General features: G+C 40.9%; 5 protein-coding genes across 23 annotated transcripts; all 5 read left to right on the top strand.

Annotated features, from left to right (window-relative positions):
* The first annotated feature begins 74,189 nt into the window (after nt 1-74,189).
* SULT1C4 (sulfotransferase family 1C member 4) lies at nt 74,190-83,615 on the top strand. Its single transcript, XM_080377455.1, has 8 exons — nt 74,190-76,286; nt 77,253-77,430; nt 79,087-79,224; nt 80,495-80,592; nt 80,916-81,042; nt 82,628-82,722; nt 82,934-83,114; nt 83,262-83,615. The coding sequence occupies exons 1-8, from the start codon at nt 76,020-76,022 to the stop codon at nt 83,372-83,374; spliced, it is 1,197 nt and encodes a 398-aa protein (XP_080233581.1). The 5' UTR covers nt 74,190-76,019; the 3' UTR covers nt 83,375-83,615.
* Nucleotides 83,616-90,391: 6,776 nt separating this feature from the next.
* Nucleotides 90,392-118,926, top strand: GCC2 (GRIP and coiled-coil domain containing 2). Of its 2 annotated transcripts, XM_080377399.1 has the most exons (23): nt 90,392-90,543; nt 93,435-93,497; nt 94,169-94,253; nt 95,286-95,353; nt 96,178-96,282; nt 97,062-99,551; nt 100,257-100,326; nt 100,986-101,086; nt 101,167-101,265; nt 102,544-102,663; nt 104,111-104,275; nt 104,652-104,756; nt 105,323-105,485; nt 105,996-106,096; nt 106,222-106,299; nt 106,959-107,096; nt 109,109-109,230; nt 110,504-110,680; nt 112,126-112,343; nt 113,740-113,934; nt 114,725-114,864; nt 115,779-115,980; nt 117,087-118,926. In XM_080377399.1, exons 1-23 carry the CDS (start codon nt 90,448-90,450, stop codon nt 117,155-117,157), a joined length of 5,172 nt encoding a protein of 1,723 aa, XP_080233525.1. In that variant the 5' UTR covers nt 90,392-90,447; the 3' UTR covers nt 117,158-118,926. The 2 variants fall into 2 exon arrangements, with proteins under 2 accessions (XP_080233525.1, XP_080233524.1); XM_080377398.1 differs by lacking the exons at nt 90,392-90,543; nt 94,169-94,253 and adding an exon at nt 90,652-90,890.
* A 6,088-nt stretch (nt 118,927-125,014) lies between these two features.
* LIMS1 (LIM zinc finger domain containing 1) lies at nt 125,015-201,505 on the top strand. 6 transcript variants are annotated; one of them, XM_080377464.1, is made up of 11 exons: nt 180,541-180,840; nt 183,100-183,259; nt 189,882-189,948; nt 191,977-192,097; nt 192,958-193,107; nt 194,297-194,447; nt 195,282-195,374; nt 196,780-196,828; nt 199,082-199,157; nt 199,406-199,597; nt 199,990-201,505. In XM_080377464.1, exons 1-10 carry the CDS (start codon nt 180,659-180,661, stop codon nt 199,551-199,553), a joined length of 1,197 nt encoding a protein of 398 aa, XP_080233590.1. In that variant the 5' UTR covers nt 180,541-180,658; the 3' UTR covers nt 199,554-199,597; nt 199,990-201,505. The 6 variants fall into 6 exon arrangements, with proteins under 6 accessions (XP_080233588.1, XP_080233587.1, XP_080233589.1 ...); XM_080377462.1 differs by lacking the exons at nt 180,541-180,840; nt 199,406-199,597 and adding an exon at nt 125,015-125,195; XM_080377461.1 differs by lacking the exons at nt 180,541-180,840; nt 199,406-199,597 and adding an exon at nt 156,820-157,463.
* Nucleotides 201,506-204,144: 2,639 nt separating this feature from the next.
* RGPD4 (RANBP2 like and GRIP domain containing 4) lies at nt 204,145-239,104 on the top strand. 4 transcript variants are annotated; one of them, XM_080377395.1, is made up of 30 exons: nt 204,145-204,368; nt 206,757-206,824; nt 207,321-207,432; nt 208,306-208,458; nt 209,255-209,485; nt 209,923-210,068; nt 211,593-211,785; nt 212,478-212,568; nt 213,455-213,664; nt 214,170-214,348; nt 214,441-214,616; nt 214,931-215,054; nt 215,407-215,568; nt 215,821-215,958; nt 216,049-216,195; nt 216,669-216,845; nt 216,933-217,013; nt 217,491-217,629; nt 217,803-217,900; nt 218,482-223,069; nt 224,093-224,170; nt 228,503-228,667; nt 230,081-230,173; nt 231,061-231,257; nt 234,229-234,457; nt 235,026-235,124; nt 235,293-235,435; nt 236,276-236,549; nt 236,697-237,031; nt 238,517-239,104. In XM_080377395.1, exons 1-30 carry the CDS (start codon nt 204,294-204,296, stop codon nt 238,820-238,822), a joined length of 9,207 nt encoding a protein of 3,068 aa, XP_080233521.1. In that variant the 5' UTR covers nt 204,145-204,293; the 3' UTR covers nt 238,823-239,104. The 4 variants fall into 4 exon arrangements, with proteins under 4 accessions (XP_080233521.1, XP_080233520.1, XP_080233523.1 ...); XM_080377394.1 differs by having other exon boundaries at nt 228,500-228,667; XM_080377397.1 differs by lacking the exon at nt 224,093-224,170.
* A 79-nt stretch (nt 239,105-239,183) lies between these two features.
* On the top strand, nt 239,184-282,808 carry CCDC138 (coiled-coil domain containing 138). 10 transcript variants are annotated; one of them, XM_080377430.1, is made up of 16 exons: nt 240,813-240,830; nt 240,955-241,159; nt 243,636-243,774; nt 244,514-244,629; nt 247,117-247,301; nt 248,321-248,479; nt 251,903-252,022; nt 253,468-253,545; nt 253,625-253,735; nt 255,900-256,064; nt 256,836-256,952; nt 258,053-258,245; nt 262,350-262,526; nt 263,152-263,229; nt 278,791-278,929; nt 280,042-282,808. In XM_080377430.1, exons 3-16 carry the CDS (start codon nt 243,641-243,643, stop codon nt 280,211-280,213), a joined length of 1,944 nt encoding a protein of 647 aa, XP_080233556.1. In that variant the 5' UTR covers nt 240,813-240,830; nt 240,955-241,159; nt 243,636-243,640; the 3' UTR covers nt 280,214-282,808. The 10 variants fall into 10 exon arrangements, 9 of the variants coding, with proteins under 9 accessions (XP_080233550.1, XP_080233552.1, XP_080233549.1 ...); XM_080377424.1 differs by lacking the exons at nt 240,813-240,830; nt 240,955-241,159 and adding an exon at nt 239,184-240,765; XM_080377426.1 differs by lacking the exon at nt 240,955-241,159 and having other exon boundaries at nt 239,184-240,830; nt 247,117-247,187.
* The last annotated feature ends 5,550 nt before the right edge of the window (nt 282,809-288,358 follow it).

The raw sequence follows: 288,358 nt of genomic DNA, 5'->3' as shown, positions 1-288,358 counted from the left end.
CTCTACTTCCTCCACCTCCAAATCAGGTATATATGTACTTGTATAAGATGTCTCCTGAACCTTGTCTTCTCCAGGGTGAACAGTCCCAGCTCTTTCAGCCTCTCCTCACAGAAATGGTGCTCCAATCCTTTAATCATCTTTGTGACTCTTTGCTGGACTAAGTCCAGTACATTCATGTCTCTCTCATACCGGACCCAGCACTCCAGGTGCGGCCTCACCAGGGCAGAGCAGAGGGGGAGGATCACCTCCCTCGACCTGCTGGCCACGCTGCTCCTCATGCACCCCAGGGTACCACTGGCTTTCTTTACCACAAGGGCACATTGCTGGCTCATGATCAACTTCACTGCCCCCTAGGACTCCCAGGTTCTTCTCTGCAAAGCTGCTGTCACGCTTGTTTAGCTAAACATGCATGACTCTACTGCGCACCTTCTTTCTCCACACATACATGGAAACCAATGTAGAAATAAGAGAAAAATTGCCATGGGAAGCATAGGATTCCTACAATATTCACAAACCTAGCAGATGCTTTATGTCACATACAGTTTTTATTCCCTTCACTGTGGAAAAAAAAAGCAAATAAATGCTCTCTTGTAAATACATTTTTTTAGGATCCAAGCTCAGTGCTCACAACCCCCTGCTCTGCCTGTGGGTAGAGCTGAATGGAGCCCTTTCATCTCTCAGTAAGCAAGTTATGAAGTGGCATGAGTGGTAATTTGCTATCTTAAATAAACAAATGGGCAAGTGACGACTGTGGAAACAGGGTGTGCAAGTTAGAGTTTGCCTGGAGGGATTTAATTTCTCCACTGAACATTCTCATTCAGCATCTGAGCTTTGTAGCCCAGTGATTAATCTTCCTGAACACCAGGCTGCTTGTAACAAGTTCTGGAGGTTCCTATCTGGAGTGTGCAACACTGCTAATTAGCAGATCCACAGAACATCTGACATGCATGGTTTCTAAATGAACCTGATTTATTAAGCATGCTTATTAATGCCTTTTGCAGTCAGATACACAGAAATATTATGGCTAAAGCCATTGGCTTCACCTAGGAAGAATAATTAATCTTGTAAATAAGCCAACAGTGGGATATAAATCAAGGCATCTGATACTTGTCATCTTAAGTCTAAAGGAAATTTTTGCTGTCTTTGGTGGGATGCTGTGTGATCCTTTAACAAAGCTCATCATCATGTTTGCAGCAATGTCCAAATACTGTATGATATAAAAGGAAGTAACAGATCCCCAGGCACCTGATGAAGTAAAAGTTGCAGTGATCATATGACTTTTTATACAGACAGTTACCAAGAAAAATAAAGTATTCTACAATAATGCAGTACTAAACTTTTGTCTAAGTGCATGACGGATGTTCTACCTATGGTATCTAGTCTCTGGCCATTAATGAATTGGATTTACCCATGTTTTTAATGCAAAGGACTACATAAGGACTAGCCTATGCTAAAAGGTATTAGCAAAATTCCCCAACTGCAAAAAAACAGAAATTAATAAGAGCATGGTTTGATGTCACAAACAATTAAAATGTTATAAACAGATTAGACAGATTAACAGAATAATAAAAGTGCCCAGAATCTGAAGGACACAGCTCTGAGTGTCTCCCTTATCACATCGATGGAATTCAAGTAAGAACTGAGGAGGCACTTTTGGATTCTTCCTGTAGAAGTTTCTTCTTACTATAACGTTAAAAATAGTTCACTTACTGTCCAGAAAGATGAAGAGAGAACTGTACAGCAGTGGTGCTTCCCAGAATACACCAATGAACCCTGAATTAGGTGCTAGTCAAGTTCAAATGCATGCTCTGACTCTAATGGAAGACAGGACCTGTTCATAACTATCTGTGTTTAATGCAAAATATACTTTGCTACATGCCCGTTGACAATTGTGGGTGCGAGAAAGCTAAACAACAACATTACGAACGTGCTGGGTTTGGCTGGGGTAAAGGTAACTGTTCAGCTCTTAATCAGCAAGTTTCTGTACTTGCCACAGGGCTTACTTCCCTTACTGTATATTAGAGCCTGGTGGTATAGTGCTTGTTAGTGGCTGCTTTTTGCTTTTCCTGCTTGCTGTGCTGCTTATCATCTACTACTGTACTGTGCAATCAACCAATTCATCTACTACTCTACTGTGCCTGGAAACATTTTGATAACAGCAAAGGTGATGCTCCTGGGCTGGCAGATGGCCAGGGCATCACTGCTGTTCCTGTGCTCCTGTACTGGACAGGCTGGGGCTCCACCGTGAACTTGAGTCAAAGGGACTGTGACCTGTGGATGAGTCCACGTGAGAGCAGAAGACCCCAAAGCATCTGTGGCCGTGGATAAGACCATGCCAGAGAAGGTACAACTCTGTCTTGGTTTGACCTTAACTGGGTGCCAGGAGACTACCTGTAGGAGAATGCAGGCAGTGGGTTAATTAACATTGACAATATGCAGCTGTGGCCTTGCCCCGAAGGCAGTGGGTTGATTGACATGGATGATGTGCAGCTGTAGCTCCTTCCTGCTAAGTAGTTAAATAGCACCGAGGCGTGTGGGAGAGGGGTGGTTGGATGGGGGAAGGAGCAGTGTGGTCTGGCCTCTGGAGGAAGGAGAAACAGCATGGACAGTAAAATCTGGCCAAAGGTAAAGCCTTGTTACAGCCTGATAGCTTGCTTGTGCTGCAGCAATTGGTGCCCTGTGTGAGGACAGCTGGGTTGGACTCTTGACTACAACAGCTGGTGACCAATGTAGCAAGTGGGAGAACCTGTGATCCCTAACAGGCACTGTGAGAGGTAAGCTGTTGACAACTCATCAGCATTGGTGTATTGCAACATTTATTGTCCATCTTAACTCAAATTGCAACTCCTACTGACACCCCTCCTCAACTGGACAGGGGAGAGAAAACAGAATGAAAGGTTTGTGGGCTGAGGTAAGGGCAGGGAGATCACTCAGCAGTTACTGTCATGGGCAAAACAGACTCGACTTGGGGAAAAGTTAATTTAATTTATTACCAGTCAAATCAGAGTAGGATAATGAGAAATAAATATCAAAACTTAAAACACCTTCCCCCTGACCCCTCCCTTTTCCCGGGGGGGGCTGGGGGGTCCCTCAGGCGGTCCCTGCCGCCCCTGCCCCTCGGGGGAGGCTCCCCACACTCTGCCCTGCTCCAGCCCGGGGTCCCTCCCACGGGAGCGGCTCCTCCGCGACCTTCCCCCGCGGGAGCCCTTCCCCCGGGCTGCAGCTCTTCACGCACCGCCCCGGCCGGGCCCCCCCGCGGTGCCGCCCTTCAGGCCCGGCCGGCTCCAGCCCGGGCCCCCCGCGGGGTCACAGGCCCCGAACCTGCCCCGGCCCGGGCTCCCCCCCGCGGGGCCACAGGCCCTGCCAGGAGCTGCTCCGGCCGGGCTGCCCGCGGGTCGCAGCCTCCCTCGGGCACCCCCTGCCCCGGCCTGGGGTCCCCCGCGGGCTGCGAGGGGGGATCTGCTCCCCCGTTCGCCGCCATGGGCCGGGGGCACGGCCTGCCCCAGCGGGGGCTTCGCCAGGGGCTGCCGGGGCGTCTCTGCTGGGCGCCTGGAGCCCCCCTGCCCCTCCTGCCCGGCCGGGGGGCTGCAGGGTGCTGCGCTCACACCTCCTCGCCCCTCTCTCCGGCTGGGGTCGGCTTTCCCACTTTTTAAACACGCTGTCCCAGAGGCGCTGCCACCATCACTGCTGGGCTCGGCCTTGGCCGGCGGCGGGTCCATCTTGGGGACGTCAGACACAGGGGGAGCTTCTGGCAGCTTCTCACAGAAGCCACCCCTGTAGCCCCCCTGCTACCAAAACTTTGCTGTGCAGACCCGATACAGTCTCGAAGCATCTGTGGCGGTGGTTATGTCTGTGCTGCAGCAGGTGTGCCTGTGAAAGGATTGTGGCCCGAGGGTAAAGCCACGCTGGAGAATGTACACCTCAAGCCATCTCTGGCTGTGGATAAGTCCATGCTACAGCTGGTACACCCTAAAGTATCAGTGGTTGTGCATGACATCATGATGGAGCACCTCAAAGTGTGTGGCCATGGATAAGCCCATGACAGAGCAGGTTCACCCTTGGAGGGACTGCAGACACAGGTTAGGCCATGTTGAAGCAGGTTTACTTCTGAAGGGACTGTGGCTGTGGGTAAGGCCACGCTGCAGCAGATATATCTCTGAAAGCATTGTGGCCCATGGAGAAGGCCATGCTGGAACAGGTGCACCTTGAAGTGATTGTGGCTGTGGATGAGTCTGCTGCAGCAGGTATAGCTCTGCAGCTAGGTAAAGCCCTCATTGATAAGGCTCCATGTGGAGCAGAGGCCACCCTAAGGGACTGCAGTCTGTGGATATGTCCAAGCCAGACCAGGCACAAGGGGAGCAGTTCATTGCAATGTTAAATCCTATCGTCTGGTCCAAAGAGACCAGGGGTGGAGATTATAATGGAAATACCTTTAAATTGTTTTAACATGGGATTTGAGTTGAATGTTATGGGAATTACTATAGCAGAAGCCACCTGAACCAGTGGAAGACAAGCTTCACAAGAAGTAGTGCATATGCAGCAGTGACCCAAAAAGAGCTGGCTCTGGGCCCAGGAGCTCCATGCAACACATCACCTCTCCTGTCCTGAGTGACCAACATAGCAGATGGAGCCCAAAGGCAGGGACTAAATGAACTCAGTGGACATCTTACAGACATTTCACAGGGGTAGTCCATAGACTAAGGGAATGATATCAATGTATTCTATCAAAGGATGAGAAGGGTGGCGGTGGGTAATGAGGATGTACTGGATAGTGTGAGACATGAGCACAACGTAAATTATATGGAATAAGAGGTGGAGAAGGTACTGATTTGGGTTGGGATAGAATTAATTTTCTTCATAGTAGCTGGTAGGGGGCTATGTTTTGCATTTGTGCTGGAAGCACTGTTGATAATTCAGAGATGTCTTAGATGTTGCTGAGCAGCACTTACACAGCATCAAGGCCTTTTCTGCTCCTCATCCCACCCCACCAGTGAGCAGGCTGGGGGGGCACAAGAAGCTGCGAGGGGACACAGCCAGGACAGCTGGCCCCAACTGACCAAAGGGGTATTCTTCATGCTCAGCATATAAAGCTGGGGGAAGAAGGAAGGGGGGGATGTTTGGAATGATGGTGTTTTGTCTTCCCAAGTCACTGTTAGGTGTGACGGAGCCCGGCTTTCCTGGAGATGGCTGAATGCCTGCCTGCTGGTAGGAAGCAGTGAATGAATCTCTTGTTTTGCTATGCTTGTGCACGCACCTGTTGCTTTACTTATTAAACTGTTTTTATCTCAACCCATGAGTTTTCTCGCTTTTACTCTTCCAATTCTCTCCCCCATCCCACTGTTGGCAAATGAGCAAGCAGCTGCCTGGGCTTTAGTCATTGGCTGGTGTTAAACCACAACATGAACTGGAGTTTAGTGCCCTGATGATGAGAATAGGAGAAGCAGAAAGACTCAAAAGCAGCTCACATTTCTTGATTCCTCTCTCTTAATACAACTGATGACTACCGGGAACTAAAAATGTATGAGAATATATATTGAGACTGTTATTCTCTTGTCTTCAACAGGTTTGTGTTGTATGTCTTTAAATGGCACAGTGACTTGTTAAAGATGTACTTCTAATGCAGTAGCTTCAGTCCTTTAAAACTGTCTAGCCGTAAAAAGCAACTTGCAGCATTATATAAATATTTCTACAAAGATATTTTCAGAAGCCTCTTTAGACAGTAAAGCTTGCTGGTAGCAGCCTGGCTCTGCCTACCATCAGAAGGATGCGGATAGAAGCTTGTACAATGCAGGTATACAATTAGAAAAATTGCAAGTTACTTTGGAGTGTAGTTCAGCAAACAAAAGTCACAGACCTGGACAGTGTAAAGTATTTGAGCTGAACAGCTAAAGTTAATAGCCTGGGATAAAGACTAGGATAACTACTTCAGAATCAGCCCAAACAGAGCTACTGCTTGCTTTTCTATTATTTCAACACAGAACCAGCTGCCATCTGTTGGCAAGTTAAGGCCAGCAAGGACCAAGCTTGCTTCATCAGTGCACAATGGCTACCAATGACAGTGAATGACAGTGTTGATATTAAAGCTATATTAAAAAAACCCACTGTGATGATTTTCAGAGACACTCTGAAGAGTGCCTGAATTCTTGCCGTCTGTTGGTGCCCAAGAAGATCACACAGCCCCATCCCATTGATAAGATGACAGTTGTTGATCTTGGCTGCTTTAAACGAGTTATCTTTTCTTGCACCCTACAGGGAGAGAGAGTCTGAAGAGACCACATTCCCATCTGTGCTTCTTCTCACAGCAGCATAAACCACACTGTGGTCTTAAGCAGGTCATCTTACATGCTTTATTATTTTTGACACAAGACAGAAGAAAATCTTCAGGACAAACCCAGAAATACTAACTTTGAGACGTGTTGTATCCCTGCCACTCTTCTGGTAAAAGATGAGCCTTCTCTAACCCCAGTCAGATCCATTAGGAGCAAATTGCACTAACCTTCTAGGCTGGTATTAAGTGGGGATGTGAATAATCTGAGACTAACTGCAATTTCAAGTATGACATATATTGCTTTCTGAGAACTTTCTATTCACTTTTACTCTTGGGTCAGACCTCATATAATACATAGTTTTCTTTGAATATAGTCAGCTGAAATGGATGTAATGGATATAATGCATTCATATATAATTTTATCTAGAAATCAAGACAATAAGTGTTTATTACTACAGGCATGACCTACACTAAAAGCATTAAATAGCATCTATGCAGTTATTTTAAGTTTTTTAAACAATGCTCCACAGAGTAAAACTATTCTAAGAATTATTAGAATAAACATATATTAAGAATAAATATCTGAAGAATCACACTGTGCAGGCTTTGAAAGATTTGTTAATCCAGCTCAGCAGATGATTTCTAGAACTTTACAGTGACAGGACTTATGCTTTCCTTCACAGTCTGGGCCACAGCTTCTTAGTGAAATCCAGTGCAATTAATTTCTGCTCAGGCTTCCCCCAGCACACTATGCATATTGTCCTCTGCATCTTCCATTTGCAATTAAACAGCACCTGAGGTACCTACTGCCAATGCATAGGTTGGTAAATACAAACACTTTAGTGATCATTAGACAGGAATGATGGCATCAAGCAACCCACTTTTTTTCTGTTAATGCACCAGCACTCCTTATTAAAACACTGCTAAGTGACAGAAACACTGGCCAGGACTGTTGCAAACAATTTTCAGTGGACTGCATTTCCTTTCCATCACCCTGGAGCAACACCTTCAGCTCAGGTACAAAGTATTTCTTATTCAGGCCCCTCCTAGGTCCAACTCCAGCAAGCCATGCTGTCACATTGGCAGCTTTCTGCTCCTACCACCCACTGGAGTCTCCCAGCATAGATGAGGGGTTTCAGAGAAGTTCAATGTGCCAAGCTCCTCTCAGCAGGGATTGATGCTACAAAAGTCTGAGAAGAAGCAAAGATCTTGTCCCAGTATCACCATGCAATGAGAAGTTTTCAGGAGTGCTTCCTCTCTGGAAGGTGGATAGCAGTGTGGATCCAGGCTTGACTTTGCTCTCCCCAGTGTCAGTATTTCATTTCCCACATACGCATGTGGTCAATGTGATGCTAATCTGAACAACCCGTTCTTGAAGTGAGGATATAGAACACAGCGTTCACCATGAGACTTTTCTTGAACTCAGCTTCATGGATGTTGGCTTTACAAAGTTAGCTTTCTACTTTTTTACAAACCTAATGTTACAGGTTGGAGGTTAGATCCACAGTACAAGTTTGAGCACTTGTAACTTGTGCGGTGCAACTCAGAAGAACAAGGACAGATATCTTGGCATTCTTACAGAATTAATGGAGCAAATTAAGCACAGTTCCAAGAGTCAATCTGAAAATCTGATACACTGCACATAAAACCAAGATATTATAGTTAATTAACGTTTTCACCTCCTCCCTGGAGTTTAGACATGGTCCATTTGCAATATCTAGTGAGGTGTCTTCTCCTAGCGGAAAGTACCTTGAGATGCTTTCAGGAAGAGGAAGCCTTAGGTCCTGAACCATGTCAAAAATACATGTTTCGGAAGAGCAGGTCCTCACCATATGTCTATACAATGCTCTAATGAAAGAAATATCCATGAAGCCTCTGCAGTTCAGCAGCCAAGAAGATAAAAGCCTTCAACACTGACAAGTTAAATGTCGATAACTTACTTTGCAGCCTACTGATTATGACATTAACCTGGTAGATGGAGGTCCTGGGCTCTGGTTTACAGGGTGAACAAGTCCCAGTGGTCTTGCCAAGTGGTCTCAGAGTGTCTGGACTACAGTCATCTTGTAAAGCTGAGTAAATTAGAAAGAAATGTTTTGTGGCGCTTCACAGCACTGGTAGGAAAGTTGCCTGCTGCTCTAAACTACATCTTATGCTCCAAAAATACCTTCACTTTCAATGATGTCTCACTGTGGAAAAATAAACTTGATCATTATGCTGCAAATACTATGGTAGGTTCCTAAGGCAGCATAAAAATACTACCTCTACATCTCCTTTCCAAAGCAGTGTTTCAATAGTCTTTACAAACTGAAATGCTTACTTGAATTATGACAGAAAACTAAAATATGTATATTAATCTCTTCCTTACCAGATGTAAGGAAAAAGATGAATATTTGGACAGGATCAGGTCATTAAGCCAGTAAGAAAACCTAAAATTAGGAAGCGGTAACTGATTCTCACAGCAGGTCCAAAACTCTGAATTGAATTAGACAATCCTTGAATATGTCTGTTGCATTTAGTAAGCAGGACTGTTCTGCTTAAAAAAGAAAATCCTCATTTTATAAACTTTCAGCCAAAGCACTAAAAAAAAAAAAAAAAAAAAAACCCAAAAAAAAATAGCACAACACTGCTGAAAGAGCTGATGTTTTCTTTGTTTGCAGGTAGTGCAGTGAATAACTAGTTCATGGGTAAAATGCAGAACATATTTTAAATTACCCCTACACTCCAGAGGTTAATAAAGCACCATTTTTCAGAATAAGTTAAGTTTATATGAATTCAAAACCACAAAGATACTGGTGCTGTTTCCTTTCTTTTTCTCTGCAACCATCATTGATTTTTGATTTGTATATTAGGTGCCTGTAAAGCAGTATCATGCAGGAGACTCTTTTTTACCTTTTTCTGTCTGGCTTTGCAAAAGCATCTGCACCCCTTAAATCTCTTCTTCATTCCAATTGCACTTTTCTCTAAGGCAAGAAAATGCCCTATAAAATGTTTTGAAAGTTAATTTTGAACCAGTACCAGAATGGCTCTTAAAAGCAAGCCTATACTATAAAATCCTGCTTCCAGCTATAATTTGCTGATGTCTAATGGCCATCTGACAATTAGACTGTCTGTACCCACATATGAAAGAAAGTGGATATACAAAGAACTCTCAGTATTTCCATATCCCAGCTAGCAATAGCTCCAATTCAAAATGTAGCTCTCCAAACATATGTCAAAGAATGGAGAGGATGGGTCAGGGGGGCAGTTGTTTGCGTCACCACAGGTTTCACTAGACAGAATGCATTAAGAATATTTATGAGTTGGAGGAGCAGAGTCGCCCATAATGCAATTGCAGCTCATTTAATTGAGAAAAGGGAATGAAAAACGCTTACATCAACATGTCTGCTTAAGCTGTCTTCTGATTTACTCCATTTGTATCAATACAGGAAGTCAAAGAGGCAAATTGAATTTATGGACCAGTGGAAGATAAACCAATTTTCTCTGGAGAACCCAAGTAACATAGCTCATACCTAAGCTGCCTCCTCTGTTTTCACATCAGTCACCATACAGAGCATTTTACAAAGCAGTAAACCAATTTAAATGATCCATACATGTCAGCTGTTATGCTATTCACGCACCATCCCTACGGTGCAACTTTCCTCTATGCAACCACTGCAGCAGCCCAGCTCACACCTCAGCCCCATACCTAGGGTGAGGGTCCCAGCACAGGCATCCACACTCACCCCAGGTCTTCGTGGCTTCAGTAAGGACCTGCCAAGGTGCTAGGCCCTCCTGATTCTCTCTTTTCCTCTAAGTGCGCTTACTTGCACAGTGGTGCCTGACTATCAGGAGCACTATACACATGCTCCCAGCCATCGCCTAGTACCAATTTAACCACAGTCTTTCCCCACCACAACTCCAAGTCTTTCTCTTACGGTTAAGATAAACACATGTGCCTTTCATGGCTGCATGTTCTAAGTGGCTTCTTCAATTAATTCAATAAATCCCAACTGAAAAGCAGCAGTGTGTCAAAGAAAAAGCTTTAACGTGAACAGGCACGTATTTGAAAATACAACTGTCATGGCACAAATTTTTCTAGACTTAGCATTTTTCTGACAGAAAATGCCAGATTAATCACAACTGAAATGTTCTAGGGAATATGTTGACAAAATGCCCAACCAACGCAAGGGATGATTCCCATGGAAATCTGATTTGTCGCTGGCCCATTTGCACTCCCCTCTTTCCTCCTCTCATCCCTCCAATGACCAGCACAGGGGTGGTGAGCCAGAAACAAAAGCAGCAAGCAACTCCCAAGTCAGGGAGTGTCGCAGCACTCTCCAAACTATCAAGCTGCAACAAGGTCTTTTACCACTTCATACCAGCATACTCTTCATACAGTCCCTCTACTGCCCTGCCCTCCTCCAGGGCATGTGTTCTCTCTTCTCTTGCTTCTTTTTCTCTCTCTTCTTCCCCAGCTGCTCTCCCTTCACTGGCTCCCAACCCCTTAAGAGAACCAGCCACAGCTGCACCTTATCTACATCGGCCAACCCGCCGCCCCTGAAGCCAGCCCACAGCTGTATGTTATCAATGATAATTAACCCAGCTTCATTCCACTACACTTCTCCCCTTTTTTTTCTTTTTTTTTTTTTTCCTTAACATTTCATACCTTATGTTTTTAACAATCAAGGGAGTTCTACCCCAAGGGAGCCCGTGAAGTGCATTCTGTTTTTGAAGCAGTTTTTACAAGATGTTAATTCACAGTAGGCCATGGTGAGCATCTAGCCTTCATGCCCACAGCAGCTTCCTTCCTTTTGAGCTAGTGGCAGGGCATTTTGGGCAGCATTACTGAGCTGTCCCATAGAGGCCAATGTGCAGGGCAAATGAGAGTCAATCTCAGCCACTGCAGAAAATCTTAACCTCCTCCATGATTAGCCCCCTATAAACTCAGTTCAAGAGAAACTGAGATTAGGTAGTGCACAAAGTTTACCTTTAAACAGACTAGTGAAAATGTCACACACGTGAGACTGTGTGAGACATGACTATATGCCCTGATAAAACTGGCTGATCGGGGAATGATTTTTAAAAAAATGCCTGGTTAGAGTTTCAGTTGGTATAAATCACTCCAGAAGTAAACAGAGCTACACTGATTTATACCAGCAAAAGATCTCTCAGTGTACCTGCCAATAAACATTCTGATTTATTTTTCAATTAAGTTTCAATGTGGGTATCTTTGACATATATCTTTATTTTGTAGCTACTCCATATTCTGGGTACCCCTGCTTTCATCCAAACCAGAAATACAGTCTTGTAACTTTAACTGGTTATTACCATCTGAATTTCTGGTAGCAAATGCTAGATAACCATTATTCTATGCAAGATGTGACATGGCTGTTTTAATCAATGACAAATGTTTTGAGGTGGCTCCAATTTTTTAGCTACTTGACTGATGTCTTATTCCTACCGTTAGTGGCATCCTTAATGCATATCAATAGCACGGTTATGATTTGTGCCTCATGTCAATTAATCATAGAATCATAGAATAATTTAGGTTGGAAAAGACCTTTAGCATCATTGAGTCCAACCATTAACCTAGCACTGCCAAATCCACTGCTAAACCATGTCCCTGGGTGCCACATCTACGTGTCTTTTAAATACCTGTAGGGACTCAACCACTCCCCTGTGCAGCCTGTTCCAATGCACGGCAACCCTTTCAGTGAATAATTTTTTCCTTATCGTAGACTCGTAGAATCACAGAATGTTTTGGGTTGGAAGGGACCTTAGAGATCACCTAGGTCCAACCCCCCTGCCATGGGCAGGGACACCTTCCACTCAGCCAGGTTGCTCAGAGCCCCATCCAGCCTGGCCTTGAATGCTTCAAGGGATGGGGCATCCACAGCTTCTCTGGGAAAGCTGTTCCTGTGTCTCACCACCCTCACAGTAAAGAATTTCTTCCTAATATCTAATTTAAATCTACCCTCTTTCAGTTTAAAACCATTCCCCCTTGTCCTGTTGCTACAGGCCCTACTAAAAAGTCTGTCTCCATCTTTCTTATAAGCCCCCTTTAAGTACTGGAAGGCTGCTATGAGGTCTTGCCAAAGCCTTCTCTTCTCCAGGCTGAACAACCCCAACTCCCTCAGCCTGTCTTCATAGAAGAGGAGCTCCAGCCCTCTGATCATTTTTGTGGCTCTCCTCTGGACTTGCACCAACAGCTCCGTGTCCTTCTTACACTGGGGGCTCCAGAGCTGAACACGCCACACCAGGTGGGGTCTCACGGGAGTGGAGTAGAGGGGGGAAATCACCTCCCCTGACCTGCTGGCCACGCTTCTTCTGATGCAGCCCAGGATACAGTTGGTTTTGTGGGCTGCGAGCACACATTGTTGGGCCATGTTGAGCATTTAATCTACCAACACCCCCAAGTCCTTCTCAGGAGAGAGGAGGACATTACACTTCCCCCTGCATACAATAAAGGATGGAGATTCTCCTTAGCCCTCCTTTTTGTGGCTAATGTATATATAGAAACATTTTTTATTGTTTTTTATGGCAGTAGCCAGATTAAGTTCCAGTTGGGCTTTGGCACTTCTAATTTTCTCCCTGCATAACCTTACAACAGCCTCGTAGTCCTCCTGAGTGGCCTGCCCCTTCTTCCAAAGATCATAAGCTCTCTTCTCTTTTCCTGAGTTCCAACCAAAGCTCTCTGTTCAGCCAGGCCAGTCATTTTCCCTGCTGGCTCATCTTTTGGCACATGGGGACCACCTGCTCCTGTGCGTTTAAGACTTCCTTCTTAAGGAATGTCCAGCCTTCCTGGATCCCTTGGCCCTTCAGGACTGCCTCCCAAGGGACTCTGTGAACCAGTCTCCTAAACAGGCCAAAGTTGGCCCTCTGGAAGTCCAAGCCATAATTTCTGCTGACCCTCCTCCTTACTTCTCCAAGAATCAAAAACTTACCATTTTGTGACTGCTATACCCAAGATAGCTTCCAACCATAACATCACCCACGAGTCCTTCTCTGTTCACAGACAGGTCCAGTGGGGCGCCTTCCCTAGCTGGGTCCCTCAACAGGTGGAAGTTGTCTCCCACACACTCCAGGAACTTCCAGGACTGTTTCTTCTTTGCTGCATTGTATTTTCAGTAGACGTCTGGTAAATTCAAGTTCCCCATGACAAGGGCTAGTGATCATGGGATTTCTCCCAGCTGCTTATAGAATATTTCATCTGCCTCTTCATCCCAGTTGGGTGGTCAATAACAGACCCCCACCATGATGCCTGCCTTGCTGGATTTCCCCCTGATTCTTACCCATAAATACTCAACACTATCATTGCCATCGTTAAGCTCTAGACAATCAAAAACACTCCCTAACATACAAAGCTACCTTCTGAAGAAGTGCAACCATCAATTGCAGCACTCCAGTTGTGGGAGTCATTCTAAGATGTTTCTGTGATGGCAACTGTCATGGTTTTCCAGCTGCACAGTGGCTTCCAGCTCCTTCTGTTTGCTGCCCACGCTGCATGTATTGGTGTAGATGCACTTCAGTTGGGCTATTGATCCTGCCACCTTTTTTTGGGAAAAACCCCTAATTCCTATGTGATCATTCTTGGGCACTTCTATGACTTCTAACACACCATTAACCCTTGCACCTTTGTAGTCACATGGCTCTCCATTCCCTACCTCCACTGAGACAGCAGATCAAAGGACCTCACTAGCACACCACCCCTCAAACACTGGTGTGCTTACCTCTAGTGAGCCTGGTTTTATTCCTTTCCCCCTTCAAAGAACTTCTCCTTAAGAATAGCTGCAATTAGTTTGGGACTGAAAAGAAGGCTGTATTACAAAGGTGTTCAAAAAGACAGTATCAGTTAAGTACGTGCAAGACATCATCATAATACCTTCCATAATTTACAAAGTCCAGTTAAAGGCAGGGGTGGTAAATAACACATCCTCCTAAAAGTTGCTTTCTAGAGCATGCCTATGGAAAGAATAATGTATTGCTTTGTAGCAATATTATACCAATAAGATAATTACAGTCTTACTTTAAATTATTTATTTCTTAGAGTATCTATTTAAAAATAAAATTTGCTGTTCCATTTCTTTCCTTCCCATGATTCTCTCCTCCCACAACCATTTGAATTCAGCATTTGAGCCATGTGAGGTCCTGGAATATTTGGTGAGGGAGAATATATTTAGTGTAAACAAGAAGTCATAGCCCTACTAAAAGAAATAGTAAATAAACTCAGCCTGATGCTGAGCTAACGTGAATGTTCAGTGCCTGGCTGGGTCAGGATAGGGGCAGTGCTCTCTCTCTTCTTGAAGAAGACCACATAAAACCACTATATGGTAGATAGAGTTCCTCCCTCAAAAGACTGAAATCATGTCCATAGTAGAAAAATAAAAGCCCTACATACATCAAAGTACAGACTACTGGGGATTCTGTCTCTGATTTATAAAACATATGAGAATTAGAAACTCTTTGTTTGGACTTGTACCTAGCTGTCAAGTACTTTTTGGATGTTCAACTTCTACAACTTTTACTGAAAATATGGCTTTCTCTGGTGCATTTTCCCACGCACCTTAGTGCGAATTGTCTCATAGCAGGCTCTTGGCTAGTCCTGCTCTATTGAAAGCAATGGACCCAGACAGCAAGCTACCTCCTTTGAAGTAAGTATTTTGCTGGCAGAGGAGGTTGTCTTGATGACAAGGTCATCTAACAGGCATCTGTGTTAACCAAAACAAAAGTAATCATGAACTCACTATAGGGACTGGAAAACTTGCAAGGTCCAAGATCTCTCCCCCTTTTTTGGCCTTTTTCCACTAGAAAGGGAAATGAGACAGGAATAGCAAGCAGAGTGCACTGGAACTCAGACATTAGTGGGACGTCTGTGGATCTGGGCCAGCCCCTTGTGTTTTCACTCTTGTAAGGGGATGCTAAACCAGAGCGTGGGCCAAGTTCCCTAAGAACTGCCTGGTGAGTTAAAAAAGGCTATTCTGCCAAGGTCACCACTAAGCAGACTGACCTCAGCTGCTTTGCAGATGTAGTATAGACTTTCCAACTGGGATTCAGCTGATCTTTGGATGTAGGATGACATCCTGTTTCAGGATGCAGATTCCCATGCTGTCTATGCCTGAAGTTAGGTAGAATGCATCCCACCTACAGTGCTGAGCACTTCAACATGCATTTTCAAACACATTAAAACCAGTTTTTTCCACATGAACACAAAGCCTTTCTGTCCTTGGTATACCCTGGAAAAGTTCCACCAAAATCATTATAGAGGGACGCTTATATGCAATTCACACTATGCTCATTCTCCATTTTTTTCCTTAGTAAAGATCAGCATGCAGGATGGTTATTTTCCTATTTGTTAGAATGCCTTCAGATCATTCTGGAAGGAGAGTTAGATGCCATCTCCTTGCCCTGATGAAATTGCATCTGCCTTTCCCACACCATAATGATACACAGGAATCTTGAGCAGCACAAGTCTGATCTACAATGGCTACAAACTAGGTTCCAGTCCTTCTAGTAAAGAATAACAAATTGTAAAGGGCACATAATTATTTTTAGTGCTCAGGGCTTAGTTCCAAGATAAGAAATCACTAAAACACTGAGCTTTACCACCACCAAAACCACAAACTCTCGAATGGCAAAAAGTGCTAATACACATGGTTTTCCTGATTTCATGATTAATGTTGAAGCAGAAAGGCTCCAGGCTGATTTAAATTGGCTCTCATCTTGAGAGACATTAACAAAGAAGGGGGTTTGGTTTTGATGATTATTTTTTTTTAGAGAGGGTGGTAGTATAATTATATAAAGTTTTAATTCAATAACTAGAACTGCCAAACTCAGCAAGAGAAATAAGATGTGACATGTAGAAGTTACAGAAGAATGATGTAAAAACCATTAAGGCTGTAGCTGTATCATTTATAAGGACAACATAGCCTGAAGGAGGACTGTGTATGTTTTAGCAGGGTGACTCCAGAAGCTAGACTTAAATAGAAGTAACAAACAAGCAAGTGTAATCTATTTTTTGTGACAGGTAACAAACTGACAGCTTCTACAACAGTTATTTATGTTATTATGGCCCATGGACAGCAAGGAAAACACCACCAGCAGTAAACCATGTCCCGCTTCACCCAGAGCTGTCCACAGCCCTAATGTGAAAGGATCACATCTAAAAACAGAGAACATGACTCTGTCTCTGTGGTTCTTCCTTGCCAATTTGGAGAGTCATCAACTGATGATCAAGCTTACTAAAACGAAATTATAATCTCCTTACATGTTCACCATTGCCACTCAAGTCCAAATCTGGACTTCAGTTATCTTAGTCTTCTCTCCTTAAAGCTCTCCAATAAATGTTTGGACTCACCGTTTGGGAAATTCAAAACTGACAGGAGTAGATACCAACACAACCTCTGTACCATACATACAGTCCTCTTCTTCCATGGCATAGTCATTTTCTTTTTGTAGGTGCTGTAGCTGTCCCATCTTTGAGGTCTCCTTCACTTAGAGCTGCCTTTGCAGTAGACCAAGCAACCTTTTGTTCTTCCCATGCCCTCCTTTTTTACATTCTTTGTGAAACCAGCGTCTTGGGGTTTTTTTCTATGCTTTGTAGTTTTACTTGCTATTCAACAGCTCCACACACTTCCTTGTAAGAAGTCCTGGCCATGGCCAGCTAATAGCTGGAAGGCTGTGTATCGTGAAAACAGAGAGTGACAGTGGATCTGTAAAGAGATATTCTGTTCCATAAAACAGTCTCTGAGAGAGATAAGTAAATTGCTGCTCCAGCCCCCCACCCCCTGCACTGCGTCTCCCAAACACACCAAAAGAAGTGGGCAAGACATGCCAGCCTCCTTGCACAAAGCAACCAAGGCAGGGCTTCTGGGCCTCTGAGAGGACAGTCACACAGCAGGTACACACAGAAACATCCACATTTCTAACCGACTTAAACCACTTGCAGCAACTTCTCGGTTTCTCTTGTGCCTCCTTTGAGTTGCTACAGGAGACTTTTGTCATAGGAACTGATAGATGGAAAATTAAATCAAAACCCCATCACCTTTCACAAATGCCACCCTTAACTTGCTTCCATCACAAAGTCCTCCCACTGATAACAAATGTTCATTTGTTAATAGCCTTTGCCTCTTGTTCATTTTTGGTTCAAAATTACAAGTTCCAAGATTTCTGAAAAACTGCCAGTCCAAAGTTTTCTTTTCCCTTCTATTTTGGTTGTATAAGAGGACCTCATGTGTTTGGCTCATTAACTTTATGCTGTCTGGGAAGTGAAGGCAAAAGCTCCGCTTCCAGACATAATTTGCATGTAGCCGACGGCAGCAATTCATCAGGTTCTGGATCTTAATATATAAGAATCTGTGCCTCAGTTTAATTTCTAAATCAAGTATATCTCCAAAGCTACAATTAGGCAGCCTTTTCTAAAACAAAAAAATGGAAAAAAATTTATTATTTAAGATATTACAATTTTCATGGTATCGTTGCATTATGTAGACTTTAAGCAGGGCTATATGCATCTAAGAGAGATCAAAGACTCGTCGCTGTAAGGTAACACATGACAGAATAATATATATGGTCACATACACATATATTCACCTTTTGATATCAGGCTTCAAAGACTACCTGGGGCAAAGTCTGGGATTTCTCATTTGTAAGATGTTTTTAGGAAGACAATTTAAAAATTATATACATTAGGAACATTTAAAATTACATTTTCTGGTTTATCAATCTTATAATACTACTACTTTGGATTTTAAATAAGCAATCTGTCTCTACAAACAGGTTTGAAATCACCTCAAAAAGAATTCAGCCTGCCAGCTAGAACATTAAGCATAAGAGGAAAAAAAGCTGAATTCCTCTCTCAGGTGAAGTTAGTGGGGGGGTTACCCTTGATTCTGATTCAGGTACATTTTAACTGTGCAGATTAAATTCTATAGTCCTTTCTCAGCTGAAATTCTCACTTTTCTTTCTTTTTTCTTTCTTTTTTACCCCAAAGAAAATATGTTTGCTTTAATTACCATGTAGTTGACTGAATTTTATTTGCTTTTGAAGACTAAAATATTAACTAAGGCCTTAAACTCAGTTGCTAGCTTTGTTATTTGGTCAGGCTCAAAGCCAAGTGCATCCAGGAGCTCTGGCTCAGAGCTATTGCAACAGGAGGAACCTGGCCACCAGCACCAAGAAATGCGGTCCAGAAACCTCTGCTTGGCAGCCTTAGAAACAGCTTTACTGTGCAGCTGTCACAACTGCATACCTGTACCACAGAGATACTGATTCCCAAAGTCCCTGTTGAGGCTTAACCCCACTAGGGCAGCCTGACAGACCTCAGACCTCTGTCCCACCAAGGCTCAGCTCTGAAGCCCTCCCACACTTTCCTCCTATCAGCCCACCAGTTCAAACCATGCCTAACACACACTGGGAGGTTCAGGTTTTTCTGGAGGTCAATGAAGTTGAGGCCACTTTTTCTTCAAGGATGATCCTGATTTCTCCAAAACCCACACATTTTACCTTGTTTAATTGTTTGGTTGTTTTTTTGGTGTGGTTTTTGGGTTTTTGTTTGCTGGTTTGTTGGGGGGTTTTTTGGGTTTTTTTGCAAATGCAGCTTACTCACTAAAGCCTGAGACTTGCTGGACCTGCGTTCTAGCTCTTTATACACTGTTCAAAATCACTTCAACTGTCAATGAGGGCGTTGTGTTGAAGCTGCGCCTCTGTGCTACAGTCAGGCTCTGACTCTGCAATAGCCAAGGTTGCCACAGGACACTCATTCAGAAAGGGGGAAATCCTGAGTACCAGCCACACCTCAATGACTGCATCAGTATTTTACATTACATAGCCATCTGCTAAAATAGGCATCATCTGGAGCAAGGGCTGGGCTCCAGCTTTTCTTACCAGCCTGCAGCTCTAGCCTCCGTACTGCAGAGTAAGTTCTTCCTCCCAACCTTGTTCTGCCCTCAGTTGATTACTGAAGTACGGCAGGTCCATCTCCACCGAGCAAGTGGGCAATGTCCCACCCAGAATCACCTCCCAGCTGTGGACACAGCACTTATGGAAAGCAGTTTTCTCGTGCTACCAGGTTCAGCTGTGCATGTAAGACACATCTTAACAAGCCCCAGAACATTTTGCTATTTCACCATAAATGAAGGACTGTCATGGCAAATGTTACTTATGTATTGGGATGCAAGTTAGCTGAGGTTCATGCTTTGATCTGAGCTGCACAGTGTGTGTGGCAATGTCTGGATTGATTATGTCAGCTTTTAAGAAGTGTGTAATTATTTTCAAGTGTCACTGTTAATCACACCTTCCCTTTAAAAATACCAGAAACTTAATGCTGTAATCAATACACATTGGCAATACTGTTTTATTAATTATTTGCTTACTGACAGATGCAAAAAGAAAAATTAGGCTGTCTGTAAGTCACTTCAATCCTTGACTACATCTTGGGGTTTTTTCCCCCTGTGGGGATATAAGTGTATGATCTGGAATGGCCAGTTACAAACCCCATTGTTAAAATCATTAATACTTTCATGTTTCACCTGTTGCTTTATTTTATTTAAAGAAAACAATGTAAATAACAAATGTGTGACTAACAAATTCAAATTTGAAAGACGCTAGAACTAATATATGTTGAATGTTTATTTAAGTTCTGTAAGTCCTTTGTACTAAGCCTGAAGTCTGAAGCCACTGATTTAGAGATTTTTTTTGACATTAAAATTGTTTAATTTTAAATAAAAAATTAATTAAAAGGATTTGTTTAATTAAAAACATATTCAGAAAATGTTTGCAGCAATTTCTTACATCTATTTATTTTATGAAAACTGGAATAGGGATTTACCTGGTCTTGCAGTTTATTCTTTACTTCAGGCTATAATGTGAAATTACACTCATTTATCTTCTTTGGAAATTTACTTAAAGGAAACAAACTGAACTTTCAGGAAATGGTACGACAGTTCTTTGTGAAGGCAAAACTAAAAAGAATTTATTTTGGAGATGGTGCTTCAGGCACCGTAATTAGTTACTGAAATGGAATTAATGGCTTGTCACTAAAAAGCCAATTCTCCAGCTGGAACATCTGGCTGCGATATGACAATTGGCTGCTACAGACATTGTGTTGGTGTCACGTTATGCGATAAGTAATAGGAGAAGGCAAAATCTCTAAGAGAATGAAGATCCAGTTTTATGATCCTGTTCCTACCAACTAGAAATATGGTAAGAAACCCACACAATGTATCTGTTGTCTGGTTTGTCAGTATAATTGCTTCTTTCTTGGATGGTATCTACGTTTTCTTCTTACTGTTTTTACGAGACAACATGAACTCTTAAAACAAACCCAAATGTATTCTGCAGTCATGTTTTTGTTTTCTTTATGCTCTTCTATGCACTTCCAGTAATATTATCACAATTCAGGTTTTACTTGCTGCTCAAATGAGCAATTCTATGATGCATTTTCAGTGTTTTGAAGTCCATGGTCTTGATTTGAAATACATTTGTAAAATCCAGTAATTGTTTTGTTCAGTACATGCATGCAGTTGCCCCACCTTTCAGCCATCTTTCCAAGAGTTTCCCAAATTAAGCAAAAATAAATATTGCTACATTGCACACTGTGTTAATTACTAGAAATAAAGGTACTGTCATTGCAGAAACTTAATTTTTTGAATAAACTAATGCCATACAGTTTTCCATGTCTCACTCTTTCTTGTTTTATTTGCATGTTATGTGTGGTAATCTTTCAAGTGAATCTTTCCCTGTTAGTTAATACACTAACCTTTCAGAAAGCCAGACTCAGCAATGAAAAACAAAAGAAAGAAGAGAAAGTAATCCTGATGAAAGGAAGCTGTTAATCACAGAAGCACATATTTTGCTTTTCTGTTTTACTGAACCAAGTCAGTCCTTAAAGCTATCCAGATGCTACAGTTTCAGAGGAGCACTAAAGTAGAAAACACAAAATTACTGATTGTCCCAGGGTGATTAAATTTAGAAGAGGTGGTGTATGCATCAGTTGAGTTAATTTAATTTTTTTAAAACATGAGCAGGTCAAACTGTGAAACATACCAAGCTGTGCTTGTGTATTCTTGTTTTTCCTTAAGTAACTGCAGCACAGTTATAAATTCACTCTAGTTATGCTTTCTGCTTGGTAGCATGCCAAAAGGTCTCCTCTTCATCCACCCTGCAACGTTCCTGTTTCCTTTTGTTCTGCCTCAGTAACTTCAGAACTTACCATCTAGGTACACACACAACAGCAGATGCATATAACTACACTCTTTACAGAAAAACTTCTGTCTCCAAGGTAAAAATAGAACAGATTGATGGGGTCAGTATTAAACTGGCTGCCTCTAATGAGTTAAAGATTCCCATCTGTTCCATATACTAATGTGGTTGAAGCCTGCAAGGAGGAAAAAAAAGATCAATACAAATTTATGGGCTCTTCATAAGCATTAAATTAACAGCAAGAGAAATGCAGAGCTGTGTGGAAGGGATGCTCATGATCCTCCTCTGAGGCTTATAAAGCTAACTGAGCACAAAATGATATAATTATGGTGTTAAATAAGACTTCTAGGGTAAAGTTCCTAGAAGATAAAAAAAGATGCTTGCTAGAGCCTTGACAATTAAAGAAGCCTTTCCAAAAGGAAGTCTGTGCCATCAGCCTATCTGTTGGGGATCGCCTACCCCTTCACTCTCTCCCTCTTTCTGTCTTCCCAGTTTCTCAAATTAATCCTCAGCATTTCCAGCTCCCCCGTCTAATTCCCTTCCCCTCCATGTTTCCCCAGATCTTTACTCCATCAAGATTCAGTGCTCCAGCTGAAAGCTATTCACTGGAGTCGGCCTCCAGGCCATGATGCTGCTTCTCTAAATTTATTGTGGCTAAACTTCTCTTGGTCATCCCTTCAGCATCAGCCATTTGCTCCCTCATGATTTCCCATCAATGGGCAAGAGCCAGCTCCCTTTTTTCCTCTGTGTTTTTTTTCCTCTTTATATTTAATAATGTGTCTGATACTCTTCATACTTCATTAGCCTCTGTTCTCAAACTTTGTGTCCCATTCTTTCCCTGTTAGGCCAACATTTTTCTCAGTAACTTCATCCTCAGAAACAAACTGAACTGCAGATGACAAAGCTCAACAGCTTTTCCCGTGTACCCTCACTGCTAAAAGTTCTGTGTAGACTGTCACATCACTTATTACTGGAACAACTTTTTCTTCTGATCTTGACTGTCTCCCAGTCCAGCATCTGTACAATCCTCTGCAGACTTCCCCTCTTCTGTCACATGAGATAGGAATGACAGCAGTCTTTCAAAGGTCTTTGAGGTGGGTATCACCCAGCCTTCACTCAAATACTTTGTTTTAGAGAATGGGAGAACTTAACAGTGTAATTCAAGTATTGCTTTGCAACTTGCCTCAGTGCAGAGAACCACATCAGGCACATCACATTTATTGGTACAGAGATAGCCAAGTACCTTGAAGATGGAGGTCTGAACTATCCCCTGTGCACCTCAAATTGTTAGTTGATGAAATATCTATGCCTTTTCATAATTATTTCTCTCATCACCAGTCAAAAGGATAACTTCTGTAAACTTCTATGCACAGTTGTTGGCTGCAGTGATTATTGGTACACGGAGGCAAAGTTTTGCTGTTTTCTCCTTTGGGCCTTTTGCCCTCTTGCAAAGAATACTTGTAAAGTCCTAATGACTTACTCTCTCCTCCAGCTGTTAAGTCAGACAGTTCCTTCCATACTGCAAAATACAAATGCTGTGTATTGAATCTCTTGACATGCAAAAATTTATGAAGCAAACAAACTAAAGGAAGTTTTAGTTCCTGCTGAATCAAACCAAAATATAGGCAAGCAGTCACACTGGCCCAGATCCCCCCAAATTCAAGTCCTCGGTCTTTGCTATTTTGCCCAAGCCTAGGAGATAAGTATCTATCAAGTCTGGTGGTTGTCTTGGACACCAGCCACAGAGCCTTCCTCTGTTCACACAACGGGTCTTGCAGAGGGCTCTTAGCAAAGTGGCCTCTTCCCAACCGGTGAAGAGTCGATGATGACATGACCTAGCTTAACCTTATAATTACAGCTTCTCCTAGGAGATAGGACACATGGGTCTGCACCTTCTCAGCATGAAAGGGGATTGGTCAGAAGGCAGAAATCATCCCATTTCTTGGAAAATGCTCCAATCATGGACAAGTTAATTAAAAAGAAACACCATACCTATTTCTTGTATATTGAAAAAAAAAATATGGTAGTCATGGCTGCCTTTTACAAAAAGTCTGTGGGAACGTGCTATGAGCTTAATAAACAGGCTTATCAAATCAAGACCTTTGGAGGAATATAGGAAGAAGAATGACTCTTTTACAGCTCCAGGCTGGTCTTCTGTCACGTCTCTGTCCTGCTGAGCCCAGGCAGTCATGCAGATGTGAAAGAGAATTGCCAGACAGCAAAACAGCCGTGGCAGCTCACAACATCCCCATGCTAGATAGTGGAGCAGGATATTCAGGATCTAAATGCCATCTCAGTTTCACTCTGCTCAGCAAAGAGTATGCTGCACTGCAATAGTCTTCCTTGGCAACGAGTCAGGAGTACTTTCATGGATATAGCTCCAAGTATTGCTCCTAGCTGTCAGAGGCATAAATAGAATTTTCAATGTTAACACATATAATTAGAATGCTTTCAAGAATCAATATTTTCCTTCTTTTTACAGAATTCTACCTACATAAATCTCAGCACAAAGGACTACATTCCACGTGCAGGCACAACAAGAAAATCTTGGAAAACACCATTGATTCTGGAGATCATGTAAGTTTAGAGAGGGATTCTATTTTCTGTTTCTTAGTACGTTGCTGATAAATAGTGTCAGCCTTTACTGTAGTCTAATTACATTTGATGCTGAAGAGCAACATACAGATTAAAATCAACTGAGAGTGAGCATCTTCTGATTTGAGAAAGTGAGAATATTAAAATACAAAACTAGTATAGATTACTATAACTCAGTAATGGGAATTTATTATATTACTTGCAAGATATGCAGTTAAATTTTTAACATAGATAACTGGGCTTTACCTTGAAATCTGGCAGTAATAAATGAAAGAAGTCATTGTTCTAACTATGCATCTACAACTTGGAAGTGAAAGAAGGCAGCTTCTCTACATTAGGAACAAAGTAGTGCTTAGTTGCCATTTGTTGTAGTTTGGTCCATTTTTTAAGTTGGTGCTGCCTACAGAGGTAGTAGAATGGCTTTGGCTTAATTTGTAACAAGACCCTTTTTAAAGGCAGTTCTTGGGTTTTCAATTGAATCCATTTCTTTTTCCTTTATCTGCTTTGCAAGAAAGTGCAAGGATGAGTTACCTATTCTTCCAGGTTTTCAGACTGCAGAGAAAAAAATATATGTAGCTCCAATGAGATCCCTAGAGTCATCTCCAGAACCAATCTGCATTAACTGCATAGAAGTTAAAGGAGGAATTCACAGAGAGGGTGGAATAAGTTACACAAAACTTCTAAGGACATAAGAAAAACACCCCTGGTAAGCCTCAGTGTTCAGAAGTCTTTCATCCTTTCAGATGCTCCGCATTTATGAGGTTCAGCCTAGCTAAAAATCATCATCACTTATACTGGAAGATTTTTCAACATTTCCCCAGATGCACACAGAAATGCTATGGTTATATGCAGTCTAATGGTTTTCTGCTGCTAAAAGACAATGAGTGAATGAGTCCTGGTGACCAGAGGCAGAGGCAAGAGTGGAAAGTTTTGTGCTGCTTCCCATATGTTGTTATGAGCCATTACATGTGTCAGTATTTCCACTACAAATAATGACTCAAAGCCAAAGGAGATAACTGCAAAGCATAACATCAAAATCAAATTACAAGGTGAACATAATTTGTTTCTGGATATGTAATTGGTATGTTCTGCTTTACTGGGGAGCTCTTTCAATCAAGGCATCCAGACTCTATATTTGAGATATGTTTACAACCTTGAGTAAGTTTTCTATGTTTACAGATCTTTGACTAAGTTCAGAAAAGCTTGTCCATGTGTTTACTGGACTCCGTAAAACTCAGGAAAGAGCTCTTGCAAGGTAATTGCATAGTATGGAGGCAACATTCCCTGCTCATGGGCAATGGACACTGGCTTTCACTCTGATATGAAATCCAGTTCCAGGAACAAGAAGTTCCTGTAACTCTGCTAGTAGGCACAATCAGAATGCGAGATTATTTTCCGAGCAAAAATTATTTTAGGACTACTGTCAGTCTCCTTACAATCCTTCCACACTAGTTCTGGTAAAATTGTTCCCACAGCTGAGATCCCAGGTCCCTGGCCCAGTTCAGATCTTCTCAGCTGGGCTGAGCCCAGACCTAAAACATTGAGCCAGGTGAGCAGGCTGCACGCTGACCTGGCAGAGAAAATTTGAGCTCAGCATCCGAGAAGACTCTTTCTGAAAGCACCACAACACATTCAAACCCGAATTAAAAGTCTTCCTCCTTCCAGGAAGACTGTTTTATATGCATACACCTACCTCCACATATTGTTAGGTTTTAGGAATGTTCCAACTCCCTTTGTTGGGTCTTGTCACCCCATTAAAATTAATGAATAGTAACAAAGTTTTGAGGTGCTAAACAAGCTGTTTTGCATGCTGGCTCCAGGAGTGCTGCACAGACTAGTCCAGCCCTTGGCTGCCTGGTTCCCTTGTGCTTCCAGCTGTGCCTCCACCCTGTTCCCTTTCACTAGAGTTGGACTAAGCTCTCTGCACAGTCCTTTCACTGCATTTTGCTCCTTTACCTCTTCCTGGCCTCAAGTGGCAGCAACCTTCCTCCTCCACAGCAAGCTGTCAGAGCAGAGCTGGTGAACAAGTAGGATCAAATAGGGAGTGTATGAGTGAGTGAGGGGGGCAGCTATGCTGATACAGCAACTCCCATGCATCAGGCCACTGATGGAGATGGACAGAGTCCTGCTGTCATCCTGCTCCATCATGGGGTGAAGTTCCTGTCTGAAAGGAAGTTCCCATGCCCCCTCTCACCATCCAAATCAGATAGAGGCGTGGCTGGGACTGAAAAGGGGAGGTTCCTCTCTCCAACCGTGCATCTGAAACTACAGATTCCTTGGCTAAAAGGTCTAACAATACAGAAATAGTAGCCAGTGTTGTGATAATAACACTTCAGTCAACGATGCTGACCATACCCCTCTTCACTGGCACAGGACTTCTTTAAAGCCTCATCAGTCCTTCAGCCAGAAGGAACAACTAATCTTTTAGTCTAAATCCTGGAACTAGAACTTCACATAATGTATTCTGTATTAGTCCTGAACTTTGGCTGAATCTAAATCAAGTATTCCAGAAACACATCTAGTCAGGTTTCTTAAACCTGGAGCAATGGGAATACACCACATAGCCCTTGAGTTGTTCCAGAAGATAGACCATAGTCACCATTTAAAATAGGCCATAGTAACCATTTAAAATATCTGCACCCTGCTTGAAATCTTGATTTTCCTATCAAAGATCCCAGTTTTGCGTTCTCTGCTGTTGCATTAAAGAGCTGCTGGGTTTCTGAGGCTTTTCCTCCATGTAGGTATCTGTAAGCAATGAGGAAATCACATCTGCAACTTGAGTCATTTAAGGTAATGCTGTTCAGGTTTCTGCCTGTTTTCCAGACTACAGCTTGGACTCTTAAAACCGTTTCAATTTTTCAGCAGAATTCTCAAAACTAGGACCCCAGAGCTGAAGCATTCCAGTGATGGCATTGCAAGTGGTTACACAGACAGCCCTGCCTCTCCTCCTACCCGTGCCTTTGCTTATACCTCCACAGGTCACACTAACTCTTCAGCTAACTGTCTCAAAGGAAATGCCTGTCCTGCTAGTTGTGTACCTTTCTCTTAAGATCTTCTTGATGTCACAGCATTACAGTGTATCCCAAAAGCGGGACCCACAGCCTCTGTTTCAAAATCTACAGTCTTAAATTAAGTTGTCTTCAAAGGTCCACAACTCAGATCAACCCACTTTACAAAATAATCCAACTCTACTCTGTACAACTAGTCTGTCCCTGTCTTTATTTACTAATCCAGTAGCTTCAGGTTACCTGCAAATTTTGCAAGTAATGATTTTCTGGTTTCTCTGGTTGATTGATATAGCTATTGAGTAAGAATGCCTTTAATTTACTCACAGTGTATATGTAGTGTCCAGTGAGATAAAGATGCTGGAACTTAGTCAAAGGAGAAATTTGAAAATAACTCTATTGGTGTTTTCTCTTTCTTCATTAAGAATGTCTTTTCCAGTTATCCTTGCCAGACATCTTCACTTGATCTCAAATTGCAATAGAACTCATATGCAAAATTTGTTAGTTTGGGAACAGTCTCTGAAATAAGTTGGACTAAATGTCATTCACCTTGCAGGCTAGTCAGAGTATTTTCCTATCACTGCTGAATTTTCATTTGATAAGACAAATAGATAATTTGCAGGAAGTGAGATTGACATCTACCTATAATCCAAACCAGCCTCGTGATGTTCAGTGTGCAAGAGAGGGGGCCAGCACAGGAGAAAGCACACCTTTTTGCTTTCACTCTGTATGGACCATCCCCTTCAGACACTTCTGACAACAGAACCCTTTAAATTCCCAGTCCTCCACCCACTATGCATAGCTACAGCAGTACTTCATTCAGAAATAGCTTTTTATCTTCACAATCTACAATCTTCTTCCTCTTTGTTTAAAGGAGAAAGTGCCAGTTTCAAAGCAGCAGCTCAATTCCATCTTCTTTAAAAACAATGGAAACTTTCCAGATAGTGCAATGGACACAGGATGAGATTCTTGAGATCCTTACTGGCATTTTTCCAAATGTGTGTGCATAAAGTGTGTACTTAATTTCAAAGCTGATTTTTCAAGCAGGAAAATTTTAATGTCTTTGGTCCCAGGCAGAGGTCCCAATGACACTTTCACAAGTCGAAAGTAGGAAATGTACACAGGCAAATTCAAGGTCAGTCTTTGCCATTTTACTTGTATGCAGGTAGTACCCTGGGAGCTTGAAAACCAGTTGAGTAGATCAAGTAGGTCAGCTCAAGAAGCAACAAGTGATTGTCACCTTTCACTCTCAGACTCACGCAGCCAACCATGCTGCCCATTGAAGGGCAGCTCAAAAGTTATCAGCCCAAAAGTGATCAGCCCTTGAAAAACTGCTCTTTACATCTACCTTCCTGCACTTTTGTCCATGGGGCAACCCAGCCTCTGTTGGGTTATTCTGGAAGTAAAACAGGAGCATCTACAACAAACATGGCAATGATTCAGCCATCCTGATGCAGAAACACATGCTTCTTTACTGAAAGGACAAAACAGACTCCAAGCTTGTAAAGCAAGCAAGCTGCTTCTCTCACAGACTTGCAAAAAGACAAATAGGGGGAACAAAACAAACCTCAGCAGATGTTTAATGCCACTAAGGGATAAATCGAGACCCTTTTTTTCTGCCAGAAGAATATACTTTGTACTGTATAGCAGAATCATAGTACAGTACTATTATCCATGGAATCAAATCAACTAGTCCATCAAAAACTAGCATGGTTCTGCATTTTATTCCCCTTTCCTGAGCTGAAAGTATTCATATGTATTCACAAATGGCCTGAGGCAAAATATGAAAAGTTATAGAAATGTTTTAGGTAAATAAAATAGAAAAATTAATAATTGCAGTGAGTGGCAGAGAGGTTAGAATGAAGATGGAACACAGAAATTATTGTAATACTGGAAAATAGAGGACATAATTATGATTAAACAGTGAAAAGGACTCCCAATAGCACACATAGTAATAAGAGTATTTGTAGATTGCTAAGAAACATTCTCTGACCTTAATTAAACCATCTATCATTTTGTGGGTGCAAAATTTGGAATCTCTGCAGCAAAACCTTAAGGGGTCAGAGTTCAATCCCTTTCTAGTTGAATGAGGTGTCCAGTTACCACATGTTCTTGTAATAAGCTGCTGGGAAAGCAGAAAATATATCGCAAGTTTTCTCTTTTGCAAGAGAAAGAATGGTTCATGCATAGTTGGTAGCTCTCTTATTTTGAAATCCTGTATTTAAAGAAAATCATTAATATACATTTTCTTTGTCTTGTGCTTCTGCCCTCCTGGCTTTTATTATAGATTTGTATTTGGAGTGAAAACAGGGGTTGCATATTTTTATGATTTTTTCATTTTACACAGTCTTGTCTTTCTGATACATGATAGCTCTGGTTTCCAGTAGTCTTGCGTTGCTATCACACCTCCATCTAGACAGTGCTAAAAAATTGCCGTGTTATGTGTGAGAAAGAGGGTTAAATCTACCCATCACCCTGCAGAGCAGGAAATAAAACTTATCATCTGGAGTACAGCCCGGTTGATAGAACCACTAACTGTTCTAAAGGTAAAGCACGTATCCCTCCATTTCTTCTAGAGGTAATTCTTTTTTGCAAATCAGGGTGGGAATTGCAGGAACCCCGTTTGTACATCAAGCATAGGATTCAGCCAGCCAACCTCATCTTCTTTGCTTAGCTTTGAGAAATCACCAGGGTTAAGAGTACACAGCCTCATTTTGCACAGAGGTATGTGAGTAGCTGTTTATGATCTCCCTCCAAAATTACTTAGTTTCCAGCATGAGTTTCCTTCCCAAAGGTGTTGTAGTAATTACAAGTGCCAATGGTTTGAGCTGACACAGAAAAAAAATTCATTAAGTAATTTTTCCATTTATTAATCTGTCATAGAAGAGAGCAGCAATAACCCATTTGCTGTGACATTCTTCTCTTAACTACTTTACTACAAAAAGGTTGAAAGCAAAGTAAAGAAAGAAATGCATACTAACAGAGAACTGTTTTAGTCAGAGATTGTAGAACAAAACAAAATGCCAGATAAACCAAGTCTTGTTCATTAATAAGGGCCATAGTTATGCCCTTACCTTTTCCTCTGTACAATTTGTTCAGGGCAATGGGGAGTTCCATGTTAAAAAATCAATGGTTCGATCTGGCTCTATAAACACCAGGCAGCGCAGCCTTCTGCAGCATTCTGACAGATTCAGGACAAGATGGATGAGATCCCCTCCTTGAAATTTGCTCTCTGAAAGCAGGAAAATAACCAAAGGGTGGCATACTAGAAAGAGCATAGTCTTAAATAAATGTAATTCTCTAGGATAATTTAAAAAGTCAAGTAAATTGTTTACTTTTCCCTAATGCAAACTGATCGCCACTCCCCAGTGTGATTTGTGTCATCCAAGCCAAAAGAATTGTTGAGGAAAACAGCAACATCTGTTCTGCCTCATAATAACTCGCCCCTAAGGCAACTCTCTGCAAGAAAATGTCAACCCCCTGGCTTCCATACTAGGGGAGGTAACAGTGGCTCTTCCTAAGGAACTGAGGCAGATCATCACATGTGCAGGTATAGACTGCAGGATAGAGAAGAGAGCTTATGGCACTAATTTGAGCATTTAAGCACAGACTATCATTCCACTCTTACTGAAAGGTGGAAAGCCCTGAAGAAGTCACTGATTGCTCTAGGGGCACTGTGAGACCTCTGGACATCACGTTGTCTCACGAGTTCCCTGTGTGACATCCTTTTGATACTAACAAGATGCAGCAGGATGAGTTCAGTCAAACTCACATTTAGGTGGAAAAGAGGGCGATGACCCCAGCTCCTGCCTTAGTCAAGCAGATAAGAAAGTGGTCATTAGTGTGACTGATTATCAAACCTTCCCGGGGGAAGTGCTTTTTAAACTGTGATCCTTTCCTCATAGCATATAGATGATAGGTGGTCCTCTGCCTGATACACCCTCGTTGTCTGAGATGTTCTATATAATTGCTTCAGATTGACTAGTATACAGGCAATAGATTACAACTCTGTAGCCACTCTCCCTCTTCTGTTTCTATTTAATGGTTAAGCATTTAATACAGTACTTTTCTGATTTAATTAAAAAAGGAAAGAAGTTACTGTTGTTCAAACTGTATGGCATATTACTGCATAATTTATGTGCCCATAGCAAAGTACAGATTCATTTATAAATGGCACGCACAATAGCATCTTTCTGATAACATAAAATTTCAAGATATGACTCACAATAGAGTCATGGCTCGTAGACATAAGAGAAATGCTTAAATGCCTTCCTTTGTGCGCAGAAACCTGCTACAGCGATGGTGCTCAGTGCACCGGTAATGTCATATAGTTTGCAGCCAAACAGGAGTGTCATAGAGTGCCTGAAACAGCAGCTTGCTCTGGCTAATGGAAAGGGAGTCTTCCGAAATAGCACTGCCCTCCAGGCTGCTGTGTGCAGAGGTCAATCCAAAATGCACAAACTTAGGGACACTGCATCCCTTACTTTGGCCGTGTCAGTCACTCACTTGAATACTGCGTGGACACATTGCCCAAAATCTGTGGTGACTCAAAACTATATGTGGTTCAGATGTCTGTGGGAATTTCGTGTAGGGGAGGAATAAGAAGTAAGAAGGGCAAGATTTGACCCTTTTTGGAGTAATAGAGAGTAGCGGAGATGAGTCAGCCTGTAAGGAACTGATATAACTCTGCATTCAAGGTCACCATAATGAAATTATATTGTACAGTGTAAAAGTAATCAGAAGGCTGCTCCAATGTTCATTTGGCACAAGACACTCTCTTATCAAAAGAATCAAACTTTGAGAGCCCTAAATGGACTTCTCACATTTCTGTGCAGCTCCAGTTTAATCCTCTAAATTGCTTATGCTTGCCCCGCAATGACAAATGTAATCAAACAAATTAAGCTTATTCTCTAGTTTACCAGAAGCCAAGTTCCATAACAGCTTCTGCACCACATGAGTATCCAAGTACACAAGGTATCTTCTGAACCTGCATGTGACTTTGAGTGACTGTCTGGATGTCAAAAAGGAAAAAAGGAAATTCATACTGACTTGTAAATGAAATAAGAAATAAGCACAAAATGTCTAATGCCTGCCTACCTATGGAAGCCTTTTACTAGACAATATTAAAACATTTGTAGATGTAGAGATGCAGAAAATACACAGGTGGCTGGGAATTTGTTTACAAAGAAGCAATTCAGTACTAAGTAACTTCAGCCTCCTAAAATTCCTTATTTTTCATGGTGCAAATACAGGAATTGCCATACCACAGATAACAACTGGCCCTTTTAGCACACAGTTTTTAGATTCAGGCTAAGCTATTTAGATGTACTTTCCTACTGATATGCTGTATGCTATTCAAGGCACTGTCCACAGCCTTGAATATAGCAGTTGAACACGTTGCTTATGCTCCACATCCAGCCTAAACAAGTCATAGTGAGTTTTCAAGTTATCTGAAGAAGCATTAGGGACAGTGTGATCCACTTGCACAAGACCCTGACATGATAAAAATGAAATGCTCTCTACAGCAGGGGACTAAAAAAACTACTGTGGCTTTCTGCCCTGCTCCTCAGTGCCACCACCACATGTACGGAACATCAATATCTACACCTAAGCTCCTCTCCTTCCACAGTCAGTGGAAAGAAGCAGAAGCTCAGGACTCATCTCACCTTACAGACTACTCCTCAGGCTTTTCTCAGACGTGAGCAGTGCCCAGCAAGAGGTTGGACTAGATAACTTCCAGAAGTCCCTTCCAACCCAAATTTTTCTATGATTCTATTTAAAAACCAAGTCCCTACTTCCCACCACCAAGCATTTTGCTCCAGAAATGCAGTGAACTACTGCCGCTCCACAGCCAGCACTAATGAAAGATGTGATGTCCTGATAAGAAAATGAGATAAAAAACGTGGGTTTTTTTCCCCCCAGCTAGTAGGAGGCAATATAACAGAAGGCATTAAGTCTCTCACAGCAGTCAAGAGTTGAATTGCTCCATCTATTGTGGGACATCACGCACAAAACCATCTAGTTCTGCAGGCGACTTTCTGCATTGTGGCAACACTCTTTGAGACTGGACATTTAATAGGGAGCCAGAGAAAGAGTGGAATATTGATGTTACATGCACATGCTGGTTATTTTGCAAAGTGTCCCATATGGGACTTTCTTTGGAAGTGACCAATATTTTTTCCTGTGTAGGGGCCTTAATAATTCAGCCTGCAGATTTGGACCAAAACTGCAAAAGGTAAACACCTGCCTGATGTAATCTTCTGATATCTAGGAGACATGATTTATCTCACCTAAACTTTACCCATATAATTTAAGTACTTCAGTTACTTTGTGCCATGGTTTAACCCCAGCCAGCGACTATACCCCACATAGACACTCACTCACTCCCCATAGTGGGATGGGGGAGAGAATTGGAAGGGTAACCATAAGAAGACTCATGGGTTGAGATAAAGACAATTTAACAGGTAGAGCAAAAGCTGCGCACACAAGCAAAGCAGAATAAGGAATTCATTCACCACTTCCCACTGGCAGGCAGGTTTTCAGCCATCTCCAGGAAAGCCAGGCTCCATCACACCTAACAGTGACTTGGGAAGACAAAACACCATCATCCAAACATCCCCCCCTTCCTTCTTCCCCCAGCTTTATATGCTGAGCATGAAGAATACCCCTTCGGTCAGTTGGGGCCAGCTGTCCCGGCTGTGTCCCCTCCCAGCCCCTTGTGCCCCCCCCCCCAGCTCCTTGTGCCCCCCCAGCCTGCTCACTGGTGGGGTGGGATGAGGAGCAGAAAAGGCCTTGATGCTGTGTAAGTGCTGCTCAGCAACATCTAAGACATCTCTGAATTATCAACAGTGTTTCCAGCACAAATGCAAAACATAGCACCCAACCAGCTACTATGAACAAAATTGACCCTACCCCAGCCAAAAGCAGCATACTTGCCTCGTTTGAAAAGGATTGTTCTCTGAAGATTTTTGCTTCTTTCCATTCACAGTAGCTGGAGCTTCCTCAGGTAGTGAAGAGATAAAGAAAAACCTATGCATCTAAAATCAGTAAGAAGGAGCCCCAGGTGATGAAGGTTTCCTGCACACATTAACTGACCTAGCAGATGCAGTAACTATAAAAGTAAGTGCCTTCATTGTGAAGGTTGTTATGTAAAAAACAAATTCCCTCTTCAAGTGAATATGAATTTAGTAATGTTTGACTTCTGGTTTAGGTAGTAGTTCTGCATACAGTCATGAAAAGAGTAAGATTACTGTTACTTAAAAAATACCTGTTTTTTATTAGAGAGTAGGTACTGCGTGTTTATGTTTCCACTTAGCATTGATTATTGAGTTATTCCCCAGAATTTGTTTGTATAAAGAAATGGAATTTTTTTGCAGTAATGCTGCTTTGACTTTCCATGTTGGCACTTTATTCCAGAAAAATTACATTTTATTTTCACTGATGTATGTTTGTAAGGATGGCAATGAAACAAAAAAACAATTTGGTGTTGGACTTGAGTCACAAATGTTTATTATGCCTCAAATACAAATGCATTTTACCCCTCTGAATTTCTTGTCTGGAGAAGTCTGGAGGGAACCTCATAGCAAACTTCCAATAGCTGAGAGGACATAATTCAGAAGACAGAGCCAGGCTCTGTAATGAGTTGCATGGTGGGAGAACAATAGACAGTAGTCACAAATAGAAACAGGGGAGGATCCAACTGGATATAAGGAAAAAACCTGTTTCATTATGAAGAAAACTAGCATTGGGACAGCATGCCCAGAGAGACCATGGTATTTCCAGCTTTGGCAGCTTCTGAGATCCAGTTTTAGACAAAATTCTGAATTGCTGATCCTGTTTTGAGTAGGAGGTTGACCCAGAGACTTCCTGAGGTCTCCTCCAACCAGAACGACTCTGACTCTACAGTCACACACCTTACGTCACATTTCAAAAAATATTCTTGTTTATATGAGACCCCAATCAACTACAATGACATTTCTAGCTTTCAGTCTCCATGGAATACAGTGTATGGATGCCCTGATGACAAATAGGTCTTAAAATTCCCACGCAGGTAGAGGGTTTTTCTGGCTGACCAGTAGCAGAAAACCTGTATCCCCTTTCTCTGTTAGTAGAATTGCTCCTATGAAGGATCCAAAATAAGTCACAAGAATTTATTATTATATTTATAAACATGTTATGTCTTTTTTCTGCTAAGAGGAAGAAAACTATTGTTTCCACAGTAAAACTGCTCTTCCTTGAAAGGCAAAATCCTGTATAAAATAAAGCCTGCTCTGGAACCCAGTTAACTTGATGATAAAAATGCTTTCACTCCATGAGTAAATGCCTAAAGGAGAGCGGCAGACTTTCTGCTGCTTTTATTGATTTTGGGGTTTGCTGTGCACTGTCTAGCTTGCACACAGAGGCAGCTTTTCACTTTATCTTTTCTCTGTGCTAATCTAGTGGAAGCCATTGTACAAATTAGGACTGAGCTCCTTAAGATTAAGATTCATAGTTATGGGCTTTGTCAGTGTCTTTAAGTAATTTAATAAAGCAGTGTATCTGTCAGATTGAATGGACATGGTTCAGATAAGGAAAGTTCAGCTTTTGAAGAGGCACCAGACTAATTTCTCCAGCAAAGACCACATGTTGCACAGGAAAAAAAGAAAGGAAAATTCATAAATGTTTCAGGAAGTCAGAATTAGAGATGTGAGGCATTTACCATGAGGGAAGTTTATTTTCTATTCGTTTTCTTTAAAGAGGTATCAGTCCTGGTAATTGAAAGAGGTATTTCCTTTTTTCTCTTTTTATTTATTTATTTATTTATTTATCTTTTACACTTACCTGAACGCACACAGTATTTTGTTTGTATTGCTTTACCGGCAGCAGAGTGGAAATGAGGGTTGATGGAGCAGTTGCCCTAGCATTCAGTATAGCTCAGTGCAAGCAAGCTTTGCTACGCCAGGACTTGTCCAAGGACGGAGTCATACCTTGGAGGCCCAGAATACCAATAGTAAGATTTTCACCTTTTACACCTTCCGTCCCTTCGATAAGGAACAATACAGAAAAATTTGTCAAAAGTCTACGGCAAGGTGCCTGCTCACATGCACAGCTGCCTCCTGGTTAACCAAGATTCTGGTTTCATTACGTCAACTCCACTAGCTCAGGATATTAAACACTTTCTCTAAAAAACTGTCCATATTAACAAGTTATTATGGGCCCTGCAAAGAAAGCATTTAAGTCAAAACAGGGGTTGGAAACAAAACTAACCATAGCTTGTGGGCAAAGGATTGTAAATGCATCAGTAATCATTTAAACCACTCAGTGCAATCATTTTAGTGCATTCAGATGGCTGCTGCTGACTGATTAGGCTGTTTATCCAGAGTTATCTAAAGCATTTTGTAGGTTTATGACGGGGAAAAAAAAATGACACTGTCTTAGACAACTGATTCCTTGCATTTTTGGTGCCAGGTGATGAAGTTTCCAAATAATGCATACTTGCACCTTCTGAACAACCATGCCTGTCCTCTCCACCCAGGGAGACAGGAAAGTTCATGGCTCAGGGTCTGGGAATTCTCAGTCTTTTACTTTGGTGCCTCTAGTTTTCTGCTTCATAAATCATAAATAATAATTCCACAGTTCTTTTTCTAAAACAGTTTGAATATTATGGGCCTTATCTACAGGCAAGTAATTCTTCAGGCCACATAATCTACCCTGGCCCACCAAAAACAATGGCAAAGTGCCTCTTTATTTCAGAGAGGGCAGATTTTTCACTCACTGACCTGAACAACAGATCAAGCCCTGTTGTTAAAGCAGAACTTAACAATTATCACTATTTTAAACTTTTTGGTATTTACCTCAAGCACAAAACCACTTGTTCTGTTGGTCCTATTTCAGCAGTGGATCAGCAACAGGCCTAACACTTAAGTTCTTTGGCAAAGACAATTATTTCAGGTACTCTGTTCACAAGCTGTGGGTGAGCAAAACACTTTCAACAATTAAAAGGATCTTTCATGATCTCTGAATAGGTATTATATTCTTTTATATCCACTGAGGTGCCATAAAGTTCTGTGTCATGTCACACAACTTTGGTTTAGACAAATGAAAGTTCACCGTTCTGATTTTGACAAAGTATGGCATATAGTGACCTATCACAAATGAACATGAGTTTGCCTCTGTCAGGCTAGAAAAAATATAAAGAATGACATTGCTCAGCATTTATCACCATGAGAAATTTTAAACTTGACAGAAATTATTTTGATAGTGATTCATTGTGCTAATATAATTATTAATTATTCCCTCTTCCTTTTACAGGGAGGAAATATCAGCTTTTTGGCAATCAGCAGAGAAATAATACATTGTGGCAATAATTCTAACAGGAATAACACACGTAAAATCTTGGCAAGCATTTCTAAGCCCAAATACCTACAACTGGACAAAGTCATATCAGACATACAAGAAGAACCTGCAGTTCCCTTTTGCTTCATTGGCTTTTGATAACAAATCAGCATGCTTGAAAACTAGGCCTTTCGTATGCAAGTATCATCTCAGGACAGATATAAATGACTGATTTTAGGAATACAGTCATAGCAAGCATTATCAGGTGGTTTTTTTCTCTCACTGGAAGACAAGCTGCTGTCTGGACAACCCCAAGGTTTCTGCAGCAGCTAAAGGCTGCAGGTCTTCGGAGTCTTGTATGACATGTTGGTTGTTCATCCTTGGGAGATGGGCTAGATATGTTACGATTCCTCAGACTGGACCATGGATCTCCAGGAGGAGAGGGTCAGATAGGTCAAAAAGCCATGAAAAGCATGGGGAAATTAAAACCAGTTATTATCTCTTGCAACAGAAAAACTATAAAATATTAAATGTTCAAACATGAGATTTTAAACCAAGAGATTGATTACCTTTTGGCACAGTACATAAATGTATTTTGAATGCCACAGAAGCTTAACGTGATCAAAAAATGGTTGAGTCAATTCAGGGAAGATTAATCCACTAGGAGACTTTATATATAAACAACCTTCAGGCCAAGAAGTCCCACTACTACCTATGCTCAGAATCTGGAAGAGCATGCTACAAGAAAGCTTGCTGTTGCCTATCACATTTTCCTAAGCATTAGATACTGAATATGATGGTGGAGATTGAATAATGGATATTTAGTCTGACCCAAATATTTTACTTGATCTCAAGATCAAGAGAGGAAAAAAAGGAGAAATTACTAAACCAGCCTCCAGTGCTCAGTGACCTCCTCACAGCCCTCAGCTTTGTCCTGATTTGATTGCACTATTTTTTCATCTGAAATTTTGCAAGATGTTTCAGAATTAAATGCAATTACTTTGAAAGGATCAATAATATTGGAAGACATCTCACTGTGCAGAGTGTGCCTAAAATAAATTCTTAACTTCTGTTTTTGGAAGGAAAGAGGTTTGGAATAGGCCTGTGTATATGTTCAGAAAATATTAAAGATGTCCCTGAATCAGATTAAGTGCTAGCTCTTTGGGTCCTAATATTGTGGCATGCTTCCAGATAGCAATCTTAGTGATTGAGTCATTTTGTATAGGGAGACTTTCTTCAGATAATGCCCAAGTGAGTCATGAGTTTAATTCTGTTAAAGAGTCATGAAGCCCACAATCTTAATTACATTTATGCTACTAAGCAGAGGAATGCTTAATGGAAGAGGACAAGAATAACTCATTTTGAGCCCCTTCCAATGGAACCAGAATAGAAGTAGCATTGCCCATGCCTGAATGTATGAATTTGTCTCTGTGCAGCCTTCCAGTTACGAGCTCCATAAGTGCTGGAACAGTCATGATACCATTAGTGAGATTAGAAGTGTGGGGTGAGGGGTGTGGAAGATGCTAGAAGTGACGATCTGGCACTTTTCAGAGATTATAACTTCTCCCTATCCTGCTCTGAGTGGAATTCTCTTAGGTTAAGTTCACATGTCAAGATAAAACAATTTAATGACTGCTAAGTCTAGATAACCATAGACTCAGGCACCACTTCCATTATTCATACAGGCAGAATCCACATTTTCCTGTACTTATCAATGAGTGGGCTTGGGTTTATTCTGCTGTGTCAACTGCATGTAACAGAGATGGGGGTTTTACTCACATAACACAAGCAAAGAAAGAATTGTATTCTATGCCCTATTAAAATGCAATTATTTAGAAGAGCTGCCTCATATTTTCACTGTTTCTTGAAGCTTTATCTAAACAGATATTCAGAGATCAGTATTTTTTGAAGCCAAAATAAAAATACCTTTCCAAAGATTTTTGCTAGCTTTTCTACTACGGCCTAAAGAGGAGGTTAATTACTGTGCATATTTTTTAACCATCCAATCTGTATTCTGGGGTTCTTGAGTTTCATATGACAGGCAATTTCATTCTGCACCCCTTCCCTTTTGTTTTCATTTACAAGTACCCCAAAGAAACAATAAAAAATGTCACTGACACAATATACACTACATGTGGGTAAAACCTCAGTAACTCATCCCTTTGCTGGGATGACACTGGCAGGATCTCTGCTCCATCTGCATCAGTAGGCAACACAGCACCAGGGCTGTAGAGGGGGTGCTGAGGATCCCCTGCCCACCCCTTGTGTGTGTCGGGGGCTGCTTTGGGCTGTTGCAGCTCCAGGACCCAAAAGCCCACAAGCAGCCAGAGCTGATAGGGTGGGCTCCTGGAGCCGGCAAAATGACAGCAGCATTAGTAGTTCCCTTGGAGAGTAATGACATGAGGGACAAAGGTTCAGTTAGCACTTCTGTTAGCCATGAAGGGAATATTTTAATCTCTAACTGCTCAACTAGAATGTTTAACATGATTTCTTTACTGCTTGTTTCTGCAGCTAATTAGAAAATAGTCATCATTAGAACTGGATAAAACATACTTAATTTACCACTTCACACCTTGCCTTGACTGAAAAGGAGGTTTTATGCTTTGACATAACTAAATTGGTTGTAAGTTCCAGACTGCTGAAGCAAGCCTCCTATAACAAGATGATCTGTCTTAAAGTCATTTTTGTCTTGACAGTTGCAGACAATGATTTCATCAAGTCTAGCATAAAAATGCCCTATTTTCTTCCCAAATGAATCCTAATATTGTAATCCAGGGGGGAAAATCAAGTATGAAAAGGTAACACTTCAATCAGTGAATTCAAAAAGGTTCCAACATACAATGTCTAATTTGTTTCAAAGCAATTAAATTGTAAGAAAACACAACAAATAATGAAATAGAAATCATTACTGAAGTTGTGGATGCAATCTTACAAGCAATCTTTAGCAACTAATTATTTACCAAAAATTTCTTCAAACCAGATTTAAGTGTTACTCTGGAAATTATGCACAGATCTGTGGTTTATTTTCATTGTGCCTTCTGATACTGAGAAAACAATCACACACAGCCACAGGCATCCTGAGCTGAAACGATGAACAGAGAGGGACAGGAGGAATGACAGGCTTCAGCCTGTTGGGTGTCCTATGAGCCTAAAAGTTATATCTTGCACGAGTCATGCAGGATGACTTGCCCACCTTGACAAAGAGAGCCTGCAACAGAGCCAAGTATGAAGCGTGTTTTCTCAATCTTGCTCCAGTATTTTAATAGTATACTTCTGATCCAGTTTTTGCACAATCACAATCTGAAAAAACAACAGCATGTAGATGCAAAAATCAAACCAAATCCCCGGTTATACTGATATCAACAGAGATGTCTACCTTTGTAACCAGCAATGCGTTACAACCTCCTCTTCACTTGTTATCTAAAAGCACGTTTCCCACATGGTTACAGAAAAGAGAGCAATGTAAAAACAAATAATAATTCACACTACAGATGTAAAGAGCTCTCTCCATTTATGGATACTTGATCACTTGATACTTATTTGTATAGCTGATTGTAACCTAACAAGGATAAAAATAAGCAAAAGAATATATTTGCCTAAGGATGCCTTCATGCGTCTGTCACCTCATGCACTTAATTACAGTTGTTTGAAAAAATACTGACTGAAATACTTAAGAATATTTCCACACTGTTGTATTTCTCAAATAGCTGGACTACATCGTCAGTTCTGTCTTTTCAGTTTGGTATTTTAGTGGCACAGATAGATCAGAAAGCCAGATCACAAATCCCCTTCTACACAAGAAAACAACAGTAAATACAAACTAAAAACTTTAAGAACAGTACACCAATTCCACTCTCACTTGAGTCATCCACCGTGCTCCTGCCAAAATGGTGAGCCCTCTTGCACTCTTCTACTATGACCTTTGCAGGACATCAGAGCTGTGACAGAATACCTGCCACAAACACAGCCACAATGTGCTTAAGCAAGGTAGAGGCAGCAGTTAAAAATGTGGACAAGCATCCTACAGATATACAATACTGAAGCTCCAGTGCTATTTTGTTCTTTCCTCCAACAGAGAACTTGCTGAACAGTAAATCATCCTAATGAATTCATCAGACAAATGGTCATTAGTTAATCAAAGTACAACCCAATCCTTATAGCAGTTCACAGGAAAAAAAGCAACAAGAATGCAAAGGGCTTAAAGATTAATAACAATAAAAAAATGAATTAAAAGTCTTGCAAGAAAAATCTCTCTAAGCAATCTTCATTTTTGGTCTGCTCCAGCAAATTCATTTTTTAAAACTAGCTATTAAAATATAAAACACCCTGTGAAATATTTTCATTGTCTCCTCACAGCCACTTTCTGAATTTGTGCCAACAGAGCTATTAGCAGTGATTGAAGGTGAGACAGCCAAGATGAAATTCTCCAGAGAACAAGACGAGAGACACCTATCTGCCCTCAACCATCAACTATAATGAATGATAGGCACAGTGCATGACAGGGACTGAAATAGGAGACTGTGACAAAGACAGGCTCAGGAGTGCTTCAGAATAATTCATTCAGTTGCATTTGGCAGCAGCAGGTCATAATATTTTTTGTGTAGCTACGCTGTCAGTGCAAAAAAATAAAATCCAGAACGGCATTTGCATGCTGATTCCATTTCAGTCAGAAAGAAAGGAATAGTGAGTTAATCAAATGCTTAAGTTAAATCCTCCCTCCTGCTTCCGCTGCCCGTAAGCACACAGAGTAGTATGAGGCGGCCGCATGAGGCTGAACAGGGAGCAAGACCTAATTAGCAACGTATTGATTACAGCTGCTGCTTCTCCTCTCTCCTGCACATGACGTCCATGCTAGAAAAACCCATGGCTTTATTCATCAGCTGTGTTTGGAGCCTTTGATTGTCTCCCTGCTGAAAGAAGAGCTGGAAAGACAGCATGGCCCTTCAAGAGAGGAAAGGGAGCAGGGAGAAACTCTGAGACACATCAAGTCCTGAGGTGGAAATCAGACCCTAGAAGCAAAACTGCAACCCCAGCTGCCATCCCACAGCTGTCACCTCGCCTTACAGACAGTGACCCTCCATCCGTGCTTTACCTACTGAAATCAATGCCTCTGTGTCCACGTGGAGCACACCAACTTGTCACAGCGGGGCAGGGCTCCATCGAAGCAGCACGTAGCCCCAGCCTGAATTTAAGAAACCCAAGTAATGCGGTTGGTAGAGGACTTCTGCAAGATGCTGCCACGGGGAGGAGGGAGGCAGACAGTATCAGCGTGTTCAAAAGCAATTAGATCTAGAAATGGACCCTGAAAGCAGTGGTATGCTCTAATAACCCTAACACAGCCACTCTGGCTGGCCAGGAGCCTGAGGAGAGGTGACTGTGGGAGACCAGGCTCCCAGCCCAAGACCCCCATCAAACCTGGCAGGGAATTTCCTGTGTTCTTTGGGTTCTTCTCCCTCTGCCTCCGATGGATTTGCGCTAACAGGAATGCACCAAAACGCCTATTTCATGCTGCCCGGTGCAGATGCTACATAAATTCCCTGCAGTTGAATTACAGTAACCAAAACATTCATTTAGGTTGGGGGAGGGGGGGGGGGGGGGGGGAATAATTTCTTCCATGATGTAGATGCGTTCAGACTTTCATTTCCCACTCCTCGCTCATCGCTGATGTAGAAGCCATTTCAGAAGACAGACAATTTTACCTGCTCCTCCTTTGGAAACACCAGCACAGAAAAATGAAGTAAGCATCATGCTAGAGTTAAACAGAGCACCCAGCCTACTCTGAGGGTTGTTTGGGCACATTTTGGTATTATAATGAACAGTCTTTACACAAGAGGTATGAAAGCTTTTTGCAGCAAGGATTGGTACAGCCAGTGCACTGTGCGGGGACCTTCCTTTAAGATGGAAGATGTGCCTTTGAATTCCCACCAGACAGGAGAGGGGATTGAACTTCTGTCCATCACGTCACAGATGACTGCGCAGAACACAGAGCTTACCACCGGGGAGGAGGAAAGACGCTTCCTCTGGTGGCATTATACAACCATGACCCCTTGCTCTACTTCTTAGAATAAAAATGAGCACAGGCACTTACTTCCCGGAGTTTTGTTCAAGGAGTCCCCAGAGGAGAAAGGCACTTTTTTTGAGTCAGAGGACAGGCTGACTCAGCAGGCTGTTTGCCAGTCTCCGTGGGGTTGGTCAGGACCTCTGTCCTCTGCACGGAAGTTGTCGCCATTCAGATCAAGTGCTGGCGACCATTTTAGGAGCTCAGCACCTAATGCTCCCCCAGGACGTGGTCCCCAGTCCAGGCTGTGACCTCCTGATAGCAACAGGTAACAGCAAATCCTTCCTTCAGCACAGTAACACACTGACTGGGACAATCTGCAACCTCCTTGTGTTGTTCTAGGTAAAAAGATAAACGATGATGAATTACAACAGGTAATTTATTAGCTTTTTTGGCATGTTTAATTCTGTCTAGGAATTTGAATTGTATTTACTACACAGTCTGGTACCAAAAAGCACTAATGAATTTGAGCTAATAGAACAAAATCACCTGAATATGAAAACATGGCAAATTTGTCTTCAGGATGTAAGCACACAAAAAGATTTTTAGATTTGCTAGGCAAAAATACTTAAAAAAAAACAAGTAATAAATGTGGCTCAAGAAAAATAATTTCAATATATTAGATGATGCTATTGAAGCCTGAAAAAAGCCCAGCATGCCAGCGAGATACTTACCTTCGGCTTTCAATGTGCCTACATGGGATGAAACAGAGACCTTCTAACAAACGGATATTTATCAGTAAATGCCAGCGTTTATTTGTCAGCTACAGGTGTCAGATCTCACCACTGGCTTTAGTGGGAGACACAGTATGAATGTCAGTAGGAGCTGGAGCTGAGGTACATCTGTAAAAACAGGATAGCTCTCCTATTTTATTTGGCTGAGGAAAACTAAAATGGCACCACAAAAATGTTACTGCTGATGGCCAGTTAGCTTGGAAATGCTGCACAGAGGCAGCTGACATGGGGATGCTATGAGGTGTTTGACTCATGGCTTTGATGTAGGTGGAGAAAGTTCAGTATGTGCTTTCCCCATACTGAAAGCACTGAATGAGAAAAGATGAGTGGTAACCAGACGTTGTGTGATGAGTGTCTGAACTTTCCAAGGCTCCTGCAAATTCCTTAGGTTCACTCATCAGTAAGAAAAAGTATTCCTCAAACTTGTGAGTTACCAGAAATTTGACACTTTTGACAGACTTGAAAAGGGAATTTGAAACTTTCCTATAATTATACTTCAAACATCTTGTAATTATCCTTCAAACTAAGCATTGTGTAGAATATAAAACCCCATATACAAGCAGGTCTGCCTACTCTAGATTGATTTGAAGTAAATGTTATCCGAAACCTGAGTACTGAGAAACCAAATAGCAAAAGCATATGTTTAGTTTGGGATCAATGCATTATTCCCCCCCCCCCCAGGTTGCTCAGGTACTTGTTGAGCATCTCTCTGTACTCTGTCCAGGAAATTGTGACAAGTTGCAACAAAGAATTGTGATAGTGGAAAATATTCATAGCTGACATAGCTGACAATTTTACATTCTTACAATGACTGAGTAAGAGTCAGTACAGAAATGTATAGATGTCTGAGTTAAAATTAGGTTGTCCTACACAGCAGGAAGCGTGTCCTCTTACCACTGCACCATCAGTCCTCACAACTGATTCACAGTCATTCATACTAACCATTGTTTTTCACAGTAGCCATGAAAGCTGAAGTGTTGTATCAGCCTGCAAGTAAATAGTAAAGACCTGGCTCCACTGAAGTCAGTAGCAAAATCTGTGTTTCTTTTATAGGGTTTCCCAGTAAAGAAATAATACAATAATAAGGCATCAAAGTAAGTCTACTGGAGCACAAATATTCCTATTGGAAAACTGATCAGGTGAAAGCAGTGAGGATGGATTACAAAGCCTGATTTAAAAATAAAATTATGTGGTCATCATTTGGTGACAGCAGGAAGACGTTTATATTTTATTTAGCTGGTATTTCACACCCATAACAGAAAGCCAATTAGGTTTGAATCGTAGTAGTGTTTAAGAACTAGAAATCTGGCTGAAGTACGTACTGTGAGAAAGTGACTGGCTCAGTTTCGCTCCACCAGCTGAGCCAGGGTTTGGCATCACGTGCAGCTGTGTGTGCAAGAGGCGGTGCACAAACTACTCCAGACTGAAAGAAACCTCCAGGGACACTCTAATTCATACATCATGAGAGCACAATAACCACCTTATTTTCCTCTCTGAGACAGATATTTACTTTCCAAGAGACAGATAGCTATTTCCATTTTACAAGGAATTACTAATCCAGCTCTTCCATTTTAGTGATTCTAACTGAAGAGCAAAATATATAGGCAACTCACTACCTACTCCTTTCAGAAGTGGATAAACTCCTTAATGCTACATGTTTGGAAGCAAATATAAGGCTCTCTTATGAGAAGTTAACTTCCATACAGTCTAAAACACAGCCTGGTTCAGTAGAAAGCAAAACCAGAAAGCAGAAGTACTACCCAGTAGGTTAGGCTTTCTCCTATTTTTAATGAAATTTTTAACATAGAAAACAGAAATAAAATGGCTGCAATCTCATGAAGGAAAAAGGATGTTTAATAGTCTCAGATTATTTGATGCCAAATTATTATTATCACCCAGTAATCAAATAGTGTACACGAAGTATCACAACTGCATTTTATGAAGTTGGAATACAATGCCTTTTGAGCCAAGGCTACCTTTGAATCAAGTCACAGGTTTTTAGCGAACAATAAACCTACTGGTTTACATCATTCTGTTCTCAAACTTTTGGTTCAGCGTAGACTCCGTCTAAACAGGGACGAGGGCTTTACTCAAAAAAGGTCACACTGAACCTACTCATCAAACTTGTTTGGACCCAGGCATAAGCTCAAAACTAGAAGAGTCCCTGCCTTGGCTGGGAACACATGGCACAGGCTGCCCGGGCTCACAGTGGCTCCTAATTCATCAATGAAGGTGGGTGGAACAGGAATATGTGGAAATGCTTGCTAAATATTTAACTTTCTGTGACAACTACTGCTCCTTCCAGACTAGCCTAATTCCCTCACACAGATGGTATTTCCCATGAAGCAGGCAAGAAGCTTTTCTGAACCTGGAGGGGCACCTCATCCTACAAGTTTTACTGATTTCAGGGGGAATATCTGCAGAGCGGGGAGCTGCCTAAGACTAGGAAGAGAGTGAAATGTGACCCTGAACAAAGTGAAGATAGATGTTTCCAAGCATGTGTGCGTATCGCTGAGTGCAGTGAGACACAGCGATCGCTATGACTGGCTACCCAAACAGCTTGGTCATGTCACCTCCCCTGGAACCAGACTACGGGTGCAGTTCAGTTTAAGATGAAGCCACTTCAATTTAGCCATTTGCACGTAAATGTATTTGTATGAGCAAGGATTTGAAGCAGCCATTTGAGTCGATGGAGACCTGCAGCTTGATTCAGTTGCCCAAGCACCATCTCATTTGCAAAGCCTCGCTGTTGAGACCTTCCTGGGGGGCTGGCAAACACAGAAGGCACAGGACCTGCCAGAGACCCCCTCCCTCTGGGGCAGCTGCCGGAGGCCAGCAGGATAACGAGGGCATCTCACCTACAGTTAGGCAACTGAACCACGTCCTTAGTCCGCATGTGAAAACCCGCATGCCTGTACCTAGACTTAGGTGTTTTAGCCTGGAGCTGATTAAGACTGATTAGGACCTACCTGTGGTGCCTCTGCGCCCCTGCCATTCCTTCTGCGTGCATATGAGGTGCAAGAAGGGAAGAGCAGAACTGCTTCTGTGTCCACAGGTACTGGCATCTGTGTGTCTGATATGACACATCTGTCACTATTTTAGCATTCACAGGAATACTAAATTTGGGCAGATGAAAAAAACAGCCTTATTTCAGGAAACCTAACAATAATGACAAGCTCTTCTATGTATACATAGCTTTTTTTTCCCTGGAAGATATATTAACAGGTATCCACAACGTGTATGCAAGCTACTCATCTCCCAATAAACACATCCTTTTATTTTTCAATACCTAGCATTTTGAAAGGTTTGACAAGTCGAACAGCATTTCTATAGGCAGAAAAATACAAAGCTTTTTAATATACAAAACTGAAATAGTGATTTCATTTTGCATATTGACTCTTCTCAGAATACTTTGAGGCCTGCAGGGAGCTTGCATAAGAAATTCTGATGAATTTATTTTGTCATCCTCCTCTTAGAAGCAAAACAGCATAAATAGTAAAGTTGTTTCTCTCTACTGCACAACACACAGGCAAAAATGGCATAAATCATCTTTAAGACATCCATGGGGAAAGTGCTTTCAGAAGTCTGTTTGCCTAGGAGTTTACAAATAAGAGTTTAATCTTTGCACGTCAAAGGTAACAAGTAGGACACAGGAATGGTTTATTGAAAGTCACTATTAGTTTGCTTCAGATCTGAACAGTAATCTTCTTTTTGGAAACCTGTCGAAAGAAGGCCCAGCTGTTTCATTTCAAGCCTGAACAAGTATACCTGAGCACAGGCGTTATTAACTCCTCCGTTTATACTCAATGCATTTGCAGCTTGTTATGGCAGGACAGAGCCAACATTCCTGGTCTTAAGAGTGTCCAGATGGTTTTTACTTATAAACTGAAATCTGAATTTTATCAGTGTCTAATGCTTAGTTTAGAGACAATTACACCATCTAATGCCTTTTTTTTTTTTTTTCTTCTCTAAATTACTCCTATGTAGTCTCAACCTTAACTGCACGCTGATATGATTTGTGTCTGGTAAACTGTCAGAGGACTGAATTTTTATTGCGGATGTGATGACTGCAATGAACGTGTGACTCATTATCACATCTTTTATTGATGGGGCTGGGGGTTACACTGCAGGACATCAGCAGAGGAAGAAAGATGATTTGCAAATTAAACTCTGTGCAAAGAATAGCATCTTGCAGGAGGCTACGGCCATGAATTAGCCCCTCGGGGGAGGTTGGTCTTTACAGTCATGTTCTCACTGGTTTAGCATTTTTCAATCTCCAGTCTGATTTTCTTTCTTAATCACAGTCCGTTCTCTTTCTCTTTGCCCAGCCATGTTCTCATTGCTATATGCCAAAATGAAACCACTTAAATACCAAACACACAGTGGTAGGTAGTTCACTATTTGTCTCTCCTTGAGAGCCCTCTCACATATAGTCAGCCAATCCACAAGTAAATCACTGCTCCTGAATGTCTCTTCTTCAAACACCTAGATATCCTGATTTTGTGACCTATTTTGTTTTTCTTCCCAGCTTTCTAAACCAAACCAACATTCGGGCACTAACTCTGGCCAAACTCCCATATAACATACATTACTTTCCTTCCATTAAATAAAAATAAACAAACGCACAGCTTGGTGAAGACCAAGGGTTTGACAAAGTCCATGTATTTCTCATGAAGCAGCAAGAACTTTCTCAGCTCCCCATAAAGCCACTCCCTCTTAAACTTCCACACACCAAACCAACAATGAATGAACAGAGCCATGTAGACTTATTGTTTAAGTTGGCAACCTCTAATTATCTCGGGCAAGGCTTCATGCAGACTTTCTAGGAGGAGAACGGGCTTCAGGTAATTTTAAACTATTCATGCTCCCTCTCAGCACTGAGCTGGTGCAGGGACTGTGCGATATCTGGAGTCTATTAGAGAAGTTGCAGTTCTGGGCTTTGGCTGAGAGTTATTCATGAGAGATTTTGTCAGGAGCTGTTTCAGTGTGTGAGAAAGAGAAAATGTATTGGAGGGGACTGAGGATGGGGCAGAAGAAGAACTAGGGACTGCACTTTAAACTGTGTGTTTACTGAGCTGAGGGAAAAAAAGACAGCAGGAGTAACTGGAGAGTGTTACAAGCTTATCTCCAGAAAAGCAAGAGTGAGGAATGAGAATTATCCAGGACAGCCAGAAAGGCACCTTTATTAAAGATAAACCACAGCATCACATGCCACAATCTTGTCATGGGCTACAACTACAACGGAAAAAATTATTCTACCAATCTGCTTGGAAGACTTGATGAGGTGTATCACTGTAGATCTGTTGCAGTTTCTCTTTGTTTTGCTTTCTCCAGTTACCTCCCGTTTTGTTTACTCTTTTATTGACATACTGCAACTCACAATCAGGGTATAGTAAAGTATATTTTTCACTAACTGATCATAGGTAACCTCTTGGGTAGAGTGAAAGAGACGTGACCTCAATAAAGACATCAAACTGAAAATAGTTTCTCCTCCATAATTTTTTTCCAGCAAGTTTTACAAGTCAATGACTCTGCTTTCTCTTTGCCATGATAATCACGTTCCTATTCACAACTCTACCTCTTCCTACCTGGAATTAAAAAATATTAGCTGAAATCTAGTTTTAATGTTACTGGGAGAAAAATGTTGAACGCATAAATGTGTCAGTATCTGTATGTGTGTGCCCGCTTTGCAAACATGAATATATATATATATATATATATATATTTATGGGTTGCAGGGAGGGAAGGGTTTTGAAAGTCTCAAACCTTGAGGTCCAATGAGTGTTCACCTAGAAGGGAATGAAGCAGCTTGCAAGCTCCCACAGATAAACACCACTGTGTTTCAGGAATATGTGTTGGCAGTGCCTGTGAAGCAACTTGCCTTTCAAATCCCTTTCAGGTGACAGGTGGGACTGATATCACTTTTCTCAATCTGTGATGGCCATCACTAGTTCTTGGCAACAAAAGAGATCTGCACATCTCTGTATTTTCAATCCAACAAGAAGCTAACAAATATTTAACATCTGGCTTTCTTGTACAAGAAATCTATCAATTAAAAAGTTATTTTTCTGTTAAAGAAATAGCAAGTATTTTTGCTCACAGTCCCTAGAGCTGTAATTTTTTCTTTAAAAAATACTTATAAAACAGGGCTTGGGCTAGATTCAACTGCATTTGTTCTGTACCACCTTTGACACTATTTAGAGGGAAAGTAATACTGAACTCATAAGAAACTACTCTGGACTGAAACTTAAAGATAATAAAAATCTACTTAATTCTTCTGACCATTTAAATGAGATAGTATATATTAAATTTCGATGTGGTGGGTATTCGGAGACCAAACAAGGATTCAGAGATCAAATGGGCAAAAAAAGCTCTTGCAGAGCCAAAGGCAATTGTCAGGAGTCTTTGGAGTCATCATAGATGCTACTGCTTTGGAAAGACCAGACACAACTTGACCTTATCTAGGAAGAGTCTTCTTTCACTTGCAGAAAATAAGCCCTCAGGTCCCATCTTGTAATCACTTTAACCGGAATAAATTATACTAGTTAAAACTAATCACACTGTCATCAGCTTCACTCAGTGCTCACAAACCAACGAACACTCTGTCTGTTTGCATCTTTTTCTTCCTCACATCTGTGATTAAGACATGCAGCTTTTTAAAAATGATACTATTGAATTTCACCATTCCTTTATTGTTTATTGATTATTTAATCTTGTTACTGATACAGTTAATTTTTTATTAGCATACTTTTGAAAAGTTGTGAGGAACTTTACATAGCTGACCTTTTGTTGCGTAGCTGGAGTCTAGATAAATTCATAAATACCTTGCCAGCATATACTAGTGTCCAGAAAAGATCACAAACTGCCCCAACTAAATCATAAGCATACTGAATGTCTCCAGTAACTGAGTTGCTAGTGACCAAAAGGCTATATTTATAAGGCAGAATGAGCAAGTTTTAAGCAGAGGTATTCATAAAAACAAAAAAGAAGAAAAGGAAGAAGAAGACAACATTATTTAACAGCAATTATTTTGGCTATGCCTGAATGAGCACAGAGAGCTAACCACCCCAGGCTATCACCAGTTTTAAGCATGTGCTGACATCACCGCTCAGTCTGTTCAATGCAGTGCCACAACTGGCTTGATTTTGGAAAAAAGTTTGCAGGGTACCTTTAGCAGCTGTGGCTGAGTTAACAGCTCATCAAAGTAGTGGCACAACAGACTGTCCTCCAGGACAATGAGCTACTACCCATGACTTCTGTATAATTAAAAATGCAAGTGAAAAACGTGGCTCTGAGGAATATCTAAGGCATTTCCTGCTGAAACAGCTATTCTAATAAAGATTATCTTCCTATCAGTTGAGGGTATGTGACAGATTAAACATACGTTTCAGAAATAACACTGGGAGTCTGCTGAAATCCAATCAGTCTATAAATGACATGCAGCCTGCTATTTTTTTCTGCTGCTGCTGATGTACCTCCCTTTAAAGGTTTATAAAGAACTATTATTTTAACCTACAGCGGGTTTTTACTGCTGCTCACTTCCACAAACACTGCACAAAGAAAGAATATACCCATTAAACTCATTTTTTTCTGCCTTTGTCCTTTGATGAGCTTGGGAGAGAAAAAAGAGAAAGAAATATCTCCCACAGGCAGCAAGTATGCCTAATAAGTGTGCTTGTGTTCCTCTAACAGGAACAATTCATTCCCAATTTTAATGATAGTTACTTCTTATGTGCCCTGCTATTCGCACAATTTTCTAAGATTTCAACACTTACAGTAATGTGACCATGAGTCCTTACCAGTGTTCAAAACCTGTGTGTGAGAAAATTTAAATTATTCCACAGCTTCCCTTGCTAAATGGCATCACATTGAGCCATGTTTTATTCATCAACCACAAGCCTGACTTTTAAAAAAATTTCTTCCCTGCTGTTTAAAACAGCAAAAAAAGCCTTTATGTCAGTCATTTGCTCTATAAACTGTAGCTCTGGGGCAGACTTCGGCCTAGAGCAAAACAAGAGTAACTTCATGGAAGTCTATGCAAACGTTGTATCAGAAAGCTGCTGCAAACCTGTGTTCAGAAACAGGATGATAATGTCAAGTGCTTTCTGCCACAGAGGATGCAGCTTTTCTTACCAGCACAGAAATCTTTTCTGAAAAACATGCTGTGATTTTTATGGTTAGTGATCTCCCCACCCACATTCATTTCATCTTGTAACCTACACTTTTATATGGCTGCATACACCTGGGTTTCTTCTTCTTATGAATGTGTCCAAAGCCTTCTGTGTCAAAGGTTTCATTGCAAAAAAACTCCCTTTTGGCATCATCAGCACAAGTTATTTTGTTAAATGTACTGTGGTAGGTCAAAGAATGAATACGGGCTTTGTACAATTTTGCAATAAAGCACTGAGAAATGCAATAGTGAGAGCCAACAGCTTATCCCTACCAGGCCGAATGGCCGAGGATGGATCTCTGATCTGAGGATGCAGTTCAACACATATGAATTGCATCTTAAGCAGTTACAGCTCCATCCTGCTTGTGTCTTAAGGCTCACTAATGGCATAATTGTATTTAGACTACTGCTGCCCTACGTGTGCAATAATCCATATACCTTTACAATTACCCCAACATCCTTATTCAGTTGCATAGGCAAAGACTGGAAGACAGACACAAGATGTGCTTCTGATACATCTGTACAACAAATAACTGCATCGAAGGGTAAGAGGACAGGGAAAGTGGGATCCTTCGTTGTTTCTGTCTGCGTGTACTGTGTGCAAGTCACAGTCTATTGGTTAGAAACTATGAGAAGAATTAACATTTAAGGATGAAAAATTATTCTATGCAAATTTTCCTGTTCACCACTCAGGATGCATCTGGGACAAAAATAAAATGTGCCTAATTACTACCTGCAGAGCCACGGCTCTGCCTCTTATCTAAGTTAATAGCAGCCACAGATGGACAATCAAGAATAAAATTTGGCCAGTGGTCAGGATGAGAACCTGTGGAGAAGTTATGTTTACCACATCACAGGCAATATAGTAAGGTTAAAAACAGCAACCTTCATCAATAATTGAGCTACCAGGCAGATTCAATTCTGCATCAGAAAGCTCCAGCAGGAAAAATCAGATGTGTACTCTTTATTCTGGCATTCAGCGATGTTTACTGTTTTATTAGAAATGGCAATAGGAAAGTGTTTCCCTTCTTTCATCTCACGCTCATGAATGTGACTTTCATAAGAAATAAACTGGAACAGCCACCAGCTGGTAACAAATTTCAGGTCATTAGTGCTGACTAGGGCTGAATTTTAAACCACAAATTTCCTTAGCTCCTTCAGTTCCAACACTGTTTTGCCACAATCCCTGCATCATATCCAAAACGCTGAGAGTATGTAGATCTCTTGATTTTAATTTTTAGGGTTTTTGTTTATTTTCTGGAGATGCTCTTCTATTGGGACCACAAACAGTCTGCCTCAGCAAGCTCTGCTAATAAAGTTGCAAAGTGCTTTGATGTACTGAGGAAAACCAAACTCCCTCACCAGCACTTTTTAGAGTATCTCTGCCAAGTACCTGGTAAATTGCTGAAAGAAACAACAGTTACACAGCCACCAGCTGCTGGTTTTTCCAGCATGGGGATACACAGTGCTGGACATGGTGGCATTCATGGAGAACCTATGCGCCTGGTGAACTTGGTTTTGGAGCAAGACAGGCAGGCAGGCACTATGCTGTAGCACTGCACGAAGTTGCCATGGGTCTGAATATGTTAGGGAGGACAGACTAGAGATGCCAAGCTAGTTTCACTGCAGCAACATTTCACTCATGCTCCAGCTCTTGCATTTTATCTTTTTTTCTTGCCCTTTTTGCTGTTGCATCTTCTGGCCTTTTGAGTGACTAACCAAGAGCTGGGGTTTTGCAAGCGATTCCAGTAAGGAGAAGCCAGTGAAGTAGTTAGCCATCATCAGTATCACTTTATTTAGAAGAATGCCCAAACAGAAAAAAAAATTTGCCTAGGTTTCTGGTTTCATCTTTCCTTCCTTCCATGTAAGTAACATGGAGCTGACCATACTACACTCTACATACTCTTCCCTTGTAGATAATACTGCTACTTGCATCCTGTCCAGCTCATTTATTTTAACTTTCCCATTTCCAGGTCCAAAGCAGATGACACACAATGTCTCAGCTCCGCTGGCTGCAAGAACCATGAAAACAGTAACTAACTGAGCTTCATCCTCCACGTGAGGATTGCCTGACAGCAGTATATGACCCAAGGGCCTTATCCTTGCAGAGAAGCAAATTCAGGGGGAAAACTTGGTCGGACCCAATTAGAGCCCTCTTGGGCTACTGGAGATTATTCACCAAACATCTTAGCAGTGAATAATGTGGGACAGTCAGGCTGCTCAGCAGCAGCTTCAGAGGAGTGGTCCATCACCAAGCAGGTTCCCTGATGCTGATTAGCCCTGATTAGGCACCTCCCTCAGCTTCGGCAGCTGCTGGTCCAGCCCTAAGATGGGGTCTCCCTCTCTTTCCTTCTCCACCTCTGCGCTTCAGGATGCTGTTGCCAGGGCAACTTCTTCTACTGGAGTTTTAGGTTCAAATTCCAACATTTACCTATTGGGTGTTCATAACTCTTTGTTGTTATTTCCTCTCCCTTCACTCCCCCTTCAGTAGGTTTCTCTCAGCAAACCCATCTGGCAGATACTTAGCAAACACCCAGGTGAAAGGGACATGACCATGGGTGAGGAGACTGTTTTTCTACAGCAGAGGAGAGCTGTGGAAATTAATTTCAGTCAGCCACAAAGCTTCAGCCTGCTCATCTCGTGTTTGGTGCTTTGTACCCTCAAACTCCAACGCTCCCACCCTTACAGCTGGTCCCAACACACCTGGTTATTTTGTGTGTTTTGTGGCACTGGGACAGTTTGGACACACACTGGGTATTAACACAAACATGAGCATTACATGCATGAAAAAATGAACTACAAAAAGTATACAGGTTATGAAAAGGCATCTGAGATCTGGACAAAAAGGCCCAAGGCCACCAGGATCCTGTTGAATAGATGTGATATTCTGCTTCATGCAAATCGCAGTGATTGAACCCAGGAACTTCAGGGTAATTTTGTATGTTCACAGTGAAATACAACCTCCTACTTTCCTGAAAGTCAGGTGGATGGAGCACTGAAGGGGGTTTTCCCACTCTTTCAACCTGGTACCTCTACACTGTACACTTTTGTCATGGCCACGCACAGGTGCTATACAATATGCATTGTGATTTTTTCCTTTATCATTTAGTGTTATTCTCTCATGCACATACCCTGTCTTGCCAAAATAATACATAGACCTAACTCATCTACACATATCACACTGCCAAACTGCTTTCAACTGCCTCTGCTTGGGGCAGGCATGTATGCCCCAGTACATATTAAAACTATTTTAAATGAAGAATCTGCTAATTTCAGCAAAAATTAATCCAATCCATAATGAGATAACCTACTCTGCCAAGCAATTAACACATTTTAAATGGTCAAGCTGCATCTGAAATCTCCTTATTCTAAAGGAGACTGGTTCCTGACCTTAACTAAATAATTCACACCCACTAACACAACTATAATTGCAGCCTAGTAGCTCTGAAAGTGCTTGTTCCAGAATGGATATCTGAGGCTTACTCTGAAGCCCAGAGGCAATCACATTTATTATGTTTTGTAGTAGGCAATCACAGGCACAAGAATTAAAATCTGCTTTGAAGAAAAACCCTTTCCAGCTTCACCTGTTTGTCTGGGAGATCAGATTTTTAAAGGGGAAGGAAAAGGAATGACAGAAGTGAGCCATCGGTGTTGGCCATGTTTTGTACATGGGAACCACAGTGAAGGAGCAGTTCAAAATGTATCACCCTGTTCCATTAGGGAGTGGAAGAAATGAGAGTGTCCGTAGGTTTTAAAATGTCATGACATTATTGTACAGAAAGAAAAGTAAGAACAGGATGTCTAGAAAGGTCTCTTTCTTCACTTCCAGGTAAAATTGCAGAAGACCTTACAAATTAGACGACTAAGTATTTAATTAAATTGCTGATCAAATTTTCTACCAAAGGCAGAAAAGGACTGGAAGGTAGTTTTTGTCTTGTCCCTTTATGATGCATAAATTTCAGCCCTGCACTAAATACATTTTCAAAAGAGCACTATATTGTGAACTTGGTCAGTGGAGGGTATGTGTCTTGATTGGTAGAGTACTCTATTCCCCAGTGGCACTGGCTGCCTTTTTACATTGAATTTCTAAGCCATCCTTTTATTGCAGCATGTATCTGTGAAAGCATTCAGTGGTGCAGACAATAACAAAGCACAAACAAAGGGTGTTTGTATTTTAAGCCATATATTGTAAATACAGAAAAGATGACCTTAAACTACTTATTACAGTGGGAAATGGCAATGAACAATATTCAGGTTCACTTGTTTGAAATTTTGCGTTTAGGGAATTGTTTGCCTGGGGAAAGAGGCGGGGGAGGATCCAATGTTTCCTGGTCTCTGGCTGGCCTCAGTTTGGGGGTTTTGAAGGGTCGCATGCAGCACAGCGAGCCAGCTGTTGTACGCATTTAGGAAACACCAACTGAAATTCCCACTGAAAGTTTTAAAAATGGAAATGTTGCAGGAGCTAAGACTGCTCAGTGAAGGCTATTTTTCTTGAGCCTTTAGCAAGCCCTAAGAAAAAAGTGTCTCAGTTATCATTTTCCTCTGGTAAAGCCCATAGTTTACCCAGTTTAGGCCATGGAGTTGCCCCGAGCACAGCTGGTGAAGGCAGCACTCCTCCACCTCCATGTCTGGTCAGCACCGCCAAGATGGAGCACAATTCAGGAATAACTAAGGTGGGTTGTAGCAAAGAAATAACAAACACGGTTACCAGGTTTCTCCTGTTATGGATATAATCCCCAGGACCTCACAGTCAGGGGATGAGTCCTTCAAAGAGCATTTCTGCTTTGAGTTTCTGTAAGAGATGAATTATTTTACTCCACTTTGGTTTCCTTAGCGTCCAAACTGATCAGGAGAAGAAATGCTGTTTACTTCCAGAGCCTGCCCGCTTGCACAGCACATTGCTGGCAAGCTGGCCCTGGGGTTTGCTGACAGAAGGGGACAAAAAGGGGGGAAATAGGGAAACAGGGATTTCTGAAGACAGAGGCTCTCTCTGTGTCTTCCACCCAAGAAGAGTAACAAAACCAGACAGTGGTGAGAAGAAAAAGAACAGAAGAGGTAAAAGCAGTGCTTGGAAGCAAAAGGATACAATGAAGGCTTGTACCTTTAGAAGAGGGCTGAATCTTACACAGGGCTAAAAGTAGGAACTATGAAAACCTGCACGCTGCTCAGGGAGCCACCTGAACTGCACAACAGGTGTTAACAGTTGTTCAACAGAGGAAGGTAGAGCTGAAGTCCACTCTGCTGCCAGCAGCCTTGCTCTCTCCTGGAAGGAGGCATCAGCCTAGCCTACAAGGGAGGGGGCTGCCCCCACCTCCAAACAAACGCATTTTCACTTGCTGGGAGCACCAAATCCTGTTCCATAGTTGTCTGGGGAGATTTCTTCCTGCCTCTCCAACCATGCAATGGAAATTTCAACAAAGCTGTATCATTGTGATCTTCCCAGTCTACTTGTTATATATACACTTTATACAATTCATCTTAATAGATGTCAGCCCCGGTGCTGGAGAGAGTAATCTGTGCAATAGGATAGTGATTACACCAGTCACCCATCTCATTTCCACTTCACAGGTCAATGAGTACCTCAGAAAAAAACACTTTAAAACAGCACTTGTTTCTTCCCTGAGGAGGACTGGGTCTAAAAGAAAGGACTGAAAACAAAAATTCCTCATTCTGTTCTCACACTAGAGAGAACAATCTACCCTGTGGAGAAGGCTCATCCCACACGATTATGGCAAATTGCAGAAAAGTTGTGGGATCTTCCAGCACAAGGATCCAGAAATTCTGTGGTTTGCTATACCTAATGGAACAAGAGGAGAAGGATCTATTTCAGAGTTCCCATCTCTTGATAACAAGAGTAAACTAAGACAGGTCCCCAAAATCCCAGAAACCTAGGGAGGAAGCAGTGTACTCCCTTCAGTACTTCATATCCAAGCTGTTCCTCATGCTCACATCTACTTTCCCTACATCTCAGAGGTGGGGACGGCACCCATATTCCCCCTCCCAGGAATAAGAGTAAGGCCAGGTCAATAACCCGAAGTCAGTAGCCAAAAAGTGTTCCCAGATCCGAAAAACATCCCTGTTTTTTCACCTGAAAAGAGTGGCATGATTTAAGCACTAAACCTTATAAGAGAATTCACAAATAAAATTAGCAACTAAAAACTGAACGGCTTTGTCTACCCCAAGGGTGAACACTGAGTCCGGCGTGACACCAGCTCCTCACATTCGGGGAAGCCTGAGCTGCGAAGCCAGGACAGAGAATTGTACTAAGCAATATAGGGTACCTGAAAGTTAAAGTTTTCCAGTCCCCGAGTTCTCTTTGTAGATCGGGAATATTTAGGTCCCCGCTTCCCTCTGTGGAAGCAGATCAGCAGACAGATACACTCACGGGGTGAATTCACCCCCTCCCCCCGCAGAGACACAGCCCCCCCCCCCAAGCTGCTTGCAAGGTGGGGGCAGGAAGGGGTATTTCTTACCGCCGACACCAGCTGCTTTTTCTGTAACTTTATAAAACGATCACTGAATTTGCTGAAAACTATAAGGTGGGTGTGTGGGGGTGGGAGAGGAGAGGGGAGTGTTATTACGCAGTAAAAAGGGGGGAAGAGTTGCTACGAAGCAAAGCAACAGATAGCAGCAGCAGACAGAAAATCGCGGTTACAGCAGTGGGATGCTAGCGATCATTTTTCCTCGCTAGCAACAAACTCCCGGTTACTTTAAGAGCATCTGGCGAAAACCGAACAGCGCCCCCTGCTGGGGCCGGCGGGCACGGCGCCGCTGGCGGGCACGGCGGCTGGGGCCGGTTCCTCTGCTCAGCGACGTCGGTGCTTTCACAGACGAGGCAACGGCTGATGAATGCTGAAGATTTCAGAAGTACCCTTTGCCTTTCATTAAAATGCCTTACAAAATGTTTTCTAAAGGTCAAGCTGCTCCATGCGGTGCTCAGTTTCTTTAGTTTTTCGAATGATGAGGGAGACAAAGGTGTTGTTTTAATTTTTTTTTTTTTTTAATTTACACTCTCCAGTGCACTAAAAGCCCAATCAGTAAAGCACTTAAGCAAATGCTCACCTTTAAGCATCTAAGTGGCTTCTCTGATGGGGGCGGAAATAATTGCATTTCCTCAAAGTCCCGTAGAGCAATCAGGGTAAAAAAGAAACATGCTTATGAAAGTGTCTCTTATTTACCAAGGCATTGCCCAGATATATTGTAGATTCAGAATAGTGAATGAAAAAAAAAGCAATGAAAAGAGTATGTGAAGCAAAAGCTTAGGTTTTAGGTGAAGAAAATGTATACATTGTAAAATCACTCCACCGCTTGAATTAGAACTAATAGAAAATGGATCATTTAGAGACGTTAGTAACTTAGTATTTAGTAGCTCAAAAAAATTTACATTACCTTTTTATATTATTTATAGACTTTGCAGAACTGATGCTTATAACCTCAGACTCTTCCTGGACTTTTTAATATACTAAAAGTCTTTCTCTACTTGTGTGTCTAAGAGCATCATGAGCAATGAAAATACTAATTTTACAAACTTTATACCAGCTCTAGTTTTACACTTGAGAAACTCAGAGTGTCTAAAGCTAGAATTTAAGCTGTACTTATCATTCTTGGGTGACCAACCTGATCTGCCTATGGAGTCTGTTTCAGATATAAGAGATTATCACTTTATGAACCATGCAAAGAAGCTGGAAAGGGAATAATTTAAAAAAAAAAAAAAAAAAAAAAAAAAAAAGGACCTCTAATGAAAGTATCCTGCTGAGGGTTTTTTCATAGAGAAATATATTTTTGGAATAACTTGTAATTAAATTGTGGGCTTCAGTGCTACATTTTGTAAGGGATATCAAAAGTATAAAATTATGTTCCAAACGGATTATCTAAATTCATGGATGATAACTCCACCAAAGAGCTATAGTGCTATATTCCTGTTTCTCAGAATTGCCCTTTTGTAGTCATATGTATATTCAAAGCACATTTTCAATCAGCTCCTGTATCAGCTGCGAGTGTGCTCAGCACCACCACAAATCTATCCCTAGGTCTTTCCTACTGCTCTCCAGGCAATGTGATACACATCATTAGTGGCCAACTGTGATCATTTTGTCTTGCAGCTTACCACCGCATCTACAGAAAGGTTTTGAGCACCCATGTGCAATGTGATCATCTCTGTAGGCAGCCAGGGAGCCTCAGAAGAGCCAGCCAGCTCCTTCAGAACAGTGGAAGTTGCTTAAATCCCTGGTATCCAATTTTCCCTAAACCGCACTAGGATGGGATTTCCTTAAATGCTGGTGATCTCTCTAACATCTAGTCCAACAGAGAGCACACTTCCAGGAGAAGGTTCATGCTCCAAAGGGAAACTATTACTCTGGAAGAAAAAAACCAACACCCTTCTAAAACTAGGTTGGTTGATTCAGGACCTGGTGAGTGGCTACAGCTGTCATGAGAAACTAAACAAAGTGAGAGTGATAAGGAGCATCTAATACCCACCTTGGCTGTGAGCAGGCCCACAAACACTTATTTCCAGCCACACAAAAGCCACCTGATAGCACTTGCTATCTGTACCAGATCCAGCAGGCCCTGGTGCAGCATTACCTGTTCTGGGATCAGAAGCTTTGATTCCATAATTAAGTTCCCACGTCAATTCTCCAAGCATCCTGCATTGGTGATTTAAGAGCTTGTTAAGGAGGAAAGCAGTGGGGATGTAAACACAAAAGGCTGAATTTAATGAAGAAGAAGAATAGGGCATGAAAAGCAGCTCCATGGTTATGAAGGTATCTCTACTGATCTAAGAGTAGAGCAGGAGTGCAAGCAGAAGACAACTCTGGCAGGAAAGCAGATAGAGACAGACAAGCTTTGGAGACCACCACGCCTGTCTTATGGGGAAAAAAAAAATATCTCATTTCAACCTTGGAAAATGTGATTGCTCCTGTGGTTTGCTACTACTGTCATCTGACAATGAGAGAGGTGGATGAGTGACCAGCCAATGCAGGAGGTGATGCAAGATTAGGTTTTACTGTGAGAATAAGTGAACATACAGTAAGAATAGTGGCCCACTAACTGGAAGATCACCAAGTTCCTCATGCAAACTGCCCAGGTTTGAATCTTTTAGTTGCTGAAACACATTGGGGTTTTTTCCCTAGGAAGGGAAAACCAAGTCTATCTGAGAAAGTAAGTAAGGTGATTTTAGAGGGAAAAATGGGATTATGACAAATTTCTTTTTATTCTCTATTTTACACGTAAAGTGCATGATATTGTACTTTATCTCACTCTGAACTAAAACACAGGACTGATAGGAATACATTTTTCTGGAAAGTAAACACGATGGGGAGTCCTGAGGCATCTCACACGACATACATGTGCACCGTCAGGTATATGCCAATACACATATAGGTATATGCCTATATTTTGAGTCCAATAAGTATATCTGGCAGTACCTCTAAACATTAATGGATTGTCTCTGGAGCAAAGGGACAGGAGCTTCATTTTTTTGTGGGATTAGTTCTTGCAATGTGCAGCACAGCTGCCACTGACTTTTTAACATAAGGAAAATCACACTACCGTACAGTTACACTCTCCCAGCTAAATTTAATCCCATGTATTTTTATGCCTGTCACAAATAGATAGGATTATTACTGGGAGTTTGCCACAAGGGGGGAATCAAATGTGTTATTATGTTTTTAAAGACAAGTGGGTCTGTCACTGATGCCCTAAAGCTTTTTGCAGAATGCAATGCCTGGTTCACTTCTCAGCTGCTCTACTCCCAAGGCAGAGGACTGTACTGCTAATGATCATTTTTAGATGCCCAGGCTCAAAAGAATACTGGACGATCTCCGGCCCGATGCAGCGGGACAGTCCGGCAGAATGGATCTTAGGAAGCCCATCCAAGGAGCGAGCACAAGCCTGATGTACTCCCCAGCCCGGTCTTGCTGATCCACCTCCAGCACGGAGGCAGGATGCGTGATGGCAGCCAGGGTGTGCAGAGGTTGCTGTGGTACTGCAGACCCGGCTTCCTCCGTGAGTATAAGCCATGCCCTGAGTGCAGTCTTGGGTTTGCTGGGCCAGGAATCGCTCTCTGGTTCTCTTTTACTAACAGTCATATACGCCCTCTGGACTGAATTTTGAGAGGGCCTACAGTCAAACTACAACATAAACGTGGCAACAAAATCCACTTACGGATTTAGCATCACATACCCACTGTGATACATTACAGAGCCCTGGTCCTTTCAGCAGCCCACAGCTGGGTTTGCTTCTTGCAGACACCAGGGACAGAAGGCGGCAGCTGGTGGGTGCCCAGGTCACCGAGACCGCACCAGGTGAGAGCTGGAGCCCTTTGATTTGATGTAGCCAGAATGCTTCCTCCTGGGACAGCCCTCCTGAGAGTGCTCCAGCCCACTGCCACCCGCTCGCTGACACATGGTAGATGCTAGAGGCACACTGGCTATCTTCAGAAGGCATTGCTGGCTGCATTTACATGCTGGAAAAGGAAACAAGTAGCATATAGTACACAACCCTGCCATATGGCAACTAATTCCAAGTATTCGTCCCTAAAAAAATGTTGGTGGAAGTCCTGCCAACACCAATCACTTAAATAGAGGAGATCATTTGCTTCGAATTTTGAGGGAGTGTTAACATAGAAAAAAATTTTCATTTCTGACCCACTTCTGCACTTGTATCACAGAGTGCTCACACTTCTGACAACTGCGATAAGGCTCCTCATGTGACTATTTCCTGACCTTACTTTCCGAATTAGATTTGCCAAGTGTTGGCTGCAAGCTGGCAATGAGAAGCAAAACCAGCCATCAGTTCCTGCATACGCTGTTCTGAGACAGCAGCTTCAGGCGCTAAGTCTTGAGATCAGTTCCCTGCAGCTCTTGAAGATGACGGAGGTTTTTCACTAGGTTTTATATCTATAACTATCACACGTGATTGCACTGAGTTATCAGAGCTATTGCCTATATGCATTGGGATGTATCCACTGTCTTTGCCCACTAAGGGATGGCTGAGTTACATACACAGGGTCCTTCAAGCGAGTCAGATGCTAATTCAGCGTATTTCCAAGATATTTGCCCGTGGTTGACAGATATGACTCACGAGATTTATGCCCTTCTGGAGAGGCAAGTGGAGGCCAGACTGGGGCATTCAAGGCAATTAGGCTGCTACACTTAGGCAAATAAGTCCACATAACCCTTAGGCTACGCTGGCCCTAGATTAGCCCATCCCTACAGCCCAGGAATAGCCACGTGTTGTACAGCCCCTCCACAGCTTCACCACCAACCACAAAACTCCCTGGAGCCAGCAGCAGCTGCTGCCTTTGAACAGCCGTGTCCCCCCTGGCGAATCACTGGAAATCCCTGTAAATTAGTCCCAGAATTTTCTAGGTTGTAACAAGGCTTACAGCAGAGCCAGGACTAGCAAAGCACAACCCTGGCAAAAAAATCATTCAAGTGATGACAAGCAACCTAAAGGAGCAGCTACAGTTATGTAGAGCTATGTCTTTGTGGTTTAAAAATATGAATACTTTTTAACAGAAAGGTGTGTTTATTGATCATGTTCAGCAGGCTGCTTACAATGAAAGTTTAATTAAAACTCACAGGTAGGCTATGCAAGACAGGAAAAAAATTAATAGCTTCTACTGAGAAAAAAATTAGTTTTATCCTCAAACTTTTGACCCAAAACAACAAAACACACAAATACTTGACTTCAAAGTTTCCAGTATCAGTGAAATAAAAAATAATGGGATTTCAGAGTGTTTTGAATCAGCCACAAACTTAACTTCCCTGCTGTATCCTATTTCAATTATATTTCATCATAAAATATGAAGGTCATGGAGAGAAATTTTTAACTGCTTTTGGTATTTCTGAACAAATTTCTGGAGTCACCCATCTTGTAAAATATGGATTTGCAGAATTCCCTAAATTGAGTGGGTCAGGAAAAGTCACAAACCTTCTGGTATAACAAAATCACAATTCAGCATGTTGGCAAACTCTAGGTCCAGTTTTTGGAGTAGAACAGTATTACCTGCATTGTTTAGGTTAGGGTTTTGCAATGGTTTAGTTGAGCTAAGAGATTCTGTTTTCCTTCAATTAACATAGGCAGTCTGTGTAGGTAACTGTACAGGATGGGTGCAAAAGACATAGTCAGCTTTATGTAAAACCTGGAAATGAGCATAGATACATGCAAACAGCGGGCAGATTACACGGTCATTTTAACCTGGCGTATATGCCAGTACTCACCTTGTAACTACTACCTAGTATCACAGTAGAAAGAATAGAATTAATGCTGAGCCTGTAGAAAATCACCTTCAGAGTGTGGCCATTTAGCCACCAAAACCCAGGAATGGTCATGGCTCATTGATTGAATGCCATGTCATTAAAGTACAACCCAAAAACGTTCAGAGGCACTCTTACATGTGAAAGTACCATGCCTGAAGAAACAGTGCTGTCAGGTAACTCACCCAGCAGTTAAATGTTCAGAACCTGGAGATATGGGCAGGAACTCCAATCTTGGAGCTCCACTATCACATTATAAAAATGATTGATATTCCACAAGTTGCACTCTGAACATCATGTGCAAAGATAGCCTCAAGAATTCAAAGCTAGACAAGAGTCATCGTGTGTTGATTGATGGCCTTGTGTCACTCCGGTTTATGGGTTATGACCACTGGAGACTTCAAAATGAACTAAGCCAAACATAACAGCATCCTTTGCTCAGTGAAGCAAAGATGCAGGACTCAGAAAGCGAACTGTTCTGTCAAAAAATAAAACACTTAGCTCAAAAAATCTGCCAGACTTCCAACACTTTTGACAGCTTCCATATTCAATGCATGCAAAAGCGAGACTGATGAATGCAGACAACGCATCCAGAATGCTTCTTTGACATTAAAAATCCCTAATCCGGTATATTATACTTAAACACTTCACACATATCTTTTGTGTAGGTCTCCCTCTCTTGAATGTTCTATAGAAGAAACATCTTCATTAAAGCAAACAAAAATAAACTACTCTTCCTGTACTGGGTAGCATTAGAAGTTGTCCTTGCATAAAGTACAAAACTATGCTAATACTTTAATGACCCTGATGAACAGCACATATTAACTGAAAAATAGCTATCTTTTAAGCATACAAACATCGAGTGTGTTCATCTTGCATTAGGACTGTCATTTACTGTGACAGGAAGAATTTTTCTCAGCATGTGAAATAAAACATATTATAATAATGGTCGTAATTACCCAAGCCTTCAAATTCAACCATAGCTGTTACAAGGACATCACTTAGTAAGATATTTGCTTTTAATTTGCAATCTTCTGTTCTTTAATTTCATTAGGAATCCTTATGTCTCACATCACTCTTGTTGAAAAAGAAAAATCACATAAATTTGAACTATTAATATTTTGCTGAATTTCCTGCCATTTGGAAAGTTCCAAACAGCACAGAGTTTATGAACTTCCACCAAATTCAACAGAGTAGTTTTACATCAGACACAAGCAATCTAAGGAAAGACACCTATCCAAATTGGTAAAATAAGTGACCATATTTTTCTTCATTTTGTGCTGAAGGCAACATAAAAGTTGTTAACTGAGATTTAATGGTCAGTAGTGATTTTCCAAGAGACTTTTTTCCAGCACAATTAGAAGAGTAAAGAACAAATATTTTTAAAAGGTAAGAGTTTTTCTAATTAACTCAGGAACCACGCTGTCACACTTCTGTCATTCATACAGTTTAGGTCAAAAGACAAACAACTGACTGGCCATTTTTTATTCCTATAGCTTTCTTATTTCATGTCTGTTTCGACTTGAAACTCTACTTTTCTTGTTGGGAAGAACTGACAGCAAAATCCTGTCTTTCTGTCTTGCAGATGACACATACAATCGTGTACCTCAGCATCCCAAGGAACAAGGCTGGAGGTACAGGAACAGAAAGTATGACACTGAGTACACAGAGAAACAGAACGTCATGTGCCTCCTTTACAATCTCTGGACAAGAGGACTGTTCTCTATGAGATATGCTGTTAAGTAGAGTGGAAACAGTATCTGTTTAGTGCAGAATTTTCATATGCTTCTAAGATTTTTTTAAAGCCTTACAATGAATATCACAACCAAGCTCTTCACCCATTAAATTAATAGACACATTTCCCTACGTTTTTATGGAAGCAAGACTAGCCATGCACTTTAGAAATGAGGCTATTTATGCAGGATTTCTTTCAGACCTTCTGTTAAACATTTTGTTGGACAACAAAGACTCAGACTAAAGAAGTTTCTTTGTTTCTACACATACACGTGTTTATATATAGGTTACTGTCCCTCATATAGGGACTTGTGGGTCAGACTACTTCAAATGTACAGCTCTGAACCCATTTTACTGGGGGGCATAATAGAGTCTGGATCTAACTTGCCTAACTTCAGGAACTGGGAAAGGCGCCTGCGTTAGGTGTCAAGGTGCTTTCGCTGCCCCAGTTGCCAATGAAGATAGGTAGACATCCACCAAAGCAATGCAGTTGCATCTAAGGCTGCTGATACCATGCATGTGCAGTTTTATACACGCAAAGGAGGACCTCACATGTGGCAAAGCACCTAAGTGCTGCTAAAATATGGAGAGATTCCTACCAAACATGTCTCAATCACTGAATACAAACTTTAACTGTGTGATTCTCAGTCATACTGGTCCCTGATGTGAAAAGACAGCTTGTCAGACTTGGATGTTCAGAAAAGCTTTTTCTAGTCATCTTTCCACTATACAGGAGTTACACAAGAACAGAAGGGCACCCACAGGCTGTACGAATACAGCCTTTGACACCTCACTATTTGGTTTCATTGCTGTGGTATCTTGAGGAAAAGAGAACAGATATTTTAAGCCCAAAAGTTATATCTTGAAGCATGAGAGCTTCTTCCTCTTTAATGCTGCCACAAGGAATAGCACAGTCCTCAGCCCGCCATGTAACGCTGAAACACAGGTCATTTGTTTCAGAATGGCATGAGTTCTTCAGAAAATGTGACACTGCTATTTGTTTTTATGCCAGTGGCCTGAAGGAAACAGGTTAACTGATTTATTGACCTGTGGGAAGAAAAATACATGGCAACATCAACAGACTTTATGAATGGTGTATCAACTCCTCTCCTAGTTACGTACCCATGCAATTCTGTTAATGTGAATGGTACAGTCCCCAAAAGTGCCTGAATGAGAGGAGAAACACATCCACTCAGCTCTGAGTAGATTTTTATCAATAAGCTGAAAAAAACCCTAAAAGAATATTTAAAAAAGGAGAGGACACATTTCTCACTTTAATATTCCCACCTGCATCCGTTTCAGTAACATCACAACAGGCAACCTCGGTAGGACAGTGAGGCCAGCTGTTGCTAACACCAGGTAACCTCATCCTGGTATTCATCCAGCTGTTAAAGTGCTCTTTTGTTATGAGGCTGGAAAGGGGTGCAGATTCCAGTCTGCTTCAACCGAAGGTCTGGAAATTTTCAACTACTCAAAATGTCTTTGTGATTTACAATGTGAACAGACTTTTCAAAATACATAAAATACCTTTAAAATATCTACCATTAAGGATCCACCATTGTAAATTAAAGCTGGCTGCCTGTATCAGAACACACAGGCAAGCGAAACACAGAAACTTCTTTATTTCTGAAGAGTGTTAGATTTTATGCTGTTAATGAATGTTCCTGATAACATGTTCATGGTAATAATTTAATTTTTGTAGTCACAAGAAAATGAATAATTTTTACAGCTTTGCTTTTCCCCACTGCATTGTGTTTAAGAGAGTAAGATCTTTTTACAAACCATGCATAAAGGCAGCCACTGCCAAGAGAGAAATTTGTATAAGCCTTACTAGTAGGAGTTTCTGTTTGCTCAGGTTTCTCACATAAAATGTTTTTTCTGCTACCTAATAAGAATTGTGACACATGGACCTGTTGTACTGGAAAAAATGATAGCATATATGTTCAAATTTTGGGTTTCTGTAGCATCTGGATTCCTTTCTTTAAGTTATGAAATAATCATACAAGGATTTCCCAGCACCAAGCAGCACTAGACTGAAGAAGTAATATTGTTGGGCCTGAAGAATTTCAGAGAGGAATTTGGCTACTGGTCACAAGTTCAACATTGCATGAAAATTTCTGAATCTGCTTTCTGAAGCTTCACACCCAGAGAGAATTTCCTGTCTCCAAACAGATGTTTGTAAAAAGGAAACTGGAGTTATAATTTGGTTGGCTAAGCAAATGTCTTCTGAACTGGGAATGGCAGTCTTCATGCGAGGAAGTCTCAGCTTGAACAGCAGATGTGCCACTTAAGCAAAACTCCATTTAATTGTTCCAGATGAAAGGTCAAGATGTTTTAGTGCCTAAAGTAGCAGCGGGTATAACTTGAGCATCCTGCTATACCACCAGTAGAGTCAAAAATTAAATTTTCAATCTCCAGTCTTCAGCTGTAATGAAGTACGTGATTCTTCTCAGGAAATAAAAAAAATAATTGCACAAGTTTGATGGCGTTTTGCTCTGACCTGGGTTTCTAGTTTCACGTAGCCTCAGTCGAAGACTGCAGTTGCCACTAGCCCCAGGGGATCTGTATGACAGTAGTGAATCCAAAGCAGTGAAACTATTTTGTCTCAATCACATCCTGTCTAAAGGGTAGGTGTATACAGGGGTTTAAGAGGAAATTAATTTTCCCTGGCTTGCGGGCTGTTTTGTTCTGCTGCTGTGGTACAAACACTCAATAAATGGCCAAATTGAGGCCTCAGAATGAAATGCCAGTTGAAAGAGATACAGATAAGAAATGATGGCAGTACACAAAGTCCACTTCAAAGGTTTGCTTACATCCATAAAGAAAGCTCAATAAAGTGATCACGCAAACAACCTGTTGCATAACTTCACTTAATGCAAGTAGAGGTGTTCACATGAAGCTGTGCTACAAAGCAGATGTTTGGCTTGACTGGAAATAACTTGCACATCAGTTCATCAAGAGTCATTAAAAGAACCCCCACTATTATTGTGTCATGAAGCTTGGATTCAGATCCATAAATGCAATACACGACAACTTAGTCTGTTTAGGAGAACTGGAATCCTGGATCGAGCTTCAAGAATGAGATTCACCTGCTGATACAAAGGAATCAACAGAGAGCTGTGGACAACTTACCTAATTTCTTGGAGTGCCTTTTTTAAAAAGCATTTCTTTCCTACTATGATTTGGCAGTTGTAGGGCAGGTTGACACAAAAGGATGGAGAAAACAAATTACTTTTCCACTTAGCACTGCACTGCTCCAAGGGAAAGGACCATAACTGTTCAGTTAGCACTTGCTCATCAAGCCATGCATGCCTGCTGCCTGGAAGATTGGACCCATACCCTTCACCTGCAGTCTGTAGGCTCTTCGGTTATATCTGCTCTTGGACCACATCTGTCTTCACCTCTGCTTGCTCATCACAGCACAAACTGGGGTCTTGGCGCACCAGTCCCCCATAGCATCTGGCACAAATTCTGGGGCTTCCTTTGGGGAGAAACAAGTACATAGCTGTGACAGGCACCTAAAATTAAGCAGTGCTCCCAAGTTCTCTAACGCAGACTTTTGCTACATCCATGTTTAAGTTTAAGCCTGAGAATGTGAACAGCTTCTATCCTGTCTATATCAAGCAATGCTGCCTGCATTAAATTGTCCACACTAAGCTTGCTAGAAGTGAAGTCTGCAGCCGGCTGTGAATCATGTATTAACATGCTAAGTAATGTTTGTAAGTAAATTCCATTGTTTCGTATATATAAAGGGCACCAAGCTGTAACTGTTGATTACAGGTTTCTGTTTTCCCCTTGTGGCTCTAAACCAAATCTCATTTACGAGTGGGAATGTGTTATTCTGCATAGTGAACACCTGACCTTTTATTTCTACAAAGTAATTTCCAGAAACAATGCCAAAAGCATATAGTGCCACTGACAGGGTGACACTACAGCATTTCATAAGCATATTTTCTTGGGAAAAGTATTTGGGAAAAGCTGCAGGATTCCAATTAAACTTTATCACCTAATTATGCACGCCCACGATAACAAGATCGTATATTAATATGACTGTGACCCCAACACACGCAGAGCTGGTCGGTTATACACACCGTGGGCTCCAACACTTCCTCTAGCAGGAAACAGTGCTGGAGAGAGGATACTTAAAGCAAAGACATTTCTGGAGTGTGATGGCAGTGGAACACGAGTGCTTTACTGACAGGGACAGCACTTAGGTATTGTGCTTAAATGTCCTGGACTGTTCATTCTGTGTTTACACTTAATATTTCCCCTTAGTATTTATTTTGCTATTATATAAATATATCTGTGATGATTATCTCAACTGTATCTGGCTGCAACCCAGACATCCACTAAACAACCATAACAAGATTGGTAGTACCGTTCCTATTTTACAGACATACCTGTAGGATTGCCCTTGACAACATATGGGCTGTGACAGCCAGGAGTCTGCGACAGGACTTGTCCGTGTTTAACTCTAGATGTGTCCCACAATACCAAAAGTTTTCATTGCCTAAGCATGCTCATCGACTGATAGTCAGGTCAGTTTAACTCAAGTCACCAAGAAAGAAACATAGACAACCAGGTTTTAAAGATCAAGAAGGCTGAAAGTGAAACCTGGCCCTGTCCAGACCACTCTTTAGTTTCTCTGGAGTATGCATTTTTCTGAATGAGGAATACAGGTTAGTATCTAAAGATTTCAGTAGCTTTCAAGGTAATGTTAAATCTAAGATTTTTAACATCTTTGGGAATAAAGAGTGTGTTTTGTCCAGCAGAGGGAGACCAGAGTGTTAGAGAAATGTAATATAAACACTAAGCGTAACAAGGACAAAATCTTTTTCACTCAAATGTATCAGCCATAGATTTTAGTATAGGTTTTAGTGTATAAGACATAGTACCCTAGATCATACAGACAACTGAATATAGGGAAAATCTGACAAAAATGAGACTTAAAAATGTATTGTAGTGCTTGATTCTGATGTAGGATTTGTAGCCTTCATCCCACTTCAAGTCTGACACCGTGCAAATAACAAAAGAAAACACACTTTTTCTAACATGATTTGAAAGTCCTGCTGTGATTCTTGATTAAATTTTAAATGCAAAAATATTCAAATCCGCGTAAAAATTAGATTAAAAGCAGCCTCCTCTGCCTTTAAATAGTTTGAGTATTATTCATGTCCACTAGCCTGAGAGATTTCTTGTTCAAGACACATTTCTTTCAGATGGTTTTAAAATCTGATGTAATACATTCAGTGAGTTTTTTCAGTTACTCACATTCTTTCAAATGTTCTTTCTCTACATGAAAATTACCCCTGAAACACTCATCACAGGGCAAGTAAAAACAAAAAAAAAACTAATGTAGAAATGTTAGGACTTTCCATTAGTTAATGAAATAGAACCTTTTGGAAGAGATCTGGTTGCAGACATCTTCAGTAAGAAATGTTCTAGTAATTTTTTTAAAAATGAAAGCCTCACATCGTAATGGGAAACATACTTTATTTCTTAAATATTCCCTTTGCATTTTTTTTAAGCTAGAAAACTTAAAACTGATATATTTAATAGGAATGAAAGAAGAGATTTTAAAGAAGATCTCACCTGAAAAACAGAAAAAAATCCAGCATAGACTCGACTCCAGAATCTGGAGGGCTAACAGAAGAAAACTGAGTCTTTATTCATAGAATCATAGAATCACAGAAGGTTTTGGGCTGGAAGGGACCTTGAAGATCATCCAGTTCCAACCCCCCTGCCATGGGCAGGGACACCTTCCACTAGACCAGGTTGCTCAAAGTCACATCCAGCCTGGCCTTAACACTGCCAGGGATGGGGCATCCACAGCTTCTCTGGGCAACCTGTGCCAGAGTCTCACCACCCCTATAGTGAAGAATTTCTTCCTGATATCTAGTCTAAATCTACCCTCTTTCAATTTAAAGCCATTCCCTTTTGTCCTATCACTACCTGTCCTTTCAAAGAGTCCTGCTCCAGCTTTCCTGTAGGCCCCCTTTAGGTACTGGCAGGTTGCTGTAAGGTCTCCCTGGAGCCTTCTCTTCCCCAGGCTGAACAACCCCAACTCTCTCAGCCTGGCTTCACATGAGAGGTGCTCCAGCCCTCCGGTCATCTTCAGGGTTCTCCTCTGGACTTGGTCCAACAGGTCCATGTCCTTATGTTGGGGGCCCCAGAGCTGAACACAGTACTACAGATGGGGTTTTAGATATTATTTTTTTATTTTCTTTCTGATGGGAAACGTGACATATTTGCATTTTTGAGCCTGAATAGGTTTAATTCAGGTTTATTGTTGTACAAACTCAACAAGAACATTTACCTTTTGTTCACTGATTAGATATACAAGTATTCCTTTCAGATACAACATGAATCATAAACTCTAATATTGTATTCTTTGCTAATACATTTTCTTCTAGTTTTGACTCCATTGTAGTGCTGTTTACTTTTGCTTAACTCCCTTCAGATGTTCTAGTCAGTAACATTTGAGTATCTCTGCTCACTCATGTAAGTAGTCATATTAACATCAAGAACAGCAAAGTGTGGGCATGGATAGCCATGAAGTGTAGCAGCAACAGGTATTAATGGGGTCCTGAATCCACCAAATCCCTGAGGGGCCCTCAGGACACACACTTCTGTTTTCAGTTCCCACCAAGGAAGAATTACAACTGGTAATAAAGCTACACCACTGAATAAAAGTATGTAAGTACATAGTACAAACATGCCCTTATCCCCGAAACAACTGTGGTGACACCATGCCAAAGGGAAGCTGTATCCTGCACGGACCAGAAGAGGAGGCTGTCCAGCCCAGGCCAGGCCAGAGCCAGCACTCTGAGCAGTCACCCCAGCAACTTGGTTACCTTGTGCAATAATATTCCTGAACCTCTCTGCTGCTGTTATAAACTGTTGTGTGCTAAAAAAAAAAGAGAATTTTGCCTGGAACTAAATGATAAATGAAAAATTGTTGGCTTACCATGTGTAGATTTATGAATGGAAGATGAGGACAAAAGTAAGATAAAGGTTCCTCTACTCTCCCTTTGTACTTCCTTTGCTGACGAGATGCAGGTTTCACAAATCACAGTGACTATGAAACCCAGCACTAACTACCCTAACACATAACGCTATACAGCAAGGATACTTCCAAGAACAAATAAACATATTCCTGACTCGCAGTCACTTGTCTCCATGCTGTAAGCACCCAGCATCTCTGCCCATTATTATTTCTGTTGAGTGGCCTGTAGCTTTCCATTCCAGCTAAAGTTCTAACTGTTTTCAGCCAAGCTAAAATAAAATAAATTATACACACTGGGTTTTACATGAAGAAACATCTGCCATCAGTTTGCATTTAGGAAAAGGTGAATGGAAACCTAGAGGAAACTCTTTGCAGAGAGTGCCCCATCGTCTTCTAGAGCAGCCCAATAAACCCTGATCCCAGACCAGAAATCCAAGTCCCTGGGCTGGGCTGTTCAACCCTCACCTCCTTATTTCACAACAGGAGAAATCCATCACCCGTTGCCTACTTTGAAAGCAGTTTTAAAGCTACAGGCAGTGGGTTTTGACCTCACTCCATCTTATCTGGCACAGTACTACTCAGATTCACTGTATAACTGTAATAAAAGGGAGCCACTGAATAAGCAGCTCTTAGGTTTCCCTTTGTTGCAATGTATCATCTGATGTGCTTGGGGGATTACTGCGTTATCAGGATGGTTGCATAACTGAAGGGGGGGTGAATACCATTTCAAACCAACAAACCAACTGCCAAGTGCAGGTGTGAGGAGAAGCAGAATCTGCACAGGCCAATACAGAAAGGAAAATGGCAAATCCTCCCATGACTGAAGTTGAAGGTAATGGTCACATTAAAAAAAAAAAAAAAAAAAAAAAAAAGGAGGAAGAAATATTATTCCTTAACCATATATTCTCTGCTTGTTTTGTGTTATTTGTTAGTTCTAGTGTTGCCAGCCTTCAGAAGAAAAACCTAGTGTCAAAGCCAGAAAAAGAACAAGTGGTTGGCTTAAAGCAAATCAAGCAGTCTTCTTGGTTTCTTGGTTTGTTTCCTGATTATTTGGAAACTTTTCCTGAAATCATACAAGGAATGCTGAATCAATTCACTGACTCCCACAGTCCCTCAACAGGGACCCACTACCTGTCTGCTGTGAGTTGTGACAGGGAAGTCATGGCGGGCATGCAGATCAAGGGGCGGAAGGTGGCAATGCTGACCGGGACACCACTGTACATCCAGGACTCAGAGATCTGCAGCACAGCTGATGTTGAGTACGTGCAGCCTGTGCTGCATAGTTTATCCTGTGCTCGGCTGCTCCCACTTGGTCCCAGTGATCATGTCTCCTGGCTGGCCTGGCCTTTGTATGAAAGAACAACAAGAAGTCCTCCTGTGAAATGTCCTTGAGGAATAAAATTGCTTTATTGCAAGAAAATTATACAATAACTTGAATGGCCAAGCAGGAGGAGCTTCTCTCCACGGACAGGACCTGCTTAGCCTGCCCTGGGAAAAATCCACCTGGGCTCCATCTGATGCTGCACAAGCACAAGGTTCCCAGCATCTGAAGGGACATAAGATTTACTCACTATCTATATTCCTCTTCTTATTCTGTCTTATCAGAACGGTTGCTTTATTAAGCCATTTGTTGTCAGGCTTTTCTTACAGAGATCCAGAAGAGCCCTGCAGTGGCTCACTCTCCCTTCCCCCCTCTCCCCTGGGGCAGAACATCCGTACCTCCCACCTGTCCCTTAAAATACACACAGAAGCCTTTGCAAGCTAGATACCTGTTCTCCTTCTACAGTCAACTGAGAGCAAATCCATACAGTTCACAGAATGCAGAGCAAGTCAGCGCACATTTGGTCAGCTGAATCACTTCTAGACTCCGCTGGTCATGCTGGCTAACTCTCCATACCAGGGTAGGATTACTGCAAGGATGGCTGCACACTCACTTGATTAGGACACATGAAATGTCTTTAAAAAATTACATAGCCAAAAGTCATTTTAGATACAAATGTTGCCAGACCATCCAACGCATGACCACAAAGGACCTTCAGAATTCACAGTGCTTGCATGCTTGCATGGAATGCAGAAGCAACGCCTGATAGCAAACGCTGTTTCAAAATAATTTCCCCTTATGAACGCAATCCATTCAAACTTGCTTGAGTTCAGCTGCAGTGACCTACTTTTTGCTCAACAACAGCTTTTCCTGATGTAATCAAACATTTCAGGATGACTGCAACAGCTGAAAACTAGATATAAAAGTGTCATTGGTTTACTTTTGGCAGCCAATGTTACTATGCTGTTTGTGGCTAGTCTGGGGCATGTTATTATCTCTCCCAGTATCTCATATAAAGATAGGCAGAGACTTAAATCTTATAAAAGAACATTACCAAACATGCAGTGATCCCTAACCTCTTAATGCCAAGCTAGTTAAGAAGTGAACCTGTCTAGAAAGTGCTGTAAAACATAAATGGTTGACCCCAGCAATGAAACAGACCCTTAAACATCTATTAAATGAGCATAGTGCAGTACATGGTGAAAATGAAAACAAGTGACTTTTAACTCTTTCATTCTCATTGAACTTAATTATTAACAAATCATAAACTATTTTGTGATTTAGATTAGATATTAGGAGGAAAATTAATTATTCCAAGATTGTTGACAATGACAGAGAAGTTAAAATAATCTTGCTGGAACTACTGACCAACATTAAATGTTGATGCCAGTAAAGAATCATACTTTAGATGAGAATTCAAAGTATTTTTCCTTCACAAGATTAAAAAAGAATTCACAAAGGAAGCCAGAAAAGCTCTTCAGTGGTTGGCTGCCACAGCACCTCCTCCTTCACTCTCCTCACACTCATAGGAAGAACAGAAACTGCACACAGGCTTTCACCCTACTTCTGCCTGAAGATAGAAGTGGCTGCACAGTCGTCAATACAGCCAAGAATCGAAGACATTCAAGCAGGAAAAATTCTCTGGTAAATTCCTTTTTCCTTCTTTTTTTAAAATTTCCTGGGTCACTGCCCAGCTACAAACCTAACCTCTCGCTTTGCTCAACTGAATCTGTGGGAAATCGGGTGTGAGCAAACAACGAAATGAAAGGAAATACCTTGGCAATGTTTGCTGTTGGGACTGAAATGTCTTTTTGCTGTCTGATATTTTAAATTGAGATTATTTTTCTAGCCTCCCTTTAAGCAGAACTTTCCTCTGTCCAGATTCTGGAACTCTGAAAGTTATGGCTAAGCGGCCACCTTAATCCAGAAATCCAGAAATCAATAACTAGTTACTGTAAAACTGTATAATAGGCAGTAGATGTAACTAGATTGATTAAAAGTCTAACAACCTTTAGTTAATGATCTGTCTAGTTCAGATTATTTATCTGCAACAAACCTCAGCATACAGCAAAGTGCTCTAAGAGCGAAAAGCTGCAGGAACAAAACACAGAAGAGCTCTGCAAATATTTTTGTGAGTATAAGGCCCAAAGGGTGTTAGCAGCTGTTTATTTTCTTGAAGAAGGAAGGGTTGGGTCCTGTATACTGACTTTAGTGGGAGCTGTTACACTCTGCCTTCTTTTGAATCACACCACTGATTACTTTTTCTTATCTTTCAAAAGCCACATACTTAGTGAGAATTTTACATAAATATGTTTGGTAAAATATTTAAAGATGGGAATAATGGCGCTTTTTTTTTTTCTTTTTGTATCTAAGTAAACAGAGTGATTTTTAGAGATGTTGAGAACCACCACCAGCAATATACCAAGCATTTCTGAAAATCATATCCAGTTTTAAGGAGCCTATGCATGGTTCTAGGTAGGCTGAATCACAGCCAAAGAAATCAGAGGACATGAACTTCAGTGAATAAAAGAGACCTGAAGAATGGATGAGTAAATTGAGGTATTTTTCAGAGTAACTATGTTAATTCCAAGACTTTCTTTCTTCATGCAGTGCTCAATGGCCCTGGACAAAATGGAAGATTTGAGTCTGAAACAGACGATACCCAGGGCTGAGATAGGTGAAGTGAAAGGTATTCCTCTCACAAAGTCAATATGCAGCACGTGGGACCAAGTGTGGAGCTTCAAAGCCAGACCTGACGATCTGCTTATTGCAACCTATGCTAAAGCAGGTTGGTGTGGGCAGGAACAGAATAGGAAAGTCTGGGATCATGCTTATTGTTGGAATTGTCCTGTGGTGACTGATACCTATTTTATCCCAAACCAGACATATATTTTAAAGATGTGAAGCTCTGTCAGCTGAGACTAGTAACCTGTGACTTCTTTGGCAGAAGTAACAACCATCTATTATTACTGAAGTTTAAATGCTTGAAGTCTAATTACCTATGCTTAAATGTTTCCTTTGTTTTAGATTATATACATAAATGGCACCAATAGAAGTTTTGCACCAACTGGTAATGGTTTAACAAAGCCTAGTAAAAAGTCATCATTACTAAGAAATAATAGAAACTGACTGAAAAACTACGGATTGTATTACATATTTGGGGAATGTGTAATTTAGTGTGTAAACCAGTACTGATTTCTGGAAATGGGTTAATTATTTTAAGGAAATAACCACATTCACTTAATAATTTCAGCCTATAAAATAAAATTCCCACCATTAACTTCAGTTATCTGGTATTTTATTCAGTGATGAACCACTTAGCTCATTGCTATTTCTCATCTTGATGAGACCCTTTTTATTTTCTATACAGGAGAACAATTAATAACAAGCACCAATATTAATCCTGGATGAATAAACCATGTATAGTTTAGAGGATTCAGGAACAGGTTTTGGAGCATTTAATGATCATAAAAAAAATAATTACTTGAATTAGAACGAATTTTGAAGTATTTTTTTTTCAGTAGCGGAAAAAAACCCATTATTACAAATAAAACCCCATTATTTTTGTAAAACTCAAAAGCTTTTAATTTACTTCCTGTATACTGAAAGCAAAACCATATTATTATGTCCAGTCTGGATTAAAACCTCTCAGCTATTGAACTGAAAAGAAAGTTAGGAGTCCATTTGACATTATCTGCCAGAGATACACAAATCGAACATCTTAAGAAGGGCAGTTCCCTTCCAAGCCACATTCCAAGTTATCCCTTAGCCTGTTCTCTAGCTGACTTGCCACAGTACCTCAGAGGAGATGTGGTTAACCCAGTGATCATGACTACAAGGGAAAAGAAGAACCTAAGAGACAAAACACTGTAACTCTTAGAAGACATTGCAGTAGCTCGGGCAAATGAAATGTACTGACCTTCATTAAAGTATTACAAATGCGAATGTTGCAAATACTGCAACTTTTTTCTATTTTCAAACTGTATGAAATTTTTACTCACTCAAAGTTCAGGTATTTAATTGTTTCATTCAAATTCAGGATGAAAACAAATGTTGAAATACCTGAATTTTTGTGAGATATGAAAATTGGGAGGAGGGAATTTAATTTCTCCCTGCAAATAATACAGTCTCAAAATAACAGTGAGTTTATCCCAGAGCTTTTTTCATTACTGGTGTGGGGGTGGAGGCTATTTCTGTTGGCAAGAATCCTGTCTAAAATGGAATCCCTGAAACTGTGCTTTGGGAATTACTTTTGTGTTCTTAATTATGTGGTTTTCCTCCATTATCCTCTCTTTCCACTTTGTCTATCATCTTCTGTGCTGTTCCTTCCTCCTTTAACAGGGAGTCCATTGTTCGGGCTTTCATTTCCCTATGAGAAATGAAAAAAAATAGAAGAAACTCTTGGCTATCCCTGAGGGAAATGTCTAAACACTGACATTTTCAGGTACCACGTGGACACAGGAGATAGTGGATATGATTCAACAAAGTGGAGATGTTGAGAAGTGTAGACGTGCCACTACTTACAGACGCCATCCTTTCCTTGAGTGGTCTATCCAAGAGCCTCCATCTGTGCATTACTCAGGTGAATATCATATAAATAGGTTTGTATTTTAGACAAAATTAAGCAAAAAATGCACTCGGTGCTGATGCCACAGGTTTCCTGGGGACAGTCCCACATGCTTTGTCACTGACCTATGCACTGTGTTGGGTATCAGAGATCAGTTCAGTTGCTTTAACATGAACATCCAGCGCTTACTCAAGCCAATTAAAGGCTGGCAGATGTGATTCAGGCACTACTGAACACCATGGTGTTTCGGAGCGGCATCTGAAAGCTGATGCTCCACAGTCACCTAAACCAGCAGCGGTTATGCGTAAAATGGCAACATGGGGGCAACTGAATGCCATTCTCTGGTTAGGGGCTGTATGGAAGAGAAACCTATGTCATGGATGTATTCCCAAAAGGTGAATAATATTTTCAGTGGGTTTGCTACTATTTTGAATAACTGCTGTTAAATTCTAGGGTCTAGTCATCTACACAAGCTATGGGGCATTCAGGCAACCAGCAGGACTGATGGTTTTGCAAAGACAGTTTCCTAAAAGATTCTTCCCCCAGTAAGGGCTCTCATCCCACACAAATCTTCAAGCCAGACTCTCTTCACATTTGAAACTAAAAAGCTTGACTAAATCTGCACCAGAAGTGCTGCTTTTTCTCTTCTAAGCTACACTGTGTTGACACAGAGAGACAAAAAAAATGATAGAGGATGACAGACGATAAGAAAAAAATGATAGAGGTCATGACAGATGTTTAAAAAGGAAGAAGGAAGGGGTAACACATCTCCACATATCACCAGATATTCCCAAGTATTCCCACGTACGCATAGCTACTCAAAATCCACTGTCCATCATATGCCTAGTTTTTCTTTACATGCTATCCAGAAAGCCTAGTCAGCCAGTACATTATTCTCATATCCTAGAAAGAAGCAAAAAATTCTTACCTCCAAAGTGAAATATCACTAAACGTTGCGAAAGAAAAACTTCGGTAGGGTAAATTAAATTAGTATTCATCACTAACTCTTGGAAGGCAGGGGTTAGACATGGACCCAAGAAAGCAACAAAAACATATGATTCAGTGTTCCCCCTTTCCTCCTTGAATATATAGGCAATAATTTCTCTAGAAACACTGAAAATGCTTACGCAATGTTGTATGTGTTACACTGCTATGTAATTGCTTTGGAGATGAATGATCATTGCAAGATGAACTGCTGAAAAGTCAGTCAGACATATGAGAATAGCAAAGAAGTGCTAATGTAATTTAGAGAACAAGTCACATCTCATAATGAAACATCCCACAGGCCTGGAGTTAGCTGAAGCCATGCCTTCTCCACGAACAATAAAAACTCATCTCCCTGTGCAGCTGGTGCCTCCCTCCTTCTGGGAACAAAACTGTAAGGTAAGGCTGGAGAGGTAGGACTCAATTCTACTCCACTTGAAAAGACAGTGACATAAACCAGGACTGAATATGGTTTCCAGAATCTTTATGAAACTTAAAGGTCTCCCCAGATCTTCTCCCTTTAATGTGCAAAGCCTGTGTGAAACTGAAGAAGTAATGACTAAGTTACCGGAGTTGGATTTCAGAAAATGGCAGCTTCAAAGCAAAATCTCTTAAGGCTCTGTCATCAGGCTCCAAGAGAAAACTCCAGGAGGTGCTCAAAATCTATATAAATATGTTTAAGTTATTTTTATTTCCTCTCTCTCTCTTTTCATATCAATAAGATAATCTATGTGGCAAGAAATGCGAAAGACAACCTGGTGTCGTACTACCATTTCCACAGAATGAATAAAGGAATGCCTGAGCCAGGAACCTGGGAAGAGTTCCTGGTAAAATTCATGACCGGAAAAGGTGACGAACTGCAATTAGTTGTATAAAAGATTTTGTGAATTTTTAAAAAATGCATGACATTGATCTAGTTATTTCAGCTATGGTTTGAAATCCAGTGCTGACACTTTATGGAAGGATATCTACTGAAGGTGTTTCAGTAGTAATTTATTTTCATTCACAGGTTTTTATTAGTACCTAAAGGATTAATTCTATCTTTACATTCCCATTTTGGAAAAAAAATAATGCTAGTCTTTATTTTGTTATCATTGAGAAACATACGACAATTTTTGGGCTTAATCTCTTCTCTCTGAGGTTGAAAGAAGCCGGTTGGGAAGGAACAGTAGTTTAATTGGTTTAACTCTAAACTGATATACAAGAATCAGAGGGCTGTATGAGATGATCTCCAGAGGTCCCTTCCAACCCTGACCATTCTGTGATTCTGTGCGATTCTGTGAAAGCCAAGTTCAATTTTGTGTAGAAATGTGCACCATGCATTTGAGATGAGTCTTTTACCTAAATACATCTATCTAAAAATCAGGCATATGAGCAAAGCCAGTTACCTAAAGACAAGCAAGCCTAGAAGCTGATTCTTCCCTTTCTGAAAGAGGTACCTATATCCAAGAATCATACAATCATAGAATCACAGAACCATATAATCATTAAGGTTGGAAAAAGACCTTTAAGTTCATGAAGCTCAACTGTTAACCCAGGACTGCCAAGTCCACCACTAAACCATGTCCCCGAGCACCACACCTACACGTTTTTTAAGCGCTTCCAGGGATGGCCATTCCACCACTTCCCTGGGCAGCCTGTTCCAATGCTTGACCACCCTTTCAGTGAAGATATTTTTCCTAATATCCAATCTAAACCTCCCCTGGCACAACAAGAAAACCTGTTCAGGTGAATAGCAGTTCGCAATTCAGCTCAGTAAAGATTCCATAGGTCCTTAATATTTTTGCCACCATGTAGGCCTAGAAACACCACTGTCTGGACCATCATGAGACTCTCAAGTCTAAAGGAGACCTTGTGTCTTGTGTTTGACCAGCTTGGCTTGGGAGCCATCTGTCCCAGCGCAGACATCTAGAACATAGCTCACTCTATCCACGGTAGTCATATTGATACATGCTGGAAAGAAACAGGTACTTCTGACAGTATACCAAATATTTAAGCCAGTCAGAATCACAAAATAATGCAAGTTGGAAGGGACCTTTGGTGTCTGTCTGGTCCAAAAGTAAAATCTGAGCCAAAATTGGCTCAAAGTAGGGCCAATTAAGCCCAGTCTTGTTCAGCTGATCAGACGAATCACTCTGTAAACATCTATTTCTTTCCATCGACTGTAGGCAGCCTTGAATTTTCATTCAAGTGTAAGCACCTGCATGTGTTGCCCCCTACAGTTACACATGAATCCTGCTCTAAGCATCCATACACCTGAGGCATTAATAGCGTGACTGCTGTGATAAGCACAGAGCACAGCAGTCAAGGCCGCAGTGATTCAAACCCAGCTGGGAAATGCTGAGACACTGGTTATGGGGGAAACATGAGTGCCACAGGTACCTAAAGACAGTTTCGGCATTTATAGCTGCTGCTGCTGTTACTCCTTTTTCAGTGCTCTGGGGTTCCTGGTATGACCATGTAAAAGGATGGTGGAAGGCAAAAGATAAGCACCGTATTCTCTACCTCTTCTATGAAGATATGAAGGAGGTAAAAGGCTGAATGTATGTTTATAAAGCTGTGAAATCTGGACGTTCAGTAGGTACTACCTACAATCAACAGTCTTCTATTACAATGCCATCTGTATCAGTAAATCTTCCAATAATCTGATCTTCTCACCCTGGCAACTGCAACTTTAATACTATGTTTGATTTCTTTGCTTTTCCTGGCTCTGTATTTTAACCCATTATTCTCTCTGCAGAATCCAAAGCAAGAAATTCAGAAGATTCTGAAGTTTCTGGAGAAGGACGTGAATGAGGAGGTTCTAAACAAGATACTCCATTACACCTCATTTGAGATAATGAAGGAAAATCCCATGACAAACTACACCAAAGAGTTTCAGGGAATAATGGATCACTCTGTTTCCCCATTCATGAGAAAAGGTTGGTTACTGGCATCACCTCTGTCTTCCTGGTTGTCAATCTGCTTTGAAATAAGCTTGAAGTACAAGTATTTAGTGAGTCATGGCTAGCGGGCTTCAGGAAATACTGGCAAATTAATCTCTCTCTTTTTACTTTGCTGTTTCTTAGGTGTTGTCGGGGACTGGAAGAATTATTTCACTGTGGCACAGAATGAGAAATTTGATGAAGATTATAAGAAGAAAATGGCTGATACCTCTCTTGTTTTTCGCACGGAAGTGTGATTATTAGCAATGGAAATTATCCTCTGTCATCTTCAGCTTTTTCCATTTTATATATTTTGCTTTTCCTTCACAAAATGCCCATGTCTCTAAGGTTTCAACATCTCTCTTTAACACACCATTGATTTTTCATTATTGTGAGAGCACCCAAATTATGGCGACGTTTGGGTCTCCCTGAAGAAAATAATCCTTCTGGATACTTCTTATTCATGCCTCCCACAGTAAAGTTCAACATCAACAAAAATATTGCAGACATGCCTTGAGTTTTTGTCTTTGTAAAACTGCAGTTGATATTGCTGGCATTTTCAAACTAACCTTTAACTGATACACTCTTTTAACACCTTTTTTCCCAGTAACAGATGTGGGCATTATGTGCTATTCACACATTAAATGAACATTTATCAATAAACAAGTTTAAAGGTGGTCAGTATAAACAGAGCAACAGAAGTGTACAAAGTAGAATAATTTTCTTTTTTTCTTGTTTTAAGCGGGACGTCATAGATGCCATTGAGATGAAGGCAACATTTCCAAAGCCACCAAACACCCATTAATTCCTTTGATAAAATTTGCTAAAGGGCTCCATGGAGGCATTTATCTGCAATCCAGCTGTGGAGGCAGTAGTCCCTACTGCATCAAGAGAAGAAGCTTACCTTATTATTGCCTTTTGAAATGGACAGCGTAATCTTCTGTTAACATTTGGCGAATTCTGAAAGCTGGTATGAACCACGTCAAGAGTCAGTGCTGCATGTACTGCCTCCCTCTTCTCCACCACTGCAAAAGTCTTCATCAGATGTACCATGTTATTACCTCTTCCTTTTCTACACTCTTCCCTTGCTAACCAAACGTACAAACATCCCATTGAGGTCTCTGAGTTGCCACAGGGCCTGGTCCATATTATCAAAAAAAGACCAGTTCTGCTTTAGTATTAGTACCAGCACTATAGCCATGCTTTGAGTTTGTGGAAAATCAACTGAAGCAATTCTTAGCCCATTTAATTATACACAACTGTTACCAATCCACTTTTGATTTTAAAGTGCCACCACTGAGCCTGGTGCACAAAAAGGCCCCAATGAGTTCCTGCTTAACTGGGTTTGCACTCTGAATGTCAGAGGGAAAACAACATAGACTACAGCAGTTGGAGGAAAATACTGTCTCAGTCTCATTTAGTCTACTTTAGTTTAACACAGATGTTTTCTGGGGGTATTTTCTCTTTGGCCTGTGGAGAGTTCCACGGATTTAGTAATAAGAGCAGCTGTCAACACACACAGTCCATTTCAGGCTACCTATTTAATGCAAATATCTAAAATGAATTCAGTTCTCTAAAAAGCAGCAATATTAATCTGGCAGAGGCACTGCTGTTGATTGCAGCAAGGCTAAATATCAGCCTGGGGAGCTTTTTGCTACTTGTTTGTTTATTGTTTATGATTAACTTGACTTGCTATCTTACTATTGCCAGTATGAGGAAGAAGCATTGCCTGCTGACATATTTCCATTCTCTCGGATTGCTTCATGAAGCCACATGAGTTAGCTCAGTTTGTCAATCTAATCCTCATTCAGTGTCATAAGAGCCATCAGTAAATGGAAAATGTGCTTAACTCAGAGCTTGGTGACATTTTATGAGTGGTGCTGTACAAAAGGTCACACAGATGACCTATTTGTTCCTCCTTTGAAATCTCTGAATCTATCAGAAGTGCAAAATGCTGACAGTGACTGAAGCCTGGTCTGACAGGGAGCTGCACAGCCACTGCAAGGATAGAGGCACCATATAATAAGGGGCTTGTATCACACTGGCAAAGTCACCTTTGCTCTCGCTTCCTTAAGTAACTCTTCACCCAGTTGCAATTCAGCTGCTCTGAAAAACAGGTAAGAAGTTAGACAGGTCAGAGTACAGTCCCAGAAAAAAAAAAAAAGGAGGGAAACAAACACTGCATGGGTGGCTACATAAAAACTGGCTTTTCTTATCCTATTGATGTTATCCTTATATATATTCACAGACAGAAATTTTAACTTTATCATAAAATATAGCTGGCAGGGAGATAGAAAAGTGGGATGTTTCTGCTTTTTATGCTTTGTCAAGCCACCACAGCTGAGAGAGATTAAGCTGTACATTCAGCCATAATTTGCAAAATGTTATTAATTGTACCAGTGTAAAGGCATAGGGAACAGTGAATTGTTACCAGTGAAAATGATTGGATCTGTAGTTACCAGGAAAGTTTGGGAAAGGGGTTAATAGGCTGTGCATCCCCCAACGGGCCTGGACGCTACTGTGGTTTGGTGTCTATTGTGACACTATGTCTATAGAGATGTGCATATGCTTCTGGGTAGATGACTGCAGGATGCCTACAGCTAAAGCACCTTTAACTTAAATATCTTTAGGTTTGTCAATTGTTATGTACAGAGCTTTAAATTATGTGTCTGTATGCAGAGATTGTTCACTAATTTTGACATAAGTTGGTAAGAGGTTTATTTTTACATAAGATACTGTAAACCAGTGAGCACTTGCAGAAGGAGATTGCATGTGTTGAACAAAATTATTTCAAGTCACCTTAAATTATTGTCAAGCTTCTGGTGCAACAAGCAACTCTGTTTACTATGGTGATAGAGCTCCATATAGAACTATATTAGACATATGTCCTGAATATACACTTAAGCTTTTTTTCATCCGGTTACCTAGGTGCATGATTTCACTAACCAGATGCAACTTCTATGTCAGTTAAAAAGGACTTGTGTCAGTTTAGCTAATGCAATTCCACAGTAATTTCTTCAATGCTGCTTGCTCCTTCTTTTATAAGAAAGTATACCTGAAGAGTTTTGATATTGGGAAAACCTTGTTATTCGTCTCTAACAAACGTTTGAAAATCAATGTTGATTAATACATGTTAACGTTCACATGATTCTGTTTTGTAGCTCTGCATTAACAACTACCAAAACACACACCCACCCACCCCCAGGAATGACTGAAGATTCCTGCTTTGATACAGACCTTTTAATGGGAACTGCTGTGTTAATTCTAAGGTAGTCATGATCACCATTCAGTGTGACTGTTGATAGCAATGCAACCATTTACAAAACAGAATGGAAGAAGCACCAAGCTTCAAAAGATTGAAGAAAGAGACAGAGAAGGGAGCTGTTCTATCTTCTTAGTTAGCAGCCAAAGACAGAGGGACACTGCTTTCCTTTCTACTGATTTTATGGTAGATTATCTGCTTCATGCTTGGCATGTTTACCCAGTCAGGAGATAAATCATGGACAGGAAGTAGTTTTTATTTAATTTGTCCTGTCCATATAGGATATGGGTATCCTATTCCATATGTTTTTTATAATGGTTTATGTCAACATGTTCACAAGGAGCCTTATCTTTACAACAAGGTTAATTATTAATTCTGGCATTTCCCAGAGGTGCATTAATATTATAGTTTAAACCTGGACTGAAGCTTCTATTTCCCTAACGTCCTCAACGAGTGATGCAAGCCCCATCTTAGTATAGGCTGCAGGTGAGCCTAGAGGCACACTGAGAAAGTTAAGCCCTTCATACTCACAGGATGCAACCAAACTGTGCTGCCAGACCCAAAGCCATATGCTTAGGCTGGATAACAAGGCTCTGCCCGCCCTCCAGAACAAGCACAAAGTTTGACACTGCGTAGGTGGGTCAGGAATGTTGTCATGCAGCAGTGTCCCATGGTTAATGCTGAAGAGGCAAATTACTCATAGATTATTTTGCAGAAGGGCTTTGGCGTGGTCTGCTGCAAGGGCAGTCAGTATTTATCAGCAGTGGGAGCTCAGACTGCCTTTAGGACTGTGTGAAGGCTCACAGTTGAATTAGAGCCATCTACCACGACCATGGAGACAGAGGGATTATGTCAAAAGCAAGACACACCAGGTCCTGCCTTGGTACAGGCAATATAGGTATAGGTAGATTCTTAGGTAACTTTGTTGTTAAAATTTGGCCTCTTGATTGACAGTAACTTGTTATTGTACCAGCAACCCTCCCTTATCCATATTTGCTATTAATGTGTGTGGTTAAGTGGGCTTCCATGTTCTGTCAACAATGGAACAGTCTTATACTCAGACCCAGCCCTAAGTGTTCAAACAAAACGTTAGCTTCCTTGTTTCATTTTCACACTAATATTTCAGCAGGCTTGGTGGGCTTTGCAGATGAGTAACAGAACACCAAACTTCTCACCTCTGTTTCCTATTACAATTTAAGAAGAGAATTAAGGACTACAAGTAGAATTTCTTTTTTTAATACCTAAGCGAATCCTTCACGTACAAAGCAGTATCAAGATAAATACAAAGAACAATACCGCCCTTGCATCTAATTTACTCATTCAGATTAACCTCCCCTTTTACACTTCCTTAACTCTTTCACCGTACCTGTAGCCTCTCCCATTCCACTTCAGCAGGAACCTACTGAACCTGAAACCAACCCAACATAATGGCCATAGTCAGCCAAATCATTTACAGTTCATTTAAAGCACAGGGCTTTAAGTTTCCAAACAAAGAAGAATAGTTAACATACTGTAAATTCATACCCCGCTTTCCTTTATACTAATTTCACATGTAGAAAAGCCATAAAAGTAGCTCAAAGCAAGAATGCTGACTGGCCCAGCGTGGCTCGTAAGTAAAATCTGTGATCCTCAGAACCTGTCGGAAAGGCAGATTCTGCAGTGCCAAGTATTTAAAGTATCAGCTCTTATATGCTGGAAACACATTCCTCAGTTGCAAAATTACAGTAATTTTCTCATTCTTTGCTCTTCAGAAAATTCTTTGAAGTCTAGTAATTCCAATGATAGTGAACAAGCATTTGTACCCTGCCTTGATGTAAGGGCTAATCACAGCCCTGTAGGACTTGGCTTTTCAATGGAATTTAAAGTTTGTTATGCTCTGCCCCAACACATCTCGTAAACGTCTTGTCACTTGTTTTACATAAACAATACTATTTAAAAAGATGAACTAATTATCTTTTACAAAGATAATGAAATCATAGAATATATGAAGCATATAAATTATGGTTGGTTTTCTCATTTGTCTCAAAGTAGCTGAATGCAATATGTATCAACTTACCGGCTCCTACTGGATAGGTAAGACATACAATTCACAAACTGTTTATGAAAATTATGTAAGACTATTGCCAGTACAAATTGACAATTTTTCCCACAAAATGAGGAGCAACTTGTACTTTATTGTAACTGAAACAATCAAAATCATCAGTCTTTTTTCTTCTAGTTATACTAGAAACTTCTTACATTCTTCTACCATTCCCTAACCAGGATGCCTCAATTGCTGTTGCAATTTAGGACCAGAACGACAGACTGTCGTGACAGTCTCAGCTGTAAAGCATACCTAAATTCTGTTGCACCAAATGGACCTGGGTGGGAGGGGAGAATTTGCCTGTCCCTGTCAAATACCTCTCTCACAAGAGCAGGGAGCTCAGGGAGGGGGCATGGCTGAGTGCTCCCTAGCCAGAATCTGTTTCAGAAAGCCTGCAATGAGTGAGCCAGTGCTTCATTGTCTTCAGTACAAACCCATCTGAAAATCTCCAAAATAAGTTTCCTTATAGTCTAAGCCATGAGATGACCCAAGAGCTGGATCATAATACCTATTTTCTGAGTATACACCGAAGAAACAAATTCACATGAAACATTTTTTTTTCTCTGGGGTTTTCCCAAAGAGAAGGTAAGCTTTCCTGCAGCGTCCTCCCCAAATGCCCAACTTTAGTTGGAGACTGACCTGGAAGGACAGAGCCCTGCAGTATGGTGCAGTTTAGGGTCAAAACCCTTTGCTGAAGAATGGTTTTAGAAGGACTATATCTAGAAAGGCTCTTTGTGAAGCTGTGTGAAACCCACATGTTAGACCATGGCAGCACAGGCACAGGTACCCAACTCAATATCTCACAAAGTGGATGGGGAAAGAAAGAATCAATCTGTTCAGCTCCCTGTGGGGCTTCTGAAAAGTGTAATAACAGAAGTAACGGAAAACAGCTTCTTGCAGTTTGGTTAGGATCTATTCCTTGCCAGCAGCCTCTGAGAGAGCAAGGAACCATATGCTGCTGTGGTTGTGTACCTGCATAGATCACAATAAATAATAATATAATGTACAGCGAAGGCATTGAAGGGGAAAAAAAAAAGAAAAGACAAGGGAATAATTTCTGAGGTATATGTGAAGAACCTTTCTGCCTTTTGTCACTACTTGCCACTTGAATTTTAAAAGATGAAGGACAATAACCAGATGTGGAAAAATACAAATTATTCTTCAGAGAGCAGCCTTTTGACTAACATGACTTCTTTTACATGCAACTAACAGGTATTCTCTCATGACATTGTAATTCATTTGATGATATTAAATAGTTATCCAGTGAACTGTAAATAGAATAATACGCCTAAACTTTTTCTCACAGGCAACTCCTCAGTAAGTCAATGACTTATCACAAAACATCAAAAATATCTGAAGTGCTACCAAAATGCAAGCATGACTACAGTAAAAAATGTGTGTACTTTAAAGTAGGTATCGCTCCCCTCAAACCCCTACCCAAACGGTATGAAAATGTCTCTTGTAACACCAGAACTACAGGCCGTAGTGCCCGGCTTCTGGTACTTGCCCTGGTGGGCCTTCACACCCAGCGCCTGACAAATAACTCACGCTGTGCTTCCACCGAGATACCAGAAACAGGGTCTTAAATCCCCAAGTCCCTGCCCGAGCACAGAAGCTGCTGCTGCCCTCACACGCCCCTGACGGTGACAGTGACAGGCGCGCTGGGCTCACAGCAGGCTGCCCCACCTAAAGGTGCCCTGGCAGTGGCGGGCATCCCTCAGGAGCCCCTCGGGAGCAAGACGTGGCGGGGCGCAGCCGTACCCCTTCCCCTGGGGCGCTTTTATTACACGCCGTGCGTGCGGCCGGCGGCGCCCCCTGCGCCTCCCAGGCCGGTCTGTGCCGCCGCCGCGGCCCGGCCTCAGCGCTCACGGCCCCGCCCAGGCAGGCGTTACCCCGCCGGCGCCGCGCGCCAGGGGCGGGGCCCGGTGGCGGAGAGCCCGCCCCCCCCCCCCGCCGGCTGGGCGCCGCGCTACCGGCGTGCGGGGATGACGGAGGCGGAAGTGGGTCGGGGGGCGTGTAGCGGGGCTGACGGCGGCGCCGCGCTCTCCCCGCCCCTGCAGGCAGCCGGCCCCGCCATGGAGGTAACGGGGCGGGCGGCGCGGTGGGGAGCCGGGAACGCGGGGCCGTCGTGGGGGGCTGTAGCTGGGGGGAGGTGGGAAGAGGCGCGTGACCTTGGGCTTCAGCAGCGGGGCGGGGGTAGCCAGCCTCGCCCCCCGCCCCCTCCCCATGTCGCGCAGCGCCCCCCGCGCTGCCAGCGCTCTCCGGCGAGCGGAGCGGTCGCGCCAGGCGGGCGGCGCCGCTGCCCTCGGGGCCGGCCGGAGGTTGCTGGCCGGCGGCTGCTGGGCGGCGGCAGGGGTAGCCCGCGGGCCGCTGCGCGCCCCTTCGCCCCCGTCCGCCCCCGGCGCAGCCCGGCCCGTTGGCGGCAGCGGTGAGGGGGTGCGGTGCGGTGCCGCCCGGGCCGGTAGCGGGGCCCCTGGTCCTGCCCTGCGGCTGCGTGAGGCGCCCGTGCGGGCTGCGGGGGCTGCCTGGTGCCGCCTGCGCGGAGGTGGGGGGGCGGCCGCGGCGCAGGGGATGAGGGCGAGCAGCCGGCGCGGGGAGAAGCGCCCCGGTGACACACAGCGGGTGCGCGGCGTGGGTGCCCTTTAAAGAGCACCCAGGGGCGAACAGGCGTTCCGCAGGGCACCTGGTTTGTTACCAGCACATCAGCTGCGAGACACTGTGAACACCAGCAAATACACCTATTTCGGGATGTTATCTGGTTTAGCAAACCCAAAGGCAACGCCGAAGAGTTTAAAAGTCATACGTGACACTGACTTTCTTGGTGGTTTCCGAGCTGCAGGCGCTCTGAGTGCCTGTTTGCTGAAGGGATTGGGACTCAGAACATGTTTTGATGTGACCCGGTATGGTTAGAATTGGCGATGCCTGGAAGTTGCACTCAGCTCAGAAAATTGCTGTTCGTAATGGTCACTGCTGCTGCGGTTGGCATCAGAGCCTAATATATTGCATTTATACATCACTTAAGCTTTCTAAGGTTCTGTTAAGCCATTGCAAAAGTAAGGAGTGGATAGCAATTAAAATACACAGAACATGCTAAACTGTGGCTCGAAAAACCTTAGTGTAGATAAAGGAGGCTTTACATTAAAATATATCAGTAAGGTAAGGCAGCATACCCGGGTTTCAGAATGGTGGAATAAAAATTCGAGAATCCTTGCAGGATTCAGGGTTGTGCTTAGAAGTGTATTTACTGTCTGCTGGCTCACAGGCTCAGATACACCTGATCAATAAAAAGTTTAGGTTTTTTCAGTGACTCATCTTCCTTGCGCTTCTGATCCAAGCGGGTGAACGGACCCCTCTACACAAGCTGCTTCTGATTTCTGCTACCAGAACTGCAAAACTGGATGTATTGTCTTATGTGATACATGGTTCTGCTTCTGTGCGTGTTAGCTTAAAGGAGAGTAAAAGTAATATGTAGATTCATCTGACCTTACTGTAGTGTGGAGAGACATGTGCTATTGTTTTCTAAACAGTACATACAATTTGCTGAATTTAATTATACTCTGTAAGCATACTGCTTGTGGTAACAGCATTTTGCTAATTGCAATGCTGAAATATTAAGAATGTAAATGTTGGCAAAGTTTTGTGCACCAAGGAAATGTGAAACGTAAACTTCTAGTTGTTTTTTTAGTGCTGTATTTTGTTTAACAGGCACATTATTTTTTGATACGTTTGCTTTTGCCTTCTTTTAAAAGAAGCCTCTAGCTCATGTGATACAGACAGAGAGATAACTGTAACTGCCTTTGACCTTGGTCTGTACTTGAACTCATATTTTTAAGGATGACTTCCCTTATTATCTGTATCAGCTGTTCTCTGTAAGTTATTAGTAATTCTTTATTTTAGTAGTGTTTAGATACAGGTTGTTTTTTCCATAGTTTCTAATAGAAGAGGGAATTTTTGTCAGAACAGAGTAGCAAAAGAAAAGTGAAGATACGTGTGTATACATATACACACACACAAACACGTAGATATACATAAAAATACAAATATATATACACCCCTTCACTTCATATGTACACGCAGGATAGTAAGAAGGATAAAGCAGGGTAAAGGTCAAGGCTTGGAAATACTGCCTTTAATATATTGGAATTGTCTGTTCCATTTTCCTTTGCCCCGTCTTAGTTATGTATGTTTTTTCATGTTCTGGAGTATAGGTAAACATCTCTCATACAAACCACTGTAAAGTAACATAGAGTCTCCCAGGTTAGATCTGTGGAAGTTTAAAGTAGAAGGCATTATATATGTATGTTAGGAATAGGGAGCCCAGAATTTCCAAAGCCTTTTCAAATATGTTTGTCCGGCCAGCATTTCTAGTACTAACTAATGTTTTTGAAAAACTAAACAAAACCAAAGAGTGAATGGGTAGGGGGAGGGTTATTCCTAGCTTTACAGTCTTTTCAAATATATTTGTTCGGCCAACAATTTTAGCGATAACCAGTGTGTTTAAGAAAGAAAGAAAAAAAAAATGAGGGGTACATATGACTCAGAAGTTCCCAAAGTTTGATTTAATAGCTAATCCGCTACAGGGATTTTTTTGTTCATGCTTTTTTAAATTAGTCTTTTTAAGAACAAGATAGTGATTTGCACCTTTGTAACCTCTTGTAAATGAAATAATTTTTAAGTAGCATATCAGCTCTGGATATCAGTTCAGTAATGGAATCATAAGGTCGTACCGGTTTGGAAACCTGGAGTTTTCTATTCTATTGTATTGTACAAATCACAATAGACCACTCACAGTTTTTTTCAGTTATCCTTCTGACTAGTCCTGCAAATAGTTTTTTACTTTTTTTTTTTTTTTCCTCCTTGAGCTCTCACTGTATTCAGTTACTCTCAGTGTTTGCAGGCTTGCAGTTAGTTCCTTTGATAGTGTTAAATTTAAAAGTTCAGTTACCACATGTTGTGCTTTATCTTGTTGTAGGTGCAAGATGCTGGGCAGGAGATGGTGGCGTCTTCTGTCACGCCAGTATCAGGCAAATCAAAGGTAATCAGTCTTCACAGACCCCATTTATTTGCATAGCAGTAGTCGAAAGGGTTACGGCTTGGCATGCAAGTTGTGACTAATAGGAAGACATAAAGGTATTTTTAAAGAGTTTCCTGTCTTTTAGACTTCTTGAAAACTTGATTTATAAACTAATGCTAAGGGTTTTTGGAAACTGGGGGGGGGGGGGGGGGGGGGGGGGGGGCGGGGGGAATCTCTTACTTACAAGTTTGCTTCCTGTTATAATATGAGATAAAATATTAGTGGCAGCAGTTTGGTTCATAAAAAGCACAGACTTCTTTATTTAATTTTACTTCCAACATATGCAATATCAATGTTAGGTCAGCATGCTATTTTCAAAACACTTCATATTATATTACTGAATTGTAACCCTTCCTGAGCTTTCCGTCTAACTGATGCTGCCCAGTTGTGTGCTCTAGAATTATTTTGGAGAAGTACAGAATTAGGAGTAGCTTCTGTTATTGGACTTGAAATAACAGAGTTGGATAACAGAACAGCAGTAACTTTGACTGTTAGTTTTCATGCAAATGTGTGGTAAGACCATTTCTTGCCCTAAAATTTGACTTCTTGGAAGCTGGATGCTAAAATTCTCTGTTTTCAGTTTACCTCTACGTTAGAGGAGTCTGGTTCTCTAATATGTACTTTTTTTACAGCTGGACACATTGCCCAAAGAATATGTCATCAAGTTTGCAAAAAAACAAGTGATGCTTTTACAGAAAGTGAAGTTAAGATGTACAGGTACTTTACTGGAAAGAGAACAATTTCTGTGTTAATGCTTGGTACTATCACTGTGTATTTTTGCTAGGTATATTTAAATTCTAGGCAAGTATCCTGGATTTTTTTCCTGCAATTTCACTGTTTTTTGTGGGAGGGTAAGGACTGAAGTCCTTCGAACAAGGAAGGGAAGAAAAAGAAGCATTGCTTTTGTTGGGTGTTAAATTAATTTTGATCTGGCAGTATGGCATGATGGATCAATGTCGTTTGTGTAAGAGTTAAAGTGGGACTTGTAATTGTTCCCCTTATCAGCTGCAGGATACGTGTTGCTTTTCAGGAAGCAGATGCGAAGGGAAATGTCTCTGATGCATGTTTTGCATAATTAGTACAGTTGTAGAGTACAGTGGCTTCTTTGAAATAAATATCTACTTTATGTTTGATCATTTGCTTCTTTAACAAGAAATTGTAAAATATACTAAACAAAATTTTGTGTTGACCACCTAAAAGTATCCGGTGTAAGTCTGTGCTCTCATGTGCTGTCCCTTTTCCTCCAGTGGCCCACTACTTGGACTGGTGTCACTTGCTGTTGTTTGGAGTTACAGTTATGCTGACTGCTTGTAGCTGCCCAGCGAAATAATAAGGATGGGGTGGGCTATACTAGGCTTTTCCTTAGTGGGGTTATTCATAAAGTCTTGTTCTTCTACCTGCTGCCTATTTTTAGAGAACCGATAGGAACTGAATATTTTTTCTCTGGCTTAAATTGATTGTGAAGTAGAAGGTAAGACGATCATCAAAAGAATTCCTATCTCTTGTCCCTCTGCCCCAACGAGGAAGCTTTGCTTCCTCAGGAAACCATGCTAAATGTCAGGACTGGAGAATTAGTACTGAGTGTTTGTTCTCTTCCAGTTAGCCCCTTCTGTCACTCAGTAACAAACAAAAACTGATGAAGTAAAAGACATCTCTGGTTTGAATGAGTGTGGTTAGTTTTGCTAGGTTTGCTAGTAATTTGCTACTGTGATTGAGCATCAATTCACACTGTGAAATTACTTTTTTAAGAACTAGAGAAAGAGATTGAAGAACTCAGATCTAAAGCAGCTACTGGAGGAGCTGATGATATTATTCAGGTAGGAATAAATAATGGATTTCTAATTAATTACATAATGTTAGCTGAAATAGGTTACAGAAATAATTTGGCAAATAGTAAACAGCTTTGAAACTGTTACTCAAATTTAATCAATTTTCGGGAATTCAAGACAAGTCCAAAACCATCATTTTATTTTCCTCCTCTCCCCATATCCTTACTCTCCTTTTTCAGAAAACACTGTTGGCTCTGTGAGGAACAGTACAGAACATACAGTTTCCTCAGCAAGACTTTTTCCTCGTGTAGCTGGTTAGACAGGCTTTTGTTTATTTTAGAATGACCACTGTGGAAAGACTTCAGCCATTTAGAAAACTTCAGAGACAGTCATTTGATGAGATCAGAAACACACAAAATTAAAGTTGCATGTCACAGGAAATACTTTTAGGAAGATAACTGCATTTTTTTAAAATTCACAAGAACATTTGTTTTTCACAAAGTAAGGGTCATAGCATATGAAAGTGAAAAATGGTAGTGAGGAGGAATTTATCAACTCAGAATTTCTTTCTTAATAATTTGGATGGAGGTTTCTTTTCTGTGGAAGGGAAGCTCTCCCCCACCCCCTACCTCGTGATAATAAATTAGCTGATCAGAAATACAATTTTGAACAGAACCTATTATTTGTTGTTGTTTTAGTCTATTCTGTGTCTGTCATGTTTGGGCTGAAATTAATTTTAAAAATCAGACTAATCTGTTTAATTGACAAAAAAAGTCATGACCAATGCATGAGTTCATATGGTTTGCAAAAATTCTTCAGGCTTCCATTGTTATGTAACCCTTTTTTCAGTGATCTTTCTCCCTTAAAATTAGGCTCTCACAGAAAGACTGGATGTTGTACTTCTGGAAAAAGCTGAAAGTCAGCAGCAGTGTGTAGCTCTGAAAAAGGAAAATATTCAAAGAAAGCAAGAAGCAGAGGTACTAAAACAAGCAATAGAACATTAGTGAAATATTTCAGAAATATGTTTATTTTCTAGTTTTGCTTGTTGTGTATTTTACTTCCGTTGTAATCTTTTTTCTTCACTTACCTGTGTTCTGGTTTACCTTAAAAAAAAAAAAAAAAAAAGTCTAAATACTTCATATGTTAAAGCATATTTTCTCTGTACCCCTTAATTTATAATTTTTATAGGACTCTAAATGCACTACTTGGATCCACAGCTGTTCAAAAAGAATTTAGTCTGTGCATTAGTGGCCTAACATATGTGATGGCTTCAATCAATCAGCATTGGGTTTTCATAGGAAATAGGAGGTTTACATTCAGATATTCATAGGAAGTAGCCTATCAACCAAGACATCTATATTTTGTCAGTGATCTCGGTTAATAATAGAGAGCGAATTGCTTGCAATTGATTAATAGTTATATTCCAGATACTTGATTTTGGTGTGCCTAAAGTAATTTGGTCATTAATACGTTACCAGAATAGTTGTTAAAGTTGAACTCTATCCTGACCATTTTGTGAAATTATGCTGGTAAACGTGATTTAAGACTTAGTTTTCCTTTCTCATTCTGCAAACATTTTTGTACTCTCTGCGGTGTCTTCTGAATTGAGTTGTCCTAATATAGGCAGATATTTTAAAACGATAGCAATTTTAAAAATTAAAAACTCCTAAATCTTCTAATTAATTATTGCAAACAATTTTATTTGGAAATTCTGTGTGCTAAATTACCGTATTTAATAACTTTTTTGTTTGTTTAGGCTGCAGTGGCTAAGACAGAAGAATTGCAGAAGCAACTGGAGCAATCAAGTCTTGACTCTCTGAAAGAAATAGAAGCTCTGAAGAGTGAATTAGAAAATGCACAAAGTAAACACAATGAAGACATAACAAAGCTGAAAACGGAATTAGAGGAACAAGTGAAGAAACAAATGGGGCTGGTAGAACAGATCAACTGTCATAGTGATAGTCAAAAAGAAGTTAAAAGATTACAAGATGATGTCCAAAGAATTAAATCTACTTATGAGGAGCAAATTTTGTGTTTGAGCAAGCAATTGGAAACTGTGAATGAAGAAAAAAACAAAGAAGTGACAAATCTGCAAGAAACTATTAAAAGCAGCTCTCAGTGTTACCATAACAAAATCAAAAATCTGAATGAAGAGCTTAAAAAATTAAAAATTGCCCATCAGGAAGAGGTGTCAGAGTTGATGCATCAGATTGAAATATCATCTAAAGAAAATGAAGAAAAGCAAAATCAGATAGATCAGTTACAGCACAGTTTAGCAGAGGAGAGCTTAAGAAGAGAGAAAAAAGCAAAGGATGAAACGTCTGCTCTTGCTGACCAGCATGAGTATGATTTGGAGCAGCTGAGAGAAGTCTTAAATAAAAATGTAGATAACAAGATAGATATTGTAGATACTCAAGAAGAACCTTGTGTAGAAGCAAAAATGGAAGAAAAGGTTAGGCACCTGGAGAATAGTTTAGAAGAGCTCCAGTCCCAACACAGTATATTAAAAGATGAGTTAACATACATGAGTAACGTTAAACTGGAACTGGAAGAGGAAATCCATCGCATAAAGGATGAGTACTTTCATGAGCGGGAAGACTTGGACTTTAAGATAAATGAATTGCAGCTTACTAAAGAAGATTACTGTTGTGTAATTGAAAAACTAAAGTTGGAGCTTCAAGCAGCAAGACAGCACTGTGAAGCTGTTGTAAATGAGCATAAGCTAGAGACTCAAACTCTAAAAGAGCAACATAAGAGAGACATTTCTGAACTAAATGAAACTTTATTATCTGGGTCTGAAAAAGAAAAGATGGCATTAGTTTTTGAAACACAGGAACTAAGAGAACAGCTTGAAAAGCTAACTCAGGAGAAAGAAGAAGCAGTGTCCAATTACAACAGCCTGAGAGAAACAATGGAAACTCTACAGACTGAGCTAGGGGAATCTGCTGGAAAGATCAGCCAGGAGTTTGAATCAATGAGACAACAGCAAGCTTCTGATGTCAGTGAACTGCAACAGAAACTCCGGGCTGCTTTCAATGAAAAAGATGTTCTTCTTGAAACTGTGAATCGCCTCCGGGAAGAAATAGAAAAACTGTCATCTAATCAGCCAGAGGTAGAAGAACTTCAGTGTAAAATTGTTAGTCTTCAGGAGGAGAATAACACAATAACAAGCTACATCAACCAAAAAGAGACTGCTATAAAAGAACTGGAAGAGAAGATCATTGCTCTTACTGATCAAAACAAGGGTATTTTAAATGAAGTAAAATGCTTGGGTGAAGACAGAGAAACCCTTCAGGAAAGGTGCAAGCAAGAACAAGGAAAAAATCAGGAACTTCAGAAAGAAGTGGATGTTGTTAACCAGTACAATAGCGACCTGAAGAAAAAAGTGGAGGAATTAACAGAGAGACTGAATGAAGCTTTAACTAGGAAGAGTGAAAATGCACAAATGCTAGAGCAACTGGAAAACCAGGTTGTATCCCTGTTGCATGAAAGAGAGAACCTTTCATGTGAAGTTTATACTCTTCATGAGAAAAATAAGAAAATAATTCAGGAAAAAGGTGAATTAAGTGAAGAGCTGGCAAAGATTACCTCTGAAAAAGATGGTTGGCTAGTGTTGAAAGAACAGTCTGAAAACTTAGAAAAGAAACTGCAAATGTTGAATGCAGAAAAAGACCATTTATCAACATTACTTGAAAGTGAACAAGCACACAGATCTCTTATAAGAACCCAGCTGTACCGTTTACTTGAGCAAGTGGGTTCCAGTGTTTCAGATTCTAACGAAGAGCATGATTCTCTTAACTTGTTAGAAATTGCAAATGAGTACTTGTCAAAAACTAAAGAAGAGCAGTGCCTTGCTAAACAGTATGAGGAAGAAGTTCTTCATCTGCAGCGGGAAGTTGGGAGACTGGAAGAAGAAAATGCAGCTCAATATACAGAACATAGATCCCTGATTGAGGATTTTGAAAAAGAAAAGGATCTCTTGAGAGAAGAATTGGAAGGAGTGTTGTCTGAAAAAGCAGCACTTCAACATGATATCCAGGAGCTGAAGAATGCCAGTGAAAAAGCAAGGACTGAAAATCAAGATCTTCTAGCTAATATTGAAGAGATCACTCAAAAACTTGCGTTTTGTGAAAGTCAAATACAAGAACAGCAAAAAGGATCAGAAAAACAAGATGACTTAAATTTCATTCTGGAACAAAAGGAAACTGAACTTAGAAATGTGAAAGACGAACTGAGTTCTCTAAAGGTTATATTTTGTTATTGAAGTATACAGTCTAAACCTCTAAAGTCTTCAGAATTAAGGTTCAAAAAATACTTTCAATTCTCTCTTTGTTTCTTTTTCTTTTTTTTTTCTTTCTCCCTTGGCCTGAAAGTGAGTTTCCCTGCTAGAAAGCTCATGATTCTGAGTCTCCTAGCACCATAAAATCGCCTCCCCCCCCCCCCCCCCCCCCCGAAAGAAACAATGAAACAAAACCAATCATAATGCTATTTTGACAAAAGTTGCTTGTACTTGAACCTCTCTTTCTACCAATACCCCTCAAAGTGATCATTTAACTAGATGGACTAACTGACCTCATAATCTTTTACCTCTTGATTTTCTATGGCTCCATCTCAAACAAAAATACTGCTTGATCTGCATTAACTACTCCTAACTTCAGGTCCTGGGAACTGATAATTATGTAAAACTGACAGCTGCAGAATTAATGGTCTCCCGTCTTTTGTCCTCGGGCAGGATGGAAAGCAGCTGTTAAAAGGTTGGAATGTTTTCTTTTCAACATAAGTATGTTTTCCAGTTACCAGAGGGTTACGAAATTGCATGTAAGGACTTTCTTGGTAGTAAGAAGTAGACACAGTCCAGCTGTAGCTGAAACTTCTGATGGCTTCTTAGGGGAAAACCAGATACCACAAATAATTTTTTGTAATACTACTTGTATCTTTGTTTATAATACAGAATTTGATGGAGGCAGAGACTGCGGAAACTCATCAACAGTCTGCAGTAGCAGAGCTTCAAGAAAAAATTGGTATCTTTCTTGCTGTTCTCTTTTACGTAAACAGTTTGGGTTTTTGTAGTTGTTAGTTTTTCTTTCACTTCATAGTTTTCCTGTATTTCCTGCAAGCCAGGGAAGGTGGGGAGGTAGATGCCAATGCAGCTTCCTACAATATTCCTTCCATTAGGGATTTAGAATACATCTTAAGTTGGTTATCATTTGATATTTTTAAGCTTTTTTTCTTCCTGTGTACATTTGTAGTGGATTTCATCTTTATTTTTTTAAATATGAGAAAAATTGTGTCAATAAGAATCCCTAAGACTGCCAAGAGGAGAGGAAAACAACATTTTGCCAAAACTACTGTTACCTTATTGCAGTTATCCCAACACATTAGAAGGAAAGTGGTTTTGAGTTGTTAGAACTGTATGTAGGAGTAGACAGGAATATGGCTGTTAACTGTGATGGAAGCCTCTGAAACAGGGAAGGATTGACCCTAAGCTGTCTGTGTGGCTGGATGTTTTAGCTTCAAATCAAATTTAAATGCTTAATTGAATGAAACATTTTAAAGTCTCCCCCTGCTTTCTGTTTTGTTTTCTTTTACAGTCATGCTTGTATTTGTGTTCTAATTGAAATGCATTTCAGTTCTTGGGGGAGAGGTGAGGCATATTTTTTCACTTTCTTATTTATTTTAGGAAGACTGGAAAAAGAATCTGCAGAAAAAGGAGAGAAGCTAAATAAAATTAAGGTTGTTGCTGTGAAAGCAAAGAAAGAATTGGATGCCAGCCGAAGAGAGGTACCCTAACTGCTTGCTAATATATGGAACATTCTGCATGTGACGTTCTGTTTTAATGACACACAATTCTTTTTAATAAGACGCAGACTCTGAAAGAAGAGTTGGAGTTGGTTCGATCAGAAAAAGATCAGTTGTCTGCTTCAATGAAAGATGTCATTCAAGGAGCTGAAAGCTATAAGGTAAGAATAGTACTGTGTTTATGAGACAGTTAACTGTCAGAAAATACTTGGCTTTTGAAGCCTAGCCTAGATATGTATTGCTATTTACTTGCCAAAGTTTGGCAAAAGAAATTGTGTCAGTGCAGTTGAGTACCCAAATCAAGAGGTGTAAGGTTCTAGTAATGGAACTGTGCAGCTGCTGTCAGAAGGAAATAAGGCACTTCTTTTCTACTGGATGGTATTTTAAAACCTTTTGAATTTAGCATCATGCTTATCAAACAACGTGTTGCTGAGGGAAAGCAAAAATCCTTATGAATTCTTTGAAGTACATTAAATTGGGGATCAGTTGGAAAGTCCTTAAGTGGTGAAGGCATAAACTAACAATTCCCTCGTAATGAGTCCTCCTGGAGCATGTCTCAGCATGTGAATCAGAAGCTGGTGGCTGGGGACAGTCAGCATCGATTCACCAAGAATAAATTGTGTCTGTTTAATTTGATTGGCTGCCATGATAAAACGGTTGGAGGTGCGGATGAGAGGAGAACAGTGCATGTCACTTGACGTTAGGAAGGCTTTTGATGTTGTCTCACAGTACTCTCTCATTCATGCTAGGACATTACAATCTAAACGGGTAAAAAACTTAAAAAAATAAAAAAAACTGGTTGCGTGGCTTGGCTCAGAGTAGCAGTGATTAATGGCTGGTACTAGATGCCAGTAACAAAGGGGACTATGCTGGGGCCTGTCCTGTAAAAATTAAGCAGTTACCTAGAGAAAATCATGGAGTACACCTTCATCAAGTTCTCAGATTATTCCTGATTGGGAACAGTCAATAGACTTGAGGGCAGGGCTTCCATTCAGAGAGACATAGACAGGTTTGAGGGGTGGGCTGACAGAAGCCTTCTGAAGTTCAGCAAAGACAGATGCTGATTTCTTTGTGTGGGAGAGAGTAACTCCGTGGTACAAGCTGGGGACCATGGGTCTGCGGACAAAAAATACAGTTTTGAAAAAAAATTCAAGGATCACGATCTGATCTCGTTGCTGATCCTGCTTTAAGTGGGAGGTTGAATGTAGAACTCCTGAAGTCTCTTCCAACCCAAATTATTCTAGGTCTTCATGAACTGAAAAAGGTTTCTCCCAAAGCCTGTAACGGAACAATAGCTTTGATTTCATTCTGGTAATTCTGAGGTTGCAATAAGATAACTCATATGCTGAAATACTAGGAGGGTAAGTGTCTGAGGTATAGAATGTGCTTATTGAATGTCTATTGTAAAAAATGACGGGTTTGTGTTTGGATGTGTTAAGAATCTTTTGATGGAATATGATAAGCAAGGAGAACAGCTGGATTCTGAAAAAAGCAGAGCGAATAGTCTTGAACGTCAGATAGATGACCTCACAAGACAGCTACAGGTGTCATCCCAGCAGGTCAGTAATGTATGTGTGTCTGATCTGTTGGTAATTACAGTAAAAATTATTTTGCCTATTGAGTCTAAATGTTACTCATGTGCTTGTTACTATATATAGTTTCCTAATCTAAGTGCATTTGGGATGGTGACATGGAATTCAGGAGGATTTTTGTGATTTCTGGTTTTGATTTGGGTTTTGGTTTTTTTTTTCCCCTAACTTTTAATACCTTCATCTGTACTGTGATAAAATTAAATATATATAGAACAGCTGGCTTTCTCAATAGAAAGAATTTAATTTACCCTAGGTTAACTCATAGAAAAGAGCAGGTGATCACCTCTGGCTTGGTTTGGAGATACGATTCTGCTGGATATTCCAGATACAAAACCAAACTTGCACTATTTCTCGCAATTTCACACATACAGTTCTCATGAAGTACAGTAGCCTTTAACTGTTAGATTTGAGTTTTTGTCTGTTTCTTAGACAAAATTTCTTTTGTTATTTAATCAACAGTGTTCGAACTTAATAAATTATGGGCTTTTGCATCTTTCACAAGGATCAGTTTTTAGGATGCATTGTAGACTACTGTAGTGGCATTTAGAAGATTCTAAGATGGTAATTAAGCAGCTGAGACATATTTTTGCAAAGCTAACTGCAGTGGGGTTTAGGATTTAAATGGAATTTATGATTTAAACTCCCAGACCCCGTATGTAGTTACACTGAAGATCCACCTAGGCCACCATTTTCTTATAAACAAAAGCTAGTAGTGAATAGTTTAGGAAGAAATAACAAACAGAAGCATATATTTTTATGATTATGCGGGTATTGAATTTTTCAAGTTTGTTATGAAGTATTTTGTAAATGAAAACACTCTTTAGGTAATTGGCAGCTTCTTTCATTTATACTTTATACTTAATCTGCATAATAGAGACTGAGATAAAACACTGAAGATGTCTGAATTAAATCTGTTAAAATAATTTCAAAAATAGGCCAGATACAGGAGACATTCTTACTATGTACTGATACGATCTTATTGAAGACTTGATGCTGCAGTTAAAACTTTTTTAGGAATTAATGGTATGACCATTTATTTATAAAGACAACTGTATGTGAAGTGGGGCAATAAGTACTCGAACATTGCATATTATTGTGGGAGGAAGGTGATTCTTGCAGAAAGCATAAACGTTGGGGTATTTTTTCAGATTTATTGTCATTCTAGTGTCTTACAGAAAGCTGGGCAAATGAACTCTGACCAAAATAATCAAATTGTGCTGGTGACTTTAATTTAGCCTGTTTCTTAATCTGGTTTAAAACAATTAAGATGGACAAGGCTCATCTGTAGCGGTGCTGTTTCAAGGGAGTTGCATAGAAATCAGTGTTTGTTTTTTAAATAGAGACAATATCTTACCAGTCAAAGATGCATGCAAATTCAGCTTATGTTTTTATCTTTCCATTATGATCATTTCAGCATGATCAGTTACACTCTGCTAATGAAGACCTTCTGGCTCGTGTTGAAACACTGCAATGTAATACTAAGATGCTGGAAACTCAGATACTGGAGATGCAAAGAGCCAAGGCAAAGGCTGACAAAGAACTAGAAGCTGAAAAGCTTCTAAAAGAACAGAAAACAAAGGTAGTACTCTGTAGAGATGGCAAATGGGCTTAAGCATTATTTCACTGGATTTGACTTCTGTTAGACCTTTGTAAACTGTGGTTTTATAGAACAAGTTCCATACTTTCTCTTCTTGTTATTTGACTTGGTCTTTTTTGAAGGCTTCGTCTGTTCATTGAAATAACTTTGCAAGGCTTTCACTTCAAGTAGATCGGGGATTCTTACAGAATGTGAAAAAGACTTCATAATCATCTGGGTTTTTCTTTGGTTCCCAGTGATTTCCTAAAAAATGAATCAGTTGTCTCTGTACAACCTAAGTGTGTGTGTGTAAGTGTAAATAGATGCTGACATCTGTTCTGAAATTGAACTGCTTAATTGAGAAGTATTTGAATTTCAGGAACATACTGGTGCTCTCCGAGAAATGGAGGAGCTTCAGATGCAACTTCAGAAGGAAAAGAAACATCTGCAGAAAACCATGCAAGAGCTAGAGCTGGCCAGAAAGGTAGAGCTGCTGTTCATGTTAATGTTTAATATAGATTTTGGCCCATCTTACTGTGTTGAATGCCTCCCTTTGTGTTCTGATGATTTTAAAGCCCAAGGCTTGTAAAAGGGAAAATGCGGGCTTTTACACCAGTTTTGTGTTCAGAGAGTTGATGTATACTTTTGGGTTTGGGGGCTTTTGTCTTTCTTTGTTTTAGCCTGTTTGGGTTATGTGGCCTCTCGTGAGTAGAAATAGGAATAGAATTCGGATGTCTGGAGTACTTGCATGGTGTGCTATTCAGAAGCTGCCCTTATTGTAAGGACTGAAAAATGATAGAAACTCATATATGCAAAATACACACTGGTAGAACTAGCAACGGGTTTTTCAAAGCTTCTGGTTCTTGTTTGAAAACAGATTATTTACTGAGGGCATGGACACTTTATGGATGGGTGTTACTTGTGAATATGGATATTTACAAAATGTTTGTTAGATGGGCAATATAGCTTTTTAATACAATTTTTTAAAAAATAAATTCTTAGCAGCCAAAGCAGATTGTAAGCTTTAACTTCATTGTGTGTAACTTGCAGGATGCTCAGAAAAGTACACTGATGGATATGGAAATAGCTGACTATGAAAGGCTAGTAAAAGAACTTAATCAGAAGATTACTGATAAAGACAACAGAATAGAAGATCTTGAGCAAGAGACAGGGATTCAGAAACAGAAGCAAGAGACTCTACAGGAAGAAATAAGTGAGTAAACTATAAACGGCAAGTAACTATGGTATAGTTGGTGATGGTAGAAAATGCAATTCAGAAACAACAACTCAGGCTGATGAGTGAGAGGGAATGCTAAACAGTTACATAGTCAAAATTACTTTTCCATAAAGGAAACTTTACTAGGTTATCAGTCCCTTGATCTAGTGTTGCTCTAGTAAAAGCCAGTTTCTTCCCTGATTAAGTTACTCGTAAGTTCTGAAAGTCAGTGACTAATGGGGGTTTTCTACTACACTATAAAACTTTACTACTTAGCACGTGGTTAAACATTCCATTTCTTCCAGTCCTTGAGTGTAAGTCTTAAAATAATTTCATTTGTTTGAAGGTAGTTGTGATACTTGGAAATAGGATACTGCATTTTCTGTAGGATATGTGTTTGCAAATTTTGAAAAAGCTGTCAGAATTTGCTTAAATATTTTCCAGTATTTTTAAGGAAATACAGGAGGGGGAGTTTCATTTGCATGTAACTGCTATTTTCTGCATTAGAGTCACTTCAGTTAACTATGCAACAGGATGAGGAAAGAAATGCCAAGATAAAACAACTCCTGGTGAAAACCAAGAAAGAACTGGCAGATTCAAAACAAGCTGTAAGTCCAGATGTTAATGACTCTATTCCATTTCTAAACCAACTTTAAAAAAATGAGCTGGTAGCTGAATTATGAAGTTGCTGTGGTTTGGTGTTTTTAAATAACCAGATAATTTTATTGTGCAGGAAAATGACCATCTAATGTTGCAGGCATCATTACAAGGGGAACTGGAAGCCAGTCAACAACAAGTGGAAGCCTATAAGGCAAGAAACTTCACTTCTTTGTTAGTATAAGGTTTCTTATTTAAGTATTAAGGGTTTGATTTCCACTGGGCAGATGGAATATAGGCTGAAGAATGAGAAGGTGTTGTTTTTACTAGAAGGATACTGTTTCTTTTTCTTAAATGAGTTTTTTCTGTTTGGTGCTGGTTTACCCTTTCTTGTTCCTCTTTCCCTTTTCACCAGAGAGGACTGTGTAGTTTGAAGCTTGTAACTGGGATATGGTTTAAAATATTTTCTTCAGAAATGGAAGTTGCTCAGTTTAAAAACAAAAGGATGTAACATTGTCAGCAAAAATCTTAAGTGTTGTCCATCTGTATAAATGTTGATGATTGGGCAGAATAGGAATTGAATATAATGAAAGTTAGCAGGGAAGTGAAGGGAGAGGGGTTGGCTTTCTTAAATGCTGCCACCCCACCACTGTAGTTTTATCTCCAATTCTGTCTTTAAACATCATAATTTTTGTAATGAGGTATGTGGTAACCCATGTCTATTTTCTATTCTGTTTTTATTGGATTTTAATTATATATTCACCAGTTCTGTGCAGGAATGCCTGTAGCAGAATCCTATGTTCTCTGTAGCACATTCCTTGGAGACGGAAGAAAAAAGTTAGTCAGACTGAAGTGTTGAACTAACTTTTTCAGATTCAAGTGGCTGTACTAACATCAGAAAAGCATAAAGTTCAGGAACACCTGCGAACTTCTTCGGAGCAACACCAGCGTATGTTGAATGCCTACCAACAAAAAATTGCAACCCTGCAAGAAGAGTGCAGAGCAGCCCAGGTACTCTAGTGGAAGAAGTAATGTCAGAAGCTTTAAAAGGGAGATTTGCTGCACTCTGTCTGCTTCTCTAAAAGTATTTTGCAGATCTTTCCCTCTTCTCTTTTTTTCTGTCAAGAACTGGGAATTACTCCAGTGCTTAATCTATTTGAGTGGTGGTATAGAGGGCAAGCCAGACTCTTGTCCTGGTTGTCATATATCACTGGTGGAACATCTGGACTGCGCTCCTGTATTTCCAGTAGGGAAAACCTTGTGGTGGTAGTCAGAGTTTATTTAAGACAATCAGCAAGTATACACTGCGGGGAACAGATGTCTTTAAAGAAAAGAGGAGAACAAACAAAAAAAATGCTGTTTCCTCCATATAAAACCAGTTAACACAGATACCACTTTAAACAAAAAACAAAAAAAATAAACCTGTGAAAAATACTTGCAAGCACCTTTTAATGTGCTGCTAATATGTGCAGCTTCTTCATTGGCAGCTGAGCTACGTGTGAAACTGACACTATTACTGAGGGTTTTGTTATTTCTAGGTTTTTGTCCATATGACACTGTCAGATGTTCCTGGAGTCTAGACTTTGCGTTGGAGACAGACAGATTCAGAATACAGTAGGACTGTTATGTTCAAACTATCTTCGTGGAGATTACTCTATGGCCCCTTTTGTTGATAGGCGTGCATCCTGCAGATAAGTAACAGCTGAATGCAGTATCTCAAAAAAAGGTCTACATTTTAAAAAGATGAACTGAAATGGACAAACTTTGTGGCTGCTGCTACCACAGGAAGCTTGCCTGAGTTGTACTGGTAGATATGGATCATGGTATTACAAATGTGGTCTTCATAACTGTGTACCTATCCATGGTGGCTTGCTCCTTGATGTTGTGAAACCCGTAAGGGTGTAGATCTTCCATGATGGCATGGCTTGAAGCTGTTGGAAGGTTAGCCTTCCTCTTTAGGTGCTCTACATCTAGAAAACAGATGTTATCACAAGGTTATGAACAAAGGAAAATTCTGTCTAAAGGAAAGGTGGACACAAAAACAGATGGTAGGTTAGAAGGCAGAAGTCATGCTGACGTTTAAGGCTGTGTACCTGAGGACTTAGGAATATTCTAGCTCACATAGTTTGATGAAGAAAAGAGAAGGATTAATTTAAAGAAAATGGCCACTAATGTTACAGGCTCCAGAAAAGCTGGAGGAGTGGCTTATCAGGGTCAGCACTGTGGAATTCCACTCACCAGTTCAGCTGAAGAAAAAATTTCCAAAATACTCATCTTGGATATGAGAACATTTTAGTTTTAGCGTCTCAAGGGTTACTAATGAATCCATGAGCTTTTCCTAATATCCAAGAATGAAAAACTGCACCTGTGTGTTCTTGGAGGTGTATACAACATGAGTACTTGAAGAATAGGAATTATTCTTGCTGTATAGTGTACAGTCAAGGATGAAGCTACTATGTTGTGAGGTAATTTTCTGTACATCCACAGAAACTTGTGTATCAGCTGAATTTGGAGGAGAAGACAGATCAAACACCCTAACAATCAACTAGAATATTGTATCTTGTGCTTATATAAATCCATTACAAGACGGATTTAACTCCTCAAAACCATGCAGAATTTCAAGGCATACTAGATTTTTGTCACCTGGGTAGCATAAAAGGAGAACAGAATGATCCCTTTTTTTTCCTTCACTTTTGCCTTCATTTAAAGCCGTTTGATAGAACCCCTTGCTTGTGAACCTCTGTTAATGCAATTTTTGAATTTGCAAGTACTCTTTCTTTAATACTGGGATGTTGCAAATCAGTGTCTCTCTTTTTAAGTTTTCTCTTTTTATGATATTCAGTTACAGTCTAAAGAAACATGATCTTTATGGTAGTCACTATTTTAATTATCCATTTAAAAGAAGAAGATGCAACAGGTCGTTCTTTAATTTTTTTTCAATGTAAGATGCATTTCATGTTAGAGAAATAAGGGAGCAATAGTTAATAGCATAACTTACTAAGGGTTTGTTTTCTATGTGATAGGCTGAACAAGCATCTATTACATCTGAATTTGAGAGCTACAAAGTTCGTGTTCATAATGTTCTAAAACAGCAAAAGAATAAATCTGTTTCTCAGACAGAATCTGAGGGAGCCAAACACGAAAGGTAAAACTAAAATTTTTATATACATACAGAAAAATACTGACACTTGAGTTACTGAACTTGCCTTTGCTAGTTGCTGATCAACAAGGGAGTTCCACTGTTTAGCCCTTCACTTCAATAAGGAAAATACCAGAAGGGAGACAGTTTGCTTGCCCAGTTACTTTGGGTTTAAAAAAAGAAATCAAACCAAACCCTCTTTATTTTCATAAACTTTATCTCAGCCTGTAATCTAACTGTGGCTCTGCCAATCTGAACAGAAGAAAGATCATCAATTTGTATCGTTTTTATAAGTTATTGGTAGCTGTCTTTGGTGACAGACTGGGTGTTTATGTGCAAGATGTCAGTTCATATGCAGAGCTTAGAACAGTGCATGCAATTGCGGCAGAAAATCCACCAGAGGGTGACCTGTGCTTTGTTAGAGTACTTGGGGTTTATTGTTGGTTTGAGGGTTTTTAAATACATCTTAGCTTTTCCTTTCTTGGAAGGAAGCAAACTGCAAGAGTTCCATTTCTTTGTCTCTCTTTTTTGCAGAATTTTAAGTTCTGGTTTTGTTAGGTTTTTGTGAAAGAGGGTCACCATCAAAACAAAGTGGACAAGTAATTGAGCAATAAACAGATGATGTCGTTTTCAAAGAAATTATTTATAAGTGTCAACTCTTAAGGATTAATGAGATCTACAGTTCATGAGATAGTGGAGATGTATGCATATATTAATACAGAAAGTATAAAAGGAGAATGTGTGTGACTTAAGACTTTTTTTCTCCTAGTGTTTCTAATTTTATTTTTGACAAAGAGAGTTTATCCGGGTTTAGGGATTGATGTTGCTTTCTATTGCTTTGCTTAAAATCTATTCCAGCCATTTGTCTGCTGTATTCAGTCTCATTGAATGATGTGCATTTAGAAAACAAACAAAAAAACCTCCACCACTTCTAAGAAGAAACTGTTTGCCACATCTGCGTCTCATACTATTCCCCTGCCAGCTGGAAGTAGAAAATTGTATCAGTCACACTTTCTACCCCAATAATTATATTGCCAGCAGTTCAGGAAGAATGTGATAAACCTATTTGTGCATACATTGAAACAGGATCAGAACTTTTCCTAATTGTTTCTGCTGCAGTTGCATTCTAAGATTATATTGTCATAGTGCTGTATTGATTTAATTAATAAATAAGCAATTTGGAACAGCTATCCAAAGTGTTGTGGATATAATATAGGTTTTGAAATAATATAACTATTTTTAAATGTATGTTGCTTATTTGTTTTTCTTCCCTTCGTAGAGAACAGTTGGAAATGGTGATAGATCAACTTAAAGTTAAGCTGCAAGACGCTCAGCATAATTCACAGATAAATGCATCTGAACTCCAGGCATTGCAGTCTGAACATGACACCCTGCTGGAAAGACACAATAAGATGCTGCAAGAGACTGTTGCAAAAGAGGCAGAGCTCCGTGAAAAGTATGGGTTGCAGATAAATAGATATAAGTTCACACAAAATCAAATATCTATAAGGGCTGGGCATGTAGTTGCCTATAATTATACTTCCCAAAGAAAGGGCATAATTGTGGACAAAGTTAAAGGAATTTCCAAAAGGATTATTAGCTGTTTTTCTTGAGCCTTCAGAAGTTTCAGCAATGAAAATGAAGTAATAGCTGATCAGGGAATTTGAGATTTCTGAAAGCTTTTTACCTGTTAACTATCAGATTTAAAAATTAATGTTTTTTAAGTCCAGCACTCAGCACTACATTTGTGTTAGACTGCTCAACTAAATTTTACAGATGTTTCTTACTGGAAAAATAAGGTAGTTAAATGCACAGCAAACTATTTCACTGGCAAAATATCCAGTCCTGTGTCCACTAAGTGCCTTTCTTCCAGAAAGTATCGGGTTTTAACCTTAAGCTTGCCACAATCTTAATTTGCTAATTCTTTCAAAATGAATGCAATCTGTTTAACCTGTATCACTTCTTGAAAAGTCACTTGACTGCCTAATACTTGAGCTTTTCAGAAAAGGGTCTTTCCTTGTCTGGTCTTTTCTATCTAGGGTACAAAGAAGTTCACATGAAATATTTATTAGAAATTACATCTTAGTATTAGGAACTGTTGACTTCTTGTCACTTTCTTTGTACCGTTTTATCTGTTCCCGATAGCCATGTGATGGTTCATTGTAACCAACTAAATTAAATCCTTCTGCATTTTTATGGAAACAACCCATATCACAGCAGGTTCCCTTTATGCTCAGAGAGACTTGCTACTATGGCTATATTTAAGTTTGTATGCTTATAAGGGCAAGTCCTATGTTTAGTTTTTGCATACGTGCGTTTATTTGCTTGTGACAATTCTGTCACGCTTCTGGAGTACCTCCAAAACAAGTACAGTTGATATTACTAATATTTTTCTGCTAACAACTACGCTCTTCTACCCTCTCTTGCACTGAAAGTTGAAGCTTAAAAAAAATTAAATTTGGCTTCTTAGAAGCAGGTTTTCAGAAGTCCTGCGTAAGTGTTTGGTAAATAAATGGTAAAGGAAGTAGAGTGTAAAGTAAGTGACATACCCTGTATGACACTATAAATAGTCATGTTGCAGTTCTAGAATTTAAGAATGTTTAGACCGCAGTGTCTTTTAATACCTTAATGTTTTCACAAAGATGTCTGAATTTACTGTTCTCTAACACAAGTGTTTATATAGCACAGTGCATTCATATGATAAGTAGTAAGTAACTTTTTCAATCTGCGATTTTCCCTGTAAAAAGAGGAACTTAAATGGAAAAAAGTTGCACAGTAATTCTAAAATTATCATCTAAATGAAAACTGAAAACTCCTTTAAACTCTAGAAAGTTTGAAATTTAAAATGACAAAACTAAAATGATGACATTTGCTGTTCATTGATGTATACGCTGTTTTCAGGCTCTGCACAATACAATCTGAGAACATGGTCATGAAAGCAGAGCATGCCCAGACTGTGAGTCAGCTGACAGCCCAGAATGAAGCTCTCCGGAACAATTTCAGAGATCAAGTCAGGAACCTGCAAGAAGAGCACAGGAAGACAGTAGAGACTCTTCAGCAGCAACTCTCCAGAGTAGAAGCTCAGTTCTTCCAACTCAAGAGTGAACCAAGCACTAGAGGTAACTTTCAGTCATAATACCAGGTTTTCTTGGGTTAAATACAAATTTGTGTACCTGAGTCTGAATCTAAAACATTGTTGTGGTGTGTGGTTCTGTAATACACCAGAAACTTTTTCTGGAGAATCTGCAACATGTCGTATCAATCCACCCACCAAGTAAGGAACGTATCTTTGTTATTACTGTCCCTTCATAACCTTAGGGTACTTGAATTCATCCAGAGGAGGGCAACAAGCAAAGGGCTCGAAGGAATATCCTGTGAGGAGCAGCTAAGGACTCTGGGTTTGTCTAGGTTGGGGAAAAAGAGTCTGAGGCGTGACCTCATTGGTTCTCCACATGGAGAGGGAGGCGCTGAGCATTTCTCCCTGGTCGTCTTCCTGCTACCCACATGTGGGAATGGTTCCAAGCTTTGCCAGGGAGGTTTAGACTGGACACTGGGAAGCATTTCTTTACTGAGCAGGTGGTCAAACCGTGGAACAGGCTTCCTAGAGAGGTGGTCAATGTCCCAAGCCTGACAGTGTTTAAGAGGCAGTTGGACAGTGCCCTTAATAACGTGCTTTAACTTTTTGGTCAGCCCTGAATTAGTTAAGCAGTTGAACTAGATGGTCGTTCTGGGTCCCTTTCAATTGGAACTATTCCACCCTGTTGTAGAATTTGCATCACTTGTTACCTCTTCTGCAGTATGCGCATTGTCAAACAGATGGAGGGAAATTGCTTTGTAAATATTAGGTCTTCTTCCTACCAGTTTGTCTCAGATTTTGAAGCATCCTGGACCTCCGCTTCAAGTATGAGGGGATACAGCTAAAGAAAAGCATATTGAAAGCAGTTTTAACAATGTTTATTATTGGTATATTTGCTATTTGATCCCTCTTCTAATTTATGGGTTTACTGTGTTCAAGCTCAAGTGCTATTTTTGTATCTGTAAAGTTACTAATTAAGATGTAGTTGGACATTTGCCAAGCACCAGTAACAATTTAAGAAGTTACTGTTTCCGTCTGTTAGTGAAGCAGAAGGATAGTGCACACAGTATTAGAACAGTTTGCACCTTCCACAGGACTGGTTGAAAGAAGGCCAATTCTGTTTGGCATTAAACATTTGACACCTTCATCACAGCTACAGCAAGAGTTGCATGAAGGTTTCATAGTCACCGAAATAAAAATTGCCAATCAAGTTTGGATTTAGAAACAGACTTTGGTTCAATGGTCATTTGGAAGTGAAAGGCTGTATTTTCTATTATAAATTTTATACGTGTATCTGGCTTTCTCCGTTTTCTTCACCTTTCATCCTCCTGCTTTTTGAAGATTGTTTTATGTACTTCCTTCCAATCTGATACAGTCACACCTATGAAATAGCTCTATCAGTTTCATTCTGATGATGGACATCAGTAAGTATCTTTCAGGTCCAACTGTTTCAAATCCAGCAACGAAGAACTTAAGAGAACGGCAAAACACTGACCTTCCTGTTCTCGATGTGCACACTGTAGCTAGGGAAGAGGGAGAAGGCATGGAAACAACAGACACAGAGTCTGTTTCTTCAGCCAGCACCTATGTACCATCCTTGGAACAACTTCTAAACTCCCCAGAAGCAAACCTTGGTAGGTAGAACATGTGACTTCTTGAAGCACTTGCCTTCGTAAGTTGCAGAAGTTTGTACCCTCAAAATATGAGGAACATAGTGTTTTCATGCTTTTAGGTGCAAGACACAAGATTACATGTGCCACCGAGTTTATACTATCCTGAATTTCTGTATTTTTTTCCTTTAGTAATGACTAAGAATAAAACATTGCAACAGGTTTTAATGATTTTAAAATGTCATATTTGTGAATTTCTAAAGGGAAAAGACTGGAAGAGCAAGTCAGTGAATAGTTACAGAACTTGTGTTCTGGACTAGTCTCTACAAGAGGCAATTAGGTGCCAATTTATAAATGAAAGGGATAAAATGGCTGTTCATCTTATTGTGGCCTATTAGAACAGGAATTTATTCATAGTTTTACTAGGAAAATGAAAGCCAGCATGAAGCACAGTGTTCTAAGAGTCCCCTAAGAGATGGTCGCATCTAATCATGCTTTAAGAGTCTACTGAACACTTTGTGGAGGACTGTTGGAAATCATCTATGAATAGGAAACAAGGGGTAAATTAAAACATGTATCTTGATGCACATAGAACTGATTTGCCAATCCTCTTCTAATATATCTATATCTATATAAAAATAGACAGCAAAACAAGCATACAGCAGCAGCAATGATGCCTATTAATTTTGCAGTCTGACTTTGCATGGATTTTGTTTCTGAGAAGCTACAACCTTACCATTAGGACTTGATTAATGTATAAAGTAGATGCAAGTGCTTTTTCCTTCTCTCTGTTTTCTTTTCCAATTAAATGCAGAACCGTCTCAGTGGCAAACAGAACTTAGCAAGGATGAACTGATTCAGAAACTAAACACAACAGCAAAGAGTGCTGAGCACTTGAATGAATTGCTTCGTGAATCAGAAGCAACCAATGCAATCCTAATGGAACAGATAAAGGTTAGCAGACATGCAGGAAATGTGGGGACAGCTCTAATTTCTGTGATCTGTTTCTTAGACAAAATGTTTACCACCATATGATCTGTGTCTTAGACAAAATGTTTAACACCGAATATGTTTCAGAAAATCCCAATATATAAAAATCTGGTGATGCCAAACAATTTTAGAAGGGCTTTTATTCCACAAGACTAATTAACACTTCCAGAGTTGACTTCATGTTTTTGAGGGGTTTTCCCCACAATTTCTAGTCAAGGGTGAGTGGAGTAGAAGCTTGCTACAAAAAAAAAAAAAAAAAAAAAAAAAAACCAAAACACCACCACCCTCAAGAGTTTGCAAGTTTAATGTTTAGTGAAGTGCCTTTACTGTTTTCATGTAGATGAAAGCAGTAGATCCCAAGGGAAGCATTGTCTGCTTTCTTTTCCTGTAACCCCTTTTAGCTGTCTTAAGTTAAATGATACTTGTTTAGAGATACAGTTACTAATAGAGTTTGATTTGATTGTACCTCCCGAGTTTTCTGAAGATGTTTTTTGAAGTTAACATACTCTTTAAGCATGCTAAGGTCTCTTTTATAAAATGTTTCTTAATGAATGATAATATTGTTAAATCTTTGATCCACATTGCTTATTTAACTGTTCAACCCTTCATCACTAAAATTGAATAGTTTGTACTGTATATCATTATAACTACTGCACACATTTTATCAAAAAAGGTTATTTTTGATTAATAAGAAGTTGTTTCTGGACAGCATTATCATGTGTCTGATTTTCACTGCATTTTTGTCCAGAATAAGTTGCACACATTGTTCTTTTTGAAGGAAGCTGTATACTTAGCTTTTTAGCTCTTCAAAAGACTTTGGTTCAATTGCACATTATATGAAGAAAAGAATATTGCGTATTTTTTTCCCTCATCTGCAGCTTCTTAAGAGTGAAATAAGAAGATTGGAAAGAAATCAAGAGAGAGAAAAGTCTGTGGCTAATTTAGAATACTTGAAGAATGTTCTATTGCAGTTCATATTTCTAAAACCAGGAAGTGAGAGAGAAAGGCTGCTCCCAGTAATAGACACCATGTTGCAGCTCAGCCCTGAAGAGAAAGGGAAGCTAACTGCAATTGCCCAAGGTAGGTGGTGTTGCAAAAAAAGAAAAGTGGAAATAAAGGCAACTGAAGTTCCTTACTTTCTTTTATGTAGCCCTTTGAGGAGGAACAAAACTTAGCAGCATAATGCCAGTCAGCTAGCAGTGAAACCATTTTGCTCTGTTGGGAAGTTACTATTCCGTTTTCAGAAAACAGAACAAATACCCAAAAATATAAATAAAATTAAGTTAAAATATAATTTCTTCTGAAATGTACGTTTTAGGAAGACGATAGTAAGTTGTAGGACTTTAATGTGCTTTTGTTTTGAGTGAAGAGTTCTGTCAAATTGACCTTAAAGGTTAATATAAATGAATTACTTTCTTGGCAGGTGTTCTAAAAAGATAATTAAAAGTGGTCCTTTCAAGGCAGTACTGCAGATCTAATATTAGTTCCAGTATATTAACTTTAAAATTATCTCCAAGAAGATAGGTGCTTTTTGTTTAAGAAATAAAGGAACTAGTGAAGGAATGAAAAAGAGTTAAGCCTTTGCAAGAAATTAACCCAAGAGCTGACTGTATAATAATGTTCTGGCTCTGCTTCAGATACTGTTTGTCCCCTTAAAAACACTTTTTGATTGTCATTTCTCAATAACAACTTGCAGCTTCTTGTACTTCATTAGCAAGTAACCTATACTTCGTTTTAAAATCAATATGAAGAGCAAGTACCGTATGTATATGTAAGTACTTAAAACTTACGAACAAGATCACATGAATAAGTGAAGTGGCAAAATACTGTATTTCATGATAGGCTTTGTGTTTGGAAAGATGTGCTGTAAATTAAGTCCATAGAATTTTGATGATGTTTTGGTAGTCTAACAAACACTGATTGGATTTTTCTGAAGAAAGGTGATAGATGGCCTCTTCAAAACATCCTTAAGTACCCCTGAAGTAAAGTCAATTTGGTGATAAAATCCATGAACATTTCTATGGCAGCCCAAGAGTAAGCGTTGAATGTTACCTCCTCAACAAGTTTACGATGGCAGCATTTGAAAAAGAGCAGAGGCAAAGGGCGAAAAAAGGTCACATACATTAGACGTTGCGTCATTTAGTTAATAACCTTAGTTTAAACTGTGTTTTTTCTTCTTCCTCCAGGTGAGGAAGAGAGTTCCTCACGGCCCTCTGGGTGGGCCTCATACCTTCACAGCTGGTCGGGACTTCGATGAGACAGTGGGAACACTCAACTTTTAAACACATTCCACAGTGGCAAAATAGAAATCTTAATGTAGAACAACAATCTGTTGGTGTTATAGCACTGAACTACAGGGTTTTATTTCTGTGTGTTATTTTCAGCTTTTGGGGCTCTTCTAAGAAAGAAGCCTGCAGTAGCTCTGACAGACTGTTGTATAATATGCTCTGACAGCAGTTCAACTATTTCTCTTGTAAATGTTAAAGCTGATGATCAGTAGTATAATGAGAAATGACAAATTAATTGCAAATTGCTTGGAAACGTAATTTGATGAACCTGTCTGTGATGGCGCTTTTGAATAACTGGAATAACTAGACTTCAGACTTAAAGCATTTTAAAGTGTTTACAGTTTCTTTAACGTATTTTTTTCAGCTCGCTCATCTGTATTGTTAGTGTTATTCTCTGCATGTTGAAGAAATTAAAATTATTTCCTCTCTGCTGATGCTTACAAAATGTAAGATCATTGGGAAACAGAAATGGCATTTTCTGCTTTGACTTGACTAAATTTTTAGTCTTGGTTATATTTATTTCTTTCTGCAAAAGCTCGATTGAAAATATGAAGGCAGCGGTCCACAAAGTATAGACGGTGCCTAAAACTGTATGAAACACGATGCTTGGCACATGTAGAGTATGGTACTGTTGTAAAGATTAACGGCATCTATGGAAGTCTTGGGATAGTACTCCAAGAATCGGAGGTCATAAGTGAGCTGAAGCTTTGGGAGAAAGGGCCGAAGCTATGGCTTTTTAACCTGAGGCTGGAAGTTTGTGTTCAAGACCAGGAAGGAATGTTTCATTACTGTAGTGATGTCTGTACTTAGTAGAAGCAGTCTTTTCGTCTGCCTTAGTCATATTGAAGACACTAAAGGAAGAATCTGAGTCCATAGGTCAAACTCCTAAAAATAACTTCTGAGAGAAAAGGACGGAGCTTTTGTCAGTAGATGCATCTTTTAAATATTCTAAAGACTGAAGTTGTTATACCCTTCTCTCTCTTCTCTGTGTTTGCACACATCATTTGCACAAATCTTTTGCACAGATGAGATAATCTGTGTTCCAGGTTATTCAACAGAATGTTTCTTTTTCTTCAAGAAATATAAATATCTGCCATATAATTACTACTTCTGTTATCAGCACGGCATGTTTGTTTAGCTTCAGTCTTGTTTTCCCCTTTATCCACCTTGCTGCATTTCACCATTTCACCATCTTAATTTTTTTGAAAGTAATTAAAATACATACACATGTGTTTAAACCCTGCTTAACCTTTCAGCCAGGGTCTTTCCATCCCTTTCACTCATATTTTCATGCTGTCTGTGCTGTTTTACAGGGAAACATGCCCTGGTATACATACCAATACTAAACAATATTCTTCCTTTCCTATCTATCTTTAGGTGAAGTTGTGGAGGTATACTTCAAAATTCTCCTTAGTGTGTACTAAGTGGCTTTGAAGGCAGCTTAACCACCAGTGCTTCATTTGGCTTATGTTATGCCTTGGCTTCACCCAGTGCACAATTACTTCCTCAACCAACTGCTAGTTCTACTATTACTGGTACTGTGAAAATACCTCCCTTAGGAGCCTTGCAAAGAGTAGCTACCACCCACAAGCTGAGAAACCAAATGTATGAAGAGGTAAAAGTATATTTGTTGTAGTAATTTCAGAATTGCTAGTCTGAATAGATGTTTTCGTTGGAAATATCTTTGATGGCCTTTTCGTGTGGCCATCAGTTCAATAAAATTCAACTTTACCCAACAGAGTGCCTTTCTTTTTTCCTTGAATGTCTGTTTCTACTTGAGAAAATGCTGGTCAGGAGCAAGGTAGAAAACAAGGGGATGTTTACAGTAGCGTTAAAGAGAAGATTTTGTGCATCTGGTGTAGTAGCTACTGTCTTTTCTTTGGGATACAGTAACAGTGATGGATACTTCTGGATGAATGGAAAAGAAATTTGTTATGTGGGTTTTTTCAATTTTTTTTTTAAGGGTTCATTTAAAGTACTTTGTTAATAAATTGTCACCAACAATCTGACAATATCTGACATGGAGAAGAGGGATGCAGAAGGTATTAATGTGCTTGTTGGAAGGATTGCACTTAGTATTTTAACTTTAAATATTAGACACCTTATAAATCAGCACTCCTTCCTAATGTCAGCCTTAAAGTGGACTTAACGACCTCTTCCCTACTTCCCTGTGATAATTTTTTCTGTATCTGTGGTTGTCCTAGTGCAAAGATAGATGCTCTGTGGATGAAGAGGTAAGGTGGTTGGTTGGATTGAAGTGAGAGCTTGGTGTGTTTATCTTCTTGCCATCCATTTTATGTTAGGCTATGTTTATTATACAAATATGGGGTCAGAGAGGGGATCGTAAAGTGAAAAGAAGTTGACATAACAAATGGATGTAAGACAGTCAAATAAGAAAGCCTGATAATTAAAAGTTGACTTCCAACAGCTTTCATATAAATGTATATATGGTATATATGCTTAGTGGAAGAGAAATAACAATCTGATTACTTTTCAAACTGAATTTGATCTAAAATTTATCATACTGTCTTGCAAGGATGAGAAGGTGTGTGTTAGGTTCAAGAGCTTTCTTCCTGTCCCGTGTACCTCAGGCTCATCCTGAAGATCAAGGCTGGATTGAATAATGAAGACTAAAGATAGTAAAATGGAAAAATGCACATCAGTTATTGCTCCAGCAATTCAATCCACTTTTGTATTAGTAAATAATTTATTCTTTTTGCTGTCAGCTGACTGCCTGTAGGCGTCTTAAGACTCCAAGGTAAAGGTAATCAGTGTAAAAAGAAATGTGCTATTTTGGGCATGGGCACAGTCCCAGTCCTCTTATGATGGCCTTTGAAAGTGTTTTAAATTGATAAACTAGACTATGGGTAGCAGCTGTACACGAGTATAGGATTTGAGGGGGGGTTATCGTTCTATTGCTTGAAAATCAAAGCTTGTTCTGAGAACTTTCAGACCATTTCTGGAGCAGAGGTACCTATTTGTTCTTGGAACTCTTGCAAAGAGTTTAACATAGGAAAATGGCTTACAGTATTTTGGGTTGGAACTTGGTGTCATCCCCCACCCCACCCCACCCCCCCATCCTTTAGCCATCCCAAGATATTTGACTTCTGTGCTGCTTGACTTGAGCTACATTTCCTCTGTTTGGAGTACCTCTGAACACTGGCAGTAGCAAAACCATCCAAATAACTTTACAAAATAATAAACAGGTATTATAACTAGTTGCATCAAATTGTTGTCATCAAGCAATGACTTTTTTTTTTTTAAGCAATGGTGATACTGCTGATCTTGCAATATCTAGAAATGCTTGTGCTAAAATATGGTCCATATGTAGTAGAGAAGAATGGATTTGTCAGCAGGATTTGCCATCAGATTTGTTCCCTACATCTGCAGTTGAACAGTGATGACTGAAAAACTATTTCTGATGGGTAGGTTAGGCATTTGGAGTGGCTCAGGGAGAAGCTTATGTTTTTATGATAGGTGGAGCATAATCAGAATAGCCTGATAAACAGAAAGGATAACTGTATATTAACTCTTTTCATAGCTTAATCTATTGATGTAGACTAAGCTTTCAGTCTGAGTAGAGACCCTGAGCTTTTTTTAAAGTATCCCACTAAACGTTGCTGTGGACAAATTTCCATATTATGCAAGTGGCGTACAAGCCTCAAAAACGTGAGAGCAATACCATGATTTCCAAAAGTCATTAAGTTACTTTTTAAAGTACCTGTTTTGTGGTGCTGCCATAAGCTTTTTCTTTAGCTCTTGGTCTGTCTGTCCAATTACTGACCTTGTCATGGAAGCAGAAATTTATACAGCTAAATATGGAATTTTTATGATCAGTTTTGCAGGGGGTTGAGACTGATCTATAAAAGCCACCTCCCTGTTATTGCACAATCTCCTTCCATCTTCCAAGAATAGGTGAAACCAAATATACTAGGCATGTCTAAAATGCATGAAGCAGAAATTTGCCTTTGCTTTTATAAGGATGTCAGAATAATCACTACAATAAGTTTTAGTGTTCTGAGTAAACTACATACTATTTTTATGTATTTTTATGGCAATCAAATGGTGATCAAAGATTATTTTTGCAATTGAGTTGTGAAGTTATTAATGCAGAGCAAGAATGTGAAATAATTGGTGAATTCATTGATTCATTTTTGCTAGAAATGGTTAAGCTGGACACCTTGTGTTCAAAAATCATTCATACTTAAATCGTCAAAGTTCCCTTTGCTGTGCTTTAAATTTATGGCTTTGGAGGTACAAGATGAAGAACATGAACACAGTTTAAAGCTGAAATCCAGTGATTATATTAAGGTAAACAACCATGGGATTGCTGTGTTAACAGGCACAGGAGTCAATGACAACATAAGGAAGAATATACCATCTGCAGTTGCATGAAGTTCTGGGAGAAAGCAAAAGCTAGAGCAAATAGTTGTAAGTTACTTACTGAAGTCTCTTCACATGACTATGGGAAAATTTTACAACTTTTTTTGAAATTAGAACTTCATGTACAAGTGCTGAAATTCGTGATCAGAGACAGGCAGTCAAATTCTTTCAACAAGTAGCTGCCTTCTCATCTGTCTCCCCAATAACCCTTTCTACCTACAATAATGGTATTGTTTGGTGTCAGCAAAGCTGATAATATGTATAGATCTGAACAGTCCTGTCCTGTCCTGTCACTTCTGCCACTGCCAGCCACAGTACATTATGTTGGCATTTCAACAGTGGTGGAAGACTTAAAGTGCTCTGGAAACAGAGTATCAAAAACATATGTCTACCTAAAACTGGTTTTCACGCTAATCTAGCGGTGGGGGGAGATTACATTTGTGATTAATATGCTGGTCTGGAGACGTGGAGTCCAAGGTCCCGGTCTTGCCACATGCTTCCTTTGTGAATTTAATTTCAATTTCTCTGTTTCTGTTTCCTCACTTGTTTGCTGAGGATAATGGCACTTCTCCTCCTGATGCCAAGTGCATTAGCAGTAGGATGTTTAACTTTGTGATGGTTTTGTAAAGATGAATAAGTAGGCAGATTACCATATTTTTTAAAAACTGCATAGGAAGAAAATGGTTGTAGCTTGTCATTATACTGGACTGGAAGGCATGACCTTTTTTCTTCTAAGTTTGCAGTGTGTGTTTGTGCCTCCTGTTATAAATTATTTGCCTAAGTATTCTGGGCTGAATTTTACAAGTTTATTAGAATGTCAGCATGCTCTAATACTATGTAATGGGGAATTATTAACAATTAAGAATTATTACAGTAAGACACAGCAAAAATTTAAATCAGACCCCAAAGCTAAGGCACAAACTTGCTACAAAGCGCAGAGCCTAGGGAGGCAAAATGTGAAACTGAATTCCTGGCTTGGTACAGCATTTGCGAAAGCTGCTAGGACTTAGCATTTGGCATAAGTACATGTTTGGGGGAGGCTCTCCCACTCTGTATGAATGCCTTTGCTACTTTTGAGATTATATTGCTAGCGAACTAGGCTCTAGGGATGTTGTCCTTAAAAGCATGGGAAAACTGCACATGGTGCAATTCACTTGCCATTAAATCTATTAATGTGCTCTCTAAAGGAAGGACCCTAACGGCTGCTCTTGCTGGCTGGTGCCACCTGTTAATTATTTCCAGAATTTACTGGTTGTTTGGAGTTTGCTGCCCTGGTAGCTGCATGTCTGCCCAGCCACCTCCCCCTGTTTCAGGCTATGCTGGCTGGAAGTGCTGCGCTTCATCTGGGGCTTAGCAGGCAGGGACAACTGCCTTGTATGGCCCCCCAGGAGGAGGGAGAGGCCCTGAAATCCTTGCAGACAAACTGAGGTTAATTGAAGACATTCATGAAGCTGCCTACAAGTAATGGCAGACTGCCCAAAGTTGATTAGAAAAAAACAAAAGACTACTATTACCTTCAACTGGCACAGAATGAGTACTTAGATGATACAAGGAAGCTCTGCTGACAGATGCATTAAAATGAGTGGATATTTTGGTTTTGGGGTGGGGGTTTGGGGTTTTTTAGGGGGTAGGGGTGGTGTGGTCCTGTTTTGGTCTTTTTAACAGTATCACAGGATTGCTGAGGTTGGCAGGCATCTCTGGAGGTCACTTGTCCAACCTCACAGCTCAAGCGGGCCCACTGAGAGCAAGTTGCCCAGGACCATGTCCAAACTGCTTTTCAGTATCTCCAAGGACAGAGACTCCACAACCTCCCTGGGCAACCGGTGCCAGCGCTGGGTCACCCTCACAGTGAAAGTGTTTCCTGATGTTCAGAGGGAGCCTCCTGTGTTTCAGTTTATTCCCACCATCTCTGGTTCTGTCACTCGGCACCACTGAAAAGCGCCTGGCTTCATCCTCTTTGCACCCTCCCTTTTCAGGTATTTCTGAAAATCAGTAATATCCCCCAGACCCTTCTCTTGTCCATGTTGCACAGTCCCAGCTCTCTCAGCCTGTCCTCATAGAAGAGATGCTCCAGCCCCCTAACCATATTTGTGGCCCTTTGTTAGGACTGTCCAGTATGGCCATGTGTCTCCTACTGGGGACTCAGCCCTCTGGTGTGGCCTCACCAGTGCTGAGTAGTAGGGAAGGATCACCTCCCCCTCTTCTGGCTTACCATCCCCTCTGTTTTTCAAGCATATACTTTATTTCCCTTGTTGTGCAGAAATGTATTCCCTGTGATGCTAAAATGTTGTTACAGTTGGGTTCCTAAACTTGGCAAGCAAAACTGAAGTCTGCCAAGGAGCAAGCAAACAAACAAAAATCCAGCAGGCAGGGTGGTGTTTCTTTGTTTTTAGAGTTGTAGTTCCTTCTAGAGCTATGCTGGTAGCACAGTCATCAAGTGTCTTTTGTGACTTATAGCCCTGAGAATTTACATTCTTTTCCTGGTCTTAATGGATACTGAGGTAGCTGTAGGCCATGTACATGTATTTCAAATTACTCTTTCTGATGCATGTTCACTTGTACCTGCCTATGCTGTTTTTTCCTGGGTTTAACATATTCCCTGAGCATGCCATCTTCTTGGAGCCATAGAGACTTCCTTAATCCTGGCAGTCAAACATTTGCATTTCTCTTTTTCACCACGCCGCTCCCTTGTTCTGTTATTAAGGATGGCAATGGGGTGGTGACAGGGGGTAGCTTAACAATCCTGCCTGTTCTGTAATGCTGTTTTGGTTTGCCCGTGTCTCCGAAGCTTGCATGGTTTTGCTTCTCCCCCAGTGAAGCGGGGCCTCTGCCCTCCGTTTTGGCAGCACTAGTGTCGAAGGTTACTTATTTGTATTTACTTTCTAAAAAAGGCAGCTGAACCTGGGCAAGGGGCTGGCCTTTTCCCACACAACTGCTTGTCGGTGCCGTTACATTATTAAATAACGTCGATTAAAGCTGGAATCGTGGTCCAGCAAACACTCGCCTGAACGTATTTGGCACCTTAAGGCGAGGCGACAGCTCTCTTGAGAGAAACACCACAGTTCTGCGCAACCACGTGTCAGAAATAGTAAAAATACTTGGAATTGTTTTGACAGGAGTTTTCTGTTCTGGAAGGAAACCAGCACCGGGCGCCCGACCGGCAGCTGCTTCAGGTGAGGCGGCGGGGCGCTGCAGCCCGGCCCCCGCGCGGTGCCTCGGAGTGCCGGTACGGGGCGGGGGTCACCCGGTGCCACGGGCTCGGCCCGACTGACCGCCCCCGGCCCGCCGGGACGCGGCTGGGGCCAGCAGCGCGACCCGGCCCCCCGGCGCCCGGCGGCGGCTGCGCTCCCCTCACCGGCCGCGGAAGCGGAGGGCGCCGCTCCCGCCTGTCCGCGCGGCCCGGGGCGGGGCCTGCCCGCAGCACACGGCAGCGGCAGCAGCGCGGGCGGAGCGCGCCCCCCGGCGGCGGCGGCGGGCGGGTGCGGGCGGTGCTGCCGCCCAGCGCCATTATCGCCGCCCGGCGTGGCTCCTCCCGGCGGCGGCGGGCGCTCCGCGGGAGCAGAAGCGCCCCGGCGGGATGCTGGGGGTGGCGGCGGCGGCGGCGGGGGGGATGACCTGTAACAGGTAGGAGAGGCGCGGGGGCCGCCCGCCCGCCCCGTCCCGTCCCGCCTCCCGCGGCGGGCGGCTGCCGAGGGCGGCGCTTTGTCTCGGCGCGGCGCGGCCGGGCCGCTGTCACCGGCCGCTGCCCGCTTGTTTGAACCCCCCCCTCCTCACCCCGGTGCCCCGGGGAAGGCGCATCCCCTGTCCCGCCGCGCCCGCGCCTTGCGGGGCAAGGGGGGCGGCGGCCCCGTGCTCTGGCGGGGGGGAAGCGCTGGGGTGGCCCGTCGGTCGAGCTGGTGCAGGGCCGGGGTCCCGCCGGGGGGCCGGGGGTGCAGCCGTGCAGGTGCGCTGCCTCCGCGCCCCGTGGAGTTCTCATTTCGCGGGGGGAACGTTCCCCTTCCCTCCGGCAGCACCGCGGCGGGCGGCAGCGACGGGCACGGCGGGGGTCCCATCGCCCCGTCGGGGTCACGCTCCCGGACGGCGCGGGATGGGAGGGGGATGGGGGTGCTGGCGCGGCCCCGCTGCAGAGAACTGGGGCTGGTACCCAAAGCTCACGTGTAAGGCGCTTGGGACGGGGCGTGAGCACGGGTGGGTGCCCTTGCGTGAAAAGGCGCCTTTCCCTGCGGGAGGTGGTGGTTTTAAAAGGCTGGTGCGAAATCACCTCGGGGTTTATGTGGCGAGATCCGTGTAGCGTTGTGCGTATCCCGTAACTACTGAGTAGCTTTCGGGAAAGGTTAATGGGGATGGGTTTCGGAAAGCAAAGGCTGTTCTGATCGCCTGCTGTTTCGAAGCCTCACCCGTTGTGGTAGCGTCTTGGGAAGCAACGTCCCTAATTCAAGCATTTGGCAAGTGTTGCGCTAATGCGGAAACCAGAGGTGGAGGGAAGGTGAAAGAGCGATTTTGTAGCTGGCTCAGGCTGCAGGGTGAGGACGGCTACTGGCGCACAGACTTTAGCCTGGCGAAAGACCGCCTTATCTTTCCCACACCTGATCTCCACTGTGAACTCCTCCAGCTCCGCACCACGCCTTTGGAGGAAACCTGTGGCAGCGGTGAAGCCAAGCTGAGCTGGGTCCGCCATGGTGGCACACGGTGCGGTAGGACGGGACAGGCTGCTGAGCCGGCTCCGCTCCCGGGGTCAGCGCCCCAGTGCCCCGGGCAAAGGCAGGGGAGGCAGCAGGATCTCACCAGCCTTGCCCAGCTTTAGTTCTAGCTGCTCTGCAGCCACATGCTGAGAAAAAGATGATAGCGTGGTTCAGATGTTCATCAGTATTAAGACAGCTGTTTTTTCTTCAGTCGTTCCAAAAGCCACTTGGTTTCTTAGTGGGTGATGGGTGCTTCCAGGCTGGGCTTCTTTCTGTGTTTCCAAAAGTGGCCAGGTTGCCGGTGTATGTGCCCTGAGCATCAGTTTCTTGTGACTGTGAGGATCTGCGTGTCATCCAGCCCGCACAGGTGCTTCGGCTCGGGTGTGGAGCTCACCTCTCCGGGTAAATAGAGCAATTACACGTTTGGCATCTGTTCTGCTGAAGTTGTTGGGGAGCAGGCCAGCTGCCCTGCTGGTACACGCTTCCTAGGATATGAACTAGGCTACACCCCTGGCATGGTGAGAAATTTTGGGACAAAGTCAGGCGAGAGCCAATGCTTGCACAAACTTGCTGAGATGAAGCAGCAGAGTGCTCTGGTGGGAGCAGCCCACCTCCCTCAGCGCTGTCTTGGGGGGGAGCTTCTTCAGCGCAAAACGCAGGCGGTGCATCCCGCAGCGGGCAGGCAGGTGGGCGGCACATCCAGCGGCAGAGCGCCTATCCCGGGGTACGGCCGGTGACTTGAGCATCCTTCCCTGCCAGCGGGGACGAGCCGTGCTCCCTCCTGGCCGAGCAAATCCTCCCATGGCTGAGAGTCAGCCTGGAGTCCCACTGCTGCTGACGTGCTCTGGATATGAACTGCTTGCCCAGCGAGGGCTGGATGTGGAGCCCCTTGCCTAAGTTGGCTGGCCCCCTCTGTTCGTCTTTTCTCACCCCTTTTTTGGGGTGAATCGCCCTGTCAAGGACTGTGCTGTGCTGTGGCTGAGGAGCTGAAGGTGCTGTGCAGTTGATTCTTGCAGAAGCGTGGCTCAAGGGAGCAGAGGGAGTTGCTGGCCAGGGCAGGGAGTGTGGCTCCCCTGGCAGGGCGGCAAGGTGGGTAGAGGCTGCAGGGGTCAGCTCCTTTGGGGGAGCTGGTTACAAGACTTCTGGCTGAAGGGGTTTTCTTTGGGTGATTCCAGTCTGTTGAGGTCAAAATAAAACAAAAGGGCAAGGTTTGTGTAAGATACATTTTGATTTAGTAAAATGCAAGGAGAGGAAATTAAAAAAATTGGTTCATTTTCTTATTTTGATTCTTTGGGGGAAAAAACCACTGAAAATGCAAATGTTTCATTCAAAACCACATTTTAACAAAATATAAGGTGATCTCAAAGGCTTCCACAGGCTGAAACTCCTCAGAAGTTTTGGATCTTGACTTCTTGCTCTGATTTAGAGAGTTTAACCTGAGTTTTGGGGAAGAAAACAAAAAAGGAAAGAATGACTTGAGGTCTCTCTCCAGATTTGGTACACGGAAGAGCAGCAGACATCTGGTTGGCAGGTACACGCATGGGGTTTGTTTTTCTCCTAGGGAAACTTTTCTTTTTAACTCCCCCCCCGCCCCCCCCCCCTCCACTTTATGGAGGCTATTTGAACTTGAGTCTCTGCTGTGGCTTTTATTTTGCAATGAAAGGAACCGGCAGGCTGGCAGTGTGACCTAAACACCCCTTACCCAAGGCACCGCCATCTCACTGGGCATCACGCTGGGAGATCAGCATGCCCTAAGGAGAGAGGTTTGGGGAGGGATGTGCAGTGTGCCCTGTAGTTGGGTTGGTGCTGGGTAGTGGTCTGTCGTTTGGGATTGCTGGCCGCGCTGTTTGGGGCTGATAGCTAGCTTGCTTTATAAATGTCCTCTGAGTTTTGTGGGCAGCTTTTCCAGCTGGTTGTGCTGAATTCATCTGGATATGTTATCGTTGGAGTAAGTTTCTTGTGCGGTTCAGAGAAAAACATGTGCTTGCAGTTCAGAACCATTATTATCTTAAGCTTTTGTAGTTTCCTAGCACAAACTAAGTTTTCCTTTGTAGCAATGATACAGGCCAGCATGCAGTAAAATACTGAACAAAGCAAGCTCCTCTTTATTCAAAGCATAGCTACATTTGAAAAACTAGCATAGACTTAGTGGATTTACAGCTCTTGTTCCTCTGTAGATGGTGAAGCTCAAAAATGTGGGCACTTTGTAGTGTTACTGGCTTTGACAGGGGACTCCATAAATAAGAAGCCAAATGTGATGCTGCAGTTCGATCTCAGTTTTAATGCAGAGGGCTTTTTCTTAGAACTGGCTCCATACAGTTACTGCAGGGGAGCCGTTAATGTCCTGCAATACACGGAGGATGGTTTGCATAGTTAACAAATTCTTTTTGAAGTCACAATAAAATATTTATTATTGAAGCACTTAAGGCAGGCTTTTCAGCTCCTGCAACTGTGGCTTTGTGCTAAGTGTGTTAGGTTGGACATCCTGATTCATCTGTGCCTTGTTTATCTCCAAAGCACAGTTTAAAGGTTTTTCACTCTGTAGCATAATGCGGTCTCTCATTACTTTTCAGCATAGGCAGGCTTTAACTATTAGCTGTGCTAAAAGCAGCGTGATAGTTGGGGAAATTACTCACGTCAGGTCTTTCCATGATGGCAGGTGCTGATGACAAGGAAAATCAAACCGACAGTCATGTTTTGATAGCCAAAGCCTTCCCTTGCATAAGCTATCCATACCATGAATCAAGCAGCCATGTATGTGGTCCTTGTTTTAGTGATGTGTTACAGTGCACGTCACCCTCACAGCTTGCACAGAAGCACTGATGTTGGGACAGAAAGGGTGAAAGATTGGGAAGGTCCTTATTCAATCTGACAATTGAATGTAGTAGGGGACTGTGCCCTGGAGTTAAATACTTTTCTTCAAATTAGGACACTCCTTTGCAATTACTTCAGCATTTCCTTTCCTGTGGTGTCTTTATGAAAATGCTTACTTATGTTTTTTAAGCAGATAGAAAGGAAAAAAAAAAAAAAAAGAAATCAAGATACTGTAATTTCTTTGTCTGGTTTTGTGCACCCAAATAACCCTTTATGCAAAACAGTTTTATGAATTTGTCTCGGTGCCTGGAGACTGTAGGCAAGGTCTAGGGGACAGAAGCTGCTGGTGTGCCCAGTGACAAACTATTTGTGGGCAAAGTGAAACCATGTTCCTCTGCAAAAATAGCATAGTCTAGAGTATCCTAGAATGCATGAAAAATAGCGTTACAAGAGCAGCACCCAGGATGAAGTTTTATACTCTATAATTTTCATATTGTTTTTCCTTATATTTTAAGTAGTCCTTGAATTCCACCTTTGATCATCCTTTTTTCATCACTTTTTAACTCATTACAAGAACCCACCAGCTACTTCTACAGAATTTGGTAAGAAGATGAGACTTAAAATCACTTGGTGTGTTTAAGGTTGTTTCAATCACTGCTTGCATTATGTAGTTTGAAGAAATCAGAACACACTGGTGGATGGGCTTTTAATTGAGTAAAAGCTAAACCGGTGGGAACAGTGGAGTTAAAACCTTGTGGTTTTTCAGTCACATCGTGGATGGGGAGTTGGTGTGGATAATCTGAGAAACGAAGGCAATGTAATGACATTACGAATGTTTCCTGGGTGGCCAGAGCAGCATGGGGAAGCTGCCATGCTCAGAGTTATAAAGGTTTTCTGTATTAACGTATTGTTTTAGTGTAGTTGGGGGCACTGGGAAAGACCACAGCAAAGCAATGCAGTAACGCCAGCAAATATTTGGGAGGCAACAACATGGCAGAGTGGCTCCTGTCCAGACCTCACACTGACGTGCAACAGCTGTGGGATTGATGTGGGGAGAGAAAACCACACAGAGAAATAGTTTCAAATCCACACTGGGAGGGGGGAAGGGGGCCTTGGCGCTTTGCAAGGACTCTCTGCCTTGGAGATTGGCTTGGCCATCCCTGCTGGGGCTGGGTGCTGCCCGGCGGGGGCAAGGGACTGGCTGTCAGACTCTCACCTTCTGGAGCCGCAGCATCCCCGCGTGCTCCCTCCGTGTCTCCCGGCGCCCTCCACCTCTGATTCGGGAGTGAAGAATACAGCTTGGCAGGGGCGGCAGCATGGGCTGGCAGCCGCCTCTCTCAGGGGAAGGTGGCCCCTGCAGATTCAGGGCTGAATCAGCACAGCAGCCTCTGCGTGCAAATCTGGTGAACCCTCCTGTCACGAGGAAGCACTTGCGCACCGGCGCGTACTACAGTTTCCAGCTTTGCAGGTGAACGCCACGCACGTCTGAGCTGTGTCGGCTGCAGGACAGACCTGTGTTCCGTGGCAGAGAGACCAACATTTGTGCTGGATTAAGTAATTCATTTTTGCCAGGAGCTGCTGGTAAGTGGGCTGAGATTCATTTGGCAGCGATCATCTCCCAGACCCAGCTCTGGCCAGTGTCACAAAGCCGGACGGACTGTCTCTGGGCCATGCCAGGGCAGCTGCTCTTCCCGCAGGTGGTGATTACAGAGACTTTTTAATTAGGCATGTGGTTGTGCTACAACTGAATGGGGTGACCTGCACACTCCTGTCCCCCCATATCTCTCATGTTAGCACTGGGGACCTGAGCCAGCTGAAAGCCCATGGGGAGAGACATTGGTAGATATCTAGGTTTAAAACTGAGTTTGTCTCAATCTGCATCAATTCGTTGATCTTGTGAGTGGTGCTGAAGTTGGGAGGGGAAGGGATGTGGGAAAGGTGGAAACACCCGTTTTGGCAGACACGTGGATTTGTGCTTGGGTCATACAGCCATGGCCTGAAGAGAGGTGCTGAAGTTCGGGTCCTGTGAGGAGGGGCTGGGGATCTAAATAAGGAGGGAGCAGTGTGTGTCGGTGGGCTGGGCTGGGGACTGCGTGCGGCCGTCCCAGGCGCAGTGTCGGGAAGCAGCACGTCCATGCTCCGCTGAACTGGATTGAGGGATCACCTGCCTGCAAGGTCGTTGAATGAGGATCTCCTGGGCAATTACTTTTGCTTGCTGCTATTGAAAGCACACTTGGATATGTTCCCTCTGCAGTTTGTTGTTCCCTCCTACAGCCCTGCCTGAAGGGAAACCACCCCAGCAGTGGTTTTGTCATGGTTGTCACAAAGCTTGTTTGCAGAAATTCACCTTCAGAGGATTCAGAGGAAGGAGACCCCATGTCCCGTCCCTGTGACATGTAGGTTATGGTTAGAAGGGGCACGGAGAATAGTGACACATCGATGCCTGTTTAAATCTACGTCACATTTGTCGGCATGGTATGACTTCATGATCTCAAGGGTGCCCAGAGGCTTTCTTTACCCATTGCTTTCGGGTCCCAGAGGCACTCAACACTGTTTATACCCACTTGTACTGTCGAGAAAAAAAATGGAGCAAGAGCTGTGTCTGTGAGGTCTTGCAGGCTGAGTCCAACCATATAAGAGACACAGCTATAGGAGAGGCATGGTGCACGTGGCCACTTGTGTGTTTTGCTCAAGCACTGTACCGTGGAGATAGGCAAGCTGCTGTGGGAAAGGGGGCTTGAGGGGAGCCGTCCGTGAGCTTCCCTGGGGCTGAAAGGAGAAAGGCAGGAGCCTCTCAAGTGCAACATTTCTGTAGTACTTTAAACATCCCAGAAAACAATGGGGTTTTTCTTCCTTTTGTGTTTCCTTTTGTGAGTATATGCAGTTGCAAGAGAGAGGCGATATTCTGATTATATGAAAAAGTAATCGAAGTGGATCATTTTAAAGCTGCTGCTGTTATGAAAAAGCTGACTTCCGAAATCTTTGTTGCTTCATTCATGTTTTTTTCCTTTTTGTTAGCCAGCCTCAGGAAATGAGAACATTCTTTTGGCTTTCCGTGCCTGAGTCACATCTTATATATATCTATATAAAAATATGTTCAAACATCTCCAGATGTTTTTTTCGGAGAGGTACTTGTTTTGCATTAGGGTATCTGAGCTTTAAGTGTTTGTACACAGTTGGATGTTTCCAGAGTTTCCCATACTTCTCTAGTTACAAGGATATGTATATTCCTGTCAGAAAAGCTGAGGGAGATGTCCTGATAACCTAGGGAATATACAAACAAATAAAAGTAAAGCCTTTAAAGAAAGTGAGAATTTGTTATGTTTAAAAAAAATTAAACTATCAAAGCAGTTGTTTAATGTGAGTTGCATCCAGATATGTAGCTCTTTAATGTTTGCTAAGTGTGTATTTAAAAAAAAAAAAGTGTGAGGAGGAAAATCAAAATCGAAAAGGATCCCCAAGGGAAGGGAAGTAATTAAAATCTCATTATACCCATCTCTGCTGTTCAGCGCGCTGACACTGGGCTCTAGCAGTGCTGTGCGTGCACGGTGGGGTCTCCCTGCCTCCCTCTGTCCTCCCACGGGGGTCACACGGGGATCGTGAGACTTTGCTTTAAAAGGAAAAAAAAAAAAATCCCCAAAAACGTTTAGTTTGACCAAAGGCCAAATATTTAACTTTGGCGGGGGAGGTGGTGGGATTTAGGGGAACGAATACAATTTCCACCCTCGGTTGTTTAATGTAGCTGCACTGAAAATGATGGGAGATGGGGGATGGCGGGTGTCAGCGGTGACCCGTACAGGGGTGGTGGCAGGGCACAGGGGAAGATTCTCCCATGGGGCTCCATCTGCCACAGCCACAAAGCCTCCAGGTGTTCACCGTGGCTTCTCCTCCCACAGCTCCCACTGAAATGCTGTTGAGTTTATGGCTCAGATAAGAAACCTCTCACTGATTAAATATTTTGATTGCATCCTGGCCTTCCAGTTAGTTTCTTTGTTCTTTTCTCATCAGTGGATTAAAGTGGACGTTCAAAACTCTCGCTTGTTGAAATAGTTGTATAAATATGGTCCTCAGGGTAGGTGTTACTTAGAAAAGTATTTCTTCTCTTGAAAAAAAATCTACCTCCTTTTGCCCCTTCAGCATGCTTGTTTGTCGTCGTGCATCAAAGAAGTGTGATTTCTGTTATTATGTCAAAGAATAGTGGCTTATTGTTAATTGTTTGAAATAATCTAAAGGCCAGCGGGGCTTATTATTTTGGCTGATTTCCTGCTCATTCAAACACTGAGGAACTGTTTCAGGTTCACATTAAAAGAAAAAAAAAAAAGTATAAAAGAAACCTGTAGAGCCAGGATAGTCTCTGGGGAAAACTGATGGGCTCACAGCCCTGGGATGAATCCCCCTCTGTTGAAACCTTCAGCAGTTACAATTTCTCTTTTTTCAGAGAGGCAGGCTCCCCTTCTCGCTGGGCATCCCTCTCATGTGATGTCCCCTGTGAAATAGCATCGCCTGTGAAATAGCATCGCTCAGCCCCGCTCGATGCCATGCTGGGAGCTGGATGTCTTCAGGCAGTGGTACAAAGCCATCCAGTCGCCAGGCTGAGTGTAGCTTTGAGGTGTGGCTGGGGCAGCAGGGGGATGAGTTCCATAGCTTTGCAGTAAGGTGAAGCAAGGGAGGAGGGATAGAATACTGCCGGTGGCTACGTGTGGTGTAAGCCCAAAGGTCAGAGTTTCCAGTCTTCGTCTAAGACTGAAAATTGCCTTTTCCTTAGTCACATGCAGGATGGGAACAATTGCCCTGACCTCTCCGGTGGGACCTGGAGAAGGGTCCAAGGTTTTCAGCAGTGCGGGTGTTCTATGTGCCCGGCTCTGGCTGGGTGAGTACAGATCCCAGCACTGTTCTGTTCTCAAGGGAAGGCAGGATGCTCCTCGGTGTCAGCTCACGTCTGAGGCAAACCTCACCCAGCAGACACTGCTTTTCAGACCATCCCTTCCCCAGCCTGCATTAAATCAGCTGCTGGACCAGGGTTTTGTTTTAAAAAATACAGAGGTAATAAAGTGCTATTTTAAGTGTCACATATTAACAATGCTGCTTCATTTTGACGTGAACAAAGCTCTTTGTGCTTGCGATTGCTTAGCTGATACACTGCAAGCGGGAAATTATTTGGATTTCTTGTGTTGAATTGCATCTGAGTCACAAATGTGAAAATCAATAGTTCTATCATCACCATGCAGAGATGGGCAAACAGTACAGTTAAGAGGATCCTTGACATCACCTTTGGGAAAATTACTAGAACATGATAAAATGGCAGAGGATCCAAGAACAGTAATATTGCGTTATTGCTCGACTTTCATGAGAAAGCTTTCTGCTCACCTTGGGCTATTTATTAATTTATAAATAGCTTTGTGAAGCTGTATTTAAAAGAGATATTCAAGGAGTTTGATGCTGTTGCGTGATCCTGATGTCTTTTCAGAGCAGTATCAGCATGGACAGATTTCCAAGGTAGGCAGAATTGTGAAATGAGTGTTTGTGTCATCTGAGGTAAAATTGGTTTAGTTGCTTTTACCCCATGTGTTTTGATAATGTGTAGCTGTGCAATGGCTTGATTTCCATAATGGATTTTCTGTTAAGTCCATAAAGGCACAGTTAAAAATGTGCAGCAGTGTTACTTCCATGCATGTACAGAAACAAGTGCCGGAGTCCACGGAAGGGATGTGGCAGATACTGGCTTGTAAGTCACTGCGTGCCCAGCAGAGCCACCACCACCATTGCAGCCATCACTTGGACAGTTTGGGTGGTAGCAACATGGTGTGGGGACATTTTCTAGGGAGGAAGGGCTTCATCCTCCCAGAGGAGGAACCACGTCACTGGAAGCTGTCTTCTGGTGTCCCACCTCTGTAGGCATGAAGGATGTTGATGGTACAAATGCCAAGCAGAAGATTTTTCTGTCATGTGTTGAGTAATGCTCCTTGTTTGGTTTGCATTACAGATATTTATCGGTTCTCCCTGCCACAGTGGAGGGAGAATATAATGAAGAACTGCTGAGTCCAGATTTTTCTAACATATCATTAATCCCTTGCCATGAAAGTATGTGCAGAATGAGCTGGGCCTTAGTTGCAGATGAAAAGGTTTTCCATCAAACTTGGAAAAAGTAAGTTATCCACTCTGTGTTCATGGTCTAAATGATAATGTTCTTGTAGCTGGTCTTGGGGATGCAAGGTCTACCTGAATTAATTAGAAGGAAAAACGTAACTTGTCACACTAAAAATACATTTTTCTGCATACCATGGAAATATCTAAAGTTCATGTTGATGTAAAGTTTAATAAACCAAAACTTTTTATGCCATCAATATCCAATATTTCAGATTGTAGTGCTGAATTAGTGCTGGAGTGGAAATATTGTAAGGATATTAACATAATTGCATTTGCTGAAAACTATGTGCTTTTTTCTTTATGATATTAACAGAAATCGAGGAGGACAAGGACCTCCTATTATTTGTCTCAAATATTGTTATCTTAAAGTGCACATTAAAATTTACAGAAAGGACATACTTGCTTTTCAGAAATTCATAGAAAGAGAAATGTATCTAAATAAAAATAATTGGATTAATATATTTAGTCTGAAGACAATAGAGTCCTGCTTATGCAGAGCGCTTGAATTAAATTCCTGAGTTCACTCAGGTCAAGTTATGAGTTTAAATTTACATATCCTTGGAGCCAGGAGCTAAACTGCATGGAGCTGACATGATATACGTCTACTAACAGGGCCTGGGTTCACCCTCATGTGAGGGTTAAACTGCATCTGTGCTACCACATTCTCTTTATAAGCTTTCTAACAAGATATATATTTCTCAGCATGTGAAGTATTTAAAACAACCAAGTAGGTAGGTACTACCAAGAGGTAGTAAATGTGGCAGGAGAAAATGCAGATATTTTTTTTTAAGTGATTCTGGCATAAATTATTCATTCCATAACCCTGTTCATTGTGTACAAGCAGATGTTGCAACAGGATGCTGCCTCCAAAATATTACTAGCAATTGCCTGGTCAGGTATATAAACACAGGTATTATAAACACAGGTATTATAAACACAGGTATTATAAACACAGGGTGCCCCTAACTGAAGCCTTTCTTCTGAAGCAAGAAATGCATCAACAAGAGTTGCTAACATTTTAAAACCTCAGTGGATGATGGTACAGCATCAGAAGCACTGTGGCAAGGGGTGCTTTGTTTATGCCTACCATCTTCACAGATTATCGTTGCTGGCATTTTTTCCCATGGATGCTGGAAAGCTGCAGCTGCCCTTCGGCAGGATGGTGCTGTCCATACCTGAGCACTGGTGGCGTGGCATGGCACAGCTGTAGGAGCTGTGCCAAGTGGCTGCTCAGTGAGCAGTAAAAGTTACAGACCTTCCTGCTGCGCCTATCCCAATGGGCTGCGTGCGCTGAAATGCAAGATTCGCTCCATATAAGTTACAAAAGAGTTGAGAGCAATGGTGAGAGCATCTAGACACATCCAGACACAAAGCAGTGGTCGGCAGCCTGCATGGTGGCATGGGTGTGGGAACCCTCCTGGCAACCTTGCCAGGTGGTGATGCCACCTCTCCTGTCTATTCTCAACACCAAATTATTTTTTTTTCTTGTGTACCTTATCATTTGTTATTACCTTATAATGGCATGCTAGAAGGTTTGATTTGCTAATAGCTGAGGTGTATCTTGTTTCTTTACTTCTGCAAATACGCATTTTCTGGGCTAACAAATGTGTGCTTTTACAGAGGATGTCTTCAATGCTTCGTCAACCTGAACCACAGCAGTGACTTTCTTTCCTCCTCAGCACTGAGGCTGCACTACAAACTGATCGCACTTTATATACAGGGGGGAAAAGAGGAAACTGTAGCTGAAGTCAGGAATTGTTTGCTTATTCATTAGTTACAAAGAGCCAAACTGAGGTCATTTCTAGTTAGCTGGCCAACTTGCTACTGCTTGCTTCTCTTGAGCTGTCTCTGCAGAACCGCTGTCTGCATCACCCCTCTGGCTGTATCTTTTGGGAGGTGAGGCCAGCAGCCCAGGGAAGATGAAGATTAAATTGCAGGATTTTTTTTCCAGGAATACAGGAACGTTTTCTAAGAATACAGAAGTGTCTTCTACGGGGGAAGAAGCATGTCCATCTCTCAAAACTGGAGGAGTGTGATTCAAAAAGGGGTTTTCTGCAGGTCCATATCAAGAGGGAAATTAGATGGACCACCAGCTGCATTTAGCATTTTGTAAACAGGGCAGCTTTTGCAGAGGTATTTTGAAATGTGGGGGTAACTTCATTTTTTGCTGCTTGACAGTGATATGAAAATACCTGAGGAGCAGGTTTTAGGAATATTCCCTCCTCCACCACACCCCTTTTTATTTCTTATTTATTTTTAATTCTAAACCCGTCAGTTTTCTCTTCCCTGAGCCCTATATCTGGAAGATTTGGGGCATGCTTGTTGAGAACAGATATTAGTTTGTCCTAGTACAAAACCGTTTGTGAACGAGCCCTAAGGTTTTACTGTGACATCCCGCTTGCTGTTGCTGTTGTCATGTTAATAGCTTTTCAGTCACATGAGAGTTTTGTAGCCTCAGACAGGAACTAAATTTCTAATGGAGAAAATAAACTCAAAAAGAAAAAAAAAGTTTTGATTAAAAACGGTTGTTCTGATTTATACCTTTGCCAGCTTCTATAATAAAGGTTGACATGATTAGCTGTCAGAAATATAGGTGATTTTCCCTTACTCAGAATCAAGTTCCTTTCAAATCTGCAGGGGGTGTATCATTAACTTCAATAAAAATAGATTAGTGGAGCTTTGTGACAATTCCTCAAGACTGCATGCTTATAAATAAAGAATTCAGCACCAGTTTAAGGCAATATTTTATTATCTCCTGCAAGTCATTAGGAACACAGAAATACCTCCAGACATATGGTTTGATCATTCATTGTTTAATGTTCTGATAACGTGCAAATGCTAAATGTTAGCATGATTAACTGATTTGGTGCTTACGGATTACAGCAAGTCTTTCCCAGTTCTTCTCAAAGCCAATTGAAATTCCGTTGTTCTGTTTAATGGGGCTTGGTTTGGACTCCAGGGTCCTTGAGTGGAGCATCAATGGCCCAATAAGGCAAAATATGTGCTAATCTGTCATTTCTCATATTTCAAGAAGAGCAGCTGCTTGTTAGATAGATGGGTATGACATGCCCAGTGTCACATGCTTGTACACACAGATAAATGCCTTCGGTGAGGTTGTTCTAAGTTGGATTTTACACCGAGCGAAGTATCTTTTGTATAATTTATGTCTTGCTTGTAAGTAGCAACTGAGATTGTTTCAGCTTTTTTTTTTTTTTTCATATAACCCCCCCAGAATTTGATTTAAAAGTGATTGTTGTACTATATGATGGTATAGTTTTACTTGCAGCATTTTGTAACAGATCTTGGCAACGCCCTTTTGTTGCCATAACTGGGTTTGCATAGTTTGGCAAACAGTCATGCAAATGTAAATGTGGGAAAGAAAACTGAAGTCTGGATCCGCAGGCTACAAAAAGCGAGTCAGTGCAGGTCTGCTTGCTCAAGAGGCTGGCACTCAAATGACAGTTTGGTTCCAGTCTTTATGTGGCAGTGTTAAGAACTTGTATTAACCCCGTGTGCTGCTAACTGGTGTAATTTAATTTACAGTTTTAGCCCAGTAGCCACTTGGCTGCTGACCTGCACAGCGTTCTTTGGGCTTCAGCGCAAATAAAATGGTTACAGATGAGTAAGCAAGAAGGAGGTGCCTTTTCATGGGAGCCTTCGTGGATCCTTGTATGAGTTCTGGGGAGTGAATTTTACAGTGAGTGTTGCGTCATGAAAGGGAGCAGAGGTCTGGGTTGACAGTGGAGTTACTACTGCAAGTGGGTGAGAGTAGGGTGGGATTGGTGTCCCATGGGACTGCAGGCTGCAGGGCTCCCGGTGACCTGCCTGTGATCCAGACTCTGCCGCTGGCAGAGGGAAGGTCCAGGTGATCTGCTGGGCATGCGTGGGTCTGGTCTGAGGAGCTCGTGCCACGGGCTGGCGGTGTTTTGCAGTAGTTATATTTTGAAAAAGCCAAAACTCCTCTTCAGGAAAGGGAGAGCAAGGGAGAGGTGCTGCACCTTGTAGCAGTGATTAGTGAAAGATGTACACAAATAAAACAGCAGTGGGGAAGATGGCATTTACACATCAGCTTGGCCAAGGGGATTTTAATCACTTATGGTGCATCCCATAAGCAGCAGGGCTCTAAAATGCCCGTGGCTGGGCACTTCGGTATGAAGAGGATAAAGAAAGAAGGAAGGAAGGAAGGAAAGTGAAGATAACACCTATAATGTCTGAGTCACTGTGGTGTCTAAAGTGCCTGGTGTATTTGTACTGTTTGCTAGATGTTTTCTGTCTTATCTGGCATTATACCAGTATTTCTCAATGACATTAGCCACAGCACGTTGGGACTTAATGGTAAAAACAGGATTTCTGTTCATTTAGTATCATTCCCCACTCCTGGATTCTGGAGTACTGTAATGATTTATCCATTAAGTTGCTGAAACAATAATCTGTGTGTGTTGCATTGCATTTGTGTTCCTAATTAATTTATGCTGGTGATTTCAGCTGAATGCTGAGTGACAGGTCGGGCTGTTCAGAGCTGCCTGTTCTTACCTCCTTCATAAATACATGAGGAAAAGCCAACTTCTGAAGGGGATAGTTGCAAGGCAATGTTAGAACAGAGGATTGCCCACCCTGGCAACAACAGTGGCAACCAAATGTGGTATTAAGCAGATGCTTGGACTACTTTTGCTTCCTCTGTGCAGGATTCCCATTGTAGCATCCCCAAAGGCGAGGGGGTGGGAGACGGAGTGCTTTGTTTACAAGAGTTGCTAAAAGCCAATAAAATGAAGAGTATGTCTCTGCTGCAGGGGCACTTTCAGAAAGGTCTCTTTCCCCTAGGCTTGTTTTGTGGCTATGTAGTCTTCAGCAGGAGCAGGGCAATGAAGTGCCTTGGTCCATCCTGGTCTATGCTCAGCTTGGTCCTGCTGCCTGGAAAGGGGCAGGGGTGGGTCCAGCCTCTGCATGTGGCTGCTCTTGTGGTCCAGCCTTGCTGGTATGGTGGCAGCAGCAAGGTTTAGCTGTGGGAGCAGAGGAGGAAAGGATCTTCCAAAAAGTGACTTGACCAGCTTCAAGTCCATATGCTGGTCAGTGTTTCACCTGCATCGTTGGTCGGAGGGTTGGGTGGAAATCCAGGAGCTCCTTTGCCACTCTTCTGGAAGCATGCCAGATCTCACTCAGCCTCTCCCCAGGCACTCAGGAAGAGTGAAAGATGACTGACCACAAAAAAAGCGATGTCTATTCGAGAAGTTTAAAAACTTGAGGGCTGCCCAGTAATTAGAAAAAATGCCTGGATTCATATATATTACAGGCTATCTGTCCTCTAAATCTTTTCCTGAAGGAGGGTTATAATGCTGATGTTCTTTGATGGGTCATCCAGGTGGGAATCCAGGCATTTAAGTTTCTAGAGCATGTTGTGCATGGCCTTGACATTTGAATATGCCATAAAAGTACAGGCTAGCATTTTTAGATGTGTTTTATTCCGGTTAACAGTACTGGCAGATTTCACTTACGCTATACACAACTCTGATTCCCATCCCAGTTTTTGAAAGAACAAATGGCTGGTGATGTTCAGAGGCACACATTATGTGTAAGTTAAGTGTAGTTTAGGGCTGGGCTTACACCCATGTACAATACCACTCAGTGGGACAAATGTGGTCAGGCACAGGCACTAATGATACCTCTGTTGAACTGGGCAGAGCACACGGCACAGTGTTTATGCCAGCTGTGGGAAGACTGAAGATAATTTCATGTTGGTAGGTTTTATACCAGGACAGGTCACCTGCCAATATTTGTTAAAAATATCTGATCTGGGTAGGAGAGTTTATAGTGGATTGGTACTCATCACCATGCTACGGCAGCATGTTTAATCCTACCTTAGAAGCTGTGAAGCAGGCTGTGCATAGACTGTCTCCCTGAACTGCGATTTCAAGGAGATTGTAGCTTGGTGAAGGTCAGAGAGCAGGGCCGGGAATGGCCTATACATTTTGTTATTGTTTGTTTGGGAAGAAGAGAGCTTATAAGAAAACACACAAGCAGCAAACAAAGGAAGCCTTTCCTGTGCCAGATGTCTTGCTCCTAAATACATCAGTGATGAGATGCTCTTTAACTGGCATCCGTCTTCTGCCTTAGGGGGGAAAAACAGTCTCTGTTGTTCCTTAGTGGTGTCTGTTTTACAAATCCTTTGGTTTTATACCCTCAGTTATAGATTGATTGGACTGATTATTCTGTATTTGGGCAGGTGCCTTTGAGCATACAATCTCAGCATACATTAATGATTGACCTGAGGATAAAGCAGCCTCCTCCCCCCTGAGCAGAGGATGTTGCTCTGAACCCTGAAGTGCAGTGTTCTCCTCCAGCTCCTGTTTGGAGGGTGATGGTAGCATAGCACAGTGCCCGCAGTAACAGTCATCTCATCCCTCCCTTTGGGTAGGTATTCGGCATGGTTGGCCTAAAGACATTCTTAAAGATTTTATTGAAAATATGCATTTCTGTTGTACTTTACCCATGTGCGAATAACATATTAATGAAGGTCTCCATAGCTGAAAGGAATTCAGTGAGAAATCCTATGGCTGATCTCACCACAAGGAAATCTTCATTTATCTTCATTTGTCTTTCTTGCCTTTTCCCTCTTACTTCCAGTTTCTAATTGCTGTTCCATGGTTCCTGGTACTGTTGGTCAAAGCTGAGAACTGGTTTCATTTTTGTTTTAAAAATCTTTTCACATCTGTAGGCTGAAAGTCAGGACATGGAAAGTCTAGAATTTAAAGGAACTTCGGGGCACTTTGAGTGTGTTCTTTGTGGAAATCATATTTAATTTCAAATTCTAGGTACAGAATCATTCAAGATAATTTAAATCTGGATAATTTAAAAGCTGCTTTACTGTAACGATTCCAGGAAGAGAAGGCAGTGGGTTATGAGGCCCATTCTGGGAACCACCGAGCATCTGAAGCCATTCTCATTCATTTCAGCAGAAGTTCAGATGTATTGCCCTAACCATCTTTTTGAAGGTGCTCAACTAAGTCTTACTCCCGTGTCACATAATATATTTCATGTCATACTGGTCAGTATATCATCGTGTCTGGCTGTATTACTGTCTTGAATCCATTTACTGGAATTCCTATGCTTTCTTTTCAAGCATTTACTGCTAACCACTAATAAATCTGGAACATATTGGGACTTAGTGGGATGTTGGGCTTTCCAGGATGAAATCTCATTGTTTCCCATTACAGGCAGTGGCTGGCAGTTGCCTTCCCCTCCCTCCCACCCTCAGTCATCTGAAGTCCTCTTCTACTGCACCAGCTTTTTCTACCCAGGCTGTCCCTGCTTATTGCTGCCTTTGTCCCCCCATTCTGTGGATGTCTCTTCCCAGGGTGGTCCTGATGGAAAACATGCCTGCAGTTGCTCATATGTGGGGGGCAGAAGGCTCCTCTGGTACTGACTTCTGCAAATCCCATCTGAACTGCTTCATCTGCAACGACTGCAAGAAGTTTTAAGTAAATTCAAATGGCTCAGAAAAGCAGCCAGGGGCCCAGTCTGAAAGGTAAAACTTGAAATGAATTAAGAGTACGTGCACAACATCACATCTTTTACTTAATTCTTGTTTTCACCCAGGGGTTTTTGTTGTTTTGTTTTCTTCATTTTAAGCATTTAGAATGGGAAGTGTCTTTTCGTATTTCTGTTAACTGCCCAGTGTATTTCGAAGCTCTTACATAAACAGGAGTCAAAAATGTCTCTCAAATCTCTGGTTGTCACAAGTGCCAGCATTAAATAGCAGGTTTCATCAGCTGCAGTCTGGCTGACTGTATCTTCCAGGGCTTTAAGTTTAGTGTCATGTGGGAATGAAAGATGACAGAAAGCTTCGCTTTTCTCCCGATTGCCCCTGCTCACAGGTCGCAGCGTGGCAGACCTGTAACCCCCCTGCAGCGATGAGGTGGTACCCGGGGAGAGGCAGGGAGCAGGGCATGTGGGAGATGCTGCAGGGAGGTGGACTCCCATGGCTGAGCTCCCAGCTGCTGAGCATGGTTTTGTCTTGAGTTGTGTTTTGTTGTTTCTGGGGGGTTTTTTTGGTTTTTGATGGTGGTTTTTTTTTTTTTTTTGTTAATAAAAACTTCCTCTGTGGTGTTTTTTTTCCCTGAAGTTGAGGGAACCCAAATTGTTTTTCCATGTGTGGTTTCAGATGAAAATGCTTTTCTTCTTTTTCTTTCTGTCAAAAGAACTAGTGGAAAGATTTTGGAGTGTTATTCAAAGACCTTTTTTTCCCCACTCCCTAGATTTACTCTTTACTTTGGACTGATGCCTCATTTTTCATTATCAGATCAGAGCTACCAAAAAAGGTGTCTGCTAGACAAGCAAAGTTACTTTTTAAAAATTAGCCTGGTACTCTTTTCCAACATCAGGATTGATAACTGTATGTTATTGACATTACCATGCTCTAAAAATGATAGTAAAATAAAGATGCTTTGGGCTGGCACTTTTTTGCTGTCCTGAATGAATTCTGTTATGGGCAGTGTTCAGAATAACTTGGCATCCTTGCAGCTCTGTATTACTTAGAAAGCAACAAAGTAAATTTTGGAAGTTACTTCTTTCTATTACTGGAATATCTAGTACACAGAATTAGTGTTTACTTTTTGTTAGGCACAACATCTGGGGATTTCAGTTTCTTCTGCAAAATGATCAAATTAGGGTGGTGATGGTTATTCTGAAAGTAGTACATCAGGGTTTTTTGGAGCTGTGCGGCAGTAGTATTTTCAAATGAGTTCTTCATAACTTTTGAGTGTTTATGGAAGTCCCAGGTTAAAGGCCATTTCCTTCTAGGGCTTATGTTTTCCTCATCTATTCCTATCATTATTATAAACATGTAATTTACCGTAAAGGAATGAATTAAGGGAAAAAATAAGCATATAATTGTCATACGAGTTCTGATACTGTCCTTATTCTTCTACATTTGCCCTATTTTCCACACAAATAAAAGTGACCTGTACCTTACCTCTAACCTGATGTTAATGTTTATATTTATTTGTATGCTATTTGATGTGCTATGGAACTTCATGACTTGCTATTTTTATAGCAGTTAAAGTAAATGGAAGTAGAAATGGGAATGCCTGTTAGAGGAAGCACAAATGACATGCCAAAACCCACTGCAGATTAGTACTGACTTTAGTCCTCTGTTTTTAAATGCTTGTGTATGCTGTGATAGTAATTCTTTATCTGAACATGATTATTTATATGCAGACACACTTCATATGCGACCCCTATTTAGATTGTTTTTAGGATCCCTGTGAATGGTTCTTCTTCACATTCTTTCATGAAGGGTGTGTGCCCACAGAGGCTTTAAAAATCACTTTTAAGGGAGAACATTTCAGAGAAATACCACACCCTCTTGCTCCAAAAAAGCCTTGTGCTGTTTTTCTTTTGGCTGTGTTTCCTTTTGCTTTCTATTTCCTTCCTGAGATACACATGCTACCTGAAAGTTGCCATGGAGTATTTGCCATGGTGGTACTGGCATAAGAGCCTGTGTGGTGGGGCTGATACCAGATGACAGTTCATGAATCTATATCCCTCTTGAACCAGTGGTGAGCTATGCATAGGATCATCCTTAAAGTTAAACCTAAAAAGATCTTTAGATCCAAACAAAGGTGGTTGTGCCAGTTTATCCAAGTCAAATTGAAGCAGCACTTCAACCATTGCAGTCTTCATGTATGAACAAGTGCACTTTTTCTCTGGCTGTTCATGTGCTTTCATTTCTGCAGAGCCCACAAGCAGCATTTTTGCTTGTGGTGGCTTCCTGAGCAGGTATAGCTGCAGAAAAGTAGAACTTGATGTGCTCCTTATTTTAGTCCCTGCCAAGGAGAGCAGGCTGTGGAGGGGCTGTCTGGGGTCAGCTTTCCTGGGACGAGCACTTTGGAGAAGACTAGGTGAAATAAAAAAAGGGAGTAGGGGGCACGCAAAGATACGATCTCCTGCTAACTTGCTCTGGTCTTCATTTCCAATCTCCTTCACCATTTATCTTTAAGTCTTTTCAGCTGGCATCTGACTGAGCATTTGGTTTCAGAAATTGTCTGCTAGTTGATATGAGGCTTGTTTCTGACACCAAGCAGCCACTGTCACCATGTTATCTGGCACAGCCATCTCCGAAGTGGTGTATGTGTGCAGGATAATGCATTGGAATGTGGGAAGAAAATATTAAGACTTCAGTAGTACATGCACATAATTTATAAATAAATAAATGTACATATATTGGGGGTGTGTGCTCAAAATTTTTTTACTGGTAGAGGTACGCAATCAAAATAGTTTGGAGACCACAGCTGTAGCAGATGGAAAATCAGCTTTATTTTTTACCCCTAATTTGCCACCTGATTATAGCTTTGCTAAATTCAGCCCTCCACAAATACAGCCCCCTCCCACATTTTAGCCACTGTGTAATGAAATGAATCCCCCGGGTAATTTGGCTGAATACCACCCCTTCTCCAACAGAAGACACAAATAAAAGGCTCTGGCTGAGAGGGAAGCATGCTTGCCAGTCTGCCTCTCCAGCACAGTTAATTAAAATGCATCCACGTGATGGATGCATTCCTTTTGATTTGAATGGGAGCTGGTTGGTTTCCCGGTGCAGGCAAAACAGTTGTTTTCTTCTCCTAAAGTGAAATGCCCAGTGTCTGATGCTCAATTTACCGAGGACGCTTAAGGGAAGGAAAGGGGAAGGGACACAGCCAGGCAGCAGGGTGACTGAAGCGGGGCAGGGGAGCAAGCGCAGTGCCAAAATCTGCGGGGCTGGTGGGGCACAGCAAACGCAGAGGTGAGGTGACTCAGGGGGCATCCCTACTGGCCCGCCCCGCTGTGCCTCCGGGCCCGGATTCCTTCTGTCCACCACTCCTTTTCTCTTGGAGTGGTGCTTCCCTGCCCTCTCTGAAAATGAAAAAGCAGCAGCCTGCCAAGGTGCTTTGGAAGATGGCCTCTGGTGGGGCAGAGCAGTGGGATCTTGCTCCCAGTGGCAGCTGGATGAGCCTTGGGTGAACCCGCGATTTCACCCCATTTGGGGTTAGAAATATGGGCTCATGCTCATGGCCATCACATGGGCACCCAAGTGGGCAGCCACAGAGGGCAAGCAATTTGCTCCTCTTTGCACTGCCTGGTGTAAAAACTTCGGCAAAGGAGCAGGGAAGAAGAGTGGAACAGATGGACAGATGGACATCCCCTGTGTAGTTGTGTCCCCAGCCAGCGCTATCAGAGCCAGCTGTTAAATGCCAGAGCCCCGGCTGGCAGGAAGGCTGCAAATCCAGCTGAGGTGGGACTGCACCGCTAATGAGTGCTTTGCTTGCAAGCTTTAGAGCCCTGAAGTCCTTCCCTTTTGCTCAGGTTAATCTATTCTGGTTTTTTTTTCCTTTCTTTTTAACTAAGCAGCCTTTCTGCTAGGGCTTATGTCTAGGCTCCAGGTGGTCTGAGGTGAGGGTGCAAGCCCAGAGCAGGATTTGGTCCCCAGCACTGCACCACCTCCTGCTCCTGGACCTTTGATAAATGGTGTTACCTCTGTCCCAGCTCCATGGCTGCCAGCTGAGCTTGACAGCAAATAATTTAAGGACCATAAGATGCTCAAACACTACAGTCAGATCTGTACACAGTAGAGGGAAGCAGACAGTGGAGGACTGATATGTAAAAGGTTAGTCATCTGGGGAGCAGGTCCGTGCCTTGATATCCCCTTCTTCCTACCTAAAATAAGCAAAATCAGGTGAAACTGCAGCGTGTTTAGTATTTCACAGGAGGAATTGCAAACAAACAAAAAAGCACTGATGGTAAATTAATTCAATATAATTTATTATTCAGTACTAAGCAGTAGGGTGATTGAACTTGAACTTGATTTATAATGAAAGTAGTTCTGCTTCCCCTTAACAATTGCTTTTGTTACAGCCAGCAGGATGGAGTAGTACCTTGGGTTATCCTGCAGATATGAGTGCCCTGCTTTGCTGTAAAGTGTGCCCATTTTTCAAGGGGAAAAAGAAGAGTGAAATAATGGTGCCAGCTTGGAAAGTTATTGCATAGCTACTCTTACATAAAGAAGAATTATTTGCAAGAGCTTTAAAATATGTGCAGTATGTGTTCTGACTTTCTACAAACTGGTGCTCTTAGGAGTTGCTGATATTAATTATGCCAGAGCTTTATGCTTCTAAGGTCAAACACAAGACTTTAATGTGAGTGATTACAGATAAATTGGTAATTTTTTTTTTTTAATCTTCTGAAAGGTATCCTTTTGCTCCTTACCTGCTTAAACATGCAGCACACACTTCTGCCTCTCTGCTACTTCACTTAATGCTGCACCTTCTCCCTGCGCTACTATAAAAGCACAGTAAGTGCCTGAATAAGCCAGTGGGTGAGAGGAGAGTGCTGAGGAAGGAGAGGTGAGGAAGGACTGGCAATCTGCCTCGGTGATGGAAGGGGAGCTGGATGAGATGCCTGGGTGACTTCTGCAAGTGCATGACCCCAGTGCTGTTGACCTGCAGGGGTGGAGGAGTTCTTGAGGGTCACTGCACTGACATGCAAGACAGACATGTGGACTAGAAAGGGTTGTCCTGTGAATAGACATACTTCAGGCTATTATGGCTTAGAAGTCTTTGCACTCTTCATTTTCTGTGACTCCCAAAATAGGGTGGGAAAAGGGCAGAAGAGAAAAGCAGTGTGGTAGGTGAGGTGGGATGTTGAGTGGTGAGCACAGAAGTCGGTGCTACACATAGGTGGTAATAATTTCTGTTGCTTGTGTAGTATGCAAATATGCCAACCAGTATGTAATAAAAAACTTCAAGGCAGCTTCATGTTGAAACAAAGATTTATTCAAACTGGGGACCCAGCTGATAATGTGAATGAAGTCCAATAATCAAAACAGTTATTCTTAGGTAGGATATTTGAATTGGAGAGCCTGCAGTCTCTTTCTGAGTCTTTAAAGTACTTTTCAGTCTTGTGAGAGGTTATATTGAGAACACTTGAAATTTTGAAGAGTGACTCACTGTATTTTCCCCTCCAAACAATTAAGCCATTTCAGTGAGCTCATTTTCACTAGTCTGATATGTAGCAACTTGTTTTTCCCTCTGCTGCTGCCTAAATTTATTCCTTTAGTAGTGTTGTTAAATGTGAACCTTTTAATGACTTTTTTTTTTTTGTTAATGCTGCGGTCAATCAGTAACCCTGGGGGTTCATCACTGCATGGAGGATTGCCACAGGTAACATAATTCTGTTAATCTGGACATTGAGCAAATAGCTCTAGAAAGAAGTTCAGTTTTGCAGCGAGTAGGTTTTTCTGAGTTTTCCCTCAGACTGGGGCAGCCATTTATGCCCCAGCTTTCTCTTCTCTGTGGTCCTGCCCTGACTGGGTGGGCAAGTCCAGGCAGGCATTATCTTGGCTGATCATTCATCCAGAGAACCTGAGGTGGCTCTGAGCTTCGAAGACGAAGTAAATGTCCCCTGATACAGTGGGTGCATGGACTTTCTTTACAAGCTGAGCCACTGCTGTCGTCTTGCAAAGGCTGGGGAGTAGGGCAAGCCCTTGCAGTGGCCTGGTGAGACACTGGCAAGCAAAAGTTACTTGATATCAGTGGGAGGAGAGGGGGAAAGGCATAATTCATATCCTCACTCCTGATGGGTGAGACAGTGGGGCGCAAAAGGGAGGGAGGTGAGACAGGAGGGAGGCAGAGGCTCAGAGGGAGTCAGGGCAGCCAGCTGGCCCTGGATCCATGGCAGCACGTGTCAGAGGGAGACCTCTGGTCCGCTGCCAGCAAGTTTGGGAGAAAAGCAGGAGGAAAGCAGCTACTGATGGTGTCAGAGTGCTAGTCAGAGTCTGACTGCTGAGTGCTTTTCAAAGGGCTGGCGCCTGTAAGAATGAAGGGTTGGGCCTTATCTCATTTCCCCTTTAATGTAACCCCAGGGATGGGGGAGATGATTAATGAAACCCTGGCAGTGAATGGAGCCAAAACCAGGCTGAAATGTTTAAATAATTTCTCACAGGAGATTTGTCTTTTGGTCCTTTTGTACCATTCCACAGGCCTAACCTTCCAGTTTGCACGTTGTTTATTTTCTCCTGGCTGTCACTGTTCCTGTTTAATCCTTAAAGATAATGGTATGCAGTAATAATGGTGAGGAAGAATGCTTTTCTTAACATTCACATCAAGCATAGTGTGATACCATTTCTGTAATATTTTGGCTTAATACTATGCGCGTGGTGCCAGCAGTAGTACTGAATGGTTCACAGACTGCTGTAATGCTCATAAGGCATGCTTTTTCAGAGCTCACATAAGAGGCCTCAGAAGACGTGCAGAAGAGGGAACATTGTATTTATATTTGAAAATGGTGGCAAAAATAGGCTGCTAGAGAATTAAAGCTCAGTCAGCCTAACTTTCATCCCTAGCAAGGCATGAATGCAACTAGCAGTCAATATACAAGCACTTACAGAGCAGTACAGCATTAAAAAAGCTGTGTGGATTTCTAAGAACAGATAGTTTCAAAGCAGCCAATTTTCCAACTCTGACAGATGAGCATGCCATGTAAACAGAAGGGAGGGAATAAATGAGGTCTATCTGCTGATGCCCTCTTGCACAAAATTTTATAAGCAAACAAGAGGCTCTAAAATTAGAGCCATGGTGATTAACTTCTTTGGAACACAAGCCTTGCAGCTTCTCTTTCTCCAAGTATTGGCCCATCCACTCTTGTCACTGGTTTGTTGCTGTCCTACCTTCCTTTATCATCCTCTTGCGAGATGTATTAGTTCGGACTCAATGCTAGTTTTCACTGCTGCTGGCCTTGTTCAAGAAAAGCATATAGCAGTTTGGAAGTCATAGTCTAGGTCAAATTGCCAGAAGGAGGGTGTGCAGCTGCTTGAAAAGAAGCATTTGGGTAGGAATTCTTCACAGAGCCACTAACAGGATGGACACGGACCCACCCACCCCACCCCTGGACCTTCTTGACAGCACCATGCAGGAGTTCCTCTTTTCCCACTTGCATTGAATAACTTGATCAGTGATATGGATGCTGGAGCTGAAAGTTAGCTTAGGAAGTTTGTGGGTGTCCTTGACTTGGAGGAACCTTGAGGGGCATAGGAGTTGAATTGAAAATTATTGTGGCAGGCGGGAGAGAGGGTCCACGATGAAGAAGTTGAAATTTCACAAAGTGCTAAGAGTTGTACGCATGAAGGAGAATTCAAATGGATGTGGGCTGGGCCATCTGGAGGATGTATTGAAAAGATTTAGCATGTCTTGTTACGTGCTTGCACAGAGCTTATTTTGGAAATGTTGTTTGTAAAATATAAAGAGGGGTTGACCTAGTTTTTTGTTTGTTTTTTTTTAAGAGACTGTGTATTCATTACTGGAAAAGCCTAAGAGCCGTTGTCCTGCCAGAGGAGGATAACAGAGAGGCCTTGTTAAATCAACAATGTACTTGAAGATTGGAAAGAGTGCAGCAGCCACTAGCTGGTGCGTGCTGCTTTACTGAAACGTAACAGGGTTGTGTCCATGGATGGCAAATCTATTTCAGTTGTTAATATGTCTGTAGTCTCTGTAAGTGAAATAGGAGGAATATGATAGCCCTACCCAGGAATTAAGATCACTTTTTTCTCCAAAACAGCATTTCCTCCTTCTGTGCTCTTACGCCAGAAAGGGCATGGCTACAGAGAGGTAGGTAGGGGAAACAAGAGATCGCCAGAATAGGACCTGTGCCCTGACATATTCTTGATGATTGTGTGTCAGTTTGGGATGAGAAGTGCCTGCGGCTGTGCTGTCTGCATGCAGCACGGTATGCGCATCTCCCCACATATTAGGGTGCAGGCTGCGTGGAACCATCCAGCCATGCTGGGCAATATTTAGCCCTTCTGTTTGTCTTCCCCCATCATGGGAACTGCAGAGGAGGCGGCTGGGGAGAACGGCAGGGGTGATGTCTTCCCTTTCTGGCCATGAGGATCCTGGAGTTGGGATCTGGTCATTGTGGCTTTGGACTCTGCAGATGAGATTATAACAGTAACCAGGACCATGGGCAGACTCAAAATAGATGAACATTAATGTCTTTGGGATTCAAAAAGTAACCAGCATGTAATGTTTATTGTTTTGGAGCAGATTCCATTGTTTAACTGCTAAACAAGAGGAATGCCATTTCGCTTCTCCCAGCAGTACGCTGGCAGAAAGGTCAAGCCCTTCTGCTGTTACTCCTAAGCACATTAGAGGAGAGGAAGCTTTTGACGGCTCCCAGCATCAAATACTTCCCCTGATCAGCTGCTGCGACTCCAGTCCCACAGTGCAGTAGGTGTGCCATCAGCCTGTACCTGGTACTCGAGTCCCTGTGGTCTGCTCCTGCTCTGCTCAGATGGCAGATGCCACCAGGCTCAGGAGAGGACACTCGGCAAGGAGAGCGGGTCTAGCAGTGGAGCTGGTGTCCCCCATGACTTGGCGAGGGGCCCTCAGCCAAGCAGCGCAGTTCATCCCAGGGTATCGCTCCAGGCCTGGCCCGGGTGTAGCGATAGCACAATTTCAAAAGTTGTGTTTAAATATTGGAGTGTGTTCAAGAGGACAGAAATGGCTGTCAGTCCTCTTGCCAGTTGAGAGCAGGAGACATTTTTAATGGTGCCGTTTCTTAGAATTATAAAACGGTTTGGCTTGGAAGGGACCTTCAAAAGTCATCTGGTCCGACCCCTCGGCACAGAGCAGGGACGCCTGCCCCTGCTCAGGTTGCTCAGAGCCCCGTCCAGCCTGGCCTTGAATGTTTGCAGGGACGGGGCATCTACCACCTCTGCGGGCAGCCTGTGCCAGTGTCTCAGCACCCACATCGTGCAGAAGTTCCTCCTCATTTGAACGGCTGCCATTTTGACTTCTTGCCTGAGCCTGAGTCAGGCAGGTTGGGAGGTCCGGCTTTGATTTCAGCGGATTTTCCGCTAGCCTTCCGTCACCCGTTCTTAGCGGCTTGGCGTGGCCGCTTGGATGACGCTGAAAGGACGGACTGCAGGGGAAACCCCGGGGGCTTTCTGTCCGGGGGGGTCACCCCTCTCCTTCTCTCGAACGGCTGCGTCGGTACGGCTTGGTGATTTGTGGGGAGCGGGCGGGCCCGGCGGGCCGTGAGGCGGCGGCTGCGGCTGAGGGACGGCGGCTCCGCCTGCCGGTGGGAGCGCGGCGGGACGGCGGCCTAAGCCGGCTCCCCGGCGTGGGTCCGGGGCACGGCCCCCGGGGCAGCCCGCGGCTGCAGGCGGGGCCTCCCCCTGCGGGGCCGCATCTCCCGCCGGCGGGCGGCGGTGGCTGCGGGCGGGGCCGCTGCAGGAGCTGTTCAGGAGCGTTCGGCGTGAGGGGCAGGGGGCCGTGGCTCCGCACCGCCCCTGAGCCGGGCGTTTTACCCGGCTGGGTCTTCGCAGGGGGACGCGCGCAGTTCGCGTGCGGGTGCCTTCTGAAATGTACGAGGGCCGCCTGATAATAGCCAGTGCTTTACTGATCGCGGCTCATTGGGAGAGATGATTGCAGACCTGGACAAGGCTGGGATCTAAGCGTCCTGAAAAGACGACAAACAAAGTTTTCGCAAAGTTCCCCTCTCTTCCAGTGCACCCGTGCCCATGGCCTGCTCCCCCCCACTCCCACGCCCCCCCCTGCTCCCCAGCCCGCAGGGTGTCTGCCAGTCCCGTGGCCCTCATCCCCGCGCAGGGCACCCGCGCTGAGGGAACATGGCACTTCTGCTGAAATGGAGAGATCAGAGTCGCAGGAAGGTCAGGGTTGGAAGGCACCTCTGCAGATCACCCAGTCCAAGCCCCTGCTACAGCAGGGTCACCCACAGCAGGTTGCACAGAGTCACGTCCAGGCGGGTTTTGAATGTCCCCAGAGAAGGAGACTGCACAGCCCCTCTGGGCAGCCTGTCCCAGGGCTCCGTCACCCTCAAGGTGTTTTTCCTCCCTGTGTTGCAGTTTGTGTCCGTTGCCCCTTGTCCTGTCACTGGACACCACTGAAAAGCGCCTGTCCCCATCCTCCTGACACTCGCCCTTAAGATATTTGTACGCATTAGTAAGATCCCCTCTCAGTCTTCTCTTCTGCACACTAAGCAGCCCCAGGTCTCTCAGCCTTTTCTCACGAGGGAGATGCTCTGGTCCCCTCATCATCCCTGTAGCCCTCCACTGGACCCTCCCCAGTAGTTCCCTGTCCCTCTGGAACTGGGGAGCCCAGCACCGGACCCAGCACTCCAGGTGCGGCCTCACCAGGGCAGAGCAGAGGGGGAGGATCACCTCCCTCGACCTGCTGGCCACGCTGCTCCTCATGCACCCCAGGGTGCCACTGGCCTTGGCCATGGGGACACACTGCTGGCTCCCGGGCAGCTTGGGGTCCACCAGAACTCCCTGGTCCTTGTCTGTAGAGCTGCCTTCCAGCAGGTCAGCCCTCAGCCTGTACTGGTGCATGGGGTTGTTCCCAGGTGCAGGACCTTACACTTTTGCCTTTGTTGAACTTCAGTGAAGGTTCCTCTCTGCCCAACAAGAGTTGGCCGTTCAGGTCTCACTGAATGGCAGCGCAGCCACTCCTCCCGGTTCGGTATCATCCACAAACTTGCTGAGGGCACACTCTGTCCCTTCACCCAGGTCACTGATGAATAAGTTGAACAGGACTGGGCCCAGTACTGACCGCTGGGGAACAGCACTAACTGCAGGCCTCTAGCTGGACTCTGTGGTGCTGGTCACAACTGCCTGAGCTCTGCCATTCAACCTGTTCTTAATCCACCGTCCGCTCATCTAACACACACTTCCAGAGTTTACATATGATGCTTCTTGCAAGTTGCTCCCTTATGCTGGGTATGGGGCTCACGGGTCCTTTGCTCTGTACTAGTTGCATTCACTAACCTACCCCCAAACCCGAGTCTTACGCTGGTTTGGTGGGCTGTGTAGGCCAGGAGAGGGCTCTCATGAGGCGCAGGAGATGGCCTAAAGCCCATGCAACATGTTCCTTGGGGCTGGGGTGGAGTGAGAGGGGGAGGGAGTGTGGTGGTGGAGGAAGGAGTAGCATCAGAAGGAGAGAAAAGGAAGTAGACTTTGCCCTTTCAGTGATGGTGAGCTTCTAGATCAGCTCAGACATCTCATGTATACACCCTCAGTGAACTGGAACAGCTAAGGCGTGTGTACGTATTTCCTTCTGCTTATTTTGCTCCAGGAATGGTGATCTCACAGGGTGGCAAGGCAGACAGCTGCAGGGTGTGACTGTCTGGCTTCTCCTCCAGCTCCTGGCAATGCGGGCACCTCAAAGATCTTCTTGTGGAGGGTTACACAAGCTGCCTGAAGCAGAGAGGACGCAGACCTGGCCAGGAGCTGCAAAGTGTTAAGCAGCCTGGAGCAGACCTGGGGATCTGTCTCCACCCATGTGCTGCTGTTCTGGTTCATGGTGGCCTGCTAGAGGAGCAAAGAAGAATACTGTGGGGAATGTGGGTCTGAAGGAATGGTTCCTTCCCACAGTCAACCTTTGCTTGACACCACTGATCTAATTTCATGCCTAGCCCAGGTCCAGTTCATTCTCTTCTACCTCAGGAGCTTCATCATCACTGTAAAGCCACAGCTGCTGATCCCATCTTCTGCTGGTGCTGGAAGCCCTGGTGCCAGAATCAAGCTGATAGGCTTGCTTTGTTCACAGGTTTTCTTTTAGCACAGCCCTTTTAGAAAGCGAATTGGTGATACAGTAGGGCCAACTACTGCAAAGTGAACAAAATTAGAAAACATAGTTTAGCCAAGCCAAACTGGTTAATAAATGGCTCAGACGTGCTTTAAAAAGTGTTAATTGAAGAGTTAATGCTTGTTTTCCTAGTTACCTTTTAACAGATGCTTATTGGCATTCTTTGTGAAGTCTTGCAGCTTTTACAGTTATCATGAATCAGCAAACTGTCCTTGTCTTCCTATAAAAGTGAAACTGCTGGCATATGAGTAATATATGAAATAACATGCATTGCAATAGCAAGCAAGGCCTTTCTTTGATTCTGTATGGAAGTGGTTTATTGTGATTTTCTTCATCTTTGAGAACAAACTGCTGTTACATTGACATTTGCTACCTTATTTTGAGAGACAAAGCTGTAGTGCATTCTTTCTCCTAGGTTAGCAACTATCCAATGATAAGTTTAATGCAACCTTGCTGCTGCTTTTGTACTTGAAGGGCCTTTGCAGGAGAGAAGTTGTTCAAATGAGGAAGTGCTATGCGATAGTATGGGAAACAGCAGCTTGGAAAGATAACTTACATGGTTAATTTGCCCACAGAAAAGGGTTAGCAGTAATGTTAAGTGGCCTGGAGACAGAAAGAAGGAGCAAGAAGCAGTATGTAGAGAGGTGTGGTGGATAGGGGAAAGTAAAAAGAGACTCATTAAATGAGGCCCCTCATAGCATTATTTGGTGAAAGCAGGTAAGAAAGATTAATGAGATGCATGTGCATTATCTGCCAAAAATCTCATAAGAAGGCAAGGTATTGTGCACCAGACTTCACCAAGATGCATTGAATTTTGCAGATGAACACATAACAGTGCACTAAGTACAGTTTAAAATATCTGAATAGAGAAGATCTCTGTATTGCTTTTAGGGTCACTGTTGAATGCCAGCACAAATGTTATGTCTGAAGGCAGCACATCAGTTTCTCCATTAAATGCTGCTATAGTTCTGGGGCTGGCTCTACTTGGTTTCACAGCTTGGGAGCATGGAGGGCAACCAGTCATGTTTTCGCATGATGTATTTGCTTTTTAAATTATGTTTGTCCATAAACAGACAAATTAATAAATAACCTTCTGAGTGACCAAGAAAAAAAAATACCTATTTTCTTGAATTCTTTTGTAAATTTTATAAACATACTTTGTAACCATTAGTGTCAATGAGTGGTAAAATAGTGTTACGAGGGTTAGATATTTGCAATTAAAACTGTTAAACCTGTAAAAACTTTTTGGCTTGCTCTGTCCAAGCCAATATGTACATGGAAGAAAGCTGCCTTTAAATGGATTGCACAATATATAAAAACTATACTTTTATTTTTCTGTAACAGTAGCAAGCCAAAAGGCAGGTTATTACGAGCATGCAGTAGAAAATGCTGGTGGGTAGATTTGCTCTTGTAAGTGGCCTGGAGCCATACTGCTGTACGAACAGAGCTGGGGACAAGTTCTGCCTGCAGGCATGTCCTGCATGTCCCCTGTGGAGGTCATGTTGAGGCCTTGTTTCTCTGTCCCCGTCACTGGCAGTGAGCGAGGTTTTAAGCTCCACTTGATACAGCTCTGTGCAGCGAGTGGCAGGGGAACATTGTCGATCTGGAGGATATTGCTGCTTTGAGCTGCAAAGGATTGCCTGGGGCCTTTGAGGCGTGCAGGGGATCCAGATTGCTTTAGGAAAACTGACTTTGAGCCTCTGTCCGCAAGAGAGAGACACAGCTCAACTCTTGCTTGGTTGTGCAGGTCGATCACCCTAACCTTCTCTAGGAGGTGGTGGTGATTTTCTGTTCCCAGTTAGTCCTTGCCTTGTGCTGAGGTTGTCAGAGATGGCAGTGGTCTTCCAGGAGATGGAGAGTGAAACTGGCTGTCTTTGTCTCAGAAAAGGACTGGAGGGTTTTTCCTCCTTTCTCAACAGGTGGGAAGGTGGGGAGAGAGGGTCTTCCTTCTCCCCTTGGCATTGACAGAAATGCTTGTGGTGGCATAAGGTGGCCCTGTGCAGTAGGGACCTGGGACCCTGTCATGCTTGTTGGGATGTCTGGGGTTAGGCACACAGGGTTGTTGCCTGTTCCTTTTCTCTTTGTCCCTAGAATAACAGTGTAAAAAACCAGAAGTTAATGTATACCTCCAGAGGGACTGAAGTTGTCACAGTCATCTTTAGTCGCTGGAATATCAGGAAATGTATAGGATGAAAACACCTCAGTGATCCCAAGAAGTGGTTCCACAGCTGTTGGCTGTTCCCTCTCCATGTTTTGTACTTTTGTCATTAAAAAAATTGCGACGGTATAACTAAAGCTGAACCCTTTCTTGTGGGATAGAGGATTTGCTTCTTTCTTTCTCCTTGGTGGTTTTGAGATGGAGAATTGTCGTGACAGAATTTGAGGAGCTGAACTGTGAGCTTTGATGGACTTTCCCTGTTCTTTACAGCATTAAATTTTTACAGGGGAAAGAAGGAAGTGGTTTGCCAAGTCACTTTTTTTTTTTTTTTAATTTTATCACAACTACCAGTCATAACCACAAAAATAACATGTGAACAGTGAGGAGTATTCAGTGTAAAGCTATATATGGGAAAGGCTGTTCATTGTGAACCTGCTGCCAGCGAGGCTACACGGTGCTGGTAAGTGTCCACCCAGTCACTCGGGCTGAGGTCTGTCTGTCACGTCTGCCTCAGTGCATGTTGTTCTGCTTTCCAAGCTGGCAGCTTGGCAACTAATTCTACTTTTAGTCTTTTAGTCTTTTAGTCATTCTTGGGGAAGTTCTAACAAACAGGAGCCACACATGGGAATGGTGATAAATAGAGTTAGGAAGAGGATGGATAATAGTTTTGCTTGCTAGGTTTTATTACTACTAAAAGCGAGCGGCACTGGTAACAGAGCTTTGAGAAAAGTCCTTCATCGTTCTTGAAATGTGTAAAGGAGTCCTGGTATTCCCCAGTAGTTTTTTATCCATTGCCATTCTGGAGTGTTTTTAGGGACACTATTTTGTCCCCACCCAGAACAGAAGATTCATGGTCGGTTTGAAGATGACTCATTGCTGATGGGGTTTTTTGAGCAATGGGATAATTGGCGGTGTCTGAGGAAGAGGGCACTGCGACAAAAGTAATTGAACCTGAAAGTGTAATTCCAGTGGAAGGAATAGTTTTGTCCCACCTCTTACAGGAATTTTATCACTTTTGATACGATTTGAGGGAGTCTTGTGTTCAGAAGTTGGTCACTCTTCCAGTGAAGCAAACCTTCTACGGTAGGGCAGCTGTGCTTTTTTGATTTAAGGTTTTTGCTCTAATTTAAGAATCTTAAATGTGTTTTTCATGTGCTTTAAAATATTATGAAAAATCCGTGTGAAATCATATTTTTATTTTTTGTGCTGAATCCAGAGGTAATTTTTGCAGCATTGGGGAGGGTGGTGGTGTTTCTGGTTTACATTATTCTGAATTTCCAGGATTAGTTAGTTTAATTTTTTTTCGCGCTGTGAATTTCTTTCTCAGTGTGGATTTTTTTCTGCATGGATATGGATTACAAGTTTTAATAACTTTAAAATGAAAATGCCTACACTTAAAGATATTTTTTTGAGTGGCTGAAAATTGCACTTTGCCTGTGTTTCTTAAGTGTTTACATGTATTCAGCTTCATTTTTGTAGACACGTGAGCTACTTTGTATATTCTGCTTTAGAGAGTACATTAGTTCTTACACTAGAAAACATCATACTACTAGTCTCTGACCTTCTAAAGGTGATCATCTCACAGGAACCACTGCTTTCTACCTTTCCTGGAAATGGTGGTCAGAGTATAGGACCACTTTTTAGCATATCTGGTCTCCTGTGCTATCTCAAGTGTTTTCTCTGTGCCCTCACTGCTTCACTTTCTTTCCTTTGTTTCCCCTACCTTGTTTTTTGGCAGTAGGAACCATGTGAGGTGGCTGTATGGTATGTTCACAGATGTACAGTCAGGATCAGTGCTTCTTCAGGGCTGTTAAATTGGCTATCCTTCACCATTCGGCTCATTGTTCTTACAAGCAACAGCATTTAAAGCCTCCAGTACCCTCTCAAGAGCTCAGGGTTGGGTTGTTCTTCCAAAACCCCAGCACTCACAGCCTTAAAGTAGTGTCACCTGCTACTTTGGTGGTCGTATTTGGTTGTGCGCAATGTGGTGGTGGTGCCTTCAAGCATGTGCACATTTTCAGGGTCACCAGCATCTCTTCCATCCTTCTCATGGGGAGCATGCCATTTTCTCCCCTTGGCAATTTAATTTAATTTCAGTGTAAAGAACACAAAACCTTGATAAGAGGCTTTTTTTTCTCTACTTGTAATGTAGTGTTAGTAATTTGAAAATTATTTGTGAGTTGGAAAACAAAGGGGCCAGGAGAATAATTGCTGGGCAGTCAGCAGAGTAAGCAGTTTATAGGCTGCTGTGGCTTTGTTTGCATTGATTTAATCCTGATGAGTGATGTTTTGGACAAAAATGAAGACTTCCTAATGGTCCTTATATTCCTTCAGTGGAAAGGCAGAGTCAGCCTGAGGCCTGTTTTGAGATGTCCCACTAGATCTCCAGCAAAACCAGGTCTCAGTGGTTGCCTGTCTGGAACAGCTTTGTCAGCCTTTCTGCAGCCCTGGAAGGGCTTGCTGGCTTTCAGGGCACAAACTGGCTGTCAGAGCAGGTAATTCCACAGGGTATCTGGGGCAGCAGCTCTCTGGGCAGTTTTTTTTTCACTTTCCACCCATTTTCAGGTTCTGCTTCTGTCTGTCTTTTTCTTGGGGGCTTCCTCAGTCTTTTGTGTCATCTGCTGGGGGACTTTCAGTTGCCCAGTAAGCCAGCTGGCACCAGGGGCTTTTTACCCCAATTTCCAAAGGCATTTTATCCCATTACAGTGAAGTAAACATCCTGAATATATATACAATAGTAGGATGCAAGTCACCTTGTTTAAAGACAGGACTTTCTAATTTTCTTTTTCAGAGTTAGCATCTTCATGCATCACAAACAAAGTGCTTAAATGTAAAAAGTATATTTCTGACTCTGTTTGAAAATCTCATAAGGGAAGAGGCTTTTTATCCCAAGACTAAAAATTATTCTGAAGAAAATGTCCCATATCTAGAAATGCAGATTGGGAATTGCATGTGTTTTTCTACATGTTCTAGGCTATGAAGATTAACCTAAACTCTGAATTTGGTGGCTTCAAACCCTCCCTTCCCCCATCTTTTTGGTTTCTTTTTTTTTTTCCGTTTTCTTTTTTCTCTTTTTAAAGATGTTTATGCCATGGTGTTCAGGGTCCATTTGATTAATTGTACCTATCTTAAAGATTCAACTGCTTGCCAGCATGTTTATCACTCTTTTCTTTTTTTAAAGAGGGTTATGTATAAATGGCAGGACAAAATTGATTCATGCTGTGTCACATGGATTCTTCTTTGCACAGCTACTCAAGCATTGATTATCCACTGATGAACAGCATACATTTCTAGCTATAATGCTAACCTGTATCTTCAGCTGCTGGTCTGTCGTTCTTCTCTGCTCTCAGCTTAGCCCCAGTCTGAATTATTAAAATGCACGCGGGTTAATGCATACCTCCCTCTGGCTGTAGAGAGAAATACTGGCATTGAGAAATAAGGCAGCATTTTCCCGGTAGAGGGAGGTATTGTAAAGCTCAGCTAAAGTAGGATTCCACTTGCTGGAGAAAAATGTGCCTTTGCAGGTGTTTTTTCCCTGAATTTTAGGAATTCATGGGGCAGCGTGTGTAGAGAGCTTGGAGGAGGCAGCCAAGAGACCTTGCCTCACGTGCAGGTAGCCAGAACATTTTCCCATGCTTGCTTTTATATTTTTTCTATTATTATTGGAATAGAATAGTTGGAATGAGAGCAGGGACCTCTGCCTTGCCTCACCAAAACCTCATGGGCTGCCTGCAGTGGAGGTGGAAATGCCTTTGGTACTGCCAGGACGAGGAGGGACCCCATGCTCAGCACAGCAGCTCCTTGCCTTCCCTCTGCCCCCTGAAACCCCAAAGGACTTTGGTGGGTTGAGTGTGTCACTGCTCTGAAGGATGCAGAGCACACCGTTATGTAGGTTTTTTTACTTTACATTGTATGGCAGGGGCATGAATCCATAGAAGAGGTTTAAAAAACCCCAGCAACTACCTTAAACTGTGGCAAACATGCTTGGTCAGCCAGAGCATGGACATAAATCCAAAGCACTGCTTTGTGGTGTCTAGGTATATAGTTCAAGTGCCTCAGTACTTAACCTAATCTGCAGATTAAATGTGTGTGCTTCAGGATTGATTGCTGAGTGGAAGAAGCAGATGTTGGAGTCACATTAGACAAGGAAGGAAATGTGTAAATAGTTAATTACTTAACTCCTTGAATCAACAGTTTAGGCTCCCTTGAAGCTTTGAATTTTTTTTTTTCAAGGTTTGCATCCTTAGATTTGTGGCTTGATTTCTCTCTGCTCATTTCCTTTTATCACCGCCTGCCCTAGCGGGGACCCAAGGCACAGTATGCTATTCCCCAACACCCAAACCCATCTGTGGGGACTCGCCTCAGCAGCCTAATTCACAGAGGCATAAAGCTTCATTTGTGGTTGGCACATCAGTTGGGTGCTTCGGTGGTTCTGGCAAAACTGCTGGAAGGGTTATTGCCACCTTCTTTCACTTGTTCCAGTGAGTCCTGCGCATTCCCACTGATGTACAAGCCTTTACCTTGGCTTTAAAAAGTGATTTTCTTCAAACCTTGTGAGAAATAGTAGAAAACCAATGTTCCTGGGCACGTTTCTCTGGAGACTCATCCCTGTGATAAGCTGGGTGAGCGATGAAAGATGGAGAAACATGCTCCTCCATTGCAGTCACCTTTTAACTGTGTGCATGCTATTGATATTCCTATACTGTTCTTATAACACTCTCCTGATTATTTTTTTGACTGTTTATGCTGCCCTGAAAACAGCTTTTTCTATCACTTTGAAAATCTTCAACTAAATTTAATTGAAATATGGTGGTTTCTTCAAAGTTTAAAAAAACCCCAAACCCAGAACAATGTGCACTGGAGTGGAAAAAAGAGCAATGACCTCAGTAAAGGCTTCTCTGTGTGGAATAAGAGTGCTAAAACTTTGTCTTTTCTGGTTTCTGTACTTAACGTGTTCTCTGTAAATACAGACTTATGAAGAAATGTACTGAATCTGAAATACTTGGTATTTTTTGTTATTCTTAAATTCAATTGCATGGATTACTGTTCACATCCCTTTGAACACAGTGAAAAGTAACCAGACATAACCTGTCTGTCTTAAAAGATTTTTAAAGTGCAAAATTCTGCTGAATTCCTACAGTCACCAGAAAAGCTGTACTTTTCACATAAATTTAAGAAAGCACACTTCAGGCCTGGTATATCAAGACAAATACTTTGTAGGACTGCAATGAAAACTCAAGCATGAGCCATGTCCCACGTAATAAAAGGTTATTTATGGCTTGAGATGAATGAAGAACTGCATAGTTTCTGTCTAGGTTCTTCCTTTTGTTGCTTAGACATGCGTGATTTTTTTCCTCTAATAAAATACTGATAATACCATGCCTATCCATCAGATTGCAGTAGCAATGTTAGCTTTCTCTGGGCGTGGGAGGATGGTTGGTTGCATGAGTGAGGCGGTGAAGAGGCATGCACTGGAAAATGAAGAGTGAACCTTCAAAGTACCGGACGTAAAAGAAAGCTGCGTGTTACCTGTAATAAGAAAAGCTGTGGTAACTTGGCCAGTCCTCAAAAATTTGGATGGAATGTGAAAGCTCCAAGTGGCCCCATCCCACACGAGAAGAATGTAATCTCTCAAAAAAAAGGAATTATAAACAGCAGATAGGGGCTGGAAGGTAAAAGGAGACATTCGCTAAGGAAGTTCTTCCTTCAGGGTGAGGTCCATCCGAGTTGTTTTCTGGCAACCTTTAATCGAGAGAGTGCAGAAATACCACTTGCATTCTCCAGCATCTCTCCAAAAAAACAGTTGGCCCTTAACAATATGTATTTGATACTCAGAACTTAAGGTTTGGCTGTTTGAGTAATTTCAGACTTGAAACCTCATCTCTCATGAGAATTTATGGAGAGTCCCCTAGGGCAAAAAAGGTGTCCAGTTTGGATTTCTTCTTGTAGAAAGCTTTAGGCTTGTTCTCAAGTCCTCCAGGAAAGTCTTTTTCTAAATCAGCTTAGACCCCTGTTGGAGTTCACTGAAATAATGTTGCTGTGGAGCTCACTGCCAGGTCTGTTGTAAAAAACTAACCATCTTGCCCTCCTAAATAAATGTTGCAATGGATTTGATCTCTATAACAAACATTTTTGTGTCTGGACTTCTTGTATTCCTATAATTTACATGGTCTGTGTGGTGGTGTTGATTTCAAATTTTAATAATACCAGTTTGGTGCAGCTCTGGTTTCCAAGTGTATTTTAGTAAAAGCCTTTGTCCCATAGGCTGTCCAAGTGCAGTGGCTGTTCATGCAGATAAACATGAATTTTAATGCTGTGTATTTCACATGAACGCAACTTGCAGCAAAGTTGGTGAAGAGTTGTCCTTTAATTTTTGATAGATTTGTGTTAATACAAAAGTATTCAGTGTACGCTGGAGAGAGTGCTACTGTAGTGAATAAAAGATTATGAACAATTGTAGGTAATAGTTCATTTTCTTTAATTTACAAATAGCTGTTTCACAGCAAAAAAAGTACACTGTCTTCACTTTTTAGGTTAGTATGATCTAAAATTGATTGCTTGGACAAAGGTGAATCATTGGTACAGTGATATTTAAAGCACAGTAAAAACTGTTGGTAATGTCTAAAAGCTGCTGTGCCATGAGCATCTGTCATCTGCCGTCCTTAACCTCCACTCCTAACAGCATTAACTTTTCATTGAATCGCTGATTGACTGACTGCAGGGAATTGGCATTTAATTATGTTTAAGCTTATCCTACTGCATATTGAGAAACAATTTTAAATACTTTGAAACGGGATTGCAGCATGTTTAGGCAAACATCGTGACCATTCCCTCTTTTATTTTCTGAGGACAGGAGCTCAGATGTATAGCACTTGTTGACATTTCAGTGTGTGCAACCTTCTAACATCATATAAATCACTTTGCATTTTTCCAGTCATTATCTATTTGGCATGTTATGTGACTCTTTTTCCAAAATAATTTCTGTTATTTTTCCATTGTGTGATGTTTTATATTATATGTTGATGACATTCCAGACCGAAGCACGCTGATAGTATTATATAAAATTACTGTGCCTGTGTTCAGTCTGGTAATCCTGACAAAATTGGTGTCATGTGGTGTACCCAGTATTACATATGTTATGCTTTTCTCCATTACAAGAGTTCAGAAATACTCTTATATGTATCCTGCTACAAAATAAACACTTGAATAGTAAACTATGTTTCCTATCCTAGTCAAAACAGTCCTTGCAAATTATTACATTTCTTGGCTTTTATTAAATGCAAGTTCATTCTAAAAACACACCCTCTGCAACTCTCAATGCAGAAGTAGAAACTGTGAATAAAGTTTTTGTTTATGTCTGCCTAGGATAATGTCAAACTGTAAAAATGTTTCAAAAGGTGGTAAGCTATTTTGAAGCCTCCTTTTAAGTTGAAATGGAGAGTTTTATTACTAAAAAATTACTAAGTAAGATGAGACACAGAGCATGCAGATCCCTGCCAGTCACCTTCCTGTCTTACAGGAAACCTTAAGCGCTTTCATTCCTGTTTTACAATTACACAGGACACTCCATCACTACAAAATATGACAAATAGTTAAAGTAGTTATGTTTTAATAGCTGAGAGTAGGAAGAAAAACACATTGTGGTTTTCTTCTGATTTTCAAGATGTGTGGAAAAGAGCCATTTCTGACAAGCACAGTGCTGTTGTGTTTCCAATAGAGTATTTTAATGCTGGTTGCTGAAGTTACTTTGCGGCACACTTTGCTGCATTAATCTCCCTATCAGAGTTTGCTCACATGCTTGAGTAACTGAATTTTCATAGCACTGATGACTTTCTTTTTATCGTAAATTATAGCATGGAAAAGTTCACAGCTCATTGCAGCCCTGGAGTTTTTTAGCTGATCGCATCAGGCGCTGGGAGAACTGCCTGCTTTGCACAGCACACGGCGGGGTTGCGCCTGCTGGGACAGCGAGAGTTCAGAGAGAACTGGAGGGAAGCGGGTGAGCTTGTTGCAGACATCCCTTAGGTGTGATCGAGTGATAAAGGAAATGTGGTGCCCTTCGGGAGGGTGTGTACCTATGAGAAACAGGAAGCCGAGCAGCGGCCGCCTGCCTGCCTGCCGAGGTTGGTAGCTCAGGCGCGTGCAGGTGTGCCGACACGCCGCTGAGACTCTTCTCTCCAGGCGTCTTGGCAGGCACGCTCCTCGCAGCAACATCTGGAAGAGGCGGAGGGGGGAGAAACCCAACCCAAAGCCAAAACAGCACAGCACCCCCCCCTCCCTTAAAAAAAACAACCCTCCAGGTAGAGGAGAAATATGACGGCCTTGCAGCTGAAAGAGTTGTCACATTCAGGTCTGTACAGAAGGAGACGGGATCGCCCCGATAGCGTGGGACTGCCTGGGTCACATGAAGAGAAGCTGAGGTGAGTGCGAGTTGACGGGTACCGCCGGGGCGCCGAGCCCTTCTCGGCAGCCTGCTTGCTTCGGTGGTTTTATCAAATAAAATGCAAACACAGCTCTGGAAAGTCACTGAAAAACACATCCATTGAGAAGCAGTCCCGAAGCGCTACAGAAAAAAAAAAAAAAAACAAAGGAAGGATAACAGGAGCCATACAGTGACCTTGTGGGTTTTGGCGATGGTGTGACTCCCATCCCTGGCTCTGGGAAGGGCAAGTGTTAGCCAGCGGCTGCTTCTGGATCCCTTTTGACAGCCAGCGCTTGCAAGTATAACTTTCTGCAGGCTGACAAGTTTGCTTGGTCTGGTTTGAAGTCAGTTTCGGGTCACCCGGGCGCTGTGGGTTGTGCTGCTTCTCGGGGGGTCTTGGCGCAGCCCTTCCGCTGGGCTGGTTTCCTTGCAGAGGGTCTGGGTCGGCTCCTGGGCTCTGGCTTTCTTCATGGGGGGTTCTTTGTTGTGGAAAGGGCTTTAGACAAAAGAATGCAGCAGGACCACTTAGCCTGACCTTACCCAGGAAGGGTGACCAAAAATCGGAAAGTCATTTAATGTCCTGGGTTATCTTCCTGATGCTATGTGCCTTTTGAAGGAGTAACAGCGGATTTTCAAAAAAGCCTCTGTTTGGAGCAGGGAGATTGAAGAATTGTATGTAACCTGAGTAAGTGCAGACACACAAAAAAGAAGTAAAAATGCAAAGGTTTTTTTTTTCTAAGTGTGCTCAGTGTGAAAGCAATCTCTTCCCACTTCAAGCTCCGCAGAAAAGGATCCTGTGTAAATGCTAACAAAAGCCTCAGTGGAGAGGAAGTACTTCCTATCTCCTAATGTCTGTTCTTGTGTTGTATTTTTAGGTTATTTTTCAGTGGTGGTTGTGCATCGGATTGGAGTGCTGTGTAATTTAAAAGGTTTTTGTTACTGTGCTTTCATTACCTGAGTTAGCAATTTCAGAACAATGGGCATTCAAATTACCCTTTTGTAATAACCAAGCACCTTAATTAAAAATTACTGTGGCAAAATATATGACTGTAATCTACTGATACTATTTGCCACAAGACAGCAGAAATACAGGATCAGCTCTAGGAATGTGCTAACTTGTGGGTCTGAATGTGTGCTTGGTAACTCTTTATAGTAGTATTTCTGAATTGATTTCCTAGATGGATTTCTAATAGCATTAGCAATATATATTATATTAATTTGACTATAGGTGAAAAAATAATCAGTAGAGTAAGAGATGTGCAGAGATTCTTGACTTTTTTATGCTCAGGAATGAGGAAGAATAGATGTTTTTATGGAAGAGAAAGCCGCTTTTTAAAGTATGTACATACAAAAGAGCACTAGCTCTCTACAGTTGTATTGCCGTTTCTCTTATTTGTATGTACGTCCAAGATGGGAACGAGACCCTTTTTGGGCTGGGTGGCGGGAAGGGGTTGTCTGTACCAGTGTAAGTCTAAGTGTTTTGATCTTTTCCTGAGCCTCTTCTGGTTAAAGATGAGAAGTATGTGAAATGGGGCTTGATCTTGAGAAATAAAATCCAAGTTGGAGGAAACAGCAAATCAGGGGACTTATGAATCAGCCCAGGGCAGGGTATTGGAGATACAAGAAAGTAAATAGAGCATGGTCAGATGATGCTTCTAGAGCAGGGGAACAACCCATACCTAAAGACAGAGCCTCTCTTATGTTTGCTAACAGCTTAAGTTGTTTTTTATTCAAAGTAAACCTTGCTCCTTCCTAACCCATTTTGTGATATTTCAGTGTGTTGCCAAGCAGCCTTGTTTGTCATTTTTACTGCATCCTCCATGACAAAAGGCTATGGCATTGTAAATACAGAATAACGATGTAACAACAGGGCAAAGAGCAATCAGGAATGAAGAGAAAAAGTTCTGTAGTTTTCCAAAACTGGAAACCTCTAGCTTTTTTTTCATATGCTCTCCCTGGTGACACTTAGATGCCTGTCCTTAGCAAATACTTTCAGAGTATCTAGAGTTCACAAGAAAGACAAGAGATTTCTTTCATGTCTGTTAAATATAGCTTGCCATCCTCCATGGCTTTGCAATGCCCTCCTGTAGTTTCTCTCCCCAGTTCTTTGTTCTAGTGCCTTTGTGTTTCATTTTACATACATATTAATCCACGTGTTAAATAATATCAGCCCTTGAGGAACAGTTTACTGAAAGCTGCTTTCTCAGTTCAAGTACTGTATTTTTCTAATCCTGGGCCAAAATGTAATCGAGATGCCAATGTCCTCAGGATATTCTGTGAGAATTTCTGTATTTAAAAAAAAATTAAAATGAAAATCACTCTTTGTTGAAGTCATGCATGGTTTTCTGCCAGTTTTCATTTTACAGCCTTTTACACCTTACCCCAGTATGAGATTTCTCTCTCCTGCCCTTTTTGAGGTCTGTGTCTCCTTACGTAGTGGTTTCCTGGCATCCAGGCTGGGGTGAGTGTTCCTCTGGTAAGGCACAAAACAGCAGTAAGTAACCCAGCTTCTCACACCCCTTTGCCTTGGCTGCAGGGTGCCAGGGACTGCCTCTGCTCTGCTGTTGCAAGCACCGCTGTAATTGTGGCTCCTGGGTCCAGCCATTGCTGCAGGAGCTGGACGTTGCTTGGTAGGACAGGGGCTTGTGTGCGTGCAAACTGGCTGAACCTAGCCAAGCGCTGGCAGTGGCAGTGCTGCAAAGCAGCTTGGGGGGGGCTTGGTGCCATAATTCTGTCTTTGCTCCTTCTTGGGACATTGTAAGTGTCATTTGTACTTAAACCACCTGATATTACTAATAATTAGGGCACTATGCAGCAATGCACTGGAACTCTTAAACATGTACAGAGTGCATGTTTATCATATAATGTATCCCATACATTTTATTTTCCAGGAACCAAAATTTCTTAAAACAATTACCTTTACAGTATAAAAATAATTTCTTATGTTGACATAGCTTCATTATAGGTCATGTGCCGTGGGACTCAGCTCCACAACAGGAAGGTGAGCTTTAGCTTCTGCATCTGTGTCCACTGATGTCATTTCACCCCCATCATTTTCTTCCAGATCTGCTATTCAGTTTATGATGAGTCAGTCTCTACACACATTTCCCTCAGTCTTTTGCAGGAAAGACCATAGGAATATAGCTTGGCTCTTTCCATTAAGTTTTGTAGCTTGTCAGATTTCCATTTACAGTAGCATCTTCTAAATACATACTTAAATATATTTAATAGTCTCTCTCCAAAAATATTTTGCTCTAGCAAGTAGGTGCCAGGTCGTCTTGAGGAGAACTGATCTCACACATCTGTGGCTATCTGCAGGGCCTGATTCACAAGCAGCAGAGCTTACTCTAGTGCATGGTTTTGCTTGTTTTGCCTACCCAGTTGCTGTAATTTCTCATCCTGCTGCAGACAGAGTCCAGCACCTTGCATTGCTCCCACTGCCCTGCTGCAGTTTACAGGCTGGTGCTTGGTGCTGTAACTTCAACATTGCAAGTTGGTATGGTGCAGTGGCTGAGCAGCTGAGCTGTCCCGCTGGCAGTGGTGAGGACCTGAGGGGGCTGAGAAGGACCACCAGAGCCTACCCAGTTGAGGAGAGTGAGGGCGTTTCAAGGGATGGCACCTATAGCCATAAATAGCAAGCCCGAAGCTCAACTGAGATCGGGACTGGGGTGGGAAGGTAGGACTCATCCCCCTCTTTTAAAAACCTATCCTAGGCTGGAGTGAGTTGCCTTCCCAGGGAGCCTCTCTCATCCCCTCCACCCCACCTCCTCCTGGTGGTAACCCATGCCCAGGCTGTCCCGGCAGCTGCAGTGAGGTGAAAGGAGCCCTTGTCCTGACAGCACAGCACATTGATGGGAATGGGAAATTCGGCTTCTCTTTCTACATCTCCCAGTCCATGTATCACTTAACAAACCTCATAACCTCTCTAGGAGCCTTTTAATCTGCTGCTGTAGATGCTCCTGGTGCTTTTCTGACCTTATAGGGAGCTGGAGCCTGCCTGCTTGCCTAATGTAAAATGTGGTCTGGATAGCTCATCATTTTCTTGAACCTGCACAGTGAAAAAATGTGCTTGGTTTAGACCTCTGCTGGGTAGGGATGCTGAATGCAGTCCTCTTCCCCTGCTTGAGCTAGGGTCACCAATGCCTAGACCTTCACTACGCGGGAAGTTCCCCAGGTGCAGAGCTCAAAGTGCTGGGGGCTGCCCTGCACCTTCATCTCTCCTTTGTCTGCAGCAGATGCAACAGTCATTGAACTAACTGCAACCTGAGAAGTCTGCTTTTCAGAATGGAGGGGAAGACTTGTCCTTTTCCAGCTATATTGATTTGGTGGGGGAAAAAAATGACATCTCTGATAAATCTCAACTTGTGTTTTCTTTAGAAATGGCATGTAAAAATTTCTGACTGTATGCTGAGCTATTCTTTCTTGCTTTTCTCAGCAAACGGGATGCAAAGGAAATTGTATGCATACATTTATGATTAATCATTAGGAGTCACTTAACTAGAAGTATGCTTGCTATTTTTGCTCTTTCCCCTTCTCATCCCATAGTCTTTTTAAAAATAGAATTATTTCTCAAAAAAATTTGATACTATTAATTTCCAAAGCTCAGTACAAGGTACTGGGAAGAGCAGGGGTAATTTATTTATTTATTTTTTATAATTACAGCTAAAATCAGTTTGATCAATAGTGCTGGTAGCTCTCTTTTCTAAGTACATATGGGTTCAAATGTGATTAAAAACGTAAACAACTTTTTAAGAGGTTAGTTTCAAGTTTTTACCAAACAGTAAATTTCAGCATCTGCAACAAGTGATCATTGGCAAGCTTCAGTTGGTGGCTGTCAGTTACCCAGGTAGTTCACTGCTCTGTTGTGTTTTGCAGAAAGCACTGTAGATGTTTTCCATACTAATAGATTTAAAGTGTCTGCCTTTTCTTTGCTCTCTGCTGCTGAAGCTGATGGGTACATCTGCGTGAGTAGGTGCAGGCAATCTTTTACGGGGTCCATTCAGGCTCCCGCCTGCCCCTGCACGCCAACTCCAGGTTGGAAGGCATGTAGATGTGCCCCAAAATTTCACGCACAGATGCCCATGCAGATAAAATAGGAGACGTAAGCACATTCTTATGTCCCACTGAGCCTTGGGGGGATAGGCTCTGCACAGCAAAGCTCATAGGTGACTATAAAAATAATCAAATTAATAAAATCCCCCAAACATTGGCAATGCAGTAGGGCTGAGTGCTTCCCTTTCTTCATGAAATACAGCATTTGGCGGTTGTGTGAGGTCACAAATCTCTTCAGCCTGCCATCAAAACCCCATACGTAACAGCCACCAAGGTGTGCAGCTGTTTCCAGCTGCATGTCCCCCCTGAAGACCTGGTCTTCCTAGGAGGGAGAGAAGATGCTGGTCGGGGACTGCCTGGAGAATCAGGAATCAGGGATAACAGGAATCATGTGTTGAGTTTTCAGATGCCTTAGAGTACTGAGGATGGGGGAAGGCAGAAAGAAAAGACCTGTCTGCACCTGGAAGCATTCTTAAATTTGATTTCCAGTGGTAATGTTTCTTAAAAGCATCACAAATGTTACTATTTATATAGCTGCTTTCTGTAAGTGCTCATGGTGCCAGAGTCAGCAGGTAAAGCAGTAATTATTCAATACATTGGTAAAAAAAGAGACTAATTTATTAAACCGGGAAGAGCTTGAAAATAAATGTTAAGCCACAAAAAAATTAAAATTCTTCATTTGTTGTGGTTAGTAAGTCTTCTGGAGTAATAGAGAGTTGGGACCTAGAAATACTAATTTGAATCAGATGCTTGGGAGCTCTTGATTAAAAAACAGTTTGCCTCATCTGCTAGCTGCTCTAATTGAAGAGAGGATTTGTACATGTAACCATAACACTGAATTGTTGTTATTAATTATAGTAACTTCCAGCCAGCAAAAGTATGTTTCATGGTTTTATTTTAGTATCGTGATACTGAGATTTTCTGTTCCAAGGTATCCAAATGACCAGAGGCATTACTTTTCATTTGTGCTATACTTTTCATGTCTCTAGGCATGAAAATAACTCATGAGGAACACACCCTTTTTTTCTTCTTGCCTTCTCTCTCACCCCTTGTCTCCTGCGTTGCATAATAACTCCAATTTTGTTTGACTTGCTCACCTGACTATCACCTCCTGTGACTCCAAATGACCAGAGGTAGCTGCTTGTGTAACAGAAACCCAAGCAATTACTACTGTTCCTTTTACACTTGCCTCATTGTAATAATCTATGATTTCAATAAATTGTTAAGCTTCAATGATTATAGCAATTAGGATTTTCATTGCTCTTTCTTACAGGATTAGCTGGCTAATGGTAAGTTGCAGGTTCCTATTTTCTGCTTTTGCTTTCATGTGTTTTGAAAACAGTTAATCAGAGGTGTTCTCTACAGAAAATGTACTGTGATTCCTCCTTTTTTTCATTATGGTTAAGCTCTCCTTTGAATGCAGTCAGTCACACTTCAGTGTATTTACGCACAGAAGTATTCTGCAGAGGAGAGAAAACTAAATCTTGTCAATGTCACCACTTAATAAAAATTACTAGTTTGCAGGCGTTAGGGAGAACAAGCTTAAAGACCGTAAGTTTGGGTTCCTTTTCTTTTTATTTCATTTTGTTTTCCTGCGGTCTCTGCGCTGTTCTAGGAAATGCAGAGCTAACAGACATGGTGACCTCGAGAGGACTGTGAGCCTTTTACATGTACATGGTGCTCTCCAGACATGTGAACAGCTCAGCTTGCCAAGTATGTTGCCTCTGATGGTGGCCAAAAGCTGATGCCTGTGGAAGGAGGTAGAAGGCAAGAGTGGGCCTTTTATGGAATTTCCCTTGGTAGTAATCCCAGCTTGCTGCCAGCTGTGGCTCAGGGACTTCCTACAGTTTGTGACATACAGTGTTTTTCCCATTGGTTAACTCTGCCAGTCTTGGCTCACACCTAGCAATCTCGGGGCATTTCCCAAACATGCGTGGTGCACTGAGTTTTCATGTGTATTACCTGATTGCAGAGTCACAGAATGGCATGGGTTGGAAGGCATCTCTGCAGATCACCCAGTCCAAGCCCCTGCTACAGCAGGGTCACCCACAGCAGGTTGCACAGAGTCGCGTCCAGGTGGGTTTTGAATGTCTCCAGAGAAGAAGATTGGATGCCGTAGTGCACATGGTTGTGTGTTAATTTTTTTTTTTTTTCTTGATTTGTCATAGCAGCTTCAGGCATTGTTCAGTTTTCATCTTTGTATCTACCGGTTTGCAGAAACTTCTGATTTTACTTAGTTCCTGGTAGCATTCTGAAATGACAGTTTCATATACAGTGCTTTATGAGCATTGTGTTTGGATGATACTGCTCAGCTTTGCTAGCAGATTTTAAATCACCCTGTGATGCGTCTTTATATGTCAAACAGATGAAGCTCCATGATCTTTTGGAGCCTTTTGTCCAACAAGAGAAATTTTGTTTATGCCTTTTGTGACATATTTCCCTGTAGCTTTTCTGCCTTTTCTTTCTGCTGTAATGGCCATGATAGAGCTAGAAGAAAATTAATTAAAAAGTATTAGCTATTATCCTCAAAGGAAGTTACATATTGGCAGACACAGCTAGCAATACCTGGCAGCATTTCTCAGCTGTGCCCTTTTAAATGAGATTCAAAAGATTCAACCTGTTCCAGCAAGGAATGAACAGATGAAGGTGAAGCGGATGTGAAATGATGTTTGTCTTTTCCAGCATGTTAAATGCATGCATGCCACACTCTTCATAAATCATAAAGTTCTTGATCCGAGTTCAGTCTACCTTTTGAACTCTGTTTCTATGCAGCTATTGGAAAAATGTTACCCACTCGCAGTCATGACTCAAAACTGCCCTGGCTGGTCCCCTTCTTGTTCCGGTATGGAAAGTTTGCATTGAAAGCTGTTTGTCTTGCTTGATGTTAGGCTTTTCAGTTATAGTTTTGTACGTTTCTCCTCACTGATTTCTGATACTGAAGCATACACTATAATTCTGATATGTGAAAAAAGCTGCTCCTTATACTTTTTTTTTTTTTTTTTTTTAAAGGACATGGTAGCAGTGCAGCTTCAGGATAGGATAGCTCCATGAGTTACCAGGTTGCATGTCATGAATTTTGCCTGAAGTCTACAAGTAATTGCTTAGTTTTAAGATACATTCCTTTCTAAAGCTAATCCTCAAATTATATCCGCTTCTTTGTGGTATGTAGCAAAGGGAAAGGAGGTTTAGTAGGGCTTGAGCCCCTCTGATGCAAAGCACATAACCCCACCATCTTCCTTTTTCTCTTGGCTTCTGTTCTGCCAAGCAAATAACCTGCGCCGCTCCTTCAGATAATCCCAGCGATATGCTGTTGCGAGGGGTAACTTCTACATCTTCCCTCACAAGTCTTATTATAACTACTCACTCTTGCTTTACCCATTCAGGATTAGTTAGTTGCTGAGGTGGAAACCTAACTTTAATAAAACCCTTGCTATAGTTTCCAAAGCCTTCAGTTTGTGAAATGCATGGAAGTCTTGCTTTGCACTAACTGCTACTGAAATTCATGCATGCTTACTTGACAGGTCTGCTAGTAGCATTGAATAGCTAATAAATATAAAGTACAAGATTGAGACCTTCAGTTTGTATCGCCCAAAATGTTAAGACCATCGTAATGAAGTATGAAAGCAATGCTATTTTGTATTAGCTTTATTTGTCAGTACATTGCTCATGCTTGACTCTTAGCAACATAAACTGTTTCAGGTTATTCTCTTTCAGGTGTTGAATATTAGGGCCGTTATTTAATTCGGCAATGTTAACTGCAGATGGCTCAGCTGTCTGCCGTCTTCTGCTGGTTTTAAAGCTTGGTGATGCTGCAGTGAATGTGGGAAGAGAAAAATGTGAAACCAAAACCTAGAGTGACTAGTAATTAGGATTTAACATGTGTGTGAGAGAAGAGCAACAGCTGAGGAAGTGTTTTCTTTGCCACGTTCGACTTCTGCCCAAAATATATTAATTCAAGCAATGAAAAGCTTTGCGCTTCCTCATATAAAATAGAAAACCAAAATGAAGGTGAAAAATGGCTTCTGGGGTTATGTTGCTAGAGGTGAAGATTAATAGTAATATTAGAGGGGAGACATGTGGAAATGATGTGTTAGTAAAGCTGAGGGCCAGTCCTCGGTGTGGTGTCTCCGGTGGTGTTACTGTAGTAAAGGACGTGGCTGCTAGGCGGGAAGCCTGGTGTCGCAGTTACCTCTGTCCTACAAGGGACTGCATGGATGTACTGGAAGTCTCTCCTGGTAGCCGGCTGTTATGTTGAGTCACGGCATTAATTATAGCTCCTGGATGAACTGCTCAGGTCATGGTGTTTGGCTTGTGAAAACATGGGTTCCAGCTAGCACGGGGTAGATGGCTAAGGCAGAAGCAAAGGCTGGAGTTTGCTTACACTAAGGATTCAGCGAAAGTTTTTTGGTGAATTTCAAAGAGAGATGACAGGAGCTGAATATTGCTGCTAGGAAACTGAAGAGAAATACAGTAGTGCAGCATTTTAGAATCATGTAGGTTGGAAAAGACCTTTAAGATCATCGAGCCCAACTAAACCTAGCACTGCCAAGTCCACCACTAAACCATGTCACTAAATGCCACATCTATGTGTCTTTTAAATACCTCCAGGGGTGGTGACCCAACCACTTCCCTGGGCAGCCTGTTCCAATGCTTGACCAGCCTTTCAGTGAGGACATTTTTCCTGATATCCAATCTAAACCTCCCCTGGAGCAACTTGAGGCCGTTTCCTCATGTCCTGTTGGTTATTACTTGGGAGAAGAGACTGACATCCATCTGGCCACAGCCTCCTCTCAGGTAGTTATAGGGAGTGATAATGTCCCCCCTGAGCCTCCTTTTCTCCAGGCTAAACAACCCCAGTTCCCTCAGCTGCTGCTCATAGGACTTGTTCTCCAGACCCTTCACCAGCTCCGTTGCCCTTCCCTGGACACGCTCCAGCGCCTCAATGTCCCTCTTGCAGTGAGGGGCCCAAACCTGAACCCAGGATTCGAGACGTGGCCTCAGCAGTGCTGAGTACAGGAGGACGATCACTGCCCTGGCCCTGCTGGCCACACTGTTTCTAATAAAAGCCAGGATGCTGTTTTCCTGAATTGTCAGAAAATGCAAAGATCAACCTCATACATTTTTACATATTTTAACTTTAAATCTGTTGCTTAAGTAATGGTGGAGGAGCACACATGCACTGCATTGTAATTTGCTTGCAATTACTTGATTACACTCTGTTGTGCATCCCTTGACTTTCCAGTGGTGTTGTTTTCACCAATATAAACATTTTCCTGCCCAAACACTTTCAAATTTTAGAATTGAATGGCTTTGGTGTTACAAAGTTCACTGTGTGTATGTCCAAACGGAAGGACACTTTAGAGCTTGGTGGGCCTGATCTTGTCTCGTTGGTCTTGAAAAAATGGTTCTTTTCAAAGTGAGCGTCTCAGAGGCATTTGGTGTGCAGCCCCTAGTATGAGTAGCTGACCTTTTTTATTATTCTTAAATTGGAAATAGGGATATAAATTTTGTTATATGAATGCATTAGTGCAAATGCATCTTTAAAATGTATTGAGTTGGGATACTTTGGATACAGTATATTTATAATACTGAAGTATACATGCAGTCAACCACACAGGTTTCAGATTTTAAGAATAACTGATAGTATGCTTTGTCCTATGCAGCACAAATTTATTAGACCTCTCAGGAGCTTCTTATAGGCCACACTGCATCTTTTTGTTCTTTTGTTTTTCCTGTCTGCATAGGAATCAGAAAATAGTAGTGGGGGAGGAAGAGATGGCTGTATCAAACATCTGTACACAGAAGAAGTAACATCATGTTTTACAGGAGGCATGGCTTCATTTGGTAGTGTTTGTAACCAGCATGAAGAAAATACAGTCGTTTTTTAAAATATTACTTACAACAGGAAAGTTCTACAGTTAAATATTGCTCTCCCTTTCTACAAATTCTCTCAGAGACTGATTTTTCACTGTGCTTGTATGGCTGATAAAATGTTGTATGAGAAGGTGCTGCTTACCTGTTTATTCCACTTATGTTCATTTCCTTATGAAGAGATGGAATGTGAACCTTCTCTGTTTGCAGAGACCGAAGCATTTTTTGGACATGTTTATACTGGAATGAGTTTATATTGAAGTATATGAAACAGCTAGAGTTGCCTTTTTGTTTGCCCTGTTTAAACTTTCACCACATCAGCTTAATGATGCTTTTTGTGGCAAAGACTAAAGGATGAAACTTTAGGAGCACTCAGAATTCACCTGGTTTTTATTACAGTGGTTTCAAGGTGGTTTTACATCCTTTTTAATAGTAACAGAAGTTAGAGCAGTGCTGAGCACATGTGAAAATCCAACCCATAATGTCCATTTTTATTATAGAAAATATTTGTACCTTCTTTCAAATTACCTTAGGAGACCAGCTTAACATGGAAAGTATTTTATTGCTTAAGAGATAAACAATTGCAGCAACCAGAACCCAAGACTGTGTTTAATCTCAATTTTGAAAGATGCAAAAGGTCAATTAGTGCTTTAAAATGTTGGTGCAGAAATCAGTGCAGGGCACTGCAAGTCCACAGATATTTTGCAGCAAAACTTCTGTTCTAGTTGTTGTGTATTTTGCGTCTGAGGGCTATTGCATAGCATCTGTGTTAAATATCGTTAAAATGAAATCATCCTTGCCTATGTGGGTAGGGGAGGGATACACTGTGATTACTTATCCCCCTGCTGCATAACTCGATGGGGCATATGGCCTCCCAACAGCGCCGGTGACGCAGTGATATTTCACGGTGGCACGAGTAGGTTGCCAAGCAGCAGCTGCTTTTGCCAAGCACCTTGTTTGGAGCCGTGACTGCTCAACGCGTCTATTTGTGGCATGGACTGAAACGCTCAGCAGGGCTGGCTGGCCACGGAGCCTTCTCTGTAAGAGTCCCCGTCTGCTTCTGGCAGCCGCCGGCGCGGGCAGCTGGATTTGAAAGCTCTCCAGCAAAAGCAGCGAGTGAGTGGGGCGGCAGTCGTCCATCAGCAATGATAAAACAGTGCAGCTATTTTTGCTGTTGTTTTCCGAAGCCTTTCTCCATAGCTGCAGTGGGACGCTTCCCCTCACTTCTGCTGTTTCCTCTAGCACCTTCCCCACCGTCAGCTTTGGCTTCTGATAAAAACCTCAGTGTGCCAGGAGGAGCCTCTCTGTCTTCTTCCTTCCTACGTACCTTTTCCAGTTAAATACTCAGCTTCTCCCCGTTCTCCTTATCACTGCTTCCTTAACAGCAGGCTGGCAAGTTTTGTCCCAGATCCCAAGGAATGCCCTTGGGAAGCTGCTGCTGCAAATCAACAACCTCTTACATGCTTCTCACTCCCATGGATGGCTTCACCTCCGAGTAACCTAGAATTCCCTAATGAAAATGCCATGTATTTTTAACAGACTATTTCAGATCTTGGCAACGTGCCTCCAGCAAAATGACAGAAAAGAGAAAGATGGCCAGATGCTCTGGATTTATGGATTAGCAAATGTTCACAGTAGAAACTGTTTTGCTTCAGTAGCAGAAAGGCCCTTTTTAAACTCCTGGCAGGCTCCTGCCTTGCTTAATGGAAAACAAATTGGGAGTAATTCCACCAGCAGCAATGGCAATAGGCCTCGAGAACCAGGCAGCTTCTACTTGCACATAGGGAGCTCTATTAACTTGTAGGCCTGCTTCTTGAAAAAAGCTAGGAAGATTGAAACAGGCTTTTTGGATGGACATCTTACTGCACTGACTTGCTGTACTACTTGCTTTGCTACAGCCACGCAGAGGACTGCACAGCAGCAAGCTGAAGAAGCAAGTATTTTCCAGTTGACCACAGAAAACACAAAGGCAGTAGAAGTGGCTTCCAGCCGCCTTGGTAACCTGTGAATTTCAGGTTACTGCACGGACTGAAGTAGTCCACTGAGAGAAACTCTTCAGGGCTCTGATTCACAGCAGCAGCCTCCCAGGAGAATTGGCTGCCATCTGGGACAAAATGCAAGGAAACTGTTGAGGAGATGGTCAGTGATAAGGGGAGGAGACTGCCTGACTTGCTGTTTCTTATTTTAGTGGCCTGATGCACCTGTACTAGTCCTGGATGAATCAGCATGGTTAGTCCATTGCAGTCAGTCTCCCTGAAGTTTTTCATACAGTGAGAGGCTCAGCATTGACCTGTGCAGGAAATGCTGGGAAGCAGGATGGAGGAGAAGAGATCACTTAGGTCACTATGCCTGCATCTCTGTTGGCAAACAGCGCTCGTTTTCATCACTGGTGCTCCAGCAGACACAGAAACCTTTTCTTCCAGCACAGTTTCCTGCAACAGTGCTCTGGCAAGATCATCGTGGCCTAGGGCTACAACCTGAGTGTTCCTTGATCTGGAGCTTGCTCCATGACAGATAAAAATAGGGCTTGAGCTCCAGCCAAGCCGTGTCAGTGGTGAGGGTGCAGCCTCCTTAGCCTGTTACAGCTTGTGACTTGTGGTAGCTCTGGTGCAAGCTGTATAATCACACCTACGGACGGGTAAATAAGCGGGGTCATGCTGCCTGGGTCCCACCTACCACTGGTGTCCCGTGGTGCAGGGGAATAACTTGCCCAGGGGTTGGTTCCTGCCGCGGGGAGGTGAAGGAAAGATGGCTGACCAAACCCATTCCACAACTCTGGCAGCGGCAGAAGGGTAATGCTGTGTTGGCTAGGCTGCAGGAAGATGGCTACGTGCAAGCCCAGGCCTGTGTGGAGAGTGGTGTGCATGCTGCTGTGCGCTTACTGAGCGAGCTAGCCCAGGTACTGTTGAGAGAGATGGCCCAAAACCACCATAAGCCAGACCCTCTACAGTAGGTCCTAGGAAAGTGAAGGCATATTAAGAAGCAGTAGCCTTGACTGGACTTCCCGTCACATCCTTTGTCACCTTCTAGTCCTAATTTCTCTGTTCATCTCCCCCCGTCCTCCTCTGCTTTCTCACACCCCCTCACAGACGAGCAGATTCTTCAGATACCAGGGTGCCATGTGTCATGAGCACAAAGCGCAGGCGGTTCTGTTGTTCAACGAACAGATTGCTAACGTGGCTGAGTCAGTTCAGTGCAAGAGATAATTACTTGGGACAGCTTCCCCCAAAGCCTGCTTTGTCTACAGTTAGGAGTTGCTGGAAGCCGAGTGTCCCATGTCTGCCGCAAGCGCTGTGCTTCAGGCAGGGAGACCTTGCAGGGGTGTAATTACTAGCTGCAGATGTGCAGCTGATCGACTCTGCCTTCCCTAGTAAGTAGTGCACAAGTTCTTTTAAGTAGAATATAACCATGAAATAATTGCAACATTAGGAGAGCATTCTGTGGTGAAGGAACGATTAATTTTCATTCTTTCTTCTTTCTTCCTGGTCTTGCTCTCTCAGTTCTCTAATATCCAGAGTAAATTACTTCAGTAAGTGTTCTTACATTAGGTAATTGTTCTAAATGCAGCACATCACTGGAAATCAAGCTTCTTTTTTCCTCCATATATTGCTCATTATAGCATACCTGGTAGTTCAGTTAATGGCCTGGGAAGCACGACAGAAGCTGAACTACCTGTCTGTACCTACCCCTTCTCTGAAGTACTGACAAGAAGAAAGACACCTATAGATAAATTCAGCACATATGACTTAGAAGACACAAGAGGAACATTAAAGGCTGTTTTAAAAATGTAATTAATATACCATAGTATTAAAGCAATATTTACCTAATGACAGAAGTCTTCTCTTCGTGCTTTCCACTGCTGGTTTGCCCATGATAAAATAGTGTTGGAATCCACCTCCACCCTGCCTCAGCAGAAAGTAGCTGTGGACAAATTTGGTGGTGAACGTACTTGCTCACGTAGGTTACTCACACCACAGCCCTCCCGGGAAGCTTCTATTAGCAGCCGGCAGCAAAGCCCTTTTCCAGCATCCGAGTTTGCATGAGGGCCTGTCAGGGGAATGTGCTCCTCTGCTTGCAGCCAGTGCCAGTAAATCACAGCGTTGACAGGCTGACCGCCCTGCCACTGAACTTTTAACTTGAAGCTCTAGCAGGGCGCTGAGTAGCTCCGGCTATATGACACGGAGCTGTGAGAGTAAATCACTTTGCTGGGAACAAGGGGAAGTCCAGCATATTGGTTTGAGGACTTTGCCTACAGCTTCTTTGCAGTATAATCATAGAATATATACACCCAGGAAAGCAATTAGAGAGAGATGGACTTCCAGCGCAGAGCTCACCCTTACCCCATCCCAGAAGATGAAGAAGTTGCATACAAGGTCACTCCTGATGCTCACAACTCCGCAGGAAACGAAGGCGAGAAACCGGTGTCAAAATTGCAACGTAGGCACAGTGACATAAAACTCTACAAAGAGTTTTGTGACTTTTATGCAAGATTGTAAGTTCATTCTGTTCAGCTTTGGGGTATAGCTACGATGACATTGGTGTAACGTACATATGTATTCTATTATCTGAGCTTCGGGCAGGCTGTGCAAGCCATTCTCTAATGCAACCTTTGCCACTGTTCTGCTTGATACGTTGCCAGTTGTAACCGTCAACTAAAATTTGAACTGTTACTTTAAACTTCATCATTAATTGCGTCAGAAATTTTTGTTGGCAGTTGAAATGGGGTTGGAATTTGTCAAGTTGTCTCTCTGACTTTAGGTTGTTTGCCTATTATTTTGGGTAAATGGGTAAACTGATTCACTAATGCAGAAGTATTATGTACATCACTTTTTACATATATGATGTATTTCAAAGTGAAGTACTTTTGCATACTGAGGAGGAAAGCTTTGTTTTCATTTGTCTTTGAACTTTGTTTTGTGTTTTTGCTTGGATTATACTTTATGTCTGGCAGCACTTAACACCCTTAGTGCTCGAGAACTGTTGAGGTGATGATGAAAGATCCCAGTTTCGTTGTGATTATTCTTCATTCAGGTTGATAAGGAGGACAGGTGGAGTGACTGAGGTTTTCTTCCACAGAAAGCATACACAATCTATGGAGACCATCGGCGAGCTTTATAGTTAACCACAGTTCATACATATAATCACTGCAGTTTGTCTGTAGGCTTGTCTGTTATGTATGAGATAGACCATCATCCATCTGATCTCCTTGTGAAATCTGCCCACTTGTTTCACCAACAGGGCAGTGAATATTTGGATAGCAGTTAGTGTTTTTCTCTTCTGCAAAGATCTCGAGAGAGAGGGGGAGGGGGAAAGCCAACTAATAATAACTGGTCAAATGGCTCTTCTGTGAGACAGTGTAAGGAATAGATAAAGCGCATTCCTTTCTGAACCACGTGCTAGGTGCTTGCTTGCTCCCTCGGATGCTGTGCAAGGAATGAATTAATTTCCTATTGAACCTGGTGGGAGCCAAGAGGTCTTGGCGGGGAAAGGCTTGGCATCTTGCAGAGGCCTGCAGGCTCTGCACTTACAGGCGCAGCATGACAGCTGAACCAAAATGTGTGCATGCATGCACATACGTTTAAAATAATGTCACCTGTGTAACAAGCTTCCAGACAGATGTCTGAGTCAGTGGTTTTGTGAGCTGTGGTCAGATTGTAATGAAATTAGACCATTGCCCTGTATTTGCTCTCTGCTATCAAATGATATTAGGGGTAGAGAGGTGATCCTGAAAGGCATAGCTTTGAGAGTCTAGATATGAGTAAGAACATATTTGCAAAGGAAGAATCAAGTGAACCTTTTTCTAGCCTTAATTAACTGAAACACAACTGTACTGTCTTCTGCAGATGTGGACATGATCCTAGTGCAGTAGCTAATTCCTCTCGTATTTTGCAGCTACTGCACTGTCATTTTATGGTCATGTGTGCCTTTGAGAAGCAACCAAATATATTTTGCATTCCTGGCACAGGTTTGTCAGCTTGTGTTGGCGTGCACGTGGGTTGCAGTGGAGCAGCCAGGGCATTCCCACCCTCCCCCTTGGCCCTGCAAAAACGCCAGCGTACCATGAGCTGCGCTTCCTGAGATGAGCCCTAACAGACCAAACAAAAATCCCATGACTTCAAACCAAATGTGTAAAATTACGTCAAGCTATGCAGAGCTTACATAAGAAGTAATTGTTTTTTAACCAGTTTAACCAGTGCTCTGGTTTTCAGTAATTTGCCAGACTAGATACCATACACTCTTTCACATTGCTTATTTAGAGCTTTTGAACCAACACTGTTATATATATATTTTAGAATTAGGAATTATTTTGGAATTAACATTTATATTTTTCTGTGTGGTGCCAGTCCTCAATTACTGTTAATATTTGCCCTTGTTTTCTGTAATTCTAATGTATTTCATCATTTTTTTAGTACTATTTTGAATTGCCTGCCTTTTCTCATCATAAAAAGCCTGTAAATGTATCTGTAATAACAACATTTCTGTTTGGTTGGTTGGATTTTTTTAATTGATAGTTATTGGAGTGCATTGTGGGGTGTTTGTTTCTCAGGAGTTTGGGAGCAGGGGGAAATAGCAACTTTATTTCTGGTGGGATGCCACAAGTCATTAAGTCCATTGAAAACCTTGTGTTGAGCAGCCTAGTGTTAGGCTGATGCATTTGGATTTGGAGAAAGAAAGAGACCCACAACCAGTGGTATTGGCTATTTGAACTAATGTTATTTCTGTTTCTTTTTTTTTTTTTCTTTTACAACAGCAACATGGCGAACGCGCTTGCAAATGCCATCTGCGAGCGCTGCAGGGGTGGCTTTGCCCCTGCTGAGAAAATTGTCAACAGCAATGGTGAGCTGTACCATGAGCAGTGCTTTGTCTGCGCCCAGTGCTTTCAGCAGTTTCCTGAAGGACTCTTCTATGAGGTAAGTGGGGCAGAGTGTCCCTCTCGCCCCAGCCTTTGCCTTCTGCCTTCATTCCCATATCAGAGGTAGCTATGGGCAGATCGATAGCTTAGGAAGTCCCATGAGAAGAACTGGGCTCTGAAAGAATATGCCTGGTAAACGGACAAAAAACCAGAAGTGTTTATGTGCTAATTTGGAGGACATGTGTGTATATAACCTTATTTAAATGTGTAGCCTAATGTTGTAAGAGCAGGGGAAAAAACTGTTGGAGATTCTTTCTCAGTGCAGTTTTTTTTCCTCCCTAAAATCTGCAAATTTGATACATCATACCAGAAATACAGAGAAAGCATCCTTCTTAGAGGAACACAGTCATGCAGAGGGAAAACCCAGTATCCTGCAGTCCATAGATGGTTTATTGCTGAGTCGAGTGAGGCCAGCACAGCATCTGAAAAGCTGCTCATAGAGATGACCTGTAAGTCAGCATGCTGAGATCAGGGTGTGTGGAGAGCCCAAACCAGGTGGGGCCTACATAGGGTCAACTCTAGGTTTAACAAACCAGAGCATTCAAAATTAGTAGTTCTTACAGGCTTTCAAGGGTTAAAACCGCCTGTCACTTATATTTCTCAGCCCCAGGTAGATTGCCCTCAGCTCAGGTGGGTGTTTTGATATCTGTGTCGTTTTCTTTTTTACCTTCCCCTGTTGTGGGGATTCAGGATGTGGCTCATCCATGTCAAGCACAAAGTAGCTTTAGTGAAAACTTTAGACAGTTCATAAAATATTAAGTGATTGTTATAAGGAAGGGTAGATGAGGTAAGACAGGGAATTACTGTCTGAAGGATAAGGTACCTTGTAGTCCAACTTACAGTAGCAGTTACAGGGTTTGTCATACTGTGATCTGAAAAGGAAGGAGAGCAATGTGTTAAAAACACAATGCTGTGTTCTCACATGTGTGCCATCCTTGTGGTAAGAGCAGAGCAGTTGCTTTTCCACAGTAATATTTCTGATTTTACAGAGCCACGTCGCATAGCGATGTGGAGAAGCTGAGGGAGGAGCATGTATTGGAAAAGACACTGGCAAAGGGGATTCCTGGGGTTTGCTTTCTCTCACCTTGTTTGAGGATCAAAAGACTTTTCAGTGCTGTAGGGGTAGGTTTGCACAAATTGCGGTAAATGAGCCACTAGTGTTCTATAAGACATCAAAAGGTGAGCTGCAAGGCAGGAGCAATTAAACAAAAACAAACCAAAACACCTTCTATATACTTACATGTTGCATCACAATTGTTAGTCTATACTGAGCTGCTGCCTGCTTGCTCGCATGGTAAGGAGTTAACCCTGAGATGTTAAAACGTCAGGCGAACATAAAGCGATACAAATGTTTTAAAACTAAGATATTTGTAATTGTGTTAATAAAATTCTCTTAAAACAATAAAATGTATTTTCTCTAAATAATGAGTACTTTATTCATCCTTTTTCTGACTCAAAAAACAGGGAGACATTCCAGGGACCTCTTTCAGAAAGTTGAATGGTCCTTTGTTAAAGATAAAAGTTTGAGAAATCCTGCTCTAGGCAGCCTGTATCTCCTAGGGGATGGACAAGGACTGGGGTGGAAAAAAATTCTTACTTTTGCACTTAGTCCAGGAACATTACCACCTCTCTGTTGCTCACGGGTGGCCACACCTGAGTCTCCTTGGCAGGAGCAAGTATCCTGGTGGTGTTTAGATATATTGGATGTAGGCATTTTGCTTCCTACTGCTACCTTGTTAATATTCATATTCATTATGGTTGTTTTTACTGCAAAGTGATGCTCCCTATTAAAGGCAGTAAGTCAGAAGTGAGTGTCAGTACATTGTCCTGGGAATGAAAATAGCCCCATGTACTAAAACGTAGAATAATAGAATCATTCAAGTTGGAAAAGACCTTTTAAGATACTGAGTCCAACCATTAACATAGCACTGCCAAGTCCACAACTAAACCATGTCCCTAACTGCTACATCTACACATCTTTTAAATACCTCCTGGGATGGTAACTCCACCACTTCCCTGGATAGCCTGTTCCAACGCTCGATAACAGGTTTTGGTTAACATTGCTAGGGTTTTTTCAGGCTGAGTAGAGACATTTTTCTTGAGAGGTGTTACATAGAAAGTGGAAAGTTTCAGTTGAGAATAGACACTTTTTACCACAGCTATTATAAAGGTAAAGTGATTGTGCTGAGGGTTAAATTAATACGTAAAGACTTGTGTGTGGCTTGAACTTCACATCACCCTTCTGCCACTGGCCCTTTTAGTGTCCACCACAAAATGTTGCAGTTTCTCTCCACACCAGTGAGTCTGTCTGCTGCTGTGGAAGAGAGGTACTTTTTGGTCTGTTTAAGTGGTCTGACAGCCTTCAGGTCATGGCTCATAAATCTTACCCAGCCTTCCTCCCCATCTATACTGGCTTGTCCTGGATGGCTTCTAGAGCATGGAGAGGTCAGCAGATATCCATGCCTTTGGGGCTGTTTCAACTGGGATTGAAAGCAATCTTTGGCAGGGCCGTCTCCCTCTGTCTCCACACCCTTTAGGGTGTCCATGACTGTCCCATGCTGCCAGAAAGACTCACTTAGCACTGAGGTGGCCAGTGAGATGATTGCAGTAGAAACTTCAACATGTTTTCTGGTGGTGTTGCTCAGGGAGAAAAGCAGACAAGGGCACAGCTTGCTCTTCTTTCATTTGGCACATCGATACTAGAGATGAGAATGTACTGGGGTGACAGCATTTTGGGGAGAGAGAGGGACAGCCCTGAGCAGGTGGAGGGTGGTCTTAGGCTGGCCAGTGCTCAGGAGATGGCTGACAGTGTTCTGAGGACTTGAGATGATCTGTATCATTGTCAAGGAAAAGTGACTGGAGAAGATGGGCGAAAAGTGTATCTTCCTCTGACCGGCTTCATGTGCTCTTTGAGAGGATGGGTGCATAGAGGATGAGGCCGGGCTCTTTTCAGTGGTGCCCAGTGACAGGACAAGGGGCAACGGGCACAAACTGCAACACAGGGAGTTCCACCTGAACGTGAGGAAAAACACCTTGAGGGTGACGGAGCCCTGGGACAGGCTGCCCAGAGGGGCTGTGCAGTCTCCTTCTCTGGAGACATTCAAAACCCGCCTGGATGCGACTCTGTGCAACCTGCTGTGGGTGACCCTGCTGTAGCAGGGGCTTGGACTGGGTGATCTGCAGAGATGCCTTCCAACCCTGACCTTCCTGTGATTCTGTGTTTGGAGGTATGGCTGGGTAACATGTTTTTCTGAGCAGGTTCCCTGTGGGTAAACACAGGCATTGTGAGTCGCCCAGCATAAGGTTGTGTTTATTCTGTGCCTGGTTTAGCTAAGATAGTGTTTCTTAGAAATGATTTGCAGGTCTTAGCAATCGGGAAGTCAACTATTCTTCCCCTGCCTATTGCAAGCCTTGCAGAGTTCCTCCAGTTAGTCATTAAGCTGCTTATCACATTTGCTGTCAAATGCTGCCATGATAAGCTTTTACACTGTGTTCCATGGGTGGGAGCTGAACTGGTCAGGCCAATGCAGGTCTCGTGTACCGCAGGACGTGTCTCCAGCCTGCCTGCAAGGACCCTGAGCAGCACAGCTTGCTGTGGTCTGGCACCAGAGATGAGCTGCCTGCAGGCACAAGCAGCTTCACGCCAGAGCAGTGCCCATCCACAGCCTGGAGTCTGCACAGCACAGCAGGAATTTTGTTGATGTCTTTGTGAGCCTGTTAGAAATGGTAGTATGGATTTGTAACCAGCTAGTGTTGGCCTTGTTGCATAAGGGTGTAAGTGAGAGCTGTGTGCTTAATCCTGTACAGGAACTGTGGGTTTAGGACCTGCTAGGTTATATTTGTGTTCCAGTTTGCTCAATATCATCACATCAGTTTAGCATGTTTTCTTATGCGCTCAACCTAACCAGAAATTAGCAAAAGCATGTGCCAGCAGTTTTCCAACTCACCATGCTTTGCTGTCAGGTGTGAAGTGGTAGTAATTCTGGTCTGCTTTTACTCCACCATCTGGAAGCCATGTATTCCCTACAGCTGTTGTTGCAGAGTCTTGCAATAGGTAGCAGTGTACAGTTCTATACTGATAGCAGAACATCTGGTTTGGATGGAGCGCTTCAGTGGCAGTGTGCTCAGAAGGACAGATTGACACCACCGTAATCAGTCATTGAGCATTTCCTCCAACCCACATTACTCGTGGGTCCAAGGATGGCTCCTCCTTACTGAGGTTGCCCCATCTCCCACTGGGGACTGTGGGCACCTCACCTTCAGGCAGGGGAGGTTAGGAGAGATGAGTCCTACCCGTGGTCCAGCTGTTCATTAAAAGCCTCTTGCTGGGTGCTTTCAGAAGCAGCCCGACCTGCTCTGCACTGTTCTGAGGTGGGGGAGATCGAAGGGCTTAGGGCAGTGCATCCCACAACAGAAGAAATGCAGCAGAATCCTTATGGATTACTCACAAGAGCCATAATTGGGGGAATCTGTATCTATTATTGTTGTTATTATTATTATTATCTCAAATAATAAAATGGAATAGCATGTGACTTTTGTATCCTAAATGAGAGGGACTTCCTTTCAGTTTGGGTTTTTTTCTAAGATGTTTGTAATATACTCTAGGAAGATTAAAGGAAGGTGCAGCTGCAATGCGCTTGTCAGATTTGTTTCCATTCCAGTTGCACCTGGAGTGTTTTCTTAAAACGGGCTTTACCAGAAACTGCCTTGGAGAAAGGGTCTTTAAAGACTTGGGGTTTGTGCATGTCTTTCCACTAAGTTAGCTAAAAACCTGGAGATCAGCTGGAGGTTATGTCATGGTGAAATGTTCTATGCAGAGCCATTTAACTCATGGCCGTCCAGCATACAACAGTCAAATTACCTTGCTTTTAAAATGTACTGTGGGATTTGTTACAGAAGGTCAAGGCTTCCTCCAATGGATGAACTGCTGGGTCATCCACAAAAAGAAGCACAAATGAGCCAAGAAGGCTGAATTTCAAAATAAATGAGACTGAATAGCAACCAACCTGTGTGATGCAAACCAGGAGGGAACAAAACCTGTTTGGTACACCTAGATCAACATGTGGTGGCTCTGAAATCCAAGCAAACCTAAGCATCTCCCATTGGATCACCTGTTTACACAAAACAGGAAGCTTTTGGATTTTTTTCAATTTAAAAAGGATTTTAACCAGCAGGAAGCAAGCACGATTCACGATGAACCAGTAATTTCCATTACTCTTTGAGAAAGTAATAGCCCTCTGTCTCTCAATTTTTTTCTTTAAAAAAAGCTCCAATTAAGAACATCATCTGTTTTAGAGTATTACACTGGAAAAACACTTGATAAATTGCTAGCAGAGAATTCTGAAAAAGTCTGTATTGAGCACATGTCTTTCTGGTTTTAGCAAGGGCAATTCATGTTGGGCACAGGAATTAAGTTTCTGAGCTCAATTACGCAGTGACTTCTAGAGTGTTTCATTAGATCCCCATCCTGGCTGTTGCATGAGTAATTACTGTACTTATATTGTATTTGAACCTTGGAATTTCATAGTATAAAACAGGAAATCTTGAAGTACATTGCTGTATTTTCTGTCCATGCATCAAACTTAATTTGTGGGTCCTATTTTACACTATTGCTTTTTTTGTCTTAGACCCAGTAAAAAGAAAGGAGTGGGGTTTCCTGCTATCCCCCTTTTCCCACTGTTATAAACTGAGACATTCAAATCCAAACATTTTATAGCATTCCTAATATTGTCTGTCTGGTTTTGACATGCTAGTTGGCATTTGTGTCTAGTAATGACGTGCCTGAAGGTATCTAAACATTTGCCTTCATTTCAGGACATACTTGCCTACATGTTTTTACATATTCTTTGGCTAAGTCACTAATGCAGTGTTGTAGAATTTTTTTTCTTTCTTTTTTTTTTTTTTTTTCTACCTGAGCTTGAACTGCATCTGAACTTCTCCTAACTGTGATAAAATTCAGATTCAAATCCCCTAAGATCGGTTCCCTGTTTCATCTGGTCTATGTAGTGAACTTTGTTCCTTAAAACTTGGAATTTATGATCTTAAGGGTCTTTTCTAACCTAAATGATTCTATGGTTCTATGAAATAAGCATCACAATGCAAAAGCCTTATTTCCCTTCATGTTTGGGCTGTACTGCTCCATAAATTACAAAGATTTCTGTCCCTGGGTGCTGTTCCTCCCCCGGTACTTACTTCCTCTGGTATGCTGGGTCATTCTTGCAGGAAATGTAGAGTGGAGGAGGGATCAAATGGATCCAGGGAAAATGCTTCCCCCTGGGAAAGGTTTTTGTTAGCTAATTTCCTGCCCAGAATTTACTTGGTTGCATCAGTTTCAGCAGTCTGTCAACATTCAGATGTCTGTTGTGATGTAAAGGCATGACAGAAAATGCCTTACAGTCTCAGCAGTATTAGAGGAATGATGTGCTGTTAACGCTACGTGCTAATTAGTAGCTGAATTAAGGTGGGTGGATTTAATGCCTAGCACATGGTCTGTTTTTTTTGTGCAGCCCCTCACATTTTACTATCTAATTGCATCTGGAAACAAACTGGTGTGTTACAGCATTTATGTTAAGGGCATGATCCTCGTCCCTCTAATGCTCAAGGTTTTTTTCCATTTGCAGTTTGAAGGGAGAAAGTACTGCGAACATGATTTTCAAATGCTTTTTGCCCCTTGCTGCCATCAATGTGGTAAGTCTTACATCGAGGTGAAACACTTCACACTGTTCACAAATGGGAACATCACTGGGGGAAGATGAGCAACCCTTGTATGTGTTCTCTGGGAGGTGGCACTGTGCATCTGGGTGTCTGAACTTCCAGGATGTACTAGACTTCAGAGAATCTGGGTAGCTGCTTTTCCTGAAGGTCATCAAACAATAGTATTAAAAAAAAAAGAAAAGTTTGCATTATTTGAGTGAGTATTTTAGCTGTTGATCCAATGATCCAATGAACAGACCATTCATGATTCCTGATTATATATATATCAGTACATCTGCATGTGCTCGTATTTGGCCCTTCTCATGCAGCTGAAACCATGCAACAAATCTTTATCATCTGCTTTGACTGTTGTAACCCACTCATGCTTTCCTACTCCATACAAGAGGGGACAGTCTTCATCATCTAGTGTTATAATCAAGTGATGGTCAGCTGGTCCCCTGTTGTATTTGTGAGACAAATATCTTTAAGGCTTCAGCGTCTAATGTCCACCAAACATCACACTGAGGGCTGCTTTTTATTTGCCACTGCTGATGTAAATGCTTGGGTGTCTGATGTGCAGTAATCATTTGGATGGGGTTTTTTCCCCCTGTGTGTGACACATCATGCTCGGGCAGGACTGGGAAGTCATTACTTGGCTATTGCTTAAACTGGTCTGGAAGCTCTCGTGTGTTTCTGTAGCACCTCGACAAGTTGCTATGTTTTTCAGTTTGATCAGTGAGGCTTTTCCTCATGTGGAGGGAGGGACTGAACACTGAGGGAGAGAGAAGCAGATGTTATGGACCTTTGAATTCAAGGCTGCAGATGTGAACAAGCAGGGGAAGAGGAAGGAATGGGTCCGTGGCCGTTTCTGAGGAGCTATGTTGCCTGGGTAGGATTTCTCCTACCCAGCTGGCATAGCTCCCACTTCTGCCCTGGCTGCTTGTAGTGCCAGCTCCCTTAAAACCTCATCAAGGTCCTGTGCAGAGCTGGGCTTTGTCACTGCCTGGATTTAGTAAGCACAGCCAGAATCGATGGGGCTGTTGTCAGCGATGTGGCCTCGAGCATTCCTGACATTTCTGGAGTCCATTGGGTTTTGTTCTTGAAAAGCTATGACTTCATGGGAACACCAGTTATTGTCTGCACTGGTTACCTGCCCGACCGCTCTCATTTGGCAGCTGTTGGAGTTGTACATTCTCCAAAGCCAGGACTCAGCCCCTCATGGCACCGGGAAGCTGAGCTTGCAGCACATTTGAAGCAGAGCCTTTGCACTGCTCAGGGGCCTTGGCCACAACGTCCGCATAGAGAACAACTAAACCGTGTGTGTGCTGGACATGGCTCTGCTGCCTGCCCCGCACAGTCACACCATGCATGCAGTAGTTCTCGTGCTTTTTTTATTAATGACTCACAGGACAGGACCGCTTGTGGTAGGTCAGAAGTTGTGTGCGTTGGACTGACTGACCTGCCGCTTCACTGCAGCTTTGTGTTCTGACTCCACGGGAGGGGGTTTTTAGGAGGTCCACAGCCACGCAAGCTCAGTTCTGCGTGCTTTGAATCTATGCTTGAAGCCCCTTCAAGGCTTGGTCCTAGTGGAGTAGAAACCACTACTGTGTACATTGCAAAATAAAATTGTCATCTTAAAGAAAAGGAGGAGAAAGATGATTAGGACACAAGAAAGCTGTATTAAATAAACAGCTTGAGAACAGAGAAGTAAAACCAGGGAGGGGACTTAAAAAGGATGGTTACAGAGAGAAGGTGGACTGTGTATCTAGAAGGGCTTGTATGTAAAGAACAGAAGGTCCTCCACTAGCAAGGACATTTTCTCCTGACCCCTAGCAAAAAAAACCTGAAACAAACCCACATTCCAGAGTTTAGAACCAGAGCAGTGATACTGAAAGCCATGTATCATGCCAGATTTGGGGGGGAAGAGAGAGGATGATGATGTCATTGTAGCAATTTGGTTGTGGGTTGCTTTTAACTTTGCCTAGCATGGTATTTTACATCCTGGTGCTGTGTTTCTTACAGGTGAGTTCATTATTGGTCGTGTTATTAAAGCTATGAACAATAGCTGGCATCCAGAGTGCTTCTGCTGTGATATCTGCCAACAAGTACTGGCTGATATTGGATTTGTCAAGAATGCTGGCAGGTAGGTCTTCACCCTTCGGTTAACTGATCATGAATAAAATGAACTAAGAGGGGGTACTGAGAGGTTTTGTTTCCTGAAGTTTTCCAGCTGAGGTGGAACAACTGAAGCATCTTCTGTAGTGAAAAGGTCTAAGAGTGCATCACAAAACGAAGAATGAGTATTTTAAACATACACTTAATATAATTATTATAATATATTATTCTATATAATTATAATATAATTAATATATTAACAGTTTACCTACTTCAACACCAGGTTTCTTGGTAAACATGTTCTCTACCCGGTGACGTTTTGGGGCCATTGGAAAACATAAGAGGAGAGAAAACATTCAGACACAGAAGCACTGTCTTAATTTTTTTAATAGAAATTTTTACTTTCTTTTTCCAACTTGGCTTTCCAGTTTTGGTTTAATTTAGCACCTTATTTATTAATAAGTGCTTTAAGTTCAGTGGGATCCCTCACAAAGTGGGATATTTTTACCAGCTGTGATCAGAAGAATGTTTTACAAGTCAATTCTATGGCCATTGGCTCCATATGTATAATATGATATACAGTGTTACCTGCAGAATTAGGACCTGTGTGCTCATCCAGCTTCTAAACTGAATTTCTACGATTTTGAGAGTAAAACACAGCTTAAGCTCAAATAAGCTGAAGAAACGATACTGCTGTGGTGACAGAAAATAAAATTATCATCCTGCCTCTTCTAATCTTGGGTTGCCTAGCAAGGAAATTGTTTTAAAGACCTATTTTCCGTCCAAATAGGGCTCATTGAAATGAGGTTCTAATAGATTTTTTGGTTTATATTTTGCACTGTGGTACCTGATACCAGTACTTACCTCTCTTTTTTTATGCTGTTTCAGACATCTCTGCCGTCCTTGCCATAACAGGGAAAAAGCCAGAGGCCTGGGAAAGTACATTTGCCAGAAGTGTCATGCCATTATTGATGAACAGCCTCTCATATTCAAAAATGATCCTTATCACCCTGATCATTTCAACTGTGCAAACTGCGGGTAACTTGAGTTCTGCAAAGGAAAACAGGAAAATGCTGGGTTTATTTGTTTCATCAATTTACATCTTAAAATGAAAACCCGTCCTGTACAGCTGGCAAGACGGGTGGGGTTTTAGGTGCCGTGCAGCCAGATGTGTGTTACTGCTTTTGGGATCGTTTGAGTTCAAACAGCAGCTGACCTGTTGGGGAGTAAAGATTGGGCTCTGCCGGACAAGATGGTACCTTAGAAAATACCAAGTATGGACCCAGATAACAGTTTCTGTAGCAGTGAAATGATACTTTTTTATTCTGCTACTAGAGGAAGAAAAATGGTCCTCCTTGGCTGCTTGAGCTACCTTCTTGCCTATGTTACTTCTTTTTAGTTGAGTGGCATGCAAAACCAGACTGTTCTCTCCTTTTGAAGCCTATCTTTTTTCTTAGCAGCTTTCTCCCACCTCATTTTGTCAGCTTCTGCAACTACAGTACATGAAGCTGCACATTTCTACATCCTGCACAGATGCACAGAACATGAATCATTGTAGGATATAGTGTGGATTCTTAGTTTTTTATTTCTGGTGCAAAGGAAGCTACCATTTCAGAGCCGTAACAAAGGCTGATTTGAATAACAACATGTAATGTTATGTCAGCGGCAACCAGTTAAAAATATTAGTGAGTGCAGTCATTTTTAAAGTTTAGCTGGTCTCAGTATTTTAGCCATGCAAAAAAAAAAAGTAGGGTATGTGAGATTCCTCAGTTGGCAGTGAATAAACATAGCTAGCTCCTGTGAGTCCATAGTTTTCTTTCTCTGAAGTTTGGTACAACAAGGAAAATGTACCTAGACGTAGACGACTACATTTTAGTTTCAGTTATGCAAATCTAAAATAAACTGGTGATGTGAGTGCCAGAATATAAACCAAATATGTCTAGAACTTGCGTACAGTCATTCGTGCTACGTAACCAGAACGCAGAATGACAATAGCTCAGTAGCTGTTTTCAGAGGGACTTAGTGCATCTTGCTTAGCAGCCTGTTCTCAGTTCACTGTGATCAGATATGTTGAACTATGTCATATTTGATGCAGCTACATTACTGCAGTACAAATACAATTTCTAAAATAAATGCCAAAAAATATTTTTTTCTTTTCAGAAACTCTCAAGAGTTGACATTATTCAGTGCCTTTATTCATGCTCTCAATTCATTAACTTCTGAACAGGAAGGAACTTACTGCTGATGCTCGTGAGTTGAAGGGAGAATTATACTGCTTACCCTGCCATGACAAAATGGGTGTCCCCATCTGTGGGGCATGTAGAAGACCAATTGAGGGCCGTGTGGTGAATGCTATGGGCAAACAATGGCATGTGGAGGTAAAATCAGATGAAACATATTGCCTTATACAGATGTAAACATTAACATACTTGTCTGTGATTTTGTTGATCAATTTCAATGAAAGGATTAGCAAAGTATGCTTTTTTTATTAAATCATTAAATATCTTCTGCTAATCCTGTCTTCAACCTTATTGTGACTGGTCTTCCACTGTGAAATAGGAGTTACATCTTACCTTACAGAGAGCTTTGACTGTGAAACTAAGATCAGTAATCAAAGGAGGCGCTGTGAGGTCCTTACAAAATAAGATTTCAGAGTGCAAAGCAGTACCTCTGGAAAGGCAGTGAAATTCAGTGGCAACCATAATGTTACTGAGCATCGTAATACCCTTAGGTCTTCCGAAGTCACCTGCCATGTAAATCTCTCTAAAGCATTTTGTGTGAGAGTTCATATTTGAAGGCCACATGCAAGATGTAGTTCCACATCTTCCATTTAAGTTAGAAAGATAAACAGTTTATTCCTCCTGTTGTTCTGAAAATCTCCTCCAGCAAATGCTTTCTTCACAAGAGTATAATAATGGTGCAGATTACTTAATATCTCTTCACTCTGATCATAGATAACATATGAGAATCAATTCATTTGTTTTGGGGTGGGGGTGGTAACTTTTGGATCGAAATGTTGAAGACATTAAAAGGAACATTATTTTATGATCTAAATGTAGAAACAAAATAGTTTTAACTCTCCTTTTCAAGATGGCAGAGCTATCTCAGTAGACTTCAGTCATGTTCAGTACTGGGTTTGGTTGGTTTGCTTTCCAGAAAAAATGCCATTACTTCCAAATAATCCAAAACAATGTATGTAAATTTTTTTGTAGCATTTTGTTTGTGCAAAATGTGAAAAGCCATTCCTGGGTCATCGCCATTACGAGAGAAAAGGCTTGGCGTATTGTGAAACCCACTACAATCAGGTAAGGTTGCATGTTTTTAAAAATTGAGTTGATTGGTAAACTCATTAATTGGTTTTATTGGCTAGAGATGGAAAACCGTGAATGTTCTTCTGTTTTTTTACAGGCACCTGTGGGTGTAATGTCAGTTAGCAGATGTTCTGTTGCAGTTAATTTGTATAGGTTTCTCCATGCATTGGTCTGGTATTGAGAATGAAAACTGCAGGTATTTCACAAAGGCTAGCCAGGACAATCACTATTGAGTTGTTCTTCGAGCTTAGTGGTACTTAAATAGAGCTGTTATTTACATGTCTGTGAGATCAGAGCAGCTAATGACACCCAGTCATTCCCAAGAAGCTTAAGATTTGCCACTCAGTAGCTGCAGTTTAAGAGGAGGCCCTAGCGAGTAGCATGGTTTTTTTCTACAGCTGCTACTCCAGGATGGCCGTCACCATCCTGCTCATTCATTAGGTTGCTGAAGACTGCAAACACCAAATTTGTCAGAGGACACCACCTAGTGACCACTTGCATTTATGTTGGAGTTCTGTGTCTTGGTACCATCATCTCTGTCCAGACCCCCTTGATTGCGTAGTCCAGCACCATGATGCGTAGACTTTTTTTATTTGGAAGCCATCTGCATAGTGTCACGTCCACCTCTTCCCTTAAATAAATACAAGAGTAAGGGTTACATTTGGGAGTTGTAAGGCATCTGCTAATTACAGATGGACTCTTTAATTTCTCAGTGATGAAGGGTAGATGATTGAAATGTTGCTGGCATACTTGTGGACAATAAATGCCATGACATTAGTAGCAATAGTGTTGCAGCCGTGATGGGGCAAGCACATATACCAAACGAGCTGTATGTAGAGTAGATGTCTTTTACTAGGTTAACTACTACAGTTAGAGAAAATACGTGACATTTTTGGCACCTCTGAGTTGTTATATCATGGACAAATGTTAAGCCTGGAAATAGAATGAATAATTTTTGGCCTCAGTTTTCCTTTTTTTTTTTTTTTTCCTCTCCAATAAAATAACATTTCTTACAGTTTTTGCCAGAAAGAGCAATATATTGTTCTAGTCATGCATGTAAGTCTAAATGTTAAATTGGCTGATTAGTAATGATGTGTATGTGACACCAACTGCTGTATGTCAACTGTATTTCAAATTCAAAACAAAATCATATTTACAGAGGATCAAACAGGTAAACAAATGTTTTCATCTTTAATATTATAAAGACTTCTTGTGATGAGATGATGCAAAGCATACTTGGAAAACCAAACCAGACTTGCCATCAATCTCTTTATTTTACTAAAATAAATAGGAAAGCTACTGTGCCCATCAGCTTAAATACAGTTATTTTGTTAGTCTGAAAAGTTACCCTCGGTAAAGTAATTACATTAAAAATTTGTTACTTTTCTTTCTTCTTCAGCTATTTGGTGATGTTTGTTTCCATTGCAATCGTGTAATTGAGGGAGATGGTAAGCACTTTTCTAACTATTTCCTTAATGTTACTTTCTGATGAAAGATCTCTTTAAAAGTGGAAGTAGGGGGAAAGGAGCCCCCTATTGAATCCTTGATTGTTCTCCTTAAAACAAAACCAGCCATTCTTTTGATCAGAAATTAGGTTAGAGCTGATTAGTCAGAGAACAAATGGCAAGTAAACCTTACAGCAAGTGTTTTATGGTGGTAGAAGACCACCCAGTTGCTGAAGAGACCTGTGGTCAACTGGAAACCCCTTAGTGATGTTCAAAGGCCAGGGATGCTGGGAGATGCACAGAAGCAGCTTCCTGCCCCACCAACTTCAAAAAAGAACACATGCAAGGGTGAGAATGACTGCACAGGCATCTCCTTAAATGAATTTAGGGATCATGAACCAAGAACCAAATTTGAAAAAGTATTTAGATATTGAAAGACTTGGGTGGGCACTCTTAAGGTTTTGGTTTTTTTTTTAAAGTGCCTAGTTCCCATTATGTCAGTTTGGTTCCTAGAGATATTTACCCATCTATTGCAGGCACCTGTGTTTTGAAAATCTAGGCTGATGATAATGTCACAAAACCAGGAAAGATCATACTTGGATAGATGTGTCCTGCAAAGGCAGAACTGGAAGCAAGTGGTTTAAGTTTGTTTGGGTTTTTATTGCTTGGTTGTTGGTTTGGGGGTTTTGTTTGGGTTTTTGATTTTTTTTCTTTGGGGGGCAGTTGAGTTGGTGGGGTTTTTTTTGACAACCAGCTATGATAAAATGCCAAAAGCAAATTATTCTGCCTGAAATAATGCAACATTATGTTCCTAGTTACCCCTGCCCAAAGTAAATACTACAATACCACTGTTAGCCTCACCTAAGCCAAAGCCATTAGCAAAGTGGGCAAGGAAGAAGCCTCTAACATATAAAACCAGACATAAACTAGTCTATAGTCATGTAACTATAGGGTGAGACCTACATTCCAGAGATGTGCTTTCCCAACGTTTTCTGGACTGGACCATACCTGCAGAATGACAATCCAGAACGCTTTAGAGGAAACTATGTCCTCCTCTTCAGCAATATTCTGCTAGAATGAGTAGAACTGGAACTTGAGGTGAATTAATAAATTCAGCTTTGTCTGATAACTACATCTCCGTATGTTCTGACCTTTCACCATACAATCTGATACCCGTGTTGTTTGTTTTGGTCTCTGAACTGAACAGAATATAGTGTAATACAATAATTTCTTTATTTTCAATGTACATCTTCAGTTGCATTTCTTCTTTTGTTTATGCACACAAATTTGACACTGCCATCACAAATTATGAGTATCCAATATTCTCTCTCTGTCTGATGAAACAAACTTCTGTGGCAGGAGTTTTTCAGGAGAGTGTCTATTGACGGTATTACAGAGGTTGCTTGGGAATGAGGACTTTCATCTGACTGGTATTATTTTGACAAGCAGTGAATTAACTATGCATCTGTGGATGTGCGGACATTCTTGCCCCATAGTGCAGGAAAGAAGCTCTGCGTGACAATTCTCTGGTTCTGTTTGTTGTTGAAAAAATACAGGGGTTTATGAGAAAACCATTGTCCTGCATCCTCTAACTTAGATTAAGAAGAGAGGCAAATTTTGGCAGGAAAAACTGGGAAGGTATATTGAAAGAGAAGAAGAACAGAGAACAGACTGAGTTAGTTACTTTCTCTCCAAAGCAAAGAATAAAAATACATCCAAGTTTATCCTGATCAGGTAATTTATCCCATGAGTTCGTAATGTTTTTTCACCTTGCTAGTGCTGATTTGCCGGCGATATCGTTACTGCTGGCTTCACATTGTTTTCTTTGGCTGGGCAAGTGCTGCTGGTGGTGATAGTGCAATCTGAACTGGGTCTGAGCAATGAAACAGAATGAAACAAACACAATTTTGCTGGATTACTCTTCAGCTGAAGACGTTTTCCTGATTAAGTTGGAAACATGGCCTCATAGAACAGCTGCCTGAGGCCAGCATGCTATGAGATGAAGTGGAAGCAAGAAACAGGTGGCTGTTAAATGGGTCTTGTCTCAGAGACAGCTTCATCAATGCTTCACAGTCCTACTGCACTACACCCACATGTGCCTACCTAGTCTTGCCACATTACTGTTATGGTCCTTAATACTTGATACAAGAATCGAATGACTGTTCTTCATGCCTCACAAATGTGAGCTTAAAATTTTTACCTAGCTTTTTTGTTTCTGTAACACTAATGATTTGGTTTTTTCTCTCATCACCCTAGTTGTGTCTGCTCTGAATAAGGCATGGTGTGTGAACTGTTTTGCTTGTTCAACTTGCAACACTAAGTTAACACTCAAGTAAGTTTATCAATGTGTGATCCCTTTAAACCAGATCAGTGGTTATCTTCCATGTGTAGATGTTGCTACAGTGTAACTGCTATGGTATGAAAAACAAATAAGCAGCATTAAGAAATACATGCATCTTTCTTCCTCTTGCTCCACTTACTAATTTACATCTCTTTCACCTGTCTGTTCAGGTCTTTCTTCAGTTAGTCGTCTTAACTCTTCTTTTCTGTCCTTTATTTTTTCTGTGTTTAACTCTAAAGGGATAAGTTTGTTGAAATTGACCTAAAACCTGTCTGCAAACACTGTTACGAGAAAATGCCAGATGAATTTAAGCGACGACTTGCCAAACGCGAACGTGAAGCAAGGGATAAAGAGAAGCAGAAAAAGAAAAAGCCAGTCTGTTTGTAAACTTTTTTTCCTTCTCACCACCACCTCTACTCCTTTCTTCTTTGGTCAGTGCTAAGGATGCTTCTATTTTAAGTGTTTACATGAATTCATGGCAATCGAAAACAAAATTCTTTTCACACAACTGCAACCTGAAATATTAATTTGTTTTTCCATTATCTTAGGTTTAGTCTGTTTAGCTCTACAGTTAGGTTTGAAAGGCTTTTTAAATGACACGGTTAATAAATATGGACATTTGGGTACAAACTACATGACTTACTCAACAGGGTATTGTAATTGCTGTCTACAGTGTATAATCTTGTAAAAGTAACTTAATAGATATGTATAAATTGCAGTTGTATTTTTTTTCCTGTGCATCTTGAATAGGATACTTTAAAAAAAAATATTTTCACTATTGCTGCTGCTAAAACTTTTTCTGTTTTTTGCTTTGTCATTTTAGGAATAAATTTGTTGAGTTTGATATGAAACCTGTCTGCAAAAAGTGCTATGAGAAGTTTCCTCTAGAGCTGAAGAAAAGACTGAAGAAACTAGCTGAAACTTTGGGAAGGAAGTAAAGACTTCATCAGCTCTCCCCTTCCTTTGTGAAAATCTTACGTATATTACTTGGGGGAGGAGGGCTGCTTTGAGGCTGCAGTCAGACAACAAATGATGATGTATGCCATCTATCAAATCAAAATAACTTAAGATTCTCTGTTCTCCCTACACGTATGTTTATTTGTTGATAAACAGACCATAATTCCAAACTAAATTAAATACCAGCTGACCAAAAGGTTTCTGACCCTGATAATGCAGTTGGACTGATGCAGGTAGCCCATTCTGCACAGTAATCTCTGTGGAATTTTACAGCAAGAAAATTTGCTTGTGAATACCTGCAAAAACAAACTGTGCAAATTTGTCCAACTTTAGGGGCATGTATTTTCATTTATATTAATGGAAGTATTAACCTTCATATTAAGCATGCAGACAAAACTTGCCCAAGTCAAGTGACTTGGGCAAGAAAACAACATACTTTGCCTTGTGGAAAAATTCATGCTTGGATTTCAGGCCAAGTCGTTTCATTAAGGAGCCTTGTCTTAGATGGTTTGAAAAGTATCAGATTTCTAAATACAGTCACAGTACAAATGACCTACTTCTGATAGATTATGCTTACATTATGAATCTTTGTACATCAGGCTTAGCATGAAATACTTATATATGTATTCCTATTGCAAGAAATGAGCATACTCAGAACTACTTGAAATTTGCTATATTCCACTCAAGATAACACATTAACTTTTATATATGCTTTTGCATTCTATTTACTTTTTGTGCCTTATTCTGCTGGACCATACATAACAGTGTTCCATTATATATATATATATATATATATATTTTTATTTTTTATTTCATATTTTTATGCAGAAACTATATACAAGGTATTTTCAAAAGATAACATACTTTGCCTTAATTAGACAGGATGCAAGAAGTACTTTATTTCAGATGTGCACACCTGAACATAATATTTAGCTTCTAGACTTCATTAATTTTGAGAACAATACTGAAAATGTGTATTTCAATTAACTGGCAATATTACTTTTACACCTATGAGTGTAAATATACAGGGTTTGATCCTGCTAGGATCTACTTCTTTAGCCATCCTCAAGAACTGATGAGCTCACAAATCATCAGAATTCCTTAGAACATACATTTAATGTTTTATAGTATTGACTTCTGTCCATACAAATCTGTTTCATTTCTCCCTTTGTCATAGAAAATACAGTTACTTAGGACTTCTTCACGGTACTACATTATGGAGTTTGCAGACACTTTTTTTAATTTTTTTTTTATATTAGTGACTTAAACAGATTTTCTGTAATTAGATCATAGGAAGTAAAATTTTATTTCCTGTTTATGAAAAATTAGTTGCTTTAAAATGTCTGCTTTCCAGTGGCATCAATAAAGGCTATGTTATTACACCTCGTATCACCTCTCATTTAAATGAGTGCTTGAAAAGGGTGGGAAAGCAACTAGGCTCTCTTGGTTCTCTATGCTTTTATGGGTGACTGTATGTAAATACTTACTTATTATCTTGATTTAAAGGAGACATGCTTTTCCTAAATATCCCATTGTAGTTAGTTCTTAGGTTCATGAAAGAAACTGCAGTTTCTTTCATAAAGAACAGCTTGATTCTTCTGGATATTTTCTGAATTGGCATAGTAACTAGGTCTTCCTAAAGAAAATAATCTTGTCTGAGTTTAAAGCATATGCCTTCCTATCAATTTTTTCTCTTTTCCTTTCACTGTAATGAAACTGTCACCTCAAACTTCCAGTTCAGTGCTAGGTAGGGTATTTTTTTACTGTCTTATTCAATTAATTTTATTTATTTATTTATTAAAAATACTTATTAATTATACTTAATAATTAATAATGTTATTAAATGCCATAACAGCTCAGTAACTGAATGCAACGCTGCCTGTGTTCAAGACTAGAAAAGTTTAAAATCGTTTACATAACTAGCATGGTAGCCCTGTTGGCATTTTGGACTGTGCCATGGATTCAGTTAGACCACACTCAGCAACACTTCCTTTAAGTTGTAGTTCACTTCTTCTAGGTTTTTCACATTACACTGACTGCGCGTCTTTTCCTTCAGCTCTTGTATGCATAGCCTTACTGCTCAAAGAGTCAGGAATGGTCCCTAACCCTGAGGCTAAATGGCAAGACATGGATCACATCCGCATTGCTTGGGGTTATATCCATCTGCCACAGAGTGGCCTCGTTTGCGCTGTGCAGCCGTGGGTCTCCTCCTGACTCTGTGGTAGCCCTGTGTCCCTAACAGGGTTTTTTTGTGTTTCCAAGGTCCTGATGGTGGATGCTGTGCTACGGTTCCCCAAGGCAGCAGTTTGTGTTTTATGAACGTAAATGCATGTATCCCAGACCCCGCAATGTAGCACTGAGAGCATCCAAGGGTACTTGAGGGTTCAAAGCCTGATGAATCATGGAAAAATGTTCACTGGAAGGGATAGGTAGAGATCAGCTAGCCCAACCATCCACTCAAAGCACGTCTAACTTTGAAGTTGGGTCAGTATTGAAGGTCTTGCTCAGCCAAGCTGGGAGTATCTCTGCAGAAGGAGATTTTACAGACCTTTGTTGGCAATGTGTTGCAGTGCTTAATCACCCTCATGGTGAATTTTTTTTTATTATTGGAGTTCTATTTTTAGTGGAAGGTTCCCCAAATCCGTGCTGCTCTCTTGGGAGCTGTCTTTGGAGGCAACTGTCATTAAAACAAAAACCCTGGACATTGTCATGAAGAGGATTAATTAAAAGCAGTTTTAAAACAGAGCCAGGAAACAAGCTAGCAATTAGGCAGCCTGGACAACTTCACACCTGGTGTTGAAGCTTACTTCCTGGCTGTCAGTATTATAAATATTTTGCATAGCTGCATGTACTTTCCTGAAAGAGGCAGAGTTTTATTATTGTTTTTCTACCCATGACCCCAGGGTACCAGGTCTCTCAGAAAGGCTGTAAGCCTGGTATTTGGGAATGGATGTCTCAGAAGCTTTGCCCCATTCTGCTGCATGGGATCAGTCACGCATGGGTGAGAGAGATTCCTTCAGAATTCAGAAAGCCCAGCAGATGTAGCCGTAGGGGGAAGAAGCTGAACCTAAAGCCTTTCTCCTGCTGGCAGTGGCAAGTCCCAACAGATAGGTAGCAAGCCAAGTTGAGCACAGTCAGGTTGCAGGGACAGTGCTAGTCACCTGCAATGCTGCCTGGTGAGCTGCCGTCCTGGTGGTGTGACCACTGGGGACATGCCACTTCCACACGCTTGGGTGAGAAACAGTGACCAGTGCAGGGCACTGGACCTTGCCTGTGTGGAGGCAGTTCCCCCTGCCTCCCCATCAGATGAAGAGCAGGACCTTCCCCCAGTGCTCTCCTCTGTACCAGCACCAAGGCTTTTATTACTTAGCCCGGCAAGTGCTGGTAACCCCAGCTGTAGACACAACATTAAAAAGCACGGAGAAAAAAATACTCTCTTTTTTAGGGAATTTAATCCAGCGCCTGAATAAATCACCATTGATAGAAGAAATAATAAAAGAGGGGTAACTCTTTCTGGGTGTTACAGGTGCTTGTCTCCTTACAGAGCAAGTTGGCTGTGTTTCCACACTTTCCCTGCAAAGACGGCAGGAGCTGTGGGGATGTCAGGGTTTTTTTAAGCGTAGCGGGAATCTTATAGCTGCCAATGGGTTCCTCGAGGCTGAGGACCGGGCCGATTGTTAATGACGTTTCTTCAGAGGCGGCGCCCAGTAGTCTCCCTGTGACAACAGCGTCTGGCGCCAGCAGAAGAGACTGGTATCACAGCAACGCCTAGAGCTCCGCAACCGCTGCCCCCGCGCACAGCGCCGCGGAGGCCGCGCAGAAGCTCCGCGCCCCGCCACCGGCACGGCCCCCTCAGCGGGGGAAGCGGCGTTCCCGCCCTTGCCCCCCCGGCGCAGGCGCGGGGCTGGCGCAGGCGCAGAGAGCCCTGCGGCCGCGGGGGCTGGGAGGCGGCCGGGCCTGGTAGGAGGGTGCGGGGCGGCTCTTGCGCACTCGCCCGAGCAGGGCGCTCTGTACGGTTGCGCGGGAACTTGCGTAAGGCGCGGCGGCTGCCGCGTCCCTTCGTCGCTTCCTCCTTCCTTTCCTCCTTCCCCTCTGAAGGCGCCGCGCGAAGGCCGGCTGGGAAGGCTTTCCGCCTGAAGGAAGGCCGGGCGCGGCCCCCGCCGCGGCGCCATGATGAGGCGCACGAAGCCTGAAGTGGAGCGGTACGTCGCCTCCGTGCAGGCCGCCGCGCCTTCCCCCCGAGAGGTGAGTGCTGCCGGTGGCGGGCCCTGACGGGAGGCCGTGGTCTTTCCGCCCACGCCGGTCCCGGGGGGTGGCGCGGTTGCTGGCGGCCGCCAGGCCCGGCGCGGCCCGCGGCGGTGCCCGTTGCCGCTGCCGCCTCGCGTGGCGCCCAGCCGGAGGGGTGGCTGGCGTGGTGCGGCAGCGGCGGCCTTCCCTCGGCTGCTGAGCTCAGGGCGGCCTCCCGCGCCGCCGGGAGCCCTCGCCGTGCCGGCCCTGCTGGCGGCGGGGGGCGGCTGCTTTCCGCCCGTGGTGCGGCTCCCCGTGCCGTGCCGGGTGCTGGGGACGGGTGGGCTTTGCCCTGCCTCGTTCCTCGCGGTGAGAGGAAAAAGGGGTTCTGGTGCCTCTGGGAGTATTTTTGAGTCCATATTTGCGCAGGGTTTCTTGAAGTCGAGTGAGACTGGGGAAGCTGCTGTGAGGAAGGGCATGAGGTTTTGTTTACTGGATGGAGGTGCTCTCCCTTACCAGGAGCAGTGGTTTTGCAGGGCTATGCACCTGCCTGTTACACCCGGTCAGCCCTAGCGTAGTTCTGATGAGCCCACCACCTCTCGAAGTATGGAACTCTTCAGTTTTGTGGGAACATAGTTCCTACGTTTTCTAAGTTTCTTTTCTTTTCAAAAAAAAAAAAAAGAACCCAAAAAGGGAATAATATGTGAGACACATTCAGCTTTCTTTTATGTGCAGCATGATTTAATATTCTTGTTTGTGTGACTGCTTTGTGAAACAATAGTATTAAGAGAGGGAGATCTGGGGGGAAATAATTTTCCTACTGTATATTAGTAACTGGACAGAAGGTTGAGGAACTCTGCATAATTGGTTACCATTTTCCAGATATAATGGAAAATGGTATACAGGTCACAGCAGTCTGATGCAATTCATGGGAGCTATTTAATCCCGAAAGATCCTGTTCTGCTGCCCTGCATTGATTTTTATTGCAGAGGTAGAGTATTCAGCAGTGTGTTCTATAGCGTGAATGCATCAGTGTTCACCATTATGCAGTAGGGTCTTTATGCATGGCCTCCGTACATTGTCATAATCATTTCTCCTTTTCCCAACAGCAAAAAAATTGTCCGGTGACTTTGTTTAATTGGCCTGGGTGCTGTTTAGACTAGAAAATGTCAAATACATCACTGCCAGAATCAGAGGTGCTCTTAGATTGTTTTGATGTTCCTGTTGAACTGCACCGGGGGAGAAAAAAAAAAAAGTAATCCTCTTCTGATGTGCTTAAGGCCAACTGGTGCATATTTAGGGTTGGTTTGTTAAGTAATGCTTACAGCTAATAGTATTAGTACAGTCAATGGTGGAAATAGTTACTGGTTTTCTTGTGTTGATTTTAAGGGGTGGTGCTTATAAGGCTGCAAAGCATTTATTTTGAGGTTTCTTTTCATCCGTGTTTAAAAAGAGGTGACAAGTGTGACTCCACTCTTGACATTTCAGTATTTCCTTTTTATAACATACTTCAAAAATACGGGCTGAAAACTTGAAGTATTTTAGGAGGCCTGCTTTCATTCTAAACCACTTTGTAAAATTTTGCATAAATAGCAGGATGGGAGGCTAGTAATTCAAGCGTATTCAAAATGTACACACTTGTTTGCAATCATAGATGTAAGTAGTTCCGGTATTTTTTGGTTCACCAGCAAAATCTGGTTTTGAACCGATACTGGGAGTTCAAGCTTTAAATTTGTCTGGTTTACATTTACCTTAAGGTTTTTGCTTGTGACTTTGTACTTCAACTCATTCCTTTCGCTCTTTTTTTTTTTTTTTTTTTTTTTTCCTGTTCATGCTTCTACCATCTTGCCCTCTGCTTGCCTTCTGTGTATCTTAGGCTGGTAACTTCAGAAATAAACTACTGCATAAGCGTTACCCAAACTGAGAATGACTTGGGTAGAAATTGCTTTTTCATCAAGTATATTTAAAACCATAGTGTCTACACAGCAGGTCTAAAGGGCATATCTCTCTTGGTTTGCTGGAATTTTTCTTCCCCCTTGCTACATTGCAACAAAAGAGATTAAATGTAGCTCATTTATGACCCCATTCTTCCACTCTCTTTTAATCAGAAATGTTTATGAAATACCACACATAGAAGGGCTTGTTGCTTACTTCACTTGTAATCTCTGTTCTGCCTAGTAGTCTTTGCCAGTTATAGGGAAAAAAACCATATTCTTTTCATTCTTAATCTTACATCTTTCGAAACCAAACCCATAAGTATGAGGAGTGGATTTGAACTGATAGCTAGTTGCCAAATTTAGTCGTTCAAAAGTATTATGCATTGCGGAAAGGAATTGTCACAGTGTTGAATTATTTTAAAAGTACCGTACATCTAAAGTATGACTGTCATGTTTTTTTCTCCTTCAGAAATCAATTAAAGGATTCCTCTTTGCTAAGCTGTACTTTGAAATAAAAGAATATGAGCTTGCTAAAAGGTAATGTGTTGGTGTATGTTTGGTTTTCTGTTTTCTAAATGTAAAAGAAAAGCTAAATTAATATGAATTAGACCAGAGAAACCAAGCTCAATATTATGCTGTTTTAAGGTAGTAGTAACTATATGGATATTGAATGCCATTTAAATCTTTATAAAACAGCAGTTTAAAAGAAGATGGTTATATAGTACTGAAAAACTTACCTCGTTGAAATGGCTTTTTTTCTCAGTGTATTAGATAGTTCTTACCATCTGCAAACTACTGTTTGGTGTTTGTTTTTTTTTTAATTATTCAGCAAACAGAAATGCTTGCTGGCAAGTAAGTAGCATCTGTACATGTAATACAATGTAGCTTCTTACTTTAAGGTACAGACAAAGAATCTAGAACAAAATATATCTGTATTTCCTGTGTGGCAGATTAAGTTATCACTGTAGCTCAGAGTGAGGGAGTATTACTGAAAAATATTGGTCAAGTAACTGACTTTTTTCCCCCTCCATAGGTATATATCTACATACCTCAGTGTACAAGAGAGAGATCCCAAAGCACACAGATTTCTTGGACAGATTTACGAAGCTGAGGATAACATAGAAAAAGCTTTTGGGTGTTACAAGGCAAGTACTACATAGACCTGTAATGTCCTGCTTTATTCCTTTGTAATTGGACTTTTAAAATCCTTCTGTACTGGACATTCTCAAACAACAGAAGAAAACATGTTCCTGGAAAAACTGTAGTATTTGTACACATTTGACAAAGGAAAGCATATGAAGCGTTGCAGAGGAGATTCTTCACTTGCTTCAGTAGTGTATTTTTAAGTTGATTCTTTGTGTTTTGTTCGGGATTTGATCTTTGTGCTATGTGCTGTAAAACTCTTCCCACGTCATACGTTGTGTTTTAGAGTAAGGGTCTGTGACTGTTGTAGAATTCCTCAGTGTGGACTGTGATGACAACAGGAATCTAGTTGCTACTAGTGGAGGTGGGGGGTTGTTTGGTTTTGGAGGGGGAGGGCAGAAGGGAGGGGCAAATCTAGTTTTGATTAGGCAAGCCTATGAATGTCAAATTCCCAACTGGAATGTTATTGTTCTGGTTTTGGGGAGGGAGATGATGAGCTCAGAAGTCTGGTTGCCAACATAACTCCACGAAGTGCTATCACACTTTTTAAAAGTGTGTGTCTTAACTGTTTATTTTTTAGAAGTGTCCACATCTGGCTAGGTGAGAGGACCTTATAGTCCTACTGCCTGCATATGGCAGTAGCTACTCGTAGACACGGATCTCTTATGTGCTTCTGAATTCCAACAGTTGTATCTGGGTGCTGTAAACTACTGGTTGTGTTTAGAAGGTCTTTTCTTAATATATTCTGTGTTGATAGGTCTAACTAATTTGAATAGCTGCGTCTGTTTGTGGGGGGATAACTCTTTCCTGTTCTATATGGATCATAAGATCAAGGTCGTTTTTTTTCCTTTCTGTGCGTGCATGGGGAAAACTAGCGTTCTGTGGAGTTGAACCCAACACAGAAAGATCTTGTATTGAAGATTGCGGAGTTACTATGCAGTAATGACATTACTGATGGAAGAGCGAAATACTGGGTTGAGAGAGCAGCTAAACTCTTCCCTGGGAGTCCTGCTGTTTACAGGTTGAAGGTAAGTTCCAAATTACCTCTTTTTTGGCTTAAAAAACCTTTCAGAATCTGACTGAACTGCTTTTTGCATATTATCTTACACAAAACTTTGGCTAAATTGTTTTAGGATCTTTAAATCTGTTAGGTGTGACTTTCTTTGCAGGTTGACACTTCTGTCTAGCTTTCAAGACAGCTGCAGCTATAGGCTTTTATACCCTTTTTAATGTTCCAAGGTTAATCCTCTTCAAAAATGCCAAGAAACGGTGTTAATTGCCACATTGGAGAAGTTGATAAGCACTACTTGACCTTTTTATTGCGTCACTTGCAGGAAGGTAGCAGGCCTGTGAACTCAGACTTTCTTGCTCTGCGCTGCTTTTTTGTTTTTAAATCTGTGTTATGATGGACTCTGCAGAATGTGAGAAATGCTGTAATTCTCAAATACTGTGTAAATGTTTTGTTGTGCGATCTCACTTTTGCACAAGTATATTAATTTTGTGTAGTTAGGCAGCAATCACATTGACGTCTTAAGATATCTGTTTTTAAGCAAGGTAGTCTGGCAGGGTATGCTGTCATTGAACCAAGTGGTTTGACAAGCATTACTTACCATTGGTAAGAGTCAAATTCTTCTGAGGATTTTCTTCTGTGATCACTATCTACATTTTAAAATGTCTATTTCATCGAACTTTATGTAATACCTGAAAGCTATTAAGAGTAATGTAGTCTGTGTAGTGGAGGAAGGAAAAATGTCTGCTACTGTAGATGTTGAAAAGACTTACGTGGGAAATGAAATATTAACATGTTGCCTTCATGTTTAACAGGAGCAGTTATTGGACTGTAAAGGTGAAGATGGATGGAATCAGCTTTTTGACTTGATTCAAGCAGAACTTTATGCAAGACCAGATGATGTCTACATAAACATCAGACTAGTTGCACTTTACCGTTCAAATAATAGATTAAGAGATGCTGTGCTCCATTGTCAGGAGGCAGAGAAGAAAATACCTTTGCAGTCAAGCTTGGAATGGTGTTCCTGTGTTGTAGAGACATTTGAGGTGTTTAATCATGTTTTGATCCTGTGATAGTCTTCCGTATCTTTTTAACTGGTCTGTTTCTCTTAGAGCTGTCAGAGTAATGACACTTTCTCGAGGGATTTAACTCCTTCAAATGCAAGTCTACTGAAACAAAATGGAATTACAAAATACTTCTTGGTTGTTTTTTTTTAAAATTGGAATTTTCTCCCTAAAATTAAGCCTTACAGAGCTATTGAATTGCTAACTTCAAAAGCTGAGTTAGATACAGCAGTTCCATTAGGGATGAAATTGCTCAGGCAAATATTTCCCTGGAACTTTGCTGCTGAAGAATATGTTAAGGTCTCACCTGTGAAACTGGATTATGCAGTAAATGCTACTAGTATGTTTTGGAGAAGTACTGCCCTTGCCTTCATGGAAGGATGACTGTTCCTTATCCTGTGATGAACTTTCTTCTTTAGGAATATCTGGAATCTTTACAAGACTTGGAGTCTGATAAAAATAATTGGAGAACTATCAAGAAAGATCATCTGCTGGCCTATTCCAGCTTTGTCAAAATGACGCTTTCTTCTAGAGATGTTCAGGAATGCAGAGAGGCACTTGAAAGGTACTCTTTTAACTTTCCTGTAGTATAAAGAAAAAACCACCACCAAACCAACAAACAAAAAACCAAAAACTTAAGGAAAAAAAGCACACCGCACAATTCTTTCCTGAGTCACAGAATATCTAACAGGCTTCTATTTCACTGCTTAACTTGTTTGTGGATGGGACAGAAGTTTCTCTTACTTGCCACTAAGCATGGTTTTTACTGGGTTTAAACCCCAAGCTAACTTTTGATAAGAGATGCAAGCTTTGTTTGAATAGTCAGCACACAGCCATGAAGAGTACTTGTTGATATCCTGGGTCAATTAACTTTGTACATTCTTTCCCTTCAGTAAGAGAGTATTATTCTGTACTTCGGCAATTAACTAATACAGATTTCTCAGACAATTAAAAAAAAAAACACCCAAAAAAAACCTAAAAAGAAAACCCCAACCCCCAAAACAACTAAAACCCCCCAAACCAGCCAAACAAAAATACCAAGCCACCTCTTGTGTGTCAGCTTGTTCCTGCTCATTTTGTTCTAAATTAACACAACTCATACTGGAATAATTAGGAACTTTGGTGTTATTTGGAGGGAGGAAGCCACATGCAGTAAGAATGCTCTCCTTAAGGGAAAACTGGTGGTGTTGCAGGGCCAGCTAAGCCAACTGACTTCAAGGCATATCATCTTTGCACACCTAGACTAGTACAAAACAGTTTTTGTAGTCAATATGTTGTGATCTGTGTCCCTTTCTGTCTGTCTTCCCTTTCTTACTGGCTTTTATTGACTTACTCAGTTCCTCAGTTATGTGACGGCTGTTACATTATCTTTTTTTAAATTACATTCCTCAGTCTTGAATATTTTAAGCAATAGAGATAATGGATGAGGAATACATAATGCCAAAGTATGTTTTATTTTCTTTTTCTCCTCTAACATTGACCAAAACCATCTTGGCTTTTCTGGTGACATTTTATTAGAGCCTTTCAAAGTGATCACATCTGAAGCATTTACAGATCATAGCAATGCTAACAGCCATTATAGTTTTGTCGTTTAATTCAAAAGTGTGTTTTAACTTTCCTGGAAAGCCTCTCCTGAGTGTGGGTTGTTTACTAGCCTACAGCTACTCAGATTTCTACAATACCTTCTATTTTTGAAGAGCCTGTCTAACTGTATTTTTGGCCTTTCTGATAAATGAAGGAAAGGGAAGAACAGAGCAACTGGTGCCTCCTGTATGTATCTAAATCTGCAGTAGTGAACAAATCTGTCCACATAGTTTGGGAGAGTAGTTCTGAAAGCAGCTGTGCATATGTGCTAAAAAGGACTGTAAATATCTAGGTAATATTTAGTGTGGTTTACTTTAACAAATTGAGAGCTTTGAGAGTTTGAGACCATTGGTTACTTTCTAGCGCAACTCAGGTTTAAGCAAGAGACAGTACTAACCATTGACTTAAGGAATTACTTGATTCATAGTTAAGGAACATCAGTTGAAAATGTCTGCTATAGCTTTTACCAGGACTTTGTTTAGAATGAGTCTTCTCTGCATTTTAGTTTTGATCGTGCGCTTCAGTCAGTGAAACCATATGTGAATTTGGCTGATGAGTTGTCTCGTACCTATGTGGAAATGAAAGGACAGCTATACATGCATGCTGGAACTTTGCTACTGAAAATGGCCCAACACAATGAGGCACAGTGGAAAGTTGTGTGTGAACTTGCAGCATTGTGTTATCTGATAAGTTTCCAGGTAAGATTTTCAATTTATGCCTTTAGTTGATGCAGCTCTTGAAATGTTCTTGCTGTACGTGTGTTGAACTCCTGTATTGCTGAGATGAACTAGTGTTTGTGTGCCTAAGGAGAGACTCCCTCCTCATGTGCCAAACCCTACTCTTCCACAGTTCTTTAAAAGGTTTCAAATGACATGTGTAGGGTAAAAGTGTCTTTGCATGTTTCACTTGTCAGAGTAACCTGACTCTTAAATGTTAGTGACTTTATTTTCTACAGTATATTCCGTTTTAATACCACTGAACACATGTTAAGAATTAGGCTTATTGCTGTAGGGAGAAAAGGGGATGAACTGAATAGTTCCCATATATTTGTTGTGTACACAGCAAAGCTAAGAAATCAGGTTTAATTCTTTGCCTTGTGAAGTAAAATTGGTTGTGCTGTTTATGCCACCGCTTACCTTCCAGATGTTACTTGCTATTCTGTGCACCTGATGTTACTTAAAATAGCTATAATTGCCCACCTCAGAGTTTTGAGTGGGTTCCCTGCTCCCTCACCGGCCCCCAGATATGTGACATAGTACCTTCAGAATGCATTATGTATTTTTTTCTGTAGTTTTCCTAATGCTAAAAAGCTTTTCCTGATTCTTAAAACTAGTTTAAAAAATCTGCTTTTATTGTGAAAAAGCTGTAACAATTTTCTCCTTCCTTACAGGTTCCTAAACCAAAGTCAAAACTAATAAAGGGGGATCAAACTGGACAAGATGTGCTAGAAATGTTGGCCTGTGATCGAAAAAGCCAGTCTGGTAATAAAAATAGCTACCTAGTTCCATTTTTAGTGTTACGGATAGTTACTTTAAAGGCTAAGTTGTCTGTGAACACATTCATTATTTTGAAATGTAATGTTAACACTTCAGTATGCAACAAAACCTTCCAGATTCCAACTACATATGTAGAAATAAAACAGTAGTTTGATCCTAGCACCTGAAGGGTTTTTTCTCATCTTTAGCATGCTAGTAGAGCATGTTCTTTTTGTTTTGTTTTGTTTTTTTGTTGTTGGGTTGTTTGTTTTTTTTTTTCAAGCGTGGGGGTGTGTTTTCCTATTTTTTGGTTCTCCAGCACGCTAAGATAGAATTAACTTTTATGGTCTTTTAATCTACTGGAAATGTCTTCTGTCTGCTGATACTATTTTGCAAGTATTGTTAGCCCCAAGAGGAAAAGGAAGTATTACTGTTTCCCTGTCTCTTCCATCCTCTTACTTGTTAATCAGCTTTGCTCTTTTTGCTATGGTATAGACAGTTTTTCAGTCTACAAATTCTTGCAGGGCCTTGATGATAACAAAGGAATACACCAGACATCAGGTTCAATTGTTTCAGAACAGATTTTGGTAAGACTTCTGTTGGTATGAACAGCTACTTATTATAAGGACAGTTGGAATGCCCCTAGAATAATAATAGTAAGATGGCTTTCTTTTCCTGAAGAACTGGATTTACAAATGCCTTGGGATTGTTGTCACTAAAAGCTTGGAAAGCTTATGTGCTGAAACACTGACCTAATTACAGGGAGAACATAACAATCTACGTTTCATAAAGGGAAATCCTGATTTCCACCCAGACTTCAGTAGCAAGAAAATCCAGTGTATCAAATACTAATGTTCACTGCCTTACGTGAAGTAATGGTTTTGTTTTCTAGGTCATATGCTCCTGAACTTAAGCCATGGCAAGCAGGACTTTTTTAAAGAGATTGTGGAATCATTTGCAAACAAGAGTGGTTCATTTACGTTGTTTGATAGCCTGTTTGAGAGTGGAGCTTCTAGAGAGAGATCTTTTATCGGCACGGATGATATTGGAAATGTCAGTGTACAAGCATCAGTGCAAACGGAACTTAATAAATACGATATTGGTAAGAGAGCTTACTTTCTAAAACACAACATAATTTTCTGTTCCAGAAACTTTTATGAATACTTCATATTGCAACAAGAGACAAATACCTGGAATAGCTGTGCAAAGTTGCCCTAATGTCCTGGGCAAGACTTAGACTTATTGCAAAGTAAAGTGCTTCTTGAATAATTCCTTAAAGATTTTAAAGTAGTAAATGGATTTGATAAAAATAGTTGCCTATCGGACTGAATATGGTGAGGATAGAAGTGAAAGGAAATGTGAGTTGCCCCCTCAGAGGCTTAAGAGGTTGATGGCTTGAACACTCAAGATGAGCTGGCCACTTAATATGTTTGGCTAGTTTGAAGTTTGAAATCTTCCATAAGTGAATGGAATCTTGATGCTCATTGCTCTGCACAGTGTCTTTGGCTGCTCTGACAGAACAAAATGTGAAACCCAGCTTTGATCGGATACAAGTCTTGCAGTCATGTTGGAAGGTGACATCTGCACCCAACTTTGTTTTTGCATAGGTGCTGTTCGAATGCACAATGGCAGTCTTCAGCACCTTGTGTGGCTTGGCTTGCAGTGGAACTCTATGTCAGTCTTACCACCAATGCGCAAATGGTTAAAACAGCTTTTTCACTTGCCCCAAGAAACATCAAGACTTGAGACAGATGCTCCCGAATCCATTTGCCTGTTGGACCTTGAAGTAAGTAAACTTCGCGAGTTCTTAAACATACTACACAATTGAAGTTTTTTTTGTATTTAATAACTTCTATTTATTTATTTTTACAAAAACAGGTATTCCTACTTGGTGTGGTATTCACTAGCAACTTACAATTGCAAGAGAAGTTCAATTCTCACTCTGGTGCACATCAGCCTCAATTTTTACCATTGCCAGTGTGCAAACAGCTCTATACCGAAAAGCAAAGATCCTGGTGGGATGCTGTTCGTACTCTTATTCAGAGAAAAGCAATGTAAGGCTTTTTCAGTTTGGAAATGTTTGACCAAACAGCTAGGCAGCTTCTGCTACAGCAGTTTGAACTGGTCCCAATAGATTCTTGTATAATGAAATTTGTTTTGACATGTTTTGGACATTGAAGCTTTGTTGTAGTAGGGACTTGATACACTTAAAAGATTTCTAAAAGTAGAATTTTCATTTCTAACAATGTATTTCTAAACTAGAGGCAAGTTAGGACTAAAACTGTGGGCTGTATTTATCAAGAAAATGGCATGTGAACAGATGAAAAATAGAGAATACTAATCGAGGAATATTTCTTTTGATCCTCAGACCGGGAACAGCAGCAAAACTGAGACTTATTGTACAGCATGGAATAAGTACTCTGCGAACACTGGAGAAGCATGGCCTTCAACCTGCCTTAATTATACACTGGGCAAAAAGTCTGCAAAAAACAGTAAGCTCGTTTTATTCTTATGTATGTAGAAGCTCAGGTATTTTTATCTTATTTTCCAGCTATAAACAGACAGGGGTGAGGGTGGATATGTGGCAATCAGATGAGAATGTATTATTGAGAACTGCTTTTTATTTTGTCAGGTAAATTAGTTGCTCTAGTCACTCTGTAAAGTACTCTGTCTTGAACTGTAGCATTATTTTCTAGCTTAGTGTTACTTAGTTCTTGAGATAAGCCTTGGGGGATTTGTCGTGTCAGGTGTTGGAGAAGCACTCTTGCAATTTTTCAAGACAATTAGCATTTTGACTTGAATTTGTTGAAATAACATGTGCTTGTATGCCCTCTTCTTCACCAGGGCGTTAGCCTTAACTCTTTCTATGACCAGAAGGAATACATTGGACGAAGTGTTTACTACTGGAAGAAAGTTTTGCCTGTGCTGGAAACTATCAAAAAGAAGAGGAGTATTCCTGAACCTATTGATCCTCTCTTCAAACACTTCCATAGTGTAGACATTCAGGTACAGATCAATTAAGCCAAGGCTGAAATAAGAGGAGGTCTGTGTCAAAAACTTACATAGCTGTGGGATTCTTCTCTGCGTTGTACAACTGTTGTTAACTACAAAACTTTAAAACTATGTATATGATTGGGAGGCACTGAACCACCCTGAGTACCAGCTTTGTTTAAAAAGTATTTGTGTAAGTAGGAAAAAAAACCAAGGACCATTGTCATTCTGTTGTTAGGTGTGAGTTGTCTTTTGCTTTCTTTGTAGGCCTTTCAGGTTGCAGCATATGAAGAAGAGGCACATATAGCATTTGCAATGTTGGATGCAGTTGATGGCAAAACTGATGATGCTTTATTAGCATTTGAAGCTATTAAGAATGTGGTTTCATACTGGAATCTTGCTGTGGTAAGTTCATGAGTTTGATTACCCTGAAATGCTTTGCTTTATTCAGTTGTCTTCTGATAGATCCTAACTAATCTGTATCCTGTTCTTTAGATCTTCCAAAGAAAGGCAGAAGAGATTGAAAATGATGCCATGCTGCCAGAAGAGCAAGAAGAACACAAAACCTATCTTCTTAAAAGCAAGCATTATCTAATGAAGATCATTGAGGAAGGCTCCTCAGACGCCTCAGTAACTGAGAAAGTAATTCAGTCTTGCTTTAAAAACTGGTTTTAAAGAGATTGCAGTGGTTTTGGTTACTCTTTCAAAACTGCACATATGTTAGCTTTTTTAGGCCAGTCTTTGCATTAAGGCAAGTTAAACTTATTTTTTGCTCAAGATAAATAACCTGCTTAATACTGGTCGATTGATAAACTGGGTAACTTCTGTAACCTACCAGATCATGCAGTATTCAGGCTACTCTGCATGAAAGCTTTAATGCAAGCAAATAGCTTTTGCCACTAGCTTTTTATAGAGGTCAGTAGTTTGAAAAAATGGAATTCATGTTTGTATGAATTGTTTCCTTACATTAATCTTAACAGATTTAGAGCTTTGCTGAAAAAACAGCATTTGTGTAGTGATAGCCTTGTGAATTGTTCAGCCAGAATTCTGAATGTAGTCAGTCTTGCTCTGAGGGAGAACTGCAATCATGACTAATGTTTCAAATAACTTCCTAGCTGCCAGTGTCTATTGAAACTGTAAGGGAAATGCTAGATACAGTGATCCAGGAACTTGGTGAGAATGGTGAAGATGGAAGTCCTGCCTTCAGAAATGGTGTGTCTGTAGATTCAGAGATGAAACATTCCGCTCCATCACCAACTAAGTTCTCTCTTTCACCATCTAAGAACTACAAGGTATATTAGCCAGCTGTTATTTCAGGGAATTGTTATATTTAAAGAAAAACTCAAAAGATTAAGTTAATTTTTTTTTCCCTCCCCTAGTTTTCTCCTAAAACTCCTCAGTGGGCAGAAGATCACAGGTCTATACTTCAAATGATCTGTCAGCAAGTGGAAGCTTTAAAGGTAAACAATTCTGTTCATCGTATTCAGTGAAGAACAGTTGGCCTTTTAGTTCTGGTGAGAATTTAGGGATAATAGCATGGGCTGACTTACGGTAAGTTCCTAGACTATTACTGAAATCAGTGGAATTAACTTCTGTAAATGCCTTCCTAAACTGAGTGCAAGAGTAAATGTTTTTGCTTAAAAACTCTTATTTGGGACTTGGGCAGGGATGCAGAGGCAACCTGTCTTAAGGACTGTGTGCAGAAAGAGTTCCACTTTCATCACCTTGGTTCTCATCCCTTGGCTCTGTTTTTTACTTCTGGATTTAGAACGCAATCTTAGTACTTTGTACTGCATGGGCAGATCTTGCATGATCTGGCAAGTACCTCTTAATTTTTTAAATTTGTTTTCCTAAGCTTGAATCATTTCTTATGTTTTCTTCTACAAATACCTATGTAAAATATACTCTTATGCTCTCGGTGTACACTGTCTTCACAGAATGAAATGCAAGAAATGAAACTTAATAATTCCAACTTAAATGTGTCATCTCATCGGTGGCCTGCTGAAAGTTATGGAACAGATACAATGTCAGAGGGATATCAGAGAGCACAAAATCTTCATGAAGCTCCATTAACAGGTAAGTTGCTGCTGAATTTTTATCTAAATGCTTAGCTAAACCAAGTAAAACTTCTGAAAACAATGCAGAGATGTTGTAATGATTCACAACTAAAAACTGATTGCCTGGGAGAGTCCATTCAATAAAACAACAACAAAAATCAAGTATAAATTTTCCTTGCTGTTCCTTTTTAGTTGCTACCACTGGCCCGTCTGTTTACTACAGCCAGTCGCCTGCCTATAACTCTCAGTATCTTCTCAGAACTACTGCAACCAATGTAACGCCAACGAAGGTGAGAACAAATCTGTCTACTTAAGTTACTTCCAATGACTTACTGAAAATGACTGCTTTTGATTCTGTATGCAGTTGCATGTAGTTGCAGTTCTGTTTAGAATATTTGGTAAACTTGGACTGTTAGGGATAAACTAATGTGATTATAATTTATAATGTGATAGTAATTGATCTTTCTGCCTGATTTTTGGGATGTAGAGTTTGGGAGGAAAAGCCAGCAAAACGTCTGCAATACATTAGTACATGTCCCTACGGAGCATGGATGATAGTGCTTAATTGTTTCCCTCCCCCCCCAGCAAATTAGTACGGCAAAAGAGAATGTGGTTTTCAAGCTTTTTTTCATAAAAGAACAAACCCACTCATCTTGTGGCCCTTTTTCAATGCTTGTTTTCAGATGCCCTTCAAGATTTAAACTAATCTGTTCAAAGTACGTTAAAATTAGTTTGGATTTAAACTGGTATGGAAGCATGACCTGCTTTTAAGAGTACATGTTATGTGGACTTCAGCGCAGTAAGACTTTGTCTTCCACATCTTACGATATGTCATAATAAGCAAAGAAATCGTTCTCTGCTTTTTCTTTAGGCTCCTGTTTATGGCATTAACAGACTTGCACCTCAGCAACATATATATGCTTATCAACAACCAATGCATACACCACCTCTGCAAAACACTTCTGCTTGTATGTTTTCCCAAGAAATATATGGCACACCTCTCCGTTTTGATTCTCCTGCTACTGGACTCATTTCTCCGCGTGGGGGTGATGATTATTACAACTACAGCGTTCCACAGGCAAGCACAAATCCACCATTACCTGAACCAGGCTATTTCACAAAGCCTTCAGTTGCTCCACCAACTTTAAAGCCTGCAGAATCAAAGGTGATAGAATTTTCAAAATCTAAATTCAGCCAGCCAGGAACAGCAGAAGGATCAAAAACATCCCTGCCAACACCAGCACAGTCAAGCCAGTCAACAACTTTTAAATTCAATACTAACTTCAAGTCTAATGATGGAGACTTCACCTTTTCTTCTCTTCAAGTTGCAATGCAGCCTCCTAATGCAGGTTTTAATAGTAGCGAAAGCCTCTTGGGTCTTCTGACATCTGATAATAAATCTTTACAGGATGATAGATACATTGAACAAAAACCAGTTAACGATCACACAGGCAGTCAAAGAAATATCTTCAGTTTTGGCAATAAACATATTTCAGGCATCTCTTTTAAAGAAGGCATGGGACAAAATGCACACAAAAACCTGGCTTTTGAGAAGAGTGATATGTTTAGTGTCCAAGAACCAAGCAAGCTTGTATTTGTGACTTCAAATTCGGATTTGGCCAATAGAAGTCATGAAACAGAGGGAGGAAGCACCCATGGTGGAGATGAGGATGATGATGGTCCTCATTTTGATCCTGTGGTGCCACTCCCTGACAAGATTGAAGTAAAGACAGGTGAGGAAGATGAAGAAGAGTTCTTCTGCAACAGAGCTAAGCTTTTCCGTTTTGATGCAGAATCTAAAGAATGGAAGGAAAGGGGTATTGGAAATGTAAAAATACTGAAACATAAAGTATCTGGGAAATTTCGTCTCTTAATGAGACGGGACCAAGTGCTGAAGATTTGTGCAAATCACTACATAAATACAGATATGAAATTAACTCCAAATGCTGGATCAGATAAGTCATTTGTGTGGCATGCTTTAGATTATGCGGATGAGTTGCCAAAACCAGAACAGCTTGCAATTAGATTTAAGACACCTGAGGAAGCAATGCTTTTCAAAAATAAGTTTGAGGAGTCACAGAGTATTTTAAAAACCTTGGGATCAAATGTTGACACATCTGTGACTCAGAATAGTGGGACTGCAAGAGAAACAACAAATCAGGACATCAAGGAGCCTAGCAAACCTGTTTCTGGGACCCTGAACTTTGGCTTTCAGTTCCCAAAAGATGGGGTGAGCAGTGAATCTGATGGCAAAGGCAACCTTACAGCTACATCAACTGCATCTGGCCCTACTACTTTTTCATTTGGAAAGGAAGCCCCACAAACCTATTCTTCTGGTGGTTTTGCACAACATCTCTTGAAGAAAGATCAATGGGAGTGTAAAGTATGTTTAGTTCCAAATGAAGCTACTGCAAAGAATTGTGTATCATGCCAAAGTCCAAATTCAGATAAGTGGGAAACACATGGCACCCCATTACCTGACTCTGCTGCGAGTTTCAAAGCCAGTGGTAACACTGTGCAGGACAAATTTGGATCTGCTTTTGCTAAAAAGGAAGGTCAACGGGACTGCAGTGTCTGTTCAGTGAGAAATGAACCCACTGCCTCCAAGTGTAGTGCTTGCCAGGATCCAAACAAAACTAGTACAGCGGTATCTGGTCAACAAAGTTCCTCTAAATTTGGCCAAGCAATTGCTGCAAAGGCTATTCAAAATGACTTGGGAACTGCTTTTTCTAAAAAAGAAGGTCAGTGGGACTGCTCTGTATGCCTAGTCCAGAATGAAGCAAAGGATGTCAACTGTCGTTCTTGTCAGAATCCTAACTCTCAAAGTCAACCAAATGTGCCTACATCTACTGCTCAGGCATCCCCTGCTCCCAGGTTTGGCTCCACTGGTGATGCAAGTAAACCACAGAAAAATGGATTTGAAGGGCTTTTTGCTAAAAAGGAAGGGCAGTGGGATTGTAATACTTGTCTGATGGGGAATGAAGGTTCTTCACCAGCCTGCGTAGCTCTCCAAACACCAAATCCAGCTGGTAAGCCTGCGAGTGATGCTGCATCAGCTCCTACTTTTGGCTTCAAAAGTAAATTATCTGAACCTGCTGCAGGACAGTTGGGAACAGGCTTTAAGTGTAACTTCTCAGAAAAGGGCTTTAAGTTTGGTCATGAGCCAGGCAAGATGCCATCATTTACATTTCGCATTCCTTCTGATACTGAAGCTAAGTCTGCAAAGGAAGGATTTAGCTTTCCAGTGCTTGCAAGTGGATTTAAATTTGGAATACAGGAGTCTAGTAAAAATACCACCAAGAAAGATGAACCATCCAAAGAATGTACGACTGGCTTCTCAAAAAGTGTTGATGAAAAAGACAAAAAGGAACCTCCTTCAGATAGCAGAATTACATTCCAATTTCAAGAAACAGCTAACACGGAGAAAGGTGACTTTGTTTTTGGGCAAAACAGCAGCACTTTTACTTTTGCTGAGCTTGCAAAAAGTACTCCTGGGGAAGGCTTTCAATTTGGTAAGAAAGATCCTAACTTCAAAGGCTTTTCAGGTGCAGGTGAAAAGCTGTTCTCTTCACAGGATTCTAAAACAGATCACAAAGCAAACACATCTGCTGACCTTGGTGAGAAGGATGATGATGTATATAAGACAGAGGACAGTGATGATATCCATTTTGAACCTATAGTTCAGATGCCTGAAAAAGTAGAACCATTTACAGGAGAGGAAGATGAGAAAGTGCTATACTCCCAAAGAGTAAAGTTGTTCAGGTTCGATCCAGAAACAAGTCAGTGGAAAGAACGCGGGGTGGGCAACTTGAAGATTCTTAAAAATGAAGTTAACGGCAAAGTAAGAATATTAATGCGGCGTGAGCAGGTACTGAAGGTCTGTGCAAACCACTGGATAACAACAACAATGAACTTGAAACAGCTGTCTGGCTCAGACAAGGCATGGATGTGGATGGCCAATGACTTCTCTGATGGTGATGCAAAGTTGGAACATCTGGCAGCAAAATTCAAGACACCAGAGCAGGCTGAGGAGTTCAAACAGAAGTTTGAAGAATGTCAGAGACTACTACTAGATATACCACTGCAGACACCTCATAAACTTGTTGATACAGGTAGGACAGCTCAACTTATACAGAAAGCAGAAGAAATGAAGTGTGATTTAAAAGATCTCAAAACATTTCTGACAGATGACAAAACCAAACTGTCAGAAGAGGAACATGTAACCTCTGGTTGTGCCAGCAGTACTTCTGATGTGGTTATAAAGCCACATGCTGAAAGTACTGGGCCTACTCTGGAATGGGATAACTATGACTTGCGTGAAGAAGCGTTGGATGATAGTGTAAGTAGTTCTGTATATGCATCACCTCTTGCAAGTAGCCCTGTAAGGAAAAACCTTTTTAGATTCGGAGAGTCTACAACAGGTTTTAGTTTCAGCTTTAAATCTGCCTTGAGCCCATCCAAATCTCCTGCCAAACAGAACCAGAGTAGAACATCAGTAGGCACAGATGAAGATTCTGATGTGACTCAAGAAGAGGAGAGAGATGGGCAGTACTTTGAACCTGTGGTACCTCTGCCTGATCTCGTGGAAGTGACCAGTGGTGAGGAAAATGAGCAAGTTGTCTTCAGTCACAGAGCTAAACTCTACAGATATGATAAAGATGCTAATCAGTGGAAAGAGAGAGGTATTGGGGATATCAAGATACTGCAGAACTATGACAACAAACAAGTGCGCATAGTAATGAGAAGGGACCAGGTACTAAAACTCTGTGCCAATCACAGAATAACACCAGATATGAATATGCAACAAATGAAAGGATCTGATAGAGCATGGGTATGGACTGCGTGTGACTTTGCAGATGGGGAAAGGAAAGTAGAACTTCTAGCGGTGCGATTCAAGCTGCAAGATGTGGCAGATTCATTTAAGCAAATTTTTGATGAAGCAAAGCATGCCCAAGAGAGAGAGACACTGATAACGCCTCTTTCTTCTCGTAACAACACGCCGAAGGAATCTCCGTGTGGTAAAAATGCTGTAGCCGTATTAGAAGAAACTACCAGAGAAAGAACTGACCTCAGCCATGGTGATGATACTTCTGATTTAGCTGTAGAGGTTGCAGAGTTGTCAAACACTTCTGAAACGCCAACAAAAACAGTGGTTTCTCCTCCAAAGTTTGTATTTGGATCTGAATCTGTCAAGAGCATTTTCAGTAATGAAAAGACAAAGACATTCACATTCGGAAATACTTCAGCCACTGGTTCTCTGTTTGGCTTCAGCTTTAATCCTCCCAGAAAGAGTGAAGACCATATTCCACTGTCTCTGAACACAGCACAGAAAGAACAGATCTCTGAACCACCAAAATGCTTTAGTGCTCCTCAGAAGCCTTTAGGCAGCAAGGTAAACAACTTGCCAACTTCAACACAAGGTGGACCCTGTAACTTCTCATTTAGAATTGTGGAAAAAGGTGAGTGTCAATTGAACTAGTAATCTATTCAACCACACAGCTTAGTAAGCAGTCATCTCTATGCTGTTGGTTATTCTTTGTTGTCTTAATAATACATAGTTTCTTTCAGTTCCAGTGCAGGTACCCACATCTTTACAAGTTTGTGAGACTTTTAACTAAATGAGTGAATTTTAAGTCATAATTAAAGTGTGTGATGCAGAATGGAGTTTTTTTGATTAGTGAGAAAGGGGAATTTCAGGTAGAACTGTAACTCTGAAGTCCTGTACTTGAATCTCAGACTTAACTGCTTAAAGAAGGAGGGATGGATTCACTTTGAAGACTTAAATAGGTAGTTGAATTGGTAGTGTATGTACCTGGGCCTTTGCTCTGAGTGGTAAAGTGTGAGAGCAGCAATCATATGCTTCGGCTAAAGTTTGAATTACCAGATTGAACAGATGGGTATTCTAAAACTACTCTCTGTACATATGTTTAAAGTCTTGATTACTGGCCTCTGCAATTTCAGGTGTGTAGCTTAAATAACATCAGGTGTTAGTCTCTTTCCTTAGCTTGAAAAGAGATCATCTGATTATACACCTCAGTTACACAGTTTCTGACACTCACTGAAAGAGATGCACTTGCAGAAATTGTTGCTGCAACATGGCCACTATAATGTGCTGCAGTGTCTTTGTGAGAAGAATGGGATTTGCTAGTGTTTTAATGGTAGAGTACTTCTCTTTTGAAGGCTTCGTGTGCTGTTTCCCATCAGTGTGAGACTGTTTAATCAAATTATAGTTCTTAATTTCCATACTAATCTCAGAGTTATGAAGATGTACTGTCTGTTTATTAACTGAAGCATAGTAAGTGATGTGGCGGAAGATGAGAGCTGCAGTCTAATCACATGGGTTGGTTAAGCTGTGTAGAATTAACAGGTGAAATTTTCTACTGTGAAATACAACTATGGAATGTTTCCAGAACTAGATGAGTCTGGTTTACCCTTTTAAAATTCCATGTAAACACTTACATCCAAATAATTTATTTTTTTAGGATTTAATTTTAGCCTTTTTAAATCTAATCCAATGGCCTTTTGGACAAGCACATCTTCCTTGCAACCTGATAGTAAAGGTATTTACATACTGCACTGAATGTTTGATAAAAAACACTTGAGCAGGCGTGGACAGTAACCCAACTGTGTCAGAGCAGTTGGCTCAGTAATCCTTGTAATTAACATGCATGCTGAAGAAGAGTATTTAAAGTTCTGTGTCTGACTACTGTATTTGGCCTGTTGGAGAATGTCTGTAGCCCTTAGTATTTTAATATGAACTAGCATAATGGGTGACCCTGTTTAAGCTTTTGGCTTGTTTGCCTTATTTTCTGAGGGTATCTGCCTTGCACTGCTCCGTGATGGTTTTGCTCAACATACACACTGGATTTTTAAAATTCCCGTTTTCTGAAGAAATTTAGCTCTTTTATTTTTAGAGACTACATCTCTTAGTGACTTGATGTGTTGCACTTTAATGAAGTACACTTGAGGATCTTAAGACAGGTTATCCAGTAGAAGGGTTGAATGTATTTAGCCTCCCTTGGAAATAATTAATTCAGTTTCTCTATTATCATTGTTAACTACTACACTTTTAAAAACAAGAAGCGCACAGAAATGAGAAAGCCAACTCCTTACTACTGCTCCTGTGTATATCTCTCATGTGTAATGTGAAGTCCACCTTAGCTGGTCAGAAAACTTTTGCGATTTATGTTCAGAACCTCTAATCAAAACTGTTACAGTTTATAGTTTGATTATCTGTCGTTGTAAGATATTATTAATGGTGCTTCTTGCAAGTATGCTTACTGTATACTCAACTTACACAGTTCAACAGCAATTTAACTTTAAAAAGCAAATTTTTCTGGTCTGCGCAAGACAGTTGTCTAATACTAGTGTCTTACATTGTTTAAAAATGCCAAAATACCATTCCAGACACCATTTTCCCAAAACTGTATTTCTAGAGAAGCTGTTCTTCTTTAAACACTGAACTCCTATTTTGTTTATATGATCTAAAGTCAGCTGTTCTGTGTTTTTAAGTATCCCTCTGCATGCAGTTTATTAACGATTCAGTTTTATTTTCATCATTTGATGTCCATAATGTGAAGTGATAAAGCATTCTGCTCCAGTGCATATATGCAAGAACTTTTGCTAACTCACACTGATCCTGGTTTTATATTGGGAGGGTGTGAGGGCAAACTGTGCTTCGCTTCTACTTTTCTGACAGTTAGGGTGTGATTATATACTTAGTGATTCATTTACAGTTGCTAATGATTTACACTGTAGCTTTTTGGTAGCTTTGTTTTGAGCTTTGACTTAATAGCATATGACTCTGAGAAGTCCTTTCTAAATTAGGTTTTCAAGCACACCTAATGCAAATATAATCTGAGGCTTCCTCGTGGGGAATGTCTTTTGGGGAGCAGCTTTTGAGTTGTGCTGGAGTAACAGTCAAAAGACGTTTAGCCTCATAGTAGTTCTGCACCTCCATGCAAAAGTACTTAAGTTTTTCTCAGGTCAGGTCATGAGCTTTTTGTAAGTTCTTTCCAAGTTTGAATCAGAGTTATGTCAGTGGCATGTTACTGTATCAGTTACATGCATTATCATTTAAATTCTGGTGGTTTTCTCTTATATCAGTCAGTATCTTCTGGATGTATGTGTGAGGAGAAAAAATGACCGGTACTGTAACTAGCTAGATATTTAGGCTACCTGGTCTTAATGTCAGTTGAAACAAAAAGAAAAATACAATACATTAGTGATAAGAACTGTTGTGCATCGTGTTGTTCTTTATTTTGGTTGTTCCATATACTAATAATGTTTCGTTTGGGTTTTTCCCTTGAGTTGAAAGTTCTATTAATCACAAACCAAAGAGTCTTTTAAGAATGTTCTACCTATGCATGCTCTTTGTTTTCATGGCTGCCTGTGAAGTTATATTTAAGCTGTTTTGCAGCCTTAATGAGTAACAAAAGTTAACTTTGTGTCAGGAGGCTGAGTAGAAACTGACTGAACTGAACCAGTGAACATCTTGCTCAGTCTTAATATTCTGAGGGCAAATACATGTTGTAATCTTAATCTGTGTTGAACCCTTCTGTCACTTTGGATGTTTGGAACACTAGAATCTTAATCCAGTGTTTCATAGATCATCTTCACGGAGAACTTTATGGGTTAATCTGAAGCAATTTCTTAATGTGTTTCTCTTACTGCTACTTTGCACAAAGGCTACTGAAAGAGCCTGCATGATAATGCTTTTGGAATGCTGTCTGTTGAATAGATGGACTGTTACATCTGTTGCTGCGTTCTTCTAGCTAGCTTTATAGTGCTCAGATTAAAGGAAGCCCACACTTTTACCATCTACCTGACTAACTTTAGAAGGAATTTTTTATTGTTGAAGATACCTTTTTTGAAAATTCTCTAATCTAAGGAAAGCTGATTTTTGCTGTAACCTTTAATGGCTGCAAGACTAAATAAATACTCCACACTTAAACCTCTGTGGTGAATTTGGTGCAGATTTACACAGTCGAATTGAGACACTTGCTTAACTGATCTGAGAGAATAAAACACGTGCTAATATGCAGGATACTTGCATATCTTCATAACACAGTGCTAGTTGTACTCCTAATTCTTTAATCAGCTGGAATTAGTGAGTTTTTTGCATTAAATTCTGAGAAAATACATGAAAACATCTGTAGCCTGCCATCGTCATATAAACTTAGAAATCTACTATTCAAGAACTTATTCTACATTTACTTTATACAGGCTCAGAAGAGCTATTGCGATCTAAAATGTGAGTGAAAAGCATTACTTTACAGGAGTGTATGTGCTGGTAATGAGTTTGAGCTACACTCTGGTGTATAAATGCCTGAAATGATTAAATTGTAATCAAAAGGAGTGTCAGCTGCGGCAAAGGTTGGGGAGGGAACACTTGGAAAAAACACTTTAAATTTAAACTAGTACTTTGGATTTTGTTTGTAGTCTATTTTTATTTATATTGTTCTTTATCTACTGGAAGATACTAGTGGGAAGAATGCTTTTAAAAAGCGGATTTATTTTAGTGTGTCAGTTGTGTCAGAGGATCTAGGGGCATTCTATAAACATTCCACTTCCACCCTTGTCTCCTCTTGCAATCGTGCATATCAAATTGCATGAGCAGGAAAACTGGTGTTCCTCAGGAAATGAGTAATAGTCTGGTTGCTAGCTGAAGATTTAGGTTCACACTGACTGCGCTGTGCCACAAACTTATCAAATATTTTCTAATGAACAGAACAGTGAGGTTTTGGGAGCACCCTTCAAATTTTCCTGACTAGTTTAACTCAGACCTGGAAAACATTAACAAATAGGTTGACCTACTAAAGCTATCAAATTGTTTTTAGAAACAGCTGTTGGGTTGCTACTGATTCACTTATGGGGTAATTCTTATAAATGGTTAACAAATCAGTTTCTTACACTTTTACCTCCAAACTCCCCCTCTCAAAGCAACACTAAAACCCAAATAAAAAAAAACCACGCTGAACAATACATGCTTAAACTGGTATATTCTCCCTCTTTGTTTCCATTCTTCATAATGAACTCAAATCTTTGTTTTCAAAGCTGTCTGCTTGTTCTTATAGCTCTATGTTTTTCTGCAGTTTGCTCTAGGCTGTGCTTTCAGCTTTAACCTTTGATTATGCACTGGTTTTTTCAATACAAGTGGAATGGACACCTTAATGTTGAAACAGAGAGGAGAAAAAGCTATATAATAAAATTGATAGTGTTATTTGTCCTTGTTGGAAAAGCTAGTTAAATAGACTGAAAGCAATATTTTTTTTTTTTGTTCTTCAACAAGATGGAACTAAAAATTATTTTGTAACAATAAAAGTTTCAGCAACAGCTGTTATGGTAAATTGAGATTAGCTATCAAAAAGTTCAAATTTCCTGTAGGTAATCTGAAGTAATTTCTATTCAGTTGATACTGAATATTGTCTAGAACTTAAAGCACTTTTAAGCAATGGAATATGACATGTTGCTGTAGACTACTTTTTCTTCTTTCAGGCCTGAAGTTTGTCACTCTGCCTCTAGAAGAACACCTCTGTCCCTCTTCTTTGTAGCTGTTCTTTGTTTGACATGAGGACTGAATTAAATAATCCTTACAACAATATAAAGATGCAGGCTTGCTTCTGTTCTGATACTTGAATTCCAAAGGCAGTGGAATAGGATGTTGTTGCACATGCAGCTTAGAATTTCTTAAATTTTAACAGGATGTTCTGTCCTAGCATCCTTTAACTTTGATTGTTTTTTGTGGATCAGCACAAAATGCAGGCTCCAAATGTATTTCTAACTGCCTTAGAATTAACTTGGTTCTGTAATAATAGCAGTGTGTTAATGTTACTCCCTGTTCTGAAATTACTCAGTTTTAATGGTCTGTTCAATTTCTGTAAAAAAAGCAGAGAAGACAACGATGTCAAAAGACTATCTTCCATCTGATGAGGTTATAATAGTTTACGAGTTAATGCCTACCCCTGAACAGAAGGCTCTCGCTGGCTTTCTCAAGCTACCTTCAACATTCTTCTGTTACAAGAATAAGCCTGGATATGTGAGTGACGAGGATGACGGTAAGGAGTGCCAAAATTGATCTTTGTGTTGCCTTTTTGTGGGGAAAGGGTGTAACACACCATAGTTGCGCAGCCCCATCTCAAGCACTGTGTGCAATTTTGGGTGCCTTGATGTAATAAGGACGTCAGACTATTAAGAGTGTGTCCAGGGGAGGGTGACCAACATGGTGAAACGCCTTGAAGGCCAGACTTAGAAGGAGGGGCTGAGGTCACTTGGTGTGTTCAGCTTGGAGAAGAGAAGGCTGAGGGGCGCCCTCATTGCAGTCTGCAACTTCCTCAAGGGGGGCAGCGGAGGAGGAGGCGGTGCTGATGATCTCTGTCTGGTGACCAGTGACAGGACATGAGGGAATAGAATGAAGCTGCATCAGGGGAAGTTAAGATTGGACATTAGGGAAAGGTCCTTCACCGAGAGTGTGGACAGTCACTGGAACAGACTTCTCAGGGAAGTGATCCTGGCACCAAACCTGTCACAGTTCAAGGGGCATCTGGACAACATCATATAGTTTACTTTTAGGTCCTGTAAGGAGTAGAGTGCTGGACTCTGATCCTTATGAGTCCTTTCTAACTTGAAATATTCTGTGATTCTTTGGATACTGTCAGAACCATTAGACACTCAAATATTTTTGTTTGGACTGATGGGAAATAATCCTGTTACCTTCCTTATGGCCAGGGATGTACACTCAGGTCTTTGAGACAGAACAGTACAACGGAGGCCCAGGAATGACTAGAGGGAATTTGTATTGGTGTCTTATGGGTGTTGCCGCTCACATTGCCGATGCAGTTGGTTAATCAGATATTTGAGCAAGAGGTTTACTTCTATAGCTATTTTTAGAGACAAATACAAGGCAGCCTTTATCAAAAAAGGAGCATTCTAAGGTTCACTAGATGCTAGACTAATGGCTTATTTTTCCTCTAAAACTAATTCCTGACACTAAAACTGCACATATTCTATATCAAATCTTACTGGATGCAACTACATTACTCCTCATTTATTCAGCAGCAGAGCTGTTAAATTGAAGTTCTGAAGCATTGCATTCAATAGAAAATGTGAGAAGGCAAGCCCCCTCCCACAAACATCTGAACTTGCTAGCTTATATAAAAAAGATCTTCAGTCTTCTTCCCAGTTCTGTTTAGTGGTACTCGTAATCAACATGACTCAATAAGAAATGTGTTTTCTGAAAACAAAACCTGTGCCGTTTATCTGTGAGAGTCTAGGCTGAGAAAAGTGTCAATAGCACACTGAAACACATGTATGCAAAATAGGAAGTGAAAGCTTACGTGCTGATCTGTGGAACTTTTAAAACCTAAGCAAAAATTACTAATACTTGCTATGTTTATGAGTCTGAAGGGCTTAGCAGACTTCTCTGTACTTAAGGGATACTTGAAAACTTATGCTTATTTCCTCTATTTAAGATGAAGACTATGAAACAGCTGTTAAGAAACTTAATGGGAAATTGTATCCCAGTGATTCAGAAAAGAAAAAGAAATTGCAAGATCCTGTAAAAGGTATGTCTTAAAACACAGTGTTTAAAACTTCTTATATATTGAAATACAAGCTTTAAAACTGAAGGACGTGGGGCACTGCAACTAATTTTGTTTCCTGAGAGAGTTTTTAGAAGCAATGATGCTGAGCATCTCAAAGTAAATCTTTAAGCATAGTATGTTAGTTAGCAGTAAAGTGGTACCTGAATGAGAAATGTACTTTTCAGGTGGCCTCTAAACAAAAACATTAAAGTGTCTTCCTACCTTGAGCCCCTTTTGAATATGATGAATTCAGCTTGCCTTGATACTGTCCAAGACATAAGTTGTTTACATCTGTGAATGCTTGCTACTTGTGCAGATAGTACATTTAAAATAAGCTTATGAGTTAATATTGTTCAATTAAAATAAAGATACTTGGTCTTTATACTAAAAATACAGGTATATTTTGTAGAAGAGTGAATTTGCTGCTTATGTTTGTCAGCTTTGGCTTGTGCCTCAGTTCAGTGTTGTATAACTGAAGATTTGGATAGATACTTCTAGAAGTGAAGTTGGGGGGGGGGGGGTTGAGGATATGTGCTAGAAAAGAAGGTATGTATTGAGCCATCTGAAATGCGAACAAATGTGGAAAGAAGCTATTGCAGTGGCAGCTGCAAGATTGAAGTTTTAATCATTTCATGGAAATTCCCTGATAGCAATAGAAAACAAAGTATGATGAATTTCCAATTCTGGTTCACCCCAAGTGGAGTTAAGTTAGTTGGTCTGCATTTCCACTGTTTAAACAATAATACTATTTGAAAAACTCCTAAGTCTTACTTCAGGTTAGTTTGGCTATCTTTTATAATGTAGGTGCCAAAAATTACTTCAGTATTTAGCTGCCTTCCCAACTAGTTTCCACTTAAATTTCTTTGCAGTGGGCATCACTGGAAAAAGTGAAGTCAACAGTGAAAGAGAATGTGCTGCTACTGAGGAAAAGAAACCATCTCCTGAGGAGAAGGCTGAAACAGCAACTCTCCAGGTTCCTTCTACATCTGTCGGTGGCGTCAGCAGTGACACTAAGGATAACAGTCCAGAAGACTTTCAGACAAAAGTTAAGATTCAAGAAAGGAAAGTAAGAACTAAACTCTTCCTAAACTAGTTGTCATTAAACTTGTGCAATTACTTCATATACATGTGATACTTAACATTTTTTTTTACCTTGTGAGAACTAAAACATCCAATGGTGAAAAAATATTTGACTCTTGTGGTTGTGCCTCATACCTTTGCCAACACTGAAATGGAAGCTTAGGCCTTAAGTTCCTCAGGAAGGGAAAGGAGGTACAGCTGTTCTCATAAATTATACACTGCTTTGGCTAGTAAAATCTTATGTGTCTCTCCCTGGCCTGCCCCCCCCCCCCCCCCCCCCCCCCCCCCGATTTGCTTTCAGGAAATAATAGTGGGGTTTTTTGAAAGCATACTACTACAAAGATACTTCAGTCTCTTGTCTTTGCATGTTAAGTATAATGAACTTCAGAAAGCTTGCAACAACAATTTTTCTTGGTATACTTTTTTCTAAAATAACTGTTAGTCTCCTGAGGAAGTAGTTTGCATACTAGGCTCTTCTGGCTTTACTGTGGCATATGAAGGCATGGACTCGGGTTGTGGTGCAGCCAGAGGCACTTTATTGTACAGAGAAGCTCATATTTGTATCTCTGAGCCCAGATACAAATTCCAGCTGTATGTAACACCAGGCTCAGGGTAGAAACCATTCATGCAGTTACATAGTTACATATCACTACAAGCATGCAGACGCCTATTTGCTACTGATAACTATGTTTATCTTACTCTCCTTCACAATACCTACCTGTTCTCATTTCTTGCCAGGTCAGACATTCTCCATCCACCTCTCATGTATCTCTTTTCAGACATTCTCCGTCCCCCTCTCTCTTATCTCCCATCAGTAATGGTCAGACATTCTCCATACTCCTCTCACATATTCCTCTTCAGACATTCTCTATCCTCCTCTCCCACAGCTTACTACTTTGCTTTTTGTTTGTTAATTGTGACAAGGCAAAGGTTGTGTGTAGCTGGGTGACTGTGACCTGATTTATGTTATGGTCAACTAAACCTGAATTTTTTTCCTGAATACAGGAAAAAAAAAAAAGGCATGGGAGACATAAGACAAACATCAATAAGGTGGTTAAGGCAATTATAATAAATCCTGCAATACTTTTGATCTACAGCCTAAAGTTTCCCAGCCGTGAGAAGAGACCAAAGACATCCCACCCCTGGCTCTGCTGCCGATCTTTGTTAAAGACTTTTAAGTTTTGTAAGATTTTGTGAATTGATTCAGAGTGGTCACTCAGATTCACGTAATACATCTCATCAAAGTCTTCACACCCATGTCCCTGTGCTAACAATAAAAAAATCAATAGCAGCTTGGTTCTGTAGCGATGCACAATGGACAGGGTTGACATCAACTAATAAGCCAGAAAGAGTAGCGTTTGTAGTATTACTTTCTTCAGCAAGCTAGCAGCCTAATTTACTAAGCAAGTTAAGAGCATGTACTATTCCTACAGAAGAGATTAGAGAAGCAAAAATGTGTTGCGCTGCATTCCAGAACTCGAGAGTTACAGGCTGCTGTGAGGTCTGCGTTAGAAACATTTGACAGGTAGTGGGGTTGTGATTTTGCAAGGGCTGCAATGCCCGCTTGCAATCTTCATTGGCATTATCATAGCTAGTTGTTTTAAACGGAACCCTTGAGCTTCCTCATGCTTGACTGGTTGTTACAAAATATTCTGAAGCCAATCAATAAAGTTAGTATATGACACTTTAGGACCCTGCAGGACTGGCAGATGACTCACTGGACTCATACCCAGACTTCAGTGTCTTCAGGACTACCTTAATAGCTACGTCCTTAATTTGCAAATAGGCGTCCCTGTGATACCTTGCCTGAGTCATGGAAGCGGCATAATAATTTTTGCCAGCCAACTGCTCATAGTTAACAGCAATTCCCCGATTAAGGTTTTCAATCAAGGCCATTAGACATAGCTCACGAAAATCAGATAACTACATCATATACTGCGTTGGACTTAGTGCCATACAAAGCAATGACTTTGAGTCATGCAGTGTGAGTGTGTAAGACTCTACCATCGCTTCAAGAAGGGATATAGCAAATGTACTATGAATACCCCCTTCCTGCACTGCTTTTCTTAACTCTTAACAGCCTTATATTGCACAGGCTGCCACTCTGGAGGCTGATTTGGCCAATACAATACTGGACATGCCACAGCAACTCCCAAATCCCCTTGCTTGTGCTTCCCACTTGCATTTCCCGCCACCAATCCCCTGGACCCCCTTTCACCTTCCCCAAAAATACAGTCAACCCATTGCAGGGAGGAAAAAGGTCTAGTTCCTTTTCTGGATCTGTGGGACCTGGAACAAAAGGTTTATCAGTATCAATGGAATCATTGTCTGAGCTGTCCTGTTTCCACACTTGGTCCTGTGTTGTGAGGATTGCTGCAGTCGGCGACAGGAGCTTTGGGGGCAGAGGAGGTACAAACAGGGTCAATGCAATCGTTGAGAAGAGTGGCGCTGTCAATGGAATTTACATCCTCCCCTGGTTTAGCACTGTAAGTAGAATTAGTCTGCACTTGGTGAAGAGTAGTCAGAATTTGCTACCAAGGTGCTAAATGCATTCCTGCTGCTGAGTCCCCCCCTGCAGCAGCATCATACAATCGTCTGCTGACTGCTTGCCAGGCAGGAATTTGCAAAGTGCCATCAGGTGGAAAGTCCAGCACTTTGTCACGGATCCATTCTAACAGAGTCACTAGCTGCAAACCTGTCTAGTTGCTACTAGATAACCATGTTTATCTTTCTTACTCTCCTTCACAATACCCACCTGTTCTCTCATCTCCTGCCAGGTCAGACATTCTCCATCTTCCTCTCGTGTACCTCTCTTCAGACATTCTCCATCCTCCTCTCTCTTATCTCCCATCAGTAATGGTCAGACATTCTCCATACTTCTCTCACACATTCCTCTTCAGACATTCTCTATCCTCCTCTCCCACAGCTTACTACTTTGCTTTTTGTATTGATCTCAGGAGAATGACAGTACAAGTTCAACTGACTTAGTTTGTACCAGTAAGGAAGAAGTACCTTGCCCACCAACTGGTGAGGTGACGGTATTTGTCCAGTCAGCTACCAACAATGAAGAACCAGATTCCACTATGGAAACTGTGCATGTATCGCAAGCTTCATCAGGAGCCAATGACAAACCTGTAGACTTATCAACTAAAAAAACTGATTTGGACTGTTCAGAGTCAACACAAGGTAAGGTCAGGGGTATGTTCTGGTGGGTGTGTGAGGTGGTTTTTTGGTGGTTGGATTTTTGTTTTGGTTCCTTTTCTTTTGATAGGAAGCTAAGTATGCTTTTCTGTAGATTGGTTTATCTAATGTAGTAGCCTTGGAGAGAAGCAGTACCAACACTGAATTAGAAGCATAAGTACCAATCTAGCAGAAACATGACTGGGGATTAAAATAATTATATACATCAAATTCTGCTGTGTGCAGATAGCGCTACTGCAGAGCAATGCTAGTGGCTGTTACATAATTTATATATGATGTACTTTCTCTCATTAGTTCACTGTTAAATACCGCGTGAATACTTACTAGTTCTGTGGATCTGCACAGAAGTAGCATACTGAAACGATCTCACACAGTCTTGAGCCTTTTTCTTAAATGATATCGTTGTGACAAGTGTTATGTAAACTTTAAATTTATTGGAAGGCAAAAATACCACAGATACTTCCCAGTTTATTCTTGTGAATATATAATATTAAATGTGTTTTCTTTAAGAAAGGCAGAGAAAAACCTTTGACTTTCCTCTCTTATTTGATAGAAAACAGAATCATCTCATTTGGTTTCGGCAATACCCCAGGCTTGTCGTTTGCAGATCTGGCTTCCAAAAGCTCTGGAGACTTTGCTTTTGGCTCAAAAGGTGGGTTAAACTAGTCTCTGAGACAGGCACTCAGCTGGACTTCTTGATACAGTATACCTTCTATGCACCAAATTTCTATTGATCCATCAGTTAACACCAGTTTTCTGTAAGTTTTTGTCGGGAGGAAGAAACTACGCAAAGTTTGAAATGTAACTGTCTTAATTGTAGATGAAAACTTCAAATGGGCAAATACAGGAGCAGCTGTGTTTGGAGAGGCAGCCCATAAAGTAGATGAAGATGAAGGTGGTAGTGATGATGAGGTGGTACATAGCGATGATATCCACTTTGAGCCAATTGTGTCCTTACCAGAGGTAAGGTGACTTCTAGATGATAAACCAACACTAATATAAGCATGTCTGCTAACACAGCAAGTTTTTAAAAAATGCTTATTGCAACTTCTGTGATTTTTCTTTGTTCTTTTATTTGCTGCTTCCCTTCAGTCTCATTTCTCTCTCCACAAAGAGTTGTTTGTTACCTACTTTTCCAGTTCTCGCAAGTGTTTCTTATCTTTGGAAGATAATGTTAACTAAAGGAGGTTAGAGGCCAGTAATATGCATACATAAAGTGAGGAGGAGATACGGCTGTCATGTGGCCTTAGTTTGTTATACTCAGTTGGTGTTCATTCTGTTCAAGTGCAAATATCAAGTTCTTTAACAATGTTCAAAAGGTAATGCCTGAAATGGTAACAGTACTGTATCTTCGCTTCTCATTTTGCACATCATTCAGCAAACCTGCACCTTTCCTGGGAAACTTGCCAGAACACTTGAATAGTGCTTTGGGTTTTCTGTTGTTTTTTGGGGGGGTTATTTTTAAGAAATAACATGCATGTACAAAACCCATTGAAAAATAAACAAAAAACCCACTCCCAACACAGAAACGGAACAAATGCCTACCAAAACGATACGCAGCATGGTGAAGTAGTATTGCAATACTATAATTAATCTCAAACAGTGGAATTTCTTGGGCTCTTAAATTATGGAAAGGTTAGATGTTTTACTCGTTTTGGTGTGTGGCGAATATGATGTTGGAGAAAGGAATACACTGAATAAATTTCCATTGTAATAGGTCAGAATCGTAAGTGTATGTAATACTTAATATCATTGATGACAGCAGTTCTTTGGGAAATCACAGGTACTCTGCTTTTTTTTTAGGTGGAGGTAAAGTCTGGAGAAGAAGACGAAGAAATTCTCTTCAAAGAGAGGGCAAAACTTTACAGATGGGACAGAGATGCTACTCAGTGGAAGGAGCGTGGTGTTGGAGAGATAAAGATCCTCTTCCATACACAGAAGAAATACTACAGAGTCCTAATGAGAAGAGACCAAGTTCTTAAGGTCTGTGCAAACCACGTCATCACCAAGGAAATGAACTTAGTGCCCTCTGATACATCCAACAATGCTTTAATTTGGACAGCCACAGATTATGCTGGTGAGTTTGTCAGGTGGTTTTTGTTTTTCGAAGTGGTCTGTAGTTTCTGCGGCTTTGGTTTTTCCCTGGAGGTTGTAAGATGAAAGTTATTTGTCTCTGACTATACTTAACAGAACTAAAGAAACCTGTTCTTGGATTTATTTTCAGATGGTGAAGTAAAAGTAGAGCAGCTTGCAGTCAGATTTAAAAGCCAAGAAATGGCTAACTCTTTCAAGAGGAGGTTTGAAGAATGCCAGCTAAGCTTGTCAGAGTTACAGAAGGGACACTTATCTCTGGCAGCAGGACTGTCAAAGGACACCAACCCCATTGTGTATTTTGAAGTTTCTGCTGATGATGAACCTTTAGGACACATAACCATGGAACTATTTTCAAATATTGTCCCTCGAACTGCTGAAAATTTCAGGGCCCTGTGCACAGGAGAGAAAGGATTTGGATTCAAGAACTCCTGCTTTCACAGAATAGTCACTGACTTTGTGTGTCAGGTAAGTATAACAGGAAGGCTCTTAATTGAGAGAATGAGATGTATCTTGACTAACAATGGCAATTAAAAGAATCACTTATACAGGATAGCATGTTCTTATTGGCAGCATGAATCTGGTGTGCGAGATACACTCATCTGTCCCTTCCAGGCATCTGCCTTCCTGCCATTTCAGGAGATGAGAAATGGTACAAGCAGCACATGCTGCCCTAAGCTAAATGCTTTTTACCTGTGTCTGCCAGCTGCCTGATGCTGTAGTGTTACCTAGCACTGACATGTTAGTGTGGAAGAAAGAAGAGAGAGGGATCTCCTCTTAAAATGGACAAGGGGTCTGTTGCTGAACAGAAACTCAAGGGACAGTAAGGGTTCCCAAAACTACCATTCAGCCTCCTCTCTCTATGGAGAGGAACTTCTGTATGCTGACCTGCTAATAACACATATTTCCAGGCTTCTCTTATATAACCAACTTCCTTACATGCTGCACTAATGTTCCTGCATGTTACTACATCCCTGAAGATGAGGTACAACCCTCTACAAACTTAGAAGTAGGCAGTAATATATGAATGCCCTGTCACCAGAATAAAAAAACTATCCGGTCTCTTGATTAGATATCACCTGTGTCTGAAGTATGCCCGTTGTGGCTCTTTTGTTAAAACTTTGTGCCTTTCTGATAAGGAAAGCAGTGCTGCTCATGTAGGGTTTAAACTTGTTGTGGGGTATTCCACACCCCGTAAGGAGCAGACTTCCTTCTGAAACAGTTAACTGCACTGTGCATACCCTCAGAAAAAGTGAGTTTTTATCACTTCAAATTGGGGTATTCTGTTTGCTCTGCTTTGCCTAAACTTTCTCCAGGTACAGTGAGAAGCTTTTCAATGAGCATTAAGGCTTTCCTTCAAAGATATGATAACCTACACTCTCACCTTTATGTGTACAGTCCAGTAACTGGGAGACAGAAGCTTGCTGCCTTGCAGAAAGACAAAAGACACTGCTCACTAGCAGTAGCTGCTCTCCTGAAGAAGCAGTAATGTGGGAAAAGCCGATGCCTGCACAGAAGCAGGAAGTTACTGGTCACTGGTACCTTAACCCTTTTCAAGTGACCAATTCTGTGCCTGCAGGGATTAAGCTAAGGCAGGCCTTCGGTGAGATAACCAGGTCCCAGCTATCAAGGCCAAGTGATGCAGGAAGCAGGCAGTGGGAAAGACTGGCCTAGAGGAATGGTTGCTACACGGAGCAGGAAGATAAAACACTGTGTTCAGAATAAACAAGGGACAAACTTTCCATTACTGCTTCCATTACCTTACCTTGAACAAAGCTGCTGAAGCTGGGAAGCATTGTATCTAAATAAATATGGTACTTGTGGAAAACTAAGAATGAGTGCTTCCAAAGCAGTCCTAACTGTTGAAAGTGGATATAATTTTCCTGTTGGTTCATGTTTCAGGACTTGTTTAAGTTAATGCTGTGTGCCCCCCCCCCCCTTTTTTTTTTTAAGGGAGGCGATATAACTAACCATAATGGAACAGGTGGACGGTCAATTTATGGAACAGCATTTGAAGATGAGAATTTCGAAGTGAAACACACTGGTCCTGGATTGTTGTCAATGGCAAATAAGGGCAGGGATACGAATAACTCTCAGTTCTTTATAACACTTAAAAAAGCAGAACACTTGGACTTCAAGCATGTGGTATTTGGTTTTGTGAAAGATGGAATGGATGTTGTGAGAAAGATTGAATCCTTTGGTTCTCCTAAAGGACTAGTGAGCGGAAGAGTTGTCATTACAGACTGTGGGCAAATATAGAATTTGGGTATACAGATGTTCTAGGAGTATAAATCAGTATTTAGATGTTATTGACTAATTATTTCAACTTGTTAAAATGGACATTTCTGATGTATAAATGTAAAATTACAGCTTGAAGTTGGATTTTTTATGTGTTCTAATTGATTTTTTGCATGATAAATAAGTTCAGACACTGGCATATTTCAGGTGTATTTGTGTTATCCTGACATATTTGTATTAAATGTCAAATTTTAAAAATTAAATCTTAGTCTTGTTAAGATAAATGTCTTGTTTTCACTCTGATTTGCTTAGAAAAGAAAAACTTGCATGATTTGGCTTCTGTCAAATCTCGATTTTTAAATATGTAAATTGTAAGTACTAATTACTGGTCAGTAAACTGAAGGCAGTTGAAACTTAATGCTTACTCAAATGTGCAGAAAGCAAGCTGAGGCAGGTAGATTCTGGCTTGTGCTGTCTGAAGTCTCAGAATAGCATGTCAATATTTGAAAGCTAGAGAATAGTTCTTAAATATTTCAATCTCTATTTTGCTAGAGAAGTGTACAAACTTTTTTTTTTTTTACACAGAGTATTTCTAAAGGTCTTAGTTTATTGAAAGACATCTGCTTAACATGGGGATTTTACCTGAAATGCTGTAGTATAACCCGCTGCAGCTGCTATGACATGGCTGTCTTGCCTATCTTCTCAACGTTTATTAGCTGTTTGCTGTGGCAACTTGTCTGACCTCACTGCAGAACTGACTTTTAAGTGTGGCTTACATATGCCGTGGGTCATTTTATCTTTTTTAAATTGTTGTAGTTTAACCCCAGCCGGTGACCTAAGTACCAGACAGCACTCCCCATCCCTTCCTCCCCCACCAAGGGATGGCACTCCCCATCCCTTCCTCCCCCACCAAGGGATGGGGAGGAGAATTGGGAACAAAGTTAAACTTGAGGATTTAGGTAAGAACAATTTAGTAATTGCATTTTTTAAATAATAATAATTAAAATTAAAAAGAGGGAGAAGGGGAGAGGAAGGAAACCCAAAGGGAAGGGAGAAAACAAGCGATGCATGATAAGAGTTGCTCACCACCTGCTGACCGATGCCCAGCCAGCCCCTGAGCAGCCATCAGCAGCCCCCAGCCAACCCCTCCCCCCACCAGGCCTGCTGGCCCAGGGTATGGAATACCCCTTGGGCTAGCTTGGGTCAGCTGTCCTGGCTGTGTCCCCTCCCAATGTCCTGTGCCCTGCCAGCCCTCTCGCTGGCAGGGCCTGAGGAACTGAAAAGTCCTTGACTTGATAGAAACATCAGCCAGCAACAACTGTCAACATCAGTTACCAACACTGGTCTCACACCCGACCCAAACCACAGCACTGCATAACTCTGTCCCTGTTGAAACCAGGACAAAAACTTGTCTCTTAATAGTGAATCAGCATGAGTAAAATTGTGGTTTTGTGGGTTTTTTTTATTCCTACTCTACATGTTAATGCTGCCATTATCAAAGTTTTCTTCAAAGTAACCGATCTGGCATTTTGATCTTTAAAATTGAAAATATGTAATTTGAATATTCTGCTTTGAGATTTATTAGTTTTTTAAGGCTAGTAGGAGTACTCCTTCCCTAAAGCTCCTGCAGAAGCATTAAGACTCTTGGACAATAAACCCCAAGGGATGGGGCCGGGCGGCAGGCGCAGCACAGCCCCGCGAAGCCGAGTGGGAGTGCGAAACCACTCCCGCACGCCGCAGCCCCGCCGGTGCCCCGCCCGCCCCTGCCCGCTCTGGCCGAGGGCTCCGCCGGCAGCGCCGCCGCTTCCCGGCCCGGGGGCACCGGCCCCGCCCCAGCGGGCGATGGGGCCGTGTGCGCCTGCGCCCCGCCGCGCGCCCGCTGCTTCCGCCGCGGCCTGTCGCGCCTGCGCCCGCCGTCTGCGGCTGGTGGCGGCTTCTTTGAGCGGGAGCGGTGCGGCGGCGCGGTACGGTCGGCCACGGCCCCGGGGCCGGGCGTCTCTGGCGGCGCTGCCTGCGCGGGCCGGCGGGGGTGAGATTGGAGGGGCGCGGGTAGCGCGCCCGGGGGAGGGGGGGCGGGAGGAGGAGGAGCGCCGTTCATCCTCGCCTGGTCCCTGAGGTGCCTGGGGCGGGGGTGTCTGTGTCCCCTTCCATAGGGTCCATTGTAAACACTGGCGTGTGGCGTACGCGTACGGTGTAGAGCCAGAAAAGGGACTGAAACAGAGTAGGAGCTTACGTGTGAGGTGTCCTCCCGGTAGTAGTGCCCCGGCCCCTCGGTTCTGATTGCCTTAGGGTGCAAGAGCTGCAGCGCCGTCCTTGTCCGGGCTTGGAATTCCCCTGGAAACTGCAACTCCAAATCCGGTGCGTTCCCAAAACACAGCCTGAGCAGCTTGGCACTTAGTTTTTGCCTACCACCTTCTGGTACCTGTTAGTTCGGCAAGATAATATGTAGATCCTCTTAGTACGCTAGGCATATATGAAATACATATAATAGGATAACTCATTTTATTTCATATCTTCTCTTGCCACAGCAATTACTAGCTTTATTTAGAATGTGTTAGAAGGGTTTGTGATTTTTTGCAAAGCCTAGTGATTAGTTCTGTTCTCAGGGAGCAGGAAATTGTCGCCTAGAATCAAACCCGTAGTTCATAAAGAGACTGCCACAATGATCGGAATGTAAACTATGATGGGTATCATTCCCTTGCTGAGGTAAAGTAGTCTTATTTTACACCAGACAAAGCCAGGTTCTCTGTACTGATTGGAATGAAGGAACTGGATTGCTTCTCCTCTGTTTTCACTACTTGTGCTGATGTAAAAATGTATGGGTCTGCAAATTGGGTTAGGAAACTGATCTGCCTAAAAATCCAGGAGCAAAGACTCCTCCCACATGCTGGTGTTTCAAAAGTCTTTGACACTTTGTAGAAGGAATGCTCATTCACTAGGCACTTACTTTTATTTTGCCTGAAGTCTGTCTTTCACTGAGACAAACTTGCAGTTGCTTGCATCCGAGTTCTGTGGGTCAAATGCTTCCAGCACGTCCAGGGTATAACAGACCTTAAGCGTTCATACTCATGCTGCAAAGGAACTAATATGTTGAAAAAATACCTGTGAGCAGCCAAAGACTGGGAGAGATTGATTGAAAGGTGGATTTGAGTTAACATGTAGTTGGATTGGGAGATTAAGTTGGTGCTGGGAATCATCAAATACAGAAAGCAGCCTTTTTTTTTCTGAGGAAGTGTGACTTGCCATTTTAGGATCAGAAACCATTTAAAATATGAGGTGAAGGTTTGAGTTCTTTAGTAGCTAATATCTAGATGTATTTGCCCATAGTTTCTCCAGAAAGATTTGCAACTCTGGTAGCATTTTGTAGTGCTCTAGTTGCTATGTTTTTCTTGAGGAATATTTTGCTTTGAATTACAGAACTATTCTTTAAAGAAAAATAATTTCCAAAAGTTATCTTTAAAAAAACTATCACTGAGACTTTAAAGTGTAATGCTTGCAAGGAAGGAAATGCTAGATTTGTTTGCAAGTTTTGCTATTTCATGAGAAAGCAGTATTTAAGTACAAGAAAATACAGCAGTCGATCTCATCATTTAGAGCATAGCAGAGAGATGCAGTGAAATGCAACTAAGGTCATGAGACATGCTTTAAGTGATCTTTTCTAATGTATGTTTACTTGATTTTGCTTGTAGCCTAATACTTCTGTAATTTGTTTTTTTAGTATGTAGTTAAAAGTTAGTAGGAAAAAGTGGAGAAGGAAACTGACATAAAAAGCGTAGCTATCAAGATAGATGGCACTGTTTCTGTGATTACCTGATCCTACTTTTATGCCCTTATTTTATGTTACTGTCTTCATAGTGTCTTACAGTATCTCAAATATTTTAACATATAACACTATGACTATTTCATTATTAGACTGTGGGGACTATGTTTGCCTCTTAATATGAGGGGCATTTCCATTTTGATATTGAAAAAAAAAAACCACTTCCCTTTTCAAAGTCAATAGTTTGTGGTAGGAATTCTGTCACAAGACATTGTAACTGTTAAACAAGTCAGTTGTAACTTACACTTTCCCTGAAAATTCTGACTATATTACAGTGGGTTTGTGCTTTCTTATAAGATTGCCTTTCAGAAGCGTTACATACTGAATATAAAAGTGGAAGCTCCCTGGTACACAAAGGTAATAACAAACAATGGTGCTTTGATGTCTTTTTCTGGCATCATATATATACAAATATATATATTCAGACAAAATATATACTAAAACTGTCTCATTCCTAAATTTACTTCAAGGTTTGTATTTTCTCATTTAAATAGGTAGACATTCTTGAATGTGATATCTGGGAGCCAGCCTGGGAATGTTAACTTCACATAAAGAGCACAAAGAATGCTTTAGAACAATGGTTCCCAACCTGTTTGTGTTTGTCCTACTTGAAGTAGTTTTAGCAGTCCACCTTGTAATGGATACATTTGGTTTTAAAGACACATATGTGTTTAATATTTAGAATGTCTTTGGGCTTCTTGAGAAACACGTGTTGCTGGCATGCAGACAGCAGGGTAGAACGATGTGTTTATCACACTTTGGTTATAGAAAAATTAGTATATGAAGGCAAGCTGTACAGCTTCAGAAAGACAAATCAGGTTTGAAAACTGAATAATTCTTCCTATAGGTTAAGCTGTTAGAATTTTTAATTCATTTGTCAGGCTGCGTCAGTGGTTTTTTTGGTTCTTAAACCTACCTGATTACAAAGCAAGTATTTCTAACAAGTCCTTTTCCAATTCTTAATGTCAGCTTCTCAAATGCAAAATAAAAATGTTATTATTTTATGTATTCCAGGTGACATGGACAGCTTACTGGAAAATACAACTGTTTCTTTATCCAGATGTTCTTTAGAGTCAGAATTTACTGAAAGTGGAAGAGAGAAGAGCATCAGATCTTCTGGTGATTTTCTGCAGAGTTATAAAGACTGGGATTGGTAAGAGGGGTTTTCTCTTCAGCTCTGCTTTATCATTTATTATCTCTCATAATCCATATAAACCATGATGAAACAATATGTTTGGATTGCACTGATACAGAAGTAGTTTTAAGATCCTTGTTTCTTGTTAAGTAAAGAAATGTTTGTGGCTGATGTACGAAATAATGTGAATGCTGATTCTGATGAGAAGTATTGTTTTGCTCACTTTCTGATCTAATCTGTGTATGTTGGAATTGCTAATGGGATACAGGGATGATATAAACGCAACTAGGAGCAAAGCAGATAGCTCAGACTGATGAACAGCTTTAAGTTTATTTAGAGATAATTTGATTCCAAAAGCCAAGAAATCTCTGTTCGGGGCTACTTTACACCAAATATGTAAAAATAATTTAAGAAGAGATTTTATATTTTTAGCTTTTCTGGAATTTGGTTGGTGGTGAGAGAAGAGTGTTGGTTTTACCTGCTGTATACATATGCTTACAGCATGAAAATTCTAGTTATTGTTACTACTTTTAGGTCAGCAACATTATTAACTGTTGTGGTTAAAATCTTGTGAGTAATAATGCTTTTCACCCAAATGATTTAACTCTGCTATTTGTTATCAGTCAAATATCAAAATCTTAGATTGAGCAATGCTTCCTTTTTTGTACAGACTTCTCTCAGTCCTCTATATATGTAGCATGTTGGAAAAGAACCGAGTAATTTCAAATTACTGTTTTTTTTAATTTATTTTTTTTAGTTTTGATGGTGAGCAAGATTCTTTCTGTGGTTCAAGTGGTCTAGAAATAGAAGAAAAGACCATTAATTGCACTGAAACTGATGTAATTCAAAATACAGCTATATATGTGAAAACAGGTAATAAATACTGAATTTTAAATATTTTTACAGCTCGTGTGTGAAGTACAACATGTAATTTAAAAATTTTTCTAGTAGATGTATTTCTGCTCAGTTCATAAATACAATAATCAGCTAAAATGTATTTTGATTTGGGGATTTAACCTTCTATGTGCATGTGAGTAACTCCTTTAGAATTAGTTTAGGATTTTCAGACGTACTTGATGCAATACTAACATGTATTTTAAAAATAAAAATCAACCTTTTTATTAAACTGGTTGCCAGGTGACTTTATAATATAAACAAAGAAACAGGGTGGGGTTGAGGTTTTTTTGTTTGGTTGGTTTGTTTTATTTTGGTTTAAGTAGCTAGCTGCATTAACGAATACTGCAACTCTGATAAGTCAGAAGTCTTTTGTCAGTTAAGGATGGAGAACTGTCAATGAGGAAAGAGTTACTTGTTGTTCAGTTACCTCAGGAAGTTCTAACTAGAAGATTGTAGCAGGGCTCAGGTGGCATTAATTCACTGCAGATGTTTTAGATGCTGCTGCAGTTGGAGGAGTTTGTGAATCAGTGTGGCTCTGTCTCTTGTGGGGAGTTTTAGATGAACATTGATTTGCTCTTTTGAAAGTGTATCTGGAAGTGCGGTGACAACCAGCCAGCCAACCAACCCCAAAGTGGCCAAAAGGAATCTCAGAAGCCAGGCAGAACAGATCAATGGAACTGTAATAGACTCTCACCAAGGGTTGTGTTAAACTGGTGGGCAGAGTATAAGAACAGCTTTCTGAAAACACATGCTCTGTGAAAAGAAAATAAATAAATTTATTTGTGCTAGGAAAAATGCATTACTATTTGGGATTGAAGGGAAAATAAATACAAACTCTGGTAAATGTCACATACATTTGTTTCAGATACGACTACTTTGTTTTCCTGGTTTCTTTTCACTTTTTTTTTTTTTATGCTTCTGTTAAGATTTGTGTGGCATTGTAATAATTACACTCCTTCCTCACCTGTGAAGCAATCACGCTGTGGTAGAACAACAGGTTTGGTTTATTGTCCTGCTCCAGCTGTGTTGGGTGATCAACCACAGGGCTGCATAATGCATGCCACCAGTTAGCCCTGATTACATCTTTTGCTTATCTAGTAACCTTTTTCCTGTTTCTTGAGGGTCCTTGTCATTGTCCTTCTTTTATCTTCCCTAGCTGACTGTCAAATAAACAACCTATCCCTAATTACTTTGTCATCATTGGTCTAAGTTCTGCTACAGCTGTACCTGTTGTGGTTTGGCCCCCACAGGCAGCTCAGCCCCTCACAACTTGCTCACGCTCCCTGCCCCCCTGCTCCCCCAGTAGGAAGGGAGAGAATCAGTTAAGGTAAGAGCAAGAAAACTTGCAGGTTGAGGTAAAGACACTCTAATAGGTAAAGCAAAAGCCATGTGCACAAGCAAAACAAAATAAGGAATTCATTCACCACTTCCCATCAGCAGGCAGGTGTTCAGCCATCTGCAGGAAAGCCGGGCTCCGTCACACGTAACAGTGACTTGAGAAGATAAGTGCCACATCTCTGAAAGTCCTCCCTTCCTCCTTCTTCCCCAGCTCTTATTGCTGAGCATGATGTCATAATGATGTGGGATCCCTCTGGTCAGTTGAGGTCAACTGCCCTGACTGTGTCCCCTCCCAGCTTCTTGTGCACCTCAGACCTACTTGCTGGTGAGGCAACGTGAGAAACAGAAACAGCCTTGGCTATGCAAGCACTGCTCAGCAATGGCTGAAACATCCCTGTGTTATCAACGCTGTTTCCAGCACAAATCCAAAACATAGCCCCGTATGACCTACCAGGAAGAAAATCATCTCTATCCTAGCCAAAACCAGCACAGTACCCAAATTTGTATTTCTGATACTGTCACCTGGGTAAACTTGGCCTGATGTGATACCTAGCTACAGCTGGCCTTGCAAGGTGTCCCTCCCCAAAAGAGCTCAGTACTTCCTTTCAATTATGTGTGAATTTTGGCCGTTTGACTATTTCTGAAACCCAGCCATTCCTCGCTGTGCTATCTGCAACTTTCATCAGTTTCTTACGCTGTGATCAACAGATCCTTGTGTTGTGTCCGGTAGTTTCTTAAGTCTGTTTCTGTTAACTGAGATGTCAGGCCAACGGCAAGCCAAAGCAAATCACTTGCCTGAAGCCCTTAGAAAAATAATAGGATATTTTGGCTACATTATGATTCAACCTGTGCATAAATTTCATCCAGATATCTATGGGATTTCTATATTGAAGTGGAGGACCTAGTTTTACTTCTAAAACTCCGTTGATAACTGATCAATTCAAGCAAGTCGTGGAACTTAGCTTTGAGCAATTCTCCAGAATTCTTTAGATCACTTTCTCATTTTGATACTTCTTGCTCTATACTTGTTACTTTAAATGCCTAAAGTTTGCTGGTTTGAGCCAACAATCATGTCAGTATTTAAGACTGACTTTTTAATGTGAAATGTTTTTTTTCTTTCCATAGGCGGTACCTTACCATCTCATTTGGCTGCCAATATACAAGAAAATAGTGGCCAAAATATTACCAATTGTTTGGTAAGGAAAATAGTGAGTGGAACTGATGCTCAAGCATGTGATAGTAAAAGCTTAATACCACCTCACATCAGTCAAATTTATGATGAATTACTTGTCATACTTCAGAAGCTCCAGGTAGGGACTGGAATAGCCTTAAAATGTTTGTTGAGTAGTGTTGTGAAGATTCTTGCTTTTGACAGAGGATTTGGAAATTACTTACATGTTAAATCGCTATTATGTACTAAAACTATTATTTATTACGGTTACTGTAACTAATCACAATCAGTTACATGCTAAAACTCTTGTCATCATCTGCCTCTTTCCCTAAATAAGTTCACTGATTTGGTAGTGGTGCTTTGACTTGCGTAGTGGGTAAATCAGATAAAATTGAGCTTGAGGGAATTTGAACACAGTGCTGCTACATCCAAGAGTGTTTTCTGATGCACTGTGGCTACGGAGAGAAACACCTGCAACCATTGCTTCTCCTGAGAGCACCTGAAACTATTGTCCTGACTCTGGGTACTGAAGAGTGCTCGTCCTGATGGCCTCCTGCAAAAACCTTTCTGTGCTGCTGGGGAATCCCAGCAGTGCACCCCCTAACAGGCCTAGGCCACTTACAAAAGAACCTCCTGTATGGTTTCTTTCTGTAATAGCTCCCATGCTTCTGACGTATTCCCTGCCAGGTCTTTCTTTTGCAACTTATGAGATAAAAAATAATTTTGTATCTCTCTTTCTTCACCACTTTTTCAAGGATGCTTCCCGCTAATTGAAGAAACAATATAGTAATCTAGTGTTCAGCACAGACATTTGCATCAGACTCTGTTTTGTCTTACAATTAATACAGTTATCCAAAACTTTTGGAAGCAAAAGCCTAAGTTTTTCTAGGCTTATACTTGAACAACCATGTAGAGTTGAATTTAGTATTTTGGGAGGCCAAGCCATCCTGACGCACATTGAAGTCATTTGGGTTAACATGTGGGAAAACTGAATGTAGATGTGAGAAATTTTTGATCAGTTAAACAACTATTGTGTAACACTGTAATTTTACAAAAAGCTAAGCATATCTCTGGAAGAGAAAATCCAAGTTCAGTAGAAATTGTGACAATTTCATGGGCTTCAAAGTCATTTCAACATTCATTTTTTTCTTAATACAGAGAGAAAGTTCAGCACAGCAGAAGTATGCTCTGCAACTCCAGAAACGAGAGTGTTTTCTAACAGAGCGAGAAGCATTGCTTTTTAGACGTGAAGCAGCTTTGGCTAAAATAAAAGGCGTTGAGGAAGAAGTTCACACAAAATTTGGAATTGTAGAAGAGGTGCATTAGTATATTTGATGATATTTATTGCTCTACATGCCATTTAACTTGTTTGTACTTATCTTAAGCCATCACATGTTTGCTGGATATAATGCTTATTTCTTTAAAATATTTGAAATTCCCAAATGAAAGGTTTGCATTAGAAGTACCAAATAATGTTCTTAGAGTTTTTGTATGGCTTCTGTTTCAGGATGGTGCATTTAATTGTCTGATGTGTAGGTGCATTTTACTGTTAAAATTTAGAAAAGAAGGTAACTTGTTTCTAAAACAGTAAAAACTATATGACCAGTATTATAGAAAAAAATATTGTCTATCTGTAATGGCATGTAACTTACATGACTGTCTTTGCATTAGCTGTAGTTGAAGTAGATTTCCTTGGAAAGACTTTAAGACACAATGAGATCTTATGACGTAACAGCTATGGCAGAGGGTACTGGCAAAAAAAACCACTCAAAAAGTTCAAAGGAAGAAAAGATCAGCCTAACTTGGGGGTGTGGGAGGAAATGGTATGACTTTTCTATAACAAGTAGTAGTAATTAACAACACCGTTCTTGTGAGTATTTGCTATTTAGGTCTTGTGGAAAGTTTTAGTTATTATCCAAAAGGTCACTAAGAGAAGTCCTTAAATATGTGTACTTTGTGTCAAACCCATAAGCTGAGAAATTACAGTTCTTTGAAGTATGCAGATAAACCTTTCCCACAAGCTGTTGAGAGGATAGACTGCGTGTTAAAAAGGGGAAAATGGGTGTCAGAGGAGCGGGACCTCAACTTTTGAACAGGGAGGGAATAGTTAAGGTGTTAATTTAGATGTTTCCAGTCTTCTGAGCTGAGAAGAATATTACACCAGTTAGAGAACCAGCTGATGAAAACTTGGGAAAAATTACAGGTTATCTGTGAAAATTTGTGGAGGTCAAATGGAGTATTAGAAGACCGAAAAAATGTGGTGCCTTTCTTTTCAACAGGGAAAGAGTTGTACAGCCATCAACTTAGGGTCAGATTTCTAAATAAATAAATAAATGGATCCTGAGACAAGCTATCAACAAACCACAGGAAGCACAATGCAGAAAACAATGCAATACATAACTACTAGTGTGTGTTAATCATAAATTGTTAAGTTAGCCTCATTTCTAGCAAGGTAATGGGTATTGCTAATGGAGGAGTAGTACTTATATATATGCCTGGACTTAATTAGAATTTTTTTATAGTTTTGCAGCATTTGCGTAATCATATTAGGAAAGTATAACATAAATGTAATGGAGTTGGTGTAGAGCTGTAGTGAGACAGTAGTTCACAGTAAAGCTGAAGGAATGTACATAGTGGATTCTGGAATATCTTTTCCATCCCAGTGTTATTCAGTATTTTCAATAAGAAGTTTGATGGTGAGGAAGACAGTTTATTAAATTTGAAGAAAATAGCAAGTGAGGGGGAATTTCAAGCATGCTGAAAAAGAACATAAGGATTAAAATCTCTCTTGACAAATTGAAGATATGGTAGGTCTGAAAAAACCAGTATACTGTTCAGAAGGTGTGAGTGTACAGTATTGCATTTGAATAAAAATACCAGCTACAGAAACAGAGGATGATGAGCAGATGCATGGATTAAACACAGGATGACTTGAGGGTAAATGCGCCAATCTTCAGCTACACAAAAGGCTGCAACAAAGAAAAAGAAACTAATGTTTTTTTCATGCCTGTGATAAAGGAAGTAGTGGTAGTAAGGGAAAATTAGGTATTAGGAAAAACTAGGTCTAACAAAAATGGTTAAGCATATGAACAGGTAGATTGGTAAGACTGTAGTGTTTCCAAAATTGGAGGACTTAAGAACAGACTTGGCAAATGTCTGGCAGGAGTGAGATGGTGTAGCTAGTTACGATACGGATGACACCACCTGATTTGATTATGGAAGTGGGTAGCTTAGACATCCTGGTATCACCTATAACCTTATGGCTTAACAATGGAATTGGTTCTACTTACCTTTTAGATTAAATGTTCTCTACTGATTCTTCCTAGAGCAACTATTGAACTTCAGATAAAGCTCTTAACGGTGCATGTGCAAAACAGAAGTGAAACATTCCATGTGATGTGATAGGGTGCCCTCAGTTGTATGTTGTCAGCATCTGTGTGTTTATTGGTATGAATAGTATTTCATACAGATGGGAGGAAAGAGCCTCAAGTTGCGCCGGGGTGGTTTAAATCAGATATTAGGAAAAATTTCTTCACTGAAAAGGTTGTGAACCAGGCTGCCCAGGGAAGTGGTGGAGTTGCCATCCCTGGAGACATTTAAAAGGTGTGTAGATGTGGTGTTTAGAGATATGATTTAGTGGTGGACTTGGCACTGTTAGGTTTGTGGTTGGAATCCTAAGATCATAGGATCTTAAAGGTCTTTTCCAACCTAAATGATTCTATGATTCTGTGTCGTCTTAGGCAAATGTTGCTAGGTGCTTTAGACAAGAATGTCCTGCCCACAGCTGTCCGGAGCCTGCTGGCTGAGAAGAGCAGCATTTGAGGAAAAGGAGTTATGGGTAGTTTCCCTGTATAGCTGGAATAGAAGTTACTGAGCTTCCAAGCAGAAATATACAGAAGGATCTCGTCAGGGCTTGTGTCCTTTAAATTTCTACTGTGCTTTAATTTTATCATTTGCACATGTAGGAAGAGAGGCTATGATTGGAAATGGGAAAATCGAGAATGAGGTGAATGATGAAGAGTAGTGAATTCATGGAAGGGGACAAATGAAAGATAGTATATATAGCTGGAATATTTTTTCAATAAAATAAAACTTTGCTGTTTTATCAAATCTGAGGTACTTAGAGATTCACTGGTGTCCAGAGAAACTGAAATCTAAAATCATTCATAAGATTCAGGGGAAAGAGAAGAACAGTAGTGGTTATGCAGGTTGTAGTTAACAGTTCATATGGTTGCGCTGTAAACCAGAGCACTCACTAGTTTGTGAAGCACAGGGTTAGTTTCTTGCTCAGCATCATTCAGAGTGAGCAAAGCCAGAACAGCTAGTTGAGACCTCAAAAGTTGCTGCAAAACAGAATCACAATTTTTTATAATTATATGGAAGAATAAGCTGTAAATAAGAGTTTTGCCATTGATTTTATTTCACAAACATTTCCCACGTCTGACTTGTTTGAGAAATGTACATATTGATATAATCTGTTTTGAGGAAGAATCTGGAAAGACTAAGAGCAATAGGCTGTGTACATTGCTGTGTTTCTTTATAGATTCTTCTTAATATGCAGTGTGGATGTTGTTATGTTGTTTTTCTCACTATTGGTTGAATGTGCAAATTTGGCTATGCAGAATTACAAACTTGATCTTTGAAAGTTTGTCCTACTATTTTAACACTGAAAAAGAATTTAGCTTAGAATTTTTAAATACTCCCTTGTAAATCATGTTTTTAAATTTGCTATTTCTACAGCAACACAAGGCAGAGGTTAAACAGCTGACAGAAGCCTTAAGAGAAATAACTAAAGAAAACAGGAGGCTGAAGTCATCATTTCACACCTTGAAGAAAATGAATGACTCTTTAAAAAAACAGGTAAAATTAGTTATTTCCTGTTATCAATAATTTTATAAATTACAGTCAACAATTTTAAATATTTGAACAGCTTAAGTTTGCAAAACTGGTGATTTTTTGTTTCTGTAAGACACTAATTGATGAATGACTGAAAGTACTTTCCACACCTTTTTCCAATACTCGAAATTTAGCCTCTCTGATCTTCTACAGTGTAAAAAAAAGTCGGACTTACTCCTCTGATCCACTAGCAACATCTAATTGTTAGGAAGGACAGATCCATGTCCTCTGAAGCAAACTGAGAGTGGATGGAGAGAAAGTATTGTGTAACATAATAGAATCCACCTGTGCTGAATTGCTGTGCTGATTCTATTAAATAAAAAACAGAATATGTACTTCTAGCTTTTTTTGCTGAGTATTTTCAGTTCTTTTTACAAATGTTTATAAAGGTAGTATTTTTGCAGTTCTTAAACTGAGACAATGGTTCATAGTAAAACCAAGAATAAGAATTTTGTGACTGTTAAGTTAGCAATTTGTGTGTCAACACTTTAAGTCTGTCTAAACTATTTGACTGTTTTTTATTGAATTAATTACAGTTCTGATATTCTGAGTACAGTAAAAGTCTACAGTAGAGCCTTATTCTTTCTCTTAGGGATGGTCAGACCTAACTCATGGAATGTTGATGGTTCTGATACAACTCATCTGTCTCTTTATTTCCCCTCACTAAAATCTTTGCATTTCTGAGCAAACTGAGGGCTTCTGTGATAATCACGCTGTTCGTTGTTGTGTGCATAGACCATGTTTCTTATATTTAAATGGAGGGTACAGTTTCCCTCATCTTCTCTCACAGAGCAAACTTTTTGTAGCATGGTCAGTAACTATTTCATTCTGCAGAGGATAAAACATTCACTGTCCCCATTAACAAGACTCTTAGACCATTCTTGAGATGTGTGCTCCATTTTTATGTCACTTCTCCTGTGAAAGGTCTTCTATGATTACTGTGAAAAGTAATCAAATGGGTAGTGCCTGTTTATCTAGAGTGGCATTGTAATCCTTATTCTTCCCCTGCAAACTGAAAGGTTGGGCTACAGGTCAACAAACAGTTACTGCTGTCCTATTTGTCCTGAAGAGATTGCCAGGAAAGGTGGTAGTGTCTCCCACCTTGGAGGTATTCAGAAGCTGTCTGGATGTAGTCCTGGGCAGCCTGCTCTCAGTGGCCCTGCTTGACCCTGGGGGTTTGGACCAGGTGGCGTCCAGAAGTGCCTGCCAACCTAAACCAGTCTGTGATTCTGTGATTTGTTGAGGAGGTAGATGATGGTTTTGTTTCTATCATTTTACAAGCTCACAAGAAAAAACTTGAACGTAAACAACTTAGCTGCTCAGCAACAACATCAAATAGTTTAAGTGTGGTAATTAAGTCGAGTGAGTTTTGAATTTACAGATACTTTAATATTTTCTGATTCTTTCAGTTAAATGATGTAACTGAGCTGAACAAGAAGTTGGAAGGTCAAGCAAGAAAAGTACAAGCTCGTTTAGAGAATCTACAAGTAAGGTTTGTTCTTGCATGTACCTGCTTCCTTTATAGGTAACAAGTGAAATATAATTCATTGTTACATTTTGTTGTAGAGGAAGCATGAATTTTTAGTGGTGCAGAAGTCTAAGGATATATGTCAAGTGGTGCAACAAAGGAAACCTGTCAAGCAGGCAAAAGCAATGGTAACATCAAAAATTGCTAAGGTAAGAACTGGGCAAAATAAAAGATTCGTTTGAAAGACATTAGGCAGTGGAGTATTCCCTGTGCTTCTGCTAGGAATTAGAAAATATAATTTCCAATTTTATGAGTAAATTAGAGTAAGCAAAGATACAGATTATATTGGGGGGAAACAGTTAACAAATAATTAAGCTCGTTGCTAAAAATAAGTGGATTTTACATTGTGTATATGTTATATGTATATATTTTTATTTATATGGTATGTTTTCCTCTTCCTGTCACTTCATCTTTCATCTGTCAATTAAAATTATAACCTGCCTACACTGTATGTGGTTTCTTTTGCTGTGTCAGAGCAAATCTTAAACTCATTCTGGTTACTGCTACAGTACAGCGTCTTTCTTATGAATAACACCAGCTAAAAAGTAGTCAGTCAGGAGTATCAGATAAATAACCTTAATTTTCAAAGCCAAAAGTGATTGTACTACTGTTATTTTTTTGAGAAGTAGTCTTTAATTAGGAAGGGATAATAAATAAATTATTCATACACATTTCCAAAATGATCACCTTGTGTTCCTTAAAATATCTTCTTACATCTCATAATGAAATGCTTTCTGTCTCCGTGTTGTTCTATTTAGTAGCAAGTTCTCTGATAGTTCTCTACCAACATCTCCCAACTGGTGATTTTCTCCAGCTAGAGGCTAAACTGTGAAATGAGAGATATTCACAGCATCCTACTTATTCCGCATGAGATGCTTTAGAACTGTGCTGTCTATATATAGTCAACATATTTCTCTGTTTACATAGGTTTTAGTGTACTTTGGTTGCAAGTGAAATATAAATGGTATTGGTAGTTACAGTTCTGAACAAAGAGGAAAACAGTTGTCTGAAGATAGATAGAAGAAAACTTTTGAAGTCCCTAGAGAACTGTTCATGCAGCCTGTCTTCAGGTATCTCTGGATATTTTCCATAGAGTATTTCATTGCAGTGTAGTACAGGGACAGAGTGACAATTTGTTGAAGTCTTTGTTCTTTTTCTAACAATGCTGGTTACCCAGTTAAATTTTAACTGGATTTTGTGAAATAAAGCAAAGGGATGTTGAAATAAGAATTTTGACATTCAAAGGACATTAAACATTTCCTTCTCCTGTAATTTATTTGGCCAGAAGTATAAAAAGTGAGTGACTCTGTATGTGAAAATCTTTTTCCCAGGCCTTTTATAACTGTTTGTCTATCTACAAAATAAATGACGTGGGTATTTTTTCATACTCAGAAACCATCACAAATAGTACTCGTTGTGCAGTAGGCAAGGGAGTGAGGTGTGGGTGAGAGAGAGAAATGATGCAGCATTCTTTCTGATTCTCTGTAAGAAAGACCTGACAACAGATGGCTTAATAAAACAGCTCTTTTAATAAGACAGAAGAGGAATATAGATAGTGAGTAAATCTTATGTCCCTTCAGATGCTGGGAACCTTGCACATGTGCAGCATCTGTGGATTTTTTCCCAGGGCAGGCTGAACAGACAGGTCCTGTCCATGCAGAGAAGCTCCTCCTGTTTGGCTGTTCAAACTATTATATCATTTTCTTGCAAGAAAACAATACTGTTCCTGAAGGACATTCACAGGAGAACTTATTGCTGCCCTTTTATACAAAGGCAAGGCCAACCAGGAGGCATGATCACTGGTACGGAGTGGGAGCCGCCTGCAGGCTCCTGTTACTGTTGGCAGAGTTTATAGTGTGGCCAAACACAGTATAAACTATGCAGCACAGCACAGGCTGCACCTGCTCAGATTAACTGTAATGTAGATCTCTGACTCCTTGAGGTACGGTGGTCTCCTGGTTAGGATTGCTGCCTTCCACTGCTTGATCCACATAGGTTTACCTTTCCCAGAGATAACGTAAATTACAGGTTATATTAATAACATACAGGCTTCTCAAACCCTAGGTACAATGCCCAACAGAGAACACATAGCTTGATCAAGATTATGGTTTCCTTGAACATAACATTTTCCACAGGCTCCCAATACAGTAACATACCTCCCAGGTTTTATCAGGCATATGCTCATCATCCTTTAAATTATGCATAATATTTCGGAACTAATTTACTCCCATATATTTCAGTCTGTTACTGTTTTGACTTTGAAAAATCATTAACTTGAAAGGTGAAGTATCTGCTGTTGTGGATGTATTACAGCTACCATTGAATTCACAAGTTTATGAGCTCTTAGCTTTTCTTATGGATTGGATCTCAGACGAGCACCTTAGCAAAATAAAAATACAAGAAGAAAGAGAGGATAGTCATAAACTTCTGGTTACCCAGACCTCCAAAAAAGTCTGCATCCAGGAAAGCTGTATGAAGGTAAAGGGGGTTGGATTGTTTGCTTCTGTGAATATGTTTTGAGATTTTATAGGAGTTCTTACTTGATGTTGAGAATATAACAGGTCAGACTGTTCTATACATGCTTTGGATACAGTAATTAAAACAAAATCACAGTTGGTAAGTCAGTTTTATTGCGGCAGTGAGATATAAGGTGACAATTTGTCATTTGTAAAGCATACAGATAAAATTTAAGGAAAAGTGTTCAGCTTCAACTTGAAAGTTTCAGCATTTTATTTCAAGTCACTTCTGTCAGTTGATAATTTATATTTTTTGTGTAATACTGGACATAATTCCTTTTTTCTAATGAGATGAACATGTCTAATTTAAAATATTTTGATGTGTATATTAGGTAGAAAAGTTTCAATTTATGACTGATAAAAGGTGATACTATTCTATATTTCTAACTTGTTTTCCTTCTGGAGATACCAAGATTTGAAACTCAATAAGGTGTTCAGAAAATCTTCTTTTAATGTTATTCTTCACTATATTAAAGAATTGTAGCCATTGAGATTGGATTTACTGAGATTGAGCTCGTCTGATGAATCTCCACTTTTGCATGTAAATCCCTGTGAAATTTAAAATCTGTGTATGTGCATAATTCTGTTAGCTGGATCTGCCCAGTGAGTATTTGCATATGTAATCTGTTAAACTCCAAGTAAAAGTTGGGAGTTCTGTTTGTTTTTCCCTTATGGTTAGCTTATACAGTACTGTCATATATTGCATGTAATTTTAATTTTTTATGTTTTACAGCTTTTGCCTATAGCTACTGAGCAACTCCAGTGGATGCCATTTGTGAATCCTAAACTGCATATACCTGTGATTAGATTTATTTACTGGTCAATAAGACAGCTAGACGCTGGTATTCAGGTAAAACAAGTATTGCTCTTGCAGTATGTTCTTTTAAAAACTAAATTCACAGAAGATATTAAGGGATTTTATCTTTCAAATACATATGAAAAGTGGATATTTTCAGGCAGTATGTATAAAAGAAACTCTACTGTCTTTGCAAAGCATAAATTCATAGTGTTTACCACAGATATATGGCAAAAGAAAAATCTTTTTCAAGTTAATTTTAAATTTTGCATTGTGTATATAAACATAGTTTTCATAAGTACGTGATTTCTGTTGTTTCTAAGCATCTCAGAAATTCTGTTTTTATATATGTATTTACAAAACTTTTGCACTAAAAAAGGCAGTATTTTTAGGTTCATTTTATGCATGTGATTTGTTGAGATTGATGGAAGTGTGTGGCAAAGCAGCAAATGAATTTTGATTTTTTTGTTCTCTGCTCAGTGTCTAACCACAAGGCATTCCTTACTCTGACTGCTAAAAGAAAATATTTAGTAGTATAATAAAGAAAAAGACAGTAGCTGTACTGTAAAGACTCGATATATAGTCTATAGTGCTGTCAATAGTGCTTTTGCTAAAGCAGAAGGTAGGAAACTTTGTAAATGTCTTGATTTTAAATTCATGAGAATAGTAATCTGTTGGTTTTAGTGCTAATGAGAAATTGTATTTTAAATGAGCATACTACAAAGTCTGATTCTGAAGTAGTATTTCTGTATAGCTTATGGTGACAACTCTAATAGATCTTACCTGTACAGTGTTCTTAAGGTTCATATTTAGACTTTGATCCTGTAAATTGTTTTACAGGATATAACTTCAGGCAACCTTACAAAACAGAGTTGGCTGAAGCTGAGCTTGCTCTGGAACCAGAGGCAGCTTAATGTCAGTTATCAAGGGACCTGGCAACTAGTCTTTTTGTGAAGTATGTGTTGATAAGGCGCTGTGATGTTTTTCAGCTGCTTTTGGAATACAAAGTAGTATCTCCTATACAGATTGTATTCCCAATACATGGTCAAACCATTTTCTGTTTAATTGCTAGAGGAACATTAGTATCTCTATATAGTACATGGGATTTTGATGTGGTTTAATGTTTACACTAACTGTGTGCATTGTTTGAAAAGCATGCAACAATGAAATCAACAATGAGGAGACTTGGTGAAGATATTTTCAAAGGCATAGTAAGTAAGGGAAACCCACATAGTTCTTCTGAACAGTCTACAGAGAGTAAATCAAAATCGGCAGCTTTCTTTAAGAGTTCCTGTATGCCTTTGAGATTTCTGTCAACTTTAATTGTGCTTAAAACAGTGACACAAGGTAAGTTCTGATTTGTTTTTATGTTTTGTTTATATATTTCTGTATGTGCCTGGACAAAAAACATTTTGGTGATACTGTAGAGTCTATTCTTCTTTATTAGTGAAAAGTGTTTTTACTTGAGTCTTACTACCTTGTGAAGCAAAATATACTGGAAACAAGTATGAATCTTGCTATTACTCATTTCATGTTGAAATTTGTGCGTTCCTTTTAATATGATGGCTTCTGGTCAGACACATCAGCATTTCTAAAGGGGACAATAGATTCTGATAATTCTGTCAAACTGTCACTACAGCAGTGATTGGATTGCAGAGATCTTTACTGCATAGAATGGCAGAGCTAGTTGCTTTTTTCTAAACTGAAATAAGTAGCAGGTTTTGCACAGTTCTAGAATTTCACTGTCCTGTTTAAGCTAGTAGGTTATTTACCTATCCCCTGAAAGGCTGATCAGCTGCAGTGTCAAGTGTTTCTTTTCTGATGTAGTTACAGCTTTTCTGCATTTATCTTTATGGATAAGGCTGATGTTCATGGGTGTTCTTGCTCACAGAAGTCTGTAGTCACAGAAGGAAAGCCACTTAAGTTGTGGATTATAACTTAAATTGAATTGTGATACAATAGATGTCCTGAAATTGCTTTGTCCCTTGGTCTAAGTTTAGTGTACAGTTCATACTCCAGCCCTTACCTATGTGCTGCGCCTCTCCTCTCCTACCAAGTCTGGCTCTGCAAATGGCTATCCATAAAATATTGTAAACACTGAAAAATGCTACTCCATGAAATTGTCAGTTCATGATATAATTGTCTGTTCAGATGTCACTGTTACTCATTTACAAAGGCACCATGTTCTGTTTATATAAAAATGTTTTAGACTTCAAAGCCACCTGTCTAGCATGAAAAGCGACCTTTTTATCCAAAATCTTCCAAAATCTCTATGTTGATGTAGTATAGTATTGTACTTTGTAAACTAGGCAAAAGTGAACAAGGTCATATCAGAAGATAACACAGTGACTTCTGCTTCAGATCATGACAGGTTATTCCACTTGTGCAATTTTCAAGGTGCTGTGGCATATCTTTTCAGTGGGGCCTTCTTTGAAAACAGATATGATCTGAAAAGAATAAAACATTTTATTTAAATGAATTACAAAAATAGACTGTTTCTTGTGAGCTTGTGTTCAGCACACTGAGAAGAGGCACAAACTCAGATTTTTAATGTTTTCCTTCCTTATCCTTTTGATATAGACTGATATACACTTTTCTGTCAGAAGCCGGAGAAGAAAAAACTTTGATCTGATTTATAGAGATATTTTAAAATAAAATTATAGATTAACTTGGTCATTTAAACAGATTCTTACCCATTTTTAATTTGTGTATGATCTTTTTGAAAACTTCAACAGTAGTATGTGATCTGAATTATGCTTGAAGGTTCTTCATTCATAAATATGCAATTTGATGAGTGATCCAAAAGAATGTCTTATTTTGACTTCTATTATTAGCTTTCTCTTTTGACTTAATTGTTTTAATTCAATAATGGCTTCAATGATTGCTGTGAAGCAGTTTTGATCACCTATGCAAAGAGAGTCCATCAGCATAAAAGCAGCAGTTGATAGGTCCCCTCTGAATCCTAAATGCAACATAATTGCCACATATTACCAAGCTGAGCTTCTGACTATATAAAGAAATGATTTTGGAGGGAGTGTATTTATTTCTTTGGCAAAAAAATAAAATCCAAACAATTTAAATATCCTCTTAAACAATATAGTCCAGGCAGCCTTTCGTGCCTCTTAGGGGATTATTGTATCTGAAACAGCTACATCATTTTCAGCTTATGCTTCTGCCTTTTGTTAACCAAAACGAGTCAGGGGGGTTATGCAGGGGGGTATCACAGAGCGACTCTTCACTTTCACTGTGAGTTTTTTTCTATTTCCACTTTGTTCACAGGATCCTTCCACCTTTCACACTAGCAGATATGTATAATAGTAGTGTAAAGTAGAATTCCCTACTTAAAACCTATATTATTTTGTATTGGCAAAGAAATAGAGGATGTTGGGTCTTTCGTGCAAAGGTTTCAAAGCAGACACTATGAGTTAAGAATCAGATTGTGTCTGGACAGGGTGAGGGAAGGCTGTGGAAAATCTATCTCAAAGAATAGAGTAACTGTTCTCTCAGCTGATTTGTTAACTGCTGCCTTCAGTTACAGAGCCTTTTCACTCTTCAAGGGTAATGGGGAACAAGAGGTGTTGCAGGTCCTTTTTATGGAAGTCAGGCAGAACACGCTAATTATATACCATTAAGAGCAGGTGTAAGAGGTCATTACTGCCTACCTGCAGCAACTTAGGAGTACTGTGGTGCTGCGTAACTGGAATAATAAGTTTTGGAAGGATAGTATAGCAATGTATTTATAACCCTTTTCCAACTGTTTGTGATACTACCTACTTATTTTTCCCTCTTCAAAGACGTATTAAAAGCACAGATAATTTTGATAGCAAATAATTGTTCAGTGGAGTTATGACTGAGCAATTTAACCTAACTTCAGAGGTGGTCCTGCTTTAGGCAGGATGGTTGGACTAGATTCCAACCTGAATTATTCCATGATTCTATTTTTGCTGTCTTTTGTTCTCAAAACAGTTTTTATTTTAAAATGTCTTTACTAGTAACACATCCCCTCTGCTAGTAACACAAAGAGATGGAGACATGTTACAGAGATGTTAATCTTCAAGGTAATCCTGAAAAAAACATGCCAGAATGTCAGAATCAGATGCCTACTTTGGCATATGATTTTTTTCAGTCTGTTGCATGAAATACGTTAAGAATTTTGGGCCATTTCTTAGACAGCAGAGATCCACATCACAAAATTGCTGCAGTCTCTGGCACCCTGATTGACACTAAATAAGGATGCCAAAGATTTTAAATCTATAGATAATGAACAATGTTCTTGTTCATGAGAGTCATCCTTCTGGATTAGTTCGTTAAACAGATTAACGTGTCTTTATGCTTAGCTGACCTTTGCAGTATTTATATTATGGGTATTTACAATATTTAAACTGTAAATTTTAAAATTTACAGGATTTAAACATGGTGAAAGACCACCCTGACATCATTAATGAACAAACACAGTATTTCAACTGTTGGAAGAAACTATTTCAGTCAAGATATTTTGGTGAAATTACTCAAAAATTGAGACTCGCATTTCTAGAAATGTTTGATAAAAACTGTGCAGGAAGAATTGGAATACAAAAAATAGTTATTGGCGAGACTAACCCTAAGCAGATGAACATTCTTGATTAGAATGAATCAGTTTGGCTTCTCATGGTTGCTTTTTACTGCTAGCTTCTATAACATGGAAAATATGATCTGTCATTAAGCATATGTCGAATACCACTGTGTATGAATTTTGATCACTCTGACCACATGACACTAATGATCTAATGATAAAGTAGTACATTTGGTTTGAACATATATCCCACTTCCTGCAAAACTTCCAGTAGATGTCACCATAGTTAAACTTTTGCTGTGGGATAGATTGTTTCCTTGTACTTAATTTTCTGCACTCCAGTTATCAATTCTATTGCAAGATACTGAGAAAGATTTGACATCAGTAAATTAAGAAAACTAGACTGGTTCACTTCATCTACGTTTTTCATATAATTTAGTGCCACAACGTATAAGTATGTAAACTGTATGCACTGAAACTTAAACTACAGCTTTTTATAGAAAGGAATAGAAGTAGTTGCTTTCATGAAAGTAATTGCTCTTATTCAGGCAAATCAGGCCTTGACTCCTTTAACAGAGGTTTCCCAGATGTTGAAACCAACATTTGTCTCAAACTATGCAAACTTGTAATTTTTTTCCTCTTAAGCAAAATATTAGAAGGACTTTATATTTGTAAGTATATTTTTCTTCAACATATGAATCTCTTTCTCCACTCACAACAAGTTAAGGGGTAAAAACAGGCAGAGGATATCTTTAAATAAAAATAAAATTTAATATTTCCAGCCGTTTAGCTTTTTAAGTATATATCTGCAACAGTAAGTCTCAGGATAATTGTTCATATATTGCTTAGTGGAACTACAATTATAGAAGTTCTATTGCCTGTGCTCTAATATCTTTCAGTGGATTACCTGGCTCAGGCGTTTGATTCCCTTTGCATAGACTTGAAGACAGATGAAGGAAAGGCCTTATTTTTGGAATACCAATGTGTGCCTATCATATTAAGTCACTTAAAAGTATCCAGTAGAGGTCTTCTTTCCAGTGCTCTTGATGGATTACTTCAGATGACCATGGAATCTGGTAAATTTGGGTAATTATAAAAAAATAGATAAAATTGTGATGGAAACAGGTGAGATAAGCATAAATACAGCATAAAAGTAGCATGATTCTTCTGTGTAAATAATCTAATTTAGTATTAGCATTTGTTTGTATCATGTAAATTCATCAGAGACATAAAATGTATTTCTGAATTGTCTGTCTCTTTCAGAGTTGTACTGAGTTATATATTAATGTGAATTTTTTTGTTACTATTTTTGGTTTGACTTTTCAATTTATTCCACTGTATTCCCTTGCTGATGTTTTTCTTTGAAGTCAGGCTGTGCCAGAGTAGTCATATCATGAAAACCTGCCAGGAGGTGGAGATAAAAAATAGGCTTTATTCAAATTATTTTTGTAGTTTGAATCAATGGCTCATCCCCAGTAATTTCCCAACTTCTAATAATTGCAAATGGCATTTCTAGAAGAGATGGTTATGTTTTGCTGAATTTTACTGTGCTGTGGCGTTATAAAAGGGTTAATAATCTCATTTGTCACAGGCTTTTCCAAGTGATAGAGGCTAAGAGTCAGTAACTAACTGGAATGAACATGAAGGTAGAGAGGCATTTCGGTACCATGTGGAATAAACCTTGTGACTTTTTTTTTAAAGATAAAAATCACTCACTGCCTTTTAGAACAGAAGAGGGGAAGGGTCTGCTGCTATTTTTGACGTATGTGTTGCTATTTTGTAAGTATTCTATTACCATGCATTATAGTGATAAAAATAGAAAGCGTGTTTGATGTGGGGTGGAATAGCATTGAGTTAAAAGCCATTTTGTAGCAACGTAAGTGGCAGAAATATTTCAAGTATTTTTCTTCCTTGCAGACTCTTTGTCTGACCACGTAGTTAGTGTAGTCTTACGCTAAAGTATTCTCCCTAATAGTCATAAATATGGTTGGTAAAGTGTTTGGGAAGGCGATAGTTGTATATGCAAAAGTAACCTAGGCAAAGTGGATGGTGTCTGGTATTGCTTTGGATAATGCCAATAACGATACATCTTCTGCTACCTAGCAGTAGCCATTCCAATACACTAGATGCCTGCAGTTCAAAGAATTATGGAGATGTATTGTGAGAGACTCAGATTTTGCCTTGTTGCCTCTCGGAGAAGGTGTATATATGTGAAGTCAGGGAAGGAGGAATAATGTTTATTTGAATTGATGTTTGATTGAGAATTTATTTCTTGGCAACTGGGTAAAAAGCCTTATGCAGAGCCTTTCTCTTTGGTGGAATAATTGCCAATACACAAGTTGTAGGCATGTTTCACCAATACATAGTTAGTGTTGTGCAAGAAATTGTTAACAATGAGAAGTAGTTTTGTCTATGGGAAATCATATTTTCATTCCTTTGTAAGTTCCCTATTAAAAATTTTTTGGACAAACTGGAAAGTGGCAATGAATATTCAGAGGGTGCTCTATTAGATTAAAACAGGAATTTATGCTCCATTTTAAAGCTGTGTTGGTGTGCAGCCTTAAATATGAAGTCATAGGTAGCTGGCCATATATGGAATCACATTACCTGTAAAAACAGCATCTGAACAACAGGAGGCAGTCTAGACCTTTTTTTCCTGAAAGATGCACAATCCTAGGCACACGCCCCCACTCACACCCATCCCCACCCCCCGGGATATTCCTTTCTATAACCTCATTTTTCAAGTTTTGATATTTCTTGTGAAGTACTTTTACAGATTCAGATTTTAGTTGCCCAGGCTGAAAGATGTGACTCAGATGTGAAATAACTGTTGGGTTACACTACTTCTCTGTGTAACTGCATGTACTTTTTGTTATAAGCGGCAATGAATGCTTATGGTTCTGTACAGTCCAGGCCTGTCTGAGGTCCTCATGTAGGCTCTCCTTTAAAAAAATTATCTTCCTTATGTTCCAGAAATGAAACCTAGATTTCCCATCATATATTAAGGAAAATTACTTAAGCTGCATATGATGCACATATATATGCATATGCGTAAGTACCTACTAGTCTAAGATGGATATTTCTGTTGATAGAAATTACCACAAGAGAATCTGAAGTAATGCTTAAGCCTATTGACTGATTTGATTTTGGTATGCACATTTTCAGATTTTGGAACAGTATCATTGCTTTTGGCTTCATAGTGTATCTGGTACAATGGGCCCAGGATCCAAGTTTCTATTGCAATTCGTGCATGTTCATAAAAACATTGACAGTGCTGATAAGTCATTCAGTTACTGAAAACACAATGTCAAATGCAACGGTTGAGGCATTGGTATCATCTGTTTTCTGTCTATGTGCAAGACCTTAATGGCAAATTAATAGTCTTACTGCTGTGCGTCTACTGGCACACAGCCCTTTTATGCACTCCCTCTATATTTCTGTTCGGGAGCTTCACATCAAGAATCTGGGAGGGGCCTGACAACACCATTTCAGTGGGAAATGGTAACATTCCTCACTACTTTTTTTCTCTGTCTGCCTATGACTTCGTCATTATATATTCATCAGTCCTGGCCAGCTCAGGGTACACTTTCATACATAATATCTTCTACTGTTCTGATTGTTGCCACCTTTTGTTAGATCTTTTCTTCACAAGGAAGAGAAGGATCACGAGGCAGAAGTGGAGGAGTAATTAATTCTAGAGTGATTTACTTGTCTGAGAAAGCTTGGAAGAGCATGGCTTCAGGTCATTTCAAAACCTGAAAAAAATGCATGAAGTTCAGATTCTTCAGTTCCTCCTGGAAACTGTGGCCAGAAAGCCAAATAGTGTGTTAAACATTCTGTACTCATTTTTTTTTTTTTTTTTTTGCCTGCTAGGCTAGGAATAACATATAACATTTGACAAGGAATTTTTTGGTAATAGAACTGCAGCATCATTTTTTGGCACTTTAGAGATGCCATGATTCTTTTCAAGGCGTTCTTTTCACTAGTCAGCATTTCATGTCTACTATTTGGGAAAGATTAAAGCAACAAGGATCACTTAAGGTAAGTTTAGTTACAAGAAAAAGGATAGTAAACCAGGAATTGTTTGGCAAGATCTACTTCTCTGTCATTCTTAAATGTGTGTTGACACTTACCATTTGCTTCTGTCAAGGTAAGGCTAACTTTAATAAAACAGGTTGTCTGTTTATAAAGAGAGACTCACACAGAGGTGTGAAGAATTAAAATCTGTATGGTGAGAGGCAGCTGATAGCCAAAATCTCTGTGTGTCGTGCCACCTTGTATACAGTATGCCCGCACATGTTTTCGGATGTTTGGGCACATCCATGCCCTTAAGACTGTGGCTCATGAAGGTAACTATTAGGGTTGGAGTTCAAGCCATAAAATGCACTTAATTTAAAGATCAGTACCCCTTCAGTTCAAAGGCTAATGAAACTCTGCACATTGAGAGTCTGGAGCGCCTCTGTGTTTCGTGTTAGCTTATACATTCCAGCCTGAAGGAAGCACATGTCATTTCTTTGCACTGCACAACTGGGTTGTGTGAAGTACAAAGGAAGAAGCACAGCTCACTACACCAAATGACCCCTACACAACTTCTAGTGGCAGACTTTCATTTAGGAAACCTCACTTGGAATCCCCAGGTCTAACGAGAGCCAGAAAATATGAGCGTTCAGATAGTTTTTTGTGAATTTGTACTCTTGCATTACCTTTCCCATCCATGCCTTCATGACGAGGTACTGTTGAAGCAACATCTGAATGTTCACTTAGATGACAGAAGAGTGGAAAATGTAACCTCAGTAATCAGGGACTGGGAATTTTGTTCCTACTCCAAAGACAAAAGGAGAGTATCGTCTTATTTTGACCCACTTTGTGTCAAGAGGTATGTCCATTTGCATTCTTAGTGGTAAAACCATTTGTCATCATTTCCTCATTAGAGCCACAAGATGGACTATCAGCCTTCAAGGTGCTCTTTTTGGTTCACCTCTCAGTATTACTTTACATTACAAAAGCTTGGCACGTTTTCGGTCACTACTAGGATCAGGGTTTAATCTTCTTGATTTCAGGTTAGTGAGGGCTTACCATATTCCACAAGAATGAAACCAGTCTATTAGATATCATAAACCAGCTGCAAGCTTATTTAAAATTATAAATAAAAATACACAAGGTCCACAGCTTCATGAAAAATTTGTCTGAATTGACAGGTATTCTGTACAAGACAGGATAACACCACTACCTGTCCAGCTAGACCATAGAAACACAGTGATCTTAACAGCACAGGAATTCTGTGAAGAAATGATTAAAACTTCGGTACCCTTGGGAAGCTTATTTGTGTATGTTTCATGAAACTTGCTTTCATCATTATAGTATACAGTACAGTCACATTGTTTCTTGGGAAGGATTCAAGTTGTATGTATTCATCAGATTGGGATCTCAAAGTGCATGCTTGTCACCAGATATTACGTTTTAGGTGTCAGAACTTGAATAGTATTCCAGCTGCACTGGCATTTCTGAGACATCAGTGAGTGTTTGTGCCATTGTATAGTTCTGAATGAAGTATGGTGCCAGCCAAAAATAATCTTACCATTCTGTCTCAGTGTGGTGGGTTGACCTTGTCTGGATGTCAGGTGCCCACCAAGCTGCTCTGTCACTCTTCTCCTCAGCAGGACAAGGGGGTGGAAAATAAGATGGAAAAAACCCTTGTGGGTCAAGATAAAGGCAATTTAATAAAGCAAAAGCAAAGCCCCCACATGGAAACAAAGGAAAACAAAAGATTTGTTCTCTACTTCCCATCAGCAGACAATGTCCAGCCACTTCCAGGGAAGCCAGGGCTTCAGTATGTGTAGTGGTTGCTCTGGAAGACAAACATAAATAATTAATCCCACCCCCCACCCCCCAGCCTTCTCTTAGCTTTTATTGCTGAGCAGATATCGCATGGTATGGAATATCCCTTTGGTCAGTTTGGGTCAGCTGTCCTGGCTGCGTCCCCCCCACAAGATCTTGCCCACCCCCAGCCTACTGGCAAGGGACAGTGTTTGAGACAGAGCCCCGATGCTGTGCCAGGGCTGCTCAGCAGCAGCCAAAACGCTGGTGTGTTATCAGCACCTTTCATGCTACCCATACACAGTACAGCACTGTAAGGGCTGCTCTGGGGAAAATTAACTCCATTTCAGCCAGAACCAGTACACCTAGTCATTAACATTTTTGAAACTGTAACAATATGTCACGGATACAGAATACAGATAGATATTTACATGTGCCAATTTTGTTTGCCTCACCTCTTCTAAAAAAATGTTAAAGCCTAAGGAGGAGGGTAAAATGTTACACTGGGTAGTGTTATTTTAATATACAAAAAAATTTTATAGCTGGAACAAAGACAGATTTTTAAATGTCGGGTGAAAAAAGTTGAGGTTAGTTTCACCCAGCTTCTCAGGACGTATGAGTGAGAGGAGCTGTTGGAGGTGGTATGCAGTGATTTCAGAGAGTTTGCTTTGTATCAAGGGAACTTCAGTTTCAGCTTACCTTCATGCTGTACTAGAATTTTGGGGCTTTTTTGACATCTTCCAGTACTGCTGTGGATTCTGTTCACTACTTATACTGTTACTACATTTGAGGAAGGAAACTTTGCAGCTGAGTCCTTGCCTTACCATTTGCTTTCTGTTAGCAAATAGTTGTTTTATTTAACCTACATGAGAAACTTAATAAGTAGCTGAAATTAAGTTGCAGGTCATTGTTAGGATGAACAATATTTCATTTCATGTAATTTGCATGCTGCAGTGATTCTTTTCCTTTGGATGAGCTCAGTGGCCTAAGTTGAATTCTAGTTGGTTTAGTCTACTGTCTTCAGTGGAAATAATAGATTGCTTCTACATTCCACAGTTGGGAGAGTTAACAACTTGTTAGGAACCTGACAGAAAAATCAGCTCAACTTTATCCCTTTATACTTTATCCCTTTTCTTTTACTACATTCTGCTGATATTTTTGTCTAAAAACGTCCATAATGGTGCATAAATTGGTACATTTCAACCTGTTCAGTCTTCTGTCTTAAATGTACTTTCCAATAGCTGATAGATGGGAACACAGCACCAAAGCAGCAGCTTAGCTATATTTTCACTGTCGCTATCTCATCAATATTTTGTTGCGTGCTCAGATGGGATGAGTGCCAGTTCAGGTTTATCCTTTTCAATCTCTTACTTGGCTCTCCATACCCATTACCAGCATTTGAATTCATGTTCATTTTCTGGAGGATGCCCATCTTTCCTTCGCTGCAAAGATTGACTGATAAAAGCACAATCAAGGGAGCTCCTGCAGTCTTTTTCTAATGGTGGCAGTATTTTGCTCAAAACTGAGGCTTCGAATGAGTGCCATAAAATACAACTTGGTCCTTCTTTTGGTCTTTGAAACTGAGTGGTCTATGAAGACATCTTTCTTGCTTCCCATTGAGTCAAAGGGAAGAGAGATATTCCCGCTCCTTTGACAGGGAAGAAAGATTTTGGTACCAAGGCTTTTGAAGGTTTGCTTACCTTCATTAAGGAAAGCAGGCTACCAAGCCATGATATTTGGTTTAAGCTATGAACCTGTCCGAAGACAGAACAAAACCCTCTCTGATAGTATTGTCACAGAAAATAGATATACTTTCACAGATGCAGTGCTCTGACTGCCTTTGAAATTTTGGGAGCAAGAAGTATTAACTGCTAAGTAATGATATGTTTCAGTTTTGTCAAATGATTTATAATGTATCTATTGTTCAACAAAGCTCTTATCATTTCTCATTTAAATTACTATTAAAATTAATGTTTAATAATTAAATTAATAGTTACTTCTAATCAGCCAGATTGTTATAGTATAACACCAGTGGCTTCTAGGGCATCTTCATGCCTCAGGTTCTCTCCCTAAGGATACAGATTCTTTTCTCAGCAGACCTTGTTTCTAGGATACTAGTTGTAATACATTGTTCAAGAGAATTCCTAGATGCCAGACACGAAACATTTTCTGGAAACAATCTAGTAATAAGTAGCATGACCTCAGCAAGAAAATTTGTTCTGTGGGTGTTGAAGAACATCACATCATTAGTATTAAATCACTCTGTAGTTGAATAGTTGTCATATACAATCTTGTTGAATACTGTGGTTCCTGTCTTCTCACTTCTCATGCAGCTTACTGTGTTTTTTTTACCTGTGAATCAGTTAAGAGTTCCAAAGGATGTAGTGAGTTTATAGTCACCTATCAAAAATACCATTGTTGAACTGTAGTCTGGTTCATGCTTGATTTGAGGTCTGCTATTAGCCAGCAGCTGCCTGCCTCAGTTTGCCCTTTGCACTTTTACACAAGGACAGCGTATGCCTTAAATGCCTCCTGCAGTAATAGCTGACTTCTATAATGTAGGTGAGTAGGTTCCCCTTTCCCAACCTTACATTCATTTAAGGAAATCAAAACTTACTTGCTTGTTAGACATTACAAAGCACTGACCATTGCTTTAAATAAGCCTATGTTTACTTTGTCTTCAAGCTTACTTCTGTTTTACAGAGAGTATTTTGCATTAGTGTCTGCTTATTCACAAATTGAGATGAATGTGTATTGAAAAAATTCTCTAAATTAATCTCTTGTGCTTACTGTAAGTTAATTAATGTCACTTAAGATTTTTAGTAACTGCAAAAGTGAGCTGTATTTACACATTCACTGAACCTTACTTACAAATTCTTTTTTGTAAGAAAGTATTATGGTCATGGATAACCAAGTCTGTGTCCAGATTTACTCATCTCATAAGGAAATTAATCAAGCCAGTGGACATAAAAATACTGTCTCTATGGTAAGAAGTTGTAATTATTTACTTGTAAACTGAATGTTTCTATATGGTCTGCCTATATGGACACTCCCCATCTTCCTTTGTGTTGGAGTGCTTCCATAACTAATGCTAAGTACTCCACAATTCACATTGTTCAACAGGTACTTCTAAAAAGTCGATGGTCAGAATCTGTCAAGGAAACCCAAACCCAGTCCTTTATTATTTTTTTTCCGTGAGTCTTAGCATTTTGAGACTTTAAACACTACAAGCAGTGAAGATATGGAGTAAAAAAATGCCTGTATGCTTAAACAGATTAAAACTTAACTGTATTTTTCCCACATATTATCTTTACTGGTAACTGCAAGATTGAAACTTTTCAAATGAGCTTATTCTACAGTACCGAAAGGGTAAAAATGTCAAATCTGTGAATACCATACTAAGGTAGGATTCCCCTTCACCTGTGTCAAAGGCAGATGTGAAATTATCCCGAGGAGCTGTGTTTGAAGCTCTAGAGAAAGGAATGATTTACAGCTTATGTGGGATGAACATTGAAATACAAACCATTTAAAAGGAAATCCTTCCTCTATTATCCTGTCTTACCTTTGTAATTTTTTTTATTCATTCTTCTGAAAACAGTGAATAATTATGTTGGATTAATAGATGTTTTAGTTTAATAATCTAACCACAGATAAATATCTCTTTAACTCTGTTAAATGCAGCCTATGATGATGTTAGAGCCACCCTGTATACTTGCTGAAAGCAAGTACACCAAAGGCTTGCACACATTTTTGTTAATTAATTGCAAGCTTAGTTTGCATACTTAGATTTTGATGAAATCCATGTAGTGTGAAGTAATAGTAGCCTTCTCTCTAATAAGGAAAAATGTTCTTGTCATTATTTTCTTCTTGTTCTAGTAACAGTTGTGTAATGTTTAGCCATTGTGAATTTTTGACCGCTGTCTCATCCGCTCCAAAGTAAGAAACAGAAGAATAATGTAAGCTTAGGCAGAGCCAAGTAGTCATTTTAATAGGCAAAGCTTCAGTGTTCATTCAGGGTAATACTGTACTTCGTAAGCAGCATACCATTCTGAAGGTAGATATGAATGCTAAATTTTTGATTTTCTTTAAATTTTATTTATTATTTAAAACATTTTTAAATTTTTAAAAGCATTTGATGTACAAAGGAGTTGTTTATATCAGTACTTGGATATACACATCCCTTTTCAAATAGATTTATTTTATGAAATCTGTATAAGAGTGAAGTTTATTCAACTAGGATCCTGTTTCCTCTTATTTACTAAACTTGCACTTGCTTATAAACAGTTTACATTTTTATAGGTTTCCATAAATGGTTTCATTCAAAGAAATTAAAGTGTGATTTAATTAAAAAAATAATTTTTCAATACCTACCTTTTAATTTTTGTATTTGGCTAGCAGAACTTATTAACCAACTTTTCTCTGTAACTTTTAAGATGAACGTTGTGGGAAATGGTGACAAAGGCTTTATTAAAGTATGTAGACAACATCCACAGCCTTTCTCTCATCCGCTAAGCGGGTCACCTTGTTACAGAAGGAGATCAGGTTACTCAACCAGAACCCATGATGGCTGGGCCTGACCCCCAGCTGTCCTGTACGTGCCATGTGATGGCACTCAGGATGATCTGCTCCATAACCTTCCCCGGCACTGAGGTCAGGCTGACAGGTCTGTAGATCCCCAGATCCTCCTTCCTGCCCTTCTTGCAGATGGGCATCACCCTGGCTAACCCGCAGTCAGCTGGGACCTCCCCAGTTAGCCAGGGCCGCTGATAAATGATTGACAGTGGCTTGGTGAGCACTCCCACCAGCTCCCTCAGCACCTCTGGGTGGATCCCTTCTGGCCCCATAGACTTAAGTGTGTCTGAGTGGTGTAGCCGGTCACTGATCATTTTCCCTTGGATCATGGGGGCTTCATTCTGCTCCCCATCCCTGTCTTCCAGCTCGGGGGGCTGTGTACCTGGAGAACAACTGGTCTTACTGTTAAACACTGAGGCAAGGAAGGCATTAGGTGCCTCAGCCTTTTCCTCATCCTTTGTCACTGTTTCCCCCTGCATCCAGTAAAGGATGGAGATTTTCCTTAGCTGTCCTTTTGTGGCTTTTTTATAGAAACATTTTTTATTGTCTTTTATGGCAGTAGCCAGATTAGTTGGGCTTTGGCCCTTCTAATTTTCTCCCTACATAATCTCAAGGCACCCTTGTTGTCCTGAGTGGCCTGCCCCTTCTTCCAAAGATCATAAGCTCTCTTCTCTTTTCCTGAGTTCCAGCCAAAGCTCTCTGTTCAGCCAGGCCCATTGGCACACCGGAATGGCCTGCTCCTGTGACTTTAAGATTTCTTTCTTGAAGAATGTCCAGCCTTCCTGGACCCCTTGGCCCTTCAGGACTGCATCCCAAGGGACTTTGTCAGGCAGTCTCCTAAACTATTCAGGCAGGCCAAAGTTGGCCCTCTGGAAGTCCAAGGTATCGTTTCTGCTGACCTCCCTCCTTACTTCTCCAAGAATCGAAAAGTCTTATCAATTTCAATTGCTATAATCCAGATGGCCTCCAGTCACCACATCACCCACAAGTCCTTCTCTGTTCACAAACAACAATTCCAGTGGAGCGCCTTCCCTAGCAGACTCCCTCACTGGCTGGATCAGAAGTTATCTTCCACACACTCCAGGAACCTCCTGTGTTGCATTGCGTTTCCAGCAGACATCTGGTAAGTTCAAGTTCCCTACAAGAACAAGGGCTAGCAATTGTGAGACTTCTCCCAGCTATTACAGAATATTTCATCTGCCTCTTCATCCTGCTTGGGTGGTCTGTAACAGACTCCTGCCATGATATCTGCCTTGCTGGCCTTCCCCCTGATTCATACCCATGAACACTCAACCCTCTCGTCACCACCATCAAGCTCTAGATAGTCAAAACACTCCCTAACATACAGGGCTAACCCACCACATCTCCTTCCTTGCCCAGCCCTTCTGAAGAGTTTATATCCATCCATTGAAGCACTCTAGTTGTGTGAGTCATCCCAGCGTATTTCCGTGATGGCAACTATGTCATGGGTTTTTTTGTTTGTTGCCCACACTGCGTGCATTGATTGTGCCACCTTTATGTGGGGAGAAGCCCTAATTCCTATGTGACCATTCTCAGGCACTTCCGTGGTTTCTTACACATCAGTAGCCCTTGTATCTTTGCTGTTGCAGGGTTCTCTGTCCCCTACCTCCACTGAAACAGCAGATTGAAGGACCTCGCTAGCACACTATTCCTCAAACATTGGCATGCCAGCCCCCAGCTTGATATCTAGTGAGCCTGGTTAGTGAGATGACATCACTACCACTTTTTTGTTCTATTTTTACTCAAAAGTCTGGGAAAACTTCTTTCTTAATGAGGTCTGCCTTAACTTGAGTTTTCATACTATGCTTTTTATTATAAAGATTGTTTCTGACCTCTAAAAGACCTTCTTTTTTGTTTTCCTTCTAGGCTTCTTTTCATTCCAGGCACCTCTTCTGACAGAAGTATTACTGCTAATTTTTAACTGGTTTTATTACAATTTTTTTGTGGGTATAACCTCCAGTTACCATTTGAGAATGACATTGATCTCCCATACGTCCAGTCTCATGTCTGCCTGAATGTCATGCACATTCTAGGAAAATGAAGAGCAATTCAGAGTATACTGAATTCAACATATATTGGGTGACCAGCTGAAATTACCACTTGAGCTCTCTTAACTCAGGGTCACCCACGTAGGCATCTACACTTGAGGTGCCTCATGTTCGAGATTCCAGTCAGCATCTCTCCACTGTGCTTTAACCACATTAACAAACAACTGTGCATTTAGCAGTCCTTGCTGTTGATTACAGGAGAAAAAGTTAAATTCAGCAAATTAATCAGTTAAATTCAGATCTTATAGGTGACTGTATTATAGACAATTGGATATTAGCAACATGTAAGTGCTATTACTGTTTCCTTTTAAGTGTGTCTGCTGTGCTGCATATTTAACTTTTGTGTTAGTTAACTTTTCCATGCTAGTAGACAGTGCTGCATCACTCGCTCGCATTGCTCTCATGTGTTCTCCATTCATTCCTCCAGCAGATCCTCATGCAATTAGAAATGAGGCAAAACTATAATCGTTAATTTATTAAAACATGAACTTAAAGTTAGCATTCCTGACAGTCTTCATTTACTGAGGTGGCATAGCTTAAGGTATAGAACAGAATTTTCCAGATAACTATAGCTGGTGAGATTTTATGCTGTGCGTGACTGATTACTTTGAGGATAAATTTCAGATGAATTCTGTCAGCAGTGATAAATTGCTCATTGTTCATTGAAGTCTACCAATCAAGTTAAGCTAATGCAACTACAACATGCTGTGGTTTTTTAAGGATAACAGTGGAGGCTTTTGCAGATTAATTTAAATTGTGCCAAAGTCCTGTCAAGATGAATTACAATTCAGTTTTTCTGAAATAGTTAATAAAACCAAAATCTGTGCGGATCTAAACTACCAAAATAGTTTAAAATGTGAAGCTTATATTCTGTTCATCAGCTAGACATGCATTTAAATTGTATGCTTGTTTTGTACATTTTCTGATTACCTAAAATACATTCTGCAAAAACTTGTCTGAAGTGAATGGATAAGCAGTGTACTGAAAGGTCATTTAAATATGTGCCTTTATCAGTATACTTTCACATAATTCAACTTTGTGAACTTTTAGAAATTACTTCCACTTTGGCTTTTCTGTATTATAGTAAAAATCCTTTTGTCTTAAAAGTAATGCATATTTTTTATGTTGGTTTGTAAACTTGACCATCAAAACATTCTTATAGCATATATATATGTGTGTGTGTATTTTTTAGGAACTGTGTGTGTATTTTTAAGGAACCTCTAAGAGCAAGGCAGCAAAGAAATGTCCAGGTCACCTGAATATGGTATTTGTTTACCCTTGCAGAAAAAGAATGTAAAGCATTTTATGGCTATTCAAGGATATTTATAGGAATAATTTATTGGACCACCCTCTTCATCCCAGCAGTCTTGTTACCATCTCTCGTGCATCAGAGTTCAGCTGAGTGAGACATCATGTTAAATGAGAGGTTTCTAAAGCTACTTGTTTTAACAGGCAATAGAAAGAAGAAAAACCTTTCTTCTCAGTTTACTTCTTGAATGTCAGTGTTGTCACACATTCATTTACACTTACCTTTCTGATAAACATCTTTGGTAAGTAAGAGATACTGTTTCAAGTTGTTGTTAAAACAGACTTCATTAGTGCTGCAGTGCAGATTGATAGGACTATTTCTGTTTCTTGGGAACAGGCAGTCATCTGTAGGAGTTCTAGCTAGTTGTAGCAGAATTTCTATAAAGTTGTAGTTCTATAGAATTTCTATAAAGTTGTTATAATTTGTAGTCCTAGATTTTTTACTTTAGAGAAAGTTATCTTGATATCTTTGTAGAAATTTTTACTTCAAACACTTTTAGGTGAGAGAAAGATTTTGATACTTTGTATTCTTAAAATGGTAGGACTCTGTTCATTGGGCTTTGCTTACTTGCTGTTTCTGTTGGTGTGTTGCTTCTTCTCATGGATTTTAGCAAGTTAGACTCACTAGGGCATGTTACCATCATACTAGAAGTGAAATCTGGGTTAATTATTTTTCTAGGTTTAAGACACTGCTGTATGTATTTAATAACTTCAAAGTTCTGTCATAGCAGTGGCTCAATAAAGAGTGCTGAATCTTAAGTTTATGTCAGTCATGTATCACTAAATTTAGCACATACTGAAATCTAAGGATTTTCTGCTTGCTCTAATTGACAGCCCTGAGGTTTTGATATCACAATTTCTGAAAAATTATACCTTCTGCAGCAAAAGTAGAGAAATATTAGAAGTGGTATGCCCTGAGTAACTATAACATGCCAGGGGCAGAATGCAGTCATTACTGAGTTCTCTTGTTGGATTCCTGACAAATTTGTTCAGTTCTGTTAGCTATTGAGTTGTACATCAGCATAATCTCCCATTCCCAAGTTAAATTTTCCTTAGAGAATTTGTGTGTGTGTGTGTGTGAAATCAGCATTCTACTGGTCCCTTGTGATATTTGATAAGGAGGCATTTTCAGGTCAATTCAAACATATCTGGCAAATGGGTTTTTTTATATGTATCTGTTATAAAATACTTATTTATGCACACATGTAAAATGTAATTCTTCAGCATGAACCTTATTTTCATCTTAAGGAGGCTGTGCCCTTTTCTTTGTTCCTTTTAGGAATTCTCCTGTAACTTCCAATCTTCAGTTAATTTGCTTTTAATGTATTGAGTATCTGCAGGTTTATAAAAATGCAGTCGTAGTTCATTATTCTAATATCCAAGATGTTTTTCTTGTCTTAGAAGCTCTCAATGGTACTTAACACATCACTTCAGTCATGGGATTCTTAATTGAAGACTGTAAGCTAAAATAAAATGAGAAATTGTGTCTTCACTGGCGGAACATAGAAATATATATGTACTTGTATTTTTTCAGTATATTTTTTACTGATTACTGCTTACATTTCTACTTTACTTTCATTCTGGTTTTATATTTATTACTATTTATTTATATTTATTTTGAGACAGCAAGTTGTAACTAGAGATAGTACTAAAAGTGAGAGGACAGTATGCATAAACCCACAGATGCATTAAACATGGTAGAAAAAACCGCAAAAAACACAGAAGTAGAAGTAAGCAGAAAAACAAATTAATTTATAACCATTTATTGCCTTGATAATAAATATACATTGTTTTGTGTTGCTTTGGGTAAAGAATAGAGGACACTTCACCTGTGCAAATGAGAAAACATCTGCCTGCCTTTTCCAGATTTCACAGTACATCAGTTGATGTCTTGCTTTTTATTGCTGAAAGGTTGACCCCTTGCTACTGAAGTCTATTATCCTGCATCTGTATAGTTTCCATCCACACATTCCATTACATACTTCGTGGATTCTGCCTTTTGAATCCAGCATTTTAAGTCAGTTCTGCCAAAAGCACCTCCACAGAAAAGAGAGGAAAGATTACATGTAGCCATAGCTTCTCTGATCTGTGCTAAAGGCATTTGCTGTTTCTCAGTGTCTTCATCTGACAGTGTAAACCAGCAAAGGCCCACGAATCTCATTGATTTCACTGTATAGTGTAATGCATGATAAGATGTACTCGCCATTAAGAGGGGTGGCACAGGATCATTTATTGATGTAGCCAAATGACATGTATTTTTTGGAAAAAAAAAGGCAGGTTTTAAAAGATTTTCTTAACAGTAAGGTCTGGGGACTGCTGAGTCCTTGTTGAATATTCAGTATAAATGCCAGGCTCTGAGATAAGACTCTTAAGTTGTTTAGGCTGTCAGGCTGACTTTAATTGCTAGTTGATTTTTTTTTTTAAGCCCTATTCCAAGCAGTTTTCTGTAGCATTTCTTCTGATTTTGTATCAGTAAGCCTCCTGAAAGAAATTAAAACCTTGAATTCACTCCAAGGCTACTTGTTATATTTAGTAAATTGTATGTCCTTGGACAAGGAAAGGGAAAATTTGACCAAAAGATACATCCAGTCCTCTTTGTACTGATAAAAGCATCTTGACATCCTATTTATAAATTACAGTATTTAGCTTATGTGCAAAGAATTTTAACATCTGTGTTTATTGGTTTATGCTGTAATTTGCATATTGCAGTTTCTTATTAAGTATAACATTTAATGTTTTTACTGTTATGTAAACATTAAAAAACTTCCCTCACATCTGTATTCTTCTAATGCAAATGCCATGTGCTATATGAAAAACTACTCATTTTAACAAAAAAATCAGTCGTTACTTATTCTCTTTGGTTTTGCTATAGATGAATCTATAATACGAGAACCAAGAATGAGATAACAAGGGAACAGATTGAACCTTATTCTGAAATTACAGATTTGGGGGAACAGGGTAGAGGGCAATGTTATACAATGTAACTTAAAAACTCATTCTCTGTTTTAAGGGAGTTTTGTTGGTATTTGACTGTTCTTATCCAGCTCTTACTTTTAACTCTCAATTATTATTTTGCCTGTCTTGAAGCAGAGTATGGTGGCAGTATTTGATAATGAAAGGCTGTCAGGGTACCACATTAGCTTCTACATGTGCAATCCCTGTCCATGTGATTCGCAGCAGCTTAAAATATTTCCTTCTGAGTCTTTTTGCATGGCTTAATGTTCCTCTCACATGATCAAAAGGAAAGAACCATGATAAATGAGCATTGAATAAATATGTTCAAGATAATTTTTGAGTTTAAAATTCTGTTTCCTGTTTTTCTTTGTTCTCAAGGGGATAGGCCTTGTTTTAATACAAGGGTCAGTAATGTCAGAATTCTTAGGAACTTGCATTTTTTCAGTTCCTAGTTTTACCTGAGTTTTGCATCACACAGTCAGCATAAACTGAATTATTTCATTGTTCTACTAGTTGCACAACATGTGGCATTTAAAGGCCTCTAAAGGTATCAATAACTGTTCTACTTTTCCCTGCACTGAGCTCTGTGATACAGTGTTTTAATTATTTTCTTTTACAGGTTCCTTACAGCCTTTCCTGGAAGCCTGCAGTCACGAATCCTTCTTCCGTGCTTGCTCTGTATTGCTTCGAAGTTCTAAGCTAGATATTCAGATTTTGGAAAAGCTCTGTGTTATACTGCAAAACCTCTCCAAAATAAAGTAATCCTTTATAACCATTATTCTGTTAGTTATTATTAGATTAGCAAACTTGGGGACCTTTATCTTTCTCCTTTTTAAAAACCTCATCTCTGTTTTGCTTTTTATTCACTCCACCGTAGATAATGCTGGACTTTCTCTGTTAGCAGTTAAATTTAAACTGTATGTGTCACAGATTTGTAAGACAAGACTCTCAATTTGCATATAACTCTAGTTCAATTTACAGAGTACAAACTAAAAAAACCCCAGCAAGCAACCTACCCTAAAGAGGAAATGCTCCTTATGTATGCAGATGACAAGAACGTTTAGAAGAGAACCCTTCTTTTCCTTCCTCCTGACCTTCAGTTTTACTCCGGTACCTGGCAGTAATCTCCTTTGGAAATTTAGCTTAATCTGAAACTTGCATTCAAGTTGCTTCAGTTTGCATTTCCTTCAAAAACAAATTTAAAGTCTTGAGCCATTTAAGCCCTTTTGGGAATGTTAATCTTTATACGTTCCCGTTGCTTACTGGTTATTCATTTATTGTAACAAAGGTGTTTATCGTATCACTAGTAATGTGCTGCTGGACTCCACTGGTGCATTACTTAATGCGAGTGTTTCATTTATAAAAGCATATATGAGCTACTTTTTCCATTAGACTTAAAGCTGGTGGCAAAACAGGTTTTCATTTGACTTTATTAGGAACAAAACTGAACTCTAGGGGAAAAAATATCTTTTCATGTACAATAATCTAATACAAATCATAACTTACATTGGGAATACACTAAAAGTAAAATTTGCTCAGAAATCCTAATTATTTAATCTTTTTATGTGTCTGGAATCTTATGTCACAAGAGTGAAACCCTGTTACAGCCTTTCCTTGAGCTTTCATTATACTACATGTACATACCACTTAAGTGAAAAGGTAGGTTTTGGTGATTTTTGCCAAGTTTTTTCTCACCATTGATTAATAACCTTCTGCTTAGAGACATTGTATGCAGCATAGAAGGGATGATATGAAACTCCCAATATAATGTACATTTCATTAAAAAAATAATTTTCTGTAGAATCTTTAGTATTTAGATGAAACCTCTCAATTTTCAATTGATTATTATTTTATGCAATTTTTTTTACAGAAGCAATAAGAAGATGTTTGAATTGTTTGCTCTTCACCAAATGATCCAAGAACTGCATAGGGCTACAAATCCAGATCATGCTTTCCTCTGTATAAACCTCAATTCAATTCTGTTGAATTTGGGATTGTTGAGGAGTAACTCTCTTACCTCCAGTCTGAGCACAAGTCACTAGCACTGTCTTTCTATCTGCCTGTTGCTCTGCGTAATTTATACCACCTGCATATGTTACTTGAAATTTGGAATTTATTTAATACTGTTTTATATAAATAAATTAAGCAGAACCTCAGTACTGTATAAGTTACTTTGTATCTTGTGGAATCTCACTGATACTTGCCTCTTTCATAAAAAGGAAATTGAAAAATTGCATAATATGATAAATCACTTTTCAGTACTTTTTAAAGTGAACTAATGTTGCTGTTCTGAATGACTCATGCAATCTAAGGAATTGGATCCCTTGAGTAAGCAGGTCAGAAATACCAGCCTTTCCTTACAGGTATGAATTTTAGTTACTTTTAACTCTTCAGAGAGTTTTACAATTTCATTTCTTTTTATGGTTGATAAGTAAAAGACAGGTATCTTACATGATATCTTTTGAGATAATTACACTTTTAATGATTAAAACCAGATTTTGCTTTAATATAACTAGACATGTTGAATGAGAAATTTTGTTGTTTTGATTTCAGAATGTCATAGTGTTTGATCTTTTCCTGTATTTATGTAGCATTTAGTATTTTGTCCTGCTTCGAATGAATTTCTAGTGTAACTTTGAGTTGTAGTATCTCTACAAAAGTAAATAAAAGCTTTTCTTAAAATACCTGGTAATATTGATCCCTGATGTAAAAATTATTGTATTTTATTGTTTCTGCTATATTTTGTCTTAATTTGCAATACAGTCCTCATAGTATCCACATTTCTGAGTGCAATGAATATGTTTTTTGTCTGCCACCATTCAGTGTTCACAAGTTCTTACACATAGGAAATAAGATACTTTTTAAAAATTCAACTTAGTCTTCCATTTCTGATTTGTACTGTAATTACTGAAACTCTGTAATTGTAAAATTGAAACGGCAGTTAAAATTTAAAGATCTGTTGTATGTTAGTCTTTGAATAACACTGGCAATCAATATAAAACTTCAGAGGGGTTTACTTCTCATTTTCATACTTTTTTTTTTGTTTTCCTTTGTATTTTTTACCAGAAGTCTTTGAACTGAGTCTTTGAAGTTTAATTCTAACTGCAAATATTTTTCTAGCAATTTGATGTACATTTCTGACACACTTTCCTATGAAAGGCCTCTACACCAGATTTGGCAGAGTATGAAGGGAGAGCAAGCAGTGCATGCTTTTTGGGCAGGAAACCAATTTTAGGTAATTTTTAAATAACACTATTCATAGCTAAAAGCTTTTGCTGACAATGTTTTGGAATAAGTATTTCTTCATCAGTAGTTTTGGTTTTCCGTCAGATTTACCAGCAGTGCAGAATCTTGCATATACCTTTGGCTGGAGACAAAATTCTCTTATTTAGGAAGTGTGTTCCCAGTCCTTATGTGCTTCTCCATCTGTTTGGTCATTGAAAATACTAGAAAATTAATAACCAAAAAAAGCTATAGAAAGTTGTTAGGTTTCCTGTATCCACAGGAATGTTGATTGTGCTCTTGGCTTTCAAACTTCATCACTGTTAATCTGCTAATCTTCCTTGTGGTACCAATTTAACACAATGTGTTCATCTAATAATGGCAAAGGTAATGCAATAAAAGAGGTGCATAGAGTATGGTGTAGTTTTTACTATTGGTCCCTTGTGGTTTATATGCAGTAGCATTTACAGCCTGAAAAGATGAATCACTGTTAATTTCAAGTTTTTATCATCTAGAATGTTTCTGTTAAAATGCAAAAAAAAAAAAAAAAAAAAATTGAATCTGTTAAATATTAATGCAGTTAAATTGATTGATGAACTAAGGATGAGACTAAAAATTTTGATTTTTTAAGTGAATTTAACAGTAAATTTTCTTTCTGTGAAGAAAAATACAAGTTCTTGATTTCACATTCATGTTACAGTAAGCACAAACAGAAATAAATTAATTCTACAAATAAATATGAAATTTCTTGTGAGGAATAGTTACTTCTATAAATTAAAAAAGCTGTAATAAAGTTCCAAAATGTGTATGTCGATTTTCAACTCAGGTTAATAATTCTTGCGCAGAAAATGGAAGTCACAAATACACTTTAGTAGAGTCATACAGAGGCTAGACTTGCAATGGTAGAAGTGATTTTTTTTTTTAAGCCAGTTGTTGACAGACAACTTACAGTAGTTCCTTAGGACATTGTCATAAAACTTTCAGTGAATATCTTTAAAGAATATAAACCATGCCATGGTTTTTCCCAGATTTATTACTAATCAGTCCTGTTAATGCAGAAATATTTATGAAGCCTCCTAATATCTAGAAAGGTAAAACAGTGAAGGATTTGGAATTGGTTTTATTTGCCATCAGGTTTTCAGTTTGCATTGGATTGCATCTTTAAGTGTGCATGGTTTTATGAGACCTGCAGACTATAAATACAAGTGGAAAGACTGTCTTACAACAACATGATTTCAGGATCCAGGACTTCAACGGAAGTAAAATGCCTGTCTACCAAAAATGGAACTAAAATGACTGGAAATTAGAAACCGAAATAGAGATTTTAGATCTATTCTGTTTAAAGTTGTAATTGATTATCTAGAGTAACTAAGCTAAATAATAATGGTTTCTACATTAAAAGCATAGATAACCTGGCTTGCCTTTGTCATTAACAAGCAGAAGTAGGTACTAGGATAAATACTGTACCAAAACCAGTTATTTCTATATTTCTACTTCTAAATATTTGGTATATCAAGTGTTGTACACACCTGCTTGTTGTACTTGTCTTGAACATCAATCCTGTGGGCCAGCCTACCCCAGCTGTCCACACCGGTCCATGTTGTGGCCTTGCTCAAACATCCCCATCCTGTCACCATTCCCTGAGTAGTCTTGGCAGTCTCCGTGGAGAAGGGGAACGGAGCAAGTTGGTTGCATTCCCTGCTGTCTTGTGGGTTTGGTTTGGTTTTGGTTTTGGAAGGATGGATTTCTGTCAGGCTGGCCACGCTTTGGGCATCTCTTTATATAGTCTTGCCTTCTCAAATGGAATCTAGAATTTCCTGGAGGTTTTTTGGTTTTGTAGCATTTGGGTACTATGAGTATGAATTTCTACTACTTTATCCTTCATTCGGAAGACTGTCTACAAGAGGCATTTGAATAAGTTAACTGTAACTCCAGCTATTTCCCACGGTTCCCAATTCCCTGAGGAAACATGGTTTATGTGATCACTATTAATCAGCATTCCTGAAAAGGGATACACTATTTTGAGTATGCCAGCCACCTCTGGCCAGATTTGGCAGCAGGCAGGAGTATCAATTTTCAACCATTTTTTTGAGAGAATTTGAGGAGAAGAGAGAGGTCTTATGAATACTTGTGCTTAAAAGAAGGGCAGAGACTCACGCTTTTTGGGAACAGCCAGCTGGTCAGTCGGAACATGTGGCTTCAGACTTCCTACAATCTGCCATGTCTTGCTTGAAGGTAGGTCTTCAGAAGTGAGCAACTACCATCACTGGCATGAAACGAAGAAAGTTTCTGGTAGTTGCAACCTACCACTTTAAAGGAAGATAAAGAATTAAGCTGTATTTTTTTGTTGCTGTTTTTTTGGCACAGCTGTGAGAGTCCTCATTAGGAAAGTCAACAAGATGTTGTATCTGCTCATGTTAGTATAGTTTTCATCCCAGAAAAGGCTACTAAATTTGAAGAGAAATAGTTTGGTGTTTTGTTTTTGGGGTTTTTTTAACAAACCTATCTGTTGTGGAATTGCAATCGCCCTTGCTGTTTATCAAAGGCTTCTTATCAATAAATGAGCAAGACAGTATTTCAGACCTGATCTACAAAGTCAGATTTGGCAGATCTGTAAGAAAGGTTGTTCCCTGGATGGGGGACAGTTATATTTGCAGAAACTTGGCAGATCTAAATAAAGAGGGCTAACATTAGCCAGCCTGCACAGTTGTGCTCTGTTCCTTCATATTTGGGATTTTCACCAGCTGATAAAATGTCTGTCTCTTAAAGTGGGATTTCACAGTTATCCTCCAGTTCTCCTGAACATGACTGGCTTGCATCTTTTCTAATGTTATATAACTGAATTTAATATATTATGGGGGAAAATTTCTTGTAGCAGATAAATTAACTTGGAAGGTGAAAGTATGCTGAAGGCAACATATTTTTGAGGAACTTTTATTCACCATCAGCATCAATGTCTAAAATATGATTTAACTTACCAGACCAGATTTTAAAAGGAGCTGTAAGTAGAGCTCATAATTCAGACCTATGACACTGGATCCTTTAATTATATACTGAGTTTTTCACCTAAAACTTATATGGCTTCAGGGATTTTCTATCATGGTCTGATAGAAAGTGTTTATCTTCAGGGTAACGTATTTAAATGTAGTGCAGAAAGTCTGAAAATCTGATCTATAAAACAATTCAGTAATCTTCCACTTTCCAAATGGTTAGAGGAACTGTGGTGGCAAAGCAGCGACCCCTTTTGCTCCTCTCAATGATATAGTGCTCCCATGTTTTTAAAACTCACACAAATTATTGCAAAAGTAGTAGTGCAGTGCAACGTTGTGATCCTACCCTTGACATCCCCCTGAGAAACGCTGTGATGAGCAAAGGCATCTTTATGTGTTATACTGACTCTTGTAGTGTGATGTGTCAAAACCACCACTATCCATTGCCAAAAATAGATGCATTTTGGGCTGACAGAAGCCTTTAATGCCATCTTCTGAGCATGGTTAGGAACATTCCTGTTTTTTTTGTTTTTCATGTAATTTTGAAAGCAAGTGTATCATATATTTATGACTGCCTGATCACTACTAGAAGAGGTAACTTTGAACAAAACCACTGTTTACTTGTTTGTAGCTACTTTTTTTGAGTATATGGTCCTGAGTTGAATTTTAACGAGAAGTAACTCACAAGACATTTTGATCTCTAAAGTCACACCTAGAGAATTACCTGAGAAAAAGAGATCTGAGAAGCCCTATTATTTTTTTTTTCCAAACCCAATTCTCTCTATACCCATTACTCAAGGATATTTAGACATTTCCCAAGGCATATGTCCCTGCATATAGGACCTCTCTGAACACTGCAGCTTAATGGTAAGTAACTGCTCTGGTAGACATACTCAAACTAGGGCTGCAAACTCAGCGGCCAGGATGCTGCTAACAACAGTGGCTATGAAAGCTCAGCATAGGATAACATTCATGTTAATAAGTTTGCTTTAAGGTCATCTTCAGCTCCATAAAATGGCATCACCAGTACAGTTAGTTATGGAGAAAAGAAATAAAAATAATCTTTCTAGTTTACAGAAAAAAAAAATAATGTGGTAGAGTTTCAAACAGGAGTATAATATTCTACTCACACATCAGCTTTTTGGAAAAGTAGTATGCCCTTGAAGAAGGTAGGAGATAAATAGCGCTGCCAGACTGCTTTTGTCCTTCAGAAGGAACAGTATTCTAGAATGTGGATTCAAGAGCTATTTATATAAGAAATGCAAATAAACAGAATTTCTCTCTTCCAGGGTCCTTCCCACAATGTGGCAGTTTGATGTCCTCCTGGTTTTTCCTACTCCATGTTGAAGTGTGACTACAATTTTTATTTTTTATTTTTTTTCACAGCAGCCTGGCACGCCAAAGCCAAATTCCAGAAATAGACACCTAACTCTGCTTCCTTCCTCTTCCAGTTGTCTTTCTGCTGATCGGTCTTCAGTGTTACTTGCTGCTGATTTTTCATTTACTTCTACATGGTGGATTAAATTGGAAAGTTATCGTGTATTCCTGAATTGTCTTGCAATACTAACTTGAATCCTATTACAAACTTGTTTCTAAAGCAACCTCACCTGTTAAAAAAAATGAATTACCTTTTTTTTTTAAAAAAAAAGGTGGTGATGGACAAGTGAGATGCCTGTGTGTGACCTGTATAACAGCTAATCACTGATGTCTTCTGCAGCAGAGCATGCAAAGGCTTCTTATTGTTCTGTAAGTATTCAGATGGTCTAGTCCCAGAACACTGGCAAAAAGGAATCAACATTTTTCTGTCCTTGAAGAGTGGTTGATAGTGATAATGCCTGAGGTAACAGGTGCTATGCATTACAAATCATAGCACAATAAATAACCAAAAGAGCTTATTTGGATGTGGGGAAATAGAATATATATGCAATATTATGTGTCTAGAACTAGCTATAGACCAACCCAGTGCATTCTTACCCTGTTTGTGTTAATGTATTTTCTGGAATATGCACTAGGAAGCCTATCCAATACATAATAAGAGCATGAGCTCTCTTTGCTTTTCAGTATCACAGAGGAGTATTGAGGTTGCTTGCAGAAGACTTGTGCATACAATAGTCATTGTTTTACCTCTGGGTCATGTTTTTCATCTGCAGCAGCAAGGTTTTTTCTCTTAAATACGCCCTCCTCATAACAAAGCAGGACTTCTAAACTTATTGAGCCTTTGACTTCAATGGGGAGAGGTTGAACTGGCATGCCTTTCCAGCTCATCCTCCGACCCATACTGCTGGGCATTTATGCACGTAATCTTTTTGTTCATGGATAATAGATTATTGATCCCCAATTATAGAATATGGAGGCAGTCAGCTGTTGTTGCTTTATGCTGCAAAGCTGAGACCCATCCTTTTCAGCCTGCCTTACCCCTGTTGTGTTGTTTTATTAATGTTGTCAGGTATCAAAGGCTATGTAGAGGGCAATTCCTGACTGCAGCCTGAGATCAGAGACAGTCTGTGAAGTCCAGCAAGTTTCTCTAAGGAAATACTGGGACGATACTGGTCAGGCTAGGAAGGGATTAGGTGGGAAAGGTCTTGCAAGGTAGTAAGTATTAATCTTGCCTAGGAGGAACTTTCACAAAGTCACCTAAAAGGCTAGTAACGGAGTTGTGACTAGTTTTATCTGTAGACTCGCAGTTAGGTGCTCTCTCTAGGAGGGCCTGCTGATAGAAAACAAAAGAAAAAAGCCCTAATGCTATTTTTACAGTGTTCATGACATGGGCTGTAGAAGTCCGTGCAGCAAAACCTTGAGTTGACCAGAGCTTTGTATGAGGCTCTTAAGTCTTTTATTTTAAGTAAGCATTTCCAAGGACTTACAGGGTCCTTTCAACTTGAAAGCTGGGTTTTATCAGAGTATAAAGAACAATTAGCTTTTTTTTTTTAAAAAAAAAAAAAAAGAAAAAAGAAAAAAGAAAAATGCACATCAAAAGGAAATGAAAGGTCTTGTTGGTAATTTTCTCCCTGACCCGCTCATTTCCTTAGGGGTTGGGTCTTAATTTTGATTTGAACTCTAATAACTTTCTGTTTGCAGAAAATTCTATTTGCTTCGTCTAACTCCCAGAAACATTCATCTTTACATCACAGCTGTTTGAGGCCTTGTCCTGTACCTGCCCCTGCCCTTAACAGTCGTCTTCCATTCCCTGCTGTGCTACAGTCTCTTCTTTCCCACTTTGCCTTCTTGAGCCTCCCTCTTCCTGCTGGCATGCTCCTTTGCTCTGAAGGAAGGCACAATTTTTCCTCTGCCCAGAGGAAAAGTCTGAGACAGTTTGTGTCAATTAGGACAAGGTAAAACAGTAGCCTTTCTGCTGTGAAAAGGCAGCCTCTTAAAGGGATATAATATGGTACTGTGACTGTGATTTTTTGCTTATCTTCTTTTATTGCTAGGGCACACTTAGGCTGTGTGGCAATTGCTGTGATGAATAAGACATCCAGGGATGGATCAAAGTGGATCTGTAGCTGTGTAAAGATACTTTATGGGTTAGTCAAGTTAAAATCACTATACCTGAGCACATACACTACTGTAAGTAAACATTGTGGGGTCAGGAAGGCCAAGGTGCTGCTGGGGCTGAGCTTGGCAAGGGATGCAAAGAGTGCTAAGGAGGGCTTCTGCAGGTAAGTCAGCCAGAAAAGGAAGGTCAAAGAAAGCGTACCCCCTTGATGAACACAACCGTCAAACTGGTAACAAGAGATGAGGAGCACACTGAGGTACTCAACAACTTATTTGCCTCAGTCTTCACTGGCAGCCTCTCCCCCACACCTCTCGAGGGGATGGACTGCAAGACACGGACTGGGGGAGCAAGGTCCTTCCCACTGTAAGAGAAGATCAGGTTCATGACCACCTGAGGAACCTGAACATACACAAGTCTATGGGACCTGACAAGATGCACCCCAGAGTCTTGAGGGAATTAGCTGATGTAGTTGCCAGGCC

Source organism: Falco punctatus (assembly GCF_963210335.1).
Source record: "Falco punctatus genome assembly, chromosome: 2".
NCBI classification, from domain to species: Eukaryota; Metazoa; Chordata; class Aves; order Falconiformes; family Falconidae; genus Falco; species Falco punctatus.
This window is presented reverse-complemented; position numbering and strand designations above follow the sequence as displayed.

Bases quoted from the DNA above. Each gene is read 5' to 3' on its own strand.
- SULT1C4 (XM_080377455.1), top strand. From the start codon at position 76,020: ATGTTGATGCCAGTAAAGAATCATACTTTAGATGAGAATTCAAAGTAT. The intron at 82,723-82,933 runs GTAAAAGGCTGA...TTCTCTCTGCAG, and splicing joins TCTATGAAGATATGAAGGAG to AATCCAAAGCAAGAAATTCA. The intron at 83,115-83,261 runs GTTGGTTACTGG...GCTGTTTCTTAG, and splicing joins TTCCCCATTCATGAGAAAAG to GTGTTGTCGGGGACTGGAAG.
- GCC2 (XM_080377398.1), top strand. From the start codon at position 90,689: ATGTCGCGCAGCGCCCCCCGCGCTGCCAGCGCTCTCCGGCGAGCGGAG. The intron at 90,891-93,434 runs GTGAGGGGGTGC...ATCTTGTTGTAG, and splicing joins CCGGCCCGTTGGCGGCAGCG to GTGCAAGATGCTGGGCAGGA. The intron at 114,865-115,778 runs GTTAGCAGACAT...CCTCATCTGCAG, and splicing joins TCCTAATGGAACAGATAAAG to CTTCTTAAGAGTGAAATAAG.
- LIMS1 (XM_080377464.1), top strand. From the start codon at position 180,659: ATGGACTTCCAGCGCAGAGCTCACCCTTACCCCATCCCAGAAGATGAA. The intron at 183,260-189,881 runs GTAAGTGGGGCA...TTCCATTTGCAG, and splicing joins CTGAAGGACTCTTCTATGAG to TTTGAAGGGAGAAAGTACTG. The intron at 199,158-199,405 runs GTAAGTTTATCA...TTAACTCTAAAG, and splicing joins AACACTAAGTTAACACTCAA to GGATAAGTTTGTTGAAATTG.
- RGPD4 (XM_080377394.1), top strand. From the start codon at position 204,294: ATGATGAGGCGCACGAAGCCTGAAGTGGAGCGGTACGTCGCCTCCGTG. The intron at 208,459-209,254 runs GTAAGTTCCAAA...CATGTTTAACAG, and splicing joins CTGCTGTTTACAGGTTGAAG to GAGCAGTTATTGGACTGTAA. The intron at 215,569-215,820 runs GTACAGATCAAT...CTTTCTTTGTAG, and splicing joins TCCATAGTGTAGACATTCAG to GCCTTTCAGGTTGCAGCATA.
- CCDC138 (XM_080377423.1), top strand. From the start codon at position 240,467: ATGGGGCCGGGCGGCAGGCGCAGCACAGCCCCGCGAAGCCGAGTGGGA. The intron at 240,831-243,635 runs GTGAGATTGGAG...TATGTATTCCAG, and splicing joins GCCTGCGCGGGCCGGCGGGG to GTGACATGGACAGCTTACTG. The intron at 256,065-256,835 runs GTAAAGGGGGTT...TATGTTTTACAG, and splicing joins TCCAGGAAAGCTGTATGAAG to CTTTTGCCTATAGCTACTGA.